The following is a 224,831-nucleotide window of genomic DNA, read 5'->3' as shown; positions in this document are numbered from 1 at the left end:
GCTTCACTTCCGCATGTCCCTGGCAGGAAAACGCATGTACAATCCGCATGTACAATCCGCATGCGTTTTTTTTCTGCCAGGCAGATGCGGAAACGCTCAGGAAAAAATCCTGAGCATTTCTGCATCGTGGGCACATACAATAAGGGTATGTGCACACGATGCAGAAATGCTCAGGATTTTTTCCTGAGCGTTTCTGCATCTCTCTGGCAGGAAAAAACGCATGCGGATTGTACATGCGGTTTCCTGCCAGGGACATGCGGAAATGAAGCGGTCTTCACTTTCATTTCCGCATGCGGGTTGACAAGCGCTTCCCAAGCGATTTTAGCATCACTTGGAAAGTGCTTGTCAACTTCACACTATATAAATCCATGCAACCGGCATGGATTTATATAGTGTGTGATGTCAAAAAATAAAAAATAAATCTATACGTTACCATCTGATGGCCCCCGGTGTCCTGCTTCATCGGTCCCGGCTGCCGGCAGTGAAGACTGTAGGACCTTCCGACGTCAGCGTCACGTGACCCGTCACATGACTCTGACGTCAGCGAAGGTCCTTCATTCAACCGCGAAGTGCGCGGGAAGCCGGCAGGACGCAGCGCGGGCCGTCAGAAGGTGAGAATATATATATTTTTTATTTTATTCTTTTTTTTTTAATGGTACCTGGGTCTGGATGAGAGTCCTCTCATCCACACCCGGGTACCATCCGCACATTAGACCGCATGAAAAGCGCATCAACATATACAGTGATGCGGATTCCATGCGGTCTAATGCAAGTCAATGGCGGCAAAAGAGCAGCGTTTCCGCAAAATTAATTGACATGCTGCGGATTTTTGACCGCAGCGTTTACGCTGCGGAAAAATCCGCATCATGGGCACAGCACATGCGGATTTCCATTGGGGAACATTGCTGCCCTTCTACCATGCGTTTTTCATGCGTTTCCACAACTGCAAAAACGCCGCGGAAACGCATGAAAAACGCATCGTGTGAACTCAGCCTAAGGCTATGTTCTTACAGGGTTTTTTGGAGGAAAATTATGATTTATCTTTCAAGAGAACCCCACTTGAGGAAAAAGCCTATAAATCCCCCAAAAAAAGCAGCATTTTCTGAAGAGGTTTTTAAATCTTTTTTTTCCACATAGTGTTTTGAAGGCTTCTTTCTTGAGCATAATCACTTTTGAGGTGATTTTATAAGGAATCCGCCTCAAAGAAGTAACATGTCACTGTATTTTTCTACTCCTTGTAGTGTGAGGCTGGGGAAATTTCCTTATTGTCATCATGGAGTCGTGTTTGTAAATTGGCGGAGGGAAACTACCGCCTTCTGGATATGTGCATTAGATAGATGGTCATATACACTGCTCAAAATAATAAAGGGAACACTTAAACAACAGAATATAACTCCAAGTAAATTAAACTTCTGTGAAATCAAACTGTCCACTTAGGAAGCAACACTGATTGACAATCAATTTCACTTGCTGTTGTGCAAATGGAATAGACAATAGATGGAAATTATTGGCAATTATCAAGAAACTCTCAATAAAGGAGTGGTTCTGCAGGTGGGGACCACAGACCACATCTCAGTACCAATGCTTTCTGGCTGATGTTTTGGTCACTTTTGAATGTTGGTTGAGCTTTCACACTCGTGGTAGCATGAGATGGACTCTACAACCCACAGAAGTTGTTCAGGTATTGCAGCTCATCCAGGATGGCACATCAATGCGAGCTGTGGCAAGAAAGTTTGCTGTGTCTGTCAGTGTAGTGTCCAGAGGCTGGAGGTGCTACGAGGAGACAGGCCAGTACACCAGGAGATGTGGAGGGGGCCATAGGAGGGCAACAACCCAGCAGCAGGATCGCTACCTCCGCCTTTGTGCAAGGAGGAGCACTGACAGAGCTCTGCAAAATGACTTCCAGCAGGCCACAAATGTGCATGTGTCTGTACAAACCGTTAGAAACCGACTCCATGAGGATGGTATGAGGGCCCAACTTCCACAGATGGGGGTTGTGCTTACAGCCCAACACCGTGCAGGACGCTTGGCATTTGCCACAGAACACCAGGATTGGCAAAGTCGCCACTGGCGCCCTGTGCTCTTCACAGATGAAAGCAGGTTCACACTGAGCGCATGTGACAGACGTGACAGAGTCTGGAGATGCCGTGGAGAGCGATCTGCTGCCTGCAATGTCCTTCAGCATGACCAGTATGGCAGTTGGTCAGTAATGGTGTGGGGTGCATTTCTTTGGAGGGCCGCACAGCCCTCCATGTGCTCGCCAGAGGTAGCCTGACTGCCATTAGGTACCGAGATGAGATCCTCAGACCCCTTGTGAGACCATATGCTGGTGCGGTTGGCCCTGGGTTCCTCCTAATGCAGGACAATGCCAGACCTCATGTGGCTGGAGTGTGTCAGCAGTTCCTGCAAGATGAAGGCATTGAAGCTATGGACTGGCCCGCCCGTTCCCCAGACCTGAATCCGATTGAGCACATCTGGGACATCATGTCTTGCTCCATCCACCATCACTGACAACGCTATTAGTGCACGCACAATAACAATGTTCATATGCCCACCATATTAATAGAAACCTTATACACATGACATATGAACTATGGTAACGTAAAATATAACATTTATTAGAGAATTTGATAAAATACACATAAAAAGTATATATCTGGACAAAGGGAAAAAACATACATAGAAAGGTCAGACTCAGGGGGATACAGGCAGTGTATAAATCAGTAAAACATCCCTGCAATGCCCTATTGCAAAAAGGTGCTATGGATAGCTTGATATCAGCAAATCAATACCCCAAAGTACAATTTATTACATGGTATTACTACATAGTGCAGAGAGAGAATATCAGAAGAATATCTGTATAAAGTGCTACGTGCAAAGGCTCCATACTGATTAGACTCTTAAAGCAACAGGATAAATGTTGTCTATTGTAACTTGCTTATGGGTAATTGTTTGTAAATATCTCAAAAATCACACCTATCAAAGTGGAAGACCATGTATAATGTTGGGAAGTCCAACCAAAGCTCACCCCTGTGTGCTGACCAGGTCAGACGCGCGTTTCGCCGCTGGCTTTGACGAGGATATCCTCGTCAAAGCCAGCGGCGAAACGCGCGTCGGACCTGGTCAGCACACAGGGGTGAGCTTAAATTATTACTATACATCCTCATTGCATGCTTTGGTTGGACTTCCCAACATTATACATGGTCTTCCACTTTGATAGGTGTGTTTTTTTAGATATTTACAAACAATTACCCATAAGCAAGTTACAATAGACAACATTTATCCTGTTGCTTTAAGAGTCTAATCAGTATGGAGCCTTTGCACGTAGCACTTTATACAGATATTCTTCTGATATTCTCTCTCTGCACTATGTAATAATACCATGTAATAAATTGTACTTTGGGGTATTGATTTGCTGATCTCAAGCTATCCATAGCACCTTTTTGCAATAGGGCATTGCAGGGATGTTTTACTGATTTATACACTGCCTGTATCCCCCTGAGTCTGACCTTTCTATGTATGTTTTTTCCCTTTGTCCAGATATATACTTTTTCTGTGTATTTTATCAAATTCTCTAATAAATGTTATATTTTACGTTACCATAGTTCATATGTTATGTGTATAAGGTTTCTATCCATCCACCATCACGTTGCACCACAGACTGTCCAGGAGTTGGCGGATGCTTTAGTCCAGGTCTGGGAGGAGATCCCACAGGAGATCATCCGCAACCTCATCAGGAGCATGCCCAGGCGTTGTAGGGAGGTCATACAGGCACATGGAGGCCACACAATACTGAGCCTTATTTTGACTTGTTTTAAGGACATTATATCAAAGTTGGATCAGCCTGTAGTGTGTTTTTCCACTTTAATTTTGGGGGTGACTCCAAACCCAGGCCTCCATTGGTTAATAAATTTGATTTCCATTGATGATTTTTGTGTGATTTTGTTGTCGGCACATTCAACTTTGTGCAGAACAAAGTATTCAATGAGAGTATTTCATTCATTCAGATCTAGGATGTGTTATTTCAGTGTTCCCTTTATGTTTTTGAGCAGTGTATGTAAAAATGTAACATTTTATTACATAACATTTCCAATAAAATTGCACAGAAACTGAAGTAGAAAAATGGTCAGTGTTGAAGGCATAAAAAAGCGGACAAAGAGAAGCACACAAAGGGACCAAAATGTAAATATGTGTGGGGGTGGTTAAGAGATTAGAGACCGCTGAGAAAGTCAAATAATATATATATACATGAGAGAGAGAAAGAGAAACTATACAGGGTCCATCCACAATTGTAACCTCAATTGGAATACAATAATCCTCGGTTGCATGCATCATGTATAGTTGTAACATGGCACGGATCGGTAGCCATGGGCGAGCTACACGTCTCTTATGCCCCAGCACGTTGCATGAAGGTGGGGTTCCTGGCAGGGAGTGGCGACTTAGTTTATGGGGGTTCTATGCCCTTGCAGCCCGCATGTTACCGATTACTTTGGTTGGCCTGAACCAGATGTTGAGAACTTCAATTAGGTAGACCACCAGTCAAAAATAAACTTTTTACTGAACAATAACTTGGTGCATTGTCACACACAGCCTCAGTTCCTTTCTCTTAACTCTCTTGGTTTCTGTCTCCACTAGTTCACCTGCCTTCACCGCAACCTAGCACAGTACTACAGTCCAGTAAGTTTGAGTCCTATTCTCAACCCACGGTTCCGCGTCCTCTTCCTTCTTAAATACAAAGCTCACTCATGTAACTATATGTTCCTTTGTGTTTGCAGCCCCGACGCACATTTTGCGTGGCTTCCTCGGGGGAGCTTTATTGGAATGTATGAAAGTAATGAACTTAATGTACACCTCCCAACAGGTTAACGTGTTTAAACCACACTAATGCTCCACCACATAGCCGTGGCTTCCGGTCATCCCGGTGACGTTGCAGGTCAAAGGAAAAGTTTCATGTGACGTCAGAGACCCACGGACATACCATGAGGATTCCTTTATCAACGGGAGTGGCTAGAGTGCCGACAGGCATGCATGCCAGTGGCTGCTATATTTGAAAGGGTAAAGAGAATGGGCAAATCCAAACACCACATTTGTATGTAGGGAATACAAGAAAAATGCGTGCAAGTTATTAGATACAAGATTATCAGATGTCACAGTAAAATTGGGGAAGTGATAAAAATATCACAATAAAGTGCTGACTTAATGGTGGAAATGGTGGTAAGTATAAAACACATTAAAATAAACAATGAATTAAAGTGTAAGGATATGATTGGAAATGAAAAGTGAACGATCAAAAATAATAAATAATACAAAATAACAAAGGAATGTGAAAACCAAAATAATAATGAAAAATAATAAAGAGTAAAATAAATAAAAATAATGAAATAAAAATAAAAAAGGAAAAATTGAAAATCCAAAAAAGGTTGTTCGCAATACAAGGTAGAGTCCTGATGATGAGGAAAGGGATCCCAAACCTGTCACCACAGGTCATAGGACCAGTGAACAGCTACTGAGACTATAAAAAATAACCGAAGAATGAAGGCTGCGCGGCACCCGCTATACGAGTGCTCAAATAGGAATCCACTCCAAAATTATTAAAGAAGAATGGGCACTCCAATTTTTTATGCAGAAGTGATTTATTACAAGAAAAATCCACGTGTTGCCAATACAAAATAACGTTTCGGACAATTAATGGCCTTCCTCAGAACAGAATGTGGAGACAAATATGGGTATAGTTGTGGTTGAGCAGGAGAGTACTATATAGGTGTGCCCATAAAAGTAGCGAGTGGTGCAATAAGGAAAAGCACCTTTGTGCTGTGGGGATAGCGCTAAAAGTGGACTTTTCTTGTAATAAGTCACTTCTGCATAAAAAAAATTGGAGTGTCAATTCTTCTTTTGTAAAAAATAGTAAAACAACACATGAAAGTCCAAAAGAGATTCATCTGCAAGAAGGGAGCAAAACTGAGTTTCTCATTCAAGCCAGAGGGTGTCATGGTACCCAAGGTTACAATCCACCGACATTCAAGCTGTGCCAAAATGCATTTAGATACAATGTGAAGTTCAGCAACCAGCACTACGCATACAGCTCCAACCTCTTTTCGGAGTCTTGGACTACGAGTCAGCTGCACGGCTTCCTCGGATCACAGGTGCAACACCACCAAAGACATAGTCCTTAAGAATGCAGTGACATAGAGATGAACAAGGTGGCATACTGTGTGAGGTAAAATTCTTCTGCTTTATTCACGGCATTGTTAAAACAAGGATGCGGGGGAGAGGATCATAGATCAGACATTAGGACCTGTTAATGTCCTAATGTCTGTTCTATGACCCGCTCCTCCTCATCCTTGTTTTAATAATTGCTTGAAAAAAGCAGAAAAATTTTACTTCACACAGTGTGCCACCTTGTTCATCTCTATGTTGCTGCAAAATGTATTTAGGATCACCTCCCCTGGCACCACGGTGGTCTCATTCAAAAAAGTTTTATTGCCACCAGTATACACACAAGAAAAATCCACTGACATGCGATGTTTCAGCCATGCAGGGCTTTTATCAAGCCAAACAAGAGGTGTACACTCCACATTTTTATAGGTATCATGATGGAGGAGTGGGCCTTCCCCTATCTAACAACTGGTTTTCTCCACTCTCCCTCCAAGTGGCTGACATATACTGACCTTAGGGCCCTGCCACTGCCTTTATTGACCACGTCTACACCTGGCTTTTACACCTACTGCTGACATTCCCACAGTCATCCTCAGTGATTTCATCACCCACCAGGCAGAAGCCTCCAAACTTTTGTCACTTTCTTAATCCTTTGATGGACATACCCTAGACCTTCACCGACCTCTGTTCCATATCTAACCTCACCTCTCCCCCCTATCTGACCATCACCTTCTTACATTCTCATCCCTGTCCTCTTCAGCTGCCTCCCAGGTCGAGTAATTAACACACCCTGCAGAAATCTCTCACACCTAAACATTTGCACACTCTCTTCTACCACTGTCCATAATAACGTGATGTTCAGACCGAGCCAGTGTACTGGACGCTATCCAGCCTGTGTGACCAGGACTAGCTAACAAGGGACTTTGTCCAAAGAACTATTTTCTTTGTTTTTCCCTGCATTGAAGGCTGTTTATTTTCCTTTTCGCTTGTGGATGTTTTATGAAGCAATAAACCGACATGGACGTTTAAATGGAAGCGCTTCCTGTTTTGCCTCCTGATGTACCCAAGTGAGTAGCAGTCTCTACAATTGGTGGAGAATGCGGGCAGCGTTCCCAGCAAACACGTGTGACTGCTGCAAGAGGTACTGCATGTCCTGGGTGAAGGTGGCCACAAACCAGCAAGTGACGTCAGACAAAATGGAAGACCTGATTAAACATCTGGTGCAAGCACAGCAGCAACAGCACCAGGAGCACCAGCAACTGTTACAGCAGCAACAGCAGGCGCAACAGAATATCAGTAAGCTGCTTATGCAGCAGATCCAGCTCTAGCAGCAGCGGCAACAAGACCCCACCGACATAAACTGCAGATCGATTTGCTCACTGAGTCGGTTCATGGCACGGCGACAGCTCCAACTCCAAGGTCAGTGGACAAGTTTTCCATCCGGAAGGTGGTAAGGAGAGCCCTGAAAAAAAATGACCCCGGGGGACGACATGGAGGCCTTTTTGACCGCATTTGAAAGGGTTGCTGAGAGTGAGAAACTTCTGCCAGAGCAATGGACAGAGGTGCTGGTGCCATACTTGATGGGGGAACCCCAGAAGGCCTACTATGTCTTGGCCCTGCAAGATGCTAAGGAATATTGCAAGTTAAAAACTGAAATTTTGGCATGCTTGGGGATGACTATGATGATGTCAGGGCACAGCGGGTCCACCACTGGGCATATCACCGTGACAAACCCCCTCGCTCCAAAATGTTTGACCTACTGCACCTGGTCCAAAAATGGTTGCAGCCAGAGTCCTTTACCCCTGCGCAGATGATAGACCGAGTGGTGATGGACCGGAATATGCATTCCCTGCCGAAGCCAATACAGACTTGGGTTGCCCCGGGTGATCCCCGTAATGCCGATAAACTGGCGGACTGGTCGCGAGGTATCAGGGGGTCAAGGGTTCCTTGGAAAAGTAGCACACTACATGCTGGGGGTTCCAACAGGGGGCCGTGGGCCCAAAAGGGGGGGGGACATCCAAGGTCCAAAGGGACGGGAGAAGTAATGCCGAAGGTCATGGACTGAATATGTCGTCCGGTCATGGTGTGGCAGTGTTTGTTCCTTGTATGTGGTATTATTCAGTCACTATGTGGTGGTAATATGTGATCTGGTCACGGTGTGGCGGTATTTGTCCCTTCGCTATGTGGTATTATTGGTGTTGGTATAGTGGATTGTGTTGTGTATGGCGGTCATTTGTTCTCTTTGATATTAACTAGGAAAAGGTTATTTCCATTAGGCCACGGCCCCACAATCAGTATTTGGTCAGTATTCGGTCAGTATTCTTTCTCAGGAGTGTGAGGCAAAACCAGGAGTGGGTGATAAATGCAGAATTGGTGACTTGTTTCTATTATACCTTTTCTCTAATTGTTCCTCACCTGGTTTTGGCTCCCACCTCTGAGAAAAAATGCTGACCCAATACTGATAGTGGGGCCCTGGCCTTAGAGATTAAATACTTGGACCAGAGCTGCAGAGATGCATTTAAAGGGATTCTCCAGTGAAAACAAGTAATCACCTCTCCACAGGATAAGTGATAAGTTATTGATTGGTGGGGGTCTAACTGTTGGGACCTGAACCGATTGTGGATGTGGAGCTTTTATCCCCATTAGACTAGAACGGCATGTGCGACTTGACCACTGATCCATTCATTCCCTCAATGGTTGTGAGCACTGCTCTTTTTGGAAGCCCCCAAGAGAATGAATGAAGCTATGGTCAGACATCTCACCTGCAGCTTCATTTTAAAATGAGGATAAGAGTCCTGTCAGGGATAAAATTCCCCATTCTTCTAATCCGTGCGGTTTCCAATGTTCGGACCTAAACGATCAATAAGTGATCACCTATCTTGTGGAGCCCATGGATTGATGGTAACTTGTTTTAACAAAAGAGCCCTTTAATGCAAACTACCATAATTGTACATCCCAGTTATAATATGTGAACAGTAGATGTGCAGGAGCTACCTGTGATTTACAGTCGACGCTCCACTATAACAGGCATAACAGCTAACAGATATTTGCATATTGCTGTAGGGTGGGCCCTTAGAGTCAATTTCCCCTGTGGGCCCCAGACACCCCAGTCCGACCCTGGATGTCCATGTTGAATATATGTGTGGTATGCGTTTTTTTCAATGAATACAACACATACCCATTATAATCTAAGGTGCTGTTCAAACTGCTCTTTTTTCCTTTTCTGGAAAAATAAAAAAGGGCAGGAAAATGGATTTATGTATTTGGGATTATGTGATCAATTGCACAACTTGAACAAGCAGTTCGTGTTTAACTTTCTGCTGAAAAATCTGCTGCAAATATTCAATTTGTGCACATACCCTATCAGGCTTCAAGATGCACTTTGTTTTCTTTTCCTGCAGTGGTGACACAGGCTGTCATGATGTGCTGATGACAACATCAATTAGCAGCTACAGACTGGTATCATCAGTATCAGACTGCTATCAGACTAGCATCTACAGTATCAGTATCAGACAGTATCAGACTAGCAGCTACAGACTGGTATCATTCTGCTGACAGCTCCTGCAGGGTGAGCTATACAATGCTCTTACACTTGTAAAGGATCATTTGTATTTGCAAACACAACATTATATTATAGACTTGCTCAGTTGACGCATACCTCCCAACTTTTGAAGAATAGAAAGAGGGACAAATGATGCTACGTGCCCTGCGGCAAATTTTGGCCACACCCCAATTCACGCCCATTTACCATTATTTTCTACCTTGGCAGGAGGAGATGTCAGAGGGGCGCTGGTAATGAGGGGCATTCAGCAGACGTCCGAGACTGAAGGGCGTAGATGTAAATCCAGGACTGTCCACTGTATCTGGGACAATTGGGACTAAAGATGAGTGGATGGATTCATGGGTCTCTGATCCAGCATGCAGGTCAGTGCTACCTGGTGACCGGATCGGAGGCCGCGAATCTCTTACCTTCCGGCATCCTCTGAGCAGCTTTTGATCATCCAGGGCAGCCGCAATGTCATCTGTGCGTTCTGCTCATCTCTAGTTGGGACCTGCGGATTATTTTTTGCTCCTTCATTCACAGTCATAGCCGTCAGAACTTTCCCATCTTTATGTAGCTTCACTATATGACATCAGCTTTCTTTTTGTCTCTGTAAGGCCATGTACACGTTGCATAAATATTGTGTTTTCTGCAGGTGTCCACGGCAAACTACGCAATAACAATCTTAGTAAAACAGATTAATTGACCTTTAAGGTCACATGATAATAAGTAATCAAACTTACGACCATGAGCTCTGTTCAACGTCTCAAGCAACAGTTCATATAGACAAAAATGACGTAAACGAACATATTCTGTTCAAAAAGCTGTTAAATTTATTAGTACATATTAGTAAAAAAAGACAAGATATTCATTAGAAAAGTAGCACAAATACATGAATAATGAGCAAAAACAAGGATGCCAGCATTGACACACAACAAATAGATATATAAATATATAAAGCAGATAGAGACAATATGCACACATATATACACATATACATACATGCATAAATATACACATACATATATATATACACATGGGTAACAAGCCCCAAACCACCCATGCAGTATAATCACAAAGCTAAAGCTATAAATGTAAAAGTGCACAGTGCATATCCAAACAATGAATATAATGGAGGTAGGTATAGGTATATAACTCACATGTCCCCATCCCAACTATAAGCATATATATCAAGGCATCAAAATATCCAACTACCAATAGAAAAACACAAGGCTTTAAACTGAGCCCTAGAAAACATGAAAACCGCTCACAGAGGTCAGGTCAGATAGACACCTAAGGTCCTACATAATAGCCAAGTGGGGATAGAGCTGCCCGTGCTGACATAACACTACAATAAGTAAGTAATGCTCTATCCCCACTTGGCTATTATGTAGGACCTTAGGTGTCTATCTGACCTGACCTCTGTGAGCGGTTTTCATGTTTTCTAGGGCTCAGTTTAAAGCCTTGTGTTTTTCTATTGGTAGTTGGATATTTTGATGCCTTGATATATATGCTTATAGTTGGGATGGGGACATGTGAGTTATATACCTATACCTACCTCCATTATATTCATTGTTTGGATATGCACTGTGCACTTTTACATTTATAGCTTTAGCTTTGTGATTATACTGCATGGGTGGTTTGGGGCTTGTTACCCATGTGTATATATATATGTATGTGTATATTTATGCATGTATGTATATGTGTATATATGTGTGCATATTGTCTCTATCTGCTTTATATATTTATATATCTATTTGTTGTGTGTCAATGCTGGCATCCTTGTTTTTGCGCAATAACAATCTTCTCTGATTACTGCATTTTTTAGGCTTATTCCTCCTTATTTGATGTCTTTTTGGTGCAGATGTTAAGCCACGTTTTTAAGTGCTTTTTATAGTATAGTAGCTTTGATTTTGCACTTAAAAAAGTATCTGCAGTTTTTAACATGTGTTTTTTTAGGCTCCAGATAGAAGCCTCCAGAGAAAAAAAGCACCAAAACCAAAAAGTTCAGCCGGGTGTTTAGACGTACAGTGGGCACAGTTTTCATGAAATCACATCCACTTTGCTTGGACATTTAAACACAGCAGAATTTCTGTGCAAAAGAACAGCAGAAAAAACGCAGGATTTACGCTACATGTGAACATTGTCTAAATGTCTAAGCAAAGTTGATTTAATTTCATGAAATCTCCACCCTCGGTGCGTCTAAAGACGCTACTGAACTGTGTGGTTTTGGTGCATTAAAAGAAAAACGCCTTTGTTTAAGTGCAGAATCAAAGATTTTCCGTACTATTATAAAAGCGTTAAAAACTCTGCTTCACATTTGCACAAAAATTTCATAAAATAAGTGGGAAACGCAACAATAATCAGATAAGATTGTCATTGCGTCGTGTGGTGCGGACACCTACAGAAAACATGCAGGAAAAAAATGATTAGAAAAAACACAGCATTTATGCTACATGTGAACACAGCTCCACCATTACATTTCTAATAAAACATTTTGGGTTTAACAGAGAAAAAATATCAATCGCGCCATTTTTTACATCATTTACCAATCCCTGTAAATAATCTGATCACTGTGTTGTGTGGGTCGTTATGATTACTGGGACACCAAATATGTCTATGTTATTTGCTGATTTGTGATGATTTTTATTATTTTTTTAAAAAAGAGCATTGAAAATGAAATTATTGTAAGTGTTTTCATTATTTTTTAGTAATTATATAGGAAGAAAAAAAAATCTCCTTTATTCTCCCTCTAGAATACATAAACATAGAAATACACAGCTGTGCTCAATGTATCAGTACAATCTGCCAGTGGAGTCAGAGCCTGCAATACAGATCAAGTACACAAAATTCTCCCCATTGCTTCACCAGAGCCTGTGGCTCAGCAGCTTGAACTCCTGCCTGTGATGTTGAGGGTTGTGGGTTTGAGATCTAGGAAGACTCACAATAATTGCTTATTAGTTTAATAGGAGCAAAAAAAATCTGATTTTTTTCACCTCAGTATGCAAGTGCAAAGAAATACACTTCTGTATACAATGTACTTGTATAATCTGCTTTTGGGTTCAATGTCTGCAATACAGGTCAAGATTATCAAAATCTCCTACGTTTATCATTATGAGCTATGACTCATAGATAAAGCTGCTGCCTGCGAACATAGAAAAGCGAGTTCGCTTTTTGATGGCAGGATAGCACGAGAAGAGAATACATTAAATTTAATTTATGCACTGAGAAGCAGCCCGCTGCAGAGGAGGAGCTACAGGAGCGATGGAGACCTCAGAGAGGTGAGTATAGAAGCCGGGACAAAGCAATGTTGTGCCAGGATGGCGGGACTAAGCCCTCAAAGCGGGACAGTCCCGCTGAATCCGGGACGGTTGGGAGCTATGCTTTACGGGTAAAGGCCTATTTAAGCAGGTAAATAATCAGGGATCTAATGTTCATAGTCACACTTGTTCTTGACTAGCTATGCTATTCGTCTAAACAGGCTGTCAAACCCCCGATGAAGACGCAAAAAGCTTACTTGTCAGGTGTGATGATTATTAAGCAAGCTCAATTCTGTTCAGATGGTGTAACTAGACCACTAAATGACCGCCCTTCAGCTTCTATGAAGCCATTTAACAGTTAACATGATTGTGCAATCTAAATCCAGCTAAAAAGAAAAAAAACCTTGATTAAAATAATGTTTTTGTATTTAGATTCATCTCCTTCTTTTGCCTTTGTTACTACTTATATTATTACAATGATGACAATTACTATTTGTTTATTTCCTTCTTAAAGGGGTTGTCCACTAGTCAGACTCTTCAGGCTGTGAATGTCAGTTACATCCAAAGGAAGTGAGAGGGAAGTGGCCCATTAGCAGCCGCTGATCAGCTACAGGGCTCATGTAACATAATGTCATGTGAGCCCCGGGAGACATGGCACTGACATCACTGGAATAGCACCAGCACCAGAGGTGACTAAAGACTGTTTTTATTTTAGAAGGAGGAATATAGCAATTGAGAAGCAAAGCGTAGCAAAAACACAGTGTCTCAGAGCCCTTTCAAGGCTGTGTGCAGCTCTAATATTACAAGGGACCTGGAGGCGTATTTTTTATATGTCTATTATCTACCGTACTTATCTTAAAATATGTTTCTAGCTTACAGGGGTAATTTCATCATAGACACTGGTAGCATTTCACTAAAATGTGCTATCATAGAAAATCAGTAAGGGGTCCAACCGTAACATGTCCTCATTATTAGAACAAATGGATGGCCCAAGCTGTGTTCTCTCCAGTGCTGCAAGCAGTGGCAGCTTTGCCTCTGTAGCATCAGAGGAACAAAGGGCTGGATACAGCGATCCGGACAGTTTCAGAACAGCGCTTGCAAGCTCTACAGCAAAGAGCTTGCAAGCGTTGCGCTCCTTGACTAGGAGACCGGCACCGCTGATACACTGGAGTGGTGGCCTGTAACCTAAGCAATGAATAGTAAACTATTAGGAAATCTGTCACCAGGTGTTTGTGACGCGCCCCCTGGGCCAGTGTTGTTTGGGGGATACCCGGAGCCGGATCAGATGGGGGTTGTAGTCTCCGAGTGGCGGTGACCCGGTCCGTGCCCAGGGTGTCAAGCTCAGTGTGTGGCAGTCCTTATAGATGTTACTAGATGTTCTTTTATGTCGACTACGCCACCCGTTGATTTGCGGTCACTACGGCCGCCGCTGCAGCAGGGTCCGCTGAGGCTGGTGGTGTGTGTGCAGCTTCTGGTAGTATAACCCCCAACGGGAGGGGTATAGCCTCAGGGGGTCAGTTGCAGAGGATGGTGGTTGTGGAGGTGCAGTGAGGATGGTAATGAGACTCAGAGTCGGGCTGTGCAGTTCAGGGTTTTTACTTACTGCTTTTGTTTGGTCACTCCGGCCTTGAGTGACCACCCGAGCCGTGCTGCGTCCACCAGGTCCTGGACTCGGCCAACCCCCAGGTGATTCTGGAGCGTGTTCCTGAGCTCCCTTTCTGACTTGTCCTTCTCTCTGGCCTTCCCCACCAGGGATCCACCTAAGTCCGGCTCCCTCGGGCCTCTTGTTGGTAAAACCCTTGTCTCTGGGTTCCCTGACCCTATGCACGGTTTGCCTTCCGGGTGGATTTAGTGGGTGGTCGTGGCAGATCCTGCCCACGACCTCCGGTCTCTGGCTAAGGATTAGTGCCCTCCACCAGCTTGGGATCCGGTACCCTTGTGCCAACTCTTCACCCTCTGGTCTAATTTTGGGTTCTTGGAGTTCCCTCTTCTCCCCCTCTGGGTCCTTCTTTCTCCTCTCTCTCTCTCTTGGCCTTGGAGCTGCTCTTCTCCTCTGCTCTCTTCCTCTGACTCTGCAAAAAGACTGACAGACTGACCCTGATCTAAGATGGTTCCCACCTTATATACTCCCTCTATGTGTGAGCTCAGGTGACCAGCACCTAATGAGCTCCTAGCACTACCCAGACTGCTCCCCCTATCTGCCCCTACACTACTGGGATGTTCCACCCCCCTCCCACTCCAGCCAGGAACAGACACTGTCGTACCTGCACATATACTGGTGGGAGTACCGTCGGTCTGTTCCTCGGAAATGGGATGTGTGTAGTGCATGCAGCTAACTGAGCTCAGTTCCACACTCCATCCTTACCCGGGAGTGGAATATCACACCTCTGGCTTGAGGTGCAATACCCCTGTAGCAGCCGAATCCTCAGGGTGCTACATTCCCCCCTGGTAAATCACAGCACGTCCTTGGGCTGCAAGATATAAAAACATCCAAAACATACAATTTTTTTTTTTTTCATAAACATCAACATATAAACATATAAAACATCATATATATATCTGCATAAAACTTTTCATATAAAACTTTTCATAAATAACATTCTTGTAAACATTCCTGTCTCTGGTTCCTCCGGTCACGGTGCAACTTGTGACCGGGTAAAGTGCGACAGTCTCTTGAAGAAAAATGGTTTTCCCATAAAACCAGTAGGGGGCGCTTTAGGAAGCGCAACTATATACAAAGGGGATATGGCCGCTCTCAGTCCTCGGCCAGGTATTAGGAACTAGGGACACACGGGCATCAGTTCACACTTTGTCCCAACGGGGAACATATTTTAAATAAGTAACAGTTTTTGGTACCCCGACGGGCAACTTTATACAGTCTCTCTCTACCGTACTTCAACGACGGCGTCCTCCTGCTCTTTCTTGTTGGTTGGTTTCAGTTTCAGACCCGTCCGGGTCCTCTTGCTCCTCCTCACACCGCAGCTCCTCCTCCGTCAGGCGATGCACATGGAGGGCGTAGGGTCCTTTGGCACACTTGTGCCGGGTGAAGGTGACCTCATCACCCAAGTAAAGGTCACGACCTCTGTGTCCCTCCGGCAGATGGCTTTCTACGTCTCTGCGGGTGACAAAGACGTCGCCGGGGGTATGATGGTCTCTAATGAAGCCCCACCCATGCTGCAGGTTGAATTTAATCACAGTCCCGGTGGTACGGGGACCATGAGCTGCACGGGGGTTCCTCCTGGTCCGGCTCTTCTGCTCCGCGCTCCTTATCTGTGCTTGCTGTTCCCGGACCCGCCTCTCTCTCCGCTCCCTCTCGAAGACCTCGAGCTGCTGCCGGCAGCACTCTGCACACTCCGCTGCGGCCGCCCGAGTCTCCTGAGTGAACCCCATGAGGTCTCCTCCGGTGGGGTCCCACTCAAACTGTGCCTCCTCTAGCGGGGGTGAGGTCCTCTTTACAGGCTTCGGAGCCGGAATTAGGGGCTCGCACATGGGCCTTGCTCTCTGGAGTTCCAGCTGGATGTACTCCTGGGGCCATACAAAGGGCTGCCCATCCGGGCACGTATGCTGGGCAAATAGATTTTCACCCAGGTGCGGCACTCTAGATGTTGAGGGCGCGTTGATGGTAACGGCGCCCGGGTTGACCAGGCCTTGCGACCAGGCTTGGGGCACCCTAAAGGCAAAGGGCACCGTAAGAACGGCGGCACCCTGGGTTACTCGGCCCTGCGACCAGGCCGGTGGCTCCGCGGAGGTAGGGGGCGCTGTTGGAATTGCGGGGCCCGGAGGTACTAGACCTTGCGACCAGGCCGATGGTATTTCCTGTTTCGCCGCGCTCAGGGTCGAGGCGTATGACGTCACAGGGGTCGCGGCCGCGGTTTCCGGTTGAGGCCTAGTCGGCGGCGGTGACGATGCAGCGACGGGCACGGCAGGGGGAATTTCGGGCTCTGCGACGGGGAGCTGGGGCAGGCACGCGGTTTCCCGGCTCGGGGTAGAGACGTCCCCTTTACCTGCCTCCATTCGTTCAGCTCCCTTCTCGGCGCCGTCTCCGGCCTTGAGTCCTCCTGCACCATCCTCAGAGGCGGTCTGTCTCCTCGTCTCGGGTGGCGTGCTCCGCTGACGGGTTTCGGTCTGCTGGGCCATCTCTCGGCTCCACTCCGCCAACGTCTCTCGCTGTACCCGGGCCATCCTCCGTGCGAGGCCCTCCAGCGCAGTCTGTGCACACTGCCGGTCTCGGGGGAGCTGTGCCAGGACCTCCACTAGGCCTAGTGGGGTTGTTGCTTGCAGCAGGCTCCTGACCACTGGGTCGGTGCTGCCTGACTCTCCCTCCATCTCCGGGTAGGCTCTCTCTGGACTCCTCTCCAGACTTCTTGTCTCCGGGTGCGCTCTCTCCAGACTGCTCCAGGCGACACCCATCTTTGCTCTCTTGTTCTGTCTCCGCACACATTGAAGGTGGTCCCGGGGCAACTTTGTGATTGTCAGTTCCAGGGGCAGTTCTCTCACGCTGATGGACACTTCCAGCATCACAGTCTCTGTTGGTGGGCGCGGTTTCCGCTTTTGGCGCCATTCTTCGACCTGGCCCACGATGGGAGGTGGCCTCTTGCCACCCTCTGGCACGCCCATAATGGCCTCCGCTCTTCCAAGGCGGGAAATCTTTGGAAATGGCGGGAATCGTCTCCCAGTGGCGGGAAACTCCATGGATGGCGGGAAAAAGCTGCAAATGGCGGACAACCGGCGGGAAACGACCTGTGATGGGGTCCGTTGGCGGGGACCATCCGGAACCGGCAGGAGACTTCTTTTTGAGGTAACGGTGAACTTTTCTTCAGGCACGCAGTACCCGGTTGTTGCGGGCACGTAATCCTGCCGACTACGCCAAAGTTGACGCGCCCCCTGGGCCAGTGTTGTTTGGGGGATACCCGGAGCCGGATCAGATGGGGGTTGTAGTCTCCGAGTGGCGGTGACCCGGTCCGTGCCCAGGGTGTCAAGCTCAGTGTGTGGCAGTCCTTATAGATGTTACTAGATGTTCTTTTATGTCGACTACGCCACCCGTTGATTTGCGGTCACTACGGCCGCCGCTGCAGCAGGGTCCGCTGAGGCTGGTGGTGTGTGTGCAGCTTCTGGTAGTATAACCCCCAACGGGAGGGGTATAGCCTCAGGGGGTCAGTTGCAGAGGATGGTGGTTGTGGAGGTGCAGTGAGGATGGTAATGAGACTCAGAGTCGGGCTGTGCAGTTCAGGGTTTTTACTTACTGCTTTTGTTTGGTCACTCCGGCCTTGAGTGACCACCCGAGCCGTGCTGCGTCCACCAGGTCCTGGACTCGGCCAACCCCCAGGTGATTCTGGAGCGTGTTCCTGAGCTCCCTTTCTGACTTGTCCTTCTCTCTGGCCTTCCCCACCAGGGATCCACCTAAGTCCGGCTCCCTCGGGCCTCTTGTTGGTAAAACCCTTGTCTCTGGGTTCCCTGACCCTATGCACGGTTTGCCTTCCGGGTGGATTTAGTGGGTGGTCGTGGCAGATCCTGCCCACGACCTCCGGTCTCTGGCTAAGGATTAGTGCCCTCCACCAGCTTGGGATCCGGTACCCTTGTGCCAACTCTTCACCCTCTGGTCTAATTTTGGGTTCTTGGAGTTCCCTCTTCTCCCCCTCTGGGTCCTTCTTTCTCCTCTCTCTCTCTCTTGGCCTTGGAGCTGCTCTTCTCCTCTGCTCTCTTCCTCTGACTCTGCAAAAAGACTGACAGACTGACCCTGATCTAAGATGGTTCCCACCTTATATACTCCCTCTATGTGTGAGCTCAGGTGACCAGCACCCAATGAGCTCCTAGCACTACCCAGACTGCTCCCCCTATCTGCCCCTACACTACTGGGATGTTCCACCCCCCTCCCACTCCAGCCAGGAACAGACACTGTCGTACCTGCACATATACTGGTGGGAGTACCGTCGGTCTGTTCCTCGGAAATGGGATGTGTGTAGTGCATGCAGCTAACTGAGCTCAGTTCCACACTCCATCCTTACCCGGGAGTGGAATATCACACCTCTGGCTTGAGGTGCAATACCCCTGTAGCAGCCGAATCCTCAGGGTGCTACATTTGCTACCCCATCTGAGTGTAAAACCAAAAAATGAACCAGAACATATGTTGGTAAAAGTGCACATTCACACTATGGCCATTTAACAGAATCTAAGATTTATTTATTTTACTCACTTATATAGTGCCATTAATTCCACAGCGCTTCACAGACAATATCGGCACTGTCCCCATTGGGGCTCACAATCTAAATTCCCTATCAGTATGTCTTTAGAGTAAAATAAAATCAAAATGAGCAAATACCCTGTAGTAAGTAAATAAATAGTAATAGTACATATAAATAACATAGGGAACTTAGTTGACACTATTTTGATCAAATAGTGCAAAAACCATTCCACCACCACATGGTGTACCCAATTGGGACGGACCATAACTCTTGTAGTTCTCCTCACCATTTGTCAGCAGACCTCAAAATAGATTGGGGCACTGCAGGACCCAGACCTGACTGTTCAGATACCTGCCCGTCGAAAGTTTTATGGACAAAATGCCCAGCCCAAAAAGGGGAAGGCGTATCCCTGTTTGTACAAAGTGCAAAAAAACTAAAGCAGAACCAAATAAATGAGAAGGAAAATTTGTTGGTATAACTGCAATTTGTAGGTGTTCATTCACACTGTGGTCATTTAACAGACAGAACCTAAGATAAAAACAAAGGCCCATGTCAGCTAATTTCTTTAGTTCTGCTTTAGTTTTTTGTACTTTGTATAAACAGGCATGATCTAGGTCCTGCTCTGCCCCCATCTATTTTGATTTCTACTAACACATAGTGAGGTGAACTGCTAGAGTTAGGGTAGAGACAGACGGCCATATTTCTCGTACGTGGATCTCATCGTAAACCTTGTACTGGCGGTCTCCTGACCTATCTGCATAGCAATCCATCACGCTCTCATGCTCAGGTGAGGAGAGGTGCTGGCCAGTCTGTGCAGTGCAATGCGATCATCGCACAAGTTATATGGCAGTTTTCTCTGCCCTTATGGTCCGTCCCAATTGGGTAAACCTTGTCATAGTGTGGCGGCTTTTCTTTTTTTGACAGACTGGGAGTTCTGTGGAAACTGTTTGGGTAAGAATACAAGGAGAGAACAACGGAAAGGACACCATTGTAGGCATTTACTACAGGCCACCTGGGCAAGCTGAAGATATGGATGAACTCTTTATGCATCAAATTACCAAGTTCTCCAAAAAATATGACGTAGTGGTCATGGGAGATTTCAACTATCCAGACATTTGTTGGGAATCTCTCTCAAGTAAAACTAACAGGTCAAGCAAATTCTTATCCTCTCTTGCTGACAACTTTATCTTCCAAAAGGTAGGGGAGAAAACAAGGGGATCTGCTACTTTGGATCTAATCCTTATAAGCAGGGAGGAAATGGTTGAGGAGGTAAAGGTGGCTGGGACCCTAGGAGGCAGCGATCATGCTATTATAGAATTTTGGATAACTAGAGGAGGAAGACATGTGAAGACTCAAACTTCAAGGTTAGATTTTAGAAAGGCAGATTTTAAGAGACTCAGAAAGAGAATAGGAGGGATCCAATGGCTGGATGTCCTTAAGGACAAAAATGTCCAGGAAGGATGGGAAATTTTTAAAAATGAGATTCTCAAAGCACAATCGTTAACAATCCCGAAAAGTAGGAAGAATGGGAAGCATTTAAGGAAACCAGGATGGATGAACACAGAACTTAAACACATGCTAAAAAGAAAGAAAGAAATGTTTATTAAATGGAAAGAGGGAGGCATATCTAAAGAAGATTATAATGCAGTCTGCAGATCCTGTAGGGCACGTATCAGGTTAGCTAAAGCTGACAATGAATTAAGCTTGCAAGAGATGTCAAAAGCAATAAAAAAGGATTTTGGGGGTATGTCAAAAGTAAAAGAAAAGTCAAAGATGCTATAGGATGCATCTGTTTTCTCTCAGAAAGAAAATGTAACATCAACTGATCTTCACTGTCCTTTTAAAGGAATAGAAGAATCCAAGTTATCTGTAAACAGAAAGATTGTGAGGGAATATTTAGCTAACATAAATGAGTTCAAATCTCCAGGTCCAGATGAATTACACCCCAGAGTACTGAAGGAGATCGTAGAAGAAATTTTAGAACCACTCTCCATAATCTTTGAAAATTCTTGGAGATCAGGAGAAGTCCCAGAAGACTGGAGAAGAGCAAATGTTGTTCCTATCTTCAAAAAGGGGAAGAAGGTGGACCCAGGGAACTATAGGCCGGTGAGTCTGACTTCTATACCAGGAAAGATCTTTGAACAAATTATTAAACAACATGTATGTAAGTACCTGGATAAGAATGAAGTGATTAACCAGAGTCAGCATGGGTTTGTAACTAACAAGTCATGTCAGACTAACTTAATTTCCTTCTATGACAGAATCACTGACTGGGTGGATCAGGGAAATGCTGTAGATATAGTATATCTTGACTTCAGCAAAGCATTTGGCAAAGTATCTCACACCATCCTTATTGAAAAAATGACCAAGTATGCAATGGACCAGGCAACTGTTAGGTGGATTCATAACTGGCTTAGTGATCGGACTCAAAGGGTGGTTGTAAATGGCTTCACATCCAGCTGGATGAATGTCTCAAGTGGGGTACCACAGGGCTCCGTCCTGGGACCTGTATTGTTCAACATCTTTATCAATGATTTAGATGAAGGAATTGAGGGTAAACTGATTAAATTTGCTGATGACACAAAGCTAGGAGGGATAGCTAATACTAGAGAAGAGAGAGAGAGGATTCAAAAAGACCTAAATAAACTGGAGCAGTGGGCAGCAACCAACAGAATGGTTTTTAACAGGGAAAAATGCAAAGTACTACATCTGGGCAATAAAAATGAAAAAAGCATATACAGAATGGGAGGAATAGAGCTAAGCAACAGTACATGTGAAAAAGACTTAGGTATACTAATAGATCATAGACTGAACATGAGTCAACAGTGTGATGCAGCAGCAAAAAAGGCAAATACAATTCTGGGATGTATTAACAGAAGCATATAGTCTAGATCACGTGAAGTAATTATCGGTCTTTACTCCTCTTTGGTCAGACCTCATCTGGAATACTGTGTACAGTTTTGGGCACCACATTTTAAAAAAGACATAGACAAACTGGAGCAAGTTCAGAGAAGAGCGACCAGAATGGTGACTGGTCTGCAAACCCTGTCCTATGAGGAACGGTTGCAGGATTTGGGAATGTTTAGCTTGCAAAAAAGAAGACTGAGAGGAGACTTAATAGCTGTCTACAAATATGTCAAGGGCTGTCACATTGTAGAAGGATCATCTTTATTCTCATTTGCACAAGGAAAGACTAGAAGCAATGGGATGAAACTAAATGGGAGGAGACACAGATTAGATATTAGAAAAAACTTTTTGACAGTTAGGGTGATTAATGAGTGGAACAGGCTGCCACGAGAGGTGGTGAGTTCCCCTTCAATGGACGTCTTCAAACAGAGGCTGGACAGACATCTGTCTGAGATGATCTAGTGAATCCTGCTTTGAGCAGGGGGTTGGACCAGATGACCCAGGAGGTCCCCTCCAACTCTACCATTCTATGATTCTATGATACCCTATGTTTATATGTACTACTACTACTTATTTACTTATTGCAGGGTATTTGCTCATTTTGTTTTTATCTTAGGTCCCAGCTGAGAGCAGCATAATGTAGGAGCAGAAACCCTGATTCCAGCGAAGTGTTATCTACTGGTCTGCTTGTTGTCATTTTGATAAAATCAGTTTTATCGGCTGCAGATCTACCACCTGTTTGATTGTTGAACTCTGCGTAACCACGCTCATATCACTGATTGACAGCTTTCTGCCCATGTACAGTGTATACAGAAAGCTGCCAATCAGTGTTGGGGCTGGGTTACACAGAGCTCATAAATATGGAGGACTACCTGGCAGCAGGTTTATTAGTCCTCTAGTAATAATCTCCTGCTGATAAACCAATGATTTTATCAAAACTACACTAAGCAGCAGCCCAGTAAGTGACACATCGCTGGAATCCGGGCCTCTGCCACTACCTACTGCTGCTCTCAGATTAGGTGGCAAAAACCTGGTGACAGATTCCCTTGGAATTAAACTTTCCAATGTTCTTGAGAACCGAGTAGATTTTTAATAAGCGATATATTGCAAAGTTGCTTGTTTTTACAAATCCTTTGCAATTTTACCCATTTAAAAATTTAAGATTAACCCTTTAAATTGTCTCAACTTTACCAACCTCAATTAGTTGAGACAGTGTTAAGGGGAATCTGTCACCCCCTGGCACTTATCTGACCTCTAATATGGGCATACAAGTAATAGAGATGTAAATCTATACTTACCTGTATGTCTCATATTAGAGGTCTTGTTGCTGTGAAATGTCTTTTTATTCAATCAAGTTTCTGATACTTGCAGGCCTGGGGCCCTGGAGAAATCCCTGCCTCCTGTGTGAATTATAACTTTCCCCCCTCCCCTGCATGTCACAGTGCCCGGATTTGGCCCTGGCAACTGCACATCACAGGGCACTGTGACATGCAGGGGAGGGGGGAAACATTATAATTCACACAGGAGGCGGGGTTTTCTTCAGGGCCCCGGGCCTACAGGCACTAGAAACTTGTAGTAATAAAAAGACATTTCACAGCAACAAGACCTCTAATATGAGACATACAGGTAGGTATAGATTTACATTTCTATCACTTATATGCCCATTTTAGAGGTCAGATAAGTGCCAGTGGGGGACAGATTCTCTTTAAAGTATGTCTGGGTGTCCCAATGAAAGTGTCAGAACCAAGACATTTAGTATTTGACTAGGCCGAAAATGGACTGCCTCCATTTACATTTTGTGTAGGAGGCAACAACAATGTTCTAAAGTGTTAGTTTCATAAATCAGTGCAGTATTGAATTATATTTACCAAGAAAGCAAGTGTTTAAAGTTGTTTTTACATTTTTTGGTTAAATCTTAGCAAGAATGTTTATAACGAAGCAGATAATTTGGTGGAGTTCTATGTAGAACATTCTTTGCAATTTCTTTGTGATGATTTTGGCTGCTTTGGCCTTTGCCCCTTAAACTTCCCCCTCTGTCTATCACATTGTCCATGGGAAACAAATACCAGCACAACTGCATGACAAAGTCTGCAGCATGGTAATGGTTTGGTGAAGCTACAGGAGGGCTCATAGAGTTTTGCTCTTGGCAGCAGGTGCCTCCACAGTGAATAGAAACCTCCATAGTAAGTTCACGTCACAAGAAAACATGACATAAAGAGATGTGCCACTAGGCACTGTATGAAAAGCACTTAGAGCTGCCTGCTGTCCATGACAGGGAAACACAAACAGTGAATGAGTCGGGTCCTGAAAAGGGAATTTATGAGAGTTGATATCTGTTGTTTCCCCCTCCCTGTGCTTTGTGTTGTGCACTATCCAAATTCTTCCTCCCCTTACATGAAAGGTGTAAGAAAGGATGAATGTTCCTGTTAATGAGGAAGGTTCTGAAAGGCATGAAACTGACACATGCCTTGGGAAATGGAACATGATTGTATTTTCTTTGCATAAGAGGAGTCTGTGTTATGAGTAGAGGAAGCGCTTAATTATGCCCAACCACTGAACCTTTCATTTGCATTGTAACCACTCTCTAAATGTAGTAGATAATTATCAAACTGCCTTCCTTGTAGAGAAAGATAATCTCTGGTTAGATTTATTTAAAAAAAAGTTAGATTATCACAAATAAGTAACTTCTATACCAGAAATATAACTTTCTCATCACCGATGTTTAGCGAGGTGTATATATTTACTAGTGGTTAGACATTTGAAGAAGCACACCTGAATTTTTTTTCTTCTTCTAACACGATCATGTCAATCAAAATTGTAGCGTTCTTAATTCTTTTAGGGCATGTTCAATTGGCTACAATTTTACCCATAACAAGCTTGGATCCTCGCTATAATAAGCAAGGCTGCCACCAGGAATATCAGGGCCCCATACTGTCAAAATTTTTGGGCCCCCTTGAGCCTGCTCCAATGCTCCACCCCAGCTCCGCCTCCACCCCTCAAACCTTCCACAGTCCCACCACCCACTCTTGGAAAAACTCCACTTCTGCAACACGTCCTTATCAATCACACATTAACAGTTCCCATCACCCATCTTCTGAAGAACAGGAGAAGTCCCAGTGGACTGAAGAAGAGCGAATGTTGTCCTTATCTTCAAAAAGGGGAAGAAGGTGGACCCAGGGAACTATAGGCTTGTGGGATTTACTTCTATACCAGGAAAGATTTTTGAAAAAATTATTAAACAACATGTGTGCAAGTACCTTTATGAGAATGAAATGATTAACCAGAACCTTAGTGATCGGACACAAAGAGTGGTCATAAATGGTTGAACATCCAGTTGGAAGAATGTCTCAAGTGGGGTATCACACGTCTCTGTCCCGGGCCCTGTGTTGTTCATAATCTTTATCAATGATTTAGATGAAGGAATTGAAGGTAAACTGATTAAATTTGCTGATGACACAAAGCTAGGAGGGATAGCTAATACTAAAGAAGAGAGAGAGAGAGGATTCAAAAAGACCTAAACAAACTAGAACTGAGGGCAGCAACTAACAGAATGTTTTTTAACGGGGAGAAATGCAAAGTCCTACATCTGGCAAGAGAAATGAAAAAAGCATATACAGAAAGGGAGGAATAGGGCTGAGCAACAGCACATCTGAAAAAGACTTGGTAAAGTAATAGATCACAGACTGAACATGAGTCAAGTGTGATGCAGCAGCAAAAAAAGGCAAACACAATTCTGGGTTGCATTAACAGAAGCATAGACCACATATTACTTCCAAATAGTGACCAAATAATGCCACATACAAGGAACAAATACAGCCACATCATGACCAGACCACATATTACCACCACATAGTGACTGAATAATACCACATACAAGGAACAAATACCATCACACTGTGACCAGACCACATATTACCTGCACAAAGTGACCTAATAAGACCACATACAAGGAACAAATACCATCATACCGTGACCAGATCACATATTACCTCCACATAGTGACCGAATAATGCCACATACAAGGAACAAATACCATCACACTGTGACCAGACCACATATTACCTGCACAAAGTGACCTAATAAGACCACATACAAGGAACAAATACCATCATACCGTGACCAGATCACATATTACCTCCACATAGTGACTGAATAATACCACATACAAGGAACAAATACCATCACACTGTGACCAGACCACATATTACCTGCACAAAGTGACCTAATAAGACCACATACAAGGAACAAATACCATCATACCGTGACCAGATCACATATTACCTCCACATAGTGACCGAATAATGCCACATACAAGGAACAAATACAGCCACATCATGACCAGACCACATATTTCCACCACATAGGGATTGAATACTATAATACTGATCATTAATAAAAAAAACACAATACTATTATTATCATAAGTGTCATAATACACAGGAGCTCTGTGCATTGTATACAGTGTATAGTGTCAATGTACAGATAATGCAGTGATTACCAGTGACATTGTGAACAGAAGCTCTGTATATAGTGTATAGTGTACAGGTAATACAGGGATCACCAGTGACATTATACACAGAAGCTCTGTATATAGTGTATGTGTACAGGAATCACCAGTGACATTATACACAGGAGCTCTGTATATAGTGTCATTGTACAGGTAATACAGGGATCACCAGTGACATTATAAACAGGAGCTCTGTATATAGTGTATAGTGTACAGGTAATACAGGGATCACCAGTGACATTATACACAGAAGCTCTGTATATAGTGTCTGTGTACAGGAATCACCAGTGACATTATACACAGGAGCTCTGTATATAGTGTCATTGTACAGGTAATACAGGGATCACCAGTGACATTATAAACAGGAGCTCTGTATATAGTGTCAGTGTACAGGTAATACAGGGATCACTTGTGACATTATACACATTATACGCAGAAGCACTGTATATACTATATAATATATAGTGTAAGTGTACAGGTAACACACTGACTCACCGGTGACGTCTCTAGTTAAAGATATTCATCTTTGCTTTGCTTCTTCATCCAGTGCAGACCGCCATCACTTCTTCCAGCCAGGACTTGTCTCTGCAGAAAATAGCACAGTTATCTAGAGCACATTCCCCATTTTCCCCAACTTCTACACTACGCCAGATGAAGAAAAAAAGCGACAGTGTTGCCCTGCACAGTAACAGGACCCCCACACTGAAAACCGTATCCTCAAAATAAAATACAACACAGCAGTAATAATACCCTTAATTAGCCCTGACAGTAATAATGTCCTACGTCCTGGGACCTTCCTGCAATAATATCCCCCATGTTTCTCATCATGGCCCACATTTCTCCATCCTGCCCCCCCCCACATGTCCTCTCATCCTGCCCTCAAATGTCTCCATCATGCCCCCATATATGTCCTCTCATCCTGGCCCAACATGTTTCCTTCATGCCCCCCATATGTCCTCTCATCCTGCCCCACGTGTCGCCAACATGCCCCCATATATGTCCTCTCATCCTGCCTCCACATGTCTCCATCATGCCCCCATATATGTCCTCTTATCCTGGCCCCATGTATCTTCATCCTGACCCCATATATGTCCTATTATCCTAGCCCCACATGTCTCCATCATGCCCCCATATGTCCTCTCATCCTGCCCCCACATGTCTCCATAATACCCCCATATATGTCCTCTCATCCTGGCCCCATATGTCTCCAACATGCCCCCATATATGTCCTCTCATCCTGCCCCCACATGTCTCCATCATGCCCCCATATATGTCCTCTTATCCTGGCCCCATGTATCTTCATCCTGACCCCATATATGTCCTATTATCCTAGCCCCACATGTCTCCATCCTGCCCCCATAAATGTTCTCTCATCCTGGCCCAACATATTTCCATCATGCCCCATATATGTCCTCTCATCCTGGTACCATATGTCTCCATCATGCCCCTCATATTTCCTCTCATCCTGGCCCCACGTCTCCATCATGCCCCCCCCATATGTCTTCTCATCCTAACCCCACATGTCTCCATCTTGCGCCCCATATGTCTCCATCCTGCCCCCCATATGTCCTCTCATCCTGGCCCCACATGTCTCCATCATGTTTCCATCATGCCCCCCCTCGCCTCCGCTCCATATTGCGGATTTCAGTACAAAAAAAAAAGTTTCTCCTTACCTGGCCATGGTCCAGAGGCGACTTCTGTTCATAAACCATTTGAGGCGCGGACTTGCCGGCGCAAGACAGTGACGTCATACGCTGGCATCATGCGTGCTGATGTCAGCTGCCAGCCTCTGATTGGCTACCGGGTCACCCACCTCACTGGGCCCCTTACGCCAGTAAGGGCCGTAATGCTCTGATAACAAGTCATTCATCACTTGCTTAAAGGGGTTGTGCGAGCTTAAGCTACAAGGTTGCAATCTCACATTGTAAGGATTCTCTGGTCCTGGCAGCGGGCAAGTATACAATATGCATACTCCCGCCCATGTTACGACTAGAGAAACAGAATGGGGCCGGGTAGCGTCTGGCTTCAGGGTGTGGGTTACAGAACAAAAAGAACAGAACTATTACATTTTATATTTAATCCAAAAAGAGGCAGTGTTTACAAACAATATACAAAAGATTTTACAAAGGAGACAAAAAAATACAGCATTTACAATTACATAAAATAAGACAGGATTAACAAAAGAACTTACTACGCTGATCACAGAGATGATTCAGCATAGTGGATGGAAGCAATCCAATTGAAAACGTCTGGTTATCGGGATCAAGCCTACACTGGTATATATCTTCCTCAGCATTGAACACAGACCATAATTTGCATTGAACTTTAATCATCACCAACACCCCCCCCCCTCCCGTCATAAACTCACATGAGCCGAGTTATGGGATGTCCTCAGCCCTTCAGGATTTTATGAAATTCCCAACTTAAGCGATAACTTCACTTCTGATAATCGCAGAAGTTTGAGATCGCCGTCATTTCACCATATTTTTTAGCAGGATTTTATCATTACCAAGAGACCAAACATGACATGGCTGTTGTCAGTTATCTGTCAAGTATTGATTTGGGGCTTATAGGCAGGTGTCAAAGTTATAAAAAAATATGCATATTCTTCCCCTATTAGCCCTGAATCCGAAAATGTATGTTCCATCACTATCGGATCCCTACAAACCCTAACATTTATAATTTTCTTTCAGAGACCCCAAGTCTAGGGGAAGCAATAGCTTCTTCCACTTCCCGATCTATGTGTAAACACATGTACCCTTGTTATCCAACCCTCTGAAAAGTCCTTTCCTGCCTTAATTACCTGTCCAATGTATATACCTTTGTCTACCCTCAATAGACATCCTCGTTGGCACTGCCGGGGTCTTTCACTTCCAAAAAGAGCTGCCTGCATGTTAATTAAGATTGTCACTATCCAGCTGTACCTAATTTCCTACTTCTTTATGTCCATTGTACCAGTCTAATTTCTAGGAAACTCAGACTGTCAGCTCTTGTTTTACTACAAAGAGAGAGGAGGAGGCAGGGGGGTGAATGCCCCCATCACCATTGGCTTCAGAGATCTTCATATTTTCTATGACAGTAAGCCTCATAGGAATGCATAGAAGGACCTGATAAGAGGGAAAAAACAGCGCCCACCCTGTCTACAGATGTTTTACATTTTCTGCACCATTCATTTCTATTAGAGTTAATGAAAATTGATTCACAGGACCTTGTTGATTGGCCACGCTGGTAATCTATGGCTGCTGAACGGGAGCACTGAGAACCGTATGTTCAGGTAATCAAAAGTTGAGCCGAAGATGTTGGAAGGTAGGAGGCAGTTATTAGGGCTCCAGTCCAGTGACCACAGATTATTGACATGGCCTATGGACTGGGTCCTGGGCATCAATTCACATCAACTCTAAATACAAAGCTGTATTAATGAACATGACGTGTAGGCTGGGATGGCTCTGTTTTTGGAAGCAGGCATTCATATTTTTAGAATCTTGAAAACCCCCTTTAAACGCTACTACAGTATTTACCAGATGTTGATTACTATCGGACTTTAGTCACCCCTTAAATGGCTTATATTTGGATATCTACAATTCACATGAATTTTTGTGTTGTTGTTGGATTCTGCTAAAATGAAAATTAGTTGATCCATTACTGTGCCAAAGATTGCTTATTCTGTTCGGCGCAAACAACCCGAACAACAAACTTGCAATTTGCAATCTTAAGAACTGCCATATTGAAATGGGTAAAACAAATGCAAGAATATTGTAAAGGTTGTCACACAGTCTGGAGTTTATTCATTTTACTTGCTTATATAGCACTAGGAAAGCCTAGTACAGACATCTTTGACACTGTCTCCAATGGGGCTCACAATCTAAAATCACCAGTATGCCTATGGGGATAACATACCAACTCCTTGCAGATGTTGTCCTTGGTGGGATTTGAACCCAGGACCCCAGTGCTGCAAGGCTACAGTGCTAACCACTAAGCCAACATGAGGTCACTGTGTAGCAAGTATGAGCCAAGATTAAGGTTACCAGGAAAGATAATAAGATCAAGAATAGTCCTGTTTCCAGTTTAGAGGTTTCTTAAGCAAGACACGCTATGGGTGTGTTAATACATGCTAAGAGGCTTTGTAGATGGAGAGGATAGGGCAGGGGTGAGTACTGTGCTAAGGGGGCTCCATAACACGAACACAAATACAAACATGTTTTCCTTTGGCAATAAACATAACTATTTTTGCACCATTTTTAAAATGTTCTTTTATTTTTTTAGGATGTTAGAAGGTTTAAACATTTTGCAGCAATTTTTCATTTTTTTCAAGGAAACTTATTTTTTTAGGGACCCAGATGTTTAGATTTTAAGTGACTTTGGGGGACCCATATATTGGAAAACCATCAAAGTCACCCTTGAGGTGATTTTCAGCAATTAATGAAATGTAGCATGATAGCAATTAAAACATTTATTTTTACTCCCTAAATGTTGCTAACTTCTGACCAGGTCACTATAGCCGGTAGACCCTAAGGTCGTTATTTGGCCGTGACTTGCCATGACAACCATCAGGACCATACAATCATGATCTCAGGGTGCCAATGGGGTTGAAAGAGGAAGCCCCCACATTCTCTTAATCATCTAGTTACTGTTGTCACTATTGACAGCAGCATTTAACGGGTGAAATGCCATCACTGATGGTGGCTGAAGCAGACTGATGTCAGCTATAGTGGGCAGCTGACAGCTGCTGTATTTTCACCTGTCGGGGGATGCGATTTTCTTATATCTCAGGTCACTAAAAATACATATTGGTGGTCAGGGTTTCTAGACAGACCAGTCATTTTAGGGTTCTGGCCTCGGAGTGGTATGTTTGATAAAAAAGCTTAGGTTTCCATTAAAGAAAGGTACTACTTGTCATGGCTAGTAGGCTTACATGAATTGAACAATTTATGAGCTAAGAACCTCAATTTCATAAGTATAGTCTATATCAGTAATGTTATTTAGAAGTAATTTATTTAATGTTTACATATATCTTAGCAATACAGTACAGACCAAAAGTTTGGACACACCTCATTTTAAAGATTTTTCTGTATTTTCATGACTATGAAAATTGTACATTCACACTGAAGGCATCAAAACTATGAATTAACACATGTGGAATTATATACTTAACAAAAAAGTGTGAAACATCTGAAAATATGTCTTATATTCTAGGTTCTTCAAAGTAGCCACCTTTTGCTTTGATGACTGCTTTGCACACTCTTGGCATTCTCTTGATGAGCTTCAAGATTGTTGGAAGACCATTTCCGGTGACTACCTCTTGAAGGAGTTCTCAGAGATGCTTAGCACTTGTTGGCCCTTTTGCCTTCACTCTGCGGTCCAGCTCACCCCAAACCATCTCGATTGGGTTCAGATCTGGTGACTGTGGAGGCCAGGTCATCTGGCGTAGCACCCCATCTCTCTCCTTCTTGGTCAAATAGCCCTTACACAGCCTGGAGGTGTGTTTGGGGTCATTGTCCTGTTGAAAAATAAATGATGGTCCAACTAAACGCAAACTGGATGGAATAGCATGCCGCTGCAAGATGCTGTGGTAGCCATGCTGGCTCAGTATGCCTTCAATTTTGAATAAATCCCCAACAGTGTCACCAGCAAAGCACTCCCACACCATTGTGGCGCCCCTGAGGGTTCAGTCGCCACAGAGGTACTGCACCTCACTCAGAGGTGTGGTGCCTCCCTTCACTCAGGTAAGGAGGGAGTGCTGCACGGAACCCCAAACACCTGCATCCAACACTACACTGCTCCAGGCCGGCTGGAGGGGCGACATGCAGAGCGCAGCTGCTGAGCCCTGTCCCTGGCTGGAGTGGGGGGAACCCAAAGGTAGGGGGAACCAGTAGTGGATGTAGATGGAGGAAGTAGTTTAGGGGAGCACTCATACAGTAAAGATATAAAAAGAAGCCATCTTAGAATAGTGCAGTCCAGTCAGTGAGAGGAGAGAGTGAAGACAGTCAGGGAGCGGAGTCTCTGTCAGAGCTCTGCTCCCCAAGCAGGGCCTAGCCTCAGAGGCCCAGGAGGGGAGCAGGGAGGAAGCTCCGTTCTGAAGAGGGGATCCTAGAGGGTACGGCGAGTGCAGGCGGCACCCGTACACCCCAAACCTGCCAGGTGTCAGGAAGATCTAGGCCGCAGGAAGGGGACCGGCCCCTGGCCAGTCGTGCAGCTTCAGGCCTCGGCTGGAAAAACCGGAGGCTTCTGACTTCTATAGCCAGGAGCCAAACTCCCACTTCAATCCAAGTAAGGTCAAGCAGGTCTGTGCAACTCCGACGGACAGGGGGGACCTCGCAGCACCGGAACGGGATTCACAGTGGGAAGCGCAGGGCAGGAGGGAGTAAGACCCAGCGTGAAGTTGGTCTAGAGAGGTACATAAGAAAGTGGGGCTCTGCCAGGTACACGCGAGCTGCCTGAGGAAGGATTGAACCCCTGCCCGGTGAACGAAGTGCGACGCGGGAGGCTTGCACAAGTAAAGTGCGCCTGTGGACTGTCTAAGAACTGTGAGTAAATCTTGGATGACTGCATTGAGCTGCCTCCGCTCCTTTATTTTGCCGGTGCCATTTCCCTCCCTGCACTACAACGCCCAGCGCACCTCCTCCATTTATCTACACTGCCCTGAGGCCTGCTCCACCTGTGGGGAGCTTTCCCATCATTTGCTGCCCTAACATCTGCCTCAGAGGACTGTCGCAGCGCTGGTGATCCTCTTGAGAAAGCCAATCAAAGTGTAGGCGAAACGCGCGTCGAGGCGCTTCCCTGCCACGGGCCATTGTGTCCAGCACCCGCAACTTTCCTCTCCACTTCCTGGTAAAGTGTCTTATGTGCATATACTATCCCTGGGCATATTGTAATGTGGTGACTGTTAGCAGTCTTACAAATTTATATTGGCATCTGCCCTTAGTTGATGTTTACTCATAGTGTCACCCCTATTTAGGTTCCCCCAACCCACTGTGCAAAATCAGCTGGGCGTATGGGGTTGTAAGTTGCGTGGTGCTGGTTTTTCTTGATCCGGGGTGTCTCTATTTATCTGTGCAAAGTCCTAATATATATATATTTTTGTATTGGAAGTATTTAATAAAGATGATGATTTTTTACCATATTGCTCCTAGTTCTTCCTCCTTCTTGATATTGCCTTTGGAGTTGGTAGATTTATGCTGAGTTTTGGCATCGTCCAAATGTCTCAGCAATGCTCTTTTCTGTTTGTGAATATAAGGCCGTTCTATGCATATTAATATGTTCACAAGTAGCATTTTTTATGCGTTTTTGCACTTTTGTATTGCTTTCAACCGTGACAAATGCATTCACCGGGAAATGTCATTTTAACATTTTACAATCTTATCTGGCCATGTGCTGTGTGACACATGCATACAGTGCTGAAAAGACACGGGAACAGCATGGGGAAGACCCCTGGAAGCATCTCGGACACCTAGGTCACTGCCTAAAAGTGTGCCCATCAGAAGTAATCCTTTCCGCATCAGAAGATGCAGACTTGCAACTATCCTCATGCAAGTCCTTGTCCCAGGGCAGTGTTCAATTGTACCTCCCCCATTCCTTGCAATGCAAGCGCAAGTATGCAGCCTGCCACCCACCCACCCCCAGGCTGCAATACCATACTGCTAACTTGCTTGCACATGAAATGGGGCATTTTAGTTTGGAGGAGGCCAAAGCTGGCCACTACCTCATGGCTGCTTCGGCAGCGAGGTATCCATACTCAGTCCCCAGCCGCCCTGCGGCTTGGTGTCCACGTTCGGTCCCCAGCCGCCCTGCGGCCGGGTGTCCATAAACGGTCCCCAGCCGCCCTTATTTCTCCTTGGAGCATCCCCCCACACACTTTTCTTAGCCAGGCCTGTTTTAGGGCAGCATTGGACGAGCCCACCAGAGAACCAGACTCCTCCGGTGGGCCCTGGCTTCTCCATCAGGGGAGTTGAGAGGGCCGAGGTGAGGAGCATGATGATGATGATAGAAGTTAGCATCTGCTTTGTGTTTTTGGAATGCAAGCGTAAGTGTGCAACCTGCCACCCACCCGCCCCTAGGCTGCAATACCATACTGCTAGCTTGCTTTCACTTGAAATTGGGCCTTTTAGACATGTGGAGGCAGACGCTGGCCACCATGTCATGGCAGCGGCGGCGGCCTGGTATCCATACTCAGTCCCCAGCCGTCCGGCGGCCGGGTGTCCACGCTCGGTCCCCAGCCGCCCCGCGGCTGGGTGTCCACACACGCTCCCCAGCCACCTGGGGGCGGTCGGGTATCCATAAACGGTCCCCAGCCGCCCCTATTTCTCCTTGGGACATCCCCCCACACACTTTTCTTAGCCCGGCATGCTTTAGGGCAGCATTGGACGAGCCCACCAGAGAACCAGACTCCACCGGTCCGCCCTGGCTTCTCCATCAGGGGAGTTGAGAGTGCCAAGGTGAGGAGCATGATGATGATGATAGAAGTTAGCATCTGCTTTGTTTTCTTGGAATGCAAGCGCATGTATGTAGTAGCGACTAGGCCTGATGTGGTCAGCGTTTTGGCGCATATTCTACCTCCTCCGAGGATTGCTGGATGTTTTCCTGCTACTATCCCAGTTCTATGACTCCCGTTAAAACAAAGCTTCAGGTGATGAATGATGGATGAGGAGAAAAGAGAAAGAGCAGGAGGAACAGGGACCATTCACATCAATATCAGGCCAGTCAACCACACATGGCTTGTAGGATGGACACACCTTCTCATTTAAAGATTTTTCTGTATTTTCATGACTTTGAAAATTGTACATTCACACTGAAGGCATCAAAACTATGAATTAACACATGTGGAATTATATACTTAACAAAAAAGTGTGAAACAACTGAAAATATGTCTTATATTCTAGGTTCTTCAAAGTAGCCACCTATTGCTTTGATGACTGCTTTGCACACTCTTGGCATTCTCTTGATGAGCTTCAAGAGGTAGTCACCGGAAATGGTGATAGCCGGAAAACATAAAAAAAAAACAATATAAATCTAGTATCGCTGTAATCGCACCAACCCAAAGAATAAAAATGACTAATATCGCACGGTGAGCTGCACCAAAATAAAAATATGAACCATTCTTGTACTGAGAAAAGGGAAAATGGATGGACCTCACCACGCTGCAAGATAATCTATGTCCAGGATAGAGATACACATGGAGGGTGCCCCTTCTGCTGGTGGCACAGCCATGAAGAGGAGGAGGAAAGAAGGAATCCGGCACAACTATTCAACGTTAAAATACAGTTTATTCACAAGCCATTTAAAGAAGGATCCAAGGAAACCGTCTAAAACCTGACATGTTTCTGGTGCAATGCAGATGTCCTTAGTTACTATGACTAAGGACACCTGGGTTGCGCCAGAAATGTAACAGGTTTTATACGATCTCCTTGGACCCTTCTTTTAATGGCTTGTGAATAAACTGGAAATGTTGGATGGTTGCTTCCTTCCTCCTCCTATTCTTGTCACAATGCTGCTGTCTGACAACCTGGGACCAGGGGCTCCTACCATGTCTCTAACACTAGTGGTGCCCTATCTATCCCTGTTCCCCGGGTTACTACAGATGGAGAAGATGCTGGGGCCACGTAGCTTACTGTTCTGAATCAGCCCTTATCTGTCCCCTCCACCACCCAGGGAAGTGGGGAGGAATAGTGTTTGCAAATACACCAACCAGACAAACAAGGAAGGATGTACAGGGATAAAATAAAATGCGCACTCTCAGAGAACAGAGGGAGACACTGAAGGGATGAGGAAGGTAAACAAAAATAGAATCAGATGGGACTATGCACACAACCAAAACACCAAGCAACAGTCACAGAACAACTCTCATTCAACTCCTCTACCGAACACCAAATCCTCCACTCCTCACCAGGCAGTACAAGACTTAACACTGGCAATACAGATTGGCAGAGCAGAGACTATGTAGGAGAGGGGAGAGGCTGATACTGCTCAGCTGAGAACTTGCAAGAAGGAAGCTACAGAGACTCAAAGCTGAGCAGTTTAACTCGTGCACTGCTGAAGGAAACTGGTACCATTTAATAAGAGGGAAAAGTGCTTCTACTCAATGCGTGAATGTGAACTCAGACGCTGCGGTCTTCTGGCTCTTCTCTTTCATGGTAAACCCGTGACACTTGTACTGCTGTCTATTTGTTCATTCTACCTCCCAAAAATTTGAATAAGGCTTGGTTTACATTTAGTCCGTTTTAAGAGAAAAGAAAGGTAGCACTCACCAGTACTTTAAGAACACTACCTTTCTTTTCTCTTAAAACGGACTATCACAATTGTTTTTTTCTTGATTAGCACCCGGTACACATTGGGCTAGGTGTTGATAATCATCCCTATTTATATTGGCGAGTATTGGCAGTACGTGGTGCAGAGGTGCCGTTTTTTTTCCTTTTCCACTAACTACAATAAATACTTGGTTTACATTGATCCTGTGCTTTCTGCTGAGTGCTTATGTAAGGGGGATGGATGCCACCACCCCTTTAAGAAGGACTTTTCCCTGTTATTTTTCCCACGTGCAGCAGTAGTTGTCCCCGTGTGAGTGTAATGTCTAATGTAATGTTGATGCTTTTATGCATTCTCCCTGTATTGTACAGTGCAGTAGTTGCCTAGTTGCAGCAGCATGGCAGAGCTGGCCAGGGGGAGGAGCGTAGCAGGGAGGAGCAGAGGCAGTAAGCTTAGAGACAGGAGGTCAAGGAGCCGTATCTGGGCAGCCATGCCCAGGACAAGGTGTCAGAGAAGAGCTCTAGAGAAAGGGAGCTTGTGTGAAGACGGGGGTGTCCCCGCAAAGGAGTCGAGGCAGTGGGGGCCCTAAGCCCACGAATGAGGACCTGCTCGTGACAGGTCGGGACCGAGGACAGGTCGAAGCAGTGGGGCTATATGCCCATGAGTAAGGACCAGTGATAGTGTAAATGCACTCAGAGAAGAGGCCAGTACACGAGACATCAAGGGTCCATGTGAGTACCAGAGAGTCCGGCAGCCAGAGACCTGAGCCAGGGTTTAAAGGTGCGTGGATCCGAGGACAGAGACTAGGTACTAAGCAGAGTCCGGCAGCCATAGAACCAGGCCAGGGTTAGAAGGTGTGCGGGAGAGAGAGAGAGTGCTGACAGCCCTCAGCAGGAGCTGAGGACTGAACAGAGGCTGTTGAAAAGGGATGTACATATATATATCTATATCCGAGTAGCACAGCGAGAGAGAACAGGGACTGTGGAAAAGGGATAGGAGCCTTAAGGCCCCGTCACACTTAGCGACGCTGCAACGATCCCGACAACGATATGACCTGTCAGGGATCGTTGCTGCGTCGCTATGTGGTCGCTGGTGAGCTGTCAAACAGGCAGGCTCACCAACGATCAGGGGAGCAGCGACGTCGTGGAAAGAATCTTTCCACGATGTCCTGCTCCGGTTACCAGCCTGCTGCTGAAGCAGGAGCAGGCTGGTAACCATGGTAAACATCGGGTTACTAGGGGCACACGCGCACCTAAAAAGATGGATACCACCGCTGAAAGCGATCAAAAACTATTAAGTTCCTCAAAATGTTACTAATGAAAATCCAAACTTATCCAGCACAAAACCAGCCCCCCCTTTGGTCCGTCATCTGTCACTAAAAATATAGAAGGTCCCATGTTACTGGTAGAACAAATATTCTGGAAAAGTGATGGCTTCAACACCTCCTCAAATAAAATCCAGTGAAATCTGAACTCCCAAATCCAAATGTCCCCTCCATCTGTGAGTTCAAAATACTCACTACACCACTAGATGAATTCCTTAAGCAGTGAAGTTTCCAATATGGGGTCACTTGTGGGGGCTTCTGCTGATCTGGCACCTCAGGGGCTTGGCTAATGGAGCCCACAATCTATCCAAACGGAATCTGTTCTAAAAGGCAAGTAACGCTTCTTCCCAACCGATCCCCATCGTGTGCTCAAACAGTAGTGTGCATATTGGGTACTGCCTCGTTCGGTAAAAATGGCATAACAAAGTATGGGGTCTATTTTCTCTTATTACCCCTCATGTAAATTATACATTTGGTGCTAAAATAGTATTTAATTAGCAATTAGTGGAAAAAATTTAATTTTTTGTTTTCACATCTAAATGTTATACAATTTTGTGAATCACCTGTAGGCTAAAAATGCTCAGTATACCCCTAGATGAATTCTTTAAAGGGTCTAGTTTCCAAAATGGAGACACTTGTGGGGGTTTCTGCTGTTTGGCATGTCAGGGGCTCTGCAAATGTGACATGACATTCACAATCTATTCCAGACAAATTTATGCTCCAAAAATCAAATAGCACTCTTTCCTTTCTGAGCCCTGCCATCTGCCCAAACAGCAGTTTTGGACTACATATGGGGTATTGTCGTGTTCGGGAAAAACTGCGTAACAAATTATGGGGACTGTTGTCTCCTATTATCCATTATGAAAATTACAAATTTGGGGCTAAACAACGTCTGAAAAAAAATAATTTTCATTTTCATATCCACATTTTAAAAAGTTCTGTGAAGCACCTATGGGTTCAACAAGCTTAACACCCCCCTAGATGAATTTCTTGATGGTTCAAGTTTCTAAAATGGGGTCACTTGTGGGGGTTTCTGCTGTTTTGGTACCTCAGGGACTGTGAAAATGAGACATGGTGTTTGCAATCTATTCTAGCCAAATTTTACATTCCAAATACAAAATGTCAAACAGAACTTTTTGACTACATGTGGGGTATCACCGCACTCAGAAGAAAGTGGGTACAAACTGTGGGGTCTACTTTTTGTGTTTTCTCTTGCAAAACTGAAAAATTTGGGGCTAAAGCAACATTTTCGTGAAAAAAATTAAAATTTTCAATATGACTACCTAATGTTATCAAATTCTGTGTAATATCTGTGGGTTCAAAATGCTCATTATAGCCGTAGAGGAGTGTATTTTCCAAAATGGGATCACTTGTGTTTTTTATGTTTCTGTTTAGGCACCTTAGGGGCCCTGCAAATGCGACATTGAGCCCGCAATCCATCTCAGTCCAATTTGTGTTCCAAAATTCAAATGGTGCTCCTTCCCTTCCGAGTGCTGCCATTTGTCCAAAAAGAGGTTTCGGACCACATGTGGGGTATCAGTGCGCTCAGAAGAAACTGGGTAACAAATGGTGAGGTCTATTTTCATATGCTATTCCCTTTAAAAGTGAAAAATTGGAGTTAAATCAACATTTTAGGGGAAAAATCACTATTTATTTATACTATTTATTTATATAGGCCCCTCAAAGTCCATATAAATCTGAATAGGTCCCTAAAGAAACAAAATTTGTAAATTTATTGAAAAATTAGAAATTGCTGCTAAACTTTTAACCCTTTTAACATTCTAACAAAGTAAAATGCCTTTTGAAAAATGATGCAGATGTAAAGTAGACATATGGGAAATTGTGTTTATTCATTTTTGTACAGCATGGCTAACTGGTTTAAGGATAAAACAAAATTTAAAGTTTTAAAATTGCAAATTTTTCTACATTTTTGACAAAATTCCGATATTTTCATAAATAAACACAAAACATATCAACTTAAATTTACCACTAACATAAAGTAGATGTCATGAAAAAACATTCTCAGAGTCACTGGGATACGTTGAAGTGTTCCAGAGTTATTACAACATAAAGTGATATTGGTCAGATTTCAAAAATTTGGCCTGGTCATTAAGGTCAAATTTGTCTCAGTCAATAATGGGTTAAAAAAAAGACACAAATGGAAAGATGAAAAAGAGCAAAACACTAAAATTCAATAGTGTGTGAATAAAGACAGTGATGATGATGCCTGTAACGTGCTGTGGAAATTAATCTAATATACAGTATACTTACCTTGTAATGTCTTCACATCCTGTTCTGTCCAGATGTGTCCGGATCCCAAAATTCCAATCAGCGGAAGTTCGCCGACCGCCATATTGGGACACCCAAGTGATGGGTGTCTCAATATGTAAACCCCTGGTGGTACCAGCCTCTTGCGCGGTAGCACCAGCAGAACACCGTTGCACCACACACACACACACACACTGTATACGGCGTACACACCACACACACACACACAAACACACACACTGTATACACCGTACGCACCACACACACACACTGTATACGCTGTACGCACCACACACACACACTGTATACGCCGTACGCACCACACACACACACACACACACACACACACTGTATACGCCATACGCACCACACACACACACTGTATACGCACCACACACACACTGTATACGCACCACACACACACACACACTGTATACACACCACACACACACACACTGTATACGCCGTGCCTACCACACACACACAGTATATGCCATACTTACCACACATACACACACAATGTATACACCGTACGCACCGCACACACACACACATTGTATACTCCGTATGCACGACACACACACTGTATACGCCGTATGGACCACACACACAGTCTGTATATCTCATTATACTGAATGATTGGTCTGAGAAGACATGATACAGGAACAGGGAAAAGGAGCAGGGCAGAGCAATGTCAAGCGGCGTCAGCAGGCAGGGCAGCATGGCAGAGAAGTATGAGCAGGCAGAGCGGTATAAGCAGGGAGAGCACAGCAGAGCGGCATGAGCAGGCAGAGCAGAGCGGCATGAGCAGGCAGATCACAGTGGTATGAGCACAGCGGTATGAGCAGGCAGAGCGCGACGTGAGCAGGCAGAGCGCGGCAAAGCACGGCGTGAGCAGGCAGAGCGCGGCGTGAGCATGCAGAGCGTGGCAGCGCGGCATGAGCAGGCAGAGCGCGGCAGCGCGCAGTGACATTACCGCCCTCCCGATGCGATAGCTTCGGGCCTCCATCTAGTGAAGTTAAATGAGTAAAATTAATAAATAAACCATATAACTTATTGAATCATTTATTTATTCAAGGGTATAGTCCAACATTTGGTATGTTGTTGTGGAGTCAATATTTATACACACTGTGTGCAGAATTATTAGGCAAGTTGTATTTTAGAGGATTAATTTTATTATTGATCAACAACTATGTTCTCAATCAACCGAAAAGACTCATAAATATCCAAGCTTAATATTTTTGGAAGTTGGAGTGTTTTTTTTTTTAGATTTGGCTATCTTAGGAGGATATCTGTTTGTGCAGGTAACTATTACTGTGCAGAATTATTAGGCAACTTAATAAAAACCAAATATAATCCCATCTCACTTGTTTATTTTCACCAGGTAAACCAATACCAGTGCACAAAATTTAGAAATAAACATTTCTGACATGCAAAAACAAAAACCAAAAAAAATAGTGATCAATATAGACACCTTTCTTTATGATGACACTCAACAGCCTTCCATCCATAGATTCTGTCAGTTGCTTGATCTGTTTTCGATCAACATTGCGTGCAGCAGCCACCACAGCCTCCCAGAAACTGTTCCGAGAGGTGTACTGTTTTCCCTCCCTGTAGATCTCACATTTTATGATGGACCACAGGTTCTCTATGGGGTTCAGATCAGGTTATCTTCTTTTAGACCTTTACTGGCCAGCCACGCTGTGGAGTAGTTGGATGCATGTGATGGAGCATTGTTCTGCATGAAAATCATGTTTTTCTTGAACGATACCGACTTCTTCCTGTACCACTGCTTGAAGAAGTTGTCTTCCAGAAACTGGCAGTAGGTCTGGGAGTTGAGCTTCACTCCATCCTCAACCCGAAAAGGTCCCACAAGTTCATCTTTGATGATACCAGCCCATACCAGTACCCCACCTCCACCTTGCTGGCGTCTGAGTCGGAGTGGAGCTCTCTGCCCTTTATTGATCCAGCCTCTGGCCCATCCATCTGGCCCATCAAGAGTCACGCTCATTTCATCAGTCCATAAAACCTTTGAAAAATCAGTCTTAAGATATTTCTTGACCCATTCTTAATGTTTTATCTTATGTTTCTTGTTCAAAGGTGGTCGTTTTTCAGCCTTCCTTACCTTGGCCATGTCCCTGAATATCGCACACCTTGTGAGTTTTGATACTCCAGTAACGTTGCAGCTCTGAAATACGGCAAAAATGGTGGCGAATGGCATCTTGGCAGCTTCACGCTTGATTTTCCTCAATTCATGGACAGTTATTTTGCTCCTTTTTTGGCCAACTCGCTTCTTGCGACCCTGTTGGCTATTTGCCATGAAACGCTTGATTGCTCGGTGATCACGCTTCAAAAGTTTGGAAATTTCAAAACTGCTGCATCCCTCTGCAAGACATCTCACAATTTTGGACTTTTCAGAGCCCGTCAAATCTCTCTTCTGACCCATTTTGTGAAAGGAAAGGAAGTTGCCTAATAATTAATCACACCTTATATAGGTTGTTGATGTCATTGGTCAACACCCCTCCTCATTACAGAGATGCACATCACCAGATTTACTTAATTGGTAGTTGGCTCTCAAGCCTATGCAGCTTGGAGTAGGACAACATGTATAAAAAGTATCAAAGTGATCAAAATACTCATTTGCCTAATAATTCTGCACGCGGTGTAGTTGAATTTATATCACAATTCCAAAGATCTTTATTCCTACATTGGGCAGATTACAAAGCCAATACCATAAGTATTGCAACAGTCATGGCGATGATAGAGAAATGAAACAATGTAAGCAACCGTTATTTTATCCACATGTCGAGCCACTGCATTTTATACTTAAGAAACCAAATAATCGAGCAAGGTGTCAGATGGTAATGATGTCTGGTTGAAAGTTTCAAAAAGTTGTAATTGGAGGTAAGGGCAAAATGTTATGCATCTACTATCTTAAACAAGGATTCTACATCATTTCAAAGAGAGAAAAGTCCAACTGTTGTAGAAATATTCCATAAAAACTAATTTCTGGCCTATCTCCTCACCTCACTAATCTAACTATTTTCTGCTCTCCCTTCCATGCACTGAATAGCACTTTGGGCCTGTTCTTGTACACATACTGGTTGGGAGTGGGACTGGTTCATGCAGTGTTATGTAAATGCTCCTATTTATAATATAACGCTAAAAGCGTCCCTCTGTCTGAAGCCTCTATAGACAGTGCAAGTGCGACACGCTTGCGCAGTCTGACTCCAGACAGAAGAACGCGTGGAGCCGTTACTGGTAAGATGAGTGTGTATGGCGCCGGAGATCGCGGTATGCATAGACACTGAACACATTCCGTGATCTCCGGCGCCATACTTACATACTTACCTGACCGGCAGGAGCATTGCCGCGGCGCCTCTCTTCTCGAAGGAGATCGGGGCAGGAGTGAAGGCGTTGAAATCAGCGCATGCGCATAGCACTATCCGGCGCCATTTTACTGAAGACACATTTGCAGTGTGTCTAATGGCGCCGGACAGCACGGTATGGGCACGCGCATACTCTGGTGCCGCACTCCTCCCCCGGCCTCCGGCAGAACAGGACACAGCAGCACTGGAGCACAGGGAAGAAAGGTGAGTATAAGTGGGGGTTTTTTGTATGTGTGCAGCATGAAAAGGATGAGGGGTGCCATACAAACCAGGATTGGGGGGTGAGGGGGCCACACATACCAGGATTGGGGGATGAGGGGGCCACACATACCAGGATTGGGGGATGAGGAGTACCGTACATACCAGCATTGAGGGGTGAGGGGTACCATGCATACCAGGATTGGGGGGTGAGGGGACCATGCATACCAGGATTGGGGGCGAGGGGACCATGCATACAAGGATTGGGGGTGAGGGAACCAAGCATACCAGGATTGGGGGATGCGGGGTACCATGCATACCAGGATTGGGGGGTGAGGGGACCATGCATATCAGGATTGGGAATGAGGGGGGCCATACATTCCAGGATTGGGGGGTGAGGGTTGCCATGCACACCAGCATTGGGGATGAGGGGTGCCATGTATACCAGCATTGGGGATGAGGGGTATCATGCATACCAGAATAGGGATGAGGGGTACCATGCATACCAGGATAGGAATGCGGTGTACCATGCATACTAGGATGAGGGATGGGATGCCATGCATACCAGGATGAAGGGTACCATGCATACCAGAATAGGGATGAGGGGTACCATACATACCAGGATTGGGGGATAAGGGGTACCATGTATACCAGAATAGCGATGAGGGGTACCATGCATATCAGGATTGGGGGATGAGGGCTACCATGCATACCAGGATTGGGGGGTGAGGGGACCATGCATACCAGGATTGGGGGTGAGGGGACCATGCATACCAGGATTGGGGATGAGGGGGGCCATACATTCCAGGATTGGGAGGGTGAGGGTTGCCATGCACACCAGCATTGGGGATGAGGGGTGCCATGTATACCAGCATTGGGGATGAGGGGTATCAGGATACCAGAATAGGGATGAGGGGTACCATGCATACCAGGATAGGAATGCGGTGTACCATGCATACTAGGATGAGGGATGGGATGCCATGCATACCAGGATGAGGGGTACCATGCATACCAGAATAGGGATGAGGGGTGCCATGCATACCAGGATAAGGGATGGGGTGCCATGCATACCAGGATTGGGGGATGAGGAGTGCCATGCATACCAGGATAGGGATGAGGGGGCCATGCATACCAGGATTGGGGATGAGGGAGCTATGCATACCAGGATGAGGGATTGGGTGCCATGCATACCAGGATTGGGGGATAAGGAGACCATACATACCAGGATGAGGGATGGGGTGCCATGCATACCAGGATGAGGGGTACCATACATACCAGGATAGGGATGAGGGGTACCATACATACCAGAATAGGGATGAGGGGTGCCATGCATACCAAGATGAGGGATGGGGTTCCATGCATACCAGGATTGGGGATGAGGGGTGCCATACATACCAGAATTGGGATGAGGGGTGCCATGTATACCAGGATGAGGGGTACCATACATACCAGAATAGGGTTGCGGGGTACCATGCATACCAGGATGAGGGATGGGGTGTCATGCATACCAGGATTGAGGGATGAGTGGTGCCATGCATACCAGGATGAGGGATTGGGTACCATACATACCAGGATTGGTGGATGAGGGGTGCCATACATACCAGGATGAGAGATGGGGTGCCATGCATACCAGGATTGGGATGAGGGGTGCAATGTATACCAGATTTGGAATGAGTGGTGCCATGCATACCAGGATTGGGGATGAGAGGTGCCATGCATACCAGGATTGGGGGTGAGGGGTGCCATGCATACCAGAATTGGGGATGAGGGGTGCCATGCACACCAGGATTGGGGATGAGGGGTGCCATGCATACCAGTATTGGGATGAGGGGTGCCATGCATGCCAGGATTGGGGGTGAGGGGTGCCATGCATACCAGGATTGGGGGTACCATACATACCAGAATAGGGATGCGGGGTACCATGGGGGATCAGGATGGGGGTAGCACAAATACCAGGATGGGGGCAGCACAAATACCAGGATGGGGAGAAGCACATACCTGCATGGGAGACCTTATAACAATAAAAATACTCGCCACATGGTCGTAGAACAGGTTAAATAGCTAGGAGCGCCTGGAGGGGTGTGACTAGGGATCTCGCCAGATCCGACCACTGACGCACGGCGGCTTAATCGTCTCCGTGGTCCGAGGAGGGACGTGGGAGGTGGCCCAGGTGCTACTCCAGGTCAGATCCCGGTCACACAGCTGTTGACCCACACTGGGGCTATACAGACAGGCGGGTACTGGCAGGCACGGCTGGTATGCAGACAGGCGGGTACTGGCAGGCATGGCTGGTATGCAGACAGGCGGTACTGGCAGGCACGGCTGGTATATGGACAGGCGGGTACTGGCAGGTAGGTAAACAGGCTGGACAGGGACCAGTACAGACTTGGATACAGGAACAGAGCCGCAGGTGCAGAGGGGAAGCGGAACAGGGCAGAGCAGAGCCGCAGGTGCGGAGGGGAAGCGGAGCAGGGCAGAGCAGAGCCGCAGGTGCAGAGTGGAAGCGGAGCAGGGCAGAGTATAGCAGAGTTTGGGCATTGTCAGGGTAGGACGAGCCCTACTCAGAAACAGTGAGAATATGTCTGTACTAATTAAGCTCCAGATTGGAGCATTACACATGAAGAATTTCACATTCCAGGTGCTGTCTGGTTTACCCACAGGTCATCCAGAGCCAAGAGCTCTAGTGCCCGCTCAGGTCTGGAGATCCTGCATGGTGTTTCCTGGGGGACTGCTGAGGTACAAGGGGTGTCCAGTCCCCATACCTTCAGGACAGTCAGCAATGTCTTCTTCTTCTTCACCAGATCTGCTAGTCGCTGACTCGCTGTGCGCTGAAGTCTCCGAAGGAAGGGAAGCAGAGGCGATGTCCCCACACAGTCTCGACGATTCTACCAATGATCTGGCTTCAGGCACCGCCTCACCTCGTAGACGTGTCATCTCAGAGACCAGACTGAAGATGGTCCCAAAGCAAGGACCTTCCATCTCTAATAAGTCTGGCAATAAGTCCATCAAGGCGGTGGCTACCCCCAAGTCTCTGCATCCCTCCTACCAGGCGGAGGATCCCCAGTTGTCTCTTGAATCCTCCGGGGTGCTACCCCCTGTTCCTGGTACTTAGTCCACTTCATCCAGTAAGCTTGGCAAAGTGTACGTCAAGGCAGTGGTGACCCCCGAGTCTCTGCACCCCTCCAACCCGGTGGCGGATCTCCAGTTGTCCCTTGAATCCTTTGGGGTGCTACCCGATAATAACAAATGGAGAGAGACTTTTCTATGTCCTGTTCCTGGTACTTCGTCCACTTCATCTGATGCTGAGGATGGCTCGATGGGAGGAAGCATCCTAGTCACCAAGATGGTGAGACCTGTCTCATTCCCTCTAGTGGACAGAAGAGGTAGTCTTCTTGAAGAGAAGTCTTGGGAGTCCATTGAGAAGGATCGGCCTCCAACTTCTCTGCAGAAAATCCTTGTGGGCTTGAAGAAGAAGGGGGCGTAAAGAGGGAGTACTGTAACATCCCTGGTGTCGTGCTGGCATGGCTTACCATCTCCCACCATGCAAGACCGCCAACTTACCTACCAGTCCAGGCTGTGCACTATACTCCTCTACTTGCTGTGCGCATGTCTCTTATCTGCTGGCTTAGGGCGGCGGCGCTGGTACTTCCTGATTCTTAAAGTTAGAGTGTGCGCAGTCCTAATGCGTCCCCAGCCTATTGCTGTGAGTCACTGGATACTTAAACCTCCTCCAACCAGTGGGAGGTGCCTGAGCAACACTTTCTTACAGTGTGTTCTGTGCAACTGTGAGTTGCCAGGTCCTGTCCTGAATCTAGTCTGTTTCCGCCACCCTGGGGGCTGAGTACCCAGGCCTGTTACCTGTATCTGTGATTTCTAGTCTATTTCCGCCACCCTGAGGGATGAATGCCCAGGCTCGTTCCTGTATCTCGTTCCTGTGTCAGTTCCTGTCTGAACTGTATCCCAGCCCGTTACCTGTTTGTCTCCATGTCCGATCCTTCCCTTGTCTTGCAGTGTCTGAACCAGTACCTAACTCCTACTCGTTGTCTCTGTACTTCTGTTTGTGAGTTTTGTGTCCATTCACTACTTCATAGCAAGTACCTTGTGTGTATCTGGTTCTGCTTGTCCCGTTTGTTACGCTCGCGCCCTGACTGACTGGCGTGAGCGTGGTTAGTGGTCCCACTGGGCCACGAACCGAGGAGTGCCTGGAGGGGCGTGACTAGGGACCTTGCCAGATCCGACCACGGACGCACGGCGGCTTAATCGACTCTGTGGGCCGAGGAGGGACGTGGGAGGTGGCCCAGGTGCTACTCCAGGTCAGACCCCGGTTACACAGCTGTTGACCCACACTGGGGAACGCAGGAATGAGCAGGTTTGGCTGGTATGCAGACAGGCGGGTACTGGCAGGCACGGCTGGTATGCAGACAGGCGGGTACTGCCAGGCACGGCTGGTATGCAGACAGGCGGGTACTGGCAGGCATGGCTGGTATGCAGACAGGCGGGTACTGGCAGGCACAGCTGGTATACAGACAGGCGGGTACTGGCAGGCACGGCTGGTATACAGACAGGCGGGTACTGGCAGGTAGGTAAACAGGCTGGATAGGGACCAGTACAGACTGGGATACAGGAACAGAGCCACAGGTGCAGAGGGGAAGCGGAGCAGGGGGGAGCCGCAGGTGCAGCGGGGAAGCGGAGCAGGGCAGAGCAGAGCTGCAGGTGCGGAGGGGAAGCGGAGCAGAGCAGAGCCACAGGTGCAGAGGGGAAGCAGAGCAGGGCAGAGCAGAGCCGCAGGTGTGGAGGGAAGCGAAGGAGAGCAGGGTAGAGCAGAGCCACAGGTGCGGAGGGGAAGCGGAGCAGGGCAGAGCACAGCAGAGCCGCAGGTGAAGCGGACAGACAGGACAGGGCTCTGTTCACACAAAGCTCTGTGGACACAAAACTCACAAACAGAAGTACAGAGACAACGAGTAGGAGTTAGGTACTGGTTCAGACACAGCAGGACAAGGAAAGGATGGGACATGGAGACAAACAGGTAACGGGCTAGGACACAGTTCATACAGGAACTGACACAGGAACGAGATACAGGAATGATCCTGGGAATTCCGCCCTCAGGGTGGCGGAAATAGACTAGAAATCACAGATACAGGTAACGGGCCTGGGTACTCAGCCCCCAGGGTGGCGGAAACAGACTAGATTCAGGACAGGACCTGGCAACTCACAGTTGCACAGAACACACTGTAAGAAAGTGTCGGTCAGGCACCTCCCACTGGGTGGAGGAGGTTTAAGTATCCAGTGACTCACAGCAATAGGCTGGGGATGCGCACACTGTAATTTTAAGAATCAGGAAGTACCAGCGCCGCCGCCCTAAGCCAGCAGACAAGAGACATGCACACAGCAAGTAGAGGAGTATAGTGCACAGCCTAGACTGGTAGGTAAGTTGGTGGTCTTGCATGGTGGGAGATGGTAAGCCATGCCAGCTCGCCGCCAGGGATATTACACTGCCACATCTCAAGTTCGTCTTCTTAGTTATTTTCCTTCTCTGTCTGTCTGCTTTTCTGTTCTCTTCCACACACACACACACACACACACACACATACACACACACACACACACACTCCAGTGAAGATCACCTTGACCAGAGGGGTGTCCTTGCTTCTTTCCTTTTTTGAACTTACTAACTAATTTCCTATTCCTGTCACTAACCCACAATCCCCAATCCTCCTCAACCTGGGCCGGCCTTACAGTTAACCCAGTCTACACTACTAACAGAAAACTGCAGCCACAGAAGGATAACTCTTAACTACATTACAGGATAATTATGATAGAATAACATAAAATACATGTAAAATACATTTTCATTCTTTTAACCACCAGGGGATGTCGGAGGAGGGGAATGCCATCCTCACCACCCTTACATCTCCACTAATTCCTTAAAGATTGTATGCTTGCAAGAAGGGCCCTCACTCCTCTTAGTATGTAATGAACGATTTGTAATGTCTTATTTTGTTTGTACATGTCCCTCTGAGATGTAAACTACTACAGAATGTCAGCGCAATAGAAATAAATTATACAATTTTTATAAAAAGTGTTTTTATATTTTTATTTTATTTGAGATAACACAGCAGAGTACAACAGAACAAAGAAAACAACAAGTAGAAAGAGCATAAAGTGTCCACAAAGTCACACAGGAAAAAGGCATAGAAGTATGGGTTAAATATTCCCTGGTGGCCAGGCGTTTCTCTTTGGAGTAGTATCTTTTCCCTATAAATATACTTCCTTGGTTTAGGACCAATGTTTTATTGTCTTTCTTCCTTATTTGGAAGATTGTATAATTGTCACTGAACATGTGACTTATTCGATAACTTAGAATTCCTTATCAGGATAATAAAACCTTTATCTTGATTTTTCTTGAAATTCCTTTATCTTGAAATTCCAAAGAACAGGTTCATGTATGTCATTTTAATTTTATTTCCTTTCCTTTTTGGGTATCTAGGATTTAAGGCTGGTTGGTCTATGAAGCATGGCCCAGTCTTTATTAAGAGATCCTCAATGGTCTGATTACAGTTGAATGAATGCCATATTTGCCAAGGAGGATAATCATCTTTTCCTTCATATTATGACTATATAATTTCACATTTTAGTAGGCTTCTTCTAGGTAATTTCTCTCCATTTTTCATTTCTCTGACATATTTTTTCATTTCTTGCTGGCCAGCTATACATGTTGAGGCTTATTAATGTTCTTACACCTAGATCCATTCTTCCTTCATTAGCTTCATGAGCAATCATTTCTAGGAATGCACATTTCCCGATAATTCACCTGTGTAAGCAGGATGCCAATAAACCAACGAACACATAAAACGCCCGATTGTTAGGAGAAATTATATTCAAGAATTCATCATTCTCAGTAGCGCATCGTCCTGCGTTACCGATTGTTCTGTCTACATGGCAAGTGCGGTTGACCTGTATAAACACGCCATTAAAGAATTACCAATCTACAAACATGTAGCCGATCGGTGGTCATTTAAAGCTGCAAGTTGGCAAGAGTAACTACACCCTTAGGCCACGGCCCCACTATCTGTATTTGGTCAGTATTCGGTCAGTATTTTTTCTCAGGAGTGGGAGCCAAAACCAGGAGTGGGTGATAAATGCAGAATTGGTGACTTGTTTCTATTATACCTTTTCTCTGATTCATCCTCACCTGGTTTTGGCTCCCACTCCTGAGAAAAAATACTGACCAAATACTAATAATGGTGCCGTGGCCTAAGTCTCCTAGTATTTTTTTTTTTCAGTATTGCTTAATATGTGCTCTAGGGCAAAACCAAGTATATGGGTTGCTTATTGTACTGCTTCCGGGTTTCCACTGAGCAAGCCATAAATGTGTAAAACTGAAATACATATTTAAAAGTAACTTGTCAGGTGATTTTTGTTGCCCAAACTACGGGCAGCATGAATCACAGCACTGCTGCACAATTTCAGCCAGGTATACAATACAGACCAAAAGTTTGGAGACACCTTCTCATTTAAAGATTTTTCTGTATTTTCATGATTTTGAAAATTGTACATTCACACTGAAGGCATCAAAACTATGAATTAACACATGTGGAATTATATACTTAACAAAAAAGTGGGAAACAACTGAAAATATGTCTTATATTCTAGGTTCTTCAAAGTAGCCACCTTTTGGCTACTTTGGGGAAAAAAATAATTTGTTTAAAACTTGCAAGTGAACAATGGATGTATATATAGGCAGATCGTTTGTTTGTATTGTTCAATATTTAGATATCACCAATTGCTATGATTTTAATTTTGACAAGTGTTTTAATAAAGCTACTTGATTAAAAAAAAAAACGGAATATTTTAAGAAAGTAAAAGTGAGGGTTTGTGTTTCTCAATAAGTTGTCTATGTGTGCAGAAATATTGGGAAACTGGTACATTTTCCCATCCCAATTGTTTATTTTCAAGTGTTAAAGTGAGAATAGTAACCAAACAGCTAAAAAAATGTTCAAAAATACATTTCTGACATCTAAAAAATATATCAGTGACCAATATAGCAGCCCCTCTTTTCAATAACAGTCATAAGCATTCCATTAAGGGACTATGTCAGTTTCTTAATCTGTTGAACGTTTTGGGCAACATTAACCACAGCCTCCCAGACACTTTTCACTGTTCACCATAAATGTCCCATTTAAGAAGGGCCCACAAGTTCTCATCAGAGTTTAGTTCAGGTGAGGATGGGGCCATGTCATTATTCTTTCATCTTGAAGAGACCTTTACTGGCTAACCAAGAAGTGGAGGACTTTGATGCAGCGATGGAGCCTTGTCCTGCATAAAAATCATGGTTTTCTTGAAAGATCTAGACTTTTTCCTGTACCACTGCTTGAGGAAAGTGTTTTCTAAAAACTGGCAGTAGGTCTAGGAGTTGATTTTTTCAACCTGAAAAGGTCCAACTTGCTCAAATTCAATAATACCAGCCTATAGCAGTACCCCACCTCCACCTTGCTGGCATCTGAGTCAAAGAGGAGGTCTGTGCTCATGACTGATTCAGCCACAAGCCAATCTATCTGGTCCATCAAGAGTCACTCTCATCTCATCAGTCTATAAAACCTTTGAAAAATCTGTCTTCAGATATTTCTTGTCCCAGTCTTGAGGTCTCAACTTCTGTGTCTTCATCAGTGGTGGTCTGGTTTCAGCTCCCCTTACTTTGGCCACATCTCTGAGCACTGAACAACTTGTATTTCTGGGCACTCCAGGGAGCTTGCAGTTCTGGAATATGGCAGCGCCAGAGGATAATTGCTTCCTTGTTGCTTCATATTTGATTCTTCTCAAATTTTTGACAGTTAATGTGCATCTTATTTTCTCAACATGTTTTTTTGTGACCCTGTTAACTAATTGCAACAAAACTTTTAATAGTTCTGTGATCACACCCCAATATCTTAGCAGGATTTTAAAGTATATTTTCTCTGAAATGTAAGAATAATATACCTTACCGCAATTGTGAAGCCAGGGTGCCATACCTCCTGCCTGCAGTTTGAACAGCATGAATCGCCTGACATGTTCTCTTTAAGATTTTTTTTTTGCTAAACATAAAAAATAAAGAATCCATTTTTATTAGTTTAATGTATGTTTAGTGTAGAGAGATGGTACCTTCATATGGAAAAAAAAACTATTGAGTCTCAAGGACATGGCAAAACCCTTTATATAGAGCTCCATGCATTACAAGGAGTCCCTACAGTGGCAGCTATAGACACTGTGTTGTTGTATGATGCATCAGTGAATCCTTCTGTGATACAGCAGTGCACTGTCAGGACATGCCACAGTTTACGTTCTCACAGATTCTGTATAAATCCTTAAAAAAAAATTATGTTAATATAATATCGTAAACGAGTGGAGAGGTACAGTATGGGCTCATATCTTTATGGATAACATACGTAGTAATGGATACTAATAAATAACTATACTCTTATGAAATACCTGCAAACTTTTAATTCTTAAAGGGGTTGTCCGGCCATAGGGTAGCACTGCACGCTATGAGGATTCTCCGGCGCCGGCGCTGAGAGCGAGCAAATACAGTTGGGAAAATAATTATTTGATACACCGCCGATTTTGCAAGTTTTCCCACCTAAAAAGAATGGAGAGGTCTGTCATTTTTATTGTAGGTACACTTCAGCTGTGAGAGACATAATCTAAAAATAAAAGCTAAAAAATCACATTGTATGATCTTTAAATAATTAAATTGCATTTTATTGCTTTAAATACGTATTTGATCATCTACCAACCAGCAAGAATTCTGTCTCTCTCAGACCTGTAAGTTTTTCTTTAAGAAGCCCTCCTACTCTGTACTCATTACCTGAATTAATTGTACTTGATTGATCTTGTTACCTGTATAAAAGACACCTGTCCACACACTTACTCAATCACCCTCTAACCTCTCCACCATGGCCAAGACCAAAGAGCTGTCTAAGAACACCAGGGACAAAATTGTAGACCTGTACAAGGCTGGGATGGGATACGATACAGGACAATAGGCAAGCAGCTTGGTGAGAAGGCAACAAATGTTGACACAATTATTAGAAAATAAACACAAGTTGACTGTCAATCTTCCTCTTTCTGGGGCTCCATGCAAGATCTCACCTCGTGGGGTAAGGATGATTCTGAGAAAAGGTCAGAAATCAGCCCAGAACTACATGGGAAGACCTGATCAATGATCTGTAGAGAGCTGGGACAACAGTCTCAAACATTACCATTAGTAACACACTACACTGTCATGGATTAAAATCCTGCAAGGCACGTAAGGTCCTCCTGCTCACGCCAGCACATGTCCAGGCCCGTTTGAAGTTCACCAATGACCATCTGGATGATCCAGAGGAGGCATGGGAGATGTCATGTGGTCAGATGAGACCAAATAGAACTTTTTGGTATCAACTGGACTTGCCGTGTTTGGAGGAAGAAGAAGGATGAGTACAATCCCAAGAACACCGTCCCAACCATGAAGCAATGTGGGGGAAACATCATACTTTGGGAGTGCTTTTCTGCAAAGGGGACAGGACAACTGTACCGTATTGCAGGGGCGATGGATGGGGTCATGTATTGCAAGATTTTGGCCAACAACCTTCCCTGAGTAAGAGCATTGAAGATTGGTCATGGCTAGGTCTTCCAGCAGGACAATGACTCAAAACACACAGCCAGGGCAACTAAGGAGTTGCTCCTTAAAAAATATTTCAAGGTCCTGGAGTGGCCTAGCCAGTCTCCAGAACTGAACCCAATAGAAAGTCTTTGGAGGGAGCTGAAACTCAATGTTGCACAGTGACAGCCCCATAACCTGAAAGGTCTGGAGAAGATCTGTATAGAGGAGTGGGCCAAAATCCTTGCCGCAGTATGTGCAAACTTGATCAAGAATTCCAGGAAATGTCTGATCTCTGTAATTGCAAACAAAGGTTTCTGTACCAAATAATAAGTTCTGTTTTTCTATTGTATCAATTACTTATTTCATGCAATAAAATGCAAATTAATTATGTAACAATCATACAATGTGATTTTCTGGATTTTTTTTTTAAGATTCTGTTTCTCACAATTGAAGTGTACCTACGATAAAAATTACAGACTTCTCCATTCTTTGTAGGTTGGAAAACGTGCAAAATCGGCAATGTATAAAATACTTATTTTCCCCACTGTATGTGATTTGCATACTTCCGGCCACATTCTGACTAGACGTGTCTGGCCTCGCTCAATACATTTGTATTGGGCGAGGTCGTGCACGTCTAGTCGGCACGTAGCCGTGTTTATGCAAATCACATACTTGCTGTCAAACTCCCGAAGCGGGCACCGGAGATTCCTCATAGCATGCGATCTGAAGATTGACAAGTCTGCAGTCACATGGAGTGCAGACTTGTAGCGTAAAGCTGGACAACTTTAAGCAATCCAAAATAATTCAGATGTTTCGGTCCACAGTCTTGGGTCTACATTAGACGGACTGCAAATTTCTTAATAGAACATAGCATTGTAAGCACTGGTGTAGCTATCTATTGCTTATGTAATAGCAGCGCTACACCATGGCTTACATTTTTCCTGTTTACTTTACAAATTTGCAGTCAATCTGATGAAGATCTGAAACAGTGGAGTGAAACGTCTATTATTTTGGATAGCTTAAGAATGAACAGGTTTCATCTAATTCATTCAAAGCCAAGTTATTCATCTACAGCATACGGTGTGGAAACCTACTCGAGCACCAGTCACAAAAACAGGAGTGCTGTATAGCTTACAAATAGTAATAGTAATCTGTGAGATGGTTATATGTATGAGACCCTAAAAATTAAACAATTTAATAAAAGACAACAAAACATACGACTGTGATTTTATTGAATTTTCTATAAAACATACAATAAAATGGTTATATTTTAGTCATTTATACAAATCCTATTCATACACGCTGTAACGGACACTTAACCAAGAGGCTTAAGAAACTGGTCCCTAGTGGACTTTTGTCAAGTTACATTAGCTTAGAGAAATGTGCCGCTATATTGCATATCTGGTGAAGTATTACAAATGACTCCTAAAATCTAGGGAAGATGTAGCTACAGAACTCTATGCACTACACAACTGCACATATTGTGTAACAGTAAACTGTGCAGCAGATGCTACCAGTGCACCGATCATAGGATACTAAATATTAAGCCAGTCTTTCCAGCAAACTGCCCTGTTTGCAAAATCCTGACAAATTGTAGTTAATCTCTCAATGTATTTATGCTGTAATGTTCACTCTGTGCCCATGTGTGATGTTCCTCCATCCCAATGTAAAATTAACATTTAGGGCTGTTAAAAGGGAATCCATGATGTGACAAAGTCATCAATGTAACAACAGTACTATAGCAGCTATTGCTAAATTAACCCTTTATATTATGTATACACCAGTACCTGTGCAATAATTTAAACTCAAAAGTGCTTAACTTTCTATATACAAATGTATTAAACTGTTTGAAAACTATTCCGGGCAAAATTGAAAATGTAATTTTGCTTACAATATTTGGAGTCTCTTTCACTATGTATTACCGTAATTCATTAAGGTCAGATGGAGTAGCCTGTTTATACTTAATATATACACAGGGGTAGGTTGTCAATTATTTTATTGGCACCTCATAGAAACAAGTAACTGTATTGCCTCTCCAAAAGTCTTTTCACTAACACAAACTAATTGCCCCAAACAACTACCGGTAGGTGACATAGTACGTCTCTTGTTATATTACAATTTAAGAGTGACTAACCTTTTTTTTTTTTATCCTCCAGGCATTAAAAAGTTAGGATATTTTGCAATACACTTCATTACCTGTTTTGCTTCTTTTTCTTTCAAACATTTTGTTGCAGTGTTGTTTCAATGCCAAGTTAATGCACCTTTAGAAGCTGTTTTTAACTGCTGCTTAATAAAGATTGATATACTATATTGAAATAGTCTGTATACAATAAGGCCATGTGCCCATGTAGCGTTTTTGCGGCGTTTTTACGGTTGCGAAAACGCTTGTAAAACCATCTGCCATGCAAAGCAATGTGAATTCGGATGTGCTGTGCACATGATGCGCTAATTAGCGCGCCGAATTCCCATTGCATAACGCAGCATGACTATTTCTACCGCGATTACGCTGCAAATTCGCGGCCATTGAGTAACATTGAAACGCAGCAAACCCGCAGGTATATGTGGATTTGCTGGGTTTAAATTAAGTTCAATGGCTGCGAATTTGCAACGTAATCGCGGTGCGTGTGGTACCCGGGATGAAGAGGATACTACAAATCCTCTTCATCCCGGCTACCACGCGTCCCGCGGTGTACTAGCAGTACCTGCGGTGACGTCATTTAGTCAGCTGATGGTCAAGCGACCGCTGACGTCAGCAGTCAGGTGATGGTCGCGTGGCCATCAGCTGACTAAATGACGTCACCGTAGGTCCTGCTAGTACACCGCGGGACGCCAAGGAGAGAGGACGCTGCCGGGAGCAGACCGGGGGCCGCCGGAGAGGTGAATATACAGGTTTTTTTTATTTTTAACTTTTTAATTCTTTTTTTTTTTTTTTTTACTATAGATTCTGCATTTAAAGCATCTAAGTTGGTCACACAATATATATCCATGCCGGTTGCATGGATTTATATTGTGTGACCAACTTGTCAAGCACTTTTCCAAGTGATGCTCAAAATCGCTTGGAAAAGTGCTTGAAAAAACGCATGCGAAAACGCATGTAAAACCGCTGAAAAAATGATTCTCTCTGGCAAGAAAAACCGCATGTAAATCTGCATGCGTTTTTTTCTGCCAGAGAGAGGCAAAAACGCTCTGCATCAAATCTGCAACGTGGGCACATAGCCTTATTCTGCTATCTAAGTGCTGGGGCGAGATGAGCAGAGGGATAAGAAGCAGAGAAGCTCAGACATGAAAAATGCCTTAGACAGACTATATGAATACAATGGTAGGATATTTGCTGAGCAGCAGTTAAAAGGTGTTTTAAAAGGAGGATGAATAGGGCATTGAAATAGCACTGCACCATAGTGTTTGGGAGAGAAGGAAGAAAAAACCCTAAAGGTAATGGATCTTAGGTCTCGTATACATATTAAAGGAGGACAAATATGACACAAGCCTAGCAGTGCAGATGAGGAATGTTCTCTTAATGAAATACATTACAAATATGTGTAACTTTATAAGGAATAAAGGATAATAAATAATAAAAAAAAGGTTAATTTCTCTTTAACAGTTGCAATGCTCATTATCGTTAAGGCAATTGTTTATTCCCTGCGCGTATGGTTTACATTATTAGCAGCACAAATTTAGTTTACATGAGGAGATATACTGCTAATAAAGGACCGTTTTTATCTTAAAGGATGCAATCAACGTCATTTGAGTAAATAATTGTTCATCATTTCATTACTTGTCATGTTACACTGGGCCATAAACAAATGTTTGTGTGAATGTGAATGTTTATTCGAATCATTATGACCTAGTGTAAAAGTCCTTAAAAATTTGGTCCAAGCTAAAAAATGAAATGAAAAATTACCCAAAAAGAATTAGGAAGGTTATATGGAGCTCCAAGTACTCTTTGCTAAATTGAAACTGAATTCCAATTTTGCCTGGCGAAGTTCTCAAGGCCTCTCTCTGTTAGTATTATAAAGTATAAAAATAAAATTCCCTTGGCAACAATGGTCATCATAAAATACAAGGATTCTTTCACCATTGATTTTCATAAAAGGCAAAAAACAACACTTAACATTATTCCAGTGTTACATCAAAATGCTAAATTTTCCCACAAGTCACATCATTAATTCAGTAGTATTTTGTGGTGCAACTCCTTTTTGTAGGGGTAAGAGCAATTGTAACTATATTTTTTGTATCAACTGAAGACCGGTGCACGGACTCGACACGGCATTGCGAATATACGCGTTTTTAATACATATGCTATGACTAAGGATACCTTATGTATTCGAAACGCATCAGTTTGGAATCACTCCTGTCCATGTGTGTTCTGCACATGCTTTTAATGGAAGAATAAAGCTTATTTTTTACTCATCTGAGTGCTGGACAGCTCCTACTGTATATTTTTTTGTATACCTCACTGTGTATAACATATTTTGGTAAAATTACAAACAAATTAAAATTTTCTAGAAATAACGATAATCAGAAGATATTCAGTTCTTGTTTGTGTTCTACTTGGTGCATACATCTGTTTACAATTTTAAATCAAATTTAACAGGAGAACACTTAAAACCCCCCACTAAGTATTAGACTATCTGAATGCACAAAATGCATGAATAATGTTTCCTGAAAAACATAGACCCAAAGCTAAAAAGAGTAATATCTACAATGAACTTAAAATAAACTTAATAGCAAATAGGATTGTCCTTTCTGCATCTAAAAACACATCTGTAACAAAGGCACCTCTATATTTTTTATATATCCACACATTCAAAACCGTGGCACATAGAATTTCTAAAAAGTCTTAAGAAAATTCTGAAAAGATCGTAATAGATTTTTCTTGTGATTGGATTATAATTTGAAATTCCAACTATCTGATGTCTATAAAACTGTAAAGGCAGTAGTGTAATTTGAGGCCCCTTTAACACAGGCCCCCACCAACTATGGCCATTTGTAATACTGGTGTCTTCCTACTAAGCAGAGGGGCCTTTGGGCTCACATTATACCGCTACCTCTACATGCCTTATAGTTATGCTCCTTATGGACTATAATAAAGTTTGTGAGGTGTGGAGAAGTTTTCAAGGAATTGTATGCTTGGTGACAGTCCTCATAACCAAAAATTGATGAAGGGTGTATGTATTTTTTTTGATGTTGAGAACATAAGCATGCATTGTCTGGGATGAAATACAGCTCAAAAAGTTGCATGCTTTCAGTATAACTGCACATTTTATTAGTCCAGTTAGAAATTGCAGCAGGAAACCATATCACTGTATTGAGCCACCAGGTGACCAGATCGAATCTTCATTCCAGCTATAAGGCTTTTATGAACAATGCAGTTACAGACAAGTTAGTAAAGGTCTAAAACTTCTTTTTTAGCTTAGTTTCTTTCTTGCGTGTAATGCCACCTCCGCTCCTCTCACGCTTCTCCTTCTTGACACAGAAGTATTTGGTCACGCTTTTTCTGCATTGCTCACATTTTACAGCACAGCACCAATGGAATTTGCAGTTACAGCTGGAGACCATGTCTGCTCTTCTCTCCTCCACAGTCAGACCACAGTCTGCACACAGGCGCTTGCAGCTTCTCTTTTCCCATTTGTTCAGCATTTTGCCTCTTTTAAGACATTCTCTGCCTTCGGTCCCAAGAAGACCCAGAGTTTTGTTCTCCAGGCAGTAATCTGGAGAATCTTCCAAGTGAACAAGCTCTTTCTTCGAGATAGAACTGAAGGTTTCAGCTATGGCACCTCTGCTGGCTGCACTGTTCCCAGCTCCCTGCAGCAGGTCCACCTTAAGAGCTTTGTGATACTTTTCCTTTAAGTAATAGCCCACCTCTCTAAATTCAGGAAGCTGAAGCCAGCAAGTTTGGGTAGTGCAACTTCCAGAGACCCCATGACATTTACATGTCCGCTTCATGGTGCTTTTCACTGCCTGCACAGGACAGAAAAATACATGTAAACAAAATGATTTACTTTTAGCACGTTAATAATCCCTCCAACAAACATATCTCGTAATGCAATGAATATACTTGCAATAAAGTAAAAGTTTGAGACTACTGTTTATATATATATATATATATATATATATATATATATACTTTTTTAAATGAGAAGTGTATCATCTGCATTTCTTTAGTATACTATTATTACCCAAATTTTTTACATTATGGATGGTTGATATTTTGATTAGATTACAGCTTTATGCTTATGAGCGTATATTATGGCATCCAGAGTGTTTATGGCTACTTGTCAGAGGGCTTAGAAACTGTTAAAAAACCCATAATGTTCTCTAAGACCTCTGTGAATCGTGTATGCGTTCTATCCATGATTTTCATTGATATAACACACACCCATTAAAGTCTATGGTGCATTCGCGTGTCCATATTTCTTTTGCAGGCTGTGTGTGCACAAAAAAAATCACAAAGACATGTCCATTAATGATCCGAGTCACAGATCCAAATTACCAGTACAAGTCTATGGATCGGTGAAAAATCACAGACCGCATCCATGTGCCATCTATGTGCTATTTATGATTAGTGTTGCAATGTGTATAAGGGCCTTAACTCATGGTCCCATTGCTGTCACCTTGCTGCTTATTTAAAGAAAACTGCAATGACAGAATCAAAAATGAAGGTTATTAGTGCAATGGCAAATACAGTTGTGCTCAAAAGTTTACATACCCCGGCAGAATTTTTGCTTTCTTGACCTTGTTTCAGAGAATATGAATGATAACAAAAAACTTTTTCTCCACACATGGTTATTGGTTGGGTGAAGCCATTTATTGTCAAACTACTGTGTTTTCTCTTTTTAAATCTTAATGACAACCAAAAACATCCAAATGACCCTGATCAAAAGTTCACATACCCCAGTTCTTAATACCGTGTATTGCCCCCTCTAACATCAATGACAGCTTGAAGTCTTTTGTGGTACTTGTGGATGAGGTTCTTTAATTTCTCAGATGGTAAAGCTGCCCATTCATCTTGGCAAAAAGCCTCCAATTCCTGTAAATTTCTGGGCTGTCTAGCACGAACTATGCGCTTGAGATCTCCCCAGAGTGGCTCAGTGATATTGAGGTCAGGAGACTGAGATGGCCACTCCAGAACCTTCACTTTGTTCTGCTGTAGCCAATGACAGGTCGACTTGGCCTTGTGTTTTGGATCGTTGTCATGTTGGAACGTCCAAGTACGTCTCATGCGCAGTCTCCGGGCTGATGAGTGCAAATTTGCCTCCAATATTTGCTGATAACGTGCTGCATTCATCTTTCCTTCAACTTTTACCAAGTTTCCGGTGCCTTTGTAGCTCACACATCCCCAAAACATCAGAGATCCACCTCCATGCTTTATTGTAGGAATGGTGTTCCTTTCATCATAGGCCTTGTTGACCTCTCTCCAAATGTAACGTTTATGGTTGTGGCCAAAAGGTTACATTTTGGTCTCATCACTCCAAATTACCTTGTTCTAGAAGTTTTGAGGCTTGTCTCTGTGCTGTTTGCCTTATTGTAGGCGAGATACTTTGTGGCATTTGCGCAGTAATGGCTTTCTTCTGGCGACTCGACCATGCAGCCCATTTTTCTTCAAGTGCCTCCTCATTGTGCATCTTGAAACAGCCACACCGCTAGTTTTCAGAGAGTCCTGAATTTCAGCTGATGTTATTTGTGGGTTTTTCTTTGCATTCAGAACAATTTTCCTGGCAGTTGTGGCCGAAATTTTTGTTGGTCTACCTGACCGTGGTTTGGTTTTACCAGAGCCCCTGATTTTCCATTTGTTAATCACAGTTTGAACGCTGCTGACGGGCATTATCAATTCCATGGATATTTTTTTGTATCCCTTTCTTGTGTTCTACAGTTCAACTACCTATTCCCGTAGATCAGTTGACAATTCTTTTGCTTTCCCCATGACTCACAATCCAGAAACATCAGTGGCTGGATGAAAGATGCAAGAGTCTGTCTGGATCCCAGAAACTCACTCAGTTTTTATGCATACACACTGATTACAAGCAAACAGGTCACATGTGAGGATGTTACATTTAGTAGCCAGTCAAACCCATTTGTGTCAAATTCTGTGTATGTTATCAGGCCAAAATCACCAAGGTATGTGAACTTTTGATCAGGGTCATTTGTATGTTTTTGGTTGTCATTAAGATTTAAAAAGAGAAAACACAGAAGTTTGACAATAAATGGCTTCACCCAACCAATAACCATGAGTTGAGAAAAATGGAGAAAAAGTTTTTTTGTTATCATTAATATTCTCTGAAACAATGCCAAGAAAGGAAAAATTCTGCTTGGGTATGTAAACTTTTGAGCACAACTGTATATAAAATCTCTATGTGAATGCCATAGACCACCACTATTACATATGTTGATTCTGGCCCTTGAATTGAAGGCTGAGTTGAGAACATGGTTTACAATGTGATTATCTTTATGAAATCAAAGTCAGAGGAACATATCCAGAACTCAGGGTTAGCAGACACTTAGTCCATGAACTCTCACCACACTAAGCTAAATAAGCACTAAATCAGCAACCCTTATAGCCATTATGGGGAAGATCCCCTAAACCATTAACAGAACAGTTATCTATGAGAGTCAGTATTTCACGTTGATTATCCGCCTCTGTAGGTGTAATAAGATATTCAATAATGGATCACCCATTATACATTGTATGCCATAATACTGACTTTTTGCCATTTCAGCATTTAGTTATCATGATTAGTGATGAGCGAGCACTAAAATGCTAGGGTACTCGTTGCTCTGGTCGAGCAAATTGGAATACTCGGGGGCTCGACCCAAGCAACAAGCCCAATGTAAGTCTATGGGAAACTCGAGCATTTTTCAGGCGGCTCCCCCCGGCGGTCTGCAGAGGGCCTAAAAATTGCCCAAATCGATGGGAACAGTGCTCAAATGACATGGGAACAGCATGGATAAGACTCCTGGAAGCATTTCTGACTCCCAGGTCACTGCTGTCAACAACGTTGTCAGAGTATTACGCCACTTTTACGGACTCACAATAAAACATACAAAAACGTAACCAAAATGGATTTTCCTGGGAAATATGTTAAGGAACATCCTTTCCAGGGTAACGACTTGTATATAAGGCAAAATAAATAACCAAAAACAAAAATACTCCTCCACACTTTGGGCTATGTTCACACGTAGCGTTTTTGATGCGTTTTTGCACTTTTGCATTGCTTTCAACCAAGACAAATGCATTCACTGGGAAATGTCATTTTAACATTTTACAACCTTATCTGGCCATGTGGTGTGTGACACATCATCAGACTCATGCATACAGTGCTGAAAAGACATGGGAACAGCAATGGGAAGACCACTGGAAGCATCTCTGACTCCCATTTCACTGCCTAAAAGTGTGCCCATCATAAGTGATCCTTCGCGCATGTGAAGATGCCTCCCGCCATGCACCTGTTATTGCAGACTTGCAACAATCACCATCCACATCCTTGTCCCAGTGAAGCGTTCAGTTGTCCCTACCCCATTCCTTGGAATGCAAGCGCAAGTATGCAGCCAGCCACCCATCCACCCACAGGCTGCAATACTATACTGCCAAATTTTTGACAGCTGCTTGCACTTGAAATGTGGCCTTTTAGCCTCGTGGCGGTGGAAGCTGTCCACAATCTCATGGCGGCAGTGACCGGGTATCCATACTCGGTCCCCAGCCGCCACTATTTGTCCCGGTGTCGTCTCCACCTTCCACAAGCACGGGTCCCACAACATTACCTGTGCCCTCCCCAGTGCACTTACTGGGAAGGACCGCCTAACCACAAACACGTGGACAGGTGAATGCGGCCAGGGATGGTACGGAGCCAGTCCACAGCTTTTTTTGCTGAGTTGTATTTCACCACATCCATATTCTTTAGCTTAGTGAAAGGACTTGGGAAACCATATCTACCCAGCTGTCATTTCTCCCAGGAAGTCCTCTAAAGCTGCTTTCACTCGAAATGTGGCCTTTTAGGCTCGTGGAGGCGGAAGCTTTTCATAACCTCATGCCGGTGGCGGCCGGGTGTCCATACTCGGTCCCCAGTCGCCACTATTTCTCCCGGTATCGTCTCCGCCATCCACAAGCACGGATCCCACAACATTACCTGTGCCCTCCCCAGTGCACCTACTGGGAAGGACCGCCTAACCACAAACACGTGGACAGGTGAATGTGGCCAGGGACGGTACGGAGCTAGTCCACAGCTTTTTTTTGCTGAGAGTTGTATTTCACCACAGCCATATTCTTTAGCTCGGTGAAAGGACTGGCATAGAGGGAAACCGTATCTACTCTGGGTGCCATTTCTCCCAGGAAGTCCTCTAATGCAGCTTGTTGTAGAAGCAATGGCAGCCCATCCAACATCAACTCGTACTTGTCGGTGGTGCTTTGACACACAAAACTCTTTCGTTGCGCATTTAATTTCATGACTACAGAGTTGGGCAATGGCCTGATCTTCAATGCGGTTTGAGAAATAACATGCATAAGCATGTCCGATCTACATTGAAAAAGCAGTCATAGAGTGTCCGGGAACCTTCCCCCACACTTTTCTTAGCCAGGGCTGCTTCTCGGCAGGGTTGGACGGACCCACCAGAATACCGGAGACTCTTCCGGTGGACCCTGGCTTCTCCTTCAGGAGAGTTCATAGTGCCGAGGTGAGGCCATGATGATGATAGAGGCCACCATCTGCTTAGTTTTCTATTACTTGGAATGCAAGCGCAAGTATGCAGCCAGCCACCCACCCACAGGCCGCAATACTAACTGCCAGATTTCTGGGCAGCTGCTTGCACTTGAAATGTGGCCTTTTAGGCTCGTGGAGGCAGAAGTTTTTCACAACCTCATGCCTCATGCCCCGTGTTCATACTCGGTCCCCAGCCATCACTATTTCTCCCGGTGTTGTCTCTGCCTTTTATAAGCGCGGGTCCCTGAACATTACTGCTGGTACTTTTCTGTGGGAATTTGCTTGCCTCCTACCAGCCTGGAATATTTCCAGTAAACTATGGTACGACGCCATGGTATTAGCACTGCCCACAGTACCAGTAGCGAAGCCATCCCCAATTTCCTTCTCAGGAATTTTATTTGGTAGACTGAGTGGCTGCCCAAATACATTAGTTTCTCGCAAAGGAGCTGAAGATAGAGTGGCAGTAGGTGCAAGTTTCTCCAGCCTGTTAGATATTAGAGGGTGAATGGCAGCACATTGGATCAGTGGTTAGCACTGAAGCCTTGCAGCACTGGGATCCTGGGTTCAAATCCCAGCAAGGACAACATCTGCAAGGACTTTGTATGTTTTCCCCGTGTTTGCATGGGTTTCCACCTCAGTAAAAAACAGCCATAGAGTGTCCGGGAACCTTCCTACACACTTTTCTTAGCCAGGACTGCTTCTCGGCAGGGTTGGACGGTCCCACCAAAGAATCCTCTGGTGTGCCCTGGCTTCTACATCAGGAGAGTTCATGATAGCGCAAACTTTGCAGTTGCTGTTTTTCAATCTGAAACAGCTTCTCAGTGGGAGTTGTATTGCACCACAGCCATATTCTTTAGCTCGGTGAAAGGATTGGCATAGAGGGAAACCGTATCTACTCCAGCTGTCATTTCTCCGTCACCAGGCTCCGCCCATTGTCACACACGACCATGCCTGACTGTATGTTCAGCGGTGAGAGCTACAGATTGTAACATACCTGGCGGCGTCCTTGCATGGTGGTCCATCTCCCACTGTGCAAGAGCGCGCACTTGATCTCCAGTCCAGAATGTCTCTCTGGCTTCCCTCCATGCTGTCTGTTTGTGTCTGTTTCTGCTGCTTAAGGGCGGCGCCCGATCACTTCCTGCTTTTTGTACCTGCTGTGGGTCACACCCCTTGTGCGTCCTCAGCCTATTGCTGTCTGTTACCTGGTATATAGCTCAGCTGCTCCCATCTATTCCTGCCTGAGCATAGTGTTTCATTCAGTGTGTGCTTGCACTCTGAAGGTGCCAGGTCCCGTTCTGTGTTCTCTTGTCTGCCTATCCTGGAGGCTGTATTTCCAGGCCTGTCTGAACACGCTCCTAGCCTGTTCCTCCTGCCTTCTAGGGGCCGATTACCTAGACCCGTTCCTGTATCTTGTCTGACCTGTCTGAACACGCTCCTAGCCTGTTCCTCCCGCCTTCTAGGGGCTGATTACCTAGACCCGCTCCTGTATCTTGTCTGTCCTGTCTGAACACGCTCCTTGCCTGTTCGTCCTGCCTCTCTGGGGGCCGTATTCCCAGACCCGCTCCTGTATTCCGCTGCGGTGTCGGTCTCCTCCGTACACTCAGTTCCAGTCTGAACTCTCTCCTATCCTTTACCTGTTTTGCCTCTATGTCCGTTCCCTTCCTTTTTCTGCAGAGTCTGAACTCGTACCTAACTCCTGCTTGTTGTCTCTGTACTCCCGTTTGTGAGTTTGTGGTCCACTCGCTACTTCTCTGCTAGTACCCTGTGGGTGTCTGGCTCTGCCTTTCCCTTCCTGTCTGTTCCGTGTGAACAGAGCCCTGTCCCCCCTACTCAGCCTAGCCTGCTCTAACTCCTTTGCTCACCGCTCCGGCGGTTCTAGCCTGCTCTGACTCCTTTGCTCACCGCTCCGGCGGTTCTAGTCTGCTCTGACTCCTTTGCTTACCGCTCCGGCGGTTCTAGCCTGCTCTGACTCCTTGATCACTGCTCCGCAGCCTTGCTCCGCTCTGACCCTTTTGCTCACTGCTCCGGCAGCCTTGCTCCGCTCTGACCCTTTTGCTCACTGCTCCAGCAGTCCTGTCCTGCCCTGCTTCTGCCCGCTGCTCCGGCAGTCCTGTCCTGCCCTGCTTCTGCCCGCTGCTCCGGCAGTCCTGTCCTGCCCTGCTTCTGCCCGCTGCTCCGGCAGTCCTGTCCTGCCCTGCTTCTGCCCGCTGCTCCGGCAGTCCTGTCCTGCCCTGCTTCTGCCCGCTGCTCCGGCAGTCCTGTCCTGCCCTGCTTCTGCCCGCTGCTCCGGCAGTCCTGTCCTGCCCTGCTTGTGCTCGCTGCTCCTGCAGCCCCGTCCTGCTCTGTTCTTGCCCACCGCTTCGGGCGTTCCCTCTCTGCTGTGGTTGTCTACCGCATCTGCGGTTCTGTGACCCAGTCTGTACTGGGTCTTAACCTTTCTGTGCTCCAGCCCGTCCTTTCGGCCAGTACCTCCCTGCCTGCATACTCGCCTGTATCCACCCATCTGCATACCTGCCGTGTTTGCTTACATCCACCAGTCTGTGCCAGCCTAACCTGCCTGTTCCTGAGTCCCAGTGTGTACTGGGTCCTATCCCGCCTGTGTTCCTACCTGCTAGTGCCTCCCTGTCTGCACTCTAGCTGTGCTTGCCTGTACCCCTCTGCCTGTATTGTTCCTGAGTCCCAGTGTGTACTGGGTCCTATCCCGCCTGTGTTCCTACCTGCTAGTGCCTCCCTGTCTGCACTCTAGCTGCGCTTGCCTTTACCCGCCTGCCTGCATACCAGTCGTGCCTGCCTATACCCTCCAGTCTGTGCGCCAGCCTAACCAGCCTGTTCCAGTAATCCCTGTGTGGGTCAACCCCCGTGTCCGGAGTTTGACCTGGAGTAGCACCTGGTCCCTCTGCCCGGTTTCTCCCTAGTGCACTGGCGTCGTATGCCGTCGTGCCATCTTGGTCGGATCGGCCAGATACTTAGTCACGCCCCTCCAGGCACTCTCCGGTTCATGGTCCAGTGGAACCACAACACCCGCACACGCCAGTCAGTCCGGGCGTGTGCATAACACAGATCAGGCTGCTGTGTTACAGCTTTCAACAACTCTGCAGCGCTGGGTGGTTTGTCACCTAAGCATTAAGCATGTTATCTTCAGCACAGCCTGTTGCCGCTTGACCAAGGCAGTGCTGCAGTGCTTTCAGCTTGTGACTGATGTGGTCATTTCGGAAATGGAGGAGGAGGTGCAGGAGCTGAACAATGTGATTACATTGAGGTTACATTGGCGACCCTGCTTTTTTATACTAAAGAAAGATCCTACTGTTTGGTTTTTTTTACGTTATTTTTTAAGACAAATGCATTCACCGGGAAATGTCATTTTAACATTTTACAACCTTATCTGGCAATGTGGTCTGTGACACATCATCAGACACATCCAGTTTCATTTATGATGGAGGGACTCTGAAAGTCACAAAGCCTATTTTTATCGGGCCATCAGGCGGCCCTTACTATTCTTAAAAGGCCAGCAGTCGGCCCTCGCTATTGTTAGAAAGCCATCAGCCGGCTATGCTTTGTTGTTCCCATTATTAACGAGTGGGTTTCCTATACTGTTATTGCGTATGCAGTGACTGCAAGGGCTGCCAAAAATTCAGACGCAACCCAATACCCCTTTGAAGAGACATAGAGGAGGGTCTCAGTAAAAATTTTTTTCCCATTATTTCCTATAGTGGTTATGCCCATGCTGTGACTGCAAGGGCTGCCAAATTTTGGGGAAAACCCCACTAACAATTTAAAGACACATAGAGCAGGGCCACAGTAACGAGTACGACATGTTCCTGTTAGAAAGGAGAGGGTCTGCTATACAGTTATAGGGTATGCAGTGAGTCCAACGGCTGACCAAATTTAGGAAAAACCCCACTAAGAATTTAAAGACACATAGAGCAGGGCCATAGTAACAAGTACGATATGTTCCCATTAGAAAGGAGAGGGTCTGCTATACAGTTATAGGGTATGCAGTGAGTCCAACGGCTGACCAATTTTAGGAAAAACCCCACCAAGAATTTAGACACATAGAGCAGGGCCACAGTCACGAAAAATTCCCATTAGAAAGGAGAGAGTCTGCTATACAGTTATAGGGTATGCAGTGAGTCCAACGGCTGACCAAATTTAGGAAATACCCCACTAAGAATTTAAAGACACATAGAGCAGAGCCACAGTAATGACAAATTCCCATTAGAAAGGAGAGAGTCTGCTATACAGTTATAGGGTATGCAGTGAGTCCAACGGCTGACCAAATTTAGGAAAAACCCCACTAAGAATTTAAAGACACATAGAGCAGGGCCACAGTAACAAGTACGACATGTTCCCATTAGAAAGGAGAGGGTCTGCTATAGAGTTACAGTGTATGCAGTGAGTCCAACGGCTGACCAATTTTAGGAAAAACCCCACTAAGAATGTAAAGACACATAGAACAGGGCCATAGTAACGACAAATTCCCATTAGAAAGGAGAGAGTCTGCTATACAGTTACAGGGTATGCAGTGAGTCCTACGGCTGACCAAATTTAGGAAAAACCCCACTAAGAATTTAAAGACGCATAGAGCAGGGCCACAGTAACGACAAATTCCCATTAGAAAGGAGATGGTCTTCCATAGTGTTGGCCTATGCAGTGAATGCAAGGGCTGCCAAAAATTGAGAGACACTCCACTGCCCCTTGGAAGAGACTTAGAGGGCCTCATAAAAAATTTTCCCATTTGAAAGGAGCGGGTCTCCTATACTTGTAATGCCCATGCACTAAGTGTATGGGCTGACAAACATTTACCCCTGGGGGGTATACATGAACATACTGTATACATTTTTTTTTTTACGGGCATCATAAACACCCTTTAAAAAAATTATGTGGGTGTTGCATCACGGACCACGGTCACCCTGGTGATATGGTGGTGGAGGATGAGGATGAGGAGAAGGAGGAGGACAAGAGCAAATAGCCAAAATCAGGAAGCATATATCCATGTGTGGGTGTGAAAAGGTGCATGGGAATACACCTCCCAAAAAAAGACACTGGATTTGAGTTTATGTTACGCTGCTATCATTTGGTGGTGTTGAGAAGTCTGGCCCAATCCAGCCCTTGTTCATTTTTATAAGAGTCAGCCTGTCAGCATTTTCAGTTGACAGGCGGATGCGCTTATCAGTTATAATTCCACCATCGGCACTAAAACCCGCTCTGATAAAACACTAGCGGCAGGGCAGCCTTGGACATCCAAGGCGTGGAGAGCCAGTTCATTCCACGTATCCAGCTTGGATACCCAATAATTATAAGGCACAGAGGGATCACGGAGGACATTGGTACGGTCGGCAAGGTACTCTCTCAGCATCTTCCCAAACTTTGCACTCCTTGTGAGAGTACCCCGCACCTCAGGGCCTGTGCGATGGGAGGGTCTGAGAAAACTGTCCCAGAACTTTGACAGTGTTCCCCTGCCTCTGCTGGATTGCATTTTTGTCTCTCACGCCTGTACTCCTTGGTTGTCCAACGAACTGTGACCTCTGCCGCCAGCGTTTTCAGATGGGAATTTTTTTAATAGTTCCACAACAAGGGCCTTCTGGTACTGCCCCATTTTTGTAGACCTGTCCGCCTCAGGAATAAGAGATATAAAGTTCTCCTTGTAGCGTGGGTCTAGAAGTGTCACCAACCAGTAATGACTGTCACCCAAAATTTTGAGAACGCGAGGGTCATGGGAAAGGCAGCATAACATAAACTCAGCCATGCGTGCCAGACTACTAACAGGCAAGACTTCCGTGTCCTCACCAAGAGGATGACTGATCATGCTCTCCTCCTCCTCCTCTCTGTCCTCTGGCCATCCACGCTGAACAGACGGTATGACAGTTGTGCAGGTAGTACCGTCTATAGCGCATGAAACTAGCTCCTGTTCTTCCTCTTCCTCCTCCTCTTCCTCATTGTCACCCAATCCACATTGGGATGAGATGAGGCTGGACTGTGTGTAATCACCCTGTATGGTTCCTTGCCCCATCTCTGCCTGCAATGCATCCTCTTTGATTGTGAGCAGAGAGCATTTCAGAAGACAGAGAAGCGGGATGGTGATGCTAATTATGGCGTCATCACCGCTCACCATCTTGGTGGAGTCCTCAAAGTTTTGGAGGATGGTACATATGTCTGACATCCATGTCCACTCCTGAGGTCTTATGTGTGGAGTCTGAACTGAATACTGACAGCCTTATTGATGCTGGTACTCAACAACTGCCCTCTTCTGCTCACAAATCCTTCCCAACATCTGAAGTGTAGAGTTCCAATGCGTGGGGACATCACATATCAGTCCGTGAGCCGGAAGCTGCAAATGCTGCTGAAACACGGCAAGGGCGGCGAAAGCTGTAGGTGACTTTCTAAAATGGGCACACAGGCCGCGTACTTCAACAAGCAGATCCGGAAGCTCCGGGTAGGATTTGAGAAACCGCTTAACCAAGAAGTTAAGCACATGGGCCAGGCATGGTACGTGTGTGAGCTCGCTTCGCCTCAGAGCCACCACCAGGTTCCAGCAATTGTCCCACACGACCATGCCTGGCTGTAGGTTCAGCGGTGTGAGCCACAGATCTGCCTGCTTTTTCAGAGCTGTCCACAACTCTTCAGCATTGTGCAGTTTGTCACCTAAGCATATTAGCTTCAGCACATCCTGTTGCCACTTGGCCGAGGCAGTGCTGCAGTGCTTCCAGCTTGTGACTGATGTGGTCATTTCGGAGATGGAGGCTGAAGAGGAGGAGGAGGCTGAGGAGGATGAGGTGCAGGAGCTGTAGACCGTGGGGGCAACCCTGATTGACCTAGGGCCCACAATCCTTGGCGTCGGGAGGACGTGTTCCGTCCCAAGGTCTGACTGGGTCCCGGTTTCCACTATGTTAACCCAGTGTGCCGTCAGCGAGATGTACCTTCCCTGCCCACAAGCACTTGTCCACGTGTCTGTGGTTAGGTGAACTTACCAGGTAACTGCGTTGTTGAGGGCACGGCTAATGTTTTGGGACACGTGCTTGTGTAATGCGGGGACGGCACACCGGGAGAAATAGTGGCGGCTGGGGACCGAGTACCGAGGGATGGCCGCCGCCATCAGGTTGCGGAATGCTTCCATCTCCACGAGCCTAAAAGGCAACATTTCGAGCGCAAGCAGTCGTGAAATGTGGGAATTTAGTAGTGTGGCCTGTGGGGCGTTGGCTGCGTATTTGCGCTTGCGTTCCAAGGACTGGGGTATGGACAACTGAATGCTGCACTGGGACAAGGACTTGGACGTGCTTCCTGATGCTGCTACTTGAGAGTGTGCAACGACAGGTGGAGGGCAGGAGGCATCTTCGCATGCACTATGGACAGGGGATTGGCTTGCATACACAACAGTGGAAGAAGCAATGGTGCCACCCGCAGACACTGTTCCTGGACCCTGGGGTTCAGCCCACAAAGTCGGGTGCTTTGCTGCCATGTGCTTGATCATGCTGGTGGTGGTCAGGCTGGTCGTTTTGCCACCCCTGCTGATGCTGGCCTGGCAGGTGGTGCAAATGGCCTTTTTGGGGTTATCGGCAGAGTCTTTAAAAAACAACCAGACTCGGGAAGACCTAACAGTTGTACTGGCAACTTCCTTCGTGTTGGTGTTACGGGGAACAGTTGCTGCCTTCTTTCTGCGGCCACCACACTGCTTCCTCCTGCCTGTTGGGGTGCTCTGCCTCCCTCCCCCTGTGTGCTGCTGTCCTCGCTCTGCATGTCCTCCTGCCAGGTTGGGTCAGTTACCATATCATCCACCACCTCGTCTTCCACTTCCACACTCTGGTCCTCCTCCTGACTTTCTGGCAATTGTGTCTCATCATCGTCCACCTCTTGTGACACTTTCCCACCGTCGCCTTCGTGTGACCGTGGCTGCTCAAATATTTGGGCATTGTTTCACGCGATCTCCTCGCTTCAAGTGGATGGGGCGAGAGGCCCGAATCTATAAATGGAAAAGTGAACAGCTCTTCGGAGTGTCCAAGTGTGGGATCAGTTGTCTGTGGGCACTCGGCATGGTGGGAGGAAGGAGGTTCAGGGTGAGGAATATGCGGTCCAGACTCACAGCTACTGAGACTTGACCGTGTGGAAGACAAGGTGGTGGTGGTGGTGGCGGCTAAGTGACTGGAAGCATTATCTGCTATCCAACCAATAACCTTTTCACACTGCTCTGTGTTCAATAGTGGTGTTCTGCGGTATCCTATTAATTGGGACAGGAAGGTCGAGAGAGAAGATGTGGGTGTTTTTTGTGGCACAATTTCAGCTTGCCCACAGCCTCGGCCTCTGCATGCACCATCATCACCATCACGTTCAGTTCCCCGTCCCTTGCCACGTGCCTTGCCCATTTTAAATGGAGGACAATATCTTCCACGCTCACTACAAATGACTGAATTTGGAGTGAACTTATATGTGATCTGTGTGACGGACAAACCACACTTTTAAATACCTGGCCTGTAGGTAACTATTTTAAACAGCAAACTGGTGTCAATTGCTTAACTGACACACTGAAACAAATTTTTAATGGATTTCAGAAAAGGCAATATTTTCTGAAAAAGTATATGTGATCCGTGTGACGGAGAAAACACAGTTTTGAATACCTGGCTTGTAGGTAACTATTTTGAACAGCAAACCGGTGTCAAAAACTTTGCTGACACACTGAAACAAATTTTTAATGGAGGTCAGAAATGGCAGTATTTTCTGAAAACGTATATGTGATCCGTGTGACGGAGAAAACACAGTTTTAAATACCTGGCCTGTAGGTAACTATTTTGAAAAGCAAACCGGTGTCAAAAACTTTGCTGACACACTGAAACAAATTTTTAATGGAGGTCAGAAATGGCAGTATTTTCTGAAAACGTATATGTGATCCGTGTGACGGAGAAAACACAGTTTTAAATACCTGGCCTGTAGGTAACTATTTTGAACAGCAAACTGGTGTCAATTGCTTCACTGACACACTGAAACAAATTTTTAATGGAGGTCAGAAATGGCAATATTTTCTGAAAACGTATATGTGATCGGTGTGATGGAGAAAACACAGTTTTAAATGCCTGGCCTGTAGGTAACTAGTTTGAACAGCAAACCAGTGTCAAAAACTTTGCTGACACACTGAAAAAAAATTTAATGGAGGCCAGAAATGGCAGTATTTTCTGAAAACGTATATGTGATCCGTGTGACGGAGAAAACACAGTTTTAAGTACCTGGCCTGTAGGTAACTATTTTTAACAGCAAACTGGTGTCAATTGCTTCACTGACACACTGAAATTTTTTTTAATGGAGGCCAGAAATGGCAGTATTTTCAGCGCAATTATATGTGATCCGTGTGACGGACAAACCAAAGTTTTAAATAGCTGGATTTTTAGTGCTGTAATATGGAAAGGACCTTGCTGTATTCTGCAGTGCCAACAACCAAATGGCGCAGAAAAACTGTGTTCTCTGGATAGCTTTTTAAGCAAATAATGAGGATTAAGATCCAAAAGAAAATTATTCCTGACCCCTGAGACCTGGGCCTATTTATAGAAATATCTAACAGCAGCAGCAGACAGAACTGGAATGTAGCCTCTTGTGCTATATGCACTGCAGTCTGCTATATACACTGCCTGCCTGATATCTCTGCAGATGGATTAGTCCTCAGAAGGACTGTTTGTTGAGATGGATATGTGTCTCTAATATAGTTTGGTACACCTACACTAACTAGAAACAAGCAAATCTCCCTCTAGCTCAGCAGCACCTCTCCCTACACTGTCTGATTCCGGAGTGACTGTGACGAGCATGGCGGCGCCTGCTCTGATATAGACCTGATGACGCTGTGCGGCCAGCCAATCACTGTAATGCCACAACCAACATGGCTACGGCATTACAGTGAGTGGCAGGCAATCCCTGCATGTTCATTGGCACTCTAAAGAGCACCAAACATGCAGGGAGGAGACCCGAGCTCCCGCCGAGCAATCCTGGAAATACTCAGCGAGCGCCGAGCATCTTGAGCAGTGAGATGCTCGGGCGAGCACCGAGCAGTAGCGAACATACTCGCTCATCACTAATCATGATCCTGTTTACACTCTGCATTCTGCATATCATTATATAGACTTGATTCCAGTATGAAATTATACTATTCCCCCAGCCATGTTCACACACTATTTATATTTTCTACAACCTCTATATTATGTGTTATGTGTTATTTGTGCTTTTATGTTTCCCTTTTTTATGTGATTTTTATAAATGTGTCTATTTGATTGAATAAAATATCCATATTACATTGAGTACCAATTTGTCCACAGGTATGGTATATTTACTTCACCCCTCAAGGTGCTCTAAACCACATTAAGAAGTTTAATAACCATTCAGGTGCTTCACAGGAATTTTTGGAATGTGGAAGAAAACAATGAACATTTAACTTTTTTTCACAAAAATGTTACTTTAGACCCAATTTTTTTTATTTTCGCAAGGGTAACAGAAAAACTGGACCACAAAGTTTGTTGTACAATTGCTCCTGAATACGCCGATACCCCATATGTGGGGGAAAACCACTGTTTGGGCACACGGCAGGGCTCAGAAGGGAAGGAGTGCTATTTGACTTTTTGAATGTAAAATTTGCTTGAATAATTAGCTGACGCCATGTCGTGTTTGGGGAGCACCTGATGTGCCTAAACAGTGGAAACCCCCCACAAATTACACCATTTTGAAAACTATACCCCTCAGGGAACTTATCTAGATGTGTGGTGAGCACCTTGAACCCCAAGGTGCTTCACAGAAGTTTATAACATTGAGCCGTAAAAATAACATTTTCACATTTTTCCCACAAAAATGTTTTTCAGGCCCCAATTTTGCATTTTCATAAGGGTAACAGGAGAAATTGTACCATACCATTTGTTTTTCAATTTTTCCTGAGTAAGCTGATACCCCATATGTGAGAGAAAACCACTGTTTGGGCGCATAGCAGGGTTTGGAAGGGAAGGAGCGCCATTTGACTTTTTGAATGTAAAATTTGCTTGAATAATTAGCGGACGCCATGTCGCATTTGGAGAGCCCCTGATGTGCCTAGACAGTGGAAACTGCCCAAAATTGACCCCATTTTGCAAAATAGACCCCTCAAGGAACTTCTCTAGATGTATGGTTAGCACCCTGAACCTCCCGGTGCTTCACATAAGTTTATAGCGTAGAGCCGTGAAAATAAAAAAATCAAAATTTTTCCATAAAAATGATCTTTTAGCCCCCAATTTTTTATTTTCACAAGGGTAAGAGGAGAAAATGGATCCCAAAAACTGTTGTGCAATTTCTCCTGAGTATGCTGATACCCCATATGTGAGTAAAATACACTGTTTGGGCGCACGGCAGGGTTCAGAAAGGAAGGAGCACTGTGTAACTTTTTGAACGCAAAGTTGAATCGAGAGCGGACGCCATGTCGTGTTTGGAGAGCCCCTGATGTGCCTAAACAGTGGGAATCCCCCACAAGTGACCCTATTTTGGAAACTAGACCCCTCAAGGGTTTTATCAAGGGGTATAGTGAACATTTTGAACCCAGAGGTACAACACAGAATTTGATAACATTAGGTCATCATATTGAATAAGTTGTCATTAGTCTTGAGTTCAAGTGCTCACTACTTGAGTTTGCATCGGGTACTCGGGTATGCACCATGTATTGCGGGTGCTCGAGTGACAAGCTCGAGTCCTCGTCCCGCATGTTTCATGGTTGTTAGACACCTAAAAAAAAAACGCGGGGATCGCTTGTGCATGGCAGGCAATCCCTGTGAGTTTTTTTTTGTCTGTATAACAGCCGCGAAACATATAAGGCGGAGCATGACACTCGAGCACTCGCGATACTTTGTGCATACCCGAGCACCCGATGCAAATTCAAGTAGCGAGCACTTGTGCTTAACATCAGTTGCCATATCGTCGTAATTTTTTTTCTTTACTGTTGAATAAATCCCAACTCCGACACAACCCTAACCCCAACCCTAGAACAACCCTAACCCTAGCACAACTCTAACCCTAGCACAACCCTAACCCTAGCACAGCCCTAACCCTAGCACAACCCTAACCCTAGCACAGCCCTAACCCTAGCACAACCCTAACCCAACAATAAACCTATCACAACCCTAACCCAAGCACAATCCTAACCCTAGCCCTAGCATAACCCTAACCCTAGCACAACCCTAACCCTAGCACAACCCTAACCCTAAAGTTTATTTTTTATGCCGCTCCTCGTGCGGTATAAGTGATTAGACGACTTTATTCTTCGGGTCGGTGCGATTACATTGATACCAGATTCATATCGGGTTTTTATGTTTGACAGCTGTCACACACTAAAAGACGCTTTTTTTTTAAAATGTCTAGATTTTGCAATAATTTTTCCATATTTCGGCCGACAGAGTCATGTAAGAGCTTGTTTTTTGCCCGACAAGTTGGCGTTTTTATTGGTACCATTTTCGGACAAATGACATTTTTGTTCACTTTCTATTCTGATTTTTGGGAGGCAGAATAAACAAAAACCAACAATTCAGGAATTGTTTTTTTGTTTTTTTTATGCTGTTCCGTGTGTGGTAAAATTGATAAGGCAGCTTTATTCTTCTGGTCAGTACGTTTACAGCGACACTACATTTATATTTTTTTTTATGTCTTGGTGGTTTTACACAATAAAAACTATTTTATAGAAAAAATAATTTTTTTTTGTATCGCTTTATTCTGAGAGCTATAACTTTTTTATTTTTTCGGCTGATGGAGCTGTATAGCGGCTTGTTGATATATGTTTCACAACATGATTACGGTATATGTAAACTATCCACTTGGAATTATTTTTTGTGTTTATATATTTAAATGTTTTGTATATATACTTGCTGCTATATTTATATCAATATATATTTATACTATATTCATTCAGGGATACCGTTATCTATTTTATATACCTATTCCCCACATTCTTTTTCTGGGATCATGTATTTTCCCGGGTAATTTCCCATTCTTCCCTTGTTCTATTTTTATCCCTATGTATTAATAAATAAACTATATATTTAATTCAATATCTTGAGTCTATTCACTGTTTCTATGAGGAGGTTATATCATTGGTGGTTATGTTAATCCAGTGCCTTGAAAAAGTATTCATACCCCGTGAACTTTTCCATATTTTTCATGTTACACCCACAAACGTAAATGTATTTTGGGGGGATTTTATGTGATTTACCAACACAAAGTAACAAGTATTTGTGAAGAGTAAAGGAAAAGAAACATGGTTTTCTAAATATTTTAAAAATATAAATCTAAAAATTGTGACGTGCATTTATATTCAGCCCCCAGTAGTCTGACACCCTTAAATAAAATCCTGAATAATCAATTGTCTAAAGAAGTCACATAATTAATAAAGTCAGTCCACCTGTGTGTAATTTACTCTCAATATAACTACAGTTATTCTGTGAAGGCTTCAGAGGTTTGTTTCAGAATATTAGGGATCAAACAGCATAATGAAAACCAAGGAACACGCCAGACAGGTCAGGGATAAAATTGTGGAGAAGAGTAAAGCATGGTTAGGTTATAAAAAATAGCCCAAGATCTGAACATCTCACTGCGCACTGTCCAATCCAGCATCCAAAAAATTAGGGCGTATGGCACAACTACAAACAAACCAAGCAAGGAGAGCACTAATTAGAGAAACAGCCAAAAGGCCCATGGTCACTCTAGAGGAGCTGTAGAGATCCATAGCTCAGGTGGGAGAATCTGTCCACAGGACAATTATTAGTCATATACTCCAAAAATCTGGCCTTTATGGAAGGGTAGCAAAAAGAAAGCCATTTTGAAAGCAAGTCATAAGAAGTTTTGTAGTTTGAAAAAAAAGCCATGTAAGGAATACAGCTAGCTTGTGGAAGAAGGTGCTCTGGTCAGATGAGATCAAAGAAGAACTTTTTGGGCTAAATGCAAAACACGGAAAACTAACGCTGGACATCACCCTGAAAACACCCTCCCCAACGTCAAACATGGTGGTGGTAGCATCATGATGTGGGGATGCTTTTCTTCAGCAGGCATAGGGAAGCTGGTCAGAGTGCTAAATGCAGGGTAGTCCTGCAGGAAAAAACTGTTAGAGGGTGCAAAAGACTCGAGACTGGAGAGTAGGTACACCTTCCAGCAGGACAGCGACCCTAAACATTCTTCCTGAGCTACAATGGAATGGCCCAGTAACAGTTCAGACCTAAATCCCATTGAGAATCTGTGGAAAGACTTGAAAATTGCTGTTCACTGATGTTCTCTATTCAATCTCATGGAGATAGAGCTAGTTTGCAAAGAAGAATGGGAAAAAATTTCAGCCACTAGATCTGCAAAGCTGGTGAAGACATACCCGAAAAGACCTGCTGTAGTAACTGCAGCGAAAGGAGGTCCTGCAAAGTATTGATTCAGGAGGGCAATTGATTAATCAGGATTTTATCTAAGGGTATCAGACTATAGGGGGATGAATTCAAGTGCACATAACAATTTTCAGATTTACATTTTTAAAGAATTTAGAAAACCATGTATCATTTCCTTTACATTTCACAAATACTTGCTACTTTGTGTTGTTATATCACATAAAATACATTTACGTTTGTGGGTGTAAAGTAAAAAAATGTGGAAAAGTTCACAGGGTATGAATACTTTTTCAAGGCTCTGTATGTCATTCTCAGAAGTGAGAGATAAGCTAGCTTTGTCTTTCTCTACCGCCAGTCAAAATGTCTCCTGCATGTCAGCAGGTTTCCAAAAACGTAACTGTTCTCATATATTGTATGACTTATGGAGAGTAGATAGTCACACAGCCCGAGAATATATATTTTACTCTCATCCCCATTGTACACACAGTTGCACAGACTTTTTTTTAAACATACTCACACTACGAGCCTTGAGCGGTGCATGTGTAGGTCTAATCTTGTGCTCAGACCAAACTCCAGTTATTTTGGAATTAGAGCTTTCCCTCCCTCCATCTCGCTTGGCTCATTGGTGACTGAATGAATCCCTTCTATCTAATTCCCTCACAATGGAATTGCGGAAATCCCTGTTCCATTATTTTTCAGAGAACACTCCAACTGCTTCATCAATCTCGATTCTATGGAAAGCCCCCAAAACAGAATTTAGAGGTGACTGCATTACACTCTCTTCTAAATGAAGAAAAGATGCCAAATTGCGATATCTCGCCTGTGAGGGAGATTTGAGATTAGCAGTATCACAGTTAACTAGCCATCCTACCAAAACCCTCCTAATATGAATAATTAATTCAAGAACCCTGCTTAGACCCTCTTTCAAAAGTAAAAAAAAATGTTTTTTACATTAGAAAAAGATAGTATGAATATACTCACTTTCTTCAACCCTTCTCGCTGCTGAATAAGTGAGGAATAAGTTCTTGGACAACTGCCTGTCCTTTTGTTTTTGCCTAAACTGCCCTAAAAGGCCTTGAACCAGTCTATCACTATGATTGAGCTGGGAATGATCATTAAGAACTACCAGGACATAAGTTACGAGGTCTAGATGGAATCACCATATATATTATAAAACACAGAAGTAAGTTCTCCTTATATAATTAATTTGTTTTACATCATTTATGGAAGGTGATCATATTCCAGATATAATACTACTCTTTTCTTTTATTACAGTAGTCCCCAAACCAGGGAAGGACCAATCGGAGTATACAAGCTATCGTCCTTAAGGCTTCCAAATTCTAATCTTCAGATCTTCTTCACTAAACTGTTAGCTAAACTTTTCAGCTGCTGGCTTCCCCATCTCGTCTTTAACAAGCAGGTCGGATTTGTTCTTTTTGCAACAGGAGGGATATAACACCAGGCGGATAGTGCACTTGGCTAACCAGGGTGGAGGGGAGTCTGTACTTTTTCGCCTAGATGCAGAAAATGCCTTTGACTGCCTTAACAAGTCTTTTTCATTTCTCACACTGTATCACTTTGGCTTCTCGGAGACTTTTGTCAGAGCCTTGGGTGGCGTCTATTCCGAAGCCTTTAGTGCATGTACCTCATGCACTTTTATCAGGTGTTTGTCTCAATACCAATCAGGGATGTCTGCTATCCGCTCTTCTGTACATGCTCAGTTTAGAGCCGTTGGCTGCTCAGATTAAGGCTTATCTAGATATAAAAGGATTCACATGAAAGATAAACCTTTCAAAACAGCGTGCAGATGACATTCTGCTAACTGTGATATACCCTTTCACCTCTCTAACTATTATTCATCTAACACTAGACCAATATACTCAGTTGCCTGGATATAAAATGAATACTATCAAGACTGATACATTACTTCTTAACATCTCAGAGGCTAAACTTCAAGCCCTGCCTTCAGCAGGTCCCTGTCATTGTGAAAAATCAACGCTCCGTGATCACATCAAGGGGCTCACACGGGAGGATCGGTATGGTTTTCATTTAAATGCCACTGTCAAAGGTTGACAGCGGCATTTAAATGGTTAACTGCCTTGGCTGGAGCCTAGTTCAGGCTGCGGCTATTAGAGACAGACGCTGGATATTTAATAGCCGGTATCTGCCATGTATGGAGAGCTCAGCTCCTGAGCCCTCTCCACATGAGTTCACCCCTGCAATCACGTACATGTACATGATATTGCGCTAAGAGATTAAAGGGTCCCATCCAGATGCCCCCCACCGCTCATGATCATGTGATAGGAGAATGGCTAATTATATTCAAGGAATGACAGTTTCAGGACACACTTCTAATTTATGTAATATTTTCCCATAGGAACATTCTGGTTTAATAATCTGACCACCATATTTCAGACCATATTTTCACCATCCTGCACGCACCAGACATGGCTATAATATATCCAGAAGTTGGGTTGATCGTACATTTTTGTGGTTCCCAAAGCTGAAAAATCATGACGCTTGAAACCACTGAAGCAATTATGTCCACCCAATCAAAGGTATATACTTAGATAGTTTTGAAGTCGGATTATTATAGAGATGACATTGAAATATTGCATTTCCATTGCGACACTTTGCTGTCCCTAGTCTAGATAGTAGATAACCAATCTACATTAGGAGCAATTTCCTTCAGCTGTTTATTAGCACCACTTTTATAATGAGGATATACAAAGAGAAAGTTTGGCCTTCCTGAGACTGTTGGTTCCTCACTAATTTATTTATCTATACACATGGTCACCATGAGACTCTTAACGAGAAAGCGGGTATTTGAAACTTTCCCAATAATCTTGTGTTATAGTGCTATGGTAATGATTAACAAAACCTATATAATACAATAGAAAAAAAAAGTTGTTACTTGTTTATTAAATATTTTCTCTTGTTTGATCTCCTTTTGTATACTGTTATGAGAAATGTAAGTTATTTATTGTTTCTACATGTGATAATGTCAAACGGATTCCTTTTTCTTTTTGTATGATTATCTTCTGCTATTGTATGTGCAACCTCAATTCCCCCAAAAATTGGAATACTGTGTAAAATGTGAAGAAAACTAGAACGCAATAATTTGGAAATTTTATAGTCATATTTTGTTCACAACAGAACATCGATCACAGATCAAAAGGTGAAAGTTAGATATTTTTCCAAGGATGGGCAGCAAATATGGCCAGAGGTTCACCAATCTGTGAACAACTGCGCCTAAAAATCGTGATACAATTTAAAAAAAAATATTCTCTAAAATAAAATTGCAAAGACTTTGAGTATCCCACCATCTACAGTACATAATATCATCAAAAGATTCAGCGATTCTGGAGAAATCTATGTGCACAAAGGACAAAACCGACACTCAATATTGGATGCTCATGATCTACAGGCCCTCAGGTGACACTGCACTAAAACAGGAGCATGATTCGGTCATGCAAATCACTGCATGAACACTTCCAGAAATCATTGATTGTGAAAACAGTTAGCCATATATCAACACCAGAAACACAGCTGTCTTCTTTGGGCCAAAGCTCATTTAAAATAAAAAGTAAAATGGAAAACTGGTCTGTGGTCAGCTGAATCAAAATTTTAAATTCTTTATGGAAACCACGGACTTCGTGTCCTGCAGACTCAAGAGGAGAAGGGCCATCCAGCTTGTTATCAACTCAGCGTTCAAAAGACTGCATCTCCAATATTATGGGGTTACGCTTCTTGAAAGGCACTATCAATGATGACCATTACATAGAAGTTTTAGAATAACATATGTTCCCATCCAGACAATGTCTTCTTCTGGTAAGATCTTGAATATTTCAGCAAAACAATGCGAAACCATATACTGCATCTATCTCAACAGCATGGATTCACAGAAGAAGAGTTTGGATGATGAACTGGCCTCCCGCAGTCCAGACCTTTTACCAATAGAAAATATTTGAGGCATTATGAAATAAAAAATCTGGCAAAGACCCAGGACTGTGGAGCAGCTAGAATCCAACATCAGACAAAAATGGTACAATATTCCTCTCCCAAAACTCCAGCAATTGGTCTCTTCACTTCCGATATGTTTTCAGACTGTTTTAAAAAGAAGAGGTGATGCGACACAATGTTAGAAATGGTTCTGTCCCATCTTTTTTTTAGTTGCGTTGCTGCCGTCAATTTCTAAATGAGTTAAATGAAATGGAAAAATGTCTAACATTCACTTTCTGATCTGTGTTATATGTTCTGTTGTGAATAAAATATGGCTATAAGAGATTTCCAAATCATTGCATTATAGTTTTCTTTACATCATACACACATATCCCAACTTTTTTGGAATAGGGTTGTATATTGCATTAGTGTTGTTAAAAAAAATCCAATAAAACGTAATACCGGGGAAAAAAATCACCTCGTCAGAAAACAGGCCTATAAAATCAATCCAAGTTATATGATTTATTTTGTATTTTCTCAATAGAAAACTAAAGCTATCTTTATTGTTGTTTCTTGACTGTACATATAAAATAATGTCTTTTAAAGGGAATCTGTCACCACTTTGGAGCTATCAGACCTCTACTATGGCCATAGAGGGTATAGAAAAGCAAATCTATACTTACCTGTATGGCCCATAGTAGAGGTTTGATTGCAGAGAAAAGCGATTTAATCAATTCTATTTTGTACAGGCTTGGAGTCCCCCAGACGCCAAGCAATCCCACCTATGTGCTTATTATTCCCCCAAATCCCCACCTATATGCTTAATTATCATATCCCCCCCGCCACTGCATGTCATAGGGCCCTGTGACGTGCACTGTGCTCCTTGACTTCCCGGGCATGCGTAAAGTGCCGCTCATAAACATCGCCTTGCTTCATCCCGGCCCCGTCTGCCTGTGCACTGCGCTGCAGGGTTCTATTGCGCAGGTGCCGGGAAGTGACAGTGACTCTCCGGTGCCTGCGCAATAGAAACCTGCGGCGCAGTGCATGGAGAGACGGGGCCGGGATGAAGCAAAGCGCGCTCTATGTGAGCGGCGCTTTGCGTATGCCCGGGGAGTCAGGGAGCACAGTGCAAGACCTGTCACAGGGCCCTGTGATGTGCAGAGGAGGGGGGCAATATGATAATTAAGCACATAGGCGGGGATTTGGGGGAATAATAAGCACATAGGCGGGGATGGCTTGGCGTCCCTCGGACGCCAAACCTGTGCAAAATAGAATTAATTAAACCGCTTTTCTCTGCAATCAAACCTCTACTATGGGCGATACAGGTATGTATAGATTCACTTTTCTATACCCTGTATGGCCATAGTAGAGGTCTGATAACTCCAAAGTGGTGACAGATTCCCTTTAAAAAGACCCATGCAGGCCACAAAGAGACTAGTTCTTAGAAATATGGTAACCCTGGCTAGACTTCTTGACTACCCAATGCTTAATAACGTCATATAAGACTGGCTGCTCCTGATCTTGCATTAATTTTTGGACACCAAATGAATTGCAAAGCCATACTTTAACAACATGTATTTTTTTCTGTCGAAAAAGGTGTTTTTAATTTACTCTGTTTGTCTGTCCTATCACCTTTCAGGTGCAGCTTTAAATACCTTCCCCTACTGGTGTTTCCTGCTGGTGATAGACTTTGTTGAATTCATTCACTGTGCTGTAGTTTGTGTTGGTTGCAGATATTTTGTGTGTGATTCCTTTATTTATTGGGAAACTGCTACTCTAGTGATTCTAGGAGCTGCTAAGGACATTCAGGGTGAGCCGCCATCAAGTGGGGGTGCCATTGCACTATCTTAGGGTGCCAACCTCCGCGATCAGGCAGGTATAGACCAGGGTCAGACAGTGACCTGTTATATTCAGGTATTTGTTCCCCTGGTTTGTATGTTACCCGTGTGAATGTGTTTTGGCAGTCATAACACTCATTTTATCTTCTTATTTTATGGTTATTAGATTTTTTTTTCTACAATTTCAGGGTCTTAAAGGGTTTTTCCAGGACTGACATATTGACGACCTATCATTAGAATATTTAATCAATATCAGATGAAAGCAGCATCCCACCAATCAGCTATTATCACCTTTGTCGGTGACAAGGTACGAGCAATATTTCTCTGTACACTGTGTGTAGTAGCTGTTCCCTGATATTGCAGTTCAGCTCCTTTTCACTTCAATAGGAGCTTAGATGCACGATGTGTGAACAGCCGCTAAACAGTTTATGAAGCCATACTGTATTGTATCTGTATGCTGTTTATATCTGGCTGTCACAGGACCCCTAATGATCTGATATTAATGACCTATCACCTGGTCATTAATATGTCAGTCTTTAGCAACTCCTTTAAGTAAAGTGATAACATTTAGCTTATGACGGTACCTTTCTTCCTGCCTCGTTATTATGGAGATTCATGGCTGCTCTAGCATCTTGTCCCGTCTCTAGCGCGTCCACAAACTGCTTGGAAATAGCTTCACCAAATCCTACATTATCACTGCAGCCTCCCCACAACCAACCTTGTCCACCTGTAGGCAAAAAAAAACGTCAACAAGTAATATATTTATCTTGACTGAAAGGACTATCTTCAAAATGTGCATGAATATCTGGACTTGCAGAATATATGATTTAGGAAAATACAATTTTAATTAGGTGAAAAAAGGAAACTTCACATGTAAAAATATTCTCATATGATTTTAGAATGACTAGACCAAAACAAGTATTTTGATGTACAGGTGAAATGTAAAATAAACACTGTAATTAATGGGGACTTTCTATTATTCCCTGCATTATGGATCATCTCTTAGTGAAATGGGGTTTTTTTTGCACCAGAAAAATAGTATGATTCATTACAGACCTGCCAGAAAATCCTCCATATAAAATCCGAGGGATTCGTAGTTATAGAAAAGCCTTATAGACCTCTATGGGTGTCATATTATGGCTCTGTACAACTGTGGATAATCACTACACAAATATGGTGTAGAAACAAAATTAACTGCCTTTTGCCTGTATATTTTTTTATTTCTTTTTGAACAATAGATTTTTCATTAAATTTATGGTAGTTGAAAAGAAAAAATATTAATGCATGAAAGGAAAATATGTTTAGAGGGCATCCTCATGGGCAAGTTGAAGATCATTTATAGGGTCCATTAATTTCTGTAGTTGGTGACTGATCTGATGCACAAAGCATCATTTTAAGGCTACGGTCACATTATCAGTATTTCACATCAGTATTTGTAAGCCAAAACCAGGAGTGGGGGAAAAATACAGAAGTGGTGACGGGTTTCTATTTTACTTTTCCTCTGACTGTTCCTCTCCTGGTTTTGGCTTATAGATACTGATGTAAAATACTGACCAAAGACTGAATGTGTGACCGTAGCCTAACGCAGTGTTCCCTAACTCTAGTCCTCAAGAAACACCAACAGGTCATGTTTTCAGGATTTCCTTAGTATGGCCCAGGTGATAATTGCATCACAGGGACAGGTAAGAATTCCATCACCTGGGCCATACTAAGGAAATCCTGAAAACATGATCGGTTGGTTCTTGAGGACTGGAGTTAGGGAAACACTGTTCTAATGCGTTAAAAGAACATACTTATGAATTTTATTTTTTAATTGAATTATTTTTTTACCCAGTTGTCCATTTCTTGAATCATCACAACCACAGTTATCAAAGTCTCCAAGGCTGCAGTTCCGTGTCAGGGTGTACATTACACCGGCTGAGCTGATAGCATGCACAAAGGCAGTTTCTCGGTTGGCTGTAAAAATATAAAAAAGAGGGTGAAGTTTGTATGTTTATTATGTAACAATGTTATTCTCTGTAATTATAGAACTAAATGTAAAAAAAATATACATGAATTATATGGTTAATGAACTTTATACTTGGAGTCCATAGTAATGATATACACAACCTTGAACATTGAGATCACTAAAATAATCAATGTATATCTGAAATATTTGTTAAAAATATTACAATCTGCTTAGCTTGTATAGTGTAAAATATCACACAGGTGTGATGTGCTTTTTTATCTGATATATTGGGCTATTGTTAATATTGTTAATATTACATTTGATTCATATGACTGATGCTTATGCATAGCACAAGTACAAGGGACAAAGATAAGTTATTAGCATCTGTTTTTAACAAGTCTTTGTCTTAACATTTTTTACGATACAGAAAAGAAGAGCCAATAAGGCTATTTGGCTTAGCGTAGAAAAAAATGCATACATATTAAATATTACACTCCTCAATATTAAAATTGCAACACCAACAAGGAAAAGTCGTGGAATTATCGAAAATTACAGGGTGGATAGACACGTTAATGGTATGCATGTTATGACGGCAGCAAGGTGGCTCAGTGGTTAGCACTGCAGCCTTGCAGCACTGGGGTCCTGGATTCAAACCCCACCAAGGACAACATCTGCAAGGAGTTTGTATGTTCTTCCCGTGTTTGTGTGGGTTTCCTCCGGGTTCTCCGGTTTTCTCCCACACTCCAAAGACATACTGATGGGGAATGTAGATTGTGAGCCCCAATGGGGACAGTGCCAATAATGTCTGTGAAGCGCTGTGAAAGGTTATTTCCACAATATAAATCATAGCTCAGCAGCTCAAAACCCTAAAATAAATAAACGTTTGAAATTCAATCAATTTCCAAAAATGTCCGCTGCTTCAGATATCACGCTCTGAAAATCTGTATGCCAGAGGCTTTCGCCTTCCTGGTTGCTCCTGTAGTTCTTTAGTGACAGGTTGCACATGCTCAGTAGATACCTGCTTCGCTCTAGCAGTCTCACTGTGCAGTCCAGGCAGTGCATGTATGGTTACGCCGTCCTCTCTGCTCAGGGTGGACGGGCACCGTGCGCCTGCTGCTGTGAAATGATGAGCAGCTATTCTCCTCTGAGACTGAGCTGCTTGCTTGTGTAATAGAAGCAGCGGAGCCAGCACATAATTCTCAGTCACTAAACCACCAATGGTTTTTCTCATTAAAATTATAAATATTTTTGTCAGTATTTGTTACAATGGTCACCTCCTACCTATAAATACAATATAAATACAACTGGGCCTTTATTTGAACTGTATGTTAAAGAAACTCTTTCTTATCCCCAGCAGCCAATCAGAGCTCAGCTTTCATTTTTTAAATATCACTGGTGAAATTAAAGCTGTTTTGTGATTAGTTGCTATGGGCACATATAGGGAAAATATATCTAAAACACATAGAATTCTTCAGTGGGAGATTGTAAATCTTTACACAAGGTGGTGGGGATAGAAAACAAATACATTTATTGCTATAACTGTTAATACATATTAATTAGGTTAATTAATTTTATATTACCATACTGATGTCTCCTCCTCTCAGCTCTGCCCCTTTTACCAATAGCAGATGACAGAGTAGATTGGAAGTAATGTCAGCTGTGTACAGTGACATGTAAAAGTTTATGCACCCCTGGTCAAAATTACTGTTATTGTGAACAGTTAAGCAAGTTGAAGATGAAATGATCTCTAAAAGGCCTAAAGTTAAGGATTACACATTTACTTTGTAGTTTAGGCAAATATATATATATATATATATTTATATATATATATATATATATATATATATATATATATATATATATAGAGTCATATACTGTATATTTACATTATAAAAATTACAAAAAGGGAAAATGGGCCGATGCAAATGTTAGTACATGGTTAGTACCTAGTATCACCCCCTTTTTGAAAGTATCACAGCTTGTAAATGCTTTTTGTAGTCAGACAAGATTCTTTCAATTCTTGTTTGAGGGATTTTCATCCATTCTTCCTTGGAAAATTCTTCCAGTTCTGTGAGATTCCTGGGTCGTCTTGTATGCACTGCTATTTTGAGGTCTAGCCACAGATTTTCAATGATGTTCAGATCAGGGGACTGTGAGGGTCATTGTAAAACCTTCAGCTTGCACCTTTTGAGGTACTATTGTGGATTTTGATGTGTGTTTAGGATCATTATCCATTTGTAGAAGCCATCCTCTTTTCAACTTCATACTTTTTACAAATGGTGTTATGTTTGCATCAAGAATTTGTTGAAATTTCATTGAATCCATTCTTCCCTCTACCTGTGAAATGTTCCCCGTGCCATTTGCTGCAATACAACCCGAAAGTATGATTGATCCACTCCCATGCTTATTGATAGGCGAGATGTTCTTTTCCTGAAATTTTGTGCCCTTTTTCCTCCACACATACCTTTGATCATTGTGGCCAAAGAGTTCTATTTTAACCTCATTGCTCCACAGGACTTGTTTCCAAAATGCATCAGTCTTATTTAGATGTTCATTTGCATATTTCTGACGCTGAATTTTATGGTGAAGATGCAGGAGAGGTTTTCTTCTGATGACTCTTCCATGAAGACCATATTTGTGCAGGAGTCTCTGAACAGTAGAACAATGTACCACAAATCGAAAATCTGCTAAATCTTTCTGAAGATCTTTTGCAGTCAAGCGGGGGTTCTGATTTGCCTCTCTAGCAATCCTACGAGCAGCTCTCACTGAAATTTTGCTTGGTTTTCTAGACCTTATCTTAACCTCCACTATTCCTGTTAGCTGCCATTTCTTAATTACATTTCGAACTGAGGAAAGTGCAACTTGAAAATGCTTTGCTATCTTCTTATAGCCTTCTCCTGGTTTGTGGACCTCCACCATTTTCATTTTCAGAGTGCGGCTGTTTTTTGGCACAAGGGAAATTTGCATCACCTGGCCTTTCCTAACAATGATAGTGAACAAGTCATAACCATGACAGGCTAATTAAGATCTGAAACCTTGGTCAAAGTTATCTGAGCACACAAATCTCCAAGTGGGGGCCAAACTTTTGCATTCGCTCATTTTACTTTTTGTAATTTTGAAAATGAAAAAGATGACAATATTTATATATTTTTTTTTTGCCTATAATACAAAGTAAGTGTGTCATCTTTAACTTTAGGCCCTATAGAGATCATTTCATCTTCAATTGCTTAACTGTTCACAATAACAGTAATTTTGACCAGGGGTGCCCAAACTTTTATATGCCACTGCACAGGAGAGTGCAGGGAGTCTGGAGAAGAAGCAGGGAGCTTGTGGGAAATATAGTTTACAGCGGTCACTTGGTCAGCTCTGAAGAAACACACACTTTACACTGAGCAGAGAGGCACAGTTATAAAGAAGTTGGAGCCAGTAAGAAGAGTAAGAATGTAGCCAATGAGTATCTGAAGGCAATGTTGAGTTACTTTAGAGCGGTTATTCAGTTAACAGTGGCCTTTTGTTGTTGAAAAAAATTGAAAAATGGCTTCAGGGACACTTTTATATTCTCCCTTGAAAGCTTTTTTATGGCGCTGCCCACATGGTCCCCAGACCAATCTCCAGCTATCATTATGTCTAAAACAAAAGTGGGAGTCATCACTGAAGAGGATAGTAATCCATTCCAACCTCCACTGCCAGCTTGATTTGCACCATTTACCTTTGAGATCATTGGCATAAGGTCAATGAAAAGGTTTCCACAAGAGAACGTCACACTGGTTTTACTCCTGGGATTATGATGTGGAGTGGCAAAATGTATAGTAGCCGTACCCCTCTAGTCTTTATTCTAGATACAGCTCTGTGTTACATTGACTTAGTCGTGGAACCAATGGTACGGCCATCTCTCCAAAGTGTCCCAGGAACTGTTTTTCAACAGGTCAATGCCCGACCAAATGTTGCTCATACAGACAACCATTAACCTTATTGATAATCTTCCAAGGCATGTAGGTGCGTGTATTTCTGGTGATCATATTCTATACTGAAAAAATCGAGAGGTTTTGAAAATGTTGTTTTAATTTTTTTTATCATTTGCATATCATTAACATGTCTATCCTGTGATTTACATAATTCCATAATTTTTCCTTCTTGGTGCTGCAATTTCAATATTGAGGACTGTACTGTATTTCATTTAAAGGAAAGTCTGATGTCAGACTGATTTAAATGTATTTCATATGTTTGCATATACCTTGCATTTGTAAAGCAAAGAAACTTCACTTTCCAAACCTTTCAAATGTATGGCTCAAAGTGATAAGAAAATGTAACAACAACATCATATCGGTATTCTGGATTTTTTTAGTAGCCTACTTTCTATTGCAGTATTACATTATTTCACCAGTTAAATGTAATTAAAAAAAAATATTAGAAAATGAACACAATTATTGGAATTTGTGATTCTTTATGAAGCTGTATTGAATCAAATAGATTAAAATACTGTAAATGTGGATGAGATGTTGAAACATAAAATCATTTTAGAGTAATTAAATTATAGATTTTCAATATTGTGCAAAACAATCCCCAATGAAAACCATCATCATACTGACAAGAAGTACAAAATGTTTAATATTTTAACATGTGCCCAGTGTGCTTTGGTCATGCTCTTGATCATTTTACTTAAAGGATTACTTATATTCCCCTATAGAAAGTGGCCTTATGGCCAAGTTGAACAATGAATACATTTAGCAAAGGTCTTCTGATGCACCCAGTGGTTTCCATTTTGGTTCCTTGATGGGTTCTGTATACCTGTAGAGGTCATCAAGCACGTGATCTTTTATGATAGAGTTTTGCATTTTCATTGGTTAAAAAAAGTGGCAAGGACCCATCTGGTTAACATTGACTTCGTAATCTGCAGCTGGACAACAACAGAGCTGTCTCTATTTATTTTTGCCAGGTAAACTCCATATCTTTCTGAGGTTACTAGCCATGCTGTGGTTTCTTTTGAATAAGGCAATTCTAGGGCATTTCATTTAAAAGATCTTGTTTTTTATGAGGAAAACCATCTTGCTGTAAAAGAAGATTTCCTGACAAAATTTTGATCTATTTTTAATGTATCATAGTTTCCCACATAGTGAACAAAAAACAGAAAAAGTTCAAAGATGTATGTAATAGGTTTGATAAAATTAACTACTCTTGACTTCCACATATGACAAGTCATTTTTTGTTAAGAGATTACAAAAAAAAGACACAAACGTTGAAGCGTTAATATTATCTGTATATATCCTCATACGTTAGGCAAGTTTTACAGTTTTCTGTCTCTGAAAACTAGAACCAGGGAGCTGCTCAGTACCACCTGAGGGGCATAAAAATTACAAGCTGAAGAAATGGACCTATGTAAAAACATGAAAACTCTAACCTGGGGAAATGAATCCTGCTGAAACAGAGCCTCCAGGTGGTGGATAATTCGGTGTAAATGGAATCTGGAGACGAGATAAGAGAGTCCGGTTGTATTGGGATTCCAGTCTGGAGAGGAGGATCCTGTTGAAATTAATACTCCAGACTGGAGTAGGAGATCCAGTTTCATAGTGGCTGCTGCCTGTGGTAGAAGATCCAGTAGAATGAGGGTTCCAGTCTGGAAAAGAGGATACTTGGGAAATTGAGGGTTTATTAACCCCAGTCACTGTATGTTGAGTATATTTTGAAATTTGCTAATAAAAACTTGCTGTTTTGGAGAGCAAAAAAAATTGACCAATGAAGATGAAAGAAAATCCGGTTGATTAGAAGACAGAAACTTTAAATGAAAATGGACTCCACCACCAGGAAAAAAACACTAAAATTGCCAAACAACCCAGACAAGCTTGCTGAATCCAAGCAATGGCTCTCCAGATTCCAAAAAACTAGAAGTTTATTCAGGTGTCAATAATCAATGCATGACCTTTAAGCACCCTTTAGGATTCTTTTTCCAAGTTGTAATGGGCAACTGTGGCTCAGGAGTATTTAACTAACCATATACATCAACAATGCTGTAATCAAAATGTCAAATTCAGAAGTAACATTTTTTTACTAAATAAAATATAAAATTATGTGATAAACATGATGAGTTTGGAAGCTTCTTACCACTACGTAGTCCACTATGACTGGAAAGTTGCAGTGTTCTCTCAGGACAGTTCCACCGATCCCAAGCAAACTGGTATTTACACTCTTCAATACCACTTTGTGCTCCAGCTGCCACACTGCTTGAGTAGATAAGGTAAGCCTGTAAGAAACGTAAATTATGTGATGACATCCTATTTCTTCACACATATAACAAGGAAAAGAATCTTTGGAGAATAAGAGGCCATTTAGACAGGCCTAAGATTGCTCATTCTTGTCAACCTGTGTAAACAGGCCAGCAATCACCAGATGAACAAGCAAAAAACGTGTTCATTGGGTGAGATAATTTTTAAGTCTACTTGTTCGTAATTCTCGTTAGCACATGATGTTCTATTTGCTAAGGATGATTATAGTACTGATCGATTTGTGCACAAATAAGTATGGTTAGCCTGTCTTGCTTGCAGGCTTGCATGCAGCTGATCTGTGATCATTTAACAGTCGTGTTCAGCCTAAATGGGCTCTATCTTTGCTTTCAAATCAGGCAAATTTCCTTGCTCAGGCTATGCACACCTGGCATCTAGATGCCAGGACACCCTGCCAGTTTTTTCAGGTGAAGCTACTTCACGGAAACGGTCATTTTTCTTAAGTAGCTTTGCCGACAGTTTTGCCGTCATACTTGAGGTGGCCTCGCCGTTGGAGGCTTCCAAGCCGAAGCTGGCCGAAGTATGAGCATGTCACTTCTTTAACGCATCAAAGTTTCACGAAGCCTGAAACGTGAAGACATGACATAAGACAGAACATGTGCACAGCAATGTCGTTCTGACATTGCTTTGCACCATGTCCTTTTTTTTGGCCATTTTTGAGAAAGACGTCGTGTTTCTTTTGTACTTTGTCTACAACTATATTTTACCTTTATTAGCAGGTAAACGATAGTTCAAGCCTGAAAGATAGTCTGCTTGTTTTTGCTAGGGAACTAGGGAAAGGGGGAAGTGGAGACCTCCTAGTCTGGTTTAGTATCACCATGTCTCAACTACCATCCCTATATTGCCTCTTCAGCAATCGCCGAATGTGTGAGGGAGGAGATGAGCACTAGTCGATCTCCGCTAAACTCTATAGACAACAAGGGTAGACAAACAGGGGGAGAATGCTTAGCTTTAGATGACTCCAGACAAATAAGAACTCGGCCCCAAGTTTCAGAGAGGACGAAGTACTGCTTTTGCTAAGCCTTCACAAGTAGAAATGAATATAGCCGGCACCTCCCTCTCAGACACACCAGGTATATATACACCCAGGTGAGGGAGCTAGTTACCAGAGGGAGGTAGCCGCTAGGTCCTAGAGACAGCCTCTCATTTAAGAAGATGTCTGTAATGCCAAACGTAGAGATCTCCTGCAACCAACTGCAGGGCGACTGTCTGTCATCCCCGGCCACCAAAAACGATGAGAGAGGAGGCCTGCGGTTGTCTTACCACCTGGATGCCCAGCAAGCACAGAGTTATGATGTACACCTGAGCAAGTGTCTTGGCATTTGGAATTGTTGGAATGCGATGAAGTGAACCATTTTACTGAATCTATCTACTACCACCAAAACCACCATTTTGCCTGCAGAAACCGGTAGGTGAGTAATAAAGTCCATGGACAAGAGTGTCCATGGCCTACTAGGGATAGGTAGCGGAAGAAGAGTACCAGACGGACGGGTATGCAAAACTTTAGAACGCGCGCAAATACTACAAGCAGCTATGTGTTCATTCACATCCCGATGCAACCCCGGCCACCAAAAACGAGAGAGGAGGCCTGCGGTTGCCTTACCACCTGGATGCCCAGCAAGCACAGAGTTATGATGTTCTTTATTACTTTGCGGTGCAGATCAAATGGTACAAATAACGTTCCTGTGCCTCCAACACCTCACCTTCCAGTTCAGGATAAAGTGCCGAAATGACTAGCCCTTTCTGTAATATCGGTCCAGGGTTCTCATGGTCACCACCACCAGGGAAGCTCCGCCTTGACATTTTTGACCCCTGGACAAAAAGTGACAACAAAATTGAATCTAGTAAAAAACAGGGACCATCTGGCTTGCCTAGGGTTGAAACGTTTAGCTGAGTGGAGATATGACAGCTTCTTATGGTCAGTAACAGTAATAGGATGGACAGCCCCCTCCAACCAATGTCGCCATTCCTCGAACGCCAATTTGATCGCCAAAAGTTCCCTATTACCCACGTCATAATTTCTCTAAGCCAAAGACAATTTTTTAGAAAAGAAGGGGTATGGACGCCATTTACCAGAGGACGAACCTCGAGACAACACTGAACACTGGATTTTGGCTGTTGGAGCTGAAAAGAGGACATTGGTAAACCAGGGGAGGAGTCCTGAGGAGATAATTTGCATATTCCCACTGCATTTTGGGGTAAGTGAAGAGTCTCCGTGAGCTCAAAGAACACTGGATTTTGGCTGTTGGAGCTGAAAAGAGGACATCGGTAAACCGCGCCCCTCCCGGCGTGCGCATTTTGAAGCTTTTTTCACTGTTTTCAGAACATTAACAGTAAGAACATGGAAGAGTCCAGGAGCCATTTGGTGAGCTGCATATCCTGCTACATGTTCACAGACTTGCCAGTGGAAAAGCCAAACTTCACATGCCAGAAATGCAAGCTTGTGTCCCTGTTGGAGGAAAAGTTGCGAAATCTAGAAGAGAGGTTAACTACCTTGAAAATCATTAAGGAAGGTGAAGAGTTCTTAGACAGAGCAGAATTATCTCTTCATGATTCAGAAAGAGAAGAAATTCGAACTGCACCTGATGAAACAGAGGAATGGAAGCATGTGACCCACAGAAGCAGGAGGATCGAGAGGCAGTCAGCACCCATATTGCTCAGGAACCAGTACCAGGCTCTCACGCAGGAGAACCATGAAGAAATACAGCAAGATAAGACTTTGCCAGCAATGAAGAACCTTGTAAGCCCTCAGAATCCTCCTGGATGGAGAAAGAAGAATGTTGTGAAGAAAAAACGGAGAGTGGTGGTCATGGGGGATTCCCTGCTAAGAGGAACAGAGGCCGCTATCTGCAGACCAGACATAACCTCAAGAGAAATGTGCTGTCTTCCAGGAGCAAAAATTAAAGATGTGTCTGACAGGATATCAAGACTCTTCAGACCTACAGATCACTACCCATTCCTGCTAATACATGTGGGGACAAATGACACCGCAAGAAAGGACCTGGAAACCATCTGCAGTGACTTTGAAGACTTAGGCAAGAAAGTGAAAGAATTGGGAGCGCAGGTGGTCTTCTCATCCATCCTCCCAGTGGATGGCCATGGAACAATGAGGTGGAATAAGATTCTACAGGTGAACAACTGGCTACGTCGATGGTGCCGTCAACAAGGATTTGGATTTCTGGATCACGGAATGAATTACCTATACGATGGACTACTTGCTAGAGATGGGGTGCACCTTACGAAGACTGGAAAACATGTATTTGGAAGTCGCCTTGCTACACTCATCAGGAGAGCTTTAAACTAGAACAATGTGGGAAGGGAAGCAAAAGGCCAGAAAAAGCCATACAGCTGACAAATACTATTGAGATCTCTGCTACTGGAAGTGGAAAAGAAGAACAAAGACAAAACAATTTAAATAATAAAAATATGGGAGGAAGAGAAACCAATCACAAACTAAAATGTTTTTATACAAATGCACAAAGCATGGGCAACAAACAAGGAGAATTAGAACTACTAATGCAGGAAAAGGAATATGATGTCATTGGAATCACTGAAACGTGGTGGGACGATACACATGATTGGAATACAAGGCTAAAAGGATACAACTTATTTGCAAGAAACAGACTTGATAAACGAGGAGGAGGTGTCGCATTGTATGTTAGAAAAGCGTATATCTGCACAGAGATTGAAGCTTCAGAGACTGGGAGTTCTGTGGAAACTGTTTGGGTAAGAATACAAGGAGAGAACAACGGAAAGGACACCATTGTAGGCATTTACTACAGGCCATCTGGGCAAGCTGAAGATATGGATGAACTCTTTATGTATCAAATGACCAAGTTCTCCAAAAAATATGACGTAGTTGTCATGGGAGATTTCAACTATCCAGACATTTGTTGGGAATCTCTCTCAAGTAAAACTAACAGGTCAAGCAAATTCTTATCCTCTCTTGCTGACAACTTTATCTTCCAAAAGGTAGGGGAGAAAACAAGGGGATCTGCTACTTTGGATCTAATCCTTATAAACAGGGAGGAAATGGTTGAGGAGGTAAAGGTGGCTGGGACCCTAGGAGGCAGCGATCATGCTATTATAGAATTTTGGATAACTAGAGGAGGAAGACATGTGAAGACTCAAACTTCAAGGTTAGATTTTAGAAAGGCAGATTTTAAGAGACTCAGAAAGAGAATAGGAGGGATCCAATGGCTGGATGTCCTTAAGGACAAAAATGTACAGGAAGGATGGGAAATTTTTAAAAATGAGATTCTCAAAGCACAATCGTTAACCATCCCGAAAAGTAGGAAGAATGGGAAGCATTTAAGGAAACCAGGATGGATGAACACAGAACTTAAACACATGCTAAAAAGAAAGAAAGAAATGTTTATTAAATGGAAAGAGGGAGGCATATCTAAAGAAGATTATAATGCAGTCTGCAGATCCTGCAGGGCACGTATCAGGTTAGCTAAAGCTGACAATGAATTAAGGCTTGCAAGAGATGTCAAAAGCAATAAAAAAGGATTTTGGGGGTATGTCAAAAGTAAAAGAAAAGTCAAAGATGCTATAGGATTTTTACAGGATGAAAATGGAGAAATGGTAAGAGAGGATGTTGAGAAGGCCGAACTTTTTAACTCCTATTTTGCATCTGTTTTCTCTCAGAAAGAAAATGTAACATCAACTAATCTTCACTGTCCTTTTAAAGGAATAGAGGAATCCAAGTTATCTGTAAACAGAAAGATTGTGAGGGAATATTTAGCTAACATAAATGAGTTCAAGTCTCCAGGTCCAGATGAATTACACCCCAGAGTACTGAAGGAGATCGTAGAAGAAATTTTAGAACCACTCTCCATAATCTTTGAAAATTCTTGGAGAACAGGAGAAGTCCCAGAAGACTGGAGAAGAGCAAATGTTGTTCCTATCTTCAAAAAGGGGAAGAAGGTGGACCCAGGGAACTATAGGCCGGTGAGTCTATACCAGGAAAGATCTTTGAACAAATTATTAAACAACATGTATGTAAGTACCTGGATAAGAATGAAGTGATTAACCAGAGTCAGCGTGGGTTTGTAACTAACAAGTCATGTCAGACTAACTTAATTTCCTTCTATGACAGAATCACTGACTGGGTGGATCAGGGAAATGCTGTAGATATAGTATATCTTGACTTCAGCAAAGCATTTGACAAAGTATCTCACACCATCCTTATTGAAAAAATGACCAAGTATGCAATGGACCAGGCAACTGTTAGGTGGATTCATAACTGGCTTAGTGATTGGACTCAAAGGGTGGTTGTAAATGGCTTCACATCCAGCTGGATGAATGTCTCAAGTGGGGTACCACAGGGCTCCGTCCTGGGACCTGTATTGTTCAACATCTTTATCAATGATTTAGATGAAGGAATTGAGGGTAAACTGATTAAATTTGCTGATGACACAAAGCTAGGAGGGATAGCTAATACTAGAGAAGAGAGAGGGAAGATTCAAAAAGACCTAAATAAACTGGAGCAGTGGGCAGCAACCAACAGAATGGTTTTTAACAGGGAAAAATGCAAAGTACTACATCTGGGCAATAAAAATGAAAAAAGCATATACAGAATGGGAGGAATAGAGCTAAGCAACAGTACATGTGAAAAAGACTTAGGTATACTAATAGATCATAGACTGAACATGAGTCAACAGTGTGATGCAGCAGCAAAAAAGGCAAATACAATTCTGGGATGTATTAACAGAAGCATACAGTCTAGATCACGTGAAGTCATTATCGGTCTTTACTCCTCTTTGGTCAGACCTCATCTGGAATACTGTGTACAGTTTTGGGCACCACATTTTAAAAAAGACATAGACAAACTGGAGCAAGTTCAGAGAAGAGCGACCAGAATGGTGACTGGTCTGCAAACCATGTCCTATGAGGAACGGTTGCAGGATTTGGGAATGTTTAGCTTGCAAAAAAGAAGACTGAGGGGAGACTTAATAGCTGTCTACAAATATGTCAAGGGCTGTCACATTGTAGAAGGATCATCTTTATTCTCATTTGCACAAGGAAAGACTAGAAGCAATGGGATGAAACTAAATGGGAGGAGACACAGATTAGATATTAGAAAAAACTTTTTGACAGTTAGGGTGATTAATGAGTGGAACAGGCTGCCAAGAGAGGTGGTGAGTTCCCCTTCAATGGACGTCTTCAAACAGAGGCTGGACAGAAATCTGTCTGAGATGATTTAGTGAATCCTGCTTTGAGCAGGGGGTTGGACCAGATGACCCAGGAGTAGAGATAAGCGTTGTTCTACTCGAACTGTTCGCCAATCTCAAATTCGAGCTGTTTTGGGCGGTGTTCGAGCCGGTCGGCGAACACGAACAATTTGAGAAAAATTCGGCTGTTCGAGGTTATGTTCGATAACTGTTCGTGCACCAAAATCATAACTGGATTTTTTCTCAGTAATGATGAAAATTAATGTTAATACGCAGTTTGAGTGTACAGCGGGGCGGGGGGAGGGGCAGGGGATGGATCTCTGCAGGAACAATGAAGATCTCCATTTTTTTTTCTCTTTCCCGCATTTGCAGTGGGGAGGTGCAATCTGTCAGCCTATCAGCAGCGCACACACGGAGCGAAGTGCTTTTTTTCACACAAGCAAGGGCATGTGTGATTGGCAGTGTATGTCACATGTCCTTGCCCTATAAGACCAAGCCATTTTCCCCGTCGCCACCATTTTCTCACTGCTGCAGCTGCGTGTTAGACGGCACCGCTGTTGCTGTGTGCGCTATACCTTGTTAATTTCAAGCCAATTTTCGCACAAATATACAGATAGCTTGGGAGTAGGGAATAGTTGTGATTGCAGTCCTTTTAAGGACTAGGTTACAGCATTTCCTACGACTTTTATCAGGCAGGTCTGTGCTCTTAAATAGATAGATTGTGGGAGTAAAGACTAATTGTAATTGGAGTCCTTTTCAGGACTAGGTTACATCAGTTCCTATCAGTTTTTGCCAGGCAGGTCTGTGCCAGTGCTGTGCAAGTTTTTTTCACAGCATTTGGCTGAATCTAGCAAAGCTAATCCTTTTTGGCCTATTGCAGAGTGTGTTAGTCAGTGGAGTAGCCTATCTGTGTTGCAAGATATACCACCTGTGTATAGAATACCAATTTTTTTACTGCACCTAGTGAAGTAAAATCTTTTGGGCATAGCATCATTCTATTAGTCCATCTATACTGACCTCCATCAGGTTGCAAACTGAATATAATTTTTTTCTGCATCTAGCTCTGAAAAAATATTTGGGCTTCTAGCAGTGTGTGGGACTTGGTCTATTAGTCCATCTATACTGACCTCCATCAGGTTGCAAATTAAAAATAATTTTTTTCTGCATCTAGCTCTGAAAAAATATTTGGGCTTCTAGCAGTGTGTGGGACTTGGTCTATTAGTCCATCTATACTGACCTCCATCAGGTTGCAAATTAAAAATAATTTTTTTCTTCATTTATCTCTGAAAAAATATTTGGGCTTCTAGCAGCGTGTGGGACTTGTTCTATTAGTCCATCTATACTGACCTCCATCAGGTTGCAAATTAAAAATAATTTTTTTCTGCATCTAGCTCTGAAAAAATATTTGGGCTTCTAGCAGTGTGTGGGACTTGGTCTATTAGTCCATCTATACTGACCTCCATCAGGTTGCAAATTAAAAATAATTTTTTTCTTCATTTAGCTCTGAAAAAATATTTGGGCTTCTAGCAGTGTGTGGGACTTGTTCTATTAGTCCTTCTATACTGACGTCCAGCAGGTTGCAAATTGAATATAATTTTTTTCTGCATCTAGCTCTGAAAAAATATTTGGGCTTCTAGCGGTGTGTGGGACTTGGTCTATTAGTCCATCTATACTGACCTCCATCAGGTTGCAAATTAAAAATAATTTTTTTCTGCATCTAGCTCTGAAAAAATATTTGGGCTTCTAGCAGTGTGTGGGACTTGGTCTATTAGTCCATCTATACTGACCTCCATCAGGTTGCAAATTAAAAATAATTTTTCTCTGCATCTAGCTCTGAAAAAATATTTGGGCTTCTAGCGGTGTGTGGGACTTGGTCTATTAGTCCATCTATACTGACCTCCATCAGGTTGCAAATTAAAAATAATTTTTTTCTGCATCTAGCTCTGAAAAAATATTTGGGCTTCTAGAGGTGTGTGGGACTTGGTCTATTAGTCCATCTATACTGACCTCCATCAGGTTGCAAATTAAAAATAATTTTTTTCTGCATCTAGCTCTGAAAAAATATTTGGGCTTCTAGCAGTGTGTGGGACTTGGTCTATTAGTCCATCTATACTGACCTCCATCAGGTTGCAAATTGAATAAAAAAAATTTCTGCATCTAGCTCTGAAAAAATATTTGGGCTTCTAGCGGTGTGTGGGACTTGGTCTATTAGTCCATCTATACTGACCTCCATCAGGTTGCAAATTAAAAATAATTTTTTTCTGCATCTAACTCAGCCAATAGTTTTGGCCTAATACCACAGTTTGGCCACTCAGCTCTGCTCGGTTACCATCCATTGTTTTTTTGTGCAAACAACTCCAGAGTTGTGAATTAGTTAACCACCAAAATGAGTGGAAAAAGGCCTGCTGCTGGTGGAAAGGGGAATAGGCGTGTTGGGAAGGGGAAAAAAGGTTGTGTCCGTGGGGTAGGTGCAGAAGAAAGACCATCTTCCAGCCAAACTAAAATGTCTACTTCTTTTAGCGGACAATGTGATAAGATCCCTTTCTTACGGCCACGCCAATCGCTACAAATTCCAGATGAGGCACAAAAACAGCAGGTGCTTCAACGGATATCAAGTGCTCCTTTAAGTGGGCTCTCCTCCACATCAACTTCAACATCACAAATACTCCAGTCCTCAAAGGTGTCACCCAAATCGCACTTGCTTCCTCACAGCTCCCAAATCTCCAGCTGCCCGTCTGAGTATGAGGTAGAACAGATGGTTGAGTCTGCAGAGCTGTTTACTCATACTATAGCCTGGGAATCAGAGGTCGACTCCAGCGCTTCTGTGAATCCAGACGAGGAAATGATCTGCACTGATGCCCAGAATCTTTATGAGTCGGATCCAGGACCAGACGCAGAAGGTTCTGACCATAATGTAGACCCTCATTCCCAAACTGTAACTCCTGTTGGTGGAGACAATGAGGAAGACGATGATAAGACTCAAATACCTGATTGGAGCGACAACTTTAGTTTTTTGTCAGGGCAGGAACAGGTTGGCTCTGAGGACGACGGGTGTGATAACGCACAGGGTGATGATGATGAGGTCGGAGATCCCACTTACTGTCAACCCACAGTCAGCCAAGAGATGAGGTCAGCAGAGGAGGTGGAGGAAGATGCTAGTGACGACGAGGTCAGGTTGCGCCTTCCTGGACAGAGACGTAGTACTGGAAGCACGTCAACAACTGCATCCTCAAACACAACTCTGCCTCTCACCACAAGTCGTGGTGGCTCTTCAGGTCGCATGGGTGCTAAGCCTTGCATAGCCTGGGCATTTTTTCAGATCGATAAAGATGACCCAACTCGTGTTATCTGTAACATTTGTCAGCAAAAGCTAAGTAGAGGCCAAAAAATACATAGTTTGAGTACTTCATGCATGAACCGGCACATGGACATGAAGCATAAGTTGCAGTGGGAAGCTCAGTGTGCTACAATGCGGTCTAGCCGGCCGGGCCAACCACCGTCTGCCATATCTTGTGCATCCGCGGCCTCTTCATCCTCTGTGACTGGGGGGACAGCAGTCACACCTGTTTTGGGGCGCAGACCTGCCACCTCTTTACCCGCAACAGCCAGCGTGATTGGCAGGTCATCATTTTCTTTGGAGGTGGTAACACCAGCTGGTCTTGAGCGCTGTCCGACATCGATAGCACCACCTTTGGATCAAGGCAACCTAACATGTCCGCCTGCATCTTCCTCACAGACCGGCAGTTTGCCGGGGACACCCTTATCAACCCCGTCTAAGCACAATAGCCAGCCCTCGGTCCCTCAGATGTGGACAAGTAAAAGACCATTTCCTCCTAGCCATGAGAAAGCTAAGAGGTTGAATTTCACCATCTGCAAGCTCTTGGCTACAGAAATGCTGCCTTTCCGCCTGGTGGACACAGAGGATTTTCGAGACCTTATGTCCGTCGCAGTGCCCCAGTACCAGATGCCCAGTCGGCACTACTTCTCAAAGAAAGGTGTGCCTGCGCTCCACCAGCATGTCGCACACAACATCACCGCTTCTTTGAGAAACTCTGTGTGTGACAGGGTGCATTTCACCACAGACACTTGGACGAGTAGGCATGGACAGGGGCGTTACATGTCGCTGACTGGGCACTGGGTAACTATGGTGACAGCAGGACAAGGGGCTGCTGTCCAAGTCTTGCCGTCCCCACGAGTTGTGCGTCAATCCTCTTTATGTCATTTTTCCTCCACTGCTTCTGCCTCCTCAACCTCCTCTCGGTCTTCCACCTGCACCCAAAGCCTGTCTGGTCATGCCACAAGCTTTCTAACTGCGCAGAAGGGATCCTGCACACCTCCTTACTATGCTGGCAGTAGGGCTCAACGTCATCAGGCGGTTTTTACATTGAAATGTCTGGGAAATGTGAGTCACACAGCTGAGGAGTTGTGGTCAGCTCTGGAGAACCAATTTCATGAATGGTTGTCTCCACTGGACCTGAAACCAGGGAAGGCCGTGTGCGACAATGCTGCAAACCTGGGTGCGGCCCTTCGCCGGGGCAATGTCACACACGTGCCTTGTATGGCTCACGTGTTGAACCTGGTTGTCCAGCAATTTTTAGCCCACTATCCCAGACTAGATGGCCTTCTGCAGAGGGCACGGTCGCTGTGTGCTCACTTCCGCCGTTCGCATCCCGCAGCTCAGCGACTTACATCTCTACAGAAGTCGTTGGGCCTGCCACTTCACCGGCTAAAATGCGATGTGCCTACCCGGTGGAATTCAACTCTGCACATGTTGCAGCGACTGTGGCAGCACCGACAAGCCCTGGTGCAATACGTTCTGACGTATAGCCTGGGCCAACGAGATTCAGAGGTGGGGCAAATCACGCTGGAGGAGTGGTCTCAGATCAGGGACCTATGCACCCTTCTGCACAGTTTTGAAATGGCGACGAAGATGTTTAGTGCTGACGATGCCATTATCAGCATGACTATTCCGGTGATTTACATGCTGGAGCACATGTTAAACAGAATTCGGAGTCAGGTGGTGGCACAAGAGGAGGTGGAGGAAGTAGAGGAGGAGGAGTTGTATGCGGAAGGGCTAACATCTGCAAGGTCCAGACGGTCGGCAGCACCAAGGCGGCAGGCATGTGAGGGTGGGGGAGATGGTTTTACCAGGGCGCATGGTAGCAGCCAAACTAGTGAGGAAGGTGCAGGAGCCCAGGAAGAAGTGGAGGACGAACTGATGGAAGACTCATCAGATGAGGGAGACCTTGATCACATTTCTGTTGTGCGAGGTTGGGGGGAGAGGACAGAGGAAGGAAGCATGATTGTTACCTCGCCACCAACACAACAGGGACTTGGTGCTCCTGGATGCGCAACACACATGAGTGCCTTCTTGCTGCACTACCTGCAACATGACCCTCGAATTGTGAGAATTAGAAATAATCCTGACTACTGGGTTGCCACACTGTTAGATCCCCGGTACAAAAGTAAATTTGCAGAAATTATTCCTGCCATAGAAAGGGATGCACGCATGCAGGAGTATCAGCAGAGACTGTTGCAGAATCTTACATGTGCTTTTCCACAAAATACCAGTGGTGCACGTAGTGAATCTCACAGTTCCAACTTGCCAACCGTGGGACCGTCAAGTGTTCAGCACTCAAACCGTAACAGAACCACAGTATCTGGTGGTAACATCAATTTTGCGGAATCATTTCACCACTTTTTTAGCCCATCCTTTGCAAGGCCACAGGAGACAAGAAGTCTGACACATAGTCAACGCCTAGAGACGATGGTACAGGAGTATCTCCAAGTAAACATTGAAGCCACGACTGTGTCACTGGACCCTTGCTCTTTTTGGGCTTCCAATCTGGATAAATGGCCGGAGCTAGCCACTTACGCCTTGGAGATCTTGTCATGCCCCGCAGCCAGCGTTCTGTCTGAACGTGTGTTCAGCGCTGCTGGTGGTGTGCTGACAGATAAGCGCACGCGGCTCTCCACTGATAATGTAGACAGACTCACGTTCATAAAGATGAACAAATCATGGATCCGAAACGACTTTTCTACCCCTGTGTCATCCTGGGGAGAGTAAAAGCTTGATGATTGTTTAAAATCACCCTACCAACCGTTTTAAGCTTTCAAATTACTAATCATGTTTATCTGTATCTTGACTGGAAAATAATTTGGGCTTTGTAGCAGTGTGCAGCACTGATCCTATTAGGCCATCTATAATAAGCTCCACCAGATTTAAAATTAAAAATAATTTTTAGCTGCATCTAGCCCGGAAAATAATTTTGGGGCTCCGAGATGCGCAAGACACATAAGTGCCTTCTTGCTGCACTACCTGCAGCATGACCCTCATATTGTCAGAATTCGAAGTAATCATGACTACTGGGTTGCCACACTCTTAGATCCCCCAAACTTTTCGATCAACCTTTTCATTTTAATAAAGACCAAAAAAATGGTCATTTTTGAAATTATAAGCATTAGCAGGTTGTTAGAAACTGAAATCAAACAGTTTTCAACTCAAAACTTTATTCTAGGTGATGTTACATTTTCACATAGGACCCCTTGTTCGAAAGGAGCTTCTGAACTCTCTCGTCCATTGAATTTGTCAGGTTTTGGATGGTTTCTGCTTCAATTGTTTTGCATGAGGACAGAATACCCTCCCAGAGCTGTTGCTTAGATGTGAACTGCCTCCCGCCATCATAGACACTCCTTTTAATGATGCTCCAAAGGTTCTGAATGGGGTAGAGGTCAGGGGAGCATGGGGGTCACACCATAAGTTTGTCCCCTTTTATGCCCATATCAGCCAGAGATGCAGATGTTTTATGTGCAGCATGAGATGGTGCATTATCATGCAGAAAAATGATCTTGCTGTGAAATACACGGTTCTTCTTCTTGAACCATGGCAGGAAGTGCTGTTTGAGAAAATCCACATACATTATGGAGTTCATCTTTAGCGCCTTCAGGGATCCTAAAGGGGCCGACAATCTCTCTCCCCATGATTCCAGCCCAAAACATTACTCCACCTCCTCCTTGTTGGCGCTGTAGCCGTGTTTGCGTGGGGTGTCCATCAACCAGCCATCCTCCACTCCATCCATCTGGACCATCGAGCGCTGCACGGCACTCATCCGTGAACAAAACAGTTTTGAAATCAGTCTTCATGTAATGTTTGGCCCACTGGAGCCGTTTCTGCTTGTGTGAAGTGGATAGAGGAGGTCGACAGGATGGCGTATGCACAGCTGCAAACCTCTGAAGGACCCTGCATCTTGTTGTTCAGGGGACGTTGGAGGCACAAGCAGCTTCAAAAACTTGTCTGCTGCTATGACAAGGCTTTTTTGCCGCTGCTCTTTCAACCTGACGTAATTGCCTGTAGGAAAGAGTCCTCAATTTGCCCTTATCAGCACGCACACGTGTGTACTGTGAATCAGCTACATACTTCTCGATTGCCAAGACACTTCATCCTGATCATCGCACAATGTTGATTGTAGTCATGCCTTGACCTAAACACTCCACAATTTGTTGCTTCTCAGCAGCCGACACATCCTTTTTCTTTCCCATTTTGGCAGAAAATGTAGGCTGCTGAATAATGTGAGAGAGCCTTCTTAAGTAGTCTTGCCTTTCATTGGACACACCTGACAAACTAATTAGCACTGGTGTCTGCAATTGCTTACAGTGATATAAAGAGCCCTGACACACATCACCATCAATGAGTTTAACTGACAAACAAACAAATTCTTCCCTTATCACTCCTAAACACTTTTTGCATAATAATTTGGAACACAGTGTACATGTGCTTTTCCACAAAACACCAGTGGTTCACGTAGTGAATCTTACAGTTCTAACTTGCCAACCGTGGTCTGTATGGAGTTGTTCAATAAAGGGCCCAAAATTAAGATAACATAGATGGGAGAGGTCTCTATGAATAGGAATTCCTAAGTATTTGATACCCTGTGAGGGCCAGGCAAAGGGAAAGTTGAACTGGATGGAATCCTATATGGATTTGGGGAGGGAGACATCGAGGGCCTCAGACTTCGCTGCATTGATTTTAAAATTTTACCATGTAACAAAGTGATCTATTTCAGCCATAACAGCATGGATGGATATATGTGATTGAGTGATATATACTAGGACATCATCAGCAAATAGAGAGCACTTGTACTCGGTGCCTCCCACCTCAATCCACCTAATATTGGGGTTATGGCGAATTGATGAGAGCAGGTGCTCCGTCACTAGGATGTATAAGAGAGGGGACAGAGAACATCCCTGCCTTGTCCCATTGGTGATTGTGAAAGGTGATGAAAATGTTCTGACGCGCCCCCTGGGCCTTGGGACACCCGGAGCCGGACCCTTTTTGGTGGATGCTGGTGGTTGTAGTCTTCGTGGCGGCGATCCGGTTCCGTGGCTCAGGGCGGTCAAACCAGTGGCGGAACTATTTATGTGGTTTTGATGTTTAAATGTCCGACTACGCCACCCGTGGATTGCGGTCAGAGTGAACCGCCGCTACAGGGCAGACCGCTAAGGCTGGTGTTGTGGGTGCAGCAGAGCGTAGCATAACTCCCCACGGGAGGAGTATAGCCTCAGGGCAGTGTATGCGGAGGATGGGGGTGATGGTGCAGGGCAGCAGCAGTAACGACACGGAGTCAGTGATGCAGTTCAGGGCCTTTACTCACAGTTCTTATTATCCAGACCACGTCTGCAGGTAACGGCTGCCCACGTCGTACTGTGCTCACCAGGTGAGGGGCTCAGACAACTCCCAGATAACTTTGGAGCGCTTCACAGGACCCCCTTTGTGTGTCCTTTGTCTGGCCTTTCTTACCAACACTTCTGTCCGGCTGCCTCGGGCCTCCTCTTGGTAAACTTGGCGCCAGTTTCCCTGACCCTATGTGGTGCCTTCCTAGCGGGTGGAGCAAGGGGCTGCGCCACATAAAATGTCAGAGCCTCCGGTTTCTAGCTGGGGGTCGTTTCCTGCCTCCACTAGTTCGGGGACCGGTCTCCCCCTTTGGCCTGACCCCTCCACGCAGGTGGATTCGGGCGTGCGGTGGCGACTCGCCCGTCCGCACCCCTGGGATCCCTTCATTCCTCGTTCCTGGAGCCTTCTCCGCTCCTCTTCCTTCCTTCTCCCTCTTGCAGGCCTGGGCCTCTGTTACTAGGCCCGCCTCCGGAGCAGAGCTCATGCAGAGCCCCTGCTCCCTGCCACTTCTGCTCAGACTTCTCTGCACTGAACTAAGATGGTGCCCACCTTTTATACTCCCTTCTCAATGCACCCAGGAACTGCTTCCTCCCTGCTCCTGCACTGCAGGGTTCCCCTTCCTCAGTGTTCCCTCCCCCCACTCCAGCCAGGGACAGGGACTGTCGTGCCCATCTCAGGGGCATATTGGTCGCCCTGCCCCACGGCAATGTGGTGTAATGCATGCAGGTGTCGGGTCCTGATCCACACTCCATCCTTATCTGAGAGTGAGATATCACACCTCTGGGTGAGGTGCAATACGTCTGTAGCAACCGAGCCCTCGGTGCTACAGTTCCATTTATCTTCAGCCTAGGTGACGTATTGTGATACAGGGCTGTGATTTTGGCTATAAAAGGGTCCCCTAGACCCCTACCCCAAGCTTTTTAAGAGAATCATATATGGCGTGCCAGGAGACTCTATGGAATGCTTTCTCAGCATCCAACGAGAGTATCTACTTACAAATTTTTAACTGCATCTAGCCCAGGAAATACTTTGTGCCTAGTAGCAGTGTCTGCTAGTCAGCGGATTATCCCGGCTGTTAAGCAAGCTACACCACCTGTAGTTTGGACACTTAATTTTTTCAAAGGAAATGCTTCGGGACCACGGGATACTTAGTGAAGAGCATCAGGAGGCACCCCAAGGCATAGGGGCTGGGACTGGCACTAGGATGCCTTGCGGTGGACAGCCGAGCTCGATCCTTATAAAAGCTTTTTAACTGCAGCAGCTTTAGTGGACGCTACTGGAGCTGGAATTACGCGGCTGCTGGCATGAGACTTGCCCTCCAATAGATCCTTGTAAATGGATTTAAAGTGTATTCATTCAAATTAGAGGGACAATTTAAATTAAAAAGCTTAGAGCTGCCTCCACCACAGGGGGGCTCTCTCGACCCACCAGCGGACAGGCACCAGTATTGGGAGAGGGGGGCTGGCCGTCAGGGTTCACCGCGGCTCTGGCACAAACCCGGCGACACGGAGGTGGCACGGGCAGGAGCGGACTGGCCGTCTCGGCTTCTCACTTTTTGGATTTTAGAAGGGCATGACATGCCTATATCTGTGTCTCCCCCTCCTTTTACTCCTCCACCTCTTTTCTTTTCGCATGACTATATGTACTTGTCACTTTTCCATGTGTTAGTTGTGTCTTCTGAGCAGTTTGTCAGCTTTTGGACACCTTTGAAGGTGTTTTCTATGTGTTTCTATGTGTTTTTGTTTGCCTGCCATTGGTTTTAACGGCGTTCGAAGGTGTTCGACGAACAGTTCGACGAACAGTTCGGCGAACACACGGGTGTTCGACGAACCGAACCGAACTCGAACACTACGGGGGTGGCTCAACACTACCCAGGAGGTCCCCTCCAACTCTACCATTCTATGATTCTATGATTCTACAACACAGCCCCAACCCCGACATCCGACGCATCAACCTCCACAATAAAGGGTTTGAGAAACATCGGGTTGACTGAGTATAGGTGCAGTGGCAAAATGATTCTTTAAGGAAGAAAAAGCCTGGAGGGAATCATCCGACCATTTGGAAAAATCAGGCCCCTTGTTAGTCATGTCAGTAAGGGGTTTCACAATAACAGAGTGTAACATACCTGGCGGCGTCCTTGCATAGTGGTCCATCTCCCACTGTGCAAGAGCGCGCACTTGATCTCCAGTCCAGTCTGCTAGTCTGGCTTCCCTCCAAGCTGTCTGCTTGCCTCTGTTTCTGCTGCTTAAGGGCGGCGCCCGATCACTTCCTGTTTCTTGTACCTGCTGCAGACACACCCCTTGTGCGTTCTCAGCCTATTGCTGTCTGTCACCTGGTATTTAACCCAGCTCCTCCCAAGAAACCCTGCCTGAGCATTGTGTTCTGTCAGTTGGCTTCTGGTCACTGATATGCCAGGTCCCGTTTATGTTTCCTGCCTTCGGTATCAGTTCCCGTGTCTGAACTGTGTCCTGTCTGTATTATCTTCTAGCCTGTTGTCTTCTGCCTATCCTGGAGGCTGTATTTCCAGGCCTGTGTGTACACGCTCCTAGCCTGTTCGTTCCGCCTTCTAGGGGCCGCATACCTAGACCCGCTCCTGTATCTTGCTGCTGTGTCTGTTCTTGTCTGAATACTCTCCTAGCCTGTTTCCTGTTTTTCTCTATGTCCGTACCTTCCCTTTTCCTGCAGAATCTGATCCCGTACCTATCTCCTACTCGTTGTCTCTGTACTCCTGTTTGTGAGTTTAGAGTCCACTCGCTACTTCATTGCAAGTATCCTGTGTGTACCTGGTTCTGCCTTTCCCTTCCAGTCTGTTCCGTGTGAACAGAGCCCTGTCCCCTCTGCTCAGCCCTGTCCACCGCGTCTGCAGTTTCGCTTTGCTCAGCCCTCTCCACCGCGCCTGCGGTTTCGCTTTGCTCAGCCCTGTCCACCGCGTCTGCGGTTTCGCTTTGCTCAGCCCTGTCCACCGCGTCTGCGGTTTCGCTTTGCTCAGCCCTGTCCACCGCGTCTGCGGTTTCGCTTTGCTCAGCCCTGTCCACCGCGTCTGCGGTTTCGCTTTGCTCAGCCCTGTCCACCGCATCTGCGGTTTTGCTTTGCTCAGCCCTGTCCACCGCGTCTGCGGTTTCGCTTTGCTCAGCCCTGTCCACCGCGTCTGCGGTTTCGCTTTGCTCAGCCTTGTCTACCGCGTCTGTGGTTTTGCTCTGCTCAGCCTTGTCTACCGCGTCTGCGATTCTGCTCTGCTCAGCCTTGTCTACCGCGTCTGCGGTTCTGCTCTGCTCAGCCTTGTCTACCGCGTCTGCGGTTCTGCTCTGCTCAGCCTTGTCTACTGCACCTGCGGTTTCGCTTTACTCTGTTTGTTTACCGCATCTGCGGCTCAGAATTTGTCTCCCAGTCTGTACTGGACCCTACCCAGCCTGCGCTCTAGTCTGCCTGTTCCTGTATTCCCCGGTGTGGGTCAACAGCCGTGTCCGGAGTCTGACGTGGAGTAGACCCTAGTCCCTCTGCTCGGTTCCTCCCTGGTGCACTGGCGTCGTATACCTTGGTCGGATCGGGCAGATACTTAGTTACGCCCCTCCAGGCACTCTCCGGTTCATGGCACAGTGGAACCACTAAACACGCACACGTCAGTCAGTCCGGGCGTGTGCATTACACAGAGTAATTTTGGATGAATTTCCGATAAAAATTAGTAAAGCCCAGAAAGCGTTGTAGAGCCTTCAGTTTCTTGGAACGTTCCCAGTCAAGGACTGCACGGATCTTCTCCGGATCCATCCGAAAACCCGAAGATGACAATAAGTACCCCAAAAACCTGCACCTCGTGAGCAGCGAAAACACATTTTTCTAGTTTGGCATTAAGTTTGTTATCCCTTAATATCTGGAGCACCTGCTTAACATGCCCTCGATGAGTCTCAAAATCAGGTGAGTAAACCAAAATATTGTCCAGATAGACCACCACAAACCTCCCCACGAAATGATGGAAAATATCATTTATGAAATGCAGGAATACCGCATGTGCATTGGTCAAAACCAAAAAGCATAACCAGACTCATGAAATGTCCTTTCGGGGTATTGAACACTGTTTTCCATTCGTCCCCTTCTCTGATTCTAACCAGGTTGTAGGCTCCCCTTAAATCCAACTTGGAGAATACCTTAGCTCCCACAGCCTGGCTGAACAAATCAGGAATCAGAGGAAGAGGGTATGGATCACGGATGGTAATTTGATTTAATTGACGGAAATCTAAACAGGGACGTAGACCGCCATCTTTTTTCTTCACAAAGAAGAGCCCTGCCGCCACGGGCGAAGATGAGGGTCTGATATGTCCCTTCTCCAGACTTTCCGCAATGAAATCCTTCATGGCTTGTCTCTCAGGGCCAGAAAGATTATACTGTCTGGACTTCGGTAGTTTAGCTCCGGGGGTCAGGTTAATAGGACAGTCATAAGCACGATGAGGAGGCAAATCCAGACCCCCACATTGGTGACCTGCAACCGCTGATAATGCTGCTGTACCTCACCACGGAGGTTATTCACCTCCAGAGACAGCCTGTGCAGCCACTCTGCAAGCTCTGCAACTGAACCCATACCAAGGGAGAAAGGAAAAAAAAAAAGGTGCACACCCAAAAGCACACAGAAAAAAAAAAGTCAGTATTTTTTTTTATTTTTTATTTTCCGTTTCAAAACATGCTCGGCCAGCTATAATGTCACGCCAGGTGTGGGAAAGACTTAGTGCAACACAGAGGGAAGAGGGAAAGGGAGCCCAGACACCAGGGAAAGGGGAAAGTGGAGACATCCTAGTCTGGTCTAGTGTCACCCTGTCTCAACTACCGTCCCTATATTGCCTCTTCAGCAATCGCAGAATGTGTGCCTTGCCCTGTCTTTCCCTAGTGTATGGCTAAGGCTAGGGATGAGAGGGGATGAGCACTAGTCGATCTCCACTAAACTCTATAGACAACAAGGGTAGACAAACAGGGGGAGAATGCTTAGCATTAGACGACTCCAGACAAATGCGAACTCGGCCTCAAGCTACAGAGAGGACGAAGTATTGCTCTTGCTAAGCCTTCACAAGTAGAAATGAATATAGCCGGCACCTCCCACTCAGACACACCAGGTATATATACACCAGGCCAGGGAGCTAATTACCAGAGGGAGGTAGCCGCTAGGTCCTAGAGACAGCCTCTCATCTAAGAAGATGTCTGTAATGCCAAACGTAGAGATCTCCTGCAACAAACTGCAGGGCGACTGTCACCTCTGATACACCTGTGACACTATGGGTATATGCAAACTGAGTTTTTTTAGGAGTTTTTAAAACAGAAACTGAATGGGAAACTGAGCAGAAACTCTTCAAATTCTCCTCAAAACACAAAACTCCTCAAAAACACAAGCTCAATGCTTTATTGGGTGCATCTGTATTGTCCTATATACTAATTCAACTGAATACCAGACTTATTCCAGAGTGGTGCTGTTTCTGGAAAACTCTGGACAACCCCTTTAAGATAATATCCCTGCCTTCCTTAAGGTGCATTTATGCTAAAGTTTGCCGTGAATGAGCATTCCTAAGAACAATAATCTTTCAGTGTAAACAGGCTGCCAATCACCAGATGAATGAGCAGAACGCTTGTTCATTTGGGGAAATGTTTTATACTGCACAAAAGGTCATCATTCTCGGCAGTGCATCATCTAGTCTAATCCAGATTCACAATCAATCATACCTCCCAATTTTTGAAGAACAGAAAGAGGGACAAATTCTATCCTGGGAGTTGTCAGAGGGACGGTGGCAGTGAGTGACATTCAGCAGAGGCCTGAGACTGCATGGCGTAGAGCCAAATCTGGGACTGTCTGCTGTATCCAGGATGATTAGGACTTGGGCTATGTGCCCACGATGCAGAAATGCTCAGGATTTTTTCCTGAGCGTTTCTGCTTCTCCCTGGCAGAAAAAACACATGCGGATTGTACATGCGGATTGTACATGCGGATTGTACATGCGGATTGTACATGCATTTTTCCTGCCAGGGACAAGCGGAAGTGAAGCGTTCTTCACATGCATTTCCGCATGCGGGTTGACAAGTGCTTTCCAAACGATTTTAGCATCACTTGGAAAGTGCTTGTCAACTTGGCCACACTATATAAATCCATGCAAACAGCATGGATTTATATAGTGTGATCGAAAGAATGGTAAAAAATAAAAAAATAAATCTATACTTACCTTCTGATGGCCCCCGCAGTCTTGCTTCGCTCTGTCCTGGCTGCCGGTACACTGCACTGAAGGACCTGCCGTCACATGACTATGACGTCAGCGCAGGTCCTTCAGTCCACCACGAGCTGCCGGCAAGTGAAGACAAGAGCAGCGGGGGCCATAAGAAGGTAAAGATAATATTTATTTTTTATTTTATTATTTTTTTTACAGGTACTATGATACCCGGGTCCGGAGGAGAGTCTCCTGTCCTCCACACCCGGGTACCATCCACACATTGGAACGCATGGATTCCGCATGTACATATACAGTGATGCGGATTCCATGCGTTCCAATGCAAGTCAATGGTGGCGAAAACGCAGCACTTCTGCAAAATAATTGGTAGTGCTGCGTTTTTTCCGCAATGATAACCCGCAGCGGAAATTTCCGCAGCATGTGCACAGCACATGCGGATTATCATTGGGGAACATGGCAGGCCTTCTACCATGCATTTTTTAAGCGTTTCTGAAGTGGAATTGCCGCTGCGGAAACGCTTAAAAAACGCATCGTGGGCACACAGCCTAACGATGAGCATGTTGATTCACAGGAATCTGATCCAGCATCCAGGTCAGTGCTATCTGCTGGCTGGACAGGAGGTCTGTGAATCTCTTATCTTCTGCCATCCCCGGCGTGGCTTTTGATTAGCCAGAGCAGGCATGATGTTATCTGTGTGTAATGCTCATCTCTAGTTAGGATCTATGGATTTATTTTTTGTTCATTCATTCACAGTCATAACAGTCAGAACCTTCTCATCTTTATGTAGCTTCACTATATGACATCTGGCTTTTTTGTGTCTGTAAGATCGTTTTCACACTTTACATAAATTTTGTGTTTTATGTTTTCTGCTGGTGTCCACGCCAAACTACGCAATAACAATCTTCTCTGATTGTTGCATCATTGCTCCATTTTTATTCCCCCCTTATTTGATGCATTTTTGATGCAGATATGAGTCGCTGTTTTTTAAGTGTTTTGTTATAGTACAGAAACACTTTGATTCTGCACTTAAAAAATTGCAATTTTTTTTATATGCATTCCTTTTAGATTCCACAAAGAAACTTCTAGAGAGAAAAAAAGCACTAAAACTGCACAGTTCAGCTGAGTCTTTAGATGCACAGTATTTATTAAATCACATACACTGTGCTTGGACAGTGAAACAAAGCAGACTTTCTGTGCAAAAAAGCAGCAGAAAAAAATGTAGCATTTACGCTACATGTGAACATGGCCTAAATATCCAAGTGAAGTAGATGTGATTTCATGAAAACTTCTGCCCTCAAGTCTGCATCTGAATATGCTGTTGTACTGTGCAGTTTGGTGCTTTTTTTCTCCTTAGGCTTCTATGTGGAGCTTGAAAAAAACACATGTAAAAAAAAAAAAAGGTTGTTGCATTTTTGAGTTCAGAATCAAATCGTTTGCAGAATCAAAGCTTTCCTGTACCATTAAAAAAGCGTTAAAAACGTTTCTTCAATTTTGCACCAAAATGCATCTAATAAGGGGGAAAATGCTTAAAATAAACACAGCAAAAATGCAATATCAGAGGATATTGTTATTGTGTTTTGTGGCGCGGACTCCTGCAGCAAACGTGCAGAAGAAAAGACTGAAGTGTCAAGGAGGACATTGAGTGATGGACAAGGCCGCGGCTGCTTCCACTACTAGGTCAGTTATTGGGCAAGAGGAGAATTATTTGCCCATGAAGGGAGGAGCTCTGCAGGAGGCCATAAAATTAGGGGCTGTGCAGGAGGGGGCAGGAAATTAGGGGCTGTGCGGGAGGCCATGACATTAGAGGTTGGACAGGGGGGGCAATGAAATTAGGGGCTGTGCGGGAGGCCGTGAAATTAGGGGCTGTGGGGGGAGAGCATGAAATGAGCAGCTGTGTGGGGACCATGAAATGAGGAGCTGTGCGGGGGGCCATGAGATGAGGGTTGTGCGGCGTGGGGGCAGGAAATTATGGGTTTTAGCATGGGTCCATGAAATGAGGAGCTGAGCATAGGACCATGAAATGAGGGGCTGTGAATGAAATAAGAGGGGTGAAATAAGAGGCTGTGCATGGGACCATGAAATCAGGAGCAGTGGGAGGCCATGAAATGAGGGGCTGTGCAAGAAGCCATGAAATAATGGGCTGTGTGTGTGGGGGGGGCAGCAAATGAGGAGTTGTGAGGAGGACAACAAAAGTATATGATTGGCTACAGTGACCATACTATATATGGGGCTGTAGAGGACATTATACTGGGGGCTATGGTGACCAAACTGTATGGGGGGCTGTGGTGGATATCATACTGTGTGGGGTGCTGTGGGGGCCATAATACTGTATAAGGTGCCATGGAAGTCATCATACTATACATGGGGGGCTGTTTTGGACATCATACTATATACACTGACGAGCAAAAAGGGTGACAATGCTTTGAACTTTTGACTTTCAAGCTCTATATCTCATCATCCACTACTGCTTCGAACGTGAGGCTACCATCATTTTATAGACAATCATTTTCGCTATCGCATGCATAAATTTGACTTACAACTATTTAGAATATGATTAGTTATGCAGATTCTTGTTATGTCACTGCATTGTTACTGTTTTGCTACTGGTGGTGGAAAAATCTTTTTCTTCCTGTATACCACAAATGACAACTTTGAGGAGAAGCCATGAATAGAGATGGGCGAACTCGAACAGTAAAGTTCGTGGTCCACACCAAACACCTACTGTTCGGACACCGGCTGTTCGGCTGTTTCCCAGGCTGTCATCTGCATGACAGCGCGGGAAACACGAGCTCTGATCTGTGATAACATTGTTACTGCAGTCAGAGTGCTGTGGGATCATGCTGTCAGATGTCAGCGTTATCCCGCAGCTGTGACAGTGACCCACGGTAAAAAGTGTATTGCCGGCTGCTGAATCGAGCGGTCACATGTAACGATGTGGCTGTTCTATTAATGAGATCAGCGTGGGACCCCCGAGACCCTGGGATTACAGCCAATAGGTGAGGTTTATGGTGGTTTATTATTACTTCTTTATTACAGGTGACATGGGCATCAGGGATTAGGCTTTAAGGTGAGTATATGGTGTCTTTTTATTTTTAATTTTTTGCAGGGGTCGAGGGCATTGGGGACAAGATGTAGGTGACTATAATGTGCTTTTTTTTTTATTTGATTTTTTTTCTATTAATTTTAACTTCTTTTTTTTTTTTACTTTCAGCACAGGTGCAGACTGATAAGAAACTATTGCTACCATCCAGCGGTGCCTGTGCTCGCTATTTACAGTGACAGCAGGCGCCGGCTAATGGGGGTAGTAGTCTCATCAGCCGCCGCCTCTGACCGCAATAAGCTTATTACCATGGGTCATTGTCACAGATGCGGGATGACGCTGACATCTGAAAGCGTGATCCCACAGCGCTCTGACCGCCGTTCAGAGCACGTTACCACCGTTCAGAGCCCATGTTTCCAGCGCAGTCATACAGATGACAGTGGGGGAAACCAGGGATGTTTGGGTCCCCCATACATATGAATGGGGTCCATGATCGGGTACTGTTCTGGTACCCGAACCCAAACTTTTAATAAACTGCTTGGCTGAACCCGCCACACCCGAACAGTCAGGGGTTCGCCCATCGCGAGCCATGAAGAAAATTTCCCAAAAAAAGAGAAACAGCATCATCTAGCTCATCAATAGCGGCCTCTCAGAAAACAAAATTGCCAAACTGTATCATGTGGGTGCCATAACAGTTGGAAGAATACGAAATGAAGTCCGTCCATCCATTCAAAAGCCAAGAGGTGGACTTCCAGGCAAAATATCGGAGTCAACAAGTCAGCTCATCCCAAGGTCTGTCAGTTCTGAAGCGACAAACATGGCAGTGGAGGTGACTCGTATGCTTCATAATAGTGAGATCACAGACTTCAGGATGCAAGTACTGTGCAGCGCACATTACACAAGTCTGGAATGGTGGCCCAAAAAAGTGATGAAGCCTTAACTTCAATATTGTCATAAGACGCGCTTGCTTGAGTTTGCAAAAAAGTACGAAAAGTAGACAGTAGAGAATTGGAAACAGGTGATTTATAGCGATGGGACAAAAGTTAATAGACTAGGCTCTGATAGATGCAAATGAATCTGGAAGAAACAAGGGAAAAAGGGACTAACGGATAGAGAAATTGAAGGAACTGTCAAGTTCGGTGGAGGAAGCCTGATGATACAGTATGTGGTTGTTTCACAGCCAAAGGCGTTGGATATTTGACCAGGATCAATGGTGGTCTCAATGCTGAGCTATATGTGAGTATCCTACAAGATGAGTTACTTCGTACACTCAAGTACTATGGGTATGAAAAGGATGACATAGTGTTCCAGCAGGACAATGACCCGAAGCATACGTCAAGATTGGCAAAGAAATGGTTCAATGACAATGAAGTAGAGGTGCTGGTTTGGCCGTCACACCTCAACCCAATTGAACACTTGTGGGTAGAGTTGAAGAAAACACTGTATACATACCTAAGTGAGTCGACTAGTATACACCAACTTTGGGAAGATGTAGAAGAGACCTGGGATCAGATTTCAGGTAAGACATGCTTGAATCTGATAGAAAACATGCCCAGAAGGTTTCAAGCAGTGTTGAAAGCCAAAGGTGGATTTACAAAATAGTAACAAAATAACTAAAATAGAAATTTACATTTTTAGAAGCAAAACAGTAACAATGCAGTGACATGACAAGAATCTACATAACTAATCATATGCAAAATAGTTGCAAGCCACTCTGTCTGGCAGACTCCAGAGAAATCCCAATACCCTTTAACCCCTGTACAGGGATCAGGTTTTACAATAGGACAGAGTGGAATGCTATCATGGAAGGACTGCCCTCCAGAGATAGGAATAGTCGCCAAGCAAGATCAGTGCCAAGATGTCATGTCAAGGACAAAATCAGAATCTGTAAGAATAGTCAAAAACAAGCTGGATTCAAAAGAGAAGTACACTAACCAAGCCAGTGAAACACTAAGCTATATCTGGCAGCTTCCAGCAGCAAGCTGGAAGCCTTAGTAGTAGGGTGTGGTGTTCTCCAGTTGGCTGGAGCAGGGAGCTGATAACTTCAGCTGGAAGCATACACACCCATACTTCCAGACTGACGATACTACAGGTCCCAGCCACTCTACTTTTAGTAGCTGGACAGATCCCACCATCCAGAGCTTCTGGTTCTGACATTTCTATCACCAGCACAGCCAACAGAGTGAATACGGCAGCGCCTGGTGAAGGAAACAGAAGTTGCAGAAGCAGGTTCTGGTGGAAATGTAACAGTATCCCCCTTTTATGAGGGCCCCCTGGTCACTTAGAACTAGGCTTATTAAGAAACGAAAGATGAAACTTCCTGATCAGATTTTTGGCATTGATATTACTCCCCGGGACCCAGAATCTCTCTTCTGGGCCACAACCATGCTTCTGAAACAACAGATGCATCATGCATCTGAAACAACAGATACTGGAAGCCTGTGCTAGCATTTCTTCTGCAGTGTTGCTATCAGTGTGTCAAGAGTGGGAGAATAGGGTTGCATTGACAATCCAACACAATGGGCAGCACTTTGAACACATTTTATAAGTGGTCATAAACTTGTAAAAAACTAAAGAATAAAGTTACGTTAAAACCAAACACACCATTGTTTTTCTTATGAAATTCTCAATAAGTTTGATGTGTCACATGACCCTCTTCCCATTGAAAAAATAAAGTTGGATCCAAAATGTGCGACCTCAAAATGGCCGCCATGGTCACCACCCATCTGGAAAAGTTTTCCCCCTCCCATATACTAATGTGCCACAAACAGGAAGTTCATATCACCAACCATTCCCATTTAATTTAGGTGTATCCATATAAATGGCCCACCCTGTACATAGGCGCTCTGTATATAGTATCAGTGTACAGGTAATACAGGGATCACCAGTGACATTACACACAGGAGCTCTATATAGTGTCAGAGTACAGGTAATACAGGGATCACCAGTGACATTATACACAGGAGCTCTGTATATAGTGTCAGTGTACAGGTAATACAGTAATCACCAGTGACATTATACACAGGAGCTCTTTATATATTGTCAGGGTACAGGTAAGACAGGGATCGCCGGTGACATTATACACAGGAGCTCTGTATATAGTGTCAGTGTACAGGTAATACAGTGATCACCAGTGACATTGTACACAGGAACTCTGTATATAGTGTACAGGTAATACAGTGATCACTAGTGACACTATACACAGAAGCTCTGTACATAGTACATAGTGTATATTGTCAGTGTACAGATAACACACTGACTCACCAGTGACGTTTCTAGTTGAAGTCCTTCATCTTCGCTTTTCTCCTTTATCAAGTGCAGACCGCCATCACTTTATCCAGCCAGGACTCGTCTCTGCATAAAATAACACAGTTATCTAGAGCACATTCCCCAACTTCTACACTACACACCTGAATACACACGTGCACCCACCATTTATATATAATTAGTTATTATGCAACCCACCATTCCAAATATAAATTGTACTTCACCAGTGCTCCCCCACTAACTGTAAATAGCCACTTTCCCCACCTAATAAATCTATAAATTAATTAGAATCTGTACTCAATTCATTACCAGTCACACTCCATCATCCTCAACGCCCCCCACTCTTCCAATTCATTATATTTACATGCCCCCCTCCGCCCCAATTCATTTTGGCATGTCCTCTCTCTCTCCCACCATCACTTCATCATCATTTACTCTCCCCCACCCCCAATTTATCATTTTTTGTCCCCTACCCTCAATTCATTATCATTTGCTCTCCCACTCCATCCTCAAGTCATCATTTGCTCTCCCCACCCCCACCTTCAATTCATCATTTGCTGTCCCCATCCCCCACCCTCAATTCATCATTATTTGAGCTCCCCACCCTCAATTCATTATTTGCTCTCCCAGCCCCCACCCCCAATTTATTTGCTCTCCCCATCCCCACTCCCAATTCATCATTAGCTCTCCCCACCCCCACTGCCAAATCAGTTGCTCTTCCCACCCCCACTCCCAATTCATCATTAGCTCTTCCCTCCCCCCACTCCCAATTAATTTGTTCTCCCCACCATCCACTCCCAATTCATCATGAGCTCTCCCTACCCCCCACTCCCAGTTCATCATGTGCTCTCCCCACCCCCCACACCCAGTTCATCATGTGCTCTCCCTACTCATCACTCCAGTTCATCATGTGCTCTCCCCACCCCCCACTTCAGTTCATCATGTGCTCTCCCCACCCCCCACTCCCAGTTCATCATGTGCTCTCCCCACCCCCCACTCCCAGTTCATCATGTGCTCTCCCTACACCCCACTTCAGTTCATCATGTGGTCTCCCCACCGCCCACTCCAGTTCATCATGTGCTTTCCCCACCCCACACTCCAGTTCATCATGTGTCTCCCCACCCCTCACTCCAGTTCATCATGTGCTCTCCCTACCCCCACTCCAGTTCATGTGCTCTCCCCACCCCCCACTCCCAGTTCATCATGTGCTCTTCTCACCCCCAGTTCAACGTGTGCTCTCACCACCCCCCACTCCAGTTCATCATGTGCTCTCCCCACCTCCCACTCCAGTTCATCATGTGCTCTCCCCACCCCTGCTCCAGTTCATCATGTGCTCTCCCGGTGAGCAGAAGCAGAAGAGGAGGGGCCCCAGACTGGGCCCCCGCTCTTTACAGTTGTTCACCGGGCCCCATACAGCAGTAAAGGCAGTAATGCCTTGATGGCGGCCCTGCCTATGTGAGTTAATATCAGGATAATAAACCAAGATGTCATCCAAATAGACAACCACATTTTGATCACTGATATCTCTGAATATGTCATTAATCGAGATGAGCGAAACCGAACTTAAAAGTTCGGGATTCTTACTGAACACTTAGGGTCTGGTGCTAATTGCCGAACACAGACGTTTTCCAGAAGTCCGTTGCAATGTTCGCAGCTCCGGGGGAAGTCCGGGACGAGAGAGAGAATATTTTCCATCTCAAAAGTTCGGGTCCCCATTGTTTCCAATCATCCCTAGTCATTAACAACATTTTGAAAAACAGCCGGCGTGTTACTTAGCCCAAAAGGCATCACAAGACACTCATAGTGACCCTCTGGTGTGTTAAATGCCGTCTTCCACTCATCTTCTCTTATATGGATCAGGTTATATGCACCCCTGATATCAAGTTTGGTGAACCAACAGGCTCCCAGAAGCTAGTTGTAGAGATCAGGGATGAGGATGATGGCAGAATATACTGATTCTTTACAGTAATTGAATTAAGTTTGCGATAGTCAATAAAAGGTCTGAGACCACCATCTTTTTTATCAACAAAAAAGAAACCGATGCCTACTGGTGACTGATGGACGGTCAGATGAACCCTTTTTGCAAACTATCTACTATATAATTTTACATGGCTTGACATTCTGGACCAGAAAGATTATATATTTTACCTCTGGGGAGACGGGAGTTAGGTAACAAATCTATGGGACAATCATAATCTCTGTATAGGGGTAGTTTTTCAGATCCGGACACAGAAAATACGTCAGCAAAATTTCTGAATACATGAGGTAAACCACTTGATATAGCTTTAGACATATTCACAGAAAAGGACATACATTTCTGCTGACACTCATGGCTCCAGCGAACAATATCACCCTGGTGCCAGTCAATGACCGGGTTATATTTACGTAAGCAAGCCATGTCCAAGACAAAAGCCGTGGACAAGTTCTCAACAACAAAAAATTTGACAGATTCAAAATGTAACGTACCAAGAAGCAGGGACACCTCCTTAGTGACATACTTCATCATGCCATGGGTGAGAGGTGTATCATCAATAGCAGTGATTTTCATAGGAACACCTAATTTTAGTAAGGGTAAACCAAGATCCTTTGCAACCTTGGTATCAACGAAATTTGCTGCAGAACCACAATCAATAAAGGCCTGAAGCCGCACAGTCATGGCCGAAAGTGTTTGCCATAGCGTTTCATTTCATTCAAATGTCAAAGGATAGTTTGCGCTGACACTGATGCACCCAATCAAGTTCTTTGGAACTTGATTGGGGCTGCTTATCCACCATCGGAACTAACCTGCGTTACAACCTTTCATCGATTTTTCTCTGCCGTCCACGTCCAGGGAGATTAGCTACAGTGCCATGGGTTGTAAACATCTTGATTATGTTGCGCACAGGAACATCAAGATCTCTGGAGATGGACTTGTAACCTTGAGATTGAGATGGATGATATTTTTCAACAATTTTGGTTCTCAAGACAGTTCAATTCTCGTTTTTCTGTTCTCCATGCTTAGTGTGGCACACACAGACACACAATGCAAAGACTGAGTCTCCCCTTTTTATCTGGTTTCAGGCATGATTTTCATATTGTCCACACCTGCTACTTGCCATCGGTGAGTTTGAAAGGAGCACTACTGTACATGGTTGAAATAAAGTTGTTTACCCACAATTTTGCAAAGGTGCCAACAATTTTGTGGGGCCCATTTTGGGGCTTTGTGTAAATTATGTCCAATTTGTCTTTTTTCTTAGTTTTTTTTGTGTTGTTCCAATACACACAAAGGAAATAAACATGTGTATAACAAAACATATGTAATTGCAATAATATCCTGGGAAAAAAAAAACATTTTTTGGAACAATTTCAAGGGTGCCAACACTTTCGTCCATGACTGTATTCATCACCAGAATCATCATCACTGCATGAATACATCCCCAGAACCATCAGAAAATAATTATAATAATCTTTTTATATATATAGCGCCAACATATTCCGCAGCGCTTTACAATCTATATTCCCTATCAGCATGTCTTTGGAGTGTGGGAGGAAACCGGAGAACCTAAAGGAAACCCACGCAAACACGGGGAGAACATACAAACTCCTTGCAGATGTTTGCATCAGAACAACCATCACTACATGAATATGTCACCAGTACTGGAATACACCACCAGAACCACCATCAGTTTTGTGCACACTGTTTGTCGCATCACACAAAAAACTATCAAACGTATCTCTTTATCTATAATGAGGTCTGTTTATTTTCCATTAGGGTATCTGCCAAATGCTGAACACCTTAATTGAAACCAAACAGTCCCATTATAGTTAAGCTTTATTAGTTTCCATGACTATCCTTGGGTTTGATATTAAAAATATAGGATATCAGGGATGAATATCGCTATTTTTCCCCCATATTGTGTATATGGTCTGCAAAAATAACATTGAAATTGCACTCCCTGTTAAGTCACATCCCTAAAGTACACCACTTTTTTTTACTTTGCTGGCATTTTATGGTGAAAAACGTAACAATTCTAGTGGAATTGGTCATCAGAACTTGTTATCTAACTCATCGTGGGGGAGGAGGGAGGTGCATTGGGGGTCCTGTTACCTTAATTTCTGACCCAATCCTTTGTATTGGGGCGGGGGTGGCGCTGCCATTGGCTTCATCTGCCTAGGGCAGAAAAATACATTGTCCTGGCCCTGCTCCTATGTCACTGACTTGATTTATCATGAGCTCAGAGGACTGGTGGCCTGGCAGAAACACTCCCTGTTGTGCTACCTCAGGAAGGTTAATGTGTTACCTCAGGCAGGAAAATACGTTACTTCAGGCAGTGAATCCTGTTACCTCAGGAGGGAGTTATGTTACCTTGTTTTATCTGTATACTATATAATTGACTTGGCCTGGCTAGAAATTGTGGTATACGCCATCCATAAGGAAGGGAGCAGCTCTGCGTGGTCAGACACAGCCTTTACACATTCCATAGCATGGGCACATTTCTAAGATTGGTTGTGGGCATTACAGTGATTGGCTGGCCGCACAGCGTCACCTCGAGTATTTAAAACTGGGCGTCGCCATCTTGGACACAGTCGCTCCGGATCAGACAGTGTAGGGAGAGTGCTGCTGTGCTAGGAAGAGATTTATACTGCGAAATAGGTAATGTAGGGTCTCTAAAGCCTGCAAAATCAAACAAACAGTCCTTCGGAGGACTAATATCCATCCCAGTTATCAGGCAGGCAGGCTGTATAGGAGACGCAGTGGTTATACCAACAAACACTGCATTACAGTCCTGTGTTCTGCTGCTGCTCAAATTGCTAGACTTAGCCCCAGGTCTCAGGGGCCAGGAAAAATCCTTTGTTCTTTATCTAAATCCTCTTTTTTTTTTTTCCCTCAGTTTGACTGTACAAATACCCGTCTTATTAACCTTTTGGTATTCCCCCCCCCAAAAAAAAAATTGAGTGTGTCTGTGAGTGTTCAGACACAAATAGATCTGTTTAAAAGAGTCTGGTTTCGGCCAGATAACTAGAACTGTGGTTTTGCAGTTCCACGGTTCAAACCTCTGTATTATCCACTTTTTTGCCTTTTTTCCATGAAAAAAAACAGTTTAAGTGTCTCGCTGACTGTTCAGACACAAATATATCTATTTAAAAAAGTCTGGTATATGCCAGGAAATTAGAACTGTGGTTTTCCTCTTCCACGGTTGAAATCTGGGTGTTATCCACCTTTTTGCCTTTTTTCCATAAAAAAAAACAGATTGAGTGTCTCGCTGACTGTTCAGACACAAATATATCTGTTTAAAAGATTCTGGTGTAGGCCAGAGAACTAGAACTGTGGTTTTCCTCTTCCACAGTTCAAATCTGGGTGTAATCCACCTTTTTGCCTTTTTTACATTAAAAAAAAACAGAGTGTCTCGCTAACTGCTCAGACACAAATATATCTGTTTAAAAGATTCTGGTGTAGGCCAGAGAACTAGAACTGTGGTTTTCCTATTCCACGGTTCAAATCTGGGTGTAATCCACATTTTTGCCTTTTTTACATAAAAAAAACAGTTTGAGTGTCTTGCTGACTGTTCAGCCACAAATATATCTGTTTAAAAGATTCTGGTGTAAGCCAGAGAACTAGAACTGTGGTTATCCTCTTCCACTGTTCAAATCTGGGTGTAATCCACCTTTTTGCCTTTTTTGCATAAAAAAAAAACAGTTTGAGTGTCTCGCTGACTGTTCAGACACAAATATATCTGTTTAAAAGATTCTGGTGTAGGCCAGAGAACTAGAACTGTGGTTTTCCACTTCCACGGTTCAAATCTGGGTGTAATCCACCTTTTTGCCTTTTTTACATAAAAAAAACAGTTTGAGTGTCTCGCTGACTGTTCAGACACAAATATATCTGTTTAAAAGATTCTGGTGTAGGCCAGAGAGCTAGAACTGTGGTGATCCTCTTCCACTGTTCAAATCTGGGTGTAATCCACCTTTTTGCCTTTTTTACATAAAAAAAAACAGTTTAAGTGTCTCGCTGACTGTTCAGACACAAATATATCTGTTTAAAAGATTCTGGGGTAGGCTAGAGAACTAGAACTGTGGTTTTCCTCTTCCACAGTTCAAATCTGTGTGTAATCCACCTTTTTGCCTGTTTTCCATTAAAAAAAAACAGTTTGAGTGTCTTGCTAACTGTTCAGACACAAATATATCTGTTTAAAAGATTCTGGTGTAGGCCAGAGAACTAGAACTGTGGTTTTCCTCTTCCACGATTCAAATCTGGGTGTAATCCACCTTTTTGCCTTTTTTCCATAAAAAAAAACAGTTTGAGTGTCTCGCTGACTGTTCAGACACAAATATATCTGTTTAAAAGATTCTGGGGTAGGCTAGAGAACTAGAACTGTGGTTTTCCTTTTCCACGGTTCAAATCTGGGTGTAATCCACATTTTTGCCTTTTTTACATAAAAAAAACAGTTTGAGTGTCTCGCTGACTGCTCGGACACAAATATATCTGTTTAAAAGATTCTGGTGTAGGCCAGAGAACTAGAACTGTGGTTTTCCTCGTCCATGGTTCAAATCTGGGTGTAATCCACCTTTTTGCCTTTTTTACATAAAAAAACAGTTTGAGTGTCTCGCTGACTGTTCAGCCACAAATATATCTGTTTAAAAGATTCTGGTGTAAGCCAGATAACTAGAACTGTGGTTATCCTCTTCCACGGTTCAAATCTGGGTGTAATCCACCTCTTTGCCCTTTTTACATAAAAAAAAAACAGTTTAAGTGTCTCGCTGACTGTTCAGACACAAATATATCTGTTTAAAAGATTCTGGGGTAGGCCAGAGAACTAGAACTGTGGTTTTCCTCTTCCACAGTTCAAATCTGTGTGTAATCCACATTTTTGCCTGTTTTCCATTAAAAAAAAACAGTTTGAGTGTCTCGCTGACTGTTCAGACACAAATATATCTGTTTAAAAGATTCTGGTGTAGGCCAGAGAACTAGAACTGTGGTTTTCCACTTCCACGGTTCAAATCTGTGTGTAATCCACCTTTTTGCCTTTTTTACATAAAAAAAAAAACAGTTTGAGTGTCTCGCTGACTGTTCGGACACAAATATATCTGTTTAAAAGATTCTGGTGTAGGCCAGAGAACTAGAACTGTGGTTATCCTCTTCTATGATTCAAATCTGGTTGTAATCCACCTTTTTGCCTTTTTTACATAAAAAAAACAGTTTGAGTGTCTCGCTAACTGTTCAGACACAAATATATCTGTTTAAAAGATTCTGGTGTAGGCCAGAGAACTAGAACTGTGGTTTTCCTATTCCACGGTTCAAATCTGGGTGTAATCCACATTTTTGCCTTTTTTACATTAAAAAAAACAGTTTGAGTGTCTCGTTGACTGTTCGGACACAAATATATCTGTTTAAAAGATTCTGGTGTAGGCCAGAGAACTAGAACTGTGGTTATCCTCTTCCACGGTTCAAATCTGGGTGTTGTAACGGGGCCGGGTGGTAGAACCTCTGTGCCTTGGAACAAGGAGGGACCCCGAGGGGCAGGTGTTATACTGGGGACGCCCTTGTAATAGAGCAGGTGGCTCCCACGGGTCAGGTAGCTGGGACTGACCGAAGTAGCGGGTGGACACAACAGGTAGGTAGCAGTCTCTGGGTGAGTAGGCGGGTGGTCACGGGAAGTGACGGCTGAGCGGGTAAGAGTCTCTTGGCTGGCAGGCAGGCGGTCACGGCAAGTGACGGCTGAGCGGTTAAGAGTCTCTTGGCTGGCAGGCAGGCGGTCACGGCAAGTGACGGCTTACCGGGTAAGAGTCTCTTGGCTGGCAGGCAGGTGGTCACGGCAAGTGACGGCTGAGCGTGTAAGAGTCTCTTGGCTGGCAGGCAGGCGGTTACGGCAAGTGACGGCTGAGCGGGTAAGAGTCTCTTGGCTGGCAGGCAGGCGGTCACGGCAAGTGACGGCTGAGCGGGTGAGAGTCTCTTGTCTGGCAGGCAGGTGGTCACGGCAAGTGACGGCGGAGCCTCCAGGTAGGCTAGCAGGCGGGTAGCAGGTGAGCGCTCCCAGGTGAGCGGGCTAGCAGGTACGGCAGGTAGCAGGCAGGTAACTGGCAGGTTCTTGGTCCGCAGGTGGACTTGCCCATAGACAGACTGGCGGATGCAGGAGACAGACTGTCGGGCTGCAGAGAAGACGAGCAGGCAAACAGGACTTGTAGTCAGGCTGGCAACAGGACCTGAGGGCTGAAGCAGAGGTGAGTATGCTTTGCAACAACTTTGCTCGGGCACCTCCATTTTGGAGGAGGTGCCTTATATATGGGAAGTCCTCCGGCTATTGGCCGGGGACTCCTTAGGACGGCGCGCGCGGTCCCTTTAAGAGAGCCCTAAGCACAGTGCCCGGGAAGGAGCGCGCCAGCAGCAGCGAGGGAAGGAGCGCTGGAGGACGCTGTGCGCTGCACAGGAAGGTGAGAGGGACGGCTTCTCTGCCTAGCAGGAGGCAGAGACGCCGATGCAACAGTACCCCCCCCTTTAGGCCCCCCCTTTTTTAGGCCAGAGCGAAATCTCTCAAGGAGAAGAGGAGCGTTGATATTCTCCCTGGGCTCCCAAGTTCTTTCCTCAGGACCAAACCCCTTCCAATCCACCATAAAAAAGGTTCTCCCTCTTACCCTCTTGGTGGCCAGGATACTCTCCACTTCAAAGACGTCCTCAGCAGAAACCGGAGTAGGAGGAGTACCTGGATTGTCGGAAAAAGAGTTAAGGACAACTGGTTTGAGGAGGGATACGTGGAAGGAGTTGAGAATGCGTAGGGTGGCCGGGAGTTTTAATTTGTAGGCCACTGGGTTAATTTGCCTGAGGACTTCGAAGGGTCCGATGAATCGAGGGCCCAACTTGTAGGAGGGTACTTTGAGCCGCACATGTTTGGAAGAGAGCCAAACCTTGTCTCCCGGATGGAATTGAGGCGGATCCAGACGTCTTTTATCAGCATATCTCTTCATCCGCTCGGAGGACAGAAGAAGAGCGGACCTGGTACTCTCCCAAATAGTAGAAAATTCGCTGACAAGAGACTCCGCGGCAGGGTTGTCCACAGAAGCGGAGACAGGAACTGGAATCCGAGGATGTTGGCCACCGACTATAAAGAACGGGGATTTGGAAGAGGATTCGCTCTCATAGTTATTATAAGAGAATTCGGCCCATGGTAGGAGATCCACCCAATCCGAATGGTGGGCATTAACGAAGTGCCGGAGGTAGCTGGTCAGGATCTGATTGATCCGCTCCACTTGACCATTGGACTGTGGGTGGTAAGCGGAGGAGAAATCCAGGGTGACGTCTAGCAGCTTACATGTGGCTCTCCAGAAGCGTGAGGTGAACTGAACCCCACGATCCGACACGATGTGGAGGGGTAGGCCATGGAGACGGAAGATGTGGCGGATAAAGTCTTTAGCCAGCTCGGGTGCAGATGGGAGACCAGGCAGGGGAATGAAGTGGGCCATTTTAGAAAAGCGGTCAGCGACCACCCAAATGACTGTACAACCGGCAGAAACAGGAAGATCGGTGATAAAGTCCATAGCAATGTGCTGCCATGGAGCAGCAGGTACGGGAAGGGGCAGGAGATGTCCAGCTGGTAGATGTCTGGGAACTTTGTTACGGGCACAGGATGAACAGGCCGCGACGAAGTCTACAACGTCCTTACGCAGGGTAGGCCACCAGTAATGCCGGGTAATGAGCTGGAAGGTCTTCTTTTGGCCAGCATGGCCAGCTAGTTTAGAAGAATGTCCCCAGTGAAGAACCCTCTCCCGATCTGGTACCGCTACAAACGTCTTTCCGGGTGGAAGACGAGTCAGATCCAAGGGGGCCACATTCATCACCTTGGAGGAGTCAATGATGTGCGTAGGCTCCTCCTCTTGATCGGAGGACAGGAAGGACCGGGACAAGGCATCAGCTTTGACGTTCTTGTCCGCCGGGCGGAAATGAAGTATGAAGTCAAAGCGGGCAAAAAACAACGACCACCGGGCCTTGCGAGGATTAAGTCTCTAGGAATTTTGGAGACATGCCAGGTTTTTGTGATCCGTGTAGATGATCACCGGGTAAAGAGCCCCTTCAAGCAGATAGCGCCACTCCCCCAGTGCCAATTTGACGGCTAGCAATTCACGGTCTCCTATGGAGTAGTTGCGCTCAGACGAGGAGAAGATTTTGGAGAAGATGCCGCAGGTTACCATTCTCCCGGTAGAAGATTTTTGGGTGAGTACCGCTCCGGCTCCGGAGGAGGAGGCATCAACCTCCAGGTAGAATTGTTTATTGCAGTCCGGACGGTGCAGGATGGGGGCAGAGGCGAAGGCTCTCTTTAAGGAAAGGAAGGCCTCCTCGGCTTCAGGCGACCATACCTTGAGATTTGCCCCGTTACGGGTAAGCGCTGATATGGGAGCAGTCCGGGACGAGAAGTGTGGGCTGAAAAGACGATAGTAATTGGCGAAGCCCAGGAATCGCTGTATCGCCTTCATTCCCTCTGGATGGGGCCATTTTAGAATGGAAGAGAGCTTCTCGGGATCCATTTGCAGATGTGTCTGGGAGATAACATAGCCCAAGAATGGAAGGGAGGTCTGGTCGAAGAGGCACTTCTCGTATTTGGCATAGAGGTGGTTCTGCCGAAGCCTAAGCAGGACCTGACGAACATCCCTCCGGTGTGTGGGGAGATCCGGAGAGAAGACCAAGATATCGTCCAGGTATACCACTACGCAGGAGTATAGGAGGTCACGGAAGATGTCGTTGACCAGCTCTTGAAAGACAGCGGGGGCGTTACAGAGACCAAAGGGCATCACAAGGTATTCATAGTGACCGTCCCGGGTATTGAATGCAGTCTTCCACTCGTCTCCTTGACGGATACGGACCAAGTTATATGCTCCTCGTAGATCCAGCTTGGAGAAGATCCTGGCGCCCTTGAGACGGTCAAACAATTCGGAGATGAGCGGCAGGGGGTATTTGTTTTTTACAGTGATTAGATTGAGTCCTCTGTAGTCAATACAGGGACGTAGCGAGCAGTCTTTCTTTTTGACAAAGAAGAATCCGGCTCCAGCCGGGGAGGTAGATTTTCGGATAAATCCCCTAGCCAGATTCTCCTCAATGGATTCAGACATGGCCCGGGTTTCGGCCGCAGACAATGGGTAGATACGCCCACGGGGAGGAGTGGCGCCAGGTACCAGGTTGATCGGGCAGTCATATGGCCTATGGGGTGGCAACGTCTCTGCTTCCTTTTTACCGAAGACGTCCGCATAGGACCAGTATGGAGCCGGGAGACCGGGTAGATTAGCTGGCGTAGGCGGAGGGCGAGCTGGGCGGACCGGAACCAGGCAGGTCTTATGGCAGTCTGGACCCCACCGGAGTACTTTACCGGATCGCCAGTTCAATACGGGTTCATGTGTCTGGAGCCAAGGTAGACCTAGCAACAGGAAGTGAGAGAGTCCGGATAGCACATGGAAGGAGATCTTCTCAAAGTGCAGCATTCCCACCTGCAGAGTTAAGGGTTCAGTGACGAGCAGGATGGGCACTGGAAGTAGTCTACCATCCACGGAGGCAACTGACAAAGGTTCAGTGAGAGGCCTGGTGGGAATACGGTATCTCTCTACCAAGGACTGGGAGATGAGGTTCCCAGCAGCTCGAGTCCAGGTGGGCGATTTCAAAGTGCCGATCCTCTCCCCAGGAGAAAGAGACAGACAAAGTCAGGGAGGGAGAGGACTTACATTTCCCGGCCTCTCCGGGCAGGAACGGATCAGGTGCTCCTTGCTGCCACAATAGAAACAGCTCCCCTCGGCTCGGCGTGACTCCTGGCGGGATTTGACCAACTTGGTCTGGTCGACCTGCATGGGCTTGGGTGAGTGCCTGGGGAGTGACTGAAGAAGAGACAGGTCTCTGGAAGTTAGGAGCAAGGCGGGGAAACCTTCTCTCACGGGTGGTTTCCTTGGTACGTTCCTGGAACCGGATGTCAATCTGGGTAGCAAGTGACACCAGGTCATCCAGGGTGGTAGGGATGTCCCGACAGGCAAGTTCATCTTTAATCCGACCGGAAAGACCCTCCCAGAAGACGGACAGCAGGGCCGCGTTATCCCAGGCAAGCTCAGAAGCGAGGGTACGGAACCGTATGGCATATTGGCCAACGGTGAGACTCCCTTGGCGGAGATGTAGCAGAGAGGAGGCTGACGAGGTCTTTCGTCCCGGTTCATCAAAGACTTTCCGGAAAGCAGTGAGGAAAGCTGACAAGTTGGATACCAGGGGATCCCCTCTCTCCCACAGGGGATTTAGCCAAGCCAGTGCTTCCCCAGTGAGATGGGACACGATGAAGGCCACTTTGGCCCGGTCGGTGGTAAAGTGATGTGCCAAGAGTTCAAAGTGCAGGGTGCACTGGTTAATGAAGCCTCGAGCCAAGGCGGGATCTCCACCAAAACGAGGCGATGCAGAGAGCCGGGGACCTGGACCGGGTACCATGGCATTGATGGGCAGCGGCGCTGCCGGGGCGTGAGTTGTACGACTGGAGGCAGGTCCAGGTGGAGCAGTCAGTGTGTCCAGGCGGGAGTTGACATTACGCAGGTTGTTCAGGATGGATTCCTGTTGGGATCTCTGACAGGAGACTTCGTGGAACAGGTCAGAGAGCGAGGGAGCTTGGGTGCCACCGGGTTCCATGGCCCAAGCAAACTGTAACGGGGCCGGGTGGTGGAACCTCTGTGCCTTGGAACAAGGAGGGACCCCGAGGGGCAGGTGTTATACTGGGGACGCCCTTGTAATAGAGCAGGTGGCTCCCACGGGTCAGGTAGCTGGGACTGGCCGGAGTAGCGGGTGGACACAACAGGTAGGTAGCAGTCTCTGGGTGAGTAGGCGGGTGGTCACGGGAAGTGACGGCTGAGTGGGTAAGAGTCTCTTGGCTGGCAGGCAGGCGGTCACGGCAAGTGACGGCTGAGAGGGTAAGAGTCTCTTGGCTGGCAGGCGGTCACGGCAAGTGACGGCAGGGCGGGTAAGAGTCTCTTGGCTGGCAGGCAGGCGGTCACGGCAAGTGACGGCTGAGCGGGTAAGAGTCTCTTGGCTGGCAGGGAGGCGGTCACGGCAAGTGACGGCTGAGCGGGTAAGAGTCTCTTAGCTGGCAGGCAGGTGGTCACGGCAAGTGACGGCGGAGCCTCCAGGTAGGCTAGCAGGCGGGTATCAGGTGAGCGCTCCCAGGTGAGCGGGCTAGCAGGTACGGCAGGTAGCAGGCAGGTAACTGGCAGGTGCTTCCTGGTCCGCAGGTGGACTTGCCCATAGACAGACAGGCGGATGCAGGAGACAGACTGTCGGGCTGAAGAGAAGACAAGCAGGCAAACAGGACTGGTAGTCAGGATGGCAACGGGACCTGAGGGCTGAAGCAGAGGTGAGTATGCTTTGCAACAACTTTGCTTGGGCACCTCCATTTTGGAGGAGGTGCCTTATATATGGGAAGTCCTCCGGCTATTGGCCGGGGACTCCTTAGGACGGCGCGCGCAGTCCCTTTAAGAGTGGGGGAGCACGCGCGTGCCCTAAGCACAGTGCCCGGGAAGGAGCGCGCGCCGGCAGCAGCGAGGGAAGGAGCGCTGGAGGACGCTGTGCGCTGCACAGGAAGGTGAGAGGGACGGCGTCTCTGCCTAGCAGGAGACAGAGACGCCGATGCAACAGGTGTAATCCACCTTTTTGCCTTTTTTGCATAAAAAAAAAACAGTTTGAGTGTCTCGCTGACTGTTCAGACACAAATATATCTGTTTAAAAGATTCTGGTGTAGGCCAGAGAACTAGAACTGAGGTTTTCCTCTTCCACGGTTCTAATCTCATTTTATTACCCTTTTGCCATTGATAGTGTGAGTGTAAGCTATGTTACTTAATTTACAGTGGGCAAGGCGCGTGGCAAGGGACGTGGAACTGGACGTTCTGGTGATGATGCATGCAGAGGACGGGGCCGTGGCCAAGGTAAAAATGTGCCACAACCAACAGCCACATCTTTTCGCTTCCAGTTCTTGACCGAATTACTAGGGAAGGACACAACAACACCACTGTTGCCAACTGATCAGTGTGAACAGGTTATTAATTGGATAGCAGATAATACTTCCAGTCACCTGGGCACCACCACCTCCGGTCTGTCTTCCACACGGTCAAGTCTTAGTAGCCGTGAGTCTCGACCGCATATTCCTCCTCACTCTGATGCTCCTTCCTCCCACCATGCCGAGTGTCGTCAGACAGCAACTGATCTCACAGTTGGACACTCTGAAGAGCTGTTCACTGGTCCATTTCCATATTTGGGCCCCTCTCCTGCTCCGCTTGAAGTGGTGGAAGAGGAGATCCCATGTAGCGATGGCCAAATATATGAACAGCCACGGCCACAGGAAGGCGACGCTGGCAATTTGTCACAAGAGGTGGACAATGACGAGATACAATTGCCACGAAGTGAGGAGGAGGACCGTGGTGCGGAAGTGGAAGAGGAGGAGGTGGTGGATGATCTAGTAACTGACCCAACGTGGCAGGAGGACATGCAGAGCGAGGCCAGCAGCACACAGGGGGAGGGAGGCAGAGTACCCCAACAGGCAGAAAGAAGCAGTGTGGTGGCCGCAGACAGAAGGCGGGCAACCGTTCCCCGTAACACCAACACAAGGGACGTTATCAGTACAACCAGTAGGTCTTCCAGAGTCTGGAATTTTTTTAAAGACTCTGCTGATAACCCCAAAAAGGCCATTTGTACCAACTGCCAGGCCAGCAACAGCAGGGGTGACAAAACTACCAGCCTGACCACCACCAGCATGATCAGGCACATGTCAGCAAAGCACCCGACTTTGTGGGGCGAACCCCAGGGTCCACGACCAGTGTCAGCGGGTGTCACCACTGCTTCTTCCGCTGTTGTGCATGTAAGAGAACCCCCTGTTGTGCGTGCAAGGCAATCCCCTGTCCATACTGCATGCAAAGATGCCCCCTCCTCTCAGTCTTCACTTGTTATGGCAGTTTCTCAAGAAACAGCATCAACGTCCACGTCCCACCGCAGCATTCAATTGTCCATATCCCAGACCTTTGAACGAAAGCGCAAATTCGCAGCCAACGCCCCACAGGCCACAGTCCTAAATTTGCACATTTCACGACAGCTAGCATTGGAAATGCCGCCTTTTAGGCTGGTGGAGACGGAATCCTTCCGCAACCTTATGGCGGTGGTCGGTACTCGGTCCCCAGCCAACACTATTTTGCCCGGTGCGCCATCCCCTCACTACACAAGCACATGTCCCAAAACATCTGCTGTGCCCTCAACAACACAGTTACTGGGAGAGTCCACCTGACAACGGACACGTGGCCAATTGCTTGTGGCCAGGGACGGTACATCTCCCTGACGGCACACTGGGTAAACATAGTGGAGGCCGGGACCCAGTCGGACCTTGGGACGGAACACATCCTCCCCACACCGAGGATTGCGGGCCCTATGTCAGTCAGAGTTGCCCCCACAGTGTACAGCTCCTGCATATCATCCTCCTCCTCCTCATGTTCAGCCTCCATCTCAGATATCACAACATCAGTTACAAGCTGGAAGCATTGCAGTACTGCCTCAGCCAAGCGGCAACAGGCTGTGCTGAATCTCATAAGCTTAGGTGATAAACCTCACACTGCTTGCGAGTTGTGGACAGCTGTGAAAGAGTAGGCAGATCTGTGGCTGAGACCGCTGAACCTACATCCAGGCATGGTCGTGTGTGACAATGGCTGTAACCTGGTGGCAGCTCTGAGGCGAGGCGAGATCACACAGGTACCATGCCTGGCTCATGTGCTTAACCTTGTGGTTCAGCAGTTTCTTAAATCGTACCCCGAGTTGCCAGATCTGCTCGTCAAAGTACTCCGCCTGTCAGCTCATTTTTGGAAGTCGGCTAGAGCTTCCGCCGCCCTTGCTGTGTTGCAGCAGCGTTTGCAGCTTCTGGCACACCGACTGGTGTGTGATGTCCCCACACGTTGGAACTCTACCCTCCACATGTTGCAAAGGATTTGTGAGCAGAAGAGAGCAGTTGTGGAGTACCAGCTCCAACAAGGCCGTCGATATTCAGGTCAGACTCCACACATAAGACCTCATGAGTGGACCTGGATGTCTGACATATGTACCATCCTGACAAACTTTGAGGAGTCCACCAAGATGGTGAGTGGCGATGACGCCATCATTAGCGTCAGCATCCCACTTGTTTGTCTTTTGCAACGCTCTCTGCAGAGAATTAAAGAGGAGGCATTGCAGCCAGAGTATGATGAGATGGATCAAGAAGCCGTAGCGGGCGATTACACACAGCCCAGCTTCATCTCATCCCAACGTGCATAGGGGGACAATGAGGGAGAGGAGGAGGAAGAGGAGGAAGAACAGGAGCTGTTATCATGCGCTGTAGACGGTAGTACCTGTACAACTGTCATACCATCTGTTCAGCGTGGGTGGCCTGAGTACAGGGGGGAGGAGGAGGAGGAGAGCATGGTCAGTCGTCATCTTGGTGAGGACACAGAAGTCTTGCCCATTACCAGTCTGGCACGCATGGCTGACTTTATGTTACACTGCTTTAACCGTGACCCTCGCGTTGTCAAAATGTTGGGTGACATCATTACTGGTTGGTGACACTTTTAGACCCCCGCTACAAGGAAAACTTTCACTCTCTTATTCCTGAGGTGGAGAGGTCTACAATAATGGGGCAGTACAAGAAGGCCCTTGCTGCAGAACTGTTAAAAAAATTCCCATCTGAACACGCTAGCGGCAGAGGTCACAATTCGTTGCCCAACCAAGGTGTACAGGTGAGAGAGACGGAACTGCAACCCAGCAGAGGCAGGGGAACACTGTCAACGTTCTGGGACAGTTTTCTGAGACCCACCCAGCTTACAGGCCCTGAGGTGTGGGGTACTCTCAGAAGGAGGTTTCAAAAGATGGTGAGGGAGTACCTTGCCGACCGTACCAGCGTCCTCCGTGATTCCTCTGTGCCTTTTAATTATTGGGTATCCAAGCTGGACATTTGGAATGAACTCGCTCTGTACGCCTTGGAGGTCCTGGCCTGCCCTGCCGCTAGTGTGTTATTGGAGCGTGTTTTTAGTGCCGCTGGGGGAATTATAACTGATAAGCGAACTCGCCTGTCAACTGACAATGCAGACAAGCTGACCCTTATCAAAATGAACAAGGGCTGGATTGTCCAGCCAGACTTCTCATCACCACCAAATGACAGCAGAGTAACATAAAGTCAAATCCACTGTGTTATTTCGGGAGGTGTATTCCCATGCACCGCTTCACACCCATACATGGGTATACGCTTCCTCATTTCGGCTGTTTTTTGCTCTTCTCCTTATCCTCAGCCTCCACCACCACTATACCACCAGGGTGACCATGGTCCGTGTTGCCAGCATTGCAAGTTCCTCCGTCCTAATTTTTGGCTGCTTTTACTTGGAAGGCATAGGCAAAGACTATGGGAGACCCACTCTCCAATAATGGGAATAATGTTTTTAATATACTGTACTGCATGGCTCTTGTAAGGGGCATTGCAAGTTCATCCGTCCTAATTTTTGGCAGCTTTTGCTAGGAAGGCATAGGCAAAGACCCACTCCCCAATAATGGGAATAATGTTTTAAATATGCTGTACTGCATGGCTCTTGTAAGGGGCATTGCAAGTTCCTCCGTCCTAATTTTTGGCAGCTTTTGCTTGGAAGGCATAGGCAAAGACTATGGGAGACCCACTCCCCAATAATGGGAATAATGTTTTTAATATGCTGTACTGCATGGCTCTTGTAAGGGGCATTAAAATTGTCTAGCTAATCTACTGTGACTTCCACATCTCTACCAAGGGTCATTGATATTGTCTTTTTATTCCACTGGGACTTCCACGTCTCTTCCAAGGGGCATTGATAGTGTCTTTTTTATTCCACTGTGACCTCCACGTCTCTTCCAAGGGGCATTAAAATCGTCTTGTTATGCTACTGTGACCTCCACGTCTTTTCCAAGGGTCATTGATATTGTCTTTTTATTCCACTGGGACCTCCACCACTCTTCCAAGGGGCATTGATATTGTCTTTTTATTCCACTGGGACGTCCACCACTCTTCCAAGGGGCATTGATATTGTCTTTTTATTCCACTGGGACCTCCACGTCTCTTCCCAGGGGCATTAAAACCGTCTTGTTAAACCACTCTGAACTCCACGTCTCTTCCAAGGGGCATTAAAACCGTCTAGTTAAGCTACTGTGACCTCCACGTCTCTTCCAAGGGGCATTAAAACTGTCTTGTTAAACCACTCTGAACTCCACGCCTCGTCCAAGGGGCATTAAAATCGTCTTGTTAAGCTACTGTGACCTCCACGTCTCTTCCAAGGGTCATTGATATTGTCTTTTTATTCCACTGGGACCTCCACCACTCTTCCAAGGGGCATTGATATTGTCTTTTTATTCCACTGTGACCTTCACCACTCTTCCAAGGGGCACTGATATTGTCTTTTTATTCCACTGTGACCTCCACGTTTCTTCCAAGGGGCATTAAAACGGTCTTGTTAAGCTACTGTGACCTCCACCACTCTTCCAAGGGGCATTAAAACCGTCTTGTTGAATCACTCTGAACTCCACGTCTCTACCAAGGGGCATTAAAATTGTCTTGTTATGCTACTGTGACCTCCACGTGTCTTCCATGGGTCATTGATATTGTCTTTTTATTCCACTGGGACCTCCACCACTCTTCCAAGGGGCATTGATATTGTCTTTTTATTCCACTGGGACCTCCACGTCTCTTCCAAGGGGCATTAAAACCCTCTTGTTAAACCACTCTGAACTCCACGTCTCTTCCAAGGGGCATTAAAACCGTCCAGTTAAGCTACTGTGACCTCCACGTCTCTTCCAAGTGGCATTAAAACTGTCTTGTTAAACCACTCTGAACTCCACGCCTCGTCCAAGGGGCATTAAAATCGTCTTGTTAAGCTACTGTGACCTCCACGTCTCTTCCAAGGGTCATTGATATTGTCTTTTTATTCCACTGGGACCTCCACCACTCTTGCAAGGGGCATTGATATTGTCTTTTTATTCCACTGTGACCTTCACCACTCTTCCAAGGGGCACTGATATTGTCTTTTTATTCCACTGTGACCTCCACGTTTCTTCCAAGGGGCATTAAAACGGTCTTGTTAAGCTACTGTGACCTCCACCACTCTTCCAAGGGGCATTAAAACCGTCTTGTTAAATCACTCTGAACTCCACGTCTCTACCAAGGGGCATTAAAATTGTCTTGTTATGCTACTGTGACCTCCACGTGTCTTCCAAGGGTCATTGATATTGTCTTTTTATTCCACTGGGACCTCCACCACTCTTCCAAGGGGCATTGATATTGTCTTTTTATTCCACTGGGACCTCCAAGTCTCTTCCAAGGGGCATTAAAACCCTCTTGTTAAACCACTCTGAACTCCACGTCTCTTCCAAGGGGCATTAAAACCGTCCAGTTAAGCTACTGTGACCTCCACGTCTCTTCCAAGGGGCATTAAAACTGTCTTGTTAAACCACTCTGAACTCCACGTCTCTTCCAAGGGGCATTAAAATCGTCTTGTTAAGCTACTGTGACCTTCATGTCTCTTCCAAGGGTCATTGATATTGTCTTTTTATTCCACTGGGACCTCCACCTCTCTTCCAAGGGGCATTGATATTGTCTTTTTATTCCACTGCGACCTCCACCACTCTTCCAAGGGGCATTGATATTATCTTTAAATTCCACTGCGACCTCCACCACTCTTCCAAGGGGCATTGAAATTGTCTTTTTATTCCACTGGGACCTCCACCACTCTTCCAAGGGGCATTGATATTGTCTTTTTATTCCACTGGGACCTCCACCACTCTTCCAAGGATCATTGATATTGTCTTTTTATTCCACTGCGACCTCCACCACTCTTCCAAGGGTCATTGATATTGTCTTTTTATTCCACTGTAACCTCCACCACTCTTCCAAGTGGCATTGATAATGTCATTTTATTCCACTGGGACCTCCACGACTCTTCCAAGGGGCATTGATATTGTCTTTTTATTCCACTGGGACCTCCACGTCTCTTCCAAGGGGCATTAAAACCGTCTTGTTAAACCACTCTGAACTCCATGTCTCTTCCAAGGGGCATTAAAACCGCCTTGTTAAGCTACAGTGACCTCCACGTCTTTTCCAAGGGGCATTAACACTGTCTTGTTAAACCACTCTGAACTCCACGTCTCTTCCAAGGGACATTAAAATCGTCTTGTTAAGCTACTGTGACCTCCACGTCTCTTCCAAGGGTCATTGATATTGTCTTTTTATTCCACTGGGACCTCCACCACTCTTCCAAGGGGCATTGATATTGTCTTTTTATTCAACTGCGGCCTCCACCACTCTTCCAAGGGGCATTGATATTGTCTTTTTATTCCACTGTAACCTCCACCACTCTTCCAAGGGGCATTGATATTGTCTTTTTATTCCAAAGGGACCTCCACCACTCTTCCAAGGGGCATTTATATTGTCTTTTTATTCCACTGGGACTTCCACGTCTCTTCCAAGGGGCATTAAAACCATCTTGTTAAACCACTCTGAACTCCACGACTCTTCCAAGGGGCATTAAAATCGTCTTGTTAAGCTACTGTGACCTCCACGTCTCTTCCAAGGGGCATTAAAACCGTCTTGTTAAACCACTCTGAACTCCACAGTTCTTCCAAGGGCATTGAAATGTTGTTTTTAATTACCTCTAACCTCCACGACTCTTCCAACGGGCATTGCATTTCCTCCTAATTTTAGTCAGCTTTCAATGCATAGGAGAACACTAAGGGAGACCCACTCCCCAATAATGGGTAGAAGGTTTTTAGTACGCTGTAATCCACGTCTGTTTCAAGGGGCATTGCAGTTCCTCATAATTTTTAGAAAGCCTTCCATTCACTGCTTAGGCCAACAGTGTACAGGAGACCCAGTTGCTATAAATGGAAAAAACGGTTTAGTTAAGGCCCTCTGACCTCCATGTCACTTCCAAGGGGCATTGGAGTGCCTCGAAATTTTTGGTAGGCATTGCACTCACTGTATGCCCTATAACTGTGTAACCGAACCGCTCCTTTTGGTACAGAAACATATCCTACAAGACATGTGTGGTTGACTGGCCTGATATTGATATGAATGGTCCCTGTTCCTCCTGCTCTTTCTCCTTTGCCACCACCTCATCCATCATTCATCACCTGAATCTTTGTTTTAACGGGAGTCATAGAACTGGGATAGTAGCAGGAAAACATCCAGCAATCCTCGGAGGAGGTAGGATTTGCGCCAAAACGCTGACCACCTCAGGCTTAGCCGCTACTACATACATGCGCTTGCATTCCAAGGAATAGAAAGCTAAGGAGATGCATGGCCTCATGATCATGAATAATTTACTCATTGTGTAGGAGGCCGACCACTGCTGCTGTCTACCTTCTGAACTTTTTGTTGAAGCCTGATTGACCCAGGACCCGCAATCCTCTATGTCTGGAGGACGTGTTGCATCCCAGTGTCCAACTGTGTCCCGGCTTCCACAATATTAACCCAGTGTGAAGGCGTCTGTGAGATGGGCCATCCCTGGCCACATTCACTTGTCCACGTGTTTGTGGTTAGGCTGTCCTTCCCACTAAATGCACTGGGGAGGGCACTGGTATTGTTTTGTTATGCGCGCATGTGTATAAGGTGCACCGGGACAAATAGGGGCGCCTGGGGACCATTTAAGGACACCCGGCCGCGGGGCGGCGGGGGACCGAGTATGTACACCCGGCCGCCCCCTGGCGGCTAGGGACCAAGCGTGGACACCCGGCCACCGGGCGGCTGGGGACCAAGCTTGGACACCCGGCCACCGGGCGGCTGGGGACTGAGTATGGATACCAGGCCACCGACGCAGCCATGACGTGGTGGCCAGATTCCGCCTCCACATGCCTAAAAGGCCCAATTTCAAGTGCAAGCAAGCAGTATGGTATTGCAGCCTGGGGGTGGGTGGGTGGCAGGCTGCATACTTGCGCTTGCATTGCAAGGAATGGAGGAGGTACAATTAAACAGTGCCCTGGGACAAGGACTTGAACGTGGATAATTGCAAGTCTGCAACGACAGGTGCAGGGCGGGAAGCATCTTCGCATGTGCCATGAACAGGGGGTTGGCGTGTACACACTACAGCGGAATAGGCTGTCCTTCCCACTAAATGCACTGGGGAGGGCACAGGTAATGTTTTGGTATGTGCACTTGTGTATAAGGCGCACCGGGACAAATAGGGGCGGCTGGGGACCGAGTATGGACACCCGGCCTCCCCCTGGTGGCTGGGGACCGAGTGTGGACAACCGGCCGCCGGGCAGCTGGGGACTGAGTATGGATACCAGGCCGCCGATGCAGCCATGACATGGTGGCCGGCGCTGGCCCTGGCCACATTCACTTGTCCACGTGTTTGTGGTTAGGCTGTCCTTCCCACTAAATGCACTGGGGAGGGCACTGGTAATGTTTTGTTATGCGCGCATGTGTATAAGGTGCACCGGGACAAATAGGGGCGCCTGGGGACCGTTTAAGGACACCCGGCCGCGGGGCGGCGGGGGACCGAGTATGGACACCCGGCCGCCCCCTGGCGGCTAGGGACCAAGCGTGGACACCCGGCCACCGGGCGGCTGGGGACCAAGCTTGGACACCCGGCCACCGGGCGGCTGGGGACTGAGTATGGATACCAGGCCGCCGACGCAGCCATGACGTGGTGGCCAGATTCCGCCTCCACATGCCTAAAAGGCCCAATTTCAAGTGCAAGCAAGCAGTATGGTATTGCAGCCTGGGGGTGGGTGGGTGGCAGGCTGCATACTTGCGCTTGCATTGCAAGGAATGGAGGAGGTACAATTGAACAGTGCCCTGGGACAAGGACTTGAACGTGGATAATTGCAAGTCTGCAACGACAGGTGCAGGGCGGGAAGCATCTTCGCATGTGCCATGAACAGGGGGTTGGCGTGTACACACTACAGCGGAATAGGCTGTCCTTCCCACTAAATGCACTGGGGAGGGCACAGGTAATGTTTTGGTATGTGCACTTGTGTATAAGGCGCACCGGGACAAATAGGGGCGGCTGGGGACCGAGTATGGACACCCGGCCTCCCCCTGGTGGCTGGGGACCGAGTGTGGATACCCGGTCGCCGGGCAGCTGGGGACTGAGTATGGATACCAGGCCGCCGATGCAGCCATGACATGGTGGCCGGCGTCTGCCTCCACAAGCCTAAAAGGCCTCATTTCAAGTGCAAGCAAGCTAGCAGTATGGTATTGCAGCCTGGGGGTGGGTGGGTGGCAGGCTGCCACTTACGCTTGCATTCCAAGAAAACAAAGCAGATGCTAACTTCTATCATCATCATCATGCTCCTCACCTTGGCACTCTCAACTCCCCTGATGGAGAAGCCAGGGCCCACCGGAGGAGTCTGGTTGTCTGGTGGGCTCATCCAATGCTTTCCTAAAGCAGGCCAGGCTAAGAAAAGTGTGGGGAAGGTTACCGGGACAAATAGTGGTGGCTGGGGACTGAGTATGGAGACCTCGCTGCCGAAGCAGCCATGAGGTAGTGGCCAGCTTGGGCCTCCTCCAAACTAAAAGGCCCCATTTCAAGTGCAAGCTAGCAGTATAGTATTGCAGCCTGCGGTTGGGTGGGTGGTTGGCTGCATATTTGCACTTGCATTGCAAGGAATGGGGGAGGTACAATTGAACACTGCCCTGGGACAAGGACTTGCACGGGGATAGTTGCAAGTCTGCATCTTCTGATGCGGCAAGGATCACTTCTGATGGGCACACTTTTAGGCAGTGACCTGGGTGTCAGAGATTCTTCCAGGGGTCTTCCCCATGCTGTTCCCATGTCTTTTCAGCACTGTATGCTTGTGTCACACAGCACGTGGCCAGATAAGGTTGTAAAATGTTAAAATGACATTTCCCGGTGAATGCATTTGTCACGGTTGAAAGCAATACAAAAGTGCAAAAACGCATAAAAAATGCTACTTGTGAACATAGCCCAAGGTGTGGAGAAGTATTTTTGTTTTTGGTTATTTATTTTACCTTATACACAAGTCTTTACCCTGGAAAGGATGTTCCTTAGCATATGTCACAGGAAAACAGTTTCAGTTTCGTTTTTGAATGTTTTATTGTGAGTCCGTAAAAGTGGCTTAATACCTCTGACCACGTTGTTGACAGCAGTAACCTGGGGGTCAGAAATGCTTCCCGTGCTGTCCCCATGTCATTTGAGCACTGTCACTATCGTTTTGGGCACTTTTTAGGCTTTCTACAGACTGCCGAGGGTGCCGCCGCAAAAATGCTCGGGTCTCCCATAGACTAACATGGGGCTCGTTGCTCGGGTCGAGCACCCGAGTATCACAGTGAACTCGGCCCGAGCTTCGAGCACCCGAGCATTTTAGTGCTCGCTCAACACTATTTTTGACACATCCAATTTTGGAACTTATTATTATTCCAAGATCTATTGATTATAATGTACTTTGTTCATGGGAGAACACTTTTAATATATATGACTTGGGCAGCATTCTTATTATTGTAGCTTTTTCCAGAGATAAAGTGTATCAAGAAGTAATGTTTTATGCACTGCGCTTCAGGTTAAGGACAGTTTTGTATATAAATAGGAACCGTACTAAAATGTCCTAAAACAAAATCCTGACACTGTCAAAAATAATTCCTGTTTTAACTGCTTTACGACTTTTGGTGTAGTTGTACGTCAAAAGTCGTGTCCCTGACTTTGATGTGGGCTCACACGCCAAGCCCACATCTTTCCCAGCACATGTCAATTTCTGACAGCGGCATTTACCACGCGTTGACAGAGAGTGCGTCGTTCCACACTACCACCAGCACGCCCTTGATGTCGTCGCGGGGCGCCAATGGGTTGTGATGAAAAAAATAAAAAAGTCACAAAATTTCTAATTTTTTGCCCTATTAAAAATAAAACAATTAAAAATAAGTAAAAAAATACACATACTTAGTATCGCTACGTTCGTACAAGTCCGATCTATCAAAATAGAAAGTCAATTAATCCTACTGGTAAATGGCGTAATGAAGAAAAAAGTGAAAACGCCAGAATTATGTTTTTTTGGCCGCTGCAACATTGCAATAAAATGCAATAAGATGTGATCAAAACGTCGTATCTAACCCAATATGGTATCAGTAAAAACGTCAGCTCAGGGTGCAAAAAATAAGCTCTCACTCAGCCCCATAACCTGAAAAATGAAAACATTACGGGTCTCGGAATTTGGAACCAAAAGCAATTATTTTTTTCTTACAAGTTTCCTAAATTTTTTTCACCACTTAAATAAACAAAATCTATACATATTTGATATGTGCATAGTTGTATTGGAGAATTATATTGCCAGGTCAGTTTTACCATATAGAGAACATGGTAAATAAAAAAACAAAAAACAATTGTGGAATTGTCCTTTTTTTTGCAATTTCAACATACTTGGAATTTTTCTCCTGCTTTGCAGTGCATCACATGATAACATGAATGATGTCATTCAAAAGTATAACTCATCCTGCAAAAAACAAGCCCTGACACGGCTATATTGATAGAAAAATAAAAAAGTTATGGTTCTTGGAAGGAGGGTTGAAAAAACCCCAAATGGAATATTGCCTGGGAGGTGAAGGGGTTAAAGGTGTTTTGCCATCGCAAAAAAATAAAAGCATATCTCTGGAATAGGCCATTACTTTCTGATTAATTGAGGTCCCATTGCTTGGATTCATCCTGAGAATGAGGGGACCTGAATAGGCCTTTACTGCAGATCCCTGAAAGGCAGTAGCTATGTAAAGCTTTGAAGAAGCAATAACACTAAATCCTTGCTGCGGGCCCCTTTATTCTCAGAATCACTGGGAAATATACTCCCGTAGATAAGAAAATTATGCCAAGTTCTAGTGATGTGCCATCATTTTGTATGATGACAAAATCCGAGTTAACCAAATTCACATTGCACAGCAAGATGTAGGAGAGAAGGGAAGGAATCTCCAAACCCTACCCATCTAAGAGATGTTTCCAAACTCCTAACTATAAGACCATGAATAGTAATCTAACTTGGTTTTATCCTACGAGTTATGTTAATATGTCAATGTAGACATACAGTATATGAATGTATAATTAGCAGAATTGCTGGTTATGCGTTTCCTTAAAAATGTATATTTTCTTAGCCTGTCAGCCATTACAGTAGACTCATATTCACACATGTACAAAAGTAGTTAATACAAAGCCATAATCTTTCTGCTGATTACAAATGAGATCTTGCACAGGCCAGAAATCATTTTACAAAGTCTACATGTTGATCAAAGGAATGTCTCTTACCTTGGGGCCGGTCATCAGAAAATTGTTCACTGACCTGTAAGAGTCAGAGCAAACCATTAATTGAAAGAAACAAACAAACCCCAACTTCATCATTCAGACCATGCCAGGAATCTTTCATTCACTTGTTTTGAGTAGATAGATGTCAAAAATTTGTGAATTTCATAATTTATTGTATCTTCATGTAGGTAGTGTTAGCTTTATTTTTTAGAACTCAGAGATGGAAATCTAACACTTAATTTCCTTTCAGATATTCAAAAAAATTAGATGGGATATACCGCTATTAAAACGTATCACCTATCCACCTTTTGAGCCCTCACTGATAATGACAATGGTTGAATGGAGAGGTGGTCACTCATGTGGCCTGTTGCTCCAAACATTGTCTATGAGATGGACTGCGGCTATTTTTGTCAATCCCTTTGGCAATAAATGCAGTGGTAGAACTCCCAGTGGTCATTAATCTATCACTTATCCTGTGCATAGATGAAAAGTTGTAATTGTCAAACAACCCCTATACTTCTCACTGTCTACATCAATCACTGGGGAAAACTACTATAGTCCAATCTATTTAGCTTGGAGAGAATAAATGCAATTGGATTTCTTTCACCCCAGACAAAGATTTAGTTTGTTGCCCCTGTCTTGTATTTAAATACTCTGGTATAAGGTACAGCGGCTTGTTGGCACCCCATTGCATCAGCAACTGTGGCACATACTCCATACCTCTGCCCAGAGGACTGTCATGTCAAGACCTGATACAAATGCAGCGAGTTGAGAAAAGCCTGATACTTATCACAGCCCCTGGATGTAAACAGGTATGTTGCAAAAATATTCTTAAAAATTGTGAGACATTGAAACAAAGTACTTTGGAAATTTATAATTCATTTCATTATACAATTATTACACTTTTTTTACAAGCTGGAAAACCTCTAAGTTGATATAAACTAGATGAAAGAAAAAAAAAAGGGCAAAAAGCGCACCTTGCGCAGATGAAACTAGAAAAACACAAATCTCAGTGGTGAATTTCCTCACCTGAATGACTACAACTCCAGGGACAACACTGAGAAAGGTATAGAGTGTTATCCAATGGCTACTGCTCCACCCACTGGATCCCGTCAAGAGATCCAGAAATTAAATCAGGAAGTGGGAAGAAACGGTGCGTCTGATTAGCACTGTGAAATGTAGGGAAAATACGATACTGCTAGGGTATTATTATAAAAATAAGACCTTTATTGAATGCTACGCATTTCAAAGCTGGTCTAGCTCCTTTATCAGGCAAGTATCTAGCGGTAATACCCTAGCGGTATTGTATTTTCCCTACCTTTTGGCAGCGCTAATCAGAGCCACCGTTTCTTCCCAATTCCTGATTTGATATAAACAAAGGAAATCTTTTGAAATTCAAATTAGTAGACTTCGATGAATTTTCCCCCAAAATTCGATTTGCGTTGAATGAAATCATGTGAATTTCAATACAGTAAAGCTTGTAATTGCTCGTAAAATACATGTAGTGGAATGGAGAGAGGGAGACAACCTTGCTGAACATAAGAGATTATATATTACAAGTGAGAGAGGAAGAGAGAGAGAGGACTCCACTGATCATAAGAGCTTACACTCTACATGAGAAAGAGGATACCACTGATCCTCAAAGTTTATACTTTACAGGCGAAAGAGAAGACCTCACTGGTCATAAGATCTTATACTCTACAGGAGAGAAAAGACCCCATTGATCATCAAAGCTAATACATTACAGGCAAGAGACAAGACCCCGCTAGTCATAAAAGTTTACACTCTACAGGAGAGAGGGACTTACCCACTGACTCTGGAGATGGAAAACAACTGCTGTTCAAAGTGTGCTACACTAGTAACTGCACATTTCCTATCTGGCAAAATAATAAAAGGTCTATTTAAAGCTACCAAGAAAATGTCATCTGACAAGGGTTACCCATATTTCTCCAATTTCCTATGGAACATTAAAATAGTAATCCAATTGATTGCTATGACCCACTTTTTGCTGAAACTAATTGTACAACCTATCCAGTTAGTCAGTAACAAGTATCACTTAGGCTGCGCTCCCACAATGCGGATTTAATGTGTTTCCCGGCGCTATTTCCGCCGCGAAAACGCATTAAAAAGTCTTGTTAAGTTGTCTGCCATGCTTCCCAATGATAATCCGCATGTGCTGTGCACATGCTGTGGAAATTTCCGCTGCGGATTATCATTGCGGAAAAATCCGCAGCACAACCATTAATTTTGCGGAATCGCGGCGAAATCGTCACCATTGACTTGCATTGGACCGCATAACATCCGCATGACTACAAGTACACATGCGGATATTATGCGATTCAATGCGCAGGTCGTACCCGGGTCTGGAGAAGAGGAGACTCTCCTCCAGACCCGGCTACCATAGTACCTGTAGTTAAAAAATAATTAAAATTTAAAAAAAAACAAATTACCTTCTGATGGCCCCCTGTCTGCTCCCGGCGGCGCTGCTAGCTCTTCGGCTGCTCGCGGTAGTGTAAAAGGACCTTCTATGACGTCATTTAGTCATGTGACAGGTCACGTGACTGCTGACGTCGACAATCGCGTGATCTGTCACATGACTAAATGACATCATGGAAGGTCCTTTTTAAAGCACCGCGAGCCACCGAAGACACCAGACGCACCGTACAGGAGACCGGGGGCCATCGGAAAGTGAGTATAATGTTTTTTACTATTGATGCTGCATTTGCAGTATCGTAACTTGGTCACACAACATAAATCCATGCTGGTTGCATGAATTTATATAGTGTGACCAAGTTGTCAAGCACTTTTCCAAGTGATGCTAAAATCGCTTTGAAAAGCGCTTGACAATCTGCATGCGAAATCGCATGTTAAAAATGCTTCACAAACGCTTCTACCTGGCAGGAAAAACGCATTTAAAATCCCAAACGCTCAGGAAAAATCCGCAGCATTTCTGCATCGTGGGCACTAGGCCTTTAAAGGGTTTCAAGAATTCAGATTGGTTACAGCTAGTGATGGGCGAGCACTAAAATGCTCGGGTGCTTGATGCTCGGGTATACAAGCCCAATGTAAGTCTATGGGAAACTTAAGCATTTTTCAGGCGGCTCCCCCCGGCGGTCTGCAGAGGGCCTAAAAATTGCCTAAATCAATGGGAATAGTGCTCAAATGACATGGGAACAGCATGGGGAAGACCCCTGGAAGCATTTCTGACTCCCAGGTCACTTCTGCAACAACATTGTCAGAGGTATTACGCCATTTTTACGGACTCACAAAAAAACATATAAAAAAATGAAACCAAAATGGATTTTCCTGGGAAATATGTTAGGGAACATCCTTTCCAGGGTAATGACTTGTATATAAAGCAAAATAAATAACCAAAAACAAAAATACTCCTCCACACCTTGGGCTATGTTCACACTTAGCGTTTTTGATGCGTTTTTGCACTTTTGCATTGCTTTCAACCGTGACAAATGCATTCACCAGGAAATGTCATTTTAACATTTTACAACCTTATCTGGCCATGTGGTGTGTGAGATATTATCAGACACATCGTGTTTCATTTATGAAGGAGGAACTCTGAAAGTCGCAAAGCCTATTTTTATAGGGCCATCAGGTGGCCTTCACTATTCCTAAAGGGCCAGCAGTCGGCCCTCACTATTCTTAGAGAGCCATCAGCCGGCTATGTTTTATTGTTCCCATTACTAAAGAGTGGGTCTCTTATACTGTTATTGCGTATGCAGTGAGTGGCAGGGCTGCCCAAAATTTGGATGCACCCCAATGCCACTTTGAAAATTTGGACGCATCCCAATACCCCTTTGAAGAGACTTAGAGGAGGCCTCCTGAAAACAATGTTCCCATTATTAGGAAGTAGGTCTCCCATTGTGTTTGCCTATGCAGTGAATGCAAGGGTTGCCAAAAATTTGGAGACACTCCAATGCCCCTTAGAAGAGACGTGGAGGTCAGAGGGCCTCCTGAAAAAAATGTTCCCATTATTAGGAAGTGAATCTCCCATTGTGTTTGCCTTTGCAGTGAATGCAGGGGTTGCCAAAAATGTGGAGGCACTCCAATGCCCCTTGGAAGAGACGAGGAGGTCAGAGGGCCTCCTGAAAACAATGTTCCCATTATTACGAAGTGGGTCTCCCATTATGTTTGCATATGCAGTGAATGCAAGGGTTGCCAAAAATTGGGATGCACTCCAATGCCCCTTGGAAGAGACGTGGAGGAGGGCCTCATAAAAAATATTCCCATTAGAAAAGAGCTTGTCTCCTATACTTGTAATGCCCATGCACTAAGGGTATGGGCTGACAAACATTTACCCCTGGGGGGTATACATGAACATAAGGTATAATTTATTTTTTTTTACGGCATCATAAACACCCTTTAAAAAAATCATGTGGGTGTTGCATCATGGACCACGGTCACCCTGGTGATATGGTGGTGGAGGATGAGGAGAAGGAGGAGGACAAGAGCAAATAGCCAAATACAGGAAGCGTATACCCATGCGTGGGTGTGAAGAGGTGCATGGGAATACACCTCCCAAAAAAAGACACAGGATTTGAGTTTATGTTACGCTGCTATCATTTGGTGGTCTTGAGAAGTCTGGCCCAAACCAACCCTAGTTCAGCCTTGAGTCAGCCTGTAAGCATTTTCAGTTGACAGGCGGATGCGCTTATCAGTTATAATTCCACCAGTGGCACTAAAAACACGCTCTGACAAAATGCCGGCGGCAGGACAGGCCAGGACCCCAAGGCGTAGAGAGCCAGTTCATTCCACGTATCCAGCTTGGATACTCAATAATTATAAGGCACAGAGGAATCACGGAGGACGTTGGTATGGTCGGCAACGTACTCCCTCAGCATCTTCCCAAACTTTGCACTCCCTGTGAGAGTACCCCGCATCTCAGGGCTTGTGCAATGGGAGGGGCTGAGAAAATTCTCCCAGAACTTTGACAGTGCCTCTGCTGGATTGGAGTTGTGTCTCTTTTGCCTGTAGTCCTCGGTTGTCCAACGAACTATAACCTCTGCCACCAGCATTTTCAGATGGGAATTTTTTTAATAGTTCCGCAACAAGGACCTTCTGGTACTGCCCCATTTTTGTAGACCTGTCCGCCTCAGGAATAAGAGATATAAAGTTCTCCTTGCAGCGTGGGTCTAGACGTGTCACCAACCAGTAATGACTCACCCAAAATTTTGAGAACGCGAGGGTCATGGGAAAGACAGTGTAACAAACTCAGCCATGCGTGCCAGACTGCTAACAGGCAAGACTTCCATGTCCTCACCAAGAGGAGGAGTTACCATGCTCTCCTCCTCCTCCTTCTCTCTGTCCTCAGGCCATCCACGCTGAACAGACGGTATGACAGTTGTGCAGGTAGTACCGTCTATAGCACATTAAACTAGATCCTGTTCTTCCTCCTCCTCCTCCTCTTCCTCATTGTCACCCAATCCACATTGGGATGAAATGAAGCTGGACTGTGTGTAATCACCCTGTATGGTTCCTTGCACCATCTCATCGTGCTCCGCCTGCAATGCATCATTTTTGATCAAGAGCAGAGAGCATTTCAGAAGACAGAGAAGCAGGATGGTGATGCTAATTATGGCATTATCGCCTCTCACCATCTTGGTGGAGTCCTCAAAGTTTTGGAGGATAGTACATATGTCTGACATCCATGTCCACTCCTGAGGTCTTATGTGTGGAGTCTGAACTGAATACCTACGGCCTTGTTGATGCTGGTACTCAACAACTGCCCTCTTCTGCTCACAAATCCTTCCCAACATCTGCAGTGTAAAGTTCCAACACGTGGGGACATCACACACCAGACTGTGAGCCGGAAGCTGCAAATGCTGCTGAAACACGGCAAGGGTGGCGGAAGCTGTAGGTGACTTTCTAAAATGGGCACACAGGCGGCATACTTTAACAAGCAGATCCGGCAGCTCTGGGTAGGATTTGAGAAATCGCTGAACCACGAGATTAAGCACATGGGCCAGGCATGGTACGTGTGTGTGCTCACCTTGCCTCAGAGCCGCCACCAGGTTCCGGCCATTGTCACGCACGACCATGCCTGGCTGTAGGTTCAGCAATGTGAGCCACAGATCTGCCTGCTCTTTCAGAGCTGTCCACAACTCTTCAGCATTGTGCGGGTTGTCACCTAAGCATATTAGCTTCAGCACAGCCTGTTGCCGCTTGGCCGAGGCAGTGCTTCCAGCTTGTGACTGATGTGGTCATTTCAGAGATGGAGGCTGAAGAGGAGGAGGAAGCTGATGAGGATGAGGTGCAGGAACTGCAGTCTGTGGGGGCAACCCTGAATGACCTAGGGCCCGCAATCCTTCTCGTCGGGAGGACGTGTTCCGTCCCAAGGTCCGACTGGGTCCCTGCTTCCACTATGTTAACCCAGTGTGCTGTCAGCGAGATGTACCGTCCCTGCCCACAAGCACTTGTCCACGTGTTCGTGGTTATGTGGACTTTCCCGGTAACTGCGTTGTTGAGGGCACGGCTAATGTTTTGGGACACGTTCATGTGTAATGCGGGGATGGAACACCGGGAGAAATAGTGGCAGCTGGGGACAGAGTACAAAGGGATGGCCGCCGCCATCAGGTTGCGGAGTGCTTACGTCTCCACGAGCCTAAAAGGCAACATTTCGAGCACAAGCAGTCGTTAAATGTAGGAATTTAGTAGTGTGGCCTGTGGGGCGTTGGCTGCGTATTTGCGCTTGCGTTCCAAGGAGTGAGGCATGGACAACTGAACGCTGCGCTGGGACAAGGATGTGAACGTGCTTCCTGATGCTGCTACTTGAGAGTGTGCGACGACAGGTGCAGGGCAGGAGGCATCTTCGCATGCAACATGGACAGGGGATTGGCTTGCATGCACAACAGTGGAAGAAACAGTGGTGCCACCCGCACACACTGTTCCTGGACCCTGGGGTTCGGCCCACAAAGTCGGGTGCTTTGCTGCCATGTGCCTGATCATGCTGGTGGTGGTTAGGCTGCTAGTTTTGCGACCCCTACTGATGCTGGCCTGGCAGGTGGTGCAAATGGCCTTTTTGGGGTTATCGGCAGAGTCTTTAAAAAACAACCAGACTCGGGAAGACCTAACAGTTGTACTGGCAACTTCCTTCGTGTTGGTGTTACGGGAAAAGGTTGCCTGCCTTCTGTCTGCGGCCACCACACTGCTTCTTCCTGCTTGTTGGGGTGCTCTGCCTCCCTCCCTCTGTGTGCTGCTGTCCTCGCTCTGCATGTCCACCTGCCAGGTTGAGTCAGTTACTATATCGTCCACCACCTCGTCTTCCACTTCCGCAACCTGGTCCTCTTCCTGACTTTCTGGGAATTGTGTCTCATCATCGTCCACCTCTTGTAACACTTTCCCACAGTTGCCTTCGTTTGACTGTGGCTGCTTAAATATTTGGGCATCGCTACATGCGATCTCCTCATGCCCCGCTTCAAGTGGACCGGGTGAGAGGCCCGAATCTATAAATGGAAAAGTGAACAGCTCTTTGGAGTGTCCAAGTGTGGGATCAGTTGTCTCTGGGCACTCGGCATGATGGGAGGAAGGCTACTGAGACTTGACCTTGTGGAAGACAGGGTGGTGGTGGTGGCAAAGTGACTGGAAGCATTATCCGCTATCCAACCAACAACCTTTTGACAGTGCTCTGGGTTCAATAGTGGTGTGCTGCGGTCCCCTAGGAATTGGGACAGGAAGGTCGGGCGAGAAGATGTGGGCGTTTTTTGTGGCACAATTTCAGCTTGCCCACGGCATCGGGCTCTGCATGCACCGTCACCATCACGTCCAGTTCCCCGTCCCTTGCCATGTGCCTTGCCCATTTTAAATGGAGGACAATATCTTCCACGCTCACTACAAATGGCTGAATTTGGAGCGAAGTTATATGTAATCCGTGTGACGGAGAAACCACAGTTTTAAATACCTGGTCTGTAGGTAACTATTTTGAACAGCAAACCGGTGTCAAAAACTTTGCAGACACACTCAAATATTTTTTTAATGGAGGCCAGAAATGGCAGTATTTTCTGAAAACGTATATGTGATCCATGTGACGGAGAAAACACGGTTTTATATACATGGCCTGTAGTTAGCTATTTTGAACAGCAAACTGGTGTCAATTGCTTCACTGACACACTGAAACTAATTTTTAATGGAGGCCAGAAATGGCAGTATTATCTGAAAACGTCATGTGATCCGTGTGACAGAGAAAACACAGTTTTAAATAGCTGGCCTGTAGGTAACTATTTTGTACAGCAAACTGGTGTCAATTGCTTTACTGACACACTGAAACAAATTTTTAATGGAGGCCAGAAATGAGAGTATTTTCTGAAAACGTATATGTGATCCGTGTGACGGACAAACCACAGTTTTAAATACCTGGCCTGTAGTTAACTATTTTGAATAGCAAACCGGTGTCAATTGCTTCACTGACACCCTGAAACAAATTTTTAATGGATGCCAGAAATGGCAGTATTTTCTGTGCAATTATATGTGATAAGTGTGATGGACAAACTACAGTTTTAAATAGCTGGATTTTTAGCGTTGTAATATGGAAAGGACCTGGCTGTATTCAGCAGTGTCAACAAGCAAATGGTGCAGAACAACGGTGTTCTCTGGATCGCTTTTTAAGCAAATAATGAGGATTAAGATAAAAAAAAATTATTCCTGGCCCCTGAGACTTGGGCCTATTTTTAGAAATATCTAACAGCAGCATCAGACAAAACTGGAATGGAGCCTCTTGTGCTAAGTGCATTGCAGTCTGCTATATACCCTGCCTGCCTGCCTATATACACTGCCTGCCTGATATCTCTGCAGATGGATTAGTTCTCAGAAGGACTGTTTGTTGAGATGGATATGTGTCTCTAATATAGTTTGGTACACCTACACTAACTAGAAACAAGCAAATCTCCCTCTAGCTCAGCAGCACCTCTCCCTACACTGTCTGATTCCGGAGTGACTGTGACGAGCATGGCGGTGCCAGGTCTGATATAGACCTGATGATGCTGTGCGGCCAGCCAATCACTGTAATGCCCACAACCAACATGGCTACGGCATTACAGTGACTGGCTGGCAATCCCTGCATGTTCATTGGCTCTGTAAAGAGCGCCAAACATGCAGGGAGGAGACCCGAGCTCCCGCCGAGCAACCCCGGAAATACTCGGCTTGCTCATCACTAGTTACAGCATGTCTTTATAAGCAGCATTTACATTTATAGATTGTTAGAGGGGCAAAAAGTAAAATCCCTAATCTGTTGACAATTATCGACTGCTATGTATCCTTTTCTTTGTGTGTTTTCCTTTGGAGGGGTTGTTGGGGAAAATATTGTTTTGCACTTAAATGCATATAGTTGTGACAAAAAAAACATTTTTGCTATTGGATGACATTGAAAAATTTACACAGCTTGCCTTCTATAGCCTTTGTGTTTCACTTTCTATGGCTGGCTTTCTCTTTTATCTGCCTTTTCTGACCTGATTTATGACCATAGACCAAATCAAAGTTGAATGTGCAGGGAGAGAAAGTGCCTGTAAGCCAAACAGTTTTTAGTGCAATCCAAATGCAAAAATTATTTTTATCCCCAAATACATGCATTAACCCCTTCATGACATTTGATCTACAGTACCTATATGTCATGGTCGGATAGTGGTTCCGAATAGGTCCATCATGGCAATTGTGCGTGCACAGGAGCTGTGCCAGCGTGACTGCCACCGGAAGCTCAGCTTATGTGATAGTCGACTCGGTCAGGAATGACCTGATCTATATAACTGTTAGACTAGTTAACCCCTTCAGGGAACACCGTAAACTTTTTTATAAAAAACGTGGCAAAAAAACTATGCTTTTTCATCATACTGCCGATCAAAACACGATCAAAAAATCAAACGTAAATAAAAATGTTATCTTTGAAAACATCATCTTGTCCCGCAAAAAATAAGCCACCATACAGCTCCATCAGCTGAGAAGTAAATAAACTATAGCTGTCAGAATAAAGTGATGCAAAAACAGCTCTTTTTTTTCTATAAAATAGTTGTGTAAAAGCGGCAAAAACATGATATAAATGTAGTGTCGCTGTAATCATACTGACCCGAAGAATAAAACTGTCATTACTTTTACCACAAGGTTGTACAGCATAAGAAAAAAAAAATTCCTGAATTGCTGTTTTTTGTTTATTCTGCCTACTAAAAATTGAAATAGAAAGCTATCAAAAAATGTTATGTGCCCGAAAGTGATACCAATAAAAACATCAACTCATCCTGCAAAAAACAAGCCCTCCCATGACTTTGTTGGCAGAAATATTGAAAGATTATAGCTCTCAAAATATGGCGTGGCAAAAACTTGCTTTTGCAAAAAAAAGCATCTTTTAGTGTGTGATAGTAGCCAAATGTAAAAAAACTATTTAAATCTACTGTAATTCCACCAACCCGAAGAATAAAGATGTCTAATCACTTTTACAGCATGAATAATGGTGTTAAAAAAAATTAAAACCAATTCTTTATCTGCTTTTTTATTTGTTCATTCTGTCTCCCAAAGATCGCAGTAAGGCTCTGCTCTGCTCTGAGCGCTAACACCAGGGTTTCCGTGTAAATCCCTGAAATACGTGGTTCAGCAGAAGATTCCTTATAATGAGGCAGATGGAGAAACTGTGGCTCTGGAAAAGCACTATGGCTCTTTGCCCCCCAAAAGTAATCCAGCGATTACTTTTTAGCTCCCAAATCCAAATGCTCCCCTCCCTTCTGAGCCCCACAATGCTTAAACCACATTTAGCGTTCACATGTTTCGCATTTCAGTAGCGATGAGAGCCCACTTAATTTACGGATGCATGTCTCCAAAAGCACAAGCTGGGCATAACGTACTGGGCACTACAACATACTGGCCACTACAATGTAATGGGCACTACAATGTATTGGCACTACAATGGCAGATTTGCAGTTTTCACTTGGCAACATTCATTGCTGCTCATTTATGGAAAACACACATGGAGTCAAAATCATTACTACACCTGTAGATAAATTCCCAGAGGAGTGTAGTTCCAAAATGGGATCACTTGAGGGGGATTCTGCTCTTCTGGCACTTAGTGGCTCTGTATAAGGAGTCCATAATTCTAGGAAAATCTGTGCTCTAAGAGTCAAATAGCGCTCCATCCCTCCCGAGTCTTGCCATGTGGCTAAACAGTACTGTACAGCCACATATGGGGTATTTCCAAGCTCAGTAGAAACTGTGTTACAAATTTTGGTGCCATTTTTACCCATTTCTCCTAGTAAAAATGTAAAATTTGGGGCTAAAACAAAAGTTTTTGGTACAAATGTAATTATTTTTTCTTCACTGCCCAGTTGAATAAAATTGTATGACAAACCCATGGTGTCAATATGATCACTGCGCCCTTAGATGAATTCATTGAGAGGTGTAGTTTGTAAAATGGGGTCACTTATGGCTCTGCAGGTGGAGGTACGTCATCTGACCCCACACTCCATGCTGCATATCTGACTGTCCTTCATAACTGTATTTATCTGTCTCCCGGTACGTCATCTGATCCCACGCTCCATGCTGCATATCTGACTGTCTTTCATAACTGTATTTATCTGTCTCTCGGTACGTCATCTGATCCCACGCTCCATGCTGCATATCTGACTGTCTTTCATAACGGTATTTATCTGTCTCCCGGTACGTCATCTGACCCCACACTCATGCTGCATATCTGACTGTCTTTCATAACTGTATTTATCTGTCTCCCGGCACATCATCTGACCCCACGCTCCATGCTGCATATCTGACTGTCTTTCATAACTGTATTTATCTGTCTCCCGGCACATCATCTGACCCCACGCTCCATGCTGCATATCTGACTGTCTTTCATAACTGTATTTATCTGTCTCCCGGTACGTCATCTGACCCCACACTCCATGCTGCATATCTGACTGTCTTTCATAACTGTATTTATCTGTCTCCCGGTATGTTTCCTGCTTCCGTTATCTGCTGTGTATCCACTGATCCCTGCTAATTTCATTCTATCTGTCCTTGGTCTGTTTGTCCCAATCTGCATGATCATCACCTCAAACCTTTGATCCCAATACACACTGGTCCCTAGATGTCTGTTTCCTGAATTCATTTAGCCTCTGTGTCCTAATTAGTCCCCCTCCACCCATGCTTTTGTGAGCAGTGTCCGTGCGGCTCCTCCCCTCCTGCACACACCTGACCCACCTAATGTGCTGGCCAGAGCTCCATAAATCAAGGGAGCCAGGTCTGGCTTTCAAAGGGTCGCTTTTTAAGGGGCTAGAAATGAAATATGCCAGAAATGGGCCAGAAGTGACCAGAAGGTACAAAGAACTATTTACTACTTGTACTTAGATTCTCTTTCTCATTCTCCCTTACACTTTCATCATGCTTACATATGCTTTTACTGTTTTTGCCCCTCTAATCCTCACTCTCCTTCGCTATCCCCACACCCCAGCACCCTCTAACCAAATCATCATCTCTCCTTCCCTCCTTCCTCCCCACCTAACCTCATCTACAGACCTGCTCCTCAACCTCAGATCAATCCTCCCAAAACATAAAAAAAGCCGGACACTCTCTTTCTCCCACCTGCTGTCCCTCGTTCTGCTTCTCCTCACTGCTGGCGACATATCTCCCAATCCTGGACCCCCACAACTTGCACCTTCCACCAATTCTCTCACCTGTCGCATCAAACCAACTGCAAACTACCACAACCCCTCTTACGCAAAACCTGTCCCCCTGACGCCCACCCCGCTGCTCCCTCTCTCTGGAGCACTGTGGAATGCACGCTCTGTCTGCAACAAGCTCCATTTTGTCCATGACCTCTTTACCTCTCGTAATCTCTCCTTCCTGGGCATCACAGAGACATGGCTAACACCCTCTGACACTGCCTCTCCTGCTGCGCTGTGTTATGGCGGCCTCCACTTCACCCACACTCCTCGCCCTGGAAACAGACATGGTGGAGGAGTGGGTCTTCTCCTCTCAAACAACTGCACCGTTAGCCCTTCTCCTCCTCTTCCCTCCCTTATTCTGAAGTCCACTCTGTCCGCATTTACTCTCCCTCCAACCTCCAATTGGCTGTCATATACCGACCCCCGGGCCCAATCACTGCCTTTATGGACCAATTCTCCACCTGGCTTCTTCACTTTCTCTTGGCTGACATTCCCACAATCATCATGGGCGATTTCAACATCCCCACTGACACTCACCAGTCAGCAGCATCAAAACTCTTGTCGCTTACTTCATCCTTTGGACTTACTCAGTGGTCCTCCTCAGCCACCCACACAGAAGGACACACACTAGACCTCATCTTCACCCGACTCTGCTCCCTATCTAACCTCACAACCTCCCCACTACCCCTATCTGACCACCTACTACTAACATTCTCATCCCTGTCCTCCTCACCTGTCACCCATGTCCAGCAACTAGCACACCCCCGCAGAAACCTTGCACATCTAGACACACACTCTCTGACTCTGTTCTACCACTGACATCTATATCCTCACTCCATGACACAGACAGCGCCACTGCTTTCTACAATGCCACTCTCGCATCAGCTATTGACTCGGTCGCCCCTCTTATGCATGGCAGAGCGCGACGAGTCAACAATCAACCCTGGCACAACAGCCTCACTAAACAGCTTCGACAAGCGTCCAGGGTTGCGGAGCGGCGTTGGAAGAAAACACATACTCAAGATGACTTCACTGCATTCAAACAAGCATCGCTCGTATTCAAATCAGCACTCACCTCTGCTAAACAGGCCTACTTCACAACCCTCATATCTTCCCTATCCTACAACCCCAAACAACTATTCAACACTTTCAACTCTCTTCTCCGCCCTCCACTGCCCCCTCCGACCTCCATCATCTCTGCTGAGGAGTTTGCCACACACTTCAAAAACAAGATTGACCAAACACGGCAAGTCTTTACTGTCCGACCACCACAACCCCTCTGTTTTCCACACCACTTCCCTACCCCTATAACCTCCCTTCCCAACATCACGGAAAGAGACGTTACTCATCTCCTCTCCAAATCACACCTCACCACATGTGCACTCGACCCCATCCCACCTCCTCCCTAACCTCACCCTCACACTCGTCCCATCCCTAACCCATCTCTTCAACCTATCACTATCCTCTGGTACTTTCCCTGCTGCCTTCAAACATGCCACAATCACGCCCATCCTCAAAAAGCCATCCCTCGACCCATCCGCCCTGTTCAGCTATTGCCCCATATCGCTGCTCCCATTTGCCTCCAAACTCCTTGAGCAACACGTTCACGCTGAACTTTCCTCCCACTTTTCATCTAACTCTCTCTTCGACAACCGACAATCCGGCTTCCGCCCCCACCATTCCACCGAAACTGCCCTTACCAAAATCACCAATGACCTACTTACAGCCAAAGCTAACAGACAATTCTCTGTACTCCTTCTACTTGAGCTGTCTTCTGCTTTCGATACAGTTGACCACTGCCTCCTACTGCAGATCCTCTCTTCCTTTGGCGTAAAAGACCTTGCCCTATCCTGGATCTCCTCATACCTTTCTAACCGCACATTTAGCGTCTCCCACTCCCACACTACCTCCTCACCCTGCCCCTCTCTGTTGGAGTCCCTCAATGCTCTGTCCTATGACTCCTACTCTTCTCAATCTATACCTTTGGCCTGGGACAGCTCATAAAATCCTATGGCTTCCAGTACCATCTGTACGCTGATGACACCCAGATCTACCTCTCTGGCCCAGACGTCACCTCTCTGCTGTCCAGAATCCCAGCATGTCTAGCAGCCATATCCTCCTTCTTCTCCTCCCGCTACCTCATGCTCAATGTGGACAAAACTGAACTCATTATCTTTCCCCCATCTCGCACATCTTCCCCACCTGATCTATCTATCACAATTAACGACATCACTCTTTCCGCTGTACCGACAATCCGCTGCCTCGGAGTAACCCTTGACTCTGCCCTGTCCTTCAAACCCCACATCCAAGCTCTCGCCACCTCCTGTCGCCTCCAGCTCAAAAATATTTCCAGAATCTGTCCTTTCCTCAACCCTAACTCTACTAATCTGCTTGTGCATACCCTCATCATCTCTCGCCTCGACTATTGCAACATCCTCCTCTGTGGCCTCCCTGCTAACACTCTCGCACCCCTCCAGTCCATCCTCAACTCTGCTGCACAACTTGTTCATCTCTCGCCTCGCTACTCCTCTGCTACGCCCCTTTGCAAATCGCTTCACTGGCTCCCAATTGCCTAGCGCATCCAGTTCAAACTAATAACACTGACCTACAAAGCCATCCATAACCTCTCTCCTCCGTACATCTCTGAACTAATCTCCCGATATATTCCCTCACGTAACCTCCGGTCCTCCCACGACCTCCTTCTCTCCTCCACACTTATCCGTTCCTCACGCAATCGCCTCCAAGATTTCTCCCGAATATCCCCCATCCTCTGGAATTCTGTGCCTCAACACGTCCGATTATCCACCACATCCGGATCTTTGAGACGGAACTTGAAATCCCATCTCTTCAAATAAGCTTATAGCCTGCCATGACCCCGCTGCCTCCTCAACAACGCTGAAGCTACTACTACTGCAACCCCCCCAACCTACTGTCTCCTCCCCATTCCCATAGAATGTAAACCCGCAAGGGCAGGGTCCTCTTCCCTCCGTACCAGTCTATCTTTGTTAGTTTGTTTACTGTAGTGATATTCTTATTTTGTATGTAACCCCTTATGTACAGCGCCATGGAATCAATGGCGCTATATAAATTAATAATAATAATAATAAAACTTATGGGGTGTTCTGCTATTGTGGTACTTCAGGGGCTCTTCCAGTGGGTCATGGCACCCACAAACAATAACAGCAAAATCTTCACTACAATATGGTGCTCCTTACCTTCTGAGCTATGCATTGTGCCTGACCAGTAGTTCCCGACTACATGTAGGGTATTTGCACATTCAGCAGAAATTGAACAACAAAGGAGCTCACTACACCTAGTGGTTTACAAAATGGGGTCACTTGTGGGGAGTTTCCACTGTTTAGGCACATCAGGGGCACTGCAAATGCTAAGGCAACATTTTTGTGGGAAAAAAATTACATTTTTATTTTTTTTCTTCCACATTGCTTTAATTCCTCTGAAACACCTGAAGGGTTAATAAACTTTTTACATGAGGTTTTGAGCACCTTGAGGGGTGCAGTTTTTAAAATACAGTCACTTTTGGGTATTTTTTTTTATTTAGGCCCCTCAAAGTCACTTCAAATGTGATGTGGTCCCTACAAAAATTGGTTTTGTAAATTTTGTTGGAAAAATGAGAAATTGGCGATAAACTTTTAACCCTTCTAACTTTCTAACAAAAAAAATGATGTTTAAAAATGATGCTTATATAAAATAGACATGTGGTAAATGTTATTTATTAACTATTTTGTGTGGTATAACTCTCTGGTTTAAGGGCATAAAAATGTTAGAAAACTGCTAAATTTTCGGCAAAACTTCTGATATTTTCACGTTTATTTCCAAAATTATCGACCTACATTCATCATTAATCTAAATTACAATGTGTCATGAAAAACAGTCTCAGAATCACTGGGATATGTTGAAGCGTTCCAGAGTTATTACATAATAAAGTGACACTTTGTTGTAAAATTTGTCCTGGTCAGGAAAGTGAAAACAGGGTCGGGGGTGAAGGGGTTAAAGTAAAAAAAAATAAAATGTCCCCAAAGGTGCGTCTTTTTACCTGTGTTTTTATTGTTTTTGACGCTATTGTTTTTGTCTCTTGTTGTTATGTCTTGTTTTAAATAAAGCTACTTTATTTTTGATACTTCCTGGTACCTAGCTTTGGCAAAACTTTATTGATACAGTCATGTGTGGATTACCTGCATTTGTAGTGCATTTCCACAGCGAAAACATACTGTAAGGTAGCGGATTTCACACCAGCATGATAGCGAGGCAGTGACCCAGGTAAGTTCAACATAAAAGTCTTTATTTGCTAGTTTACAAAATAAACTCAAACCTTTTTCATCTAGTTTGCAGCCGGAACATCCGTGTACAGTTTTGTGCCGTGGGTGCCTGCACCACCGTAGGAATCTCGGGTGCAGTAATGGCTTTGCCCAAGTCTCTAGCACCTGCCCTACTATAGGAATCCCGGGCGCGCAACGGTTTTGCCTAAGTCTCTGGCTCTGGTCTGTGTTCAACCTCACACAACCAAGCACACACAGAACCTCCAGCTCTGCTGCACATGAAACCAACACTGACACACCCAACCATTACCTGCAGGTTTAAATGTGAATCATCACCACGGGCCACTTGTAAAACCCAGACCTGGGGGGGAAAGATCCGTCCCACTACCTTCCTACAGATCTTTCCAAAAATAAATGCTCATATCAGGTTTTTCTAAATCTGACTTGGTCAAATAACTTGACTCAGTCCACACTTACTTTTATTTTGTGTTGTAACCACAGCTGTGGCTGTGATTACAACACTCTCCAGCGGGTTCAGTATGTTTCCAGACACACCCTGGGGGACACGTAACGGTCCTTGAATATGGCCTCATCACTGCCTTACAGTACTAAATATGCTTATGCGTTTTTTAACCTCTTGATTTTATGCATCTAATAGAAATCTGTGTGGGTAATCCGCAGATAAAACACAGCAAGCCTGCAAGAAAACTTAACTTGTTGCTTATCAGAAACACGCACGGTAGGGCGTGTGCATGTGATTTCTATTAAATCCCATCCACTTTTGCTGGAGCTGTAAGACACAGAGTTTTTTGCTCAGCGAAAATACGCAGCATCAAAAACTCATAGTGGGAACTTAGCCTAAATGAGTTTTTCTCTTATACACCGTATTTTTCGGACTATTTTCCTCCAAAATTTTGGAGGAAAATGGGGGGGATCTCTTATAATCCGAATGTTGGGGGGGAGGAGGGGGTATATATATATGCTGTGTGGGGTGTGGGGGGGAGCGGTAGCGGTGGAGGAGCGGGGCACAGGAGGCAGCAGCCGCCTGCTGCAGCCTACACTGTCCCCGCTGCATGGGGAGCACTGAATATTCATGCTCCTTAACAGCGGCACACAGTGTAGCAGTAGCGCGGCTCCTGCTGCTGCCGGAATTGTCTGTGCCCGCTGTTAAAAGGCATGAATATTCAACCTGGTGAGTAGGAGTGTTTATTTTTTTTATGTGCAGCATGATGGAGATTAGGGGGACCATGAATACCAGGATAAGGATGATGGGGCATACATAACAGGATAAAGATGAGGGGGCCATACATACCAGGGTAAGGCTGAGGGGGGCATACATAACAGGATAAAGATGAGGGGCCATACATACCAGGATAAGGATGAGGGGCCATGCATACCTGGAAAAGGATGAGGGGCCATACATACAAGGATAAGGATGAGGGGGATCATACATACCAGTATACGGCTGAGGGGGCCATGCACACCAGGATAAGGATGAGGGGTGCCATGCATACCAGGATAAGGATAAGGGGGATCATACATACCAGGATAAGGATGAGGGGGCCATGTATACCAGGATAGGGATTAGGGGTGCCATGCATACCAGGATAGGGATGAGGGGTGCCATGCATACCAGGATAAAGATGAGGGGTGTCATGCATAGCAGGATAGAGAGGTTCCATGCATACCAGGATGGAGGGATGCCAGGCATACCAGGATGGGGATGGGGGCCACGTATAATAGGAAGGGAGGGCATGTATACCAGGATGGGGGATATTGTCAGAATTGCGGGACATTACCCCTATACCAGTGTCAGCTGAAGACCCCCTCCCCCTTAAAAGTGCATTGTGAACACTTTTTGCTTAAATTTTTTTTCTATTTTCCTCCTCTAAAACCTAGGTGCGTCTTATGGTCTGGTGCGTCTTATAGTCCGAAAATACGGTAAATGTGCTGTGACTTGAGAAAGGGTATATGTGGCTTATTGGGAATAGTCAGAGTTAAAAGAGTGCTGTCCTAGTTAGCTTGGAAAGAGCAGGCTGCTGGTCGGATTCATAGCGGTGCAATATGATGCATCACTGTATTAATAGGTTAGGTGAGAGACAAAAATTTAAGAAATGGAGTGTGGTGATGTAATATGTAGTATTCTTGCACTAATAGGAAAGGGCTAGGGATGCATTGTGCATTGCACTGTGTGTGGTGTAGGTCTTATATACCGCTGTTCTGAGAGAATGTTAGGCTGGAGGGGAGTCTGGAAGGTTGCTGAATTGGAGGAGGTGACTTGTGGACAAAGAGAAGCATGGTGAAAAGGTTGCCCTGAATATTTGATGCTGACTTTTGAGTGGCAGACAGTTCAACTTCCTTTGCCAGTGAGGTCTGATAAGTTTACATCAGGGGGAACGGCAATCTACAACTTAATAATATATATGTCTGCGCTAAAACGTTGCATTAAGTGGGCAGTAGATCTGCAAGGTGTCCCTGTGGATTATAGCCTGATTGGTATTGGCTGAAGAGAATTGTCAGCTTTTTTGCTTGGGCCTGTGGGAATATACTGACGGTGGTGAAGAATAGTATGGTGCCCAAATCCAGGGAACACTGTAGTTGGTCCTAGAGAGGATTGAGATAAATCTATTGGCTGGTAGTGACTAAAGTGGAAATTTGGTTACCCTATAGACCTTAATTTGGTATTTGGGAGTAATAGTGTAGCATAGAGCTGTGCAAGGCAGATACTCAAAAGTGTTGCCTAGATAAAGAATGCCTAGCTGTTGAAGAGAGTCTGATTAACCTGTGCTGTCGTCTGGATGTCATGTGACTAGACTACCATAGCAACTGTTAAGGAGTAAAGTGGTTGAGACTTAACCCTTGAAAGTCAGAGATCAGTGACAAATGCACACTTAATAGTGACTCTTTGAGATATACAGTGGTTGAAATACATATTAAATATTTCACCAAAGTAAATATATATCTAAAGGTGCTATTGACATGAAATTCTCACCAGATGACAACAACTCATCCAATCCACACAGTCAAAGAACCATAGATGTCCATTAATTAAGTGTAATAAATAATGAGAAATAATACAGGGAAAAAGTATTGAACATGCTTACTAAAATGTAATTAACAATTCATATAAAAGCCTTTGTTGGTGATGACAACTTCAAGACGCCTCCTGTATGGAGAAACTAGTCGCATGCATTGCTCAGGTGTGATTTTGGCCAATTCTTCCACACAAAGACTCTTCAAATCCTGAAGGTTTCATGAGTTCCTTCTATGAACTCTGAGCTTTAGTTCCTTCCATACATTTTCTATTGGATCCAGGTCAGATGATTGGCTGGGACATTGTAGCAGCTTTATTTTCTTTCTCTAAAACCAGTTGAGAGTTTCCTTGGCGTTGTGTTTGGTATCATTGTCTTGCTGAAATGTCCACCCTCGTTTCATATTCATCAGCCTTGTAGATGGCAGCAGATTTTCAAGAATGTCTCGATACATTCATCCTTGCTTCAATCATATGAACTTTGCCAGTCCCGTATGCTGAAAAACAGCCCCACACCATGATGTTCCCACCTCCAAACTTCACTGTTGTTATAGTGTTTTTGGGGTGATATGCAGTTCCTTTTGGCCTCCAAACATGGTGTGTATTAAGTCAGTGGTCCCCAACCTTTTTTGCACCAGGGACCGGCTTGAAGCAAGATCATTTTTCCATGGCCCAGCAAGGAGGGGGTGGGTTGGGCGGGGCTTTGGTCATATGGGGGCGGGGTAATGGAGGGATTTGGAGTTTAGTGCATACTTATCATATAGTGTAGACCAGGTCCCCGCCAGGAGCTATGCCAGGAGCCCCACATAATGTGCTGTGCCAGGAGCCGCATCACTGAGGCCCCATCACGCCCTGCAGCAGGACAGGGCAGCTGTCCTGACAGCTGCTGTTCAGCTGCATTTACTTCATCCCAGGGGCGGACACAGACTGTAGTGGGCCCCTGTGCAAGAAATTTTTGGGGGCCCCCCCCCGCCCTTCATAAGGCAACAAAGTTATGTAAACATAACCCCCCCATGTGCATCTCTCACCCCCCCATGTGCAGCTCACCCCCGTGCATCTCTCATCCCCCTCCGTGCATCTCTCATCCCCCTCCGTGCATCTCTCATCCACCCCCCGTGCATCTCTCATCCCCTCCGTGCATCTCTCATCCCCCCCGTGCATCTCTCACCCCCCCGTGCATCTCTCATCCACCCCCCGTGCATCTCTCATCCCCCCCGTGCATCTCTCACCCCCCCGTGCATCTCTCATCCACCCCCCGTGCATCTCTCATCCCCCCCGTGCATCTCTCATCCCCCCCGTGCATCTCTCACCCCCCCGTGCATCTCTCACCCCCCCGTGCATCTCTCATCTCTCCCCTCCCTCCCATGTGCATCTCTCATCTCTCCCCTCCCCCCATGTGCATCTCTCATCTCTCCCCTCCCCCCATGTGCATCTCTCATCTCTCCCCTCCCCCATGTGCATCTCTCATCTCTCCCCTCCCCCCATGTGCATCTCCCATTCCCCCCACTCCTAGTTAATTGTATTTAAAAAAAAATAAAACTTGTTATACTTACCCCCATGCGATCCCTGCAGAATCCTGGCGCTCGTCCAAATCGCTGACACCAGGTTCTCCTGACTTCCGGCCATGTGACGGCGCCGTCACATGACCGGAAGTCAGGGGAATCATGAAGGTGCTGCCGCAGCAGCGCAGCGCTAAGATGTCCCAGACCCGGCGCTTAGCATGCGGCCGGGGGCCCCATGAGGAGAGAGACGCACAAGAGGGGGGCTCCGAGGGGGCTCCTACCGGCCGGGCCCCATACTGGAGTCAGGGCAGTCATGCCCTGATGGCGGCCCTGCTGGAGGCTGGAGGGGCCCCCTCTCCCCGCGGACCGGCTGAAAAACCCCAACGGCCCGGTCCTGGTCCGCGGACCGGCGGTTGGGGACCTCTGTATTAAGGCATCCAAAGAGTTCAATTTTGATCTCATCTGACTAGATTACATTCTCCCAGTATCTCACAGGCTTGTCTAAATATTGTTGAGCAAATTTTAAACGCACTTGAACATGCTTTTTGTTCAGTAATGGAGTATTGCTTGGTAAGCATGCATACAGGCCATGGCGGTAGAGTGCATTACTTAAAGTTTTCTTTGAAATAATTATACCTGCTGATTCCAGATCTTTTTGTAGCTCCCCACAGGTGGTCTTTGGCTCTTGTACAACTCTTCTCTTAATTATTTTCACTCCTCTGTCTGAAATCTTACAGGAAGCAGCTGATTGTTCGCGGTTCATGGTGAAATTATGTTCTTTCCACTTCCGGATTATGGCCCCAACAGTGCTCACTGGAACCTTCAGTAGTTTAGAAATTGTTCTGTCACCAATGCCATCAGTATGAATAGCAACAATGAGGTTGCAAAGGTCTTGAGACAGCTCACTGGTTTTACCCATCATGAGATGTTTCTTGTGTGGCACCTTAGTAATGAGACCCCTTTTTATGGGCCATCAGATGAACTAGCTATTATTTTTTACTAAGTGGCAGGAATGCTTTCTAATTATTAAAACATTTCAGCTGGTGTCATTACTTTCTATGGCTTTTTGCACCTCTCTTTCTTCTTGTGTTCAATACTTTCTCCTAGTTGTATCATTTCTCATTATTACACACAAGTTATTTATGAGCATCTATGGCTTGATTTCTTTGCCTGTGTGAATTGGATGGGTTATTACTGACATCTGGTGATAATTTCATGTCAATAGCACCTTTAGAAATATATTTACTTAGAAAATTGGTGACGTGTTCAACACTTATTTCACCCACCATATTAGTAAATGGCACAAAATCATGTCCCCAACATATGGTAGGCGTGGTAGGCTGGCAGTTTTAAATAGGGGCTTCCATGGACAGGCTTTATGCTTGCTTCTCTGTCAAGCAAATTTGTCAAGCAAATCCCAAGGGTTCCCTTGCATTCACCCTTTAACCTCTGTACAGGGATCTTACACAGGGGTGCCTGGGTTGAGTCTAAAAAATGGTTGTGAGTTGGAGGAGCAGCCTGGCAGTGGATGGTCAGGAAGCTGAGTCAATATGTAGCACCCTGAGGATTCGGCTGCTACAGGGGTATTGCACCTCAACCCAGAGGTGTGGTATTCCACTCCCGGGTAAGGATGGAGTGTGGAACTGAGCTCAGAAAGCTGCATGCACTACACACATCCCATTTCCGAGGAGCAGACCAACGGTACTCCCACTTAGAAATGTGCAGGTACGACCGAGTCTGTTCCTGGCTGGAGTGGGAGGGGGGTGGTACATCCCAGTAGTGTAGGGGCAGATAGGGGGAGCAGCCTGGGTAAAGATAGGAGCTCATTGGGTGCTGGTCACCTGAGCTCACACATAGAGGGAGTATAAAAGGTGGGCACCATCTAAGATCAGGGTCAGTCAGTCAGCCTGTTGTAGTGAAGACTTTGCAGAGCAGTGGAAGAAAGCAGAGGAGCAGAGCAGCCCCAGGCCCAGAGAGAGTGAGAGAGGAGAACAAGAAAGACCCAGAGAGGGGGAGACAGAAGGAACTCTGAGAACCCAAGTACAACCCTAGGGTGAAGAGTTGGCAACAGGGTACCGGATCCCAAACTGGTGGGGGCTAAAGCATACCTCAGCCAGAGACCGGAGGCCGTGGGCAGGATCTGCCACGGCCACCCACCACATCCACCCTGAAGGCAAACCACGTGTAGGGTCAGGGAACCCAAGGCCAAGGGTCTCCCAACAGAAGGCCCGAGGGAGCTGGACCTAGGTGGATCCCTGGTGGGGACGGCCAGAAGAAAGGACAAGAAGGAGGGCTCAGGGACACGCTCCGGACTTGCTTGGGGGTTAGCTGAATCCAGGACCTGGTGGACGCAGCACGGCTCGGGTGGTCACTCAAGGCCGGAGTGACCGGAATATCTGCAGTAAGTAAACACCCTGAACTGCACAACCCGACTCTGTCTTTAATTATCATCTACGCTGCACCACCACAACCCCCATCCTCTGCACCTGACCCCCTGAGGCTATACCCCACCCGTTGGGGGTTATACTATCAAAAGCTGCACCAACACCATCAGCCTCAGCGGACCCTGCTGCAGCGGCGGCCGTAGTGACCGCAATACAACGGGTGGCGTAGTCGACATAAAGAACTTTGTAACATCTGTAGGACTGCCACATACTCTGAGCTTGACACCCTGGGCACGGACCGGGTCACAGCCACTCGGAGACTACAACCCCCATCTGATCCGGCTCCGGGTATTCCCCTAAAGAATATGGCCCAGGGGGTGCGTCAACTTTGGCGTAGTCGGCAGGATCTCGTGCCCGCAACACCCGGGTACTGCGTGCCTGAAGAAAAGAACAAGTTTACCTCAAAAAGAAGTCTCCTGCCGGTTCCGGAGGGTCCCCGCCATCGGACCCCATCACAGGTCGTTTCCCGCCGGTTGTCCGCCATTAACAGCTTTTTCCCGCCATCTGCAGAGTTTCCCGCCACTGGGAGACGATTCCCGCCATTTCCAAAGGTTTCCCGCCTTGGAAGAGCGGACGCCATTATGGGCGTGCCAGAGGGTGGCAAGAGGCCACCTCCCATCGTGGGCCAGGACCGAAAATGGCGCCAAAAGTGGAAACCGCCCCCACCAACAGAGACTGTGATGCTAGAGGTGTCTGTCAGCGTGAAAGAACTGCCCCTGGAGCTGACAATCACCAAGTGGCCCCGGAACCGCCCTCGAAGTGGGAGGACTGAGAAGAAGAGAGCAAAGATGGGTGTCGCCTGGAGCAGTCTGGAGAGAGCGCACCCGGAGACAAGAAGCCTGGAGCAGAGTCCAGAAAGAGCCTACCCGGAGATGGAGGGAGAGCCAGGCAGCACCGACCCAGTGGTCAGGAGCCTGATGCGGGCCGCCACTCCAGGCAGCACCGACCCAGTGGTCAGGAGCCTGTTGCCGGTCGCCACTCCAGAAGGCCTGCTGGAGACAACGGGAGGAGAGCAGAGCAGCACCGACCCGTTGGTCAGGAGCCTGCTAGAAGCAACGACCCCACTAGGCTTAGTGGAGGTCTTGGCACAGCTCCCCCGAGATCGGGAGTGTGCACAGACTGCGCTGGAGGGCCTCGCACGGAGGATGGCCCGGGTGCAGCGAGAGACGTTAGCAGAATGGAGCCGTGAGATGGTCCAGCAGACAAGAACTCGTCAGCGGAGCACGCCACCCGAGACGAGGAGACAGACCGCCTCTGAGGATGGCGCAGGAGGACTGAAGGCCGGAGACGGCGCCGAGAAGGGAGCCGAACGAAGGGAGGCAGGTAAAGGGGACGTCTCTACCCCAAACCGGGAAACCGTGTACCTGCCCCAGCTCCCCGTCGCAGAGCCCGAAGTATCCCCTGCCGTGCCCGTCGCTGCAACGTCACCGCCGCAGACTAGGCCACAACCGGAAGCCGCAGCCGCGACCCCTGTGACGTCACACGCCTCGACCCCGAGCGTGACCAAGCAGGAAGTACCACCAGCCTGGTCGCAAGGCCTAGTACCCCCGGGCGCCGCAATACCAACAGCGCCCCCTACCTCTGCGGAGCCACCGGCCTGGTCGCAGGGCCAAGTAGCCCAGGGCGCCGCCGTCCTTACGGTGCCCTTCACTTTCCAGGTGCCCCAGGCCTGGCAGCAAGGCCTGGGCAACCCGGGCGCCACCACCACCGCGCCCATAAAACCAAGAGTGCCGCATCTGGGAGAAGATCTGTTCGCCCAACATACGTGCCCGGATGGGCAGCCCTTTATATGGCCACCGGAGTTTCACCATCCTCGACTCCGGAAAGAGAGACCCCTAGACGAACCCCTGATTCCGGTTCCAAAGCCCGTAAAAAGGACCTCGCCCCCGCTAGAGGAGGCACAGTTTGAGTGGGACCCCACCGGAGAAGATCTCATGGGGTTCACTCAGGAGACCCGGGCAGCTGCAGTGGAGCGTTCAGAGTGCTGCCGGCAGCAGCTCGAGGTCTTCGAGAGGGAGCGGAGAGAGAGGCGGGTCCGGGAACAAAAAGCCCAAATAAAGAGCGCGGAGCAGAAGAGCCGGGCCAGGAGGAGTCCCCGTGCAGCTCATGGTCCCCCTTCCACCGGGACTGTGATCAAGTTCAATATGCAGCACGGGTGGGGCTTCATCCGAGATCACCGCACCCCAGGCGACGTCTTCGTGACAAGAAGAGACGTTGAGTCCCACCTACCGGAGGGACACAGAGGTCGTGACCTTTATATAGGGGACGAGGTCACCTTCACCCGGCACAAGTGTGCCAAAGGACCCTACGCCCTCCATGTGCATCGCCTGACGGAGGAGGAGCTGCGGTGTGAGGAGGAGCAAGAGGACCCGGACGGGTCTGAAGCTAAAGTTAATCACAAAGAAAGAGCAGGAGGACGTCGTCGTTGAGTACAGCAGAGTAGAAGCTGTATATAGTTGCCCGTCGGGGCACAGTGAACTGTTGCTGCTATTATAGTCCCCGTTGGGACCAGCGAATTGAACTGTTACCCGTATTTCCCTTAATCCCTCTGACCGAGGACTGAGAGCGGTCATCCCTTTCCTAAATACCTGGCCAAGGACTGAGAGCGGCCATATCCCCTTGTATATAGTTGCGCTTCCTAAAGCGCCCCCTACCGGTTTTATAGGAAAACCATTTTTCTAGAGAAACTGTTGCACTTTTCCCGGGCACACGTTGCACAGTGTCCGGAGGAGGAGCTAGAAGCAAGAGAAGTCTACGAGAATGTTATTTATGAAAAAAAAAAAAAGAGTTTTATTGCTGATATATATGTTTTATATGTTTTTATTATGTTGTTTATGCAAAAATTGTATGTTTTGGTGTTTTTATATCTTACAGCCCGAGGACGTGCTGTGATTTACCAGGGGGGAATGTAGCACCCTGAGGATTCGGCTGCTACAGGGGTATTGCACCTCAACCCAGAGGTGTGGTATTCCACTCCCGGGTAAGGATGGAGTGTGGAACTGAGCTCAGAAAGCTGCATGCACTACACACATCCCATTTCCGAGGAGCAGACCAACGGTACTCCCACTTAGAAATGTGCAGGTACGACCGAGTCTGTTCCTGGCTGGAGTGGGAGGGGGGTGGTACATCCCAGTAGTGTAGGGGCAGATAGGGGGAGCAGCCTGGGTAAATATAGGAGCTCATTGGGTGCTGGTCACCTGAGCTCACACATAGAGGGAGTATAAAAGGTGGGCACCATCTAAGATCAGGGTCAGTCAGTCAGCCTGTTGTAGTGAAGACTTTGCAGAGCAGTGGAAGAAAGCAGAGGAGCAGAGCAGCCCCAGGCCCAGAGAGAGTGAGAGAGGAGAACAAGAAAGACCCAGAGAGGGGGAGACAGAAGGAACTCTGAGAACCCAAGTACAACCCTAGGGTGAAGAGTTGGCAACAGGGTACCGGATCCCAAACTGGTGGGGGCTAAAGCATACCTCAGCCAGAGACCGGAGGCCGTGGGCAGGATCTGCCACGGCCACCCACCACATCCACCCTGAAGGCAAACCACGTGTAGGGTCAGGGAACCCAAGGCCAAGGGTCTCCCAACAGAAGGCCCGAGGGAGCTGGACCTAGGTGGATCCCTGGTGGGGACGGCCAGAAGAAAGGACAAGAAGGAGGGCTCAGGGACACGCTCCGGACTTGCTTGGGGGTTGGCTGAATCCAGGACCTGGTGGACGCAGCACGGCTCGGGTGGTCACTCAAGGCCGGAGTGACCGGAATATCTGCAGTAAGTAAACACCCTGAACTGCACAACCCGACTCTGTCTTTAATTATCATCTACGCTGCACCACCACAACCCCCATCCTCTGCACCTGACCCCCTGAGGCTATACCCCACCCGTTGGGGGTTATACTATCAAAAGCTGCACCAACACCATCAGCCTCAGCGGACCCTGCTGCAGCGGCGGCCGTAGTGACCGCAATACAACGGGTGGCGTAGTCGACATAAAGAACTTTGTAACATCTGTAGGACTGCCACATACTCTGAGCTTGACACCCTGGGCACGGACCGGGTCACAGCCACTCGGAGACTACAACCCCCATCTGATCCGGCTCCGGGTATTCCCCTAAAGAATATGGCCCAGGGGGTGCGTCAAATACGAGGTCAGGAACAGAGATGTTAGGCAGCAGAATACTAAAAAACACTGTCTGAGGTCAGAAACAGGAATCAAACTAGCAAAGTGGGAGCAGAGTAAATGGAAATGAACCAAAGTATGGTGAAATTATTATTGGCACTGGTGGTTTATATAGTGTGATGCCCCGCCAAAGGCTCACCTAAAAGAGTAATAAAAAACTCATGTTACAGACACAGATGTTACAATAATGTAGCGAACATCTTTAATGAATTTGCATTCTGTTAAAAAAAATATGCCCTGTTTGCATCTGAATCATTGACGTCATCATGCAGTACTATTTTCCTTGTCAAAATGATGGACACTTCGGTAGAACCTAGCAGTCCTTACTTTCAGTCAATGGAATCTGTCAGGTGCCACTGGTTCAACTGGTTTATTATAATGTTTTGGTGTCCATTATAAATGGAAGCCACAATTTAGAAGCATTAAAGGGAGCATGTCACTATATAATCCAGTCTGATCTGTGGTCAGCGTAGTGTAGAGGAGAAGCTGAGCAGAATGATATCTAGGTTTGTATGAAAAGATTCAGTATAACTTGGATTTTATTTGTTGAAATCCCTGGTGTTTGTATACAGGAGTCCAGTGGGCAATCCTACTAGTGATTGACAGATATCTCTGCATGCACAGTTATACAGGGAAGACTGTCACTCACAAATAGGACCTCTCACCAGACTCCTATTCATACAAACACCAGGGATTTTAATAGAAAAAATGCGAAGTGTTCTAAAACTTTTCCCACAAAAATGTACATCAATCTGATCGACTCCTTCTGCTCTAGAACATTCTGCTTGCAGGTTAAATACCAACTTCAATAAAACAGGTTCCCTTTAAGCTGACCATGAACATTTATTAAGGTGAATCCTATAAATTAGATGATAGTAGGCATTAGTGTTGAGCAACCATGCTCGTTTAACCCTTTAAACGAGCACACTCGGGTGCTCGCTGAGTAGTTTCGGCGTGCTTGGCATCTCTGTTTGAGCCGCCGGGGCTGCATGTGTCATGGCTGTTTGACAGCTGTGACACATGCAGGGAAACTACTCGGCGAGCACCTGAGAGTGCTCGTTTAAAGGGTTGAACGAGCACGCTTGCTCAACACAAGTAGGCATAGTATGATATGGGGGAGAAATTATTACTGTAAGAGTCATTAGCCAGTAATATAAAAAGTTATTTGCTCGGACTCCACCGTAAACATTGTGGTAGATCGCTCACTCAGCTGCACACGGAGGTAGACACAGGTACGCTGTCTCTTTAAAACTTCTGGTTGGTTTATTAAAAAATGCAGCATAAACCAACACTGAGTCTATAAAAGAAAACAAAGCACGCTGGGCAAACAGGAAGAACAAAGCAAAATAACAACACAAAAGCACAATCTTTGTGGTAGCAGGAATCCACCTTCTTAGAGTTCAGACACTCCATGTGGTTCAGGATAGCTTCACACAAACAGATCTGGAGTTCCTCACTCCAGACCTCCTGAACACTGATTGTCTCAGCTGGCCGTGTATTTAAACTCACCCAGACCATACCCTGAGGTGGGGAGATATGGTGAATGGCCTCCCACCCTTCCCAATGGCCATTCACTTAACCCCTCTCAACAAATAACATGCTGGAGGAAATTTAATGGTTTTATTTCACTGACGCAAACAGCCTCAGGGAAAAATATGTCCCCTCCAGCACTTTACCAGTGACTTTGTCACAACATGCACACTTGTTATGTTCTGTTTCACTGTGGAAAGGTTAAAAAGCCACACAACTCGAAGCACTTTACCTGACATGGAAAGAGGAATCAAGCATGTTGAAATCCAACATGCCCAACCCTTCTTTGTCCTAACATCTGTTCTTAAGAAGAGTTGGGTGGTTTTTATTCACTTTATAGTGTTGCCTGAAAACAATGAGTTTGCTCAAGTTTTGTCAAATGTGTATTGGCGCTTTAACTACATTCCAATGGTTAAATGGGTTTGCAGAACCTTGACACATACAATTTCAGAAATTATATGTATTGTTCAATTTGCATAGAGAATCCCCATCTCCATTCAAATTAGGGAAAAAAAACAAGAGTATAGGATGAAAGAAGAAATATATTTTTTTTCCTCCTTCATGCACTTCACTTACTTTGGTGGGATTTTTTGGGGAATTTTTTAAAATATCCTTATTAACAGTTAAATTTTAGGGGTTGAATATGTAAAAAGTTATGTCCATACCCTATTCCATACAGTCCTGCTCATCGTTATCGGCACCCCTTCATTTTTTTATAGACTGTACAATATCTTCAGAAATAAATGGAAATGTACCAAAGTTAACTCCTCAGGATTTTTTAATTAGTGGTCCAAAGTAATATAACAATAAAACATTGTTTTTCAATTTCCATGTTGCAATTTCAAAGAAGAAACAGATTAAACAGCATGTGCAGCAATAAAGGCATCCATAATTAATACTTGATTGCACACACTTTGGCATTGATGACAGCCTCCAAACGTTTCTAGTAGCCATCTATAAGCTTCTTGCAATTCATGGGAGCCAATAACCATGAGCAGGACTGTATATATACTCTGTCAGGTGTCCCTTTGGATTTGAATAAATACTTCTCCATATAGTATTCCCATTAAAAAGCATTCATCCTTCAGTCAAAAAACTCAGTTCTAAAACTCATGAGTGGATGATGCAAAGGCTACAACTTTCTGGTTGGGCTTCAACACTTTCAGTTGTGTCAAGCTCTTGACTTAAAGCTAGTTCCAAAAAGCATTTAATTACAAAGAGGTTTAAAATAAAATCCCACACTCCATTTCTATGGAACTCTTCTAAAATAGGATATTGAAAGAAGGAGAACAGCCATTGCAGACCTGCATAATTCTAGTATGTGTTTCCATTCAGTTACTATTCCAAGCACTTCATCTGACCTCTTCAAATCAAATGTATTTAGGTAGTGAAATGTTGTAAAGCATTTAGAACCAAACAGGATACCAGGGGGATTAATTTGAAGAGGTAACCTCTGTTACCACAGGACAAAAGGGGATAAAGAACATGTGGAAAAACATTGATGTTGGTGACCAGTCAACATTATCATAATCCTATTAACTCTAAACCAAGCCACACCTGGTATGAAGTAGATCTAAGGGTGAGGGAACTGCAGTGTTAATACCAATATTCTCTAATCTGCAATTGGACTATGTTAAAGTTAATGGATGGCTTTGAAGAGACCAAATTTCCTTGTTTTTGACTTTACATACACAAACATTCTTTGACTGATGGGCTTCTAATTTACTAATTGTCCACAAAAAAGGTTGTGTAACATACATCTATATCCAGCTTTATATTAAGCAGTCTCCTATATAATCTGCTATTAGATGAATAGCGATACGGTTTGGAATGCAATGCAAGTATACGTGTCTAGACAAGACCGTGTAACATATAAGACCTCGACATTTCCTGCTCATGAATAAATTCCACTCTCTATCTCTGTCCCTCTTTATGTTCATTCTCATGTCCAATTAACACAATTACTACAAGAATTTCCAGGTCTGGGCAAACACATTAGCACAGTCTGTGATCACTCATGCCTTTTTTGAAAATCAGCAGCTGCCTTATCTAAATTGTTAATTTCTTAATGTGGACTGTATTAAGCTGACACCAGCAAAATTCTTCAAGACAATAAGTTATGCTATCAAGAAAATTGTTGGTGGACAAAATCTTACCGATTATAGAATTCTATATAAACAAATCTACAAAACAGTGAGGTGAACTGTTTTCAAAACTGTTTCAACTTGGCTGCTATCTCTATACTGCAGAACAGATATTTTCTATGATGGATTAAACATATAATATATTTCAGTTCAATCATTTTGGCTTTCTATTAAAAATAAAATGCTGTGAAGCAACCCTCCTCCCTAGAAGTAAAAAGTGACTATATGACCAGGTTCATACGACCATATAAAAAATCATCAGTTTCATCCAGAAACTCACTTTCTCACTTGCCATCTGTACACAATTTGTGTACAATCCATATTCAGTTGGTGATTTTACAGCAGCAGATATTAATTTCCAAGACCATTTACAGTTTCCTATGTTAAAGATTGGCAATATATCTGTAAATAACAGGTTTTTTTTGCGCAACCATAAACTTGAATGGGCGAGTCTTATCCTTTACAGAAGAAACTAGTGCAGGCTGCAATTCTTTTCACACAGAGATTCGGTGAATGAAAAAAATTGCTCATCTGCACTGCCCCATTGGATAACATTGGTCCCAGTACGGTCCACTTTTTTACCCAGAGCAATTGAAATAAGTGAGCCTTACATCTGTCAAAAAATGACCTAATTTACAAATAAGACCAACAAGATCACAAGTAATGAAAAGATAATGAATGCTTTATTTCAATACAGAATAAAAAGATGAAAATATCCAAATTTTATGCTCAGCAGGACCATATTACACCCATACATTACAGATCGAGGTCTACTATTGTAAGGAGTAAGTATATGGTAAAATAATACTACCTGACTAATGTATCTATACATTATAAACAGCCTGACTGCTGATACGGTTCCAAAGAAGACCCTTATTTTACATTATGGAATTATGGTGTTTGGTGATTAGGATCAAATCTTTTTGGTTTACATTTGTCATGTAAAGTCACACTATTTGGTGCCCTCTGTTTACCTCCTGCTGTCTCCTCCATTCAGATTGGCATTTTATTCCTCCTGCTTCCAAGATGGCCACCATAGTAGTATGGAGATTGCAGTGGTAAGTGTAAACCCAGTGACGTAACTAGAGTCCAATGGACCCAGATGCAAGATTTGGCCAGGGATCCCCCTATCCTGGTATATATATATATATATATATATATATATATATATATATATTAGAGACCAAAAGTTTGGACACACCTTCTCATTTAAAGATTTTTCATGACTATGAAAATTGTACATTCACACTGAAGGCATCAAAACTATGAATGAACACATGTGGAATTATATACTTAACAAAAAAGCGTGAAACAACTGAAAATATGTCTTATATTCTAGGTTCTTCAAAATAGCCACCTTTTGCTTTGATGACTGCTTTGCACACTCTTGGCATTCTCTTGATGAGCTTCAACAGGTAGTCACCGGAAATGGTCTTCCAACAATCTTGAATGAGTTCCCAGAGATGCTTAGCACTTGTTGGCCCTTTTGTCTTCACTCTGCGGTCCAGCTCAGCGCAAACCATCTCGATTGGGTTCAGGTCTGGTGACTGTGGAGACCAGGTCATCTGGCGTAGCACCCCATCACTCTCTTTCCTGGTCAAATAGCCCTTACACAGCCTGGAGGTGTGTTTGGGGTCATTGTCCTGTTGAAAAATAAATGATGGTCCAACTAAACGCAAACCGGATGGAATAGCGTGCCGCTGCAAGATGCTGTGGTAGCCATGCTGGTTCAGTATGCCTTCAATTTTGAATAAATCCCCAACAGTGTCACCAGAAAAGCACTCCCACACCATCACACCTCCTCCTCCATGCTTCACGGTCGGAACCAGGCATGTAGAGTCCATCCGTTCACCTTTTCTGCGTCGCACAAAGACACGGTGGTTGGAACCAAAGATCTCAAATTTGGACTCATCAGACCAAAGCACATATTTGCACTGGTCTAATGTACATTCCTTGTGTTCTTTAGCCCAAAAAAGTCTTTTCTGCTTGTCGCCTGTCCTTAGCAGTGGTTTCCTAGCAGCTATTTTACCATGAAGGCCTGCTACACAAAGTCTCCTCTTAACAGTTGTTAAAAAGATAAGTCTGCAGCTAGAACTCTGTGTGGCATTGACCTGGTCTCTAATCTGAGCTGCTGTTAACCTGAAATTTCTGAGGCTAGTGACTCGGATAAACTTATCCTCAGAAGCAGAGGTGACTCTTGGTCTTCCTTTCCTGGGGCTGTCCTCATGTGAGCCAGTTTCTTTGTAGGGCTTGATGGTTTTTGCAACTGCACTTGGGGACACTTTCAAAGTTTTCCCAATTTTTCGCACTGACTGACCTTCATTTCTTAAAATAATGACGGCCACTCGTTTTTCTTTACTTAGCTGCTTTTTTCTTGCCATAATACAAATTCTAACAGTCTATTCAGTAGGACTATCAGCTGTGTATCCACCAGACTTCTGCACAACACAACTGATGGTCACAACCCCATTTATAAGGCAAGAAAATCCCACTTATTAAACCTGACAGGGCACACCTGTGAAGTGAAAACCATTTCCGGTGACTACCTCTTGAAACTCATCAAGAGAATGCCAAGAGTGTGCAAAGCAGTCATCAAAGCAAAAGGTGCCTACTTTGAAGAACCTAGAATATAAGGAATATTTTCAGTTGTTTCACACTTTTTTGTTAAATATATAATTCCACATGTGTTAATCCATAGTTTTGATGCCTTCAGTGTGAATGTACACTTTTCATAGTCATGAAAATACAGAAAAATCTTTAAATGAGGTGTGTCCAAACTTTTGGTCTGTACTGTACATCCCCCATCCTGGTATGTATATGTACACTCCATCGAGCACTTCATCGCATTCAAGCAATCCCTCACTAATTTCAAGTCCGCACTCACTACAGCAAAACAAACCTACTTCTCATCTCTCATATCCTCCCTATCTCACAACCCTAAACAGCTATTTAACACTTTCAACTCTCTCCTTCGTCCCCCAGCACCTCCTCCCTCTTCTCTCATCTCAGCCGACGACTTTGCCTCATTCTTCAAATAGAAGATTGACACCATCAGACAAAACTTTGGCCTAAAGTCCACACAACCCCTCCTCATATCTACTCAACCCTCCTCCTCCAAACCCCACTTCTCCACCATTACAGAAGGTCAAGTCTCCTCTTTACTCTCCAAATCACACCTCACCACCTGCGAACTTGACCCAATCCCATCCCACCTCATCACTAACCTCACCTCAGTCTTCATCCCAACCCTAACCCACCTCTTCAATCTATCACTAACAACCGGAGTCTTCCCCTCATGTTTCAAACATGCCGCAATCACACCCATCCTCAAAAAGCCCTCCCTTGACCCTTCCTCTCTGACCAGCTACCGCCCCATATCACTCCTCCCCTTTGCCTCAAAACTTCTAGAACAACATGTCCACCTTGAACTGTCCTCCCACCTCTCCTCCTGCTCCCTCTTCGACCGTCTACAATCTGGCTTCCGACCGCATCACTCGACTGAAACTGCCCTGACCAAAGTCACCAACGACCTACTAAATGCCAAATCCAAGCGACACTACTCCATCCTCCTCCTTCTGGACCTGTCATCTGCCTTTGACACAGTGGACCATTCCCTCTTACTCCAGATTCTCTCATCTCTTGGCATCACGGACTTGGCTCTATCTTGGATCTCCTCATACTTAACAAACAGGACATTCAGCGTCTCCCACTCACGCACCACCTCCTCATCTCGCCCCCTATCTGTCGGTGTCCCCCAAGGTTCAGTTCTAGGACCTCTGCTCTTCTCCATCTACACCTTCGGCCTGGGACAGCTCATAGAGTCTCACGGCTTTCAGTATCACCTCTATGCTGACGACACACAGATCTACCTCTCTGGACCCGATATCTCCTCCCTACTAACCAGAATCCCACAATGTCTGTCCGCCATCTCATCCTTCTTCTCCGACAGGTTTCTAAAACTCAACATGGATAAAACAGAGTTCATCATCTTTCCACCCTCTCATTCACATCCCCCATCCGACCTATCCATCAACGTCAATGGCTGTTCACTCTCCCCAGTCCCACAAGCTCGCTGCCTTGGGGTAACCCTGGACTCTGATCTCTCCTTCAAGCCACATATTCAAGCCCTTTCCACCTCCTGCCGACTCCAACTCAAAAACATCTCCCGGATCCGTGCATTCCTCAGCAAAGACTCTGCAAAAACACTAGTGCATGCCCTCATCATATCCCGCCTCGACTACTGCAACCTCCTGCTCCGTGGCATCCCTTCCAACACTCTTGCACCTCTCCAATCTATCCTAAACTCTGCTGCTCGACTAATCCACCTGTCCCCCCGCTATTCCCCGGCCTCTCCTCTCTGTCAATCCCTTCACTGGCTCCCTATTGCCCAGAGAATTCAGTTCAAAACTCTAACCATGGCATACAAAGCCATCCACAACCTGTCTCCCCCATACATCTGTGACCTAGTCTCCCGGTACTTACCTGCACGCAACCTCCGATCCTCACAAGATCTCCTGCTCTACTCCCCTCTTATCTCCTCCTCCCACAATCGTATACAAGATTTCTCCCGTGCTTCCCCCCTACTCTGGAACTCTCTACCCCAACATATCAGACTCTCGCCGACCGTGGAAACCTTCAAAAGGAACCTGAAGACCCACCTCTTCCGACAAGCCTACAACCTGCAGTAAACACCACTGCACGACCAGCTCTACCCTCACCTACTGTATCCTCACCCATCCCTTGTAGACTGTGAGCCCTCGCGGGCAGGGTCCTCGCTCCTCCTGTACCAGTCGCTGACTCGTTTTGTTAAGATTATGTAAATGCTTTTGTTATCTATATCCCTATCACATGTAAAGCGCCATGGAATAAATGGCGCTATAATAATAAATAATAATAATAATAATCCTGGTCCCTATCCTGGAATACATATCCCCCATCTTGGTATTATATAGTTATATCCCCCATCCTGGAATGTATGTTCCCCATCCTGGTATATATATATATCCCCCATCCTGGTATATGTCCCCCGTTCTGCCACTGTTCTTTAATCCATACAAAAAAAATAAACCATTATACTCACCTTACCTCTGCTCTGCCGCTGCTCTGTGTCTTCTTCTGAAGCCAGCAGCTGACTTCAGCGTGCAAACGACGGGAGCACATGACGTCACTGGCACGCGCCCCCAGTCATGTGCACACTGACTTCAGCTGCTGGCCTCTGATTGTAAGACAGCGTGTACTGCCACGCACGGACCCGACGGGTGTCTGCGCCACAATACACTTCAGTTGAATGTGCGTCCGAGGACGCACATCCATTTGAAGTTTGTGCTGGTGTCGGCAAGTCTCCACCCACATAGGCCTGGTCGCGATATTTGCGGTCATGGTTGTTACGCCCCTGTCTAAACCACACCAACCCTGCCTTACCAATCCCTCAACACAGGGGAGGTGCCACTGCAGAGGCCATCTTGAAAGCAAGAAGAACATAGTGCCAATGTGTGAGAGGAGGTAGCAGGGGGCAAATAGAGGGAACCAGGTAGTGTGACTACAGATGAGAAATGCATAGTCACTTTTTAGTTACAGGGTGTATGATCGCTTTAAGACCCCACAAACTTCTTAGGTTAAAGTCAAACTACTCGGCTATCAACTGTGTAAATGGGCCTGGAAACTCTAACCAAAGAGATGATACATGCATAGTGTGCATGTGTATGTGGTAGTTTAGACAGATAGATGTTGGCAAGGGCACCAACACTTGAGATGAAAATACACGTTCAGGGCTCCTATAATGGATATATACTGCAACTCCATTCACAAATCTTGAATACAAAAGAGTCTGTCACTTGTGAGGACCAGGCATATCTGTGCAATTGTACGGACAACACATTCATTTAAATTATGACAGTGTGATTCACATGTTCTCCCTAGTGTCTGCAGGGGCATTGAACACTTGCTTCCATGCTCCCAGGCTGATCATAGCCAATCACTGGTGGTTAACGCAACCTGTTATCACCTTATTGGCAGAAAAGGCCACTGAGGGATTGTCAAATGAGGACAACTCCTTTAGGGTTTCAGAACATTACATTTTACATTTATTACAGCGTTTTAGGTTGACCATATACCTCTCCTAACTACCCATACACATGCACACTCAACTCAACAGCTAAGTGTACATGTGTCCTGTATGGAGAGAGGAGAAAATTCTGTTAAAGAAGCACTCCCATCAAAAGTTTTATTCTGTTAATATATTGCAGTCATCATATTATATAGCACTGTATACTTACAATTGCTCAGTTTGCCCTTCTTCCTAGGTAATTCTTCTATTTTCCATTAAGTCTATGACATCACGTGATTAAAAACAGACTGGCTGAATCTTTCTTAGCTCCTTGTAGAAACAATAAGTCTCTTTTCCCTGCATGAGCCATCATCAGAATTACAATCACTGCAAAGTCCTTAGTAGGGGGAGGAGTGAAGCAGCTAGCTAGCAGCTAGCTACCTGACCTACCTAGGTCAGGAGTTAAAAAAGAGGTGGAGCTAAGCTGCCAGGGACTTCCATCCCTGGTAATAATCTAGTTGCCCGCCTTTCAACTGACTCTAACTTCTGAATATCCTTTTTCAAATGTGGAGCCCAAAACAAGATCCCATATTCTAGATGTGGCCTTACAAGTGATTTATAGGGGGTAATATACAGTATATATCTTTGTACCGTGTTAGCCAGTAGATAGAAAAATATAAAAATCTGAGAGTCCTCAGTGGTTGATACCTTTTAATGGCAAACTGAAAAGATGGTAACAAATTGCAAGCTTTCAAGACTACTCAGGTCTCTTCATCAGGCATAGTATACTATGCCTGTTAAAGAGACCTGAGTAGTCTCGAAAGCTTGCAATTTGTTACCATCTTTTCAGTTATCCATTAAAATGTATCAACCACTGAGGACTCTGGAATCTTAAGACTTTTATAGAGGGGTAACACAATACATTGGGATCACGGGATTTTATCTCTATTTTTATACATCCTAAAATCTTGTGTTCTTTTGCGGCTGCTGCTTGACATTGAGTACTGCTGCTCAGTTTGCTTGTAACCAGAATACTCAAATCCTTCTCCTGTTCTATAGTCCCGAGTATACTCCCATTTAATGTATATGCAGCAATAGGATTACTCCACCTTAGGTGCATTACTCTACATTTATCTACACAAAATCTCATCTGCCAAGTGTTTGCCCATTCAGTCATCTTATCCAGATTGTTTTGGAATATTGTAATGTCAAGATCAGATTTTAATATCCTACATAGTTTGGTGTCATCAGCAAAGACTGACATTTTACTCTCAATCCCATCCACAAGGTCATTAATAAAGAGGTTGAAAAGAATCAGTCCTAGCACAGATCCCTGTGGTCTCCACTGCTGACTATGTCCCATTTAGAGAATGTAGCATTTTTGATGACTCTTTGTTTCCAGTCTTTTAGCCAATTCCTTGCCCATCTGCATATACACGTACTTCTCACTAAATTAGAATATCATCAAAAACTTAATTTATTTCAGTTCTTGAATAGAAAAAGTGAAACTCATATATTATATAGAGTCATTACAAACAGAGTGATCTATTTCAAGTGTTTATTTCGGTTAATGTTGATGATTATGGCAGCCAATGACACAAAAGTCATTATCGCAGTAAATTAGAATAATTAACAAAAAACACCTGCAAAGGCTTCCGAAGCATTTAAAAAGGTCCTTTAGTCTTTTTCAGTATGCTCCACAATCATAGGGAAGACTGCTGACTTTACAGATGTCCAGAAGGCAGTCATTGACACTCCACAAGGAGGGTAAGCCACAAAAGGTCATTGCTAAAGAAGCTGGCTGTTCACAGTGCTGTAGCCAAGCATATTAATGGAAAGTTGAGTGGAAGGAAAAAGTGTGGTAGAAAAAGGGGCACAAGCAACCGGGATAACCGCAGCCTTGAAAGAATTGTTAAGAAAAGGCTATTCAAAAATGTGGTGGAGATTCACAAGGAGTGGACTGCTGCTGGAGTCATTGCTTCAAGAGCCACCATACACAGATGTATCCAGGACATGGGATACAAGTGTCATATTCCTTGTGTCAAGCCACTCATGACCAATAGACAACGCCAGTAGAGTCTTACCTGGGCCAAGGAGAAAAAGACCTGGACTGTTGCTCAGTGGTCCAAAGTGTTGTTTTCAGATGAAAGTAAATTTTGCATTTTATTTGGAAATCAAGGTCCCAGAGTCGGGAGAAAGAGTGGAAAGGCCACAATCCAAGCTGCTTGAGGTCTAGTGATGGTTTGGGGAGCCATGTCATCTGCTGGTGTAGGTCCTCTGTGTTTTATCAAGACCAAAGTCATCGCAGCCGTCTACCAGGAAATTTTAGAGCACTTCATGCTTCCTTCTACCGACAAGCTTTTTGGAGATGGAAATTTGATTCTCCAGCAGGACTTGGCACCTGTCCGCACTGCCAAAAGTACCAATACCTGGTTTAAAACCAACAGTACCACTGTGCTTGATTGGCCAGCAAACTCGCCTGACCTTAACCCCATAGGGAATCGATGAGGTATTCTCAAGAGGAAGATGAGAGACACCAGACCCAACAATGCAGACGAGCTGAAGGCTGCTACCAAAGCAACCTGGGCTTCCATAACACCTCAGCAGTGCCACAGGCTGATTGCCTCCATGCCACTTCGCATTGATGTAGTAATTGATGCAAAAGGAGCCCCAACCAAGTATTGAGTGCATTTACTGAACATACATTTCAGTAGGCCAAATTTTTGGATTTTAAAAACATTCTTCAAGCTGTTGTTATAAAGTATTCTAATTTACTGAGATAATGACTTTTGTGCTTTCATTGGATGCAAGCCATAATCATCAACATTAACAGGAATAAACACTTGAAATAGATCACTCTGTTTGTAATGACTCTATATATGAGTTTCACTTGTATTGAAGAACTGAAATAAATTAACTTTTTGATGATATTCTAATTTTGTGAGAAACACCTGTAGTTCCCCTAGTCCTTGCTTCTTGAGCGTCAGTATAAAGCTGTTATGTGGTACAGCAACAAATGCCTTTGCAAGATACACTCCAATTGCGAAAGTTCCAATTGTTTGTCAGGCTAAATTAGCATATTAGCTGCAGATTTTGCATTTAGAAAATCTGCAGCTTAATAATGCACTTTCACTAACTGTTTTGTTCAATAAATGTGTGTGTACATGCATGAAATGTAGGGTGAGTGTATTAATATATTCACCGCTGCTCTCTCCGGTGTCCAGCACCATTCTCCGCTTCTCAGTGACGTCAGCGCTCTGCAGACTGGCAGGGTCACGCTACGCTCTGTATGACCCAGAAGTTGAAATCAGCCAAGCATATAGAAAAAAATACTTTTTTTTCAGTTTTAGACAAAGCATATAAACACATATAAACAATATCACTTTGTGGTGTAGCAGAAATATCATACAATCTAAGAGGAAACTTCAAAACTTATCTGATCCTCCATTAGTGATGGGTATGAAGTCTTATATAGGCGGGCTCCCGACGCGTTTCCCTTTTGTCACCAGGGGAGTAAAAGTGCCCATGATCATGCCCCCATTCATTAGATATGATGGGGGCATGATCATGGGCACTTTTACTCCCCTGATGACAAAAGGGAAATGCGTCGGGAGCCCGCCTATATAAGACTTCATACCCATCACTAATGGAGGATCAGATAAGTTTTGAAGTTTCCTCTTAGATTGTATGATATTTCTGCTACACCACAAAGTGATATTGTTTATATGTGCTTATATGCTTTGTCTAAAACTGAAAAAAAAGTATTTTTTCTATATGCTTGGCTGATTTCTTTATGTACTAAGCTAGCCTACATTTTCCCTCATAGTCCTATATTAGGTGTATAACTGTTCAATATAATGTACATTGATTTGGTTTACTGACTGATGGGAACTATGCTAGAGAGGATATGGTCATTTGGTGGACTCTATTATTGATAGCACGGTTAAAGAATCCACCACTTTACCTGGGAAGTGGTCTTTCACAGGTTATGTTTTGACCATTTTTTACACAGGATTGTCTGTACTTTAGGCAAATTTTTCCTGTTTGCATTCCAGTTTAGTACTTTATGGTACGTCTTGTATTTATGGATGCACATTTTCACTTTGTGCCTTTTTAATTAATTTTCTAATAAAGGTTATATTTTATCCCTATGCTATTTATTATCATAAAAAATTGGGTACCACTTTAGCTATTTTTGGAGTTTTTCTGGAGTATGGCAGGCTTCCTGTCAACAGATATAGATACGAACGTATGGATCACTGAGGCCAAGGAGGTCTTTTCAGACCGTACTTTTGTCCAGAAAAGGTATACTCCCTCATTCAATACAGCGTTTAAGGACCTCACTAAGACCTATAGAGACCAAATTGTATCATGGTGGGAAGTACAAAGCCTAGATAACTATATAAAATCAGGCATTGTACCACGCCACCTCAGGATTGCTTTGTCACCGGGTTATCGTTATAAAAATCCAAATTTATTGATTAAATGGGAAAAAGAAGCAACAGAAAGTTCCTTGAGACTTATGAAACTTTTGTTCGAAGAGGAAAGAACCAATTTACACAATCTTAATGAATCTCTTAAAGAACAGATTGAGATCACAAAAAATTCTCAGTAGAACCCGAATTCCTAAACAAGGAGTTGGGTCTCCAAAATGGTCTAGAGAAATTTCAGTTCCATCTGAAAGAACGCAAACATAGACTATATAGTAGAGATCTTCAGGCGTTCAGAGACAATAAAGCATATTCCATATCTATAGGACGTACCCAGAGGGGACCAGAGACTGATATTTGTTCCTCTGAAACAGAAAATTCTGATTCAGAAACTCGGCCTAGATACTTGAAGGGTAGAGGAAGAGGGAGAGGGGGCAATCGTGGCAATAGGGGAGGTGGTAGGAGATCTCCTCCAAAGGATGTTTTTTTAGAGTACAATTACCCTCTGCGCAACCGTCTAAATTCCAGCAGTGGCCGCTGAAAACTGGTACCTCCTCTAATAAGAAACACAATAAATATTTGTCCCCCCTCCCTTCATTTAATCAATCTCACAGGAGCTCTGCTGTAGAACACGAATCGCAGGTCATTAATTTATCCTCTAGGCCAATCAACTACACAGAAATGTGTGTCTTGAGTAAAGGTCTTTCCTTTGTTCCCACTACTGATTTCAACCATTTTGAAACCATCAAAGACCTCAATCTCTTCATTAGGAAATTGAGGTGGAAAAAACATTTTAATCGCGAGAATAGGAGGACCTGTTCTGAACTAGACATTGCAGAGGATTTACTTCAGGATGTGAGGTTCCTCTATCATTTGGGAGATGGTAATTGTGCTTTTGATGGTAATGGTCCTTTTACAACCCTTAAAAATAATAGTAAAAATATGCCTCCGGAATCTGGTGACCCTGGATCTATAGACGTCTTTCTTGATCTAGTTACTAAAGACATTATGGACTTATCGTCTACAAAATCTTCTTCTAGGAATAATCTAATGAAACTTGAAATGCAGAGTTTCTGTAATCTTGAAAGTGATACCAATATTACTATTAAACAATCAGATAAAGGTGGGAATATAGTAGTAATGAATACTGTAGACTATAAAAATTTATGTATGACATTACTTAATGATCATACTAGTTATGAAGTTGTAGCCACCAATCCCACAACAGGTCTTATGAGGGAGCTGAGGCTTCTGGTTGATGAGGGGGTTGCCACTGGAGTTTTGGACAAAAAGGAGAGAGATTTTCTTTATTCAGAATACCTGACGATGGCCACTTTCTATTGTTTGCCTAAGATCCATAAAGGTTGTAATCCCTTAAAGGGTAGACCTATAGTGGTGGGAACCAACAGTATTACACAAAATCTGGGTATTTATCTTGATCATATACTTAAACCATTCGTGGGGTCACTGAGCTCGTATGTTTGCGATACCACAGACCTTCTGAGCAAAATAGATGGGATCTGCCTTGAACCTGATATGTTACTGTGCAGCATTGATGTAGAAGCATTATATACTTCCATTCCACATGCAATGGGATTACAAGCAATAGACCACTATTTAAGGACTAGAGGTCGTCAATTCAGCAGACATAATACCTTTGTCCTGCGCGCTCTTGAATTTTGTCTCACAAAAAAAATTTTTCTTTTTGACAAAAAGTACTTCCACCAGCTCAGGGGTACTGTGATGGGGAGCCCTTGTGCCCCCTCATATGCTAACCTGTTCCTGGGCTGGTGGGAGGAAACTATGGTCTTCTGTGAACCAGCCATCCCTGTGAGTGACAATGTCGTCGTTTGGCTGCGCTACATCGATGACATATTTGTCATTTGGAGGGGATCTGAAACTCTTTTTGGTGATTTTGTTACACAACTCAATATGAATAATATTGGTATACGATTTACACATGAGTGTAACTACAATAAACTGCAGTTTCTTGATGTCTGCATTCAGAGAAGCGATAATGGCGAATTGAGCACTAGCAATTACAGAAAACCTACAGCCACAAACTCTCTCTTGAGATGGGAGAGTGGCCATCCTGGCCCTCTTAATAGAGGTATTCCAAAAGGACAGTATTTAAGGATAAGTAGGAATTGCTCTGATCTCAGTGTTTTCAAAAAGCAGGCCAATGATTTACGTGGACGTTTTATTGAGAGAGGCTATCCCAAACACATTCTTTCTGAAGCCTATAATAACTCATTGATTAAAGACCGTAAGACTCTGTTAACCCCGAAGATTGCCAAGGAAGAGGCCAGCATATCTAGGTTTATTACCACTTTTTCCAGTGGGGCCAAAGGGGTCAGAGAGATTCTTAGACGTCACTGGCCTGTTTTACTTATGAATGCAGACATTAGAGAGATGGTGGGTCCCTTTCCTCAAATCACTTTTCGTAAGGGTAGGTCACTCAAGGATAGGCTGGTACACAGTTTTTTCAAAGAGACTCCTGATCCATCATGGTTGGGTAATCAAACAAAGGGCTGCTTTAGATGTGGAAATTGCTGCGCATGTAAATCTGTGACGAAGGGTAGGTCCTTTCTGGGGAATGTGACCGGGAAGGAATACACCATATGACATTTCATTAATTGCCGTACCACAGGAGTGATATACAAAGCCACATGTCGTTGTGGCATGGAATATGTGGGCAAGACTAAAAGAGAATTTAGAAAGCGTATAAGAGAACATGTCCGTGACATTGTTAATAAACGTGACACCCCGGTATCGAATCATGTCAATGATAATCATGGGGGTGATGTCAACTATATCCAGTTTATGGGGATTGATAAGATTATACCCTCCGTAAGAGGTGGGAACTGGGACCAAAAAATCCTACAAAAAGAATGCAAATGGATTTTTTGGCTCAAGACATTGCAGCCATTAGGCCTAAATGAACAACTATCTTTCATATCTTTTTTATCGATAGAGGGCCTTTTAGGGTTTATTGTAGAGAGGGTTAGCCGCCGATGAGTGGGGGCACCATTCTCGTTCCCCATAGGGTGCCAACCTCCGCGCTAGGTAGGGTCAGTTAGCCCTTAGTTTACTGTTAGGGCCTTGTTAGATCCTCCTTTCTTTCTCCTTTTCCCACCTTGCCACCTTTATCCTGTGTTGTATCCACGCAAGCTCAGTGATCCCTAGTTTCTATATGTGTATATATATACCATCTATCCTGGCCTTGGTGATCCTGCGTCTCTGGGCACGCATTCATCTACTTTATACTGTGACTAGGTACTGTGCATTACTTTGTGGTATGTGATCTGGGGTGACCCCATTGGTTGTTTGCCTTCGGCTCACTGGATCACTTTAGGACGCTGATGTATGATAAGGAGCTCTGCGTCTAGTGAGTTACCATTAAGAGCGTGTATGTTTTGAACACACCCATCGCTGAAATGTGATGTTTATGAGGTAATCCTTGATTATCATTTGCGCATGCACGGGAATGGTGCGCTCCATATGCGTTCCACAGACCGGATGTTGTCATTTTTCTTGCGTCCTGCTGGATAGCGCACAGGATGTGACGTCATACCCGGAAGTGTAACGCTAGTTTAGTGTGCAACGTGTATATAAGAGGCACCATATCAGTTTGGAAAATGTACAAAACGTTTATCATATCTAATGAATGGGGGCATGATCATGGACACTTTTACTCCCCTGATGACAAAAGGGAAACGCATCGGGAGCCCGCCTATATAAGACTTCATACCCATCACTAATGGAGGATCAGATAAGTTTTGAAGTTTCCTCTTAGATTGTATGATATTTCTGCTACACCACAAAGTGATATTGTTTATATGTGGTTATATGCTTTGTCTAAAACTGAAAAAAGTATTTTTTCTATATGCTTGGCTGATTTTTTTTATGTACTAAGCTAGCCTACATTTTCCCTTATAGTCATATATTAGTTGTATACCTGTTCAATATAATGTACATTGATTTGGTTTACTGACTGGTGGGAACTATGCTAGAGAGGATATGGTCATTTGGTGGACTCTATTATTGATAGCACGGTTAAAGAATCCACCACTTTACCTGGGAAGTGGTCTTTCACAGGTTATGTTTTGACCATTTTTTACACAGGATTGTCTGTACTTTAGGCAAATTTTTCCTGTTTGCATTCTTGTTTAGTACTTTATGGTACGTCTTGTATTTATGGTTGCACATTTTCACTTTGGGCCTTTTTAATTAATTTTCTAATAAAGGTTATATTTTATCCCTATGCTATTTATTATCATAAAAAATTGGGTACCACTTTAGCTATTCTGTGGATCTATGTCCACAATGCGCACCTTACTCTAACGGCCCCCACACACTGTAGACTTATGTTGGTTGAACCTGCTGGTATCGATACGTTCAGCAGTCTAATTTGCATGGCTGATTTTGGACTGCTGATCCTTTTTTTTTCTAAGGCCGCAGTCAGATATCCGTATAAATTGGACCAAAATTGGACTGCAATGTATGGACTGGCTGGCGGCAATCCCAACACAAGCGTGACAGCTTTATATATTTCTATGCAGCTGTCATGCTCAGGTCAGGAGAACTGCGGCCAGTCCGAGCACTGCGACCTGATCTCAGCCTGATTTATATGGCTGTCTGACTACGCCCTAAGAGATTACCCGCTGCCAGAGAAGTCTGGCAGCAGCTATCTCATAGAGAACACAGGATCGCTCAGCAGAGCAAGTGCTCCTGTGTATGGGAGAGTCAGGCGAGATTATTGCCGGCCAAACAATGGTTATCTATCTATAGCGTGGGGGGGCTAATAATTGCATCTTAATATAGTGCTTTCCCTAAGATATCATGAGTAATGAAGAGAATGCATAGTAAACTACTCTTGCTGAAGTAATCCAATCATTATTTAATATGGTGGTATGAAATTTTAGTATGCAGTAGAATTCCTATTTTATGTATTTTTATGCATTTTTCCTATTCATTATAATGGGTGAAAAATGCTGCAGAAGCACTTCACATCTGCAAGGAAAAAATAAGCAATATGTGCATGAGATTTCTGAAAAATGCTGTATTTTTCACAGCAAAGACACAAAAAAACGCAGCAAATATGTGATGTGCGAACATACTCTTAGGCTATGTTCTCACAATGAGTATTTGGTGATCTATTGTAGTTGCAGATTTTCTGCAGTATTTCTGCACCTATTAGTTAAATTAGGCAACTTGTATTTTTGTCACGAAAATCTCCACATAAAACTCCGTGTACCCGCAAGTGAGATCGACATGTTGTGGATTTCAAAAAGCACACCGCAAATCAAGTTATGCAGCGTAAAAAAAAGCACAGATGTTGAGGTTTTTTTACTGTAGTAGTCCGATCACTGTTTATCCTATTGGTGTGAGATTGTAATATACAGTAAAATTATAGAAGAATAATTGGGATTAGAGATGAGCGTTGTTCTACTCGAACTGTTCGCCAATCTCAAATTCGAGCTGTTTTGGGCGGTGTTCGAGCCGTTCGGCGAACACGAACAATTTGATAAAAATTCGGCTGTTCGAGGTTATGTTCGATAACTGTTCGTGCACCAAAATCATAACTGGATTTTTTCTCAGTAATGATGAAAATTAATGTTAATACGCAGTTTGAGTGTACAGCGGGGCGGGGGGAGGGGCAGGGGATGGATCTCTGCAGGAACAATGAAGATCTCCATTTTTTTTTCTCTTTCCCGCATTTGCAGTGGGGAGGTGCAATCTGTCAGCCTATCAGCAGCGCACACACGGAGCGAAGTGCTTTTTTTCACACAAGCAAGGGCATGTGTCATTGGCAGTGTATGTCACATGTCCTTGCCCTATAAGACCAAGCCATTTTCCCCGTCGCCACCATTTTCTCACTGCTGCAGCTGCGTGTTAGACGGCACCGCTGTTGCTGTGTGCGCTATACCTTGTTAATTTCAAGCCAATTTTCGCACAAATATACAGATAGCTTGGGAGTAGGGAATAGTTGTGATTGCAGTCCTTTTAAGGACTAGGTTACAGCATTTCCTACGACTTTTATCACGGAGGTCTGTGCTCTTAAATAGATAGGTTGTGGGAGTAAAGACTAATTGTAATTGGAGTCCTTTTCAGGACTAGGTTACATCAGTTCCTATCAGTTTTTGCCAGGCAGGTCTGTGCCAGTGCTGTGCAAGTTTTTTTCACAGCATTTGGCTGAATCTAGCAAAGCTAATCCTTTTTGGCCTATTGCAGAGTGTGTTAGTCAGTGGAGTAGCCTATCTGTGCTGCAAGATATACCACCTGTGTATAGAATACCAATTTTTTTACTGCACCTAGTGAAGTAAAATCTTTTGGGCATAGCATCATTCTATTAGTCCATCTATACTGACCTCCATCAGGTTGCAAATTAAAACTAATTTTTATCTGCATCTACAGTACCTCTGAAAAAATATTTGGGCTTCTAGCTGTGTGTGGGACTTGTTGTATTAGTCCATCTATACTGACCTCCATCAGGTTGCAAACTGAATATATTTTTTTCTGCATCTACCTCTGAAAAAATATTTGGGCTTCTAGCTGTGTGTGGGTCTTGTTCTATTAATCCATCTATACTGACCTCCATCAGGTTGCAAACTGAATATAATTTTTTTCTGCATCTAGCTCTGAAAAAATATTTGGCCTTCTAGCAGTGTGTCGGACTTTCTCTATTAGTCCATCTATACTGACCTCCATCAGGTTGCAAATTAAAAATAATTTGTATCTGCATCTACAGTACCTCTGAAAAAATATTTGGGCTTCTAGCTGTGTGTGGGACTTGTTGTATTAGTCCATCTATACTGACCTCCATCAGGTTGCAAATTAAAAATAATTTTTATCTGCATCTACAGTACCTCTGAAAAAATATTTGGGCTTCTAGCTGTGTGTGGGACTTGTTGTATTAGTCCATCTATACTGACCTCCATCAGGTTGCAAACTGAATATATTTTTTTCTGCATCTACCTCTGAAAAAATATTTGGGCTTCTAGCTGTGTGTGGGACTTGTTGTATTAGTCCATCTATACTGACCTCCATCAGGTTGCAAATTAAAAATAATTTGTATCTGCATCTACAGTACCTCTGAAAAAATATTTGGGCTTCTAGCTGTGTGTGGGACTTGTTGTATTAGTCCATCTATACTGACCTCCATCAGGTTGCAAATTAAAAATAATTTTTATCTGCATCTACAGTACCTCTGAAAAAATATTTGGGCTTCTAGCTGTGTGTGGGACTTGTTGTATTAGTCCATCTATACTGACCTCCATCAGGTTGCAAACTGAATATATTTTTTTCTGCATCTACCTCTGAAAAAATATTGGGCTTCTAGCTGTGTGTGGGTCTTGTTCTATTAATCCATCTATACTGACCTCCATCAGGTTGCAAACTGAATATAATTTTTTTCTGCATCTAGCTCTGAAAAAATATTTGGCCTTCTAGCAGTGTGTCGGACTTTCTCTATTAGTCCATCTATACTGACCTCCATCAGGTTGCAAATTAAAAATAATTTTTATCTGCATCTACAGTACCTCTGAAAAAATATTTGGGCTTCTAGCTGTGTGTGGGACTTGTTGTATTAGTCCATCTATACTGACCTCCATCAGGTTGCAAATTAAAACTAATTTTTATCTGCATCTACAGTACCTCTGAAAAAATATTTGGGCTTCTAGCTGTGTGTGGGACTTGTTGTATTAGTCCATCTATACTGACCTCCATCAGGTTGCAAACTGAATATATTTTTTTCTGCATCTACCTCTGAAAAAATATTGGGCTTCTAGCTGTGTGTGGGTCTTGTTCTATTAATCCATCTATACTGACCTCCATCAGGTTGCAAACTGAATATAATTTTTTTCTGCATCTAGCTCTGAAAAAATATTTGGCCTTCTAGCAGTGTGTCGGACTTTCTCTATTAGTCCATCTATACTGACCTCCATCAGGTTGCAAACTGAATATATTTTTTTCTGCATCTAACCCAGCCAATGGTTTTGGCCTAATACCACAGTTTGGCCACTCAGCTCTGCTCGGTTACCATCCATTGTTTTTTTGTGCAAACAACTCCAGAGTTGTGAATTAGTTAACCACCAAAATGAGTGGAAAAAGGCCTGCTGCTGGTGGAAAGGGGAATAGGCGTGTTGGGAAGGGGAAAAAAGGTTGTGTCCGTGGGGTAGGTGTTAAAGCAACAGTAACATCTGCAGAAGAAAGACCATCTTCCAGCCAAACTAAAATGTCTACTTCTTTTAGCGGACAATGTGATAAGATCCCTTTCTTACGGCCACGCCAATCGCTACAAATTCCAGATGAGGCACAAAAACAGCAGGTGCTTCAACGGATATCAAGTGCTCCTTTAAGTGGGCTCTCCTCCACATCAACTTCAACATCACAAATACTCCAGTCCTCAAAGGTGTCACCCAAATCGCACTTGCTTCCTCACAGCTCCCAAATCTCCAGCTGCCCGTCTGAGTATGAGGTAGAACAGATGGTTGAGTCTGCAGAGCTGTTTACTCATACTATAGCCTGGGAATCAGAGGTCGACTCCAGCGCTTCTGTGAATCCAGACGAGGAAATGATCTGCACTGATGCCCAGAATCTTTATGAGTCGGATCCAGGACCAGACGCAGAAGGTTCTGACCATAATGTAGACCCTCATTCCCAAACTGTAACTCCTGTTGGTGGAGACAATGAGGAAGACGATGATCAGACTCAAATACCTGATTGGACCGACAACTTTAGTTTTTTGTCAGGGCAGGAACAGGTTGGCTCTGAGGACGACGGGTGTGATAACACACAGGGTGATGATGATGAGGTTGGAGATCCCACTTACTGTCAACCCACAGTCAGCCAAGAGATGAGGTCAGCAGAGGAGGTGGAGGAAGATGCTAGTGACGACGAGGTCAGGTTGCGCCTTCCTGGACAGAGACGTAGTACTGGAAGCACGTCAACAACTGCATCCTCAAACACAACTCTGCCTCTCACCACAAGTCGTGGTGGCTCTTCAGGTCGCATGGGTGCTAAGCCTTGCATAGCCTGGGCATTTTTTCAGATCGATAAAGATGACCCAACTCGTGTTATCTGTAACATTTGTCAGCAAAAGCTAAGTAGAGGCCAAAAAATACATAGTTTGAGTACTTCATGCATGAACCGGCACATGGACATGAAGCATAAGTTGCAGTGGGAAGCTCAGTGTGCTACAATGCGGCCTAGCCGGCCGGGCCAACCACCGTCTGCCATATCTTGTGCATCCGCGGCCTCTTCATCCTCTGTGACTGGGGGGACAGCAGTCACACCTGTTTTGGGGCGCAGACCTGCCACCTCTTTACCCGCAACAGCCAGCGTGATTGGCAGGTCATCATTTTCTTTGGAGGTGGTAACAGCAGCTGGTGTTGAGCGCTGTCCGACATCGATAGCACCACCTTTGGATCAAGGCAACCTAACATGTCCGCCTGCATCTTCCTCACAGACCGGCAGTTTGCCGGGGACACCCTTATCAACCCCGTCTAAGCACAATAGCCAGCCCTCGGTCCCTCAGATGTGGACAAGTAAAAGACCATTTCCTCCTAGCCATGAGAAAGCTAAGAGGTTGAATTTCACCATCTGCAAGCTCTTGGCTACAGAAATGCTGCCTTTCCGCCTGGTGGACACAGAGGATTTTCGAGACCTTATGTCCGTCGCAGTGCCCCAGTACCAGATGCCCAGTCGGCACTACTTCTCAAAGAAAGGTGTGCCTGCGCTCCACCAGCATGTCGCACACAACATCACCGCTTCTTTGAGAAACTCTGTGTGTGACAGGGTGCATTTCACCACAGACACTTGGACGAGTAGGCATTGACAGGGGCGTTACATGTCGCTGACTGGGCACTGGGTAACTATGGTGACAGCAGGACAAGGGGCTGCTGTCCAAGTCTTGCCGTCCCCACGAGTTGTGCTTCAATCCTCTTTATGTCAAAGTTCCTCCACTGCTTCTGCCTCCTCAACCTCCTCTCGGTCTTTCACCTGCACCCAAAGCCTGTCTGGTCATGCCACAAGCTTTCTAACTGCGCAGAAGGGATCCTGCACACCTCCTTACTATGCTGGCAGTAGGGCTCAACGTCATCAGGCGGTTTTTACATTGAAATGTCTGGGAAATGTGAGTCACACAGCTGAGGAGTTGTGGTCAGCTCTGGAGAACCAATTTCATGAATGGTTGTCTCCACTGGACCTGAAACCAGGGAAGGCCGTGTGCGACAATGCTGCAAACCTGGGTGCGGCCCTTCGCCGGGGCAATGTCACACACGTGCCTTGTATGGCTCACGTGTTGAACCTGGTTGTCCAGCAATTTTTAGCCCACTATCCCAGACTAGATGGCCTTCTGCAGAGGGCACGGTCGCTGTGTGCTCACTTCCGCCGTTCGCATCCCGCAGCTCAGCGACTTACATCTCTACAGAAGTCGTTGGGCCTGCCACTTCACCGGCTAAAATGCGATGTGCCTACCCGGTGGAATTCAACTCTGCACATGTTGCAGCGACTGTGGCAGCACCGACAAGCCCTGGTGCAATACGTTCTGACGTATAGCCTGGGCCAACGAGATTCAGAGGTGGGGCAAATCACGCTGGAGGAGTGGTCTCAGATCAGGGACCTATGCACCCTTCTGCACAGTTTTGAAATGGCGACGAAGATGTTTAGTGCTGACGATGCCATTATCAGCATGACTATTCCGGTGATTTACATGCTGGAGCACATGTTAAACAGAATTCGGAGTCAGGTGGTGGCACAAGAGGAGGTGGAGGAAGTAGAGGAGGAGGAGTTGTATGCGGAAGGGCTAACATCTGCAAGGTCCAGACGGTCGGCAGCACCAAGGCGGCAGGCATGTGAGGGTGGGGGAGATGGTTTTACCAGGGCGCATGGTAGCAGCCAAACTAGTGAGGAAGGTGCAGGAGCCCAGGAAGAAGTGGAGGACGAACTGATGGAAGACTCATCAGATGAGGGAGACCTTGATCACATTTCTGTTGTGCGAGGTTGGGGGGAGAGGACAGAGGAAGGAAGCATGATTGTTACCTCGCCACCAACACAACAGGGACTTGGTGCTCCTGGATGCGCAACACACATGAGTGCCTTCTTGCTGCACTACCTGCAACATGACCCTCGAATTGTGAGAATTAGAAATAATCCTGACTACTGGGTTGCCACACTGTTAGATCCCCGGTACAAAAGTAAATTTGCAGAAATTATTCCTGCCATAGAAAGGGATGCACGCATGCAGGAGTATCAGCAGAGACTGTTGCAGAATCTTACATGTGCTTTTCCACAAAATACCAGTGGTGCACGTAGTGAATCTCACAGTTCCAACTTGCCAACCGTGGGACCGTCAAGTGTTCAGCACTCAAACTGTAACAGAACCACAGTATCTGGTGGTAACATCAATTTTGCGGAATCATTTCACCACTTTTTTAGCCCATCCTTTGCAAGGCCACAGGAGACAAGAAGTCTGACACATAGTCAACGCCTAGAGACGATGGTACAGGAGTATCTCCAAGTAAACATTGAAGCCACGACTGCGTCACTGGACCCTTGCTCTTTTTGGGCTTCCAATCTGGATAAATGGCCGGAGCTAGCCACTTACGCCTTGGAGATCTTGTCATGCCCCGCAGCCAGCGTTCTGTCTGAACGTGTGTTCAGCGCTGCTGGTGGTGTGCTGACAGATAAGCGCACGCGGCTCTCCACTGATAATGTAGACAGACTCACGTTCATAAAGATGAACAAATCATGGATCCGAAACGACTTTTCTACCCCTGTGTCATCCTGGGGAGAGTAAAAGCTTGATGATTGTTTAAAATCACCCTACCAACCGTTTTAAGCTTTCAAATTACTAATCATGTTTATCTGTATCTTGACTGGAAAATATTTTGGGCTTTGTAGCAGTGTGCAGCACTGATCCTATTAGGCCATCTATAATAAGCTCCACCAGATTTAAAATTAAAAATAATTTTTAGCTGCATCTAGCCCGGAAAATAATTTTGGGGCTCCGAGATGCGCAAGACACATAAGTGCCTTCTTGCTGCACTACCTGCAGCATGACCCTCATATTGTCAGAATTCGAAGTAATCATGACTACTGGGTTGCCACACTCTTAGATCCCCCAAACTTTTCGATCAACCTTTTCATTTTAATAAAGACCAAAAAAATGGTCATTTTTGAAATTATAAGCATTAGCAGGTTGTTAGAAACTGAAATCAAACAGTTTTCAACTCAAAACTTTATTCTAGGTGATGTTACATTTTCACATAGGACCCCTTGTTCGAAAGGAGCTTCTGAACTCTCTCGTCCATTGAATTTGTCAGGTTTTGGATGGTTTCTGCTTCAATTGTTTTGCATGAGGACAGAATACCCTCCCAGAGCTGTTGCTTAGATGTGAACTGCCTCCCGCCATCATAGACACTCCTTTTAATGATGCTCCAAAGGTTCTGAATGGGGTAGAGGTCAGGGGAGCATGGGGGTCACACCATAAGTTTGTCCCCTTTTATGCCCATATCAGCCAGAGATGCAGATGTTTTATGTGCAGCATGAGATGGTGCATTATCATGCAGAAAAATGATCTTGCTGTGAAATACACGGTTCTTCTTCTTGAACCATGGCAGGAAGTGCTGTTTGAGAAAATCCACATACATTATGGAGTTCATCTTTAGCGCCTTCAGGGATCCTAAAGGGGCCGACAATCTCTCTCCCCATGATTCCAGCCCAAAACATTACTCCACCTCCTCCTTGTTGGCGCTGTAGCCGTGTTTGCGTGGGGTGTCCATCAACCAGCCATCCTCCACTCCATCCATCTGGACCATCGAGCGCTGCACGGCACTCATCCGTGAACAAAACAGTTTTGAAATCAGTCTTCATGTAATGTTTGGCCCACTGGAGCCGTTTCTGCTTGTGTGAAGTGGATAGAGGAGGTCGACAGGATGGCGTATGCACAGCTGCAAACCTCTGAAGGACCCTGCATCTTGTTGTTCGGGGGACGTTGGAGGCACAAGCAGCTTCAAAAACTTGTCTGCTGCTATGACAAGGCTTTTTTGCCGCTGCTCTTTCAACCTGACGTAATTGCCTGTAGGAAAGAGTCCTCAATTTGCCCTTATCAGCACGCACACGTGTGTACTGTGAATCAGCTACATACTTCTTGATTGCCAAGACACTTCATCCTGATCATCGCACAATGTTGATTGTAGTCATGCCTTGACCTAAACACTCCACAATTTGTTGCTTCTCAGCAGCCGACACATCCTTTTTCTTTCCCATTTTGGCAGAAAATGTAGGCTGCTGAATAATGTGAGAGAGCCTTCTTAAGTAGTCTTGCCTTTCATTGGACACACCTGACAAACTAATTAGCACTGGTGTCTGCAATTGCTTACAGTGATATAAAGAGCCCTGACACACATCACCATCAATGAGTTTAACTGACAAACAAACAAATTCTTCCCTTATCACTCCTAAACACTTTTTGCATAATAATTTGGAACACAGTGTACATGTGCTTTTCCACAAAACACCAGTGGTTCACGTAGTGAATCTTACAGTTCTAACTTGCCAACCGTGGTCTGTATGGAGTTGTTCAATAAAGGGCCCAAAATTAAGATAACATAGATGGGAGAGGTCTCTATGAATAGGAATTCCTAAGTATTTGATACCCTGTGAGGGCCAGGCAAAGGGAAAGTTGGACTGGATGGAATCCTATATGGATTTGGGGAGGGAGACATCGAGGGCCTCAGACTTCGCTGCATTGATTTTAAAATTTGACCATGTAACAAAGTGATCTATTTCAGCCATAACAGCATGGATGGATATATGTGATTGAGTGATATATACTAGGACATCATCAGCAAATAGAGAGCACTTGTACTCGGTGCCTCCCACCTCAATCCACCTAATATTGGGGTTATGGCGAATTGATGAGAGCAGGTGCTCCGTCACTAGGATGTATAAGAGAGGGGACAGAGAACATCCCTGCCTTGTCCCATTGGTGATTGTGAAAGGTGATGAAAATGTTCTGACGCGCCCCCTGGGCCTTGGGACACCCGGAGCCGGACCCTTTTTGGTGGATGCTGGTGGTTGTAGTCTCCGTGGCGGCAACCCGGTTCCGTGGCTCAGGGCGGTCAAACCAGTGGCGGAACTATTTATGTGGTTTTGATGTTTAAATGTCCGACTACGCCACCCGTGGATTGCGGTCAGAGTGAACCGCCGCTCCAGGGCAGACCGCTGAGGCTGGTGTTGTGGGTGCAGCAGAGCGTAGCATAACTCCCCACGGGAGGAGTATAGCCTCAGGGCAGTGTATGCGGAGGATGGGGGTGATGGTGCAGGGCAGCAGCAGTAATGACACGGAGTCAGTGATGCAGTCCAGGGCCTTTACTCACAGTTCTTATTATCCAGACCACGTCTGCAGGTAACGGCTGCCCACGTCGTACTGTGCTCACCAGGTGAGGGGCTCAGACAACTCCCAGATAACTTTGGAGCGCTTCACAGGACCCCCTTTGTGTGTCCTTTGTCTGGCCTTTCTTACCAACCCTTCTGTCCGGCTGCCTCGGGCCTCCTCTTGGTAAACTTGGCGCCAGTTTCCCTGACCCTATGTGGTGCCTTCCTAGCGGGTGTAGCGAGGGGCTGCGCCACATAAAATGTCACAGCCTCCTGTTTCTAGCTGAGGGTCGTTTCCTGCCTCCACTAGTTTCAGGGACCGGTCTCCCCCTTTGGCCTGACCCCTCCACGCAGGTGGATTCTGGCGTGCGGTGGCGACTCGCCCGTCCGCACCCCTGAGATCCCTTCGTTCCTCGTTCCTGGAGCCTTGTCCGCTCCTCTTCCTTCCTTCTCCCTCTTCCAGGCCTGGGCCTCTGTTACTAGGCCCGCCTCCGGAGCAGAGCTCATGCAGAGCCCCTGCTCCCTGCCACTTCTGCTCAGACTTCTCTGCACTGAACTAAGATGGTGCCCACCTTTTATACTCCCTTCTCAATGCACCCAGGAACTGCTTCCTCCCTGCTCCTGCACTACAGGGTTCCCCTTCCTCAGTGTTCCCTCCCCCCACTCCAGCCAGGGACAGGGACTGTCGTGCCCATCTCAGGGGCATATTGGTCGCCCTGCCCCACGGCAATGTGGTGTAATGCATGCAGGTGTCGGGTCCTGATCCACACTACATCCTTACCTGAGAGTGAGATATCACACCTCTGGGTGAGGTGCAATACCTCTGTAGCAACCGAGCCCTCAGGGTGCTACAGTTCCATTTATCTTCAGCCTAGGTGACGTATTGCGATACAGGGCCGTGATTTTGGCTATAAAAGGGTCCCCTAGACCCCTACCCCAAGCTTTTTAAGAGAATCATATATGGTGTGCCAGGAGACTCTATGGAATGCTTTCTCAGCATCCAACGAGAGTATCTAATTACAAATTTTTAACTGCATCTAGCCCAGGAAATACTTTGTGCCTAGTAGCAGGGTCTGCTAGTCAGCGGATTATCCCGGCTGTTAAGCAAGCTACACCACCTGTAGTTTGGACACTTCATTTTTTCAAAGGAAATGCTTCGGGACCACGGGATACTCAGTGAAGAGCATCAGGAGGCACCCCAAGGCATAGGGGCTGGGACTGGCAGTAGGATGCCTTGCGGTGGACAGCCGAGCTCGATCCTTATAAAAGCTTTTTAACTGCAGCAGCTTTAGTGGACGCTACTGGAGCTGGAATTACGCGGCTGCTGGCATGAGACTTGCCCTCCAATAGATCCTTGTAAATGGATTTAAAGTGTATTCATTCAAATTAGAGAGACAATTTAAATTAAAAAGCTTAGAGCTGCCTCCACCACAGGGGGGCTCGCTCGACCCACCAGCGGACAGGCACCAGTATTGGGAGAGGGGGGCTGGCCATCAGGGTTCACCGCGGCTCTGGCACAAACCCGGCGACACGGAGGTGGCACGGGCAGGAGCGGACTGGCCGTGTCGGCTTCTCACTTTTTGGATTTTAGAAGGGCATGACATGCCTATATCTGTGTCTCCCCCTCCTTTTACTCCTCCACCTCTTTTATTTTCGCATGACTATATGTACTTGTCACTTTTCCATGTGTTAGTTATGTCTTCTGAGCAGTTTGTCAGCTTTTGGACACTTTTGAAGGTGTTTTCTATGTGTTTCTATGTGTTTTTGTTTGCCTGCCATTGGTTTTAACGGTGTTCGAAGGTGTTCGACGAACAGTTCGACGAACAGTTCGGCGAACACACGGGTGTTCGACGAACCGAACCGAACTCGAACACTACGGGGGTGGCTCAACACTAATTGGGATGCATTTTTATGCTCACATTATAGTCATAACATCAGGGACTGAACAATTCTACTGAACTAAACTGTTGGAGTGCTTTCACATTGCGTTTATGTACCCCTTCAGTGGCCCACGTTGGGGCTTATGTCCAAACTCACTGCAAAACGGGATTAGGACGTATGTGCAGACAGGGCAATAGACTATAATGGTGCTGACAGAGTGAACATGCTCTTTGCCGTGCATCATATTCGGGCGTATAAGCCTACTGGAGGAGGACACCCAGATTAAATCTACTATATCTGAGTGTCCACCTCCAGTAGGCATACACACCTGAAAATGATGCATGGAAGAGTGCTCGTTCGCTCTGTCGACAGTATTATAGTCTATGGCCCTGTCGGCGCATACGTTCAAATCCCATTTTGCAGGGGGTTCGGACATAAACCACAATGGGGCCAATGAATGGGTGCCTAATAGAACGTGAAAGCACCCTTATCTCCATAGGGTTCAAAATTCAGTTTGGTAAAACCGCCGGGAGCCTGGGTCTTCAGGTGTAAAAATGTATCCACCCTACAGCCATAGATATTCAGGCCTCAGTTATTTCATCCTACACTACAATTCATATAGAAACGGGGAACTGTCTGATTCTAAATGCTCCATTATTACAATATTAGCTGTTATCATATTATAAGACTATATATGTATGTTCATTGATTAAACATTTATCTAAGGAACTAAGGAACCAAAAAGAAAAGGTTCTAAAGTCTGAATAAACCACTAAACCATAAATATTCCTGGAAACAACTGATCATTATCATTAGGCTCCATATCATGGGATGCACATATCTGGCTATCTGGAGGATTGCCTGCTTTTTATGACAGTCATAAACTAAGGACAGTCTTATCTTTTATCAGTGGAAAGGCTTAGTGTAATTAGTATGCCTGTAAGTCCAGGGTCACATATCAAAACAAACATCCTTCACAACCATTCACAGCTTCACTTTCATCCCAGAAATGCTTTGCCAAAAGGGTAGTAAGGTTTTTTCTATTAATGTATTATAATCATACTTTATGGTAAAAGTTGACAGCCACCTCCTTTCAATGTTTACAGTGGTCACAACCAAAGTAATTTCATTTTATTTCATCTTTTTAATAGTAATTAAATAAGTATAAAAAAAATGTTACTTTACTACCCACAAAAAATATTTTTCAGTTTTCAGTTGAATATCAGGTAGATCATTGAAAAATTAGTCCAATAAATACTTTTTTTCCTTATAGAATTTTAAGATTCCAAGAACACTTAATAAAGATGCTTCTATAATTAACAAAAAGGATATAATATCCCAAATAAACAGCATCTTACTTGTCCATGCTTTGTGTCATATTGCAACTCCTCCTCATTCAAGCGGTTTGAAATGAGCTGCAATTTAAGGCTTAACCCATGGACAAGATTGTCACTGTTCTTGAGTAAAAAAAATAGATTTTTTTTAATCCTAAACTCAAAAGTTGATTGAAATATCATCAATATACCAATGTACCAAAAACACTTTGAAAAAGAATGTTCCTTATGTAATTTAAGAAAAAAAAGCCTATGTCTATAGAATGAGTTAAGAATGCGAAGACCATTATTTACTGCTTATGTCCTATCTTGCAGGGCTTTGACCTAAGGTGGAATCCTGATCATTTAGGCTAATTACAAAAGTGACTTCGAATTAGAATCTTAGATTCCATAAATTTCCAAGGCATTCCATCCTAATAATAATGCTTAACGTCGTGGGAATTCCAATTCAAAGGATCTTGGTGTGTGGTAGCCGCTATTATTACTGGGTCACATCATTTTAAGCCCTATACATAAGAAACATGATCATTTGTGCACACAGATAATGATTTATTATCATTTATCTCCAAACTCCGATACAAAATATCTGTTGTAAGTATAAAGGTTAGACTCTTTTCAGGAAACAGCAGCCAGTATTTGAACTTTTGTGAATGGAAACTTTGGTATTGAATAGAGTTGCTTTTATCTATTACATATTTCTCATATCCTAATATCTGACATATCTGCCCCCCGAAAAGTGCTTACCTTTAATGAGATGGTTTATAGTCAAACATAAAATTTAGCATAAAACTATGGTTTTGTATAGGAATACTGTTTTATATACAACTGCAACTTTTTATTATTTATTGAAGGTAGCACAGATGTAATAATGTTATGTACACTCGTTAAGTATTTGCTGCAGACATTTCTAAATCAAAAACATATCTCTTCGCATGAAAAATGCTGCATAAGAAAAGAGTGTTTTTGCCACTTTTTTAATTTTTTTTATGCATTCTCCCCTTTCCTTAGAATAGGTAAAAAATGCTGCAAAAACACTGAAAAAATTGACATGGCGCAGATGTGAAACTGCTTCAAATCTGCAAGGAAAATTTCAGAAATCTCATACACTTTACTGAGACAGTCAGGGCAAAAAACACGTAGAAAAACGCAGCAAAAACGTGATGTGTGAGCATACTCTTAGGCTATGTTCCCTCAATGAGTATTTGGTGATCTATTGTAGTTGCAGATTTTCTGCAGTATTTCCGCATCTATTAGCTAAAATAGGTAACTCGCATTTTTATCACATTTTTGACATTGCGTTTTTTCATTTTCTTACATCATTTTAGTATGTCATGTTTTAAATTAAGCTGCTTTCTTTTTGATGCTTTCTGGTATTTGGCTTTGACAACACTTTATTGAAACAGTTGTGTTGATTACATGTGTTTTTTAGTGTGTTTCCGCAGCGGAAATCAGCTAAAAACGCATATGCAATAGGGAAAATCAGCACATAAAACTGTGTGTACCTGCAAGAAAGATCGACATGTTGTGGATTTAAAAACGCACCGCAAATCAGGTTACCCAGGGTAAAAAAAAGCACAGTGCACATGATATTTCTATGGATCCCATCCACTTTGCTGGAACTGTAAAACGCTGCATTTATTGTGCAGCGAAAATACGAAGCGTCAAAAATTCACCAAAAAGTAATTTTGCTGCGGAATATGATAGCACTATATAATCAAAGCATAATAAATAATAATAACCTAAGAAATTCAGAATTCTACCACTTAAAAATAAATGCACAGTTAGGAATATTTTATTATATTGCTGAGTGACTATTTTAGATTTGATTTTACTAATTATACTGTGATTCGTAAGTAAAGAAATAAAAATAATAAACTCATAATAAAAATGTTAGAAAGGAAATCTAATGAATAAACTAATATATTTAATGATGAACATATTTTATTGATATCAACTAGAATATAAAAAAATAGACTGATGCTCATGTAGACATAAATAAAGGACCCACATAATGATTGCTGTATTGTGGCTATTGTGTCATCGACTATCATGAATGATTTAATTAAATTTACGGATATTATTGATAATTACATTAGCTCTAACAAATGCCAATCTGCTCCATTACTTAGAACATTCAGTCATTAGTATTTAGCTCAATATAAGCAGAGAGAAATAGATGTGGGCAATGAAAATGTATTTCACATAACGCAATGATACATTGTTTCATATTTTGAAAAATATTGTACTGTTTCTTCCTCCCAGATAAAAAAAAATGTGGTATGTATAGACAGTGTAAGAATAGATGCTTACACTGCTTTATTCTCATTTTCTACTTTATTAAAAAATATGCAAACATGAAATATTAATGTTTTACTTCTACCATGCCATTGCACATTATGACAGAAAATATTTGACATTTACACAAGCCAATAAGCCAATACTGCTATAAGCTGTCAGCTCTAATAACTTCAAATCTGTAGATGAAATGATTATTTTTTAATTAATTTGGGATTGCTTATAATTATTTGTTTCTATATATTTTTTTAAATAATACATACATTTGAAAATATATTAATTTGTATGTAAAAGTATACTAAATTCATAAACATAAATAAAAAAGGAAAGTTAACATTGGAATTAACTCCTATAGTATCTGTCTGTTTATCTATCTTGTCCTTTTCTGTGTTTATTATCCCATATATTTTATAGTTTTACATTTTTTATATATTATAACGGAAAATTATGTATGTTTAGATATTAACATTCCTAGTTCTATTTATTAAAAAAAAAAAAACATTTGTGTCAATCAGTTAAAACCAAGAACTCACATTATCATTGCAACTTAATGGTTTCGAATAGATCATATTTATACACGAAAATAAATCTTTAAACATGAAAATCCCGGCAGTATAAAGTAAAACATCGATGAAAGTATAGCTCTTTTTGGTTAGGGCAAAATCGTCTGTCTGCATTTCATGACCCTACATCACATGCTTGAAACTCAGCATGTGTCTAGAAGTGTGAGAGATGTAAGGAATGTACCCTGGATTTGCAGTTATTCCTTAGTAAGGAATATTTTTTTCTGAAAATTTCACAGAAATAATATTTATATATTAATACATAATAGTTACAGATCTATCTATCTATCTATCGATCTACCTTCTATCTATCCCATTTGGAAAGGGTATTTATATCAAGAAGCATCAGTCCTTTAATCTAAATGAATAAAATACATTACCTATGTGACCTGTCTGTTACCTGCTTAATGTTGTAATGTAAGTATAAAAATAACAAGGATGTATTAATAATAGTAATAATAAAAGCAATAAAGCCTAGCCTCATACAGGAGATAAATAGGTGTTAATGACACTCACTGGTACTTACCAAGTGTTCCCAAAATTTACTAGAAATAGAAGGAAGATGATCAACAGAGAGCCAATATACAACATAATCCAACACTGGAAAACCCTTTGACACTATAAGCAAAGATTGTTCTTCTGCAAGTTTAAGTCAGGACCAGTAAGGGATCCCAAGTGAGAACCAAGGGGGTAGAGAAATGGAGCTGCAAACCTACTAAGAAGAGATTATCTACTTAATTAAAGATTTTCCCTCTAAACCCTTTAGCCAATCAGGACTCAAGTGCCAGAGAGAGATTGAGTTGATCAAAAGAACACCCCAGGCTCCAATAAAACAAACACCAAGACAGAGGACAGAAGACAGCAGCGAAGAGGGAGGAGGGAGCTCCAGAATCAGGGATCCTATGTGTACAGTGCATGGAAGAACAGTCCTCTGGACCATGCAAATATCTCTAGTCTTGTATCAATAAAAACTGTGCCATACATTATACATAATTCTGTGAAACAGAGGTTTGCAGATTACCTTGTTTGCTTTTAGGATCAAGGCATAAAATACCTCCCTCATAGACAAATTGCTAGTGATGCTTACAGGAGAACCATATATTTATCAACTGGAATCCTAATAATTAGCCCTTTATTACTTTCGATTGTAACTTATCAGATACATGTTGTGCATGTGTAATTCTCATATTTTTATTCTGTGTGTGTTTGTGCACTATAGAATAAGTTTTTGCTATAAAAAGACATATGCAAATATCCTCTTTAGACTTGGCGCTGTCCACAACTCTTTAGATCCCAAATAAAGACATAATACAAACTGAAAAACATATGCAAGGTAAATGAGTCCCATACACATGGTTGTTTTAATTGTGTCTGGGCTCATGGGATAGACAATATTTTATCTCTGGAGACACAAGGTATAAATTAATGTCATGTGCCTTTAAATTCCTGGTCTAACATGAATGCTTGAGTTTCCAAGCGGTAATCTTTTGCAAGTTTTGATCTCATAGGCAGGCACTAAGGCTCCCATGTTTCCCCCCCGCAATCCAAAAAAATAGTAGTGCGTTAATTGACTTCTTATGAAAATTGGATCTAGTGTCTGTGTCTGACATCTGTGTATGCAATGAAAACAGCTAAAATTAGGATGAAATTAAAAGTGCTCTCTAAAGGGGTTTTCCCACAAGCAAAAGATCATTTTAATCAATAGATCTCAGAATAATAATAGCTTCCACAATTGGATGTGTTTAAATAAAATTTTCCTGCGCTGAGATAATCCCGTGCTGTAATGTCTGTATACTCTTTTCCTTCCTCCCCCCTGCCCAGATGTGGTATGATCTGACCATGTTCCAGCACGGTGAGACACAACCATTACACAGTACACAGCAGGGGCACATTTATAAGATTATCTCAGCACAGGAACATTTTATTTAAACACATCCAATTGTGAAACTTATTATTATTCCAAGATCTATTGATTAAAATGAACTTTCGTTCGTGGGAAAACCCCTTTAATTTGTATATATGGAAGGAGGTCATCAATATCTTTGATCATGGGGGTACAGTGAACCCTTATAATGGTCTCAGCTCAGCAATATATTTATTAACCTCCACAATTGCTATAACAATGATAAATAACAATTTTGGAATATGCTTCTTTGTAGTAAAAAATAAAAAAATACACTGTATTTATCCCAGTTAGTTGCAAAATTATAGAATAATATATTAACAGTGTCATGTCTAATTTCTTCCAGTGATTTACGGTAATAGCTTTCAAGTAGACAGCGAAGCATAGCGTAACCTACTGTATACTATGGGATAATATCTCGTGCTATATCATGTGGTAACTTAAAGAGTAACTGTTTTATTCTTTTTTCATAAATCAACAGTACACATGAAAATAAAAAACTTTGTAATTTATCTTATTAAAGGAATCTATCTTTCTTCTCAATATTCTCAGTTCACAGGTAAAATCTGTCTTCAGTGAAGACAGATTTTCCCATTACTGAGGTAGGAGATGACAGTTGGTGCTCATAAAGTTCTATGAAGAAGTGTAATTTGCATTAGAATGTCTGTCTGACCCATCCTCCTCCTCTCCCTCACCTCTCTATGGAAATTTAAAAGCACCAACTGTCATCTCTTATTTTAGTAATGGGAAAATCTGTCTTCACCGAATTGAGAGTGGAAAGATGAATTTGGGAGGTGAAAGAAGATGTCTCTCATAAGATATATCACAAAGTTTTTTTTATTGTCATGTGTACTATTGATTTATGAAATAAAAATGAAACAACTATTACTTTTTAACCCCCAAAACATTTTCTAAGCTTTCAACATTTCAAATGCATGCATGCTCTATAAAATCTAGCAAAAACGTATGGGTTTCTCACATTTCGGCTTGTGTATTATTAATTTTCTATTAACACAGAAGTAAAACTCTTGAAACAATAATCATGGATGAACTGACCATTTGGACACTAAGGCCATGTTCACACGTTCAGTATTTGGTCAGTATTTTACACCAGTGTTTGTAAGCTGAAACCAGGAGTGGGTGAAAAATACAGTGGTGACGTGTTTCTATTAGTGATGAGTGAGCATGCTCGCCACTGCTTGGTGCTTGCCCGAGCATCTCACTGCTCGAGATGCTCGGCGCTCGCCGAGTATTTCTGGGTTGCTTGGGCAGGAACTCGGGTCCCCTCCCTGCATGTTTGGCGCTCTTTAGAGAGCCAATGAACATGCAGGGATTGCCTGCCATGCACTGTAATACCGACGCGAATGTTGGTTGTGGGCATTACAGTGATTGGCTGGCCGCACAGCGTCATCAGGTCTATATCAGACCTGGCGCCGCCATGCTCGTCACAGTCACTCCGGATCAGACAGTGTAGGGAGAGCTGCTGCTGTGTCAGGGAGAGATTTGATCGTGTATTAGGTAGTGTAGGGAGAAAAAACGTACATTACACATATTCATCTTAACAAACAGTCCTTCTGAGGACTAATCCATCTTCAGAGATATCAGGCAGGCAGTGTATATATGCAAGCAGGCAGTGTATATAGCAGACTGCAGTGCATATAGCACAAGAGGCTCCATTCCAATTCTACCTTCTGCTGCTGTTAGATATTTCTATGCAAAGGCCCAGGTCTCAGGGGCCAGGAATACTTTTCTTTGGATCATAATCCTCATTATTTGCTTAAAAAGCAATCCAGAGAACACAGTTTTTCTGCGCCATTTGCTTGTTTTGGGAGAGGTGCTGCTGTGTCAAGGACAGATTTGCTTGTGTATTAGGTACTCTAGGGAGAAAAAACGTACATTACAAATATCCATCTTAACAAACAGTCCTTCTGAGGACTAATCTATCTGCAGAGATATCAGGCAGGCAGGGTGTATAGGCAGGCAGGCAGTGTATATAGCAGACTGCAGTGCATATAGCACAAGAGGCTCCATTCCAATTCTGCCTTCTGCTGCTGTTAGATATTTCTATACAAAGGCCCAGGTCTCAGGGGCCAGGAATACTTTTCTTTGGATCTTAATCCTCATTATTTGCTTAAAAAGCAATCCAGAGAACACCATTTTTCTGCACCATTTGCTTGTTGGCACTTCAGAATACAGCCAGGTCCTTTCCATATTAGAGCGCTAGAAATCCAGATATTTAAAACTGTGCTTTCTCCGCCAAAAGGATCACATATACGTTGTCAGAAAATACTGCCATTTCTGGCCTCCATTAAAAATTTCATTTAGTGTGTCATTGAAGCAATTCACCGCAGTTTGCTGTTCAAACTACTTACCTACAGGCCAGGTATTTAAAACTATGTTTTCTCCGTCAAACGGATCACATATACGTTGTCAGAATATACTGCCATTTCTAGCCTCTATTAAAAATTTCCTTTAGTGTGTCATTGAAGCAAAAAACACCAGTTTGCTATTCAAACTACTTACCTACAGGCCAGGTATTTAAAACTCTGTTTTCTCTATCACACGGATCACATATAAGTTCGCTCCAAGCTCAGTCATTTGTAGTGAGCGTGGAAGATACTGTCCTCCATTTAAAATGGGCAAGGCACGTGGCAAGGGACGGGGAACTGGACGTGATGGTAATGGTGCATGCAGAGGCTGAGGACAAGGCCGTGGGCAATCCGAAATTTTGCCACAACAAACACCCACATCTTCTCGTCTGACCTTCCTGTCCCAATTTCTAGGGGACCGCAGCACACCACTATTGAACCCAGAGCAGTCTCAAAAGGTTGTTGGTTGGATAGCGGATAATGCTTCCATTCGCTTAGCCACCACCACCACTACCCTGTCTTCCACACGGTCAAGTCTCAGTAGCCGTGAGTCTGGACCGCATATTCCTCACCCTGATCCTCCTTCCTCCCACCATGCCGATTACCCAGAGACAACTGATCCCACACTTGGACACTCTGAAGAGCTGTTCACTTTTCCATTTATAGATTCGGGCCTCTCGCCCGGTCCACTTGAAGAGGGGCAAGAGGAGATCGCATGTAGCGATGCCCAAATATTTGAGCAGCCACGGTCACACAAAGGCGACGGTGGGAAAGTGTCACAAGAAGTGGACGATGATGAGACACAATTGCCAGAAAGTCAGGAGGAGGACCAGGGTGCGGAAGTGGAAGACGAGGTGGTGGATGATATAGTAACTGACCCAACCTGGCAGGAGGACATGCAGAGCGAGGACAGCAGCACACAAGGGGCAGGGAGGCAGAGCACCCCAAAAGGCAGGAAAAAGCAGTGTGGCGGCCGCAGACAGAAGGCAGGCAACCGTTCCCTGTAACACCAACACAAAGGAAGTTGCCAGTACAACTGTTAAGTCTTCCCAAGTCTGGTTGTGTTTTAAAGACTTTGCCGATAACCCCAAAAAGACCATTTGCACCACCTGCCAGGCCAGCATCAGTAGGGGTGGCAAAACGACCAGCCTGACCACCACCAGCATGATCAGGCACATGGCAGCAAAGCACCCGACTTTGTGGGCTGAACCCCAGGGTCCAGGAATAGTGTCTGCGGGTGGCACCATTGCTTCTTCTGCTGTTGTGCATGCAAGCCAATCCTCTGTCCATGGTGCATGCGAAGACGCCTCCTGCCCTGCACCTGTCGTTGTACACTCTCAAGTAGCAGCATCAGGAAGCACGTCCATGTCCTTGACCCAGCGCAGCATTCAGTTGTCCATACCCCAGTCCTTGGAAAGCAAGCGCAAATATGCAGCCAACGCCCCACAGGCCACACTACTAAATTCTCACATTTCACGACTGCTTGCACTCGAATGTTGCCTTTTAGACTCATGGAGATGGAAGCATTCCGCAACCTGATGGCGACGGCCGTCCCTCGGTACTCGGTCCTCAGCCGCCACTATTTCTCCCGGTGTGCAGTCCCCGCATTACACAAGCACGTGTCCCAAAACATTAGCCGTGCTCTTAACAACGCAGTTACCGGTAAAGTCCACCTAACCACAGACACGTGGACAAGTGCTTGTGGGCAGGGGTGGTACATCTCGCTGACGGCATACTGCGTTAATATAGTGGAAGCCGGGACCCAGTAGGACCTTGGGACGGAACACGTCCTCCCGACGCCAAGGATTGCGGGCCCTAGGTCAATCAGGGTTGCCCCCACGGTCTACAGCTCCTGCACCTCATCCTCCTCAGCCTGCTCCTCCTCTTCAGCCTCCATCTTCGAAATGACCACATCAGTTACAAGCTAGAAGCACTGCAGCACTGCCTCGGCCAAGCGGCAACAGGCTGTGCTGAAGCTAATATGCTTAAGTGAAAAACCGCACAATGCTGAAGAGTTGAGGACAGCTCTGAAAAAGCAGGCAGATCTGTGGCTCAAACCGCTGAACCTACAGCCAGGCATGGTCGTGTGTGACAATGGCCGGAACCTGGTGGCGGCTCTGAGGCGAGGCGAGCTCACACACGTACCATGCCTGGCCCATGTGCTTAACCTCGTGGTTCAGCGGTTTCTCAAATCCTACCTGGTGCTGCCGGATCTGCTTGTTAAAGTATGCCGCCTGTGTACCCATTTTAGAAAGTCAGCTACAGCTTCCGCCGCCCTTGCAGTGTTTCAGCAGCGTTTGCAGCTTCCAGCTGTGTGTGATGTCCCCACGAGTTGGAACTCTACACTGCAGATGTTGGGAAGGATTTGTGAACAGAAGAGGGCAGTTGTTGAGTACCATCATCAACAAGGCCATCGGTATTCAGTTCAGACTCCACACATAAGACCTCAGGAGTGGACATGGATGTCAGACATATGTACCATCCTCCAAAACTTTGAGGACTCCACCAAGATGGTGAGCGGTGATGACGCCATAATTAGCATCACCATCCCGCTTCTCTGTTTTCTGAAATGCTCTCTGCTCACAATCAAAGAGTATACATTGCAGGTGGAGCACGATGAGATGGAGCAAGGAACCACACATGGTGATTACATACAGCAAAGCCTCATCTCATTCCAACGTGGATTGGGTGACAATGAGGAAGAGGAGGAGGAAGGACAGGAGCTAGTTTCATGCACTATAGACGGTACTACCTGCACAGCTGTCATACCGTCTGTTCAGCGTGGATGGCCAGAGGACAGAGAGGAGGAGGAGGAGAGCAAGGTCAGTCATCCTCTTGGTGAGGACACGGAAGTCTTGCCTGTTAGCAGTCTGGCACGCATGGCTGAGTTTATGTTACGCTGCCTTTCCCATGACCCTCGCGTTCTCAAAATTTTGGGTGACAGTCATAACTGGTTGGTGACACTTCTAGACCCACGCTACAAGGAGAACTTTATATCTCTTATTCCTGAGGCGGACAGGTCTACAAAAATGGGGCAGTACCAGAAGGCGCTTGTTGCGGAACTATTAAAAAAATTCTTATCTGAAAACGCTGGCGGCAGAGGGAACACTTCGTTGGACAACCAAGGAGTACAGGCGAGAGAGACACAACTACAATCCAGCAGAGGCAGGGGAACACTGTCAAAGTTCTGGGAGACTTTTCTCAGACCGTCTCATCGCACAAGCCCTGAGGCGCCGGGTACTCTCACAGGGAGTGCAAAGTTTGGGAAGATGCTGAGGGAGTACCTTGCTGACCGTACCAACGTCCTCCGTGATTCCTCTGTGCCTTATAATTATTGGGTATCCAAGCTGGATACGTGGAATGAACTGGCTCTCTATGCCTTGGAGGTCCTGGCCTGCCCTGCCGCCAGCGTTTTATCAGAGCGGGTTTTTAGTGCCGCTGGTGGAATTATAACTCATAAGCGCATCTGCCTGTCAACTGAAAATGCTGACAAGCTGACTCTTATAAAAATGAACAAGGGCTGGATTGGGCCAGACATCTCAACACAACCGAATGATAGCAGCGTAACATAAACTCAAATGCAGTGTCTTTTCTTGGGAGGTGTATTCCCATGCACCTTTTCACACCCACACATGGGTATATGCTTCCTGATTTTGTCTATTTGCTCTTGTCCTCCTCCTTCTCCTCATCCTCCACCACCATATCACCAGGGTGACCATGGTCCGTGATGCAACACCCACATAATTTTTTTAAAGAGTGTTTATGATGCCCGAGAATTTTTTTTTTATACAGTATGTTCATGTATACCGCCCAGGGGTAAATGTTTGCCAGCCCATATACTTAGTGCATGGGCATTACAAGTATAGGAGGCCTGCTCCTTTCTAATGGGAACATTTTTTATGAGGCCCTCCTCTACGTCTCTTCCAAGGGGCATTGAAGTGCCTCCAAATTTTTGGCAACCCTTGCATTCACTGCATAGGCCAACATTATGGGAGACTCTCTCCTTTCTAATGGGAATTTGTCGTTACTGCGGCCCTGCTCTGTGTGTCTTTAAATTCTTAGTGGGGTTTTTCCTAAAATTGGTCTGCCATTGGACTCACTGCATACCCTATAACTGTATAGCAGACCCTCTCCTTTCTAATGGGAACATGTCGTACTTGTTACTGTGGCCCTGCTCTGTGTGTCTTTAAATTCTTAGTGGGGTTTTTCCTAAAATTGGACAGCCGTTGGACTCACTGCATACCCTATAACTGTATAGCAGACCCTCTCCTTTTTAATGGGAGCATGTCGTACCTTGTTACTGTGGCTCTGCTCCATGTGTCTTTAAATTCTTAGTGGGGTTTTTCCTAAAATTGGTCAGCCATTGGACTCACTGCATACCTTATAACTGTATAGCAGACCCTCTGCTTTCTAATGGGAACATGTCGTACCTTGTTACTGTGGCCCTGCTCTATGTGTCTTTAAATTCTTAGTGGTGTTTTTCCTAAAATTGGTCAGCCATTGGACTCACTGCATACCCTATAACTGTATAGCAGACCCTCTCCTTTCTAATGGGAACATGTCGTACTTGTTACTGTGGCCCTGCTCCGTGTGTCTTTAAATTCTTAGTGGGGTTTTTCCTATAATTGGTCAGCCGTTGGACTCACTGCATACCCTATAACTGTATAGCAGACCCTCTCCTTTCTAATGGGAACATGTCGTACCTTGTTACTGTGGCCCTGCTCTATGTGTCTTTAAATTCTTAGTGGGGTTTTTCCTAAAATTGGTCAGCCGTTGGACTCACTGCATACACTATAACTGTATAGCAGACCCTCTCCTTTCTAATGGGAACATGTCGTACTTGTTACTGTGGCCCTCCTCCTTGTGTCTTTAAATTCTTAGTGGGGTTTTTCCTAAAATTGGTCAGCTCTTGAACTCACTGCGTACCCTATAACAGTATAGCAGACCCTCTCCTTTCTAATGGGAACATGTCATATTTGTTACTGTGGCCCTGCTCTGTGTGTCTTTAAATTCTTAGTGGGGTTTTTCCTAAAATTGGTCAGCCGTTGGACTCACTGCATACTCTATAACTGTATAGCAGACCCTCTCCTTTCTAATGGAAACATGTCGTACTTGTTACTGGGGCCCTGCTCTGTGTGTCTTTAAATTCTTAGTGGGGTTTTTCCTAAAATTGGTCAGCCGTTGGACTCACTGCATACCCTATCACTGTATAGCAGACCCTCTCCTTTCTAATGGGAACATGTCGTACCTTGTTACTGTGGCCCTACTCTATGTGTCTTTAAATTCTTAGTGGAGTTTTTCCCAAATTTTGGCAGCCCTTGCAGTCACAGCATGGGCATTACCACTATAGGAAACCCGCTCTTTTATAATGGGAACATTTTTTTTACTGCGACCTTTCTCTATGTCTCTTCAAAGGGGTATTGGGTTGCGTCCAAATTTTTGGCAGCCCTTGCAGTCACTGGATACGCAATAACAGTATATGGGAATAACAAAGCATAGCCGGCTGATGGCTCTCTAACAATAGCTAGGGCCGACTGCTGGCCTTTTAAGAATAGTAAGGGCCGTCTGATGTCCCTGTAAAAATAGGCTTTATGACTTTCAGAGTCCCTCCATCATAAATAAAAAAGGATATGTCTGATGATGTGTCACACACCACATTGCCAGATAAGGTTGTAAAATGTTAAAATGACATTTCCAGGTGAATGCATTTGTCTTAAAAAATAATGTAAAAAAACAAAACAATAGGATCTTTCTTTAGTATAAAAAAACAGCGTCACCAATTTAACCTCAATGTAATCACATTGTTCAGCTCATGCACCTCCTCCTCCATCTCCGAAATGATCACATCAGTCACAAGCTGACATTACTACAGCACTGCCTTGGCCAAGCGGCAACAGGCTGTGCTGAAGATAACATGCTCAATGCTTAGTTGACAAACCGCCCAGCGCTGCAGAGTTGTTGAAAGCTGTAACACAGCAGTCTGATCTGTGGCTCTCACCGCTGAACATACAGCCAGGCAGGGTCGTGTGTGACAATGGGCGGAACCTGGTGACGGAGAAATGACAGCTGGGGCAGATACGGTTTCCAGTCCTTTCACCGAGCTAAAGAATATGGCTGTGGTGAAATACATCTCCCACTGAGAAGCTGTTATAGATTGAAAAACATTGTGCCCACCAGAGGATTTGATTCTGAGGGCTAACCTTTCTCACCCGCTCAAGAGCCCCATAGCAGCTGCAAAGTTAGCGCTATCATGAACTCTCCTGAGGTAAAAGCCAAGGCACACCAGAGGATTCTCTGGTGGGACCGTCCAACCCTGCCGAGAAGCAGTCCTGGCTAAGAAAAGTGTGTGGAAGGTTCCCGGACACTCTATGGCAGCTTTTTTACTGAGGAGGAAACACATGCAAACACGTGGAGAACATACAAAGTCCTTGCAGATATTGTCCTTACTGGGATTTGAACCCAGGATCCCAGCGCTGCAAGGCTTCAGCGCTAACCACTGATCCAATGTGCTGCCGTTCACCCTCTAATATCTAACAGGCTGGAGAAACTTGCACCTACTGCCACTGTATCTTCAGCTCTTTTGTGAGAAAATGTATTTGGGCAGCCACTCAGTCTACCAAATAAAATTCCTGAGAAGGAAATTGGGGATGGCTTCGCTACTGGTACTGGGGGCAGTGCTAATACCATGGCGTCGTACCATAGTTTGCTGGAAATATTCCAGGTTGGTAGGAGAAAACCCAAATTCCCACAGAAAAGTACCAGCAGTAATGTTCTGGCCACATTTCAAGTGCAAGCAGCTTTGGAGGACTTCCTGGGAGAAATTACACACAGGGTACATACGGTTTCCCTCTATGCCAGTCCTTTCACCGGGCTAAATACAACTCTTAGCAAAAAAAGTTGTGTACTTGTTCCGTACCGTCCCTGGCCGCATTCACCTGTCCACGTGTTTGTGGTTAGGCGGTCCTTCCCAGTAAGTGCACTGGGGAGGACATCAGTAATGTTCTGGGACCCGTGCTTGTGGAAGGCGGAGGCGATACCGGGAAATAAAGTGGCGGCTGGGGACCGAGTATGGACACCCGGCCGCCGCCGGCATGAGGTTGGGAAAAGCTTCTGGCTCGCCCCCTGGGCCGTGGGGCACTCGGATCCGGGCAATAGGGAACGATGGGAGTAGTAGTGGCAACCCGGTTCCGTGGCTCAGGGTGGTCAGGCCAGTGGTAGTCCGTTATGTGCTATTGATTATGTCCGACTACGCCACCCGTGGATTGCGGTTGTTAGGAACTGCCGCTGCAGGGCAGACCGCTGGGGCTGATGATGTATGCAGCTGGGATGATGTGACTCCCCACGGGAAGAGTGCAGCCCCAGGGCAGTGTAGTGGATGGTGGGAGTGATGGTGGTGAGAGTCCCAGTACCGGTAGTGCCGGAGGAGCGAAAAAGCATACAGACAACGTACTGCAGTCCAGGGTCTTTACTCACGGTTAATATCCAAGTCACTTCTGCAGGGAATGACTGCCCGAGCCGTGCTGCGTCCACCAGGTGAGGGGCTCGGTCAACTCCCAGGCAGTTCAGGAGCATGGCACAGGACCCCCTTTAATCCTTTCTCTGGCCTGCCTCACCAGTGACCCACTTTTGTCCAGCTGCCGCGGACTTATGCGGGTAAACGTGGGCCCCGTCCTCCGCTGTCCTATATGGTGCCTTCCTAGCAGGTTTGATGAGGTGTCGCACCAATAAATGATCACGACGACCGGTCTTTGGCTGAGGGTAGTTTCTCCTCCACCAACTTGGGATCCGGTACCCTTAATCTGCCTGACCCTTCACCCTGGATTCTCGTGGGTTCTTAGGGTCCCTTCCACCTTCTTGTTCCTGAGCCCTTCTGTTTCTCTCTCTCTTCTCCTTCTTTCCCTGTTCTGTCTTCTCCTCCTTCCCTTGGCCTCTTCTCCAGGCCCACTTCTCCTTCTCCTCTCAGGTTCCGGCCTCTTCTCTTGGCCTGCCTTTGGAGCAGCACTCAGCCTGAGCTGCTGCTCCCTGTCAGCTCTCCTCTCCTCACCGACTGAACACTGTTCTAAGATGGTGCCCACCTTTTATACCTCCCTCTGACCATGAGCCCAGGTGACCAGCAACCAATGAGCTCCTTCCTACGCTCAGGAACCAACCCCTATCTGCCCCTACAGCACTGGGTGTTCCACCCCCCTCCCCACTCCAGGCAGGGACATAGTCGGTCGTGCCTGCACTTCTGTCTAGTGGGAGCACCGTTGAGCTGTCCCTCGGAAATGGAGTGTGTGTGCTGTATGCAGCTAACTGAGCCCTGGTCCATACTCCATCCTTACCTAGGAGTGGAATATCACACCTCTGGTCTGAGGTGCAATACCCCTGTAGCGGCCGAACCCTCGGGGCGCTACATTCCCCCCTGGTAAAGCACAGCACGTCCTCGGGCTTGAAAAGAGCAAAAACAGTTAATTACAGGACATGCAAAACTTTTTAAAACTTTTTACATTTAGAAACGGACGACATTGTTCAACTCCCTTTATGGGACACACTTTTCTTTTCTTGTCACACTATTATAAAACACATACTAATACTTCTGGAACTCTTTTGTCACTTATCATATAAAACGGTCTCAAAATTATGTAAAACATTTTCTAGCAGCATATTAAACTCTTCATATAAAACATTTTTTAAATAAGACACATTCTTGTATCCTTGGATCATGGCCGCGGTGCAACTTGCGACCAGGTGTTCTTTCTTCTTCTAAGTGCAACAGTCCAGTAAACTTGTCTTGAGGTAGACGTTGCGGTTTTTATATAAAACCAGTAGGGGGCGCTTTAGGAAGCCAACTATATACAAGGGATTGGCCGTTCCCAGTCCTCGGCCGGTTGAAAAGGGGGGATGGTTGCTCACAGTCCTCAGCCTGTTAAAGGGAAGAGGGATGGCTGCTCTCAGTCCTCAGTCAGGTTACTTAGGGGATAGGGCAACAGTCAAACAGTCCTATATCAGTCCCAGCGGGGACCACACTTTATTCTGGAAACAGTCCCAAACAGTTCCTTTGTACCCTGACGGGTAACTATGTACAATTCCACTTTACCGTTCACTGGTAACGGTGTCCTCCTGATGCTCCTTCTTCCTCATGATCTTCAGGCCCGTCCGGGCCCTCCTGGTACTCAGAGTCCGAGTAGTGCTGCTCCTCCTCCTCTACTACTCTGTGGACGTGGAGGGCGTACCATCCCTTCACGCCTTGGTGTCGGGTGTAAGACACCACATCCCTTGGAAACAGATCTCGCCCTCGATGACCCTCCGGCAGGTGGCTCTCCACATCTCTCCTCGTCACGAACACATCGCTGATGGTCTCAGGGTCTCGGATGAAACCGCAGCCATGTTCCATGTGAAATTTCACGACAGTCCCGGTGACTCGGGGACCGCGGGCAGCTCGGGGATCTCGTCGGGCCTTCATCTTCTGCTCCGCACTTTGGGCCTGCAGCTTCTCCTGTTTCATGCGCCGCTCCCGCTGCTCCCTCTCGAACACCTCCAGCTGTTGGCGGCAGTACTCCCGTCGACGGGCGGCGTACGGGGGCGCTAGGCCTTGCAACCGGGCCTGCGATTGTGGTCTGCTGATCACGCCTGGGGTCAGAGGGCACGGCGTGGGGCGGGGCTCGCTGGTGGTGTCGATGGCCTGGGAACCGGTTGGTAGCGGTGGAGGCACGGTGTCGATGGCGGGTTCAGGTACGTTGGGCTCCGCAACAGGGTGCAGGGGCAGGTCGGCGGCCCCAGGGTTCGGGGTAGGGGCATCTCCGTTACCTGTCTCTGCTGTCGCGGCCTCCTCCGCGGCGTCGTCCTCGGCCTCCGCTCTGCTTTCACTGCCCTCGGTGGCTGGTGTGCCGCTGGATGTCGACGGCGCCTCCTGCTGCAGGATCACGGCCCGCCGGGCCATTTCTTCTCTCCACCCGGCAATCACGTCCCGCTGCGCCCGGACCATCCTCCGGTCCAGCTCCTCCAGCGCAGCCCGCACATACTCGGGGTCTTCCTTGGGGAGGTGTGCTAGCAGCTCCGTGAAGCTGCATGGGGATTCGGCCTGCAGCAGGCCACGCGCCAGGGCGCTGGAGCTGGTTCCTGTCTCTATCTTTGGGTGTGACCTGGCCAGACTGATCCAGACCACGCCCTGCCCCACAGTTTTCTTCTCTTCCCACCCCCATTGGGGGTGGTCCCGGGACAACTTGGTGACAATCACTTTCAGGGGCAGCGCCCCCACCTTGATGGACATCTCCACAGCCGTGCTCAGGGCTGTTGGGGGCGGGCTCTTTCTTTGGCGCCATTCTGGGACCTGGCCCACGATGGGAGGTGGCTTCCTGTTGTCTTTTGGCGTGCACATTATGGCGCTCGTTCTTCTGGGGCGGGCGCCATCTTTCGTACAATAAAACAGTCTTTTTTCAGGCGCGCAATACCCGCTTGTGGCGGGTGGGTAATGATCCTGCCGACTACGCCAAAGCTGACTCGCCCCCTGGGCCGTGGGGCACTCGGATCCGGGCAACAGGGAACGATGGGAGTAGTAGTGGCAACCCGGTTCCGTGGCTCAGGGTGGTCAGGCCAGTGGTAGTCCATTATGTGCTATTGATTATGTCCGACTACGCCACCCGTGGATTGCGGTTGTTAGGAACCGCCGCTGCAGGGCAGACCGCTGGGGCT

General features: G+C 45.0%; 1 protein-coding gene across 2 annotated transcripts; it reads right to left on the bottom strand.

The window, feature by feature from the left end:
* Positions 1–55,815: 55,815 nt before the first annotated feature.
* Positions 55,816–210,620, bottom strand: WNT8B (Wnt family member 8B). 2 transcript variants are annotated; one of them, XM_073685742.1, is made up of 7 exons: positions 210,412–210,620; positions 147,221–147,254; positions 93,453–93,591; positions 92,752–92,967; positions 87,236–87,361; positions 85,990–86,132; positions 55,816–60,550 (listed from the first exon to the last, which is right to left on the bottom strand). In XM_073685742.1, the coding sequence occupies exons 1-7, from the start codon at positions 210,474–210,476 to the stop codon at positions 59,984–59,986; spliced, it is 1,290 nt and encodes a 429-aa protein (XP_073541843.1). In that variant the 5' UTR covers positions 210,477–210,620; the 3' UTR covers positions 55,816–59,983. The 2 variants fall into 2 exon arrangements, with proteins under 2 accessions (XP_073541843.1, XP_073541844.1); XM_073685743.1 differs by lacking the exon at positions 92,752–92,967 and having other exon boundaries at positions 55,817–60,550; positions 210,412–210,618.
* Positions 210,621–224,831: the final 14,211 nt, after the last annotated feature.

Source organism: Phyllobates terribilis, unplaced genomic scaffold, assembly GCF_046119375.1.
Source record: "Phyllobates terribilis strain yellow unplaced genomic scaffold, ASM4611937v1 Scaffold_5__5_contigs__length_657084704, whole genome shotgun sequence".
Lineage (NCBI taxonomy): Eukaryota > Metazoa > Chordata > Amphibia > Anura > Dendrobatidae > Phyllobates > Phyllobates terribilis.
Note: the sequence above shows the minus strand (reverse complement) of the source record. Positions and strands in the feature narration are given on the sequence as shown.

Excerpts from the sequence above, each read along its gene's own strand:
- WNT8B (XM_073685742.1), bottom strand. The coding sequence starts at position 210,476 with ATGTTGTATATTGGCTCTCTGTTGATCATCTTCCTTCTATTTCTAGTA. Across the intron at positions 93,592-147,220 it reads TTCTGATGACCGGCCCCAAG|GCTTACCTTATCTACTCAAG; the intron begins GTAAGAGACATT and ends CGTTTCTTACAG. Across the intron at positions 86,133-87,235 it reads TTCAAGAAATGGACAACTGG|GTGGACAAGGTTGGTTGTGG; the intron begins GTAAAAAAATAA and ends TTTTGCCTACAG.